The following is a 276,230-nucleotide window of genomic DNA, read 5'->3' as shown; positions in this document are numbered from 1 at the left end:
TGGATACACCGAAAAATAAATAATAAAATAAAATTATCACTAGGCTGAATCACGTATAAAATACGCTGTCCTTAAAGCGTGATTCGCCCCCTTATCAACTGCTGATGGGTTACAGGCGAATTACTTACAGGATAAGACAAGCCTTATCTGGATCCAGCGTGCAGCAATCACGATAGGTCCACTATGGAACAATTTTAACGCAGTCGATTTATTCTGGCAGACTTAGACTATGGAGATGACAAAGTATTCTAATATGAAGCTATGGACCGTATCTGATTTGATGGGGAGATGGTGTGTTGAGATGATGAAATCGGACTGGAATGGTCCAGTTTATATAGGCCTCAGGTTTAGACACTATTTTTGTATGGTATTCAACGTTTGAAAAATGTTTCTAGCCGTTGTCCATTAATCTCAGACGTTTCTGGTCATTAGATCTGTAGATCTGACCGTTGGATCATCCTGGCCCGTCCGTTTTGGGACCGTTGTGGCTTTTAAGGTAGCTATCCGTTTAAGAAACGACTAAACGTTTCGGATTTAAGATTCGACCGTTCTCAGTCACCTATAAAACCCAGGCTCATTTCCAACATTTCAGATCCATACCGCCCTAAGGCTCTGACCAGACCCATCGCACCGAGGTCGCACCAAGTTCGCGCCGGTTCGTGTAAGGTCGCGAGGGAGCGACCACTCTGCGACACGATGCGCACGTGCGAAGTGCGCCATCTAGCGCCACACTGCTTGAGCCCTAGCGCGAGCGCTCGTGCGTGTGTTCCAGTGCGAACACTGGAACACGCAACCAGGTTTCATCTCTTCCAAAAAAGCTCCAAGTAAGAATACCCTTCTCAACATCTCATATAAACCACAAAACTTTTCTCTGTATTTCCGATGTGGGACAAAGCACACACACCGCACTTTTTAATTTAAAAAATTCAAAAAGGTATTTTGGCAGGAAAACCCCGAAATTTTGAAAATTTGAATTTTCATTTTTTTAATTATTTTTTAAACAACAAAAGAGCAACAATCTCCCACTGGTTTTTAAAATATCAAGGTTAAGAATGTTGATTGTATTTAGAGATAATGATATAACAACTATTATAATAAAAGTGATGGTCAATATGAATTGCATGATAAAGTCATAATTATTGACTCTTTGAGGTTAGAAAATAGTTTGGTATACATTAGCTTCAAATATGAATAGCCAAAGAGGTTGTAACTGACTGTCGAAAACTTGAATGAGGAGCAGAAGGAGAAATCTGCTCAAGTAGAGTCTCATTTTTTATTCACTAGTTGGTGAGCAATAACTTATCAAAGCAATGATTAGTAGCTAGTTTGAGAGGATGATCAACTACAATGGGACTAAGACGTGGCTTAAGTCCTATGGAAGGTAGTAATGGTAAATTTTTTATAATAGGCAAAAGCCTGATGGAGCCGGGTGGAGGTAAAAGGCTCACAAGTCATAAACTTTTAAATCCTCTGACCAAATAACTATCTAAAAGATTAGTCAGTAATACATCGAAGGAAATGTGGCTAAACCTATTATATGAGCTACTAATGTTGGCAGCCCAGCTTATACAAGTAGAGATCTTATGAGATAGGTTCAATGGGTGAACAACAAGACACGAGCTGGTAGACGCTTGTAGTGATATAAATGAGTCCCTTCTATGGTATAGCAATGTGAGCAGCAATGAAAAATGATGAGTTTTTGAACTCTTAATAAACTCATATATATCTATATATTTGGTGGTGTACCCAATTGTTACATACACTAAATAGAATTTATATATATGAGTGTGAAGGTGGATACCGCTTTCTATGGGAATCTAAACGAATTCTTTAGAGCACTCGTGAAATCCAGGTAATGGTGCATGACCGAAACGCATCGAACCGCAAAATCATTTATAGCGGAAAACTTGTGTGAGTGACATGTACTTGTGATTTACATTCAAATGAATGAGGTTTAAGACTACGATGTCACTTCATTCCTGTAAATATGTCTTGCTTAGTATAATATCGATTCAAGTATATAGTAAAACCGGCACTATTGTATAACTCTTCCATCTTAATCCGAAATGTCATAATTTTTGGAACATATGGGGAATTGTTGTATTTTAAATGATTTAAAAATAATTTAGTATTTTAAAATTTTCATCAGAACGGGCCCTGGCCGTGACCATAGGTGAGCACGTGCCCTACGAATGTCTTTTCAGACAAGTTCGAAAGGTTGCATCCTTTCATATTTTGTTTTAAAAAGTTGTGTTTTTTTAAACATAAGGGTCACACCAATTCTCAAAATCTATATATAGACTTCTTCTTCTTCCTCTTCTTCTTCTTCTTTTTATTTATTTTAATTTTTTGTAGAAAAATAAGAGTTTAGTTTTACATTCAAAGTATGGTTGAAGTATTTTCTGGTTTAAGCTCGCATACAATAAGTGAATCGCTGGGACCGGGTCATAGTCATTGTATCTTAGAGGTCGATCACTCTGAAAACCTATTATACTTGGGATAATGTCCAAGGAGAGAAAATTCGAGTGACTCACGTCATGCCTCGACTTCTACAATATGATAGGTTTTTCTTATTTTAATTTTATACAATTTAAATAGTTTTCCAACATCCAATCTCCAACAAGCCTTTCCCGAGCTAGGGGGGAGTAAAACATATCGTCGTATTCTCACACCTGTATCTACCAAGTCATGCACGGGTGGTAGACTCATGGGAGTTTCAACACCCGGTCAAGGGTTTGAGTATCCATAGGTGGTAAAATACCACTATGGCGTGAGTGTGTGGGGGTGTGTGTGCGTGTGTTAAAATAAAATAAATAAATAAATAAAAAAAAAAAAAAGCAAAGAAAAGAAAAAAAAGTCATACATTGACTTTTGAGACGACTCTTGTGAGGGAAATCCATCCATTTGTAGGATGTTGGGATTTTAAGTTCCATAGCTTCATGAGATGAGAAGGCCTGGCTACAGTACACCTCTGGAATGATGAAAAGGTCCATGCCTAGACCTCAATCTCATACCCTGCTTGCCTTTTGCTTCTGGGGCATACATCTCGTGTTTGGTGGAGAGATGCAAAGCTCAAGCTATAAGTAATGCTACGACAGACCCATCTGAAGTTATGCATCCTTCGAATCTCTCTCTCTCCCCCTCTCTCTCGTGAAAATTTATTTCACCTTGTTTTGAATATTTTGATTGAAACCCAACTGCAATCGCAAACATCCATGCTGTGGGTCACCAGATTTTTGTGGATAAAGTGAGTGGTGCAATTTCTTTGGCTGAGACCCATCCATGCTGTGGACCACCAGATGGATGGTCTGTATCTTCCATGTACTACGTATAGGGGTGGAGCCGATTTTATTTTATTTTTTTCCTTCATGTTTTCTTGGATCCGAAAATGTTGCTGAGTTGCTTACCACATGGACTAAAGAAATGATACATAGCAGTACTATAAGTGCGAGATCACATCAGACCATTCTAGCCATCAGATCAATAGCCTATAAAATGGATCGATGAACAAGATCATTTAAACAAAAGCAGGTCCAATCAACAATTTGAGCCATCTCTTTGTTAGGGCCCATCATATGAGAATTAATTTTATCATGCAATCTTAACCATCCAATGTCGGTGAAATGTGCACCGGACCTCAGTCGGTCTGAATAAAACAATTGGACCGTCTTGTCCTGATGCAGCGCCAAAGTTTTTAATTTATTTAAGATAAGATCTACCGGTCATTGGATTTGCATATCCAATCCAGTCCATATGGCATATACAAAAGTATACTGAGAGATAAAAGCATTTGGGTGTCCACCAAATCCCAAGCGACTGCATCTATGAACAGGGAAAGATGCTTAGGCAGCGTTGGATGCATTATGGCATTGGATTTTGCAATAATTATTTTAGCTGTCCCAGTTATTCAATTGGTGGGCATCAATTGGAAGAATGGAAATACAAAAAATCAACGGTCCAAATTCAACTAGAAGAATAAGATGAGAAGGATCAGTTCTAATTTCAACCAATTTTCAATCGACAATGGGATTCTCGAATTTAATGGTCGAGATTGGCTCAATTGGAAGAATGGAAATAAAAAACATCAACGGTCCAAATTCAACTAGAAAATAGGATGAGAAGGATCAGTTCTAATTTCAACCAATTTTCAATCGAAAATGGGAGTCTCGAATTTAATGGTCGAGATTTGCAAACAAGTACATTGTGTACGGTGAATGATATACCAAAACTTAAAAATGGTCTATTATCATAAAGCTGAGAGTGATTCAGATTTTCAATTTCACTTTCTATTGACTTAATCAAAATAAAGCTGTGGACTGCATATGTTCTGGGTGTGGCCCACCCACGTGACCATGTCTGATATCGACGTTTTAAAGAATCCGACAAGAGAATCCATGGTCCACGCGCATGTATTAGGCATCTCACCTTCACGCAACCTATGAGCCAAAGTGGCAAAAAGGCATGCTATCCTAGCCATCTATCGAAATAGATTTATTATTTCGAACGGTCTGGCACAAATCTCATGCCATTCAGTTTATCAATTTTACCCCAATTTACATAAAAGATGTATGGATAAAAACTTTGGCCAAGTTTTCTAATAAAATTGTGGCCCACCTTGATTAGAAAACAGCCTAGTTTCTTTGCTAGGGGAATTCATGTTTGGGCCTGCGTTATTTATGGCTTGGATCTCATATTTATATACTATATGGTATGTTGTCAATATCTTAAATTTGTCAATAATAGGGTCTTTGTCAATGAGATGGACCGACCACTCAATTCCATTTAACAGATGTAGATGCCATTAAGAAAATCTGGAAAATCTCAATTGATTGTCGTACAATTTTAGAAGTGCTGCTTGTTGAGATGTGGATTTACATCTGGATATGGCCGATCGACCAGTCGAGTGCCCTGCTCGACTGGTCGAGTGCCCTACTCAACTGGTCAAGTAGCTCACTCAACCAGCCAAGTAGCCCACTCAACCATTCGAGGACCGGTTCGACTCAAAGTCCAGCGAGCAAAATTGATTTTTTGTCCTAAGTGTTCGACTGGTCAAGGCCCCCTCTCGACCAGTTGAGGCTCCGCTCGACCAGTTGAGCAGCCCGCTCGACCAGTCGAGGTTACGCAGATTCATTTTGTGATTTGATACGGACTGCAGAAATTTGAGTCGGTTTTCATAAGGGTGCGAAAGGAAAGTTGCATAAATTATAAATAGGGGTTCTAGGGTTATTCTAGGGTATGAATGAGAGTTATTCTAAGGTGTATGCAAAGGGTTTTCTTTATACATCCAAGGGAAGAGGTTAGTATATTGCTTGTAATCTTCGTTTTTCTTCATAGTGGAATTTTGCATCCGCGGTTTTTTACCCATGTTAGGGTTTTTTCCACGTATATTTTGTCTTGTGGTTTGTTTGGTATGCTTTGATTATATTTCCAGATTATTTTTCTTCTTGTTTGTCGTTCGTAGATGAGACCGAAGATTGGATCTTGGTTCACTACGTTGTTGGTGTACTACGCAACAACTGGTATCAGAGCTATTGGTTTAGTTCAAGTGAGAGCAATGACGGAAAAAGGAAGACTAGAATTGAGAAGTTTGATGGTTCAAACTTTACCTTCTGGAAGATGCAGATGGAGGATTATATGTATCAGAAGGACCTTTATATTCTTCTAGAATGAACAGAGAAGAAACTAGAAAGGGTGACAGATAATGAATGGTCTTTATTAGATCAGAAGGCTTTACAAACAATCCGACTCTCTTTGTCTAAGATGTTACCTTCAATATATCCAAGGTGAAGACTACAAAAGAATTAATGGAAGCCCTAGGTACAATGTATGAAAAATCCTCGGCGTCCAACAAGGTTCATCTTATGAAACAACTATTCAACATGAAGATGTCAGATAGTGGGAGCGTGGTTGAACATCTAAATGAGTTCAATACAGTCCCGAGCCAATTGGAATCCGTTGGCACTGTTTTTTAGGACGAGGTCATAGTGTTATTGATCTTATCCAGTTTGCCAGACAGTTGGGATGGTTTGGTGATTGCTGTGAGCAATTCTTCAGGATCGACAAAGATGAAATTTGATGATATGGCCGGTCTAATTCTCAGTGAAGAATCTAGAAGAAAGGCATAAGGAGTTTTAGGGGATTCAGGGAATGCTCTAAACATTGAAGGAAGAGGAAGATCGCCGAACAAATGAGGCAATAAATACAGACGTTCTAAGTCGAGGAAGAAGTCCAAGGGACCGAAATACAAAGGCGGGTTTTGGCATTAGGGGAAGAAGGGGAATATGAAACGTGATTGAAGGGCACTTAAGAAACAAGAAGGAAGCTCTCAAGGTCGAAAGGATTTAGTGAATCTATCTAAGGAGAGTGATACAGAGGTGTTGATCTTGTTTCTTGATGCGAGAAATAAGTCTTGGGTTATAGACTCAGGTGCTTTGTTTCTTGCTACTTTGTATAAGGAAGTTCTGTACGATTATGTGTCAGGTGACTTCGGGAGAGTCTACCTGGGTAATGATGAGCCGTGCAGTATTATTGGAAAGGAAGATGTTCATATAAGTAAGAAAGATGGAATAGCGTTGAAATTGAAGGATGTCAGACATGTACTGAGTTTGAGACGAAATTTGATCTCAGTAGGGCAGTTGACCGATACTAGATATGTGACGACATTTACTAGTGATTCCTGAAAGATCACAAAAGGTGCCTTGGTGATATCTCGAGGCAAGAAGGAATGTACTTTGTATGTGATTTAAGGATCGTATAATTCACTCGCAGTTGCATCAACTGGAGTGAATGAACAGTTATGGCATTAGAGGCTGGGATGAGAAATGGATGAAAGTGTTATTATCAAAAGGAAAGCTACCAGGGCTGAAGTCTATTGACTTGGAATTCTGTGAGGACTGCGTGTATAGCAAGCAGAATAGGGTAAGTTTCAAGAAGATAGGACGTGCTCCAAAGACGCATCTGTTGGAGCTTGTATACATTGATGTGTGGGGACTGACATAGGTATCATCTCTTGGTGGCCCACGTTATTTTGTTTCTTTTATTAATGATGCTAGTAGAAAACTGTGGGTTTATTTCTTAAAACATAAATATGATGTATTTGATGTATTTAAGAAGTGGAAAATAATGGTAGAAAATGAGACAAGTAAAACAGTAAAATGTCCCAGATCAGATAATGGGAGAGAGTACTGTGATAAAAGGTTTGAGGAGTATAGTGCAGCAAATGAAATTAACATTAAAAAATGATTCTAGGGACACCACAACAAAATGTGTGGCTGAGCGCATTAACAGGACCATCATTGAGCGTGCCAGGAGCATGAGGTTACATACAGGGTTGCACAAGATGTTTTGGGCAAATGCTATGAATACTGCCATATATCTTATCAATAGAAGTCCCTCAGCATCATTGGATAGTGTGCTGCCAGAAGAAACGTGAACTGGGAAAGAAGTGAACCTTGCACATCTCAGAGTGTTCGGTTGCACTTCATATGTTCACATTAATGCAGAGTACAGAAACAAGCTGAATGTGAAGTCCAGGAAGTGTACGTTTATAGGCTACGGGCAGCATGATTTTGGCTATAGGTTTTGGGATACAGAATCGAAAAATTATGAGAAGCAAAGACGTAGTCTTCAATGAAAAAGTGATGCATAAGGACAGTGTGCAGGAAAATAAGACTGAGAAAAAAGAATTCGTAGAGTTGGAAGAGTTACTGGACATGGGTGTTACAGCGCCACAGGATGAGCATGCACAAGAGCATAGTGAGGCAGAGTCGCAGACACCGGTTGTGAGGAGATCTACTCGGGAGAGGAGACCCACGGTCTGATACTCACAATCCTTACATTATCTATTGTTGATAGATAAAGGTGAACTAGAGTGTTTTGAAGAGGCATTATAGTCAGATACACGGGTTAAGTGGGAGCAGGCCATGGATGATGAAATGAACTCTCTTGAGTTAAATCGTACATGGGAGCTAGTCACTCTACCTAATGGCAAGAGAACTCTTTATAGCAAGTGGGTCTACAGACTGAATGAGGAGCATGATGGTTCGAAATGGTATAAGGCTAGATTGGTTGTGAAAGGGTTACAACAAAAGGCAGTTATCGATTTCATTGAAATATTTTTACCGGTATTGAAAATGTCTACGATTCACATGGTCTTGAGTATATTAGATACAGAGGACTTACATCTAGAGCAACTAGATGTTAAGACAGGGAACCTTGAAGAAGAGATATACATGCATCAGCTGACAGGACACGTGGCATCAGGAAAGGAGAACAAGGTGTGTAGACTGATGAAAAGTCTATATGACCTGAAGCAGGCTCCGAGGCAGTGGTATAAGAAGTTTGATAGTTTCATGTCGGGAAATGATTTTAGGAGATATCATGCATACCACTGTTGCTATTTGAAGAAGTTTGATATGTTGTACATCATCCTTTTTCTGTACGTTGATGATATGCTTGTGGTCTGTTCAAGCATGAAGGACATCTCATATATCAAAAGACAACTGTCTAGAGAATTTGCCATAAAGGATTTAGGAGCTGCAAAACAAATCCTAGGCATAAGGATAAAGCGTGATAGGAAAAACAAGAAACTACTTTTGTCACAGGCAGAGTACATAGCCAAGGTACTTAATTGATTTGATATGAGAGGTACTAAGCTGGTTAGCACTCCATTAGCCAACCACTTCAAGCTTTCTAAGGAGCAAGGTGTAAAGACGCAGGAGAAATGAGACTATATGGATAAGGTCTCATACGCGTCAGCTATTGGGAGTCTCATATATGCTATGATGAGCACGAGGCCAAACATTACTCAAGTAGTGAGAGTTGTTAGCAGGTTCATGAACAACCTTAGGAAAGAACATTGGGAAGTTGTGAAGTGGATCCTCAGGTACCTAGTAGGTATTAAGGATGTAAGGTTGAAAATCAAGCTAGAAGACTACGTAGATTTAGATTTGTTAGGATATATCGACAGCAGAAGAAGCATTACAGGGTATGTCTTTACTTTGGGTAGTACTGCAGTCAGTTGGGCCTCTCAGTTACAGAAGATAGTATCTATCAGTATAGCGGAAGCAGAATATATTGCAGCTACATAAGCATGTAAGGAGATGGTATGGATGCAAGGTTTCATGGAAGAGTTGGGTAAGAAGCATGCAGATTGCAAGCTGTACAGTGACAGTCAGAGTGCAATACATTTGGCTAAGAATTCAGACTTTCATTCAATGACCAAGCATATTGACATCAGATATCACTTCATACGTTCGTTACAGGAAGATAGATTGACTGTTCTAGAGAAGATTCATACAAGTGAGAATCCTGCGAATATGCTGAATAAGGTGGTCACACGAGAGAAGCTGAAGCTCTGTTCAGCTTTGATTGGTCTTCAGGCTTAAAGACGGGGATGTGGTGCAATCCGGATGTAGAAGACGAAGGTTTATGATGATGTGTCTCCACGTGAAAAATTGTTGAGATGTGAAGTCACATCTGGACAGGGCCGCTCGACTAGTCGAGTGCCTTGCTCGACTGGTCGAGTGGCCCACTTAACCAGTCGAGGATGGGCTCGGCTCAAAGTCTACCAAGCAAAATTGATTTTTTGTCTGAGATGTTCGACCGGTTGACGCCCCTGCTTGACCAGTTGAGCAACCTGCTGAACCAGTCAAGGTTACACAGATTCACATTACGGATTTAATAGGGACTGCGGAAATTTGAGTTGGTTTTAGCAAAGGTGCAAAAGAGAAGTTGCTTAAACTATAAATAGAGGTCCTATGGTTATTCTAGGGTATGAATGTGAGTTATTCTAAGGTGTATGCAAAGGGTTTTCTTTATACATCCAAGGGAAGAGGTTAGTATATTACTTGTAATTTTCATTTTTCTTCATAGTGGAAGTTTGCATCCGTGGTTTTTTAGCCTTGTTGGGGTTTTTTCTACTTATAGCTTGTCTTGTGGTTTATTTGATATGCTTTGATTCTAGTTTCAGATTATTTTTCTTCTTGTTTATCGTTTGTGGGTAAGACCGGAGATTGGATCTCGGTTCACTGCATTGTTGGTGTGTTGCACAACACTACTCGATGGCATCGAAAGAGGCTTCGATGTTATCGACAAGTCTTCGATGCCATCGAAGGTCCTATTGAAGGTGCATGCAAAATTGCATAAGTGCTCTTGTTTTCAATTTCAGTTGTGATACTATATATATCGAGTGCAATTGAAATTAAGGAAAGATTAGGATTTTCTAAGACGTTCCTAAGGGTTTAAGGGCATACCTAGGTTTCAAAGGAGATTCAAGGGGTTGTTTTGAATCGGTAAGATCATCTATGTCTTATAATATTTCTTTCATAGTGCATTACTCATCACTTTGTATTGTGGTTTTTTCCGTGATGGTTTTTTTGTGAGGGTTTTTTTTGTGAGGGTTGTTTGGGTTTATTTGTGTGATTGTGATTACTTTGCTTGATTTTGCTCTATGTGCTTCCATGGTTCCCGACAAGTGGTATTAGAGCTAACGTTGGAAAGCAGATCAAATATGAAACCAAGGTATCAATGACGTCTAACATGAAGTTCGATGTAGAGAAGTATTATAGTAAAAACAAATGAACTATGAAAAGTTAAGATAAATGGTATCCTAGTTCAGTAAAGTTTGGAAGATGCACTCCTTGGAAAGCGATCAGAAACTATGAAAGAAGATGAATAAAACAAGTTAGATAAAAAGGCTAATAACTCAATCCAGTTGTGTCTAATAGATGGGTCCTTTATAATGTCATGAGAGAGGAAACTACAACAGATACAGGGACGAAGCTAAAGGGTTCGAGTATCAAGGATATATATGCCGACGATGACTACTTCAAGGACTCATAGGTTAGATGCCAAGAAGGTCACCCCGATGACCTACATATGCAAGACGTGTTCCTTTTCAAAGAGAATCAACTGCGCATCCCGAAAAGTTCGTTGAGGAGGTAGCAGATCATCCAAGAGGTACATGGAGGTAGCTTTAGTGGACACCTTGGACTGGATAAGATCTAAGCTCTTGTTGAAGAACCTATACTACTGGCCACAGTTAGTACGTGATGTGGGTAGAGCGGTGCAGCGCTGTCATGTTTGCCAGGGCTCCAAGAGATAGTCTTAGAATACAGGTCTCTACACTCCGTTAGCTGTACTTGACGTCCCTTGGGAGGACCTATCAATGGACTTCGTGTTAGGTCTCCCATGAACACTACGTGGCATGGATTAGTGTTCGTGGTAGTATATCATTTTTCGAAGATGACACACACTTCATCCCATGCAACAAGACCCTCGACGTGACGCACATGGCAAATTTATTCTTCAGAGAGGTCGTACGACTACACAGGGTCCCTAAGACTATCACTTCTAACTGCGATATGAAGTTCATTAGCCACATCTGACGAATTTTGTAGAACCACTTTGATAAACGATTTTAATTCAATAGTGTCTACTACGTGATCGGCGGGCGAACTGAAGTTGTGAATCGAATATTAGGGAACCTCCTTTGATGTATTTTAGGAGAAAAGCCGAAGTAGTGGGATTTAGTCTTATCTCAAGCGAAATTTGTATTCAACAACATGGTAAACTGCTCGACAGGGAAATCCCCGTTCCAGGTTATTTATGGCCGAGTGCCTCGCCACACACTTGACTTAGTTCCTTTTTCCAAGCTCCCAAGTATAAGTATTGCAGCAGAGCATATGTTAGACAGGATCATGGACATTCATGCTAAAGTATAAGACAAGTTATACGCCTCGAACTACAAGTACAAGGAGCAAGCTAACAAGCATCAACGACAAAAAATGTTCTGAAGTAGGCGACCAAGTTATGGTCCATCTACATAAGGAGTAATTTCTGGCCGGGACGTACAACAAGTTAAAGAACAAGAAGATTAGACTAGTGTCGATCCTCCGAAAGATCAATGACAATGTTTACATTATTGATTTTCCGGACGATATGGAGATCTCGTGGACTTTCAACGTTGCAGACTTGATTGAGTATCATGAATCAAAACAGGATAAGAACTCGAGGACGAGTTCTTTTAAAGTTGAGGAGACTGATGTACAATGAGTTGCAGATAATTTCAAGGCCAAGATGATCCAGAAAAGGCCCGATCGGAGACGGAGATGATCCGGACCGTCAGAACTTAAAATAGACGTATCTCGCAAATCGGAATGAGTGATCGGATGTTAAATATATGATTATGAGGTAGGACGAGCTACTTTAACCACCCAACCCCTGGGTTGCACAAGCCGGATTTGCAAAATACCATCAAATCAATGGTCATTTTCCTATTTTAATTATGTTTTTATTATAAATGGTAAGTTTTAGTTTGATTATAACTCTTCATCCGTTGGGATTTAGGAGTTGTGCCCAACATGAAAAGTGCTTCGAATAATTAGGAGAACAGTGTGGTGAAGCCATATAGGATACTTACTATTTTTGGGCAAAAACCTTGCACCCCAGTAGGTAGACATCACGATCATTTATAAATAGTAAGTTTACTATTTATAATAAGTTGTGATTTCTAAGAGTTTTATTTGTAGTTTGATTTTGAAATTTCTTCCATGGCTTAGAATCCCCATTTAAAGGGTCGTAGACTCGTTTATTTTATTCATTAATTAATTTTAAATTTTATAAAATTTATTTTCTATTTTTCTTATTCTTTTTTCCATGGATTCAAGAAGTCTACATGAGGAGTCGAGAAAAGTGAGGTGGATTCGGAACAATCATCTCCTTGTGGAAGACGGTGCTCGAGCTCACGCTCTTCCCTGCGTCGTGTAGTCAGGGTTAGGACGTCACATACATAAATACAACGCAACTAGTGGAAATTGCAAATGGTGTAAAGTGAGGGCCCTTGCGTCCATACAAAAGTATAAAAAAATCATTCCTATGAGTAGCTGACAGCAAGCAGGGAAGCGGGCTAATGTTTAAAGGTGAAAACAAGCGGAATTTGGAAAATAGCTTAAACGTTAGGGATTTTCGGTAAATAATCCAAAAAGGCAAGTGCTCATTTGGAAAATTCACTTCTTTTTTTTCTTTTTTTTTTTTTTCATGTTTACCTTTTATTCTAATGGAGAGAATTATCATTTTTTGGTATTTGTAATGGAGAGAGAGAGAGAGAGAGAGAGAGAGAGTCACGTTCACCAAGTGAAGTGGGTGCAAAGAGCATATACAAACATGGCGGCCCCACAGAGCTTTGAGCGTTAAAGGGGGCCGTTGATCAGGCAAGTTACGCTCGTGCAAAATTCACGCACCAGGAGGGCGCTCTCCAAAAACCAATATAGAAGGGACTCAAAGGAGCGATTTGCTAAGCGCATACAAGCGCGTAAAATGAAGGTCATGTCCACTCCAAACACGTGCCATCATGGCACGTATCTGTTAGATCCAATCCATCCATCAGTTTTATCCTACCTCGTCCACGTTTTATTCCAAAAAAAACGTTGTCCACTCAGAATGTGGACCCCAGTAATAGAAACAATCGGATTGCTTAGAGAATTTCATCCAAGTTTTTCAGAGCTGTATTTTGTTTTGCTGTATGTGGCCCACCTGACCCGTGGATCAACATGAGTCTTGAGCTAGGACATTAATATATGTGCCGCTCTAATGGCCTATTGTGCCATGCTGGCACGGCGTGTACATGATTTTTTTGCGGGAGCGGATGGACGCAGATTTCCTGCAAAAGCCTTTCTTACGAAGTTACTGGGCTAGTAACATAGGTGGGGCAACGTGATGTTTGTGAGACATCCACCCCGTCCATCTGTTTTGTGAACTCATTTTAGGACATACAGCCACAAATGAGCCGGATTCAATGCTCAAGTGGGCCAAAAACGTAAGGATTTAATGTCCACAGCTAAAATATTCGCGGGGCAACAAAAGTTTTAAATCATGATAATATTTGTGTTTTCAGTTCGTCCCAATGGGAATGATGTTATAAACGGTATGATGGCATGTAAACATCACTGTCGACCCAGGGAGGTTTTAACCGCAGGAATTTCCCTATCTACTTTTCCTTTAGTGCAGCTTACTTACTCTTGCATCACTCGCTTTCGGGCTAAGTCCTAAAATGAGCGCACAATTGGATGAACGGGTGTATTTATGCGTCTTATCCATGCAGTCCATACCTATTGACAGGTAATTTTATGAAATGGTCAAAAATATGACACAAGTCCAGATCTCCAGTGGACCACACCAAAGGGAGCAGTGGTGATAATGATACCACCATTGAAACCTCTCTAAGAGCCACTGTGATGTTTTTTATTTTACCATATGATCTATTCATGAAGTTATGTAGACCTGGATGAAGTGAAAACACAAATCTATATAGAGGGAAAGCACAAATATCAGCTTGATCGAAAACTTTTGCAGCCTTACAAGTTTTTAATGGTGGGTGTTACTCTCCCTACTCTTTTATGTGGTGGGATCTACTCCGGTTTTGAATTTGACTCATTCCTTTCCTCATGCCTTAAAATGATCCCTCCAAATGGATGTACGAAGTGGATAGAAAACATACATCATGGTGGGGCTCACATGAGTATTGCTACTCAACCTTGCAGTAGCTAATCCGCGCCCCACCGGTAGAGGATTATCCGGTGATATAGCTGCTGTATTGACGTAAGGTAAGCAGGTTTTATGGGTTCGAGTTGTGTTATATTCAAACCGTTCATCCATTTTTCGAGCTCGTGGTAAGGGTTGTTACAAAAAATAAGATAGATCAAAAGATCAACTGAACAACACTGCAAAAAGCAGTGGGAGATTGAACATCTACCATTGAAATCTTTTTTGAGTCACGAAAGTTTTGGATCATCATGATACTTGTTTTACCTCTTCAACCATGCCTTTGTGACTTTATGAACAGATTTGATGTAAAATAAACGTTATGTTGGATCTACCAATGTTTTAATGGTGAAAATCATTATCTCTGCTGCTATTTGCGCTGTGGTCCAGTTAACCTTTGGATATGATTATTTTTTGGCTCGTGCACTAAAATGTTCTCGAAAACTGGATGAACGATGTGGATATGATAAGTACATCGTTTTGGGGCCATGCAACTTTGATCTCCTTTAAACCGTTCGTACAACTCGGAACGACTGCGTTCGTCTTCTCCCCACACGTACATACAACACCAGCCAATCCGCGTCCGGATCCACCGAGGTGGATGTGACCCATACGTGTGTGTCTCACAGTGATGTATGTGCCTTAATCCACACTGTCCAACCGTTTTTGAAAGCTCATTCAATGGCATTCACCAAAAATCAAGCAAATCCAAATCTTATCTGGACAAACGACGGAAAATAGTTGTGATTAAATCCTCACCGTTTAAAACTTCATGGGGGCCACCAGAATGTTGATTTGCCATCGAACTTGTTGATAAGGTCACAAAGATCCAAATGAAGAGACCACACAAATATTAGATTGATCCAAAACTTGTGGCCCGTGATGAGTTTTCAACGGTCTATTACCACTGCTTCCTGTATTATGGTTCACGTGAGATTTGAATCTGCTTCGTTTTCCGGATCATGCCCTAAAATGTCCTTTCAATACGGATGGGCAGCATGGATATAGTCATATACACTACTGTGGGCGCCCCACAGTCAGGGTCCCACCCACTTCGGTGGATCCCGGGCCCCACCTAATCCGCACCCTTTTTGGTACAGGCGTGTGCGCTATGCTAAGCTCATGTGGCATCCTTATTAATAGGGAAACCGATTCGCTACTACCCTACCAGACAATGGCTGGTGGTCGGTGCTCTGTGGGACCCACCATGACGTATGTGTTTCATGTATGCCGTCTATCTATTTTTTTAGATCATTTTATGGCGTTAGGAAACAATGAGGTATATCCCAATCTCAAGTGGACCACCTTACAAGAAACAATGTTGAATGAACGTTTAGCATTAAAAACTTCTTAGGAGCCACAAAAGTTTTGGATCAAGCCGATCGTTGTTTTTTTTCCCTTCATATAGTTTTTTATGACTTAATCAAGAGATTGGATGTCAAATAAACAGTACAGGGGCCGTAGGAGGATTTTAATAGTGGATATCCAATCACTATTGTTTTCCTGTGGTGTGATCCACCCGAGATCTATATCCCTCTAGTTTTTGGGATCAAGCCTTAAAGTTATCTTTAAAAATGGAAGAACGGAATGGATGAAACACATACATCATGGTGGGCCCATAGAGCACCAACCACCAGCCACCCGGCTGCTGGCAGGGGGAGTAGCCAATCCGTTTCCTTATTAATAGGGGCTTATTTATTTATTTATGTTAATAAATAAGATATTGATTTTAAAAAAATAGACTGTCTGCTAACGTTTTAATTAATTCATTTTTTAAAAAACTTTTTTAGAAAAAAAAAACCCCTTAAAACACAAGTTATGGAGATGTTACTTATTTATTTATTTATTTTTTTATTTTTGTAGGAGCTGATGTAGGTAACATTTTTTTACTCATTTTTTGACAAGTTTGTTGGTAAACGTATAAGTAATTCACATCTTGATATCTTTTTTCTCTTTACAATCTCTAAGTAGAGATTGGGCCCACATGATGAACGACTCATTTTGAAGGTGGGGCCCATATGATAAATGGTCCACATCAAAGTGGGACCACATAATGCATGGTCACATCAAAATATGGGCCTCACATGTTGCATGGTCCACATCAAATGTGGGACCCACATGATGGATGGTGGAATTGAATGTGAGACCACATGATGGAAGGTTGACAACAAAGCTGAGCCCACATGATGAACAAATTATATTGAAGTTTGGCCCCACATGATGGATGGTCCAATGAAAAGTTGGGACCCACATGATGGATGGTGGACATCAAAGGTGGGTCCTACTATTTTTATTCAATTCGGACATGTGGCGACATGTGTTATGAACGATCCGAAATCGGTCAAATGTCTGTGTGAGGATCAATGTTGGGTATGCCAGAATTCTTTTTTACTCAAATTGATTAAACACTTATAACCTTAGGCCATAAACTAGCCAAATTAGGATTAAAATTATGAAAGTTGATCTAACTGTTTAGTCACCAATGTTATAACAATTAGGTTCTTTTAATGAAATCTTCTTATCTTTCAATATATATATATATATATATATATATATATATATATATATATATATATATATATATATATATATATATATATATATATATATATATATATTTTAACCCTACGATGATGACCTTTTTTTTTTCAATGGTGATAACATTTTAAGTTTCTTAATGAATTAATTTATAATGGCTGGATAAAAATTCAAATAACGCTGATCACTAACTTTCGTAATTTATAAGTAAGAATGGTACAATCAGAGAAAGAAAATTAAACTGAGTAATGAAATAAAAATAATTACATATCATTGCTTGTGTAGATCAAACAACCGAGGTATGTAGTGTGTAGGACATGAGGTGGCCATAGATATTTAATCTACTCCTACGGAGTAATGCAGCAATGCCATTGGACAATAGCATATTTAAGCTAAACTAAGGATTCTGGACTTGTTGTAGTGTGGTTGGACAAAAGTTAAAATTATGGATAAGTAGTGTTATGTTGTAGAGATTGATTGATTATGTGTGATGAGGGATTATAGCTCTTCATTGAATGCTGCTTTTATAGACTTGGAAGCAAGATGGTTGAGCTGGCGTTTCCTTATTGGTCCTTGAATATAAATTGGTTGTGTCCTAGAAGGATTCAAATTCTTTTTTCTTTTTAAATTTATTATTATTATCATAATATGATTTTCTATTAATTCTGGATAGATTCTTTTTCTAATCTCCCATAGTCTCTGAGAAAGCATTGATCACTTTTGAAAAGTTTCATTTTTGGCATGATTGTGTTTGATGGCCTCACTTTGCATATCCTGAATAGCAAGATATCTGACATCAGCAATTCTTTAATTATCTTCTTGCATACGCTATAGGTCACACGTGTCACTCGTGCGATGGTCACATGTATTTCATGTATTATCCCTCTTTTCTCAACTGCAGATGTGTCTACAAATTTGTCACCAAAGGATATGTATCAAAGATTTATCGAGGCACATATACGATTTACCTCCCGTTGTTCATACATGAGGGAAAACACATAGCGGCATCTTATTAGGCAACATGGATTGTGCTCGGCAAGTGTAAATAATGCCCTCATATCACTGTACATTTGAATAATGTGAAGAGACATTTTATGACACTTCGGCTCTGGTGGTCGTTTGACGATTGACACGTGGTGGCACAAGGTTCATGTTTGATAGTCATGCACAATATTTTATGCTGGAAATCATTTGTCATGATTGCTCAATGAGGGCCTTCATGATCATGACTTTCTATAAAGGGATACCCCCAAAGTTGCAGATTGTTCACTCCAGTCTAACTATTTTCTTCTTCTCTTCACCTCCTTCCAACCTTTCGCTATGATATTTGTTACTCTTCCTTCCACTCACTAGATTGGAAGAATCTAGGAAGGTCATGATTTTTTAGTATGGCAGCCGAGCTCAGGGGTTTCGCTACTATTTTCTTTTCTTTTTTCAAAAAAATGAAAAACACTTCTCTCAAAGGACAATTGGCTAGAGATCAATTTTTGTTTCTACCTCATTTCTCTTTTCTTTTGTTAAAGAAATGTTTTTATCATTATATAAAAGAGAAAATCATATATGGGCCAATTAAATAGGAATGAAAAATAATTTCTTTTTGGACATTATGTTCTTCTATCTTGCTATTCTTCATCATTGTCGGTTAGTCCTTAATAGGAAGCTGTCCAATCTTAATACAATTCTAACACTTCAACTTGCTTTTGCTCTTCGACTTGGACCTCGATCGTGACTTCCCATTTTCTCTCTTAGATGATTTTTCTTGGGCAAACAATACATCCATAGATGTACATTCACCTCTGCTCTTTATTCTCAACTGCTTCGACTAAAGGGCCAAGATAACGATGTCGACATCAAGGTATCCCTACCATAGTATAAGTATCCAGCAAATACTTGTACGACTTCGGGAGAGAGATGTCAATAAAATTAGAGCTTTATCATCTTTATCGATCATCACCTATACATTTATTAGTTTGCAAAATAGTTTGTTGAAGATGTTGGTGTGCACATAGAGATCTGACATTTTCACAATCCTAAGAGTATAAAATTGTCTCTTCGGATATAGACGATTGGAGAACGATTTCGTCATATACATACTCTCCAAGTTCGCTCATAATCCTGCAGTAATAGTCTCATCAATGACATTGTTTACGACTTCATCGGCCAAACACAATTGAATTGTGCTAATCGTTCTCTGGTCAAGTTTATCTCAATCTTCTTCATAGATTCTGCACGTCTCGTTTTCCTAAGGAGTGCATGTTGCAACCCATGCTGAATTAAAAGGGTTTTCTTCTTTAACCTCTATAATTTGAAGTTATTTTAACCTGCGAACTTTTTTGTCTTAAACTTCACATTTGATCCCCTCGATGCAATGTTTTTAGTTTCAATCTAATAATCCAACGTACTATCTGGTACGCCAAAATGGCCATTTTGCGACGTATTTTTGTCCGTCGCAAAAATCTCTTGGTTTAACGACAGATTTAATCCGTCGCTAACGAAAAAAGTCCGTCGCTAAGCTTGTCTTTCTCGAATATCCGTAGGCCAAACGTCGCAAAATTTTGCGACGGACCAAAATCCGTCGCTAAAATCCGATTTACGACGTATTTACGACGGTTTTTTTGTCCATCGTAAATAGGCGACGGATGAAATCCGTCGCAAAATTTGATTTGGTGACGGAAAACGAACAGTTGCAGATTCCCACCGAAATTAGCAAATGGCGGGCTTTTCAGTTGATTTTGCGACGGATCAGGTCCGTCGTAAAAGGTCTTTTGCCAACACATTAATTTTTTTTTTCATTTTCTTTAGAATATGGTGGAAAATTAAGTTTTTTTGTAGTCTAATAATTGTTTTTTAAAATAATTTCAGTGGTTTAATTGTACATATTTGTATCTAAGATTATTTTTTAACAATTGATTGAATGCAAAAAGAAAATTTATTTATTTTTATATCAAATGAGTGGAATTTTTATTTTTATTTTTTAATTTAAAACTAATATTTAAATGATTTGTAGTATCACATGAAAAAGAATATTGAGAAGTTTAAAAAATTTAACTATGTTTGAGAAAAAAATTAGATTTTGAAAAATAAGAAATTGTGATTTAAAAAAAATCTATTGTGTTAACAAAAAAGAATATTTAATAAGGTTGATAAATTTGAAAAAAAAAATAGCATTTGATTTTGAGAAAAAATAATATCCTGAAAAAGAAAATTAAAAATATTTTAAAAAATGTGAAAATTTTCACAATGTTGAAAAATGAAAATATTTTAAAAAAGAAAATGAGAGTTTGAAATTTGAAAAAAAAAATAAATAAATTGTGAAGTTCAATTAAAATTGACAATTTCGAATAAAATGCTTTTAAAAAAATGGAGAAGTGAAAAAGAATTGAAAATTTTTAAAATAAAACGATATTAAAAAATCGATACTTTATCAAAAAACAAACATTTTGAAACGAAAAATAAATAAGTTGAAAAATTTTGTGATTTTGAAAAATAATTGAAAATGTTCAAAATTCGAAATTAAAAGAAAATTTTATTTATAAAAACACTAAGATTTTGAAAAAATATATATAATTTTTTTTAAAAATTGAAAAGTTGAAAACAACATGATGCTTTTAAAGAAAAAAATTGGCATTTTGGAATTTTTGGGAAAAAAATTAAAAATTGTGAAAATTTAAGATATTTTGAAAATAAAATTCAGAATTTATATTTCAATTTTTTTGAAATATTTTATAATAAAAATGATATTTTGTTAAAAGTTTTCAAAGAAAAATTAAGAGTAAAAAAAATAGATATTTAAAAAAAAATGTTAGTTTTAAATGGAAATTGAAATTTATTTGTAAAAAAAAATATATTTTTTTAATAAATTATTAGGCACATCCCCTAATTGAACCTTTAACCGTTTTCAGACAATCTAATTAGTCCAGATTGAAGAGTAAATAACTTCATATGTTTGAATCAAATTTCACTCAAATTGTTGATCAATCTTGTAATCCCAATACCTTTCTCACATGTAGCTAGCCTGATTGAGGCGAGTAACTAGTCAAATTGAGGGTATTGATCAGTAAAATATAGTGAATGGACCAAACATATAAAATCGGCTAAATATTCTGGTCAAAATTGTGACCCAACTTATTGACCTTGTGAGAACCTAAGAATTTATGTTAGTAAGTTTTGTGGGCCCCATCATGATGTGTGTCGAACATCAACACTGTGCATTTGATGTGCCCCCTTTAGGTTATGAGATATCTCAATAATCATCCGTAAACGAAACTCAGGTGGACCATACCATCTAAAACCAAGTCAAGACATCATAAAAAATATAAAAGCACTTGGTGGGGCCCACATGAGTTTTGGATGCGGCTAAAACTTGGTCTGACCCCTCATCCAAGTGGGACACACATAATGAGTGGGTTGGATATGTGAATCACATTAAGGCAAGCCTAATATATGATTATGAATGTTTTAAGGAAACCCCTCTACATTTAGGTGAGTTAGTCATTACCTTTACCAAAGTAAACTTTGTGGGGTCCACCGTTATTTATTTATTTTATCCATTCCGTTTATCCATGTTAACAAATAATATGAGGTCTAAAGAACAAAAAGGAAACATATCCAAAGCTCAAGTGGACCACACCACAAGAAATAGTGTGATTGAACCTCTACCATTGAAAAATTCTTGGAGGCCATAGAAGTTTTGGATCAAGCTGATGTTTGTGTTTTCTCTTCATTCATATATATTTGATATTATGAATAGGTTGGATGGCAAATAAATTAACGTTAACGTTACTGTGGGCCAAAGGAAGGTATCAATGGTGGAAATCATTATTCCACATTGTTTCGTGTGGCATGGTCCACTTGAGCTTTGGATTTACCGAAAATTTGGGATCAACCCACACCGTTCATCCATTTTTCAGAGAATTATTCCAAAAATGAATCATTTCCAAAGATTAAATGGACCACACCACAAATACTAGCATGGATGGGAACGGATTGGCTACTCCCCTGTCACCCACCCGTTGGCTAGTATTACGTGCTATGTGGGCCCCACCATGATGTATGTATTTCATCCATTATGTTCATCCATTTTTACCGATCATTTTAGGGCTTGATCAAAAAAATGATAGGGATATAAACCTAAGGTGGACCACATCATAGGAAAACAATATTGATTGGGTATCCACCATTAAAATCCTCTTAAGGGCCACAGTACTGTTTATTTGACATCCAATCTGTTGATTAGATCATACAGGCCCTGATGAAGGGAAAAAACAAAGATCAGCTTTATCCAAAACTTTTATGGCCCCCAAAAGGATTGGCTACTCCCCTTGATGAAGGGAAAAAATGGATTGGCTACTCCCCCTGACACCAGCCATTGGCTGGTGGTTGGTGCTCTGTGGGGCCCACCATGATGTATGTGTGTCATCCAAGCCGTCCATCTATTTTTATATTTCATTTTATGATGTAAGTAAAAAAATAAATTATATCTCAATCTCAAGTGGACCACATTACAGGAAACAATTTTGAATGAATTTTGACCATTAAAAACGTTTTGGGGGGATAAAAGTTTTGGATCAAGCCGATATTTATTTTTTCCATTCACCTGGGTCTTTATGACCAAATCAGCATATTGGATTTCAAATAAACAGTACAGTGGGCCTTAGGAGGATTTTAATGGTGAATATCCATTCATTATTTTTTTCCTGTGATGTGGCCCACCTAAGATTTATATCCCAATCAATTTTTTTGTATAAAGCCATAAATTGATCTGTAAAAATGGATGAACGGAATGGATGAAACACGTACATCATGGTGGGGCCCACAGAGTACCGACCACCAGCCAGCCAATCCGTCTCCCCTGAAACAAGGAAATCGGATTGCGTACTGAGCTACTAAGTACGCTTTTATCGTACTGAGTAAACTCAGTCGGGCCCACTGTGAATGTATGTGGTTTATCCACACCGTCCATCCTTTTTTCCCACTAATTTTAGGGGTTGATCCAAAATGTTAAGTAAATCCAAAGCTCTAGAGTACCATACCACAGGAAATAGTGTGGAATAATGATTTACACTGTTGAAAACTTCCTAGGACCCACAGTGATGTTTATTTGTCATCCAACCTGTTCTTAAGATCACAAATACATAGATGAAGAGAAAAAACAAACATCAGCTTGATCCAAAACTTCTGTGACCTCCATTAATTTTTCAATGGTAGAGGTTCAAAAAAACTGTTTCCTGTGGTGTGGTCCACTTGAGGTTTAGATATTCTTCCATTTTGGTATCAAGACTTAAAATTATCTGTTAAAATGTATTAATGGAGTGGATAAAATAAATAAATAACGGTGGACCCCACATGGTTTACTCAGTACGCTAAGGTACCGAGTTACTCGGTACGCAATCTGCCTAAACGACGCCTCTGTTCTCTCTCCCTCTCATTCACTCCGTCGGTTCCTCTCCCAGCGCCGGCCGCAGACATCTCTCCTACCTCTTTCTTCCTGTCAATCTCTTCACCAACACAGGTAATGCTCTCGCTCTCTCTCTCTCTCTCTCTCTCTCTCTCTCTCTCTCTCTGTTTACTCAGTACGCTAAGATACCGTTTTCAGATCCATTGATTTAAGATCCCAGGTATGAAGCACTATTGGTATTATTATTCTTGGTAGCTGATTTTCTATGTAGCTTGGATACAGTTCCTTCCTGTTGAGAAGCTGTCACAGTGCTGTTTGTCCCACTGCTCTGTGGTATTTTTGCTGGATCAGTTGTTTGTTGCTTAGGGTGATGCTTGTTGCATCACCTCAAGCAACAAACAGTAGATACGGGCATGTTAGTAAGAACAGGAATAATAGTCCTCTCTCTCTCTTACCCCATCTAACCGTCCATTGCCTCCTCCTCCTCCTCTCTCTCTCTTACCCCATCTAACCGTCCATTTGACTGCCATTGGCCCATCGCCAATCAGATAGGATTATTTTAACTGGTGTGATTTTCGTGCCAAATTCCATCTCCAGTTCGGTCCTACTATTTGTAGGACCTGGTTTGGTGTGGACGCGGTTTGGCTAGTGACCTCAACACAAGCCAGCCAGGTAGTGTCAAAGCTATAAGGACCTCACTATGATGTAAATGTTTTATCTCTGCCGTTCATTCATTTTGCTTGCACGTTTTAGGATACGATCCAAAAAATGAGGAAGATCCAAATCTCAGGTAGACTACACCACAGGAAAATATTCTTGATTGAACATCCACCATTAAAACTTCTTGAGGCACACTGTAACCCACGGACTTGGATGAAGGTGAAATACAAACACAAATATTAATTATGTATTATCTACGTCATCACCTATATGTATTTTCCAATTCATTTGTTTTTACTTATCACTTTACGACATGATCTTAAAACTGAATCATATCAAAAGTTCAATTGGATTCCACCGTGAGGAAACAATGTGCACACAATCTACAAGTAGAATCAAATCAGGTTAATCAAGCCAAGCTTCCAGCAAAGCCGATGTTGTACTACCCTAGTCTGAGCTTGGTTTATTTTTTTAAACCAGCTTAATTGAGGTTAATTTGATTTGGTTTGAATTTCTATTTGAATCAATCCAAGCCGAGTGTTTTTAAATCAATTCAAGCTAAGCTTTTGAGCTATCTTGATTTGGGTCCAGCTCCATAACGTACTGAGCAAATTCTGCGTGGCCCATCATGATCAATATATAATTATCCATGCCATTCATTTGTTTGTCCAGATCATTTTAGGGCAAGAGCCCAAAATTGAAGCATATCCAAACCTCAAGTGGACCATATCATAGGAAACAAGGGGGATGATGGTGTCCATTGTTGGAGCCATCCAATGGTCCATAGTAAGGTTCATTTGTCAACCAAAATCTTCCTAAGGTCACACAGACATGGATGAATAGAAAATAAATATAAACTTAATTCAAAACTTCAGTGGATCCAAAACACTATCTCCTATGATGTGGTTTGATTGACTTTCCAATAATGAATATGTTACAATTTTGGCGCTGATCCGTACTATCCCATGCAGTCCTGGCAGGAGCTCCATTGGGCTAACCTTGATATGTATTATAACCGCATTGTCCATCTATTTTAAAAGATAATTTTAGGGCATGATCCTAAAATCGAAGTAGATCAAAGGTTTAAGTGTATAATAGCACAAGAAATAGTAGAGATTGAACTCCTATCAAGTTTTAGATTAAGCCAATATTTATGTTTTCCCTTATCCAAGTCTTTGTGACCTTATGAATAGGTTTGATGACAAATAAACATCATGGTAGACCTTTGGAAAGGTTTCAAGGCTGGACATTACTATTTCCATGGGTTGGGTACTGTGTTATATCCATAGCAAAGCCTAGTTAGAGACTAATGGTCCTAACAGGGGCTCCAGGGGGCTCACGGTGATATGTGTTTGATCCGCGTCGTCCATCTATTTTGACATATCATTTTAGGGCATGAGCTCATAAAGGAGGCAGACTGAAGGCTTGAGAGACCACACCACGAGAAGCATTGACGAGTGGAGCCCATGGTTCAGTAATTCAGATCATTGGTCTTTTCTGTCCAGCCATGGAAAGAGCATGCCCCAAATATTCCTAAATTGGAAAATCCTAGCCTCCAGCTGTAGTGTTTCTTTCAGTTGAACGTAGGTCCTTACTGTAGTTCTATTTTCAGTTGTCCTTTTTTTTTTTTTGGAAAAGTAATGAAATTTTATATGAAAAAAACTCCAAATAGCTACTGCCCGACCGTAGATGTAGAAAGCAGCATCAACCCAAGTGAGGGAGACAAGGAACCATCGTCCAGGGCCTTTAAACAAGAGTACTTGCAGTGTTTTACTGCTTGAGCCGTGTGCCTGCCTCGGCTGCTACATGACCATGACAGATGCTGAAAACGGACCAGCTGATCCTGCCTTGGCTGCTACGTGATCTTACATAGCAACCACACATGGAGATGGCCATGATTTCTGATCAATAGTTTAGGCTGTTCCAAGTGTTTGGATCACCCCAAATCAACTCTTCATTCCATATTCCACAGCACCTGAGGTTGATCTATAGGTTCAATAAGTACACACCAAGCATGTCTACATGGTAAGTGCACAGCTAGAAGAAGGAAAAAGAAGCTGAAAGCATGCTTTCCAACAATTGTTGGAGATGGAACAAAGCTTGAGACACATACCATGCCACGCAAGGTGTGTCACTAGCAACATTCACAACCCCCACGACAGGTTCTCTACGACACACGTTCCTTGACAAACAGTTACAACTGCCACTTAAAAAGATGGTGAATTAATTGCAAATATGATCTCTATGCCCTCCAACTGGAAATCATCAGAAACCATTACTCCACTGCAACACAGTTCCAAGTCCATCCATCCATATCAGCCCATGACACAGCATACTGTCTTTGAAGTAACTTTTAAGAGAGTCGAACGTACAAGCCCACTATGGATCTAGAAGTTGATTGAAGTAACTTTTGCTTGTATTTGTGTGACAAAGAACCTACTAAATAAAGGATTTAATCTTTGTAATTCCTTTTTTCTAGCAATAGAAGTTCAGAGCACTTTGGTTTTCCAAACCGAAATGTTTCCAAAAGTATGTTTGTGAGTTTCTGCATTTTGGTGCAGATGAGATGCACCCCACCCAATTTAGCAGCCTGTTAAACATCAAGTTATCCAAATGGGTGGTGGAAATGCACCTTCTTAGGATGTGGTTTCTGGAAAGAATAGCCTGTCACAAATGATCAGTTAAACAGATATAAACCCATTTTCACAATGGATATCCAATTGAATGGTGATTTTGGGTACATCCAAATGGGCAGTTGTGCACGTGTTGCATGTGGAAAATCTTGACAACCAAGACTATGACTTCACCTTTTGACTCCTGCTGGGACTGCATTGTGACGCACATGGTGATGGGCGGACTCAGATGAGTCGTCAATCCATGTCATTTGGAACAAATGGCTAAACTATTCTTGGACAGTTACCATCCATAAGAAAATTTTAGTCACTCGAATCTTTTCTAATTTTTACTATATATAATGTGATTAGCTTTTCTTGGTCAGTCACCATCCATAGAAAAATTTTAGTCACTTGAATCTTTTCTAATTTATGCTATATAGAAAAATCAAAAGCAGAAGTTTATCGATGTCATGCATTGTTGGAGAAACTACAGGTGGTAACTGGTCGGTAGATGCATGTAGATGCTTCTTGTGTAGTTTTTGCAGTTTAGGCATCCATTTTGGTTTGTTTTGAATCTTATTTTGGGTTTTGGATTTTGTTGGTTTTTGTTAGATTGATTCGGATTTTCAGATTTTGGTCATGTCTACTTTCATGTATGGGACTAACTAGATTACACCCATCTGTTAGAAAATAATATCCCCATCACCATGCTTAATAAAAAGAAATGAGGATAAACCTGTTACACTTGTATTGAGCATTTTCTTTTTGTTACTACTGGTGAAATCAGGATTCAATGTTATTCAATGTCATGCTCTGAGTTTTGTTTATCTGTTTGTGTATGGAGAACAGGTGGTGCTAGTATCTGGTGAGACTGGTTGCAGGAAAACAACTCAGGTTACCACTTCTTTTGAATTATGTTCATTTAGATTACAAATTTTGATGTGATTGTATATAGATTAAGACAATCAATTACCCATTTAAGGGTTTTTATGTGGCCAGGCATAGATACAGTGTGCTCCTTGGTGCATAAAAATCCTTAAATTGTCCATGTTTGGACAGTTCAATGCCGGATAAAATGTAATGCTTTCATTTTAGCAATTCAAATGCACTTGCCTTTTCTATGCATCATCTTTCTTTCTCTCTGGATATGTTTCTTGCATTTATTTCCATTGTCAAATATCCTCACTTTGTGTTGATACCTGACGTGGGAATCACATACAAGATCAATATATCTGGAGAGATATGGGGAGATGCTGCCGGAATTTCGGTGTAGGCATTTAAATTTGAAAATGAAAGCGTTACAATCTATTTGGTCTTGGATGGGCAACTGATTTAGTCAATTAGATAGACATACTCATTCGTAATCTAACTTAAACACATCATGTATACGTTACCAGAGATGACTTCCATGACACCATGCAAGAACTGGATGCGGGCAGGAAGGTTAACTGTTGAATACATGGAAGGTGTTGTAACATTTCTAAAGTACGTGAAACAAAATTCAAATGGGGAAGACTGGCACAGCTGTCCTTGTGCCAAGTGCTGTAATATACGTGGGAAGATGACATTAGAAACCATTTCCGAACACTTGGTTTTTAATGGCATAGATCAAACGTACACGACGTGGTTTCTCCATGGGGAACAGCGTCTTGAAACAGGTGCGAGTACATTTGTCGATAATCGTAATGAAGATGTGTTGCCCAGAATGGTCGATTTGGTGAATGATGCTTTCGGTCGTTTTCAACCCATTGAGTTAGATGCATGTATGGATGAGGTTAATAATGGAGATGATATTGAAGCTCATGATGAATTAGGCGATGAGGCTCGGTATAGGAAGTTAATGGAGGATGCAAAACAACCCCTATATCCATCGTGTAAACCGGAGCATACAAAGTTGTCTGTGACAGTGGAGTTGCTGAGTATGAAGGCTAGGTTTCGTTGGTCAGACAATAGCTTTACAGAGTTGTTAAACTTGCTCAAGAAAATTTTGCCCAACGAGAACTCTTTGCCAGATAGTACTTATAATGCAAAGAGGCTGATCAGTTCATTAGGTATGAACTATGAGACAATACATGCATGCCCTAACGATTGTATTTTGTACTGGAAGGACCATGTTGATAAGCAGTGTTGTCCAAAATGTGGAGAAAGCAGATGGAAATTTAATAGTGTTGTAAGGTCAACCGCCCCACATGTACCTCGTAAGGTGCTAAGGTACTTCCCATTAACGCCGAGGTTAAAAAGACTCTACACTATACCAGAGATTGCAGAGAATATGATATGGCATTCAAAGTCGGCTCAAGATGATATTTGCATGCGTCATCCAGTGGATTCGTCTATGTGGAAGATTGTAGATGAAAAGTATGCTGATTTTGCTGCGGAGCCACGTAACGTTCGTTTAGGACTTGCAACGGATGGATTCAATCCTTTTGGGAATATGAGCAATTCATATAGTTGCTGGCCTGTTATGATTGTTACGTATAATCTCCCGCCTCATTTATGCATGCGGAAGGAGTTTACCATGTTAACACTTTTGATCCCTGGAAAAAAGGGTCCAGGACATGACATTGACGTTTACTTGCAACCGTTGATTGCAGAGTTGCTTGAATTGTGGGAAGGATCTATGACATATGACTCGCACAGTAAGAATATGTTCACAATGAGGACAATTTTACTATGGGCAATACATGATTTTCTAGCATAAGGACATCTTTCTGGTTGTAGGACAGGAGGAAAGTACGCATGCCCTATTTGTAGTGAGGAGACAGAATCGGTTTGGCTTGAACATGGAAAGAAGTTTGCATATATGGGACATAGAAGATTCCTGCCATCAGGTCATGACTTTAGGACTGATAGAACCAGATTCAATGGGAAAGAGGAAAAAAGAAAGGCTCCGAAGCGTATGAAAGGTTCAGATGTACTACGTAAAATGAAAAATATTGAAACCGTTTTCGGAAAGCAAGTGGGAAAGACTAAGAAAAAGCCTAAGAATGACCCAAACAACATTACTGCCTGGACAAAGAGATCAATCCTTTTTGACTTGCCATACTGGGAGCATTTGCCCATTCGTCACAATCTGGATGTGATGCATGTTGAGAAAAATGTCACCGAGAACCTCATTGCAACAATCATGGATACAAAAGATAAGACTAAGGATGGTTTACAAGCCCGTCAGGATCTTCAGGCTATGAAGATAAGAAAGTCTATGTGGCCTGAAGAAAGAAACGGCAGGTTATTCTTACCCAAAGCTCCTTTCACATTGTCCACATCTGAAAGAAACATGTTTTGTCTGACACTGAGCAATTTGAAAGTCCCAAGAGGATATTGTGCAAACTGGACACATCGTGTCAATTTAGAGGATTGTCAACTAAAGGCCCTCAAGTCACATGATTATCACATTGTGATGCAGCAATTGCTACCAGTTTTGTTGATGCACTCGTTTTTAGGAAAGAAGAAGACATTGCGCACTGCCATTTGTGAAATGTCAAGATTCTTCAACGTCATATGTTCAAAAGTTATTAATCGTGAAGAGCTTCAAATTATGAAAAAAAAATAGTGGAAACATTATGTGTATTCGAAAAATATTTTTCCCCATCTTTTTTTGTTCCTATGACACACCTAGTGGTGCACTTAGCAAAGGAAGTACAACTTTGTGGACTTGTCAGATATTGATGAATGTATCCTTTTGAGAGGTAACATTAATTATCAGAATTTATCAACTTTCTTTTTCCATTTTTTTTAAAATTTATATCCATATCTGATTTTAATGTGTATAGGATGATGAGAACATACAAAAAGTATGTGACGAATCAAACTTATCCAGAGGGTTGTATTGTTGAACGCTACATACTGGAAGAGTCCATGATGTACTGCATGGACTACATGCCTGATAAGATGTTAGGAAGCCATAAGAGAGTGAAAAAGATATTCTATGATGAGGGTGATGATAATGCCGATAATTTTCAAATCGATAAAAAAGGAAAAAGTTATCTTCTTACTAATGTGCAATATCAACAAGCACGCAGATGGGTATTACAACATCACGCTGAAAATGCTCAATGGCTGGGGTAAGTTGACAAAAGTCTATATTTCTATCCTTAATGTTTTTAAATTGTACCATGTAAAGTAAAAAGTTTAATTCATATTTTATATTATATGTGAATTGTAGGAAGTACAATGAATACATTCATGGCCAAACACGTAAGGGACAAAACAGGAGGGGCAATCCGTCGGTACAAAAAGAAGTAGACTACAATGCTTGGTTAAGGGAACAATTAGAGAATGAAGAAATGTCACAATTTAAGAGAATCGCTACTGGTCCTAGCTACGATGCCACATCATACAGTACATACTCAGTAAATGGATATGTTTTTTGCACTTTGAAAAAAACTTGACAACACAAAACAGTGGAGTCTCTATGAAAGCCTTAACTATATTCAGGGCGAGTGCCAAGGATAAGAACTTGGTAGAACAGGAAGCCACCTACTATGGTATCATTAGACAAATTCTTGAATTAAACTACTTCACCTTTAAGATAACATTGTTCTACTGTGATTGGGTGCATATCGAAGATACTTCAAATGGATGTTATGTAGATCCTGAAACAAATCTGATATTTGTTAACCTAGGAAGGTTTAGAAGGAATATCAAGGAAGAGGATGAGCCATTTATACATGCATCTCAGGCGGCTCAAGTCTTCTATTGCAAGGATCCGACAAGAGATGACTGGCATGTTGTATTAGATGTTCCGAAGCGACTAACAAAAGATGCATATGCATTTGAGGATCCGCTAGTGTTTGAGGCCAGGTTGACTGCAGGTTCCTCGAGCCCTTCCTTAATAGATGATCTGTATGACCCAACTAGTGAAGATATACAAGAAGGGTCATATGTAGAAATTGTATCAAGTAACCCACGTATTCAGAAGCGAAAAAGAAACTGATCAAGTTTCATATCAGGTTGAAATAAATTTAACTACTTTTACTATATTAGATTATTTTCCTTTTCATTTTTTCTAAATTCAGTAAAAACTTATGCATGTGTATAGTGTCATCTCTTTATTATGTATAGCAACATATTAAATGACTAATAATCTTAATTTTTTTTTTAGGAATTATGTCGTATGTAGGGCCTTCTAGTTCTGCCCCAGGAAGCACCACAAAGATAAAAGTTTCAATTAGTCCAGTTGGAGAGATTACTGGAGATAACAAAAATCAATTCACCTCATTTCTAGGAAATGTGGTCAGGACTCATTGTCCAATTGCATACAAAGACTGGCGGCTTGTGCCAGATACCATCAAGGATAATGTTTGGTCAACTGTTTTGGTAAGCATTTAAATACATGAGTTTTACTTTCTAATGTTTATAATATAATTGTTGTTGACTAATTGCCCTATTTAATGAAATATGTAGGCCAAATATGATGTTGACGATAGTGACAGCTGTAAAACTGCCATAATTAAGCGTGCTAATGATATGTGGAAGGACTGGAAGAACCGATTACGAGGAACTGTCCTGGATATGTATGATAATGATGGAGACAGGAAAAAAAATTGCCCTAATGGCGTAAAGCTAGAAGATTGGGTCAAATTCGTTGATTACGAATCTACAAAAGAGGCAAAGTCTCGTCGTGGAAAGGGAAAGGAATCCAGAAGCGAAATGAAGTTCCCTCACACGACTGGGCGACGGGGATCTGCTAGGACGGCAGAGTTGATTGTAAGTTTTTAATATAACTTTAATTTCTTTTAATCCAATTTAAGAATATAGAATAATTAACATGATTTCTCATTGTAAATTATAGCAACAAAAAAATTCAGATACTTAAATCATGAGAATTGAATTGTTTCTGGCAACTCATACTAGATCCGATGGGTCTCTCCCTTCACAGAAGTTGAGCATCACAATGGAAAAAATAAAAGAAATAGTTGCCAATGACCCGGCTTGTATACATAACGATTTAAATCACGACCCGGTTGCACATGTTTTTCATTCATTCTCTTCACTTTGACATACTTAACTTTCTGAACATTTTTTGTTACTAATATACATGCATTACTAATAATGGTTGATTATCATTTAGGTTTGTGGTCTTGATAAAAGAGGACGTGTAAGGGGGTTGGGTCATATTGCAAAAACTACCATTATTGCTTCAACCCCTTACATTAATGAAATTAGAGAAGGAAAGGGTGAAATTGCTGAGGTTAAAGCATCGATAATTGTATTAAAAGAGCAAATGGAAAACAAGATCAACGAGTGCAAGGACATGATATTGACCATTGGAGAACGTTTGCTTGAAGTTCAGAATCAAATAAATACTCCAGTTCAACCAATGCAATGCTCTCCTGGCACTGCTGGTTCTCAGGTATTTTAACAATTAAAGAATGATGTATACTTATTATTTTATCCATGAAAATAATAAAAATTATTTCTTGTAGGCATTTTTTCGATCTGGCGATACCTCAAGTCATCGTGATGAGTCAGCTCCACCTCCACCTCCACTTCTACGGGTGGAACAAATCTGTCATTTGACAGATATTTGTAGTCGAGTTGTTGCACGTGGGCGTCTGATTAGAGATAATGCAGGCATCCCTCCAGATTGCATCAAAGTTATATTGGATGTTGTTGAAGTTCCCAGTGCGAATGTGTTTGGTGACATTGAGAAGACGTTAGCCGATTGCGACGTGGGTGATGTTCTCGTTTGGCCTAGAGTGCTGACGAAAACATAAATGTTAAAGGAGTTTACTTAAAAATTTTCCTAAGTTAAGAACATATTTTTGTAATTTGGTCAAGACATATGGATTGTGTTTGAGGTTATTTTGGATATTATTTGACTAAATCTTTATCTTGAATTATTTAGTAGTTTTGCTTGACTAATCTAGTGATTTGTTTCAGCTTTTCATCTTCTTATGCGTGACAGAAGGTACACATATTTCTATTATGATTTATTTTAATTTTTTCTTTGCTTATGCGTAAAATGTTCTGATTTAAATATTAAGAACTACGTAGTGGCTTGATCCCAATCTTCCAAACATTGGGTACGTAGGCAGCCGTTCATACTAGACCGTATCGGTGCAGCCACAAATTTTTTTTTTTTCTCTTCTCATAGTGTGGATGCATTTTCGTCGGGACTACTTGGCAATAAGAGCGAGGTGGATGTAAGTTCTCGAAACCTTTAATTAATTTCAAATCATTTATATCTTTATCGCTTCATTTATATGCTGTCGTTAGGGTCAACTTGTAACTCCTCAGAACCCGCTCTGCCGTAAGACATTACGGTGCATAACGGTTCCCATTAGGTTAAGTTGCAAATTATTATTAAGGGTTGGTTGGATATATTTTATTTTTTGTAAATGTTGTTAATAGTTTGATGGATGATGAATGTATTTGTGAATGTAAATGAAAAAAAAAAACTTATTATATATATATATATATATATATATATATGTATATATATATATATATCAATAGAGGATGCCTTGTTTAGGGGGACATGAAATTTTGTAGCTTATGGTATGGTGCCCCAATATTGGTTGTATGTTACTAATATGTAGTAGATAATACTAGGATCAATAGTAAACATTTTGTTTTGAGTGGAAGACCGAGTAAAAGAACTTGGAAGATGTACTTTTTATGCCTTTCAGCTTCAAACTAGATACCTTTTGGATAAACCAAACATCCATTCACCACTAGTTTTCCAACTTCAGATTCATACTTTGGAATTCAGATTTAACAAATACCAACCTGGCATGTTTTGGTAGGAAATGAATAGATAGTTTAATGTTTATTTTTTCTTCTTTTAATGCGATTTGTGTGATAGACGGTTGCAAGTGTTCAGTTTATGTGATTGAATTTGCTATTTTTTTTCCTTATTTTTTCATTCCAAAGTTATCTGGGATTTTTTTAGTCTAATATCATCCCTTGCACTTGCATTAAGCACTTTTGTGGGCATTTTCAAGTTTTGTATCTTTTACAGCATACATGGCTGACTCCAATGGTGATGGTTATGGCAAAACTGAAGATGTTAATGCAATTGGCAATCATGGTTTTTTTTTTCCCCAACTTGACAGTCATTGAAATCAACTGATTTAGGTGAGATTTTACAAGGACATTGGTAATGAACTGCACATGCATTGGATTCTTTTCTTTAGTTTGATCTCCAAATTCTTGCATTTTACTACTAACAGTATTTGTTTTAGTTGCAATGCATGTTTGGGGATCTACTTATCTTTTCTTCTTTTCCATTACACTTAGAGCTCTTCCTTAGCTCTGGAATTGTTTGCCTCTCTATTTATTCATTGGTTGCTAGGATCTTTGGCATGAATCTCTCATATACATGGAATCTAAACCATGGATATCTATTTAAATGGGTACATTTTCTCCTCTCTTTTTTCCCTTTCAAATAGACAATATGTGCTTGACCAAACACATGATATTTTCGTATACAAATCAAGTTTCTTCATGTGGTCCCAAACAGTCAACATGCATGTGGGACCAGCCTGAATTATGGGCTAGGGCATCTATACATATAGGGTTCATCTGATGCATGGATTGTGCTGATTTTTGCACAAAGTGCTCCTCATGGTAGGCCCACCTTTTGGATAACTTGGATGTTGCATGCACGACAGGTTAGAAGTTGTCCACTGGCTGAACAATAACCTACGGTCCAACTTAGTTGAACTTGATGCATTATCCCTACTCATAAAAGAGTTCGAATTGTTGGGAAATAGGAATTTCCCAGTTCCTACACTTTCCTTTGGTCATGTCGTTAGACACTAGGGCATTAAATGCAGATTGCCTTGCACTGTTGTGTATTGATTCCAACATCTAAAGATCCTTTCAAACTGTATTGTACTCTCCCAATGAATGCTATGAAGTTAAGAAATGCTCTTACCTGAAACTCTAATGGCTAGGATGAATTCTAATCTTTTATTTTGTTAATTGGTTTTAGTTGATTAAACTCTTCACATTTCATGGATTTGAGCTGGTTATTTGTAATATATGAAGGGTTGACTAAACTATTCTTTTCTTGGATTGAATCTGGTTGTTTGTAATATATGTAGGAAGGGCTCAAAAGAAGGTTGAACAAGAGCAGACACTAAGTAGCCAATTCAAGGCAAGGCATAGCCAACAGTTGAAGTTCTAGGTAATTTCTTTTGTACGGGTCCTAGTTTAAGAGGGGGAAATGTTTAGTTAGTAAGTCAATTTTTGTTGGAGTGGGCCACTTGGGTCATTTCCTCTTTTATTGAATTGAGTTGTTACCAATTTTGTGAATAGGATTCTTATCAAACAGTAGTGTGAATTATTTTTTGAATGACTATCAGGTGCAAGATTAAAAATAATAATAATAATAATTTATCAATATTTAGTTTTATTTACAGATATTTTAGCGACGGACCAAATCCGTCGCTAATTTGTGAACATTAACAACTGACGGATTTGAGGTCCGTCGCTTACTCATATTAGCGACGGACCTTATCCGTCGCTAATTTCCGACCATTGAACGTCAACGACGGATTTGAGGTCCGTCGCTAATTTCTGACCGTTGAAAATCAACGACGGATTTGAGGTCCGTCGGTTACTCATATTAGCGACGGATCTTATCCATCGCTAATATTTTTAGTAACAACTGATTTTTTGAATTTTACCGACGGATTTTTTTATTTTTTACGACGGATCTTATCCGTCGCTATGAAACGACGGACGTTATCCGTCGCAGATTAAACGACGGATTTTATCCGTCGAAAAAAAAACGACCCAGTAAATAGCGACGGACCCAGCGACGGTTGAAATCTGTCGTTTATTTGGTTTTACGATGAATTTGGTCTGTCGCAAATTGGCGATTTTGGCGTAGTGCTAAACGGTTACATCCAACGGCATTTGAACACAATCCGTGTTCCTATCCCACCAAATAACCCAGCTAAAAGTGCTTCCACTAGGATAACACAAAGAATACATAAATTTTTACATGAAAACCTTTGTAGAAAAAACTATGGCGCAAAGCAATGATCAATCCATTATATAAAAAAAATTACAAGAGATGTAACAACTTACGTATGGAAAACACTAGATCCCCTTCAAAACTTCACTTAGATGTTTTGCTCTTTAACCCTAATCGAAAGATTACAAGGTATTTTATACATTCCATACTCAATTAGAAACTAATCCCGCACGTACGTATTAAGTCGGGTCAAATCGTGAGACTTTTGGTCAAACAAAATTGAACCATAGTACAAATTTATGGTCGAATCGAATAGGGCCAAAACATAACAGTGAGCAGCAGGTCAAAACCTGAACGGTCGGTCGGACCGATTTGAAATTCAGTTGGATCAAAACATGGCTTTCTTCCACAAGATTAAAGGCACTCTATCAAAATCATTCGGAAATCTTTCTACCAATGATCAATGGTGCATACTTGTATGATTGTATCATGACCGAACACGCGTGTAACAATCCTAACTACTGACTCTTAAGATGTTTGCTTTGAATGGTGCAGTGGCTATTCTAAATTCCATCTTTCAGCAATGGAACATTTCCGCATCATCTGATTGGAATATAAGTGGGGAACTGTGTAGCGGGTCTGCTCTCACGGGAATGGGCGGATTGTACCTTGGGATCGAATGCCAATGCACTTTCAACAATGGATCCATCTGTCGCATAACGAAACTGTATGTGTTCTATCACGCATACTATTCATTGATATACACGTAAAACACTCGTGATCATGAATTCTTTGATTTTGCTTCATGGGGAATGATATTTAGCGGCCCACCTCTTATTTGGACTGTTCATCGAATGGCCCAGCTTTTTTCTAGATGCAAAAGCCTAAAATTTCTACCAACTGGGGTGGCATTGAATGTGGACCGTTGCTATTTTTTCTCTGAACAATCCATTCACAGGTGGTCGTTGAACAGAAAAATGGATGCCTCACTCTACAGGTGGGGCCCACCGGATTAGTTCTAAATCAAAGGTGGGCCCGTAGTGGGCCTGCATTTTTGTTTCTAGCTCATATAAAGAGGAGATTGACTCCCTGCGCCTGCATGTGAATGTTAGGATATGCCCTTGTATAAATTCACTTATTTCTATCTGTTTTGTCCTTCAGGAAAGTCGATAGTCAGATTTCAAGAGGTCACATTATTCCGGAAGCCTTTGGGAAACTGACTCATCTCACAGTTCTGTATGGGTTGCTCTACTCTAGTTTGTGATTTCCACAAAGAGAACAATTTTGAAACGCTGGCAGAGTCTGATGGATGATGCACGGGCAATTGGAAATTCAATAAAGTTATGTTTATTTTATTCAATAAAGTTAGAATGGTGGACATTTATTGGACAGTTAAAAATGAAAATATCCAATGGTCTTATTTCAATAAACAAGTGTCCATAAATAAGATGTTAGGATTGTTCAACCAATCTGATTTTTGGTCGGGTTAGTTTGAGTTGATATGTCACTACCATTTCTAAGTGCCTATGTATCAAACGTCATATGAAGCGAGGATATCGAATAAACTCCACTTCCACAAAACACCCTTTTCTGGACCAAAGTAACCTTCAACATTCTGGTCTTGGGCCTCAGCCCATCTTAACTATTAAAAAAAAAAAAAAAATCAAAACAAGAAAAAGGACAAAAAAAAAAGAGGGCTCAACGAGTGGCCCATCTGATGTTCAAGCCCAGCTTTTAGTGAGCAGATGGGCTTTGATCAATATTTGCATGTGCATGCTTGGGCCTACTTTCAGGCCCAAAAAACTAAATGAACTGTGCATGGGCTATAAGATATCTAATAAATGACCTTTGCTAAGCGGACGCACGTCCACAAGGCATCTCATCCATATGCTATCTGATAGGTGCCAATTTGGGACATGGGTCTGAGATCAACCATCTCTCTCTCTCTCTCTCTCTCTCTCTCTCTCTCTCTCAATGGTCTATCAGGTTAGTCCTTTTATTTCAGGTGAAGCTCCTTTGGTGTCCCACACAGGTGTTTAAGACATTTCATCCATACGCAACCATCTTTTTGCCAACATAGCACACGGACGTGAGATCCAAGCTGTCCGTCCATTGGTTTAGTGCAATTATATTTACATTTTGACAGAAAATTCAGGCTGGTAAATTCAGGCTGGTAAGCTCTTTAGGTGGCCCAGAATTTACACCCAGATCCACAGCTCAATACTGTTGAGTTTCAACTCTGAGGTCTTGGTATCAATTCCCTAGAGGGGTGGCTAACAGTGAAGTGTGAACTGAGAGTTGGAGTACTAACAAGCAGCCCAGAATTTTCAAAAAGAAATGGACGGCTGAAAAAGCTTCAGCAAGTTTTTTTAAACGGCTTGGATCACATGTCCACATGCAATGCTGGTACGTCTTAACATGTGCATGTACTCCCTTGTAATTGTGTGCGGCTTAGCTAACCTCTAACAATATATATTCTATTACTGTTGGATCGGAGGTCTTTAAACATATGGTTTAAAAAGTTAAATTCCTTTATTTTTCAAAGCTTGGATGGTCTGGTCGATGTGATTTTGGGATCATAGCCCATCCATGGTGGGGTACTGATGGAAAATTGGATCACTTGATCATGACCATCCTTGGTCCTTTTATGCCTGCTGCTTCAATGCCTGCTGTCCCAAATTACAAAGTTTGCCTTATATTTGCAGGAATTTGTTTGGAAATTATTTAACAGGTCCCTTGCCCTCATCTATCGGCAACTTTGTTGGGTCTAAAACCCAGCTTCCTGCTGACGTGTGGCTGCAGCCACCATGAAACAAAAAACAGCAACTTTTGGAAGAAGAAGAAGAGAGAACAACAACTGCCTTTTGGAATGAGAAAATCGTATTACACTGCTGCCTATTTATAGGCTTTCTTATTGTGTGAAATTACTAAACTATCCCTGTCTAGATTCATCCTAGGGGTAGCTAAATAAAGAAAAAATAATTCAGAGAAATCTAGAAAGAAATCTTCATAGCTAGCAATCTAATCTTAGAAGAAGAAAAAATCTAAGCTAACAGCTTGCTGCACACGGTTTTTGGATTTGCAAATCTCCCCGTATCTAACACTCCCCTTCAAACCAAAACCGGCTTCATTCCAAGCATTGATCTAAGTCTCCTGAATGTGTCAGTTGGCAATGCTTTGGTGAAGATATCTGCCACTTGCTCAGTGGTGTGACAGTATTCCAGTTTTACCAATTTTCGCTTTACTTGATCTCTAAGAAAGTGATATCTTGTGTCGATGTGCTTGCTCCTTCCATGCTGAACTGGATTTTTGGCAAGTTCGATTGCCGACTTGTTGTCCACATATATAACAGTGGATTCCTCCTGTAGATGCTTCAGCTCCTTTAGCAGATTCCTTAGCCAGATCGCCTCACATACAGTGGATGAAGCTGCTACGTACTCAGCTTCACATGTGGACAGGGCGACCACACTCTGCTTCTTTGAATTCCATGTAAATGCTGTCGACCCAAGATAGAAAGCATAGCCTGTGGTACTTTTTCTTTCATCTTGGTCACCACCCCAATCACTATCAGAGTATCCATACAACATCGCTTCATCATCGTATGGATAAAAGAGACCGAATTCAATAGTCCCTTTGATATACCTCAGTACTCGTTTTGCAGCTAGCCAGTGTGACTCTTTTGGGGCTTCCATATACCGGCTTAGAATCCCAACACTGTAGACTATATCTGGCCTAGTGATTGTGAGGTACCTTAAGCTTCCGATTAGGCTCTTAAATAGGGTTGAGTCGACGTTTCTTCCTTCTCCATCTCTTGTGAGCTTCAGGCCTGTTGTTACAGGTGTATTTACGGCTTTACAATTGACCATCTGAAACTTCTCAAGAAGTTCCTTTGTGTACTTCTTCTGGGATATATATATGCCGTCGACTTGTTGCTTCACTTCAATGCCCAAGAAGAAAGACATCAATCCACCATCAGTCATCTCGAACTCTTTGAACATAGCCTGCTTGAACTCTTCAAACATCGCCTGGCTGTTCCCAGTGAACAGCAGATCATCAACATATAAACAAGCGATAAGGATATCACCACGGGCATTCTTCTTTGTGTAGACTGCATGCTCATACGGACATTTGACGAAGCCATTCTCTTGAAGATAACTGTCAATCCGTGCATTCCAAGCACGGGGAGCTTGCTTCAACCCATATAGGGCTTTCTTTAGCCGATACACCTTGTGTTCCTCCCCTTGCATGACAAAGCCTTCAGGCTGGTCAACGTATACTTCTTCTTCGAGTACCCCATTTAAGAATGCAGATTTCACATCCAGTTGGTAGATCATCCAACTGTGATGAGCTGCAAGGGAGATAATCATTCTTACAGTGTCAAGGCGAGCAACTGGGGCGAAAACTTCTTCATAGTCTACCCCATATTTCTGTTTGTAGCCTTTTGCTACGAGCCTTGCCTTATATCGTTCGATCTTACCATCGGCGTTCCGCTTGATTTTGTACACCCATTTGAGACCAATGGTCTTCTGGCTTTTGGGGAGTGAGGTCAACTCCCATGTTCGATTCTTCTCGATGGCATGAATCTCTTCTTCCATCGCCTTTCTCCAACATTCTTCATTCACAGCCTCCTCGAATGTGAGAGGCTCGTGGTCCGCATACAGGCAGAGTAAATTCACTTCCTCAGTTTCTGCATAGATGTCGTTGAGGCTTTTCATTTTAATGGGAGCCAAGGGTGAAGGAGAATCGGATGAAGATGTGCTGGATGAATTCTGATTTGATGAAGTACTTCCAGGAGAGATGGAGCGTACTCCTGGACTTCTGTGATCCGAAGGGGGTGATGTGGGTGTCTGCTCTTGCTTCTCATGTCTCTCTTCTTCATATTCTTCAACCTCGATTTGCTTTTCTTTGGCTGAGTTTCCCTCGTTCCATTTCCATGCTTCTTCCTCACAAAATACCACATCTCTACTCACCACCAGCTTATTGGTTAGTGGGTTGTAGAGCTTGTATGCCTTTGACTCTTCACTGTAGCCGATGAAGATACACTTCTCACCACGATCATTAAGCTTTTTTCTTCTCGCTTGGAACTTGAGCGTAGGCGACACACCCAAAGATCTTAAGGTGCGCCACGCCGGCTTGTATCCACTCCATGCTTCTTGCGGTGTCCGGAATCTGACACTCTTGGTGGACACCTATTGAGCAGATAGGCGGTACATGCAACCGCCTCTACCCAGAAATTATTTGCAGACTTTTCTCCTTAAGCATGGTCCTCGTCATATCGAGGATGGTGTGGTTTTTCTGTCCGCAATTCCATTTTGTTGTGGCGTGTACGCTGCAATGGTGTTGTTGCTTAATGCCATGTTCCCGCAATATTCTCGAAAAACATTTGAGGTGTACTCCCACCTCTGTCGGATCGGAGAGTTTTGATTTTAAGACCCCTTTCATTTTCCATAAGGGCCTTAAAATTTTTAAAAATAGTAAAAGCAGCAGACTTCTCTTTAATTACATACACCCACAATTTTCTACTGAAATCGTCAATGAAGGTAATAAAGTATTTATTACCTCCAAGAGAGATTGGCTCTAATGGTCCACAGATGTCAGTGTGAACCAACTGCAACGGTTCTCTTGCTCTTCGGGATACTCCACTCGGAAAGGAGTTTCTTTGTTGTTTCCCAAGTGTGCACGCCTCACACACATGTTCTGAAGCTTCAATAGTAGGCAAACCATGCACCATGCTTGATGAGGACAGAACTTTTAGGCCACTGAAATTTAGATGGCCAAAGCGAAGATGCCACATCCAGGAATCATTCTTTGCTTTTCCATAAAAACACTTCTCAAGCATTGTGTTTATATGGAGAGGAAACATACGGTTCTTTGCCATCTGGACTTTTACAATCAAACGTCCATGCGAATCTCTAATGGAAAGAGAAGAGTTCTCCATGTGTATGACATACCCTTTTTCGAGGAGTTGTCCGAGACTCAGTATGTTACTCTTCATGTTAGGCACATAGTACACATTGGAGATATAGTTTGGAACACCATTCTTCTGAAAGATTTGGATTTTACCTTTACCTTTCACAGGTGTTTTTGATGAGTCTCCAAACGTTACATCGCCATGAACTCCTTCTGTGAGTTCCACAAAGAGTTTCTTGTCGCCGCACATGTGATTACTTGCACCCGTGTCGAGATACCATACGTCCTGCTGATCACTACCTTTCTCTTGTGCAAGGAGAAGTGTGGAGCTTTCTTGTTCATGTCCTGATGCTTCGGCATAGTTGGATCGCTCGTCTTGATTCATCGGCTTGCTCCAACAATCAGATGCATAGTGGCCAAGCTTGTTGCAATTATAGCATTGGATGTTCTTTGTACTTCCCCGTCCACGCATAGATCTACCTCTACCATTTCCTCTTCCATGGAAATTGGTATTTTTCTGTTGGTTTTGGGCATGACTTTGTTGGTATCCGCGCCCTCTGCCTCTTGCGCGATTGTTAGCAAACCGTCCACCACGTTGTGAACTTCCACGTCCACCATTGCTATCATTAAGAGTCAATCTTGACTCCAAAGCTTGTTCCATCGGCATGGAACTGGCATTCTTCTGCATTCGTTGCTCATGAACTTGCAACGATCCCATCAACTCCTCAATGGAGAGTTTCTCTATATCTTTTGATTCTTCGATCGCCACAACCACATGCTCAAACTTGGTTGTGAGGGATCAAAGTATCTTTTCAATAACTCGGACATCTTCAATCTTTTCACCATTTCTTTTCAAATTATTGACAGTTACAAGCAAACGCGAAAAATAATCAGTAACATTCTCACCTTCCTTCATGTGAGTTGCTTCGAACTCGGCTCTTAATGTTTGAAGGCGAACCCGCTTCACTCGATCTACACCCTTGAAGATGGTGCCAAGGGTATCCCATGCTTGCTTGCTTGATATTGCTTCGGCAATCTTTTCGAAGGTGGATTCATCCAACCCTTGATAGAGGAGAAACAAAGCTTTATTGTCTCTCTTCCTCTGATTTTTTAGAGTGATCTTTTCTTCATTGGTGAAGACGGCTTCTTCTTCCATAGTGGGTTCTTCATACCCATCCGTGATGATTTCCCATAATTCTTGCGACCCGAACAATGCCTTCATTTGGATGCACCATTTTTCATAGTTGTCCTTTGACAACTTAGGAACCTGCGGCTGGATTGTGCTAGCCATTTTTTCTATTTTTTAAAGGAATGTATATTTTTTTTTTTTGCTTGTTGGGTTTTTCAAAACCAAAGCAAGTTTGTTGGGTTTTTCAAAAACAAAACAAGGAGGAGAAGTAGCTGGTGCAGGTGACGTTCTTGCAAATGCTCAAAAATCAGATGTTGTTTTCACATAACAATCTGAACAATTTTAAAAATTGGTTGCAGATGAAGGTTGTTGCTCATTTTGCCTGTTATTGCTGCTGAAAATGCTGCTACTTGTTGTTGGGTATTGTCAGATCCAAAACAAGGAGTGCAGGGGACCTGCTTCTTGCTGATGAGGCCCAAGGATCAGTGGCTCTGATACCACTTTGTTGGGTCTAAAACCCAGCTTCCTGCTGACGTGTGGCTGCAGCCACCATGAAACCAAAAAGAAACTTTTGGAAGAAGAAGAAGAGAGAACTGCTGCTGTATTGGAATGAATTAAAAATCGTATTACACTGCTGCCTATTTATAGGCTTTCTTATTGTGTGAAATTACTAAACTATCCCTGTCTAGATTCATCCTACGGGTAGCTAAATAAAGAAAAAATAATTCAGAGAAATCTAGAAAGAAATCTTCATAGCTAGCAATCTAATCTTAGAAGAAGAAAAAATCTAAGCTAAAAGTTTGTTTGGAAATTATTTAACAGGTCCCTTGCCCTCATCTATCGGCAACTTAAGGGCCTTGCAGGACCTGTAAGTTATCCAAAAGCTTCTGACATATAAGAAACGAGGTGATGTTGTGACGACCATGATGATGTTGTAGTTGTTGGCAGAGATGATGATGGTCATGTTATATTTGGGATTTGGAAGACTATTTAGCAATATGTGACGATTAAACCAAATTAAAAATAAATAAATAAAAACTCATTCAACGTGGAAATCAAGGCGTGATTTGGAATTAGTCCGCTCCTAGTTGAATGGGCGAGGATTGGATACTGATAAGGTCCGTAGCCAAATCACTACTGAAGTGACGTCACCAAGCTCCGTGGACCCCACCATGATGCATGTATTGTATCCATACCGTCCAACCATTTTTTAGAGATCGTTTTTTGCCATTACAAAGAGAATTAGATAGATCTAAATTTCAAGTGGACCCACCACAGAAAACCATGGGAGCCGGTCACACCCACCGATGAAACATTTATAGGGCCCACAGTGATGTATTTTTGAGATCCATCCTATTAACATAGAGATAGATGATGTGAAAAAAAATCAAATCAGCTTCATCGGAAACTACTGTGGCCCCTAAGAAGTTTTGAACGGTGGATGTCACTGTCCCCACTATTTCCTATGGTGGGGTCTACTTGAACTTTAGATCTATCTCATTCTCTTTGTAATGCCATAAAACTATCTCTAAAAATGGTTGGACGGCATGGATACAAGCATCATGGTGGGGTCCACAGAGCTTGGTGACGTCACTTCAGTAGCCATTTGGATACTGACCTTGTCAGTATCCAATCCATGCCCAAGTTGAATTTACTTTCCTTGGACTACGCCAAGTGTAGAGTCTTGGGCAATAAACTTTAAGAATTTAATGATAATAATGTGCCCTTTTTGGTTTTCACAGGTTTAGCGTCTATCTATTGTTTTTTTTTTTTTTTTTAAATAAAAATAAAAATTCGTGATGTCTTTTTAGTTTCCACCAAATCCACTGTATCTGCTTTTTATATTTGAATTGCCATTTTTAAGTTTTCAACCTATCTTTTTAATTAGGACACATTTTTAAAATTTTTTTTTTATAACTGCGTTTTATTATGGAATTCCTTCATTCCGATTGGCATCTTCATAGTAACATGTGACTTTGAAGTGGTTAGACCCAATGCTTTGGACCCGTTTAAGAGTTTTTGGCAAGAGATGGTGGTACTCATCCCCAGGTTTTATTTTTTGCTTCTTTCTTATGCCTTTATTTTGTGCGCTTCCCTTTTCTCTTCTCATTTTCTCCTTGGGTTATACATTTTTTGGACAAGAATTTCTCATTCAAGTAGCTGACTTCGGGCTGCTCTACGATAGTGACTGGTACCCATGATAGACTTTGACGTGAATGGTATTGATTGACTCGTCACTCTTCATTTTAGTGGGGCAGAACTTCTTGGGCAATAGTGTCAGCAGAAGGGAAGAAAACATGGTCACTCCTTTTAGCAACATGGCTCGTCTCTCGTTATGTTATGCACTTCACTCGTTGCTTGTTGGCTCGTTCATTCACTTGCTCATGAACTCACTGCTTCACCAGAAGTGACTAGTTGCCTCCTTTCCTCTGCCAAAAGATGCTTAGCCTGAAGCGACGAAGGAGAGGGGCTGGGGAAGAAGGTCGATGACTAAATGAGGAGTCATGTGATATGACGCCTCTGTGTCAAGGATCCACTTGTCTCTATGATCATCGTACAAGTGTCTGATCATAGACATTGATAACACATCACATGTGCTTGTCTGTTCATCAGACATGGTAATGTTGGCTTCCCTGGAAGAAGCCTCTGAGTTTTTTTTTTTTTTTTTCGACTTAAGATTTATACAATCCTTTTTTATGTCTAGTTATCCCATAGTTACAGCACTTTAACTTGCCCTTGTCCTTGCCATTGGATTTGGATCTCGACCGAGAAGATCCTATATCTTGCTCAGTATTCCGGCCCCTCGTAAACAATGTATCAAAAGAGGCCCCTATTCTATTATTTTTTTTCCTTTTTCATAGTTTTTCCTTGAAGGGATGAGATAACAATGTCTAAACTCAGGAACATATTACTGGTGCATAAGGAGTCCCTAAAAGACTCATATGATGTTGGAAGAGAATTTAGCAAAATACATGCCTGATCTTCGTCTTTAACTACTTTCTCCATGTTTAGCAACTTGCAAATCAACTTATTAAAATTACTGATGTGGGCTTCCACATCTTCACCCTCAGCCATTCTAAAGTTAAACAATTAAACTTTAAGTGTAAGCAATTTTCAAAGGACTTTTTATCATAAATGTCCTCTAACTTCGCCCACATATCTACTGCGGTTTTCTCTCTCATAACATTGTAGAAAAGCTCATTCATTAGACATAATTGGATAGAGGATTTGGCCTTCTTATCAGGAGTTTTCCAATCATCGTTACTGATAAACGGTTGTCACTCCTCAAGAGCCCCATCTTCTCCTTGCTTAGTTAATAGGGCAATCATCTTAATCTTCAATAACTCAAAATTATTTTTTCCCGAGTACTTCTTAGTATCATACTTAGTATTTCCCATTGATACTAATCCTTTAGATTCAAGCCTGCGCTCCAACGTTAGTTCTGATACCACTTGTTGGGGGGACAACTGAAGCACACGGAGATGAATCTAGGATAGCAATCCAATAACACCAAGGAAACACAAAGAGAACACAACGATTTAATGTGGAAAAACCCTTTTGGGAAAAAAATCACGACACAGAACGACAGATGAATAGTATGAAAGTAAAAAATTACAAAGAGAAAGAGCTTACCCGATTCGAACAACCTCGAATCTCACCCCTGCTAAACCCTTTGAAATGCTAGGATGATTTAGAAACCCTTAAAATATCTCTTAATCCTATTTACACTCATATATATAGCCTTGGAAAGAATCCCAAACAAAATCAGAAACAAATCGCGCAAATTCGCAGCTCTACGAAAAATCTGTGCAAAATCTGTCAATGGCATTGAAATTAATCCTTTGATAGCATCGAAACCATGTTGATGACATCGAAATAACACCTCAATTATCCAGATACAAAATATGATTTTTCAAAAATTCTCGATGGCATCGAACATTTATCAATGACATCAAAAAGGTGCCAAGTTAGTCCGGCGACCAACTGAAGAAAATCCGAAAAATATCGATTGGATCGAGAGTTGTTCAATGCCATCGAAGGAGACATCGAACAGATTGTTGTTAGCATTGATAGGCCCAGTAACAGACTCAATTTAAGATATCTATTACAACAAAAGAGCCAACCGGGCACCCTTGATCTAACTCTACTTTGTCAATCGATGAACTTTCTTAAAACTGTTGACCTTGTGGCGTGGAGGAGATTGCTAAGACAAAATCTCTTCAAGCTCTTAAAACACCCCTCAACTCTCACAACTTTTTGTTGTTAGCATTGACAGGCCCAGTAAAAGACTCGATTTAAGACATCTATTACAACAAAAGAGCCAACCAGGCACCCTTGATCTAACTCTACTTTGTCAATTGATGAACTTTCTTAAAACTGGTGACCTTGTGGCGTGGAGGAGATTGCTAAGACAAAATCTCTTCAAGCTCTTAAAACACCCCTCAACTCTCACAACTCTCTTTTAAGCCTGCCCAAGCCTTTTCCAGCAAGGCCAAGTGTTGCAAATGAGGGAGAGGAGCTGAAATTTTATAGAGGTGACCGGTGGAATTCAAATTGCTACTAGTGTTGACGTGTCATAATTTTAGGTATTTTGAAATCCTTTGGGTGATAAGAGTTGTTCATACACTGATAGGTGGACTTTTTCACCAACAGGAATTTGATTTCCGCTTGTACTTTTTTCACATTTTGAGGTCTTTTTGCCACCCCAGTTGACACTGGGTCGTCCTAGCAAATCCTAGTGGTGCCACATCAATGGTGGAAATGTCATTTGGCCCATCTGGACGGTTGGCAGGCTCTGAGAGGTCCTGAGAATCTTCTCTATTCATTCCTTTCAGGTTTGTAGTGGATCAGAGGTCGATTCTTAAGTTCAACTAAAGTCTTTCTGAATAGTTTCCCTCATTAACAAGAGGGTGTCTACAAACTCACGTAGTATAAAATTAAGGAAAAACGTCTATCATTTTCCAGTAAGCTAAGACCACCCAGGTTTCCATGTTTATGGAAATACCATGGAATCTATTTCGTGAGTTAATGCATTATTTGAAAAAACTACAAACACTGCCTACATGACTTTTTCTCAAGGTTAATGGATAATCGAAACTGCCCCTCTTGTTACCACTGTACGTAGTGGATATGCCATAGTCCTGTAAGTTACACTAAATGGATAATTCTTATATTTCGATGTGTACAGATACATATAGATGATTGGATTGACAACTTTCAATTGTGGATGTTCTACACCACAAAATGGCCAGGATTCTCTTTTTAGTGCAATTATCGGGTCTTTCCCCCATGATCAGTGGCACCAAAAATATAAACGGTTCCAATTGTCGAAGCATCTCTCTACGTGGGTCCGATGAAGTATGTGCCCAAGTTAATACACCTAACCAAACAAACATGTTTCTAATTCCTTGCTTGTTGGAATCTTGTGATCTATGTCGTTAACGTACATTCATATTGATCTTCTTCTTCTTCTTTTTTTTTTTTTTTTGCAGGAATCTTAATACCAATTTGTTGTCCGGAAGCATCCCAAAGGAACTTGGAAATCTTAGAAATCTAACTTCCTTGTAAGATATCCTTTATTTCTTAATTCAAATATATAATTAATTTTGTTATTTAACTTTTAATTAATTTAATTAAGTATGTTGTCTATTACAATTGCAATGAGTTGTTATAATCGCCTGATCATGATCGAATGAGCTGTCACACTTGTACGTCTGGATCGCCACTCTGGACCCAACAGTGTGGCACCCAACAACTTGCCAATCAAAACCGTCATTTTTGTTTAGTTTGCACACCCTAAACCATTGTTGCAATAGTAGGTGATTGCATTGGAATTTGTGTTCCTAGTGCTGGGACTCAAGATGGTCAGTATGTGTGACCCCTTCGAGCCCATGTGTGGAGATGGTCCGTGGTTAGACCCCTATCTTCTCAACGCCATTATAAATTGTTGGACATAAGCCACTGGGCCCACTGTTGGGCAATCACTAGTGGGTGGGTCTCAAAAGGTTTAGTCTCTTTTTGATAATAATTTTTTTCTTCTTTGGTTTGAAGTTATATTATAAATTCAGCTTTAAATGAAAATTTAAATGATGAGAGAATGATAGAACTGAACAATTTTTTATGTCATCTAAACTCCCCATCCTTCCTTGTAAATGGAAAGAGGTGATCTCGTGCATGAAAAATCAAGTAACAACAAGAGTAAAGAGAGAAAATTGGGAGATTTTTTTAAAAAATAATAATTTCATTTCATTCTTATTTTTGTACAAACCGGACTTTCAGGTGTGCTCTACAAGAACACTGGGTCTCACCTATCATATAGATGCAGAAAAAATAAAATTTAAAAAAGAAAAAAAGAAAAGAAAAAAAAGAAAAAAGAAGAGAAACAGGGGGCTATAACCACCCCTGAGGAGACAATGCTACAGATCAGCTTCTCCTGCTAGAAAGAAGAGAAGCTGACATAGCGACGAAACTGACTTTGGTCCGAAGAACTGCTTCAGGCATCAAGACGGTAGAACAACTGAATTACGCCGAGAGTAGGCACCCACAACTTCCCAAACCCTGCTACACAGCTGACAGCCACGTATCATCAAGCCGCTAGCCACAGAAAAACTGCATCGCACATCAACCATCAGACTCAACCAACTACCATCAACCACCAGCCTGGCAGCGCACACCCAAGCAAACAACAACCCAGCCAGAACACTACTAGCATCAGCCATCCACAACAATGGAATCAGAATAGCCAGCCAATCACCCGACCCCGCTAGAAAAGGCTATAGCTGAAGCCTCTTTTGTATCACCAGACAAGCCTCTTCAGCTCTAGATACTAGCAAGCTGAAATCTACACATCAAAAATCAAGCAAACACTCCAAGCCAACCGCATGACTCCCCCACATCCAATGGTTGATGAGAAGAATGCAATCCACCTTTTTTTTTTTTTTTAACAGAACAGATCCTACAGCGAGAAAGAACTGGGGCTGGCACGGCTGCGAAACACTCTCTGGCCATAAGAACCACAACTAACAATTAGACCAATAGAACATCTGACGACGCCCAGACCAAGCACCACACCCAGAATAGCCAAACAGCACCCCACCACGTGCAAAACGACCCTAGCCACAAAAGGCTGCAACTCACCTCTACTAAAAACTGAAACAGCAGGAACCCACCAGCAGCCATACGGCAATCGACGAAGACAAACCCAGTCAGGACCGCAGAAACAAACACCAACCGCAGCAGTGGAAAAATGGAAACAAACCGCCACCCACGAAACCCCATGACAGACAGCAGAAGCTGAGACTGGACAGCACCTCAGAGAGCCTGCAACATGCTGCCAAACCTCCACCCTAGAAAGCCTCTGCCGTAGAAAAAGACACACCCTGCTGAACCATAACAGAGCAAACTCCCAGCCAGACCAACAGAGCAAACTCCCAGCCAGACCAACAGAGCATCCCACAACGAAGCAGCCAGGCCAAACTCCCAGCCAGACCAACAGAGCAAACTCCCAGCCAGACCAACAGAGCATCCCACAACGAAGCAGCCAGGCCAAACACCGACGAAGTAGGCGAGCACTAGCAGATTAGACAGAGCACTTCCCTGCAGCAGAAACCAATTCCTCGGAAAAAAGAAGGCAGAAGCTATCTGGGCCTTCCCTTAGAGGCTTGTCTGATTGCGCCCAGGCCAACTTTGTCGAGGAAGAGAAGACCCCAGATATGGTAGGGTAGGAGCGAGGGATGATGAATGAGAGAACTACCCCTGGAGATCGCTCCCCTGACGGGCCATCCCGTCTGCTGGAGCATTTCCTTCCCTCACGACATGACCAAATCTGAACTGGCCCTTCCCCTTCAGCTTGTCAATTCTAGACAGCCAATTTTTCAGATCCAAGCTGGATTAGAATCCCCGTTCAACAAATCTACCACCCGCTTAGAATCCGATTCAATTTCGACCTTGGATAGTCCCAGATTGAGGCAGTGATGTGTTGAGGGTCAAATATTGCTTATTAGACCCCAATTACTACCTGGATTTACGAACATGACACTGTTTAACGGTTCATTTTAATCGTGTTTGTGATGCAGGGTGTATTTATGAGGTTGGACTGAAAAAGATGCTAAATGCATAGAATTGATGCTCTAGGATCACCAAGGCAATGGGAGGACTCCAGGTGGACCACACTAAATCCGAGCCAAACCGCACCATTTTCGCCGTTTTCACGAGCTGAATCCAATGATCGGAATGGATTTCCTTTTCAACGTTGATCCTGAACCCCACCATTCATCAGCGCAATCAGAGGTTACGCAAACTCTGTTTTGCGCACAGATCTGGCGCTCCAGGTGGGCCATCATGGTTGAATTTTGAGGAAATCTAAACCGTTCATATTCTCATCAATCCACAACTTACCAAAGAGGAGTATATTTCGCACGGTGAGGATCATGGGTGCATGAGCAATCAAAACGGCAAACTTGCTATTTTCTTTGGTTGCGTAAAACATCTTCAACTGCGAAGCAGAGTCGGTTTTGTAAACCGACTTGCTTGTTACGCACTCCACCGACCCAGCCACAGTCAATAGATGCTATAAGAGAGAAAAGAAAGAGGGAGAAAGGGAATCTCGGTTTGGGGTTAAACGTGGATACAAGAGGAGGCGAGACAGAGAGAGTAGAGTTTATCATATTTTCTTTCTTTTTCTTTTTTATTTTATTTTGTTTTGTTCAAGGGATGCAGCTCATTCATGTTGGGCTAAACCTCTTACCTAGGGCTAAGAGGTGAAGCTTGTAGCGTGATTGGGGTGTTAGTTTTGCTTTGATTCATGGGTATTAAACTCTTATGGATTCTAGTTTAATTATTAAGGAATACTTTTAGTTTTTAATGGTTTATTGTGACTCAAATTACAGTAGATCTGCAATAGCTTTGAGTTTGTTCTTTTCATTATGAGATTGTGAACTTAGAAGGCCCTATTGTTCACCATCGTCTCATAGGCATGGTTGGGTGATGGAACCCTTCCTAACTTTCACAATTCTCTCATGATTGGCTGTGAGATTGGTAAATTGTTGTTGTTTGCCATAGTCTTCTGGGCATGGTTAAGTGACGGAATCACTTCCAAATCTTCACCAATCTTATCTGTTGATGATTAGATTCATGAGAAGTTCAGAGATCTGACAAATCTCTTCTTACCAACTGGATAAGATAGGACTATGATTCCAGTTATATCCTTGAATCAGTGCAAGGTAACTTCCCAATTGCTATAAGTGGATCCTTGGCACCCTAGTTCCCACCTTTATTTTTATTAGTTTTTAATTAATCTATTCACAATTATTCCCTCATATTCGCTTAATTTAGATTACATCTTAGTCTAGTTCTAGTTCTATTTAGTTTCAAATTACGTACAGGTTTCAGTCCCTTGGGATTCGACCTCGGTCTCACCGAGTTTATTACTACATCACAACCTTATACTTGGGGAGTGAACATGATGCAAACCATCGAATACCGCATGGAGCTCGACTTTGGTGTTTGAACCCACCCCATATCCTGTCGAGAATCCAAAAATAAAGCTCCCATCTTCTCCTCTGCATATACCTCCTCCACCTAACCTACCAGGGTTGCCCTTTGCAGATCCATCAACGTTCAACCTATCTCCGGTTTCTTCCATTTCACCAACACCGCTGACTGACAAGGCCTCGGGGAAGCTAAGATTCCCAGCTCTGAAAGTGTCGACTGAGAGGATAAGGATAGATTCGGAGAATAAAGGCCCTTAGTTATCATGGAGAGCCCCCATTTCACCTTAGCAATCGTGTCGGGGGCTGAGATGGGCTTTCCGTCGAACTTTGTAGAATTTCTAGATATCCATATCTCCTAGAAGATGAGACTGGGCAGCAAGCCCTGAAGAACCGCCAAGCTGCTTCTGGGGTTGGTGGTGGACCACCATTGGCTCATTCTGCCATCCACTGACGCAACCATCGTTGCAAATAAACCGAAGACAACCCCAAAATAGTTCCAGACTGAAGCCGCGAGCTTGCCAGATAGGAGAAGGTGGGAGATGGATACTTTTGACAGACGCTGATCATGGCTTTCATCACAACAAACACATCTGGATGCAAGCTGAATGCCACGAGATTGGATGGAGCTCTAACCGGGAGAGTGCTTTTACTTAGTCTCCAAAAAAGAAAAAGAAAAAGTGAGAGTTTTTGAGGCAATTTTGAGTACCACACCCATTTTGTCTAGCCCCTGCACAGCCTACGAACTTTGAGAAAATCCCAAGTTGATTTAACTGTGAATCTGCCCAAAGGATCCAAAGGCCAAATCCAGGAGTTCGGTTCATTCAATAAACAGAAACCCATTTGAAAAATGATGTCGATAACATCCTGGGGATAGTTGAAAATTGAGGACGAGGACCATTTTGACCTAGGAAATCACGAACCTGAAGCGATTGAATCGACTCTGGGATTGGCGAGTCTAACAAATTAACCAGAGGGCCTAGCCTCTACCGGTTGGCCTACCGTAGGTTGCAGGACCTGTGGCCAATCAGCCGCTGCACTTTGACCTCTAAATCAGGAAAAAGAGCTCTAATGTTTTTCCATAACAGGGAAGCAAAAGAAGAGGGCCGGCCCGACCTTGTCAAGGAAAGGTCTTCTCTGTATTTGGCTCTAGTGAAAGATTCCCACAAACTATCCTCTTTGCCATATTTAGCTGCTCAAGCCATTTTTGCATGAAGAGCTTTCATTACCTCTTTCAAATTGCGGATCCCCGATTCACCTTCAGACTTAGGTCTTGCAATCTCTTTCCAACTAGTCCAATGAAGCTTTTTCTTTCCATCAGCCTAGCCCCATAGGATATTTGCAAATCTCTTCTCTAGGTCTACTAGGACAAGGACCGGAATCCGGCAGGTGGCCATGGAATGGATCGGGATACTCCCTAAGACGTGCTGGACCAGGATAGATCTACCAGCTTAAGATAAACACCTAGCCTTTCCAGCCGCTGATCCGCTCTTCAATTTTATTTACCAAAGGCTGAAAATGACCTCTAATAACACTACCCTGAATCAGCGGGAACCCCAAGTAAATGGGCCCGCTGCCGCCCTTGGATATCCCCAGGGTCCTCTCTATGGCCTTAACCCTTGCATGGGACAATTTTTTGTATATGCGAGCATTGTATATATGGTAAACAGTTAAGATTTTTTTTTTTTTTTAAAAGTCTAGTAAACATATCTAAGGGTGTCCTTGATTATGTGCATTCTGATGTATGGAGGCCGTCACACGTGGTTTCCGTTGAAAGGTCGTCATACTTTGTTGCATTTATTAACGATTACTCCTGAAAATTTTGGATTTTTTTTCATGAAACATAAATCCGAGATTTTCACCAATTTCAAATAATGAAAGGTTATGGTGGAAAAACAAACAGGACGAAAGGTGAAAGTTTCAAAGACTGATAATGGTGGTTAATTTACTTCTACTAAATTTAGTCAATTTTGTAATAATGAATGGATCATAAGACACAACACAGTGCACCACATACCTAAGCAAAATGGTGTGGCTGAGCGGATGAATCAGACTCTTTTGTAGAGAGCCCGATGCATGATTAATAATGCTGGGTTGGGCAAGAACCTATGGATTGATGCTTTTAACACTACCTACTATTTGGTGAATTAGTCTCCTTTTACGACTATCGAATGTAAAATTCCAGAGAAAGTATAAAGTGGTAAAAAAATAGACTACTCGAGATTGTGTATATTTGGTTGTAAGGCTTACTCTCATGTATCGTCAGTTAAGAGAGATAAGCTAGAATAAAAGGCTAAAAAGTATATCTTTGTTGCCTATGGTGTTAGTGTGAAGGGTTACAGATTATATGACATAGTTATATATAAAATCATCACTAGCCGTGACGTCAAATTCGACGAAGGCTCCCTATTCCACAAGAATGATCAAGAGGAGAAAAAAGAACTAGAAAGGTTGTCGTGAACATTCAGGTTGACACAGGTGATACTCAGGCCGAGATAGATTCGCAGACAAAGGTACAGGAAGAGGTGGAGCAGCCACCTAGAAGGAATTCACCACGAGATCGGAGGTTATTGGCGAGATACATGGACGATTCTAATATCGCATATGCCCTTATTACCGATGAGGGGGATCCATTTACTTTTCAGGAGGCTCTTAATGAGCTTAATGTAAAAAAGTGGAAGGCGGGAATGAACGATGAAATAGACTCCTTATACAAGAATGAGACATGTGAGCTGGTTGAGCTTCTAGTGGGCCGAAAAGCGATTGGGTGCAAGTAGATCTTCGAGAAGAAACATGATAGATACAAAATAAGGTTGGTAGAGAAGAGTTACACTCAGGAAGAAGGAATCGACTTCACAGAGATATTCGCACCGATAGTTAAATAAGTGTTTATTATATTTATGTTGGCACTGGTTGCCAAATACTATTTAGAGCTAGAATAGATGGACGTGAAGATTGCATTCCTGCATGGGGAATTGGAAGAACAGATCTACATGAAGCAACCAAATGACTACAAACTTAAAGGGGTAGAGAATAAGGTTTGCAGGTTAATGATGTTGTTGTACAGTTTAAAATAGTTGCCCAGGCAGTTGTATAAAAAATTTGATTCTTTCATATTGAGTCAGAAATTTACTAGGAGTGAAAATGATTGCTATGTCTATTACTAGACATTGAGTGATAACAAGTTCATCATCCTTATATTGTATATTAACGACATGTTGATCACTAATCATAACATGCCTGAAATCGACATACCGAATACTCAGTTATCAGGGACATTCATGATGAAAGATATTGGGGCTACAAAGAGGGTTCTTGGTATAGATATTCATAGAGACAGGAAGAAGAGCAGGATTTGATTATTTCATGAAGAATACATTGAGAAGGTGTTGATCAAGTATGGGATGGACAAGGCAAAGACAGTGAGCGTTCCCCACGTGGCTCACTTCAAGCTTTTCTCAGAATAATGTCCTAAATCAAATGAGAAAAAACAGGATATGTCTCATGTGCCTTATTAGAATGTTGTGAGTAGTTTAATGTATGTCATAGTCTGTAAGAGACAGGATATTTCATAAGCAGTTGGTGTTGTGAGCAGATGCATGTTAAACCCCGGTAAGCAACACTGAGAAGTGGTGAAATAACTATTTCGATACATTCGAGGTATAAAAGACTACGTCTTAGCTTTTGAAAAGAAATGGGCAAAGTTTTTAGGGTATGTGGATTCAGACTACGCAGGCAGTTTGGATTTCAGAAAGTCAACTTCAGGTTACTCATTTGTGTTAGTAAGTGGAGCAATCAGTTGGATGTCGAAGCTTTAGTCTATGGTGACTCTTTCCACAACAAAAGTAGAGTATATGACAGTGATAAAAGTATTTAAAGAAGGTGTTTGGTTGAGAGGTATGATCGATAAATCGGTTGGGACTTCAGCAGGAGACCGTGCCGGTTAATTGTGATAGCGAGAGTGCTATAAATTTGGCTAAAAATTCTATTTATCATTCTTATACTAAACACATTTATGTTCGTCACTATTTTATCTGACAGGTGCTTAAGAAAGGATGTGTGAATATGGAGAAGATTCATACTAGTGTGAATCCCGTGGACATGCTTACCAAGGTGGTTCTTACAGAGAAGTTCAAATTATATGCAACTTCTCTGGGCTTGTCGAAGGCGTAAAATGAGGGCAAAGTGTGCACGAGAAGTGATGATGGAATTGTGATCCAAGGTAGAGATGAGAGAAAAGGACAAATAGCTACATTTAATAATTGAAGACATGATGGAGATTGCTGAATAGGTGTCTTAAATCTGTAAATTCAGCCGTATGTCAATGACAGGTTTAATGCCATCGAAGTTGGCTCGATGCCATTGAAATTGTCTAGATTTTCTCCAGTTGGTTGTTGGACTAACTAGGTGTTTTTCTGATGCTATCGAAGATGGCTCGATGCAATTGAGGAAAATCTGAATTCCATGTTTTGTCTTTGGATTGTTTTGGTATTAGTTCAATGCCATCGAAGTGACTTCAATGGCATTGAATGTTAAGTTTCAATGACATCAAAGTGTGTTTGATGTCATCGATAGTTTCACACAGATATTTGCAGAGTTACGATTTTGCGGGATTTGTTTCCTATTTTGATTGTGATTCTTCCAAAACCTATATATTTGGGTATAATCAGGATTGGGAGGTATCCAAGGCTCACTAATTTGTTTTAGGGTTTCAAGGATATAGGTCGGGTTAATTTGAGATTGTTCGGATTAGGTAATCTCTCTACTCTTGTAACTTTTTTCTTTCATAGTTATATCTGTCGTTGTGCCATGAATTTTTCTTGCACGGGTTTTTCCATGTTAAATTTAGGTGTGTTTGCATTGTGCTTATTTGGTGTGATTGGAGTACTCCACTTGATTCATCCCTGTGTGCTTTCGCGGTCCCCCAGCAATAAGTTATAATTTGAAGCCATTTATACCGTAGAATCAGAGGGGTGATTAGACCCATCTGCTTTAATAATAGTTAGGTGGACCGTTAGATCTGGACCATTCATTCTTGACTTTGTGGAAGTCGCATATTGTGTAGACCGTTAGATCTTGGGGGCTCACTCTTCCGCACATACTTTCATAAATGAGCTATAGTGATGTAATCATTTTTAAAAAATGAACTTAACCTAATCATTCATATTTGAGCTTTTAAAAATGATCATTTCAATGTTCTAAGTTCATCGAGACATAACATGTTTAAATGCTTTACTGAGTCGCGTGTTTAGGATAACCTTAGTCACATGATGAGCTGATGAATGGTCAAGTACGCACATGGGACGCATTCCTGATTTTCTGACATCCCCATAGTGACATTGCAGGTGGGTATTTGACCAATTATCTTGTCTCTGGTTTTGGAATGTGACTCAGTTCCATATCAAAACTGAGTCAGTTTGTTTGAAACGAGTCAAAGCCTAAAAACGTGGCCACTTAAAATACGAGAAATGGATATTGACTGGGATCATTCAAGACCAAAGTTGAGTCAACCCAGACGAGTCAGCTCAGTTTCATATGATTGTTAAAACCACTGAGACTACATGACATTTTTGGTCGTTCAACTCTGCATTTATCATCTTGGTTAAATTATTATGATTTTCTATTCTTTTGCAGGAGCTTGGGCACCAATAGTTTCAATGTGTCACTCCCTCCAGAGATGGGGAATTTGGTAAACTTGCAAGGACTGTAAGTTCTTAATCATATCTTTAATCTAGTGTATGACACAGCATGTCTACATGAGCAAGATCCACTCAATTCATTAGGTGGGCCTCCGTGTTGATAACCTAGCCAAAAAAAAAAAATGGCTGGTCCACTCATCAGGTGGGCCACAATGTACATTGTTAATGAAAAACTAAAGAAAGTTGTTTTAGCCATCTACTTATTTGGTACACAGTCGTGTTATTGGGTTTTCACTCTTGCTCCACACATTTAGACATGTAGAGGATTGGGTACAATTGATTCAAACAGCGTTAAAGCTAATCTAAAAACATAATTTGGATGGTGCAAGCTATTTTTCGTTATTTCCTGCAGAGTCATAGCACAGGGAATGCATATGGATGGTGAAAGCTATTTTGCTTGATTTTGCATTGGCCCACATCCAGTATAAAGCTAGATACTTCAATGGTCCGACCCTTTATATCTGATTGTTGTATCAAAGCATTGTCTGGTATCTGGGCATCATGATAAACATGGAACTGTATACGACTAAATGATCACAATCAAATCGGATTTTAAAGTGATCAAACAGTCAGGCCCACCAACCACCGAAAATTGATTTCGTAAGTGAATTAGCTAGTTTAATCTATCTTCTTTAAGTTTACTAGATGTGTAGTAAATGAACTGTAAAAACAAATTTGATGATGAACCTAGATTACCATTGGTGGGCCCAACTGTCTGATCACCATCATGGTCTGATCTGATGGTTGTAGGTCCACTATACACTAATAACCTGTTACACACTATTGACCAGGGTTTTTTTTTTTGGGTGTGATCAATTTCCAACCGCATTTGTTCATAAAAACTTCAATAGTTTCTTGGACAGTATCGGTGTGAGTGGTCCTATTCCTTCAACATTTGCCAATCTAGTAAACTTGGAGACACTGTAAGTACTCTCTCTCTCTCTCTCTCTCTCTCTCTCTCTCTCTCTCTCTCTCTCTCTCTCTCTCTCATTGCTTCCAAGCAATGAAAATATCATCAACCTGAATGTTATTTTACATTGTAAAGCATGTTGTGATCTCAGGTGGGTCTTTGATAATGAGCACACGGGCACCATACCTGACTTCATAGGGAATTGGAGCAAGCTAAAAATTTTGTAAGCTAATATAATGAGATTTTCTCTTTCCTTGCTCAATTGAATCTTTTCTTATTTATGGGTTAGGGTTGTCAACAAACCGGTTATATATTAGCCTGAAAGTTCGGCCTGGCCCTGGACCGTGGCTTGTGCTAGGCCTCGATAGTTGTCGAACATGGGTCTGGGCTTGGCTAGTTTACTTATCAATTCTGAAATTCAGGCTGGGGCTGCCAACCATGATTGTAAAATTGGTTTTGGATTGGAACTCATCTAGAGATTGAAACTGGTATAACTCACCCTGGCTCGTTCCAACTCAGTTTGGTTTCTGAGAGTGATTCTCCCAATGACTTGTATTGTTCTCCACTAATACTAAGCTGGAGTTGACTTGATGTTGGATGATATTTAGAACCATGCAACAAGTAGGCTGATTGATGCAGCTGCCTGCAATTCATATCAGTCCTCTCTGGTGCGACCCACTCTGGATCATCGACGATTGGAGTCCTACTTGAAGTCCCTTGTAGTAATCTTAATTAGTTTTACCAAATTAATAAATTCTTATCTCATTAGGATGGAAAGAGGTATTAGGATTCTTATCTTTAGTTTTAAGCTCTATAAATGGGTGTAATCTCTAAATTGCTAGTAGTTAATTTTGAATTAATTTTGATGTTATCCTGAAATTCCAGCAATGCCATGTCACCTCTCTGAGTTGCCTTGGCTATCTATTGTTGAGACACTTGCAGGATATCCAGTTATCCCCTTTTGAATCACAGTTGCAAACGTGGCCACGCTGACTTCCACCAACTTCACTGTTGCCCGTACATGTTGTCATTTCGACCCAAATGGACCATTTCACCTATATATCAGGCTCATGACTAGCCCATTAAGTTTTCCTTGGTAGCATTGGTTGATTGTTCGCTTGACAATTTTAACTAGCGAATGCTTATGTAGGTATTTGCATGGGAATGCTTTCCAAGGTCCAATACCTTCCAGTCTTTCCAGTTTAGCATCCCTAACTGATTTGTAAGTATTTTTGTTTATTTGTCAATTATCATTGCAATTGTTTAATTGACTATCCAATGATTGCATAGGCGAATTGGTGAAATAATGAGCGGAACCTCATCTTTGGCATTTATCAAGGGCATGAGGAGTTTAAAGACTTTGTAAGCAATTAATCATGGTACCTATCTATGTATTAATGCTAATTTTCTAATTTATCATTGTTGTTCTTGTCATTGTGATATAATCAAAATGTTTCTTTTTTTTGGAGAATCTTGAGAAACAGTATGATATCAGACACAATTCCATTCAACATTGGAGAGTACCGATCATTACAATATCTGTAAGTTGTTCACATCGCAATCTCTTATGTTGGTGCAGGGATTAGGCCTAGGGTTGTCAATGAGCTTGACCGGGCTGGGGTTTATGCTTACCTAGTCTCAACCCAAAATTCACTAGGCTATTACAGGCCTGGATCATGTTCAAAAACAAAGAAAAAAAAAAAAAAAGAACAAAGAAAAAAATAGAAAGGGGTGATGATGCACTTGGTGTACGGGGTAAATTTCACATAAACACCATGGTAGAGCTTACCTGAGCTGTGGACTTTTTCCCTTCCGTTCAATTATTTATTGCCAATCATTTATCACCACTAAGAAGAACAATTATTTACCACTTATACAAAGTGATTGTATCATCCAACTGGTTGGACTTGATATACATGTATGTGTGTGTAGGCCCAGGACGGAATAGTCCAAGCTCAGCCCAAAATTGTTAGGCTTTCATACCTAAGTCCATATGGGCATAGAAAGCGTGCCCAAACATTGCTTAAAAACCTGTGCCCGTGGGCTGCCCCAACCCATTGATGACCTTAGTTGGGTCATGCCAGCAGCAGCGCAGCCCACCTTCAGGGTATTGGCTGATGCTGCATCAACAGAAAAAAATTGTAATACATGGGTCTGAGCTAGCCGATTTATTCTTTGGGCCTGAGCATAGCCCTAGGCCATGGATTAGGCCACTGCCCTAAAAATGAAGTTCAACTACATTTGGTTAATGTTTTATTTTAATTGTTTTTAGGGATTTGAGCTTTAACAATTTAACTGGCGAAATTCCAAGTTCGCTGTTCAATATGAGTTCGCTTTTAAACTTGTAAGAGTCAAACTCCTTCTATGCTTAAGCTGTTTTAGTGCTGATCCTAGTAATTCTCTCTTCACTTTTCCTTGTTTCTCATTCTCATATTATGAAATATAACATCTTTTAAGTGTTATTAATTTGATGTTGCATTTTCTTTTATTTTTTGGGTCTCTTTCTGCGGGTTTCTTGGAAACAATAACCTATCTGGTAGCCTTCCTTCTAGGAAAAGCTCATCCCTCAAGACCATGCAAGTTCATCTGACTTAATTATAATGAATTGTAACCAAAATTGCATTTTTCTCACTTTGCCGCCTTTGGATGTGTTATTGAATTGGATTGCAATAACTAGTTCAATAAAGTGGAACTAGTCAAACTACAATTACCATCTATGGTGTTCATATTGAGAGAATCAGCTCCAAATTGCAATTAAGTTTCTTTCAAGTTAGATGGACTTCATTTGCAATTTGAGGGTCACTTCCTAAGATACATAACACTACAACTACAATGTGGCCTTTTCCTTTCTATTGGGCTGATTACTGCAATTCAATTCAATTGTACAACCAAAGGCATCCTTAGATATTGTCCAGGATTGCTTTTATATTTTTGTTTCTTTTCTTTTATAGCTCGGCATAAAAGATTGAGTTGTGAATATTCAATTGATTCATTATGTCTATCTTGATGTTCCTCTTCTACAAAAGTAAATGGAACTTTTTGTTCTTTAATTAGAACGCCATTTGGTATCTGATGAAAGGATAATCTTATATCTAACATATTTGGTTGGTTCTGGCTCTGTTGCTAACTTGCATTAAATGTATGTTAATTCATATTCTTATATGTTGTGTTGTGTCGGCAGAGATTTATCATACAATCAATTATCAGGAAGCTTTCCCTCTTGGATTACACAAGGCTTGCAACTGTATGTCCAAAAGAAGCATAAAGTTTTCCATTTTCATCTTCATTTCTCTAGTGATCAAACAATTCGTTATATGCATTAAGGGTGCATTGGATGTCCTGTTGAATTGAATTGCAATTAGTTTAGTAGAGAAGAAATGACCAAATTTTAGTCACCTCAATATTCAGAATGAGGAAGTAGTCAAATTGCATTTACATTGTTTTCAATTTCAACTTGAAAGTAACTTAACTGCAATTTGTAGGCCACTACCTCAATATGAATATAGAGGAAAGGTGATGGAATTTGGTCATTTCCACTTCACAGAACTAGTAATTCTTGCAATTTGATTCAATAGAGCATCCAAACGCAAGATAGGACAACACCCCTCTTTATTTCTTCTTATGATATATGAATGTGATTTTGGATTAGATTAATACCTGCTGTGACACTTTTCAAGGTTGTTAACCATGACTAGCTAATCAATGTGCACCAGAAGTTACAATATTATGTTTTTTTTTCATATTCAATATTTAAAAAGTGTGAAAGTGGTTTTCAAATTGAGAAAATAGCATAAGTGTGCAAGATCAGGGACATTCATCAAGAGTGCCCGACCTTGAACATGCCCTTGGTAAAAATCAAGTTGCCCCGTGCATCATAAGGGCCAATGTGGCTGAACAGAAATGACAGTTAGGAAAAGATAATAGATGCTATGTATTCAACAGAACGTGAATGTAAAGTGCTGAAGTGGTTAACTGAACGTGAACGTAGCACAGGTGTGCAAGATTAAGGAATTTTTTCATGAGGGTCTCCTACCTTGAATATGACCTGGGTAAAAATCAAGCTGGTTCATGCATCTTGCTGGCCACTGTATGTATGGGGGCAAATGGGTTGGGTTAAGGGGTCCCAGACCCGACCATGTAATAATCATATCAGAACTTGGGTGCCATACCCAACCCTTTACATTTCGCGTTGGGTCTAGGTTGGTTCCAAGTCCCAAAACTCCAACACGTTTATTTATTCAGAATGAGAGAATAGAGGAAACAAAGAGGGTTAAATCATAAACAAGGATGCTATGGGATATAAAAGCATAGAAAAAGGAAAAAAAGAAAAGAAGAAAGAGAAAGAAGATAAGAGGAGAAGGTTCGGAGAAGAGAGGGACCCAAATTAGGGTTGACGCCCCTACCCTAAATCTTTTATATTAATTAATTTTTATAATGACAAGAGGACACTTGATACCAAAAGTAAGAACCCATCATATCTTGAACCAATATTAACAATAGAAAAGGCATAGAAACAAAACTTAATAGGCTCCACACCTTACCCATTTAATAATGCAGGTCAAACTTTTTGACCCAGACCTGCTCTATGGATCCAAATTTTAGACCCAGACGTCCTACTTAACCCGGCCCATTTGCACCCTAATGTATGCGTAAAAATGCTATCTATTCAACTTACAAGTGCAGAACACCTAATGAGATAAGAAATTAGATGCCTGGGCCAAGGCATGCTACCAATGGTCCCCATCTAACGAGTGAAAATGATCTCTTGTACATGCACCACGCCAGAACATGGAAGAACATGCACTCTGAATCTCCTCTTCAATCTCTCCTTTTGTGTATAGCCTCATCATTTCTCTTTGAACTAATCTCCTTAAACTATCCTTTTCAGGAACCTGGTTGCTAACAACTTCGACGTTAATAGTTTTAATAGCAGGTATTTCACAAATGATGCCGTCCTACTCATCTCGACAAAATAAAAGCATATATAGCTAAGCACTTTTTGTAACTGTCCAATGATCCCGCAATTCCTACATTGGTTGTATATCTTCTTTTTTTTTTTCATAAGAAGTTCTGTCCATTAGTGGCATTTAAGTGTTTGATTCTTTTAGATTCAGTACTTCTTTGCCTTCGGGATTGAATTGTCTTCAACGGGACTTTTCATGCTATCAAGATTCTCTAACCGGTAAGCCGTCTTTTCTTCTTCATTTTTTTTTCTATAATTTATACATGGGCTAGAACCCCTGACATCAATGTTCAAACACACTCTTATCTACTACATAGGCTTCTTTTGGCTACATTTGAATGCACGAGAGAATTGACCTGAAAGCATTTATTTTAATTAAGAAGAAATGAGAAAAAGTAACGAGGAAGTAGTAGGCAATCACAAATAAATTTCTTCTAGGTCTGAAAGCAACAGAATTACCAATTGACACCGGGACCCTCAATATAAATACTAAGAGAGGAAGCCAAACAATTGGTTATTTTCACTTGATTGTTTTAGGAGTTGAAACCTCTTAATGGGTACGAAAGCAACCTCAGAATAAATCAAACACACAATAGAGAATGAAAAATAATAAGAAAACACAGATAACACTCAGATTTTTGCTTGAAAAATTCTTAAGAGAAAAAAAACTATAGTACAAAGCGACAATCAATCCACTATAAATGATGAATTACAAGAGATTGAACAAATTAAAATCCTAAAAATCATATAGGCTCTCCTTTTTCTACCTTAATCGAGCATAGAGATGTACTTATATTCCCCCATATAAGATTAGAAACAAAACCCACACTTTCTATATATATATATATATATAAACTTACGCATTCCGTTGGTCGCACCTTTGGTCAACTGAGATATAAACAAAGTTTGTCGGTCAATCAAAACAGACCTCAGTTGACTAGGAACATCACAGCATGCTTCGGTCCAGCCAACTGCACTCCACCATATTAAAGGCACTTGATCAATAATCTCCATCGTGGCTTTAATCATATAGCTCCATTGCTCTAAGTTGTTATCACAATCTTTAATCATCTTCATAATAACACAATCCTCATTACTTTTCATGCACACTCCATCGTCATTTCTTCTTTACCAAGCCTAGAGAAGTCGAATACAACTTGAACTTTTCTACAAGAACAACATTCATACGCATGCCAGAAGGAAAAAAAAAAGAAGAAAAGAGCATGCCAAAATGATTTTTACTAGTGTGAATGTTCTCAAGAGTAATACCTCCTTCCTCTAACATCTTCTGGATAAAATGATGACGAATGTCAATGTGTTTAGTCCGAGAGTGGTACACTGAGTTCTTCATCAAAATGATAACGCTCTTATTATCACAATGCATAGGCACAACTTTCTAGTAAAGCCCTAACTCATTCATCATCCCTTTCAACATACAACTTCCTTGAATGTTTCCATCACTACCATATATTCAACTTCAGTTGTGGAAAGAGCAACCATAGAGTAAAGCTTCAACATCCGACTGAAGCTTCAACATCCAACTGATTGCTCCACCTACTAACAGAAACGAGTAACCAGAATTCAACATTCTATTATCCATGTTTCCTACATAATACATATCAACATGGCCTACAAGTCTCTCCTTAGAATTTTTTAATGTCAGGACATAGTCCATCATACCTCATATGTAACAAAGTAACCATTTCATTACCTCCCAATGTAGCTTATTGGGGTTTGACATGTATTTACTCACAACACCTACTGCATATGTAATATCCAGTCTAATACAAACCATGACAGTAGTAAGACTACCAACCACGCTCTAGTAGGGCACACAAGATATATACCACTTTTCTTTATCTGACGAAGGACATTTCTCCGAACAAAAGCCGAAAGTGAGCAGTATGGGGCGTGCTAATTGGTTTTACCTTTTTCAATCCAAACTTGACTAAGACATTTTCAAAATACTCCTCTTAAGACAGCTATAGCTTGCTCCTTTCCCTATTTCGGTATATATCAATGCTAAGAATCCTTTTTGCATCACTCAGATCTTTCATCTGAAATGTCCTGGATAACTAAGCCTTCAATATATTGATTTTAGATATGCTATGTTTGGTGATAAACATATCATCAACATACAACACTAGAATGATGAATTCCCTATCATTTAGTGATCTAAAATATATACAATGATTGAATTTGCTTATGATAAACCCTTGCCTCAACATGAAAGAATCAAATTTGTTGTACCACTGCCTAGGAAACTGTTTCAGGTCGTACAACGACCTTTTTAACCTACAAGTCATATTTTACTTTCCCTGTACCTCAAACCCTTTAAGTTGCTTTATGTAGATTTGGTCTTATATTTCCGTATGTAGAAACGCAGTCTTCGAATCTAATTGTTCCAATTTCAAATTGTATTGGGCAATCAATATCAATACAAATCTGATAGATACTTTCTTGATTACAAGCATGAATATCTCATCAAAGTCGACATCTTTCTAAGTATAACCCTTTGTTACCATTCTAGAATCGTACATATCCAGTTTTTTCTGAAAAATTCACTTGCACCAGATTGCTTTTCGCCCAATGGGCAGCTCCACCAGATCTCACATTTCATTCTTGTATAGAGAGGTCATCTCGTCATGCATCACTACCGTCCACTTCTCTGCATCTCGATCTTTAACTACTTCTTAAAAAGTATATGGATCTCTCTCATCCATAATGAGAGCAACATAACATTTGAGTCATCACTGTATTCAATGGTAATCTGCGACCCCTTGGTGGATTTCTTAACCGATGGTGGCACCACCTCTTCTTGTACCTGATCTTTTTTTCTTTTCTTTTTTTTAAAAGGAGTGTTATATTCATTAATGGACAAAATTACAGAGCTTTGGGTCTTCCTCGGAAAAAAGGACCAAAGGAAGACCTATTGTAAAGGCCGAACAAAAGAAACAACCAGAAAATTACAAAAAAGTCAGAGGAGATCTTCCTCTCCCTTATCGTTCCAAGCCCCACCTTGTCCAGGAAAAGGACTCCCCTCACATGCCGAGGAAGATCTGCAGAACAGGAGAAATATAACCGAGATTGGGAAAAGCTGCCCATTTGAGCAAGAGCGTCAGCCGTGCCATTCCCCTCCCTAAAGATGTGCATGAATTCACCGTTGCGAGACCCCGGAGTCTATCTGTAAGGGTTCTCCAACCTTTTCATACCAAACCAATCTTAGCCCCATCGTTGAAAACCTTAATCACCAGATTCTTGTACCTGATCTATCTGTGGCTCAGCTTCTTCAAGTGTTTTAACTTTGTATGCTTCAACATCAATCATTGATTTTTCAATTCCTTGTTCTTATCAACCTGAAATAACGAACCTTTATTAAACTTGACGTCCCGGCTAAATATGATTTTTCATGAAACCCAGTCATACAATCTGTATCATTTCACCCTCATCATCATAATCAACAAAAGTATACTTCTTAGCCCTTTGGTCCAGCTTATCTCTTTCAAATAACAATATATGAGAGTTAGCACCATAACCAAATATCTGCAACCCCGAGTAATAATCAACTACCTGACCAATCCATATGTCATCTATAATTTTACAATCAACAGGTGTAGATGGAGATTGATTTACTAAATAGAAAGTCGTAGAGATGGCCTCAACCCATAGCTCCTAGCCCAACCCAGTATTACTCAACATACTTTTAGTCTTTTCCAAAAGAGTCTGATTCATATGTTCAACCACATCATTCTACTTTAGTGTATACCTCATTGTGTTGTGCCTCACTATCCCCTCATTCTTAGAATATTAATTAAACTCCCTAGAAGTGGCGAAAACATTGGATTTATGTTTTGTTGGGTGAAAAAATAGTTAAGTTGGTTCAGTCGACTTATGGAATGGACCAACTCTACTAAACAGCACGGACCCTTTGAGATTCGAGCCCCAAGGGGTATCTACTTCCAAATACAGGCTGATCTCCAAGGAGGTCGATGTAACTGTAAGGACACTAAAAGAGAATGCAACTGTAAGTCCACTCAAATAGCCAATTGTCGACCTAACCCATAGGTCGGCTATAGCTCGGCTATAGATCGGCCATAGGTCGACCAATAGCTCGAATATACCTTGACCGTAGCTCGGCCAGAGCTCAGTAATAGCTCGGGACAGCCTCTCTAAACAAGGCAAATGCTGACTTAGCGGGAAGTTCGGCATGGCTTATACAATTTACCCTCGGATCGATAGCCCGAGAATCTTTCTAATAGCCCGAAGATCTCTCCTAAGATCTTCAGACGATTAGATTGGATCCCAAAAAACTTGGACAACGATAATCTCGGGGAAATCCTGGGCGAATCTCTGAACGAATTCGTCCCAAATGTATTAGGAAAGACTCCTCATGCCACTGTCTTCCTCCCCCTATAAATAAAGGTACCCTTAACCAATGGAAGGTACGTACACTCATTCTAACACTCGACTGGTGACTCTTTTCCTTAAAGATCATCTCCATAAAAGACCTAAGGTCCCGACTTAGGCATCGGAGGGTCCCCTATACTAGACAGGGTCTCCTTTGTCTGCTCTTCTCACCTGTGCAGGTTCCGAAGGGTCATCCAGGGAAGGTCTACCGAAAAACTGCATTAACAGTTTGGTGCCGTCTTTGGGAACGACGTCTTAAGCCATTCCTGCTTTACCAGATAAACTCAAGACAATACTACAATGTCTAGAGGGAAGAAGAAAGCTTAGTCCCCTCCATTTGCAATTCCAATTGCAACCCTACCTGCACCTGATCGTACACCACTGTCCCTTGAACTAGTACAACCCGAACAATGGGAGAGCAATTGAGGTTCTTCCTCACAGCCTCAGGCCAATTTTGGCTCCGGTAGACGGGGGCAGCGATCTCACATAAAGGGAAGTCAACTGAACACCCTCGAAAAAGAAGTTGGGGAAATAAGGGAAAACATGCATGAGCTACATGAAGCAGATGTTGGAGCAATTGCAACCTCAGCATGTACAAAGAACTGAACCAAGCAACAATCCCCCTCAACCTTCCTACATGCGCAGTGTCTCTTACAGGAGCCAATAACATAGCTCATCCAGACCTACCCCATCTCATGTCTCGACAATCGTGCCTTTACCCGCCTCCGATCTACGCCATGAGCTAGATCGAAAAAGGCGTAACAAGTAGAGTTGTGCATGAGCAGCAAAAGCTAGGTAACTCGCTCGACTTGGATCGAAACAGTTCCTCTTCTCGCTCGACAAGAATCCTCCCGCAACAATGGCCGAACTACTGAATATATCATAAAAGTACGTTAATGCTGAGGAGTCTCAGATCCTGCGAGACGCCATCCAGAACAAGGTTCCTCTAACTAAAGAACAACATGTAAGGGCAGAGCCAAGCTCGGCCAATATGGGTAGGAAGAGGAAGGATGACTAATTGCGGGACGACCACAGGCCGAACATGCAGCACGACAGTAAGTTTAAAACTTACACCCCTCTCAACAAAATGCCAGAATAAGTTTTGATGGAGATTAAAGACAAGCATATCCTCCATTGGTAGAACAAGTTGAAGTCCAATCCCGATAAGAGGAGCAAAAGCAAGTACTGCTTCTTTCATCAAGATCACAGACATAACACGAGCGATTATTTCGACCTCAAGCAAGAAATCGAAGCACTCATTCGCGACGACCATCTTGGGGAGTACGTGAGTGTTGAGGGTCAAATATTGCATATTAGACCCCAGTTATTGCCTGGATTTATGAACATGGTACTGTTTAATGGCCCAATTTAATCGTGTTTGTGCTGCAAGGTGTGTTTAGAAGCTTGGACTGAAATAGGGTGCTAAAAGCATGGATTTAATGCTCTGAAGTCACCAAGGCAAGGGAAAGACCTCAGGGGATTAAGATCAATGGATTTACATGTCAGAGATCCGAGAAAACTGAAAAACTGAAGCTCAAGTGGCCTGAAAGACATCCAGAATGCAAGATCACAGGGTTTCTACCATCCGTCTAACTCGAAACTTTATACATGGCCCGAGGGCTATAAATTAACCGTAAAAATAAAATGTTAGCTATTGGATCCCTGTGAAAGTGGCCCAACAGATAGATCAGACACCAAATCATCGAATTGGGGCCCACATGGTATCTGGATATGCTTCAATTTTCTTCTCAACGCCTTAAAAGAGACGAAAAAACAGATGGACGGTGAAGATTTTTCATAAACATCACATGTGGACCCCACCAGCCGTGCTTTTGCACAGTGCACAAGTGCACTGGATCCAGAGCACCCGGTCAGCGGGCACTGACCCGTTCCCACACTCACGCGAAAGACAGCGGACGGACGTTGTTCATCCGTTTTGCAGTAGTGGGGCCAACCCATCATACATATGTATGATCTGGACCGTCCATTGTGTCCGGATGGTGGGGACGACCACAATCATAGTGACCTTTTAGTCCATGCACCCGATCACAAGAAAGTTGCGTTCAAACTTGAGATGGACGACGGAATGAAGATCTCATGGTACACCACGGTTGGGATCCAAAACCAAGAAAGTCTGGATGGTTTTTCGTCCTGAAGCTAATGGATGGAGTGGATTTTACACCTGGCATCAATCAATGGTCCACCGACCATTACAGAGCCGCGGCGTAGCTTCTGTTTTGCAACAGGGGTTGCGGTTTTCCTTTGTGGGCCACTACCGTACACCAAAGGTCTAATCCGAACCATCCATTAGGAGTCCACGGGCCCTCTCATCCAAGCCTAGGTGACGAAATTTCAAGAAACAACGAAGATCGGTTTTCAACCGTCTAAACGGAGGACGAATGGTGCAATGAAAAGTTATGTGGGTCACACTGAAACCAATAAAAAGCTGTTGCTTCCAGAATGGTTTTACGAGGGAAAACTAATGGATGGAGTGGATTTCCATGAAGACACCGATCATGGGCTCCACCAAGAATCAGCGTAAGCTGATTTACGCAGGTTGCGCGTCCGGAGAGACCCGGACGATCTGGGTCATTCTGCAAGCTTGGCTCAGATCGAACCATTGATCCTAGCCATCCAAATCATTCTTACGGGGTGGCCGACCATCGCCAAGGAGCCTGAACGGCTCAGATCTTGCACTTGGCGGATCGTTTCGCTGAACATCTCACCCAGACGCACCTACTGCGTCTCTTTTCGCTGCGGAGATGCTGCGAACAGTACTCTCACTGACTCTAGCTTCCGACCCTTCCCTGCTATAAAAGAAAGAGAAAAAGAGAGAGAGGGGGATCCATTCCTTGGACATGTGCAGCCGTGGAGGCTAGGTGGTGGAGCAACAAGGGAGAGAAAGAGAGTGTAGTTTAGATTCTTTTCTTTCTTTTTGGTTTTCTTTGTTTCATGTGGTTAGCTAAACCTCTTATCTGGGGCAAAGAGGTGAAGCTTGTAGTGTGATTGGGGTGTTAGCTTTGCTTTGATATATGTTTATTGAACTCTCATTGATGCTAGTTTGATTATAAGGAATGTTTTAGTTTTTAATGATTTGTTGTGACTCAAATTACAATGGATCTGCGATAGCTTGAGATATTCTATTTTCATATATTGAGATTGTGAACTTGGGAACCCTGTTGTTCACCATCGTCTCATGGGCATGGTTGGGAGATGGAACCCTTCCTAACTTTCATAATTCTCTCATGATTGGTTGTGAGATTAGTAAATTGTTGTTGTTTGTAGTCTCCTGGGGCATGGTTAGGTGATGAAATCACTTCCAAATCTTTGTCATTCTTATCTATTGATGATTAGACCCATGAGAAGTTCAGAGATCTGACAAATCTCTTCTTACCAACTGGATGGGATAAGACTCCAATTCCAATTGTGTCCTTGAATCATTGCTAGGTAGCTTCCTAATTGCTACAAGTGGATCCTTGGCACCCTAGTTTTCCACCTTTAAATTTACAAGTTTTAGATTAATATTTCATCATTATTCCCTCATACTCACTTGATTTAGATTTCATCTTAATCTAGTTTTAGTTCTACTTAATTTCAAATTATGTACAGGTTTCAGTCCCTTGGGATTCAACCTCGGTCTCACCGAGTTTATTATTACATCACAATCCTATACTTGGGGAGTAAACAGTGAGCCGTAGAGGAGACAGGGTTGCAGTGATAGATGAGTGGCCGATCAATAATGAACCGACTAGGGAGATCCGCACTGTCTTTGGAGGCCATGGAGGTGGAGGTGACTCGAAAAATGCTCGAAAGGAATACACCAGAAGCATTAGTCGTCCCGAAGAAGAAGTCCTGTTAATTGGGAGACCTCTAAAAGAACAAAAGGTGGAGAAACACAGCATGACCTTCACTGAAGAAGATGCCCGAGCAATCCACCACCCACACGATGATGCGATAGTGGTCACCTTGAACATAGCTAATTTAAAGGTGTTTCGGATTCTCGCCGACACCAGATCGTCTGCTGATTGCCCAAGCTTTCGACAAGATGGGAGTAGGTCGATCCCTACTTCGACCCATCAGAACCCCGTTGCTCAGTTTCTCTGGTGGGAAGATCATATCTGAAGGGGCAATTCAGCTTCTACTCTCAGCTAGGGACGGACAAAACCAAGTCACCACAATGATTAACTTCTTGGTAGTAGATTGGTCTTCCATTTTCAATGCTATCATTGGCCAACCATCTCTAAATGCCCTATGAGTTGTGGTCTCGACCTATCACTTGGCCATGAAGTTCCCGACCGATCAAGGGGTCGGGTTAGTAAAGAGCGACCAACATTACGCCCGACAGTGCTATTACTAAGAACCCCACACCAAACAATGACTATTACTTTCCTGGATCCGCATGAAGAATTCGAGGAAAGAAGTCACCCTATGGAAGACCTTGTTCCCGTTCCACTGGACGAGTCTGACCCATCCACAACCGTCCAAATTAGGTCATCCAAATTAGGGATGTCCAAATTAGGTCGTCCCTAAGAGCACCACTATCGCCCCGTGAAGAATCCGAGGAAAGAAGTTGCCCGACAGTTCTCACACTGATAATCGATCATTAGTGGATGTCAACCCCGACCATTATTGTAAGACAATCTTGATCGTTATTGTATACCAACTTTGACTGTGTTAAATATTGACAACCTTGATTGTTATTGTATACCAACCTCGACCTTGCCAAACCTTGATAATCTCGATATAAAGAAAATGTTGACAACCTCGAGCGTTATTATATGTCAACCTCGATCATGCCAACTGTGGACAACCTTGATCTGAAGTAATACAGGTTGTCATCATTCCTAAAGCACGTGATCACAACCCACAATAGCAAAAATTCAAATATTGTCCACATACCTTCATTTTTCATTTCTATAGTTTTCAGTTGTGAAAGAAGGCATTTTACGGAAAGTACAAGAAGCCGGAGACGAAAAGATGATGACGGATGGTGAAATAACAGAGTCGGAATGGGTGGAGGTGGATCCTAGAGAAGAAACTTCAAAATGTAGAGGTAGGGTTGAGGTCGAGATTCGAAATGGGACCCTGCAATCATTTTTGGCATTATAAATTCCTTTCTGTACATCTTTAGGTCCCATCTTCAACTTTTGGTCAAATCCGCTCCACCCGTTCTCTACGAAATTTTCAATAAGGTAAATGTCTAGAGAATTAATAAAATCTTCAGATCTGGTGGCCCACAACACAACAAGACAATAGGTATTGTTCCAGCAAACCGTTGATCTTTTCTTCTCACTATGGGCCAGTGATAGCTTGAAATAGTGTAAAGTTCACACATTCTTATGAAAATCATAATCCACGAATATTATCAACGGATTAAATCTACCTTTTGATGGGCCTCGTGATCAAACGGATTGGATCGACCTTTTTTTTTGGGCATTGGGAATCATAATTGTTGAAGCTTCTCTCTCATGTAAGTTTTTGTTGCACCTACATATGATTAACCACGAACGGTACAAAGTCAGCTCTGTGGGGCCCACAGTGATGTTTGTATGTCATCTAACATATTCATAATATCACAAATACATGGATGAAGGCGGAAAGCAAAGATATCATATTTATTGAAAAGGTCTATGGCCCACATGGTATTTTTCAATGGTTGCATGCATGCAACTCATACTATTTATTATGGTGTGGTCCACTTCATCTATAAGTAAGCACCGTTTATTGGGCTACTATATATTACGATGAGCTGGTACAATTGATGGATGGTATAGATTAAAAACTTAAATCACAATGAGCCCATAGCTAGATACATTACCATCCAGCATATGACTTAGAGCCGTTGTCCTTTCTTCATTCATCATTACCTTTCCTAGTGTGCAGGCAAATATGTTTTCACGACCTATCTGATGACTGGTATAAGAATATTTGAAACGTTCCTTTCTTTTTTGAAATTTGATCATACAACAGCGCTAGTAATGTTAAAATCCCCTTTAAAAAAAAAAAAAAAAAAACCCATTCAAGTTTTAGCAAGGCATGCATGTCCTAGCATTGTGAGTTGACCATCCTGGATTTTGTGCCGAGCATTTACATCATGGGACCCTCCTGATGGACAGGCTGTATATCGCACATGTGATGGCATGCATATGGGCCACCTTAGACATGCATGTAGGATTAGCAAACTGGTACAAATATATATATATATATATTCAATTACATATGGCGGAACTCGTGTATTCCATTAATTACAGTTTGCCGAATTAGACACTCCATAGCAGTCTCTGATTCGGATGCACACAACTATATTCATGCAACGCAGCCTTTGATCAATGTCCCTATTTGGTTCACAGATTCTGCATTTGCAATAAATTGTGGGGGTCCAGAGATAACATCGGAAGATGGAATGGTGTATGATGGTGATGTCGATGCTCTCGGTCCAGCAACATATTATCTAGACAACGTGAGAAGGGTGGCCGTCAGTAATGTTATGGTGCATCGTAACAACGAAAATGATTTGAAGACTACAAACTATCAGTCTCAGATTACGAATACTTCAGACCCAGAGCTGTTTTGGACAACAAGGATATCACAAGGATCGCTGAGATACTACAAGCTTGGGCTTGTGAACGGACAATATAAAGTGACTCTACAATTCGCTGATATACAAATGATAGATTCAAATACTCAGAGTGGCTTTGGAAGGCGTGTATTGGACATTTCTGCAGATTCAAATACTCAGAGGGCCTTAGGAAGGCGTGTATTCGACATTTTTTCCCAGGTGCGTACGATATAGTTTAAAAGTGAATGTTGTAGTGTATATAGTTTAAAAGGTGTGGTTACATTCCTTTCTAGCGGTGGCAATCGGTCCGGTTCTGGTCAGTTGGGGCCTGACTGATTTACTAAATGGGCCATGGATACAGTCCTGAAGCTCACCTATGTCCTAATATGAGAGGATGTGGTCCAACTCTTTAGCAGATTCCTATGCTCTTCTTTTTGCTGTTTTAGGAGATATGATAAGAGAGGCCGAAGGTTTCTGTGGTTTGCCCTCCTGAACCTTACCGTACATGCTCTGTTCATATATATATATATATATATATATATATATATATATATATATATATATATATATATATATATATATATATATATACACACACACACACACACACACACACGGAAACGCTCACCTGCGAACCAGTTCGTACGTACTATGTACGAGCTTTTTTGAGAACCCGTCATACGTGATGTGGATCCAAAATCTGAACTGTTCATGTGAAGCAGCACCTCCTGAAACCCCCCAGACCTAAGTTTTACTTTGATCTAAAACTTTGATGGGCCATGAAAAATGAAAACAGTTTTCTCCCTTGATTTGCATTTCTCTTTACTATGGCCCACCAGAATATTATATTAGGGTGAAAATTTGTCACATGAGGTTTTATGGAATTCCGCATCACATGGACCGTTCAGATTAGACAAACATGGCATCTGTGCAAAGGTGCGCACGTGCGTACGTGCGCAGGGGAGCATGACTCTGTGTGTGTGTGTATAAAAACTGTTTTTTTTTAAAAAAAATAAAATAAATGTGAGTGCATCAATAATGCTAGACAATGCATAGTTTAGGATATTGTACGATGGAAACTTATCATGTATACCTTTTTTTATTTTTTATTTTTAAACGATGTTTTCAGTTCTAACTATGTAATCATGTCTCTTTTAACCAAGGCCTCTACCAGCAAGATTCGGTCCTTGGAAAGGGATCTGGGCATGTTGGTATCAACTTTTTCCATTGCTGGATAACCACGTCAAGTGGCAGATTCGTAGCAAGGATATTAACGTGCGGAAGGACGACTGGTCCGGCCTCAGAAAGCTAGATGCGTGGGTTGTCGACTAGATTCTGGTCTCGATCCAAGGTCTTCAAGTGAAAGACATTCTTGGGCCATAAGGTGTCGTAGCTCCGAATCTCATTTCCTCCCTGTTGCCAAATGGCGTATGGAAGCTTATCTCCGAAGAAGGGTCTGCTTGTCTAAGGGGAGGGATATGCAAGTATGGCATTTATCTCTGTCTGGGGACTTCCAGGTAGGCTCAATGTGGCACCTAATCATAACGGAGGAAACAAGGAAAGTTTGGGCCAGGTGGGTGTGGCACTCTAAGATGCCCCCAAAAATATTGACTTTCGTGTGGAAGCTCCTACAGTGTGTAGTGTTGGTTAACGACAGGATCAGGTCCAAGGGGGTTCAGGTAGCATCAAAGTGAAATTGTTGTGGTCCTGAATCCCCCTCGTTTGAGAAAATATTGGATCATCTCTTCATGTCAGGGGATTTTGCATGTAAGGGGTGGGTGTTTTTCTCCAAGCAATGGGATGTTCCCATACTTGGCCAGCCTTCAATTCTGGGTTGAGCCACTCTTTGGTGGAGGAAAGCATTGTCTGCAGACTGTTTTGGAGATTTAACAACTTTGCCTCCTGCCCTCATATTCTAGGGACTTGGAAGGAGCAATGTAGGAGTTGTTTTCGACGGTTCGCCAGTGAACCCGATTAAAGTCATCTCTCACTTCCAGCATTGGCTCAAGCAATTGGGCAATTCCTTCCTCAGCCTAGGGACAACCATGCTTTGCATCAGCAAACTTTGCAAGCCATGGGTATCTTTCCAAGGCAGCCCCACTCTCCCTCTTTTAGCGTGGTTAAGTGGCACACACGGGAGGATGACTAGATCAAAATTAATGTAGATAGCTCCTCTAGAGGTAATCCCGGGCTTTTTGGCAGTGGAGGTTTTTTGTTAATGCGTTGATTTGTGTACCTTATTTGTCAATTATGTGTGTCTATGCATCAAAGAAATGGTTGAGCCCTTGAAAGGTAAAGACCGAAGACACATGAAGAGTGGAGCATCAAGGAAGTAATGAACAAGTACATGAAGTACCTTGATAACCCTAACCTTCACATAAAACAACCCTTAAACCTCTAGATGATCTTAACCCTATAAGTGAATCTTGTTGATCATCCCTTAGCCTTATAACCAAAATTGGAATATAATAAGTAAGGCTAAAAGAGATACAAAGTTGTTGTGAAATCATATGCCCAAAACAGAAGTTTTCGAGTGGTCATTGATCCTACTAACAGGCTGTCGATAGGACTCAATGGAATCGAATAACCACTCGTTCTTATCGAAGAATGAGTCCAGCAACCCAACCGATATAATTCTGAATTTTCTCGATGGGATCGATTGACTATTCGATTTTATCAAATGGCCTTTCCATCCGATCAACAGTCATTAACTAGCCATTTTATAGTTGTTACAAATCGAGTTCTTATAAAATGGCATTCGGTTCTTAGGCAAAATGAGGGGTTTTAGGTGCAATAGAAGGCTAGTTTTTTTTTTTTTTTTTTTCCAAAAGAAAGGTGGGAACACACCACCTTTTGTATTTTTATTTAAACAAGAAAGGGGAAGCACTAGGCTGTATAGCTCTAAATCTATATTTGGGCAGGACCACTCAAAAAAACTAGGAGCCCGCCTATCATAAAGAACTACAAAGGAAAGACAAAGGAGAAGAGAGGAGAGAGCACGAGAACGGATGGGGGTTAGGCCGCAAGTAAGTTCCCCAACCCGACCTTGTCGAGGAAAAGGCTAGGTTATTCCACATTAATATCCCATATTCTAGACCTCTAATCCTATGAGTTTCAAGTCATCTTCATGAGCTTTAACACTCTAATGAGGATTTCAACTTCCTGTGAGAAGATGAACTTGAACTCCATCATTTTTTAAAGATTAGACCAAATCATCTAGGCATATCATTTGTTTAAATCATCTAGAAGACCATTCTAGGTGAATCCTCTTAAAATTTAACTATCCTATTAGTCGTAAGAGATTCTACCAACCTTCTATCACCTTGGTCACCTTAATGGAGCAGTGCATGCAAGGTATTTGATCTTGGAACTGAAGCATTAGCAAAGTATCAGCATCAACGATCAGAAGAGCAAAAGGAGATTTGATTGAAGAACGAGAGAGCATCGATCAAGCAACCCGAAACGACACATCAAAGGGACTTAATTCCACAAGTGTCGATTAGTAAGTCTATACTCTCTTTCCTTTTATAGGATCGAGGGTAAGAGTTTGTAATCCAAACTTGATAGGTTCTTGTATAGGCCTAGTTTGCTTCTTTTGAATAACCCAACTGTGGGGCCTACTTTTCATGACTATCAGTCAATCAAGCCCATTGATACCCTTTGCACTTTTTGTCCCTAATCATGCATGCATCCTTTCCCATTGCACTTATAATGTGGTGGGCCTATTTAGGCATGGGACAAATTATGATCTTTTGAAAAATCGGGCTATCTTGGTTGTTGGATGTGATCTAGAATGCCTGCAGGTTTAAACGACAATCTCGCATTGGACCCACCTACCATCCACTACATCAATTTAAACTGTCGGAACTGATCAGCCCAATCCATCGCATTGATTGAGCCGCTTGAGATGATCAGGACCACATGAGATGATCCATTACACTGATTGATTGGGATGAGATGAGATGATCAAATCCATCCGTCACATTGATTAGGACCACATGAGATGATTGGATCCATCCATTACACTGATCGGAACCACATGAGATGATTGGACCCATCCATTCCATTGATTGGTTACAATGGGGATTTGGTTGGTTTGATCAATCAAGCTTGCTTGAATATGATCAATCGGGCCGGCCCATTTGAATCCATCTATTACATCGATACAATCCTTATAAGTCTAATTTGATTGACCAAGGATTTAATGATTTGATCGGTAGGATCCATCGGCTTGATTGGGCCTGGTTGAGTCTTGATAGGGTACAGTCATTAGGTTAATCAATTTTATCCACTTTGGTACATCAGGGCCATCGAGATGGATCATCATGATGGATTGGGCCAATGGGCCCCCTCTTGCAGATTAGGTCCAACAATCTTAAGATGGTCAAAAAGAAAGTGCTTATGCTTTCTTGAAGTATGAATGTTTGGGCAGTCCCGAAAATATCAAATCACCACCCTTTGCGAATGTGTTTCTGCTTATACAATTTGGGAATTCATTATTAATGCAGGGGCATTTTCACACTGGGCTCGAGTGAGGTCACCTGTGGGATATAGGGGCACACTCGGGATGGGTGACCGATGCAATTTGGGGCCCACGGGGGGAGGTCTCGTGTTCGAGACTCCTTACCAGGGGTGAATAATTCACATTTCACACCGGGCTCAAGTGGGGTAGCCCGTGGGATGTAGGGACACACTCGGGGTGGGTGACCCATATGATTTGGGGCCCACAAAGGGGGTTCGGCCGAAGTCCTAACCCGTGCGATGTGGGGGCCTAGGCTATGAGATAAAAGGATTAATTCATCATACTCTAACAGTTCGAGCTTTTAGAGCAAGTGGTTAATTGTCCTAAATCAAATTGGTATCAGAGCGGGAGGTCCCGTGTTCGAGACTCCTCACCGGGGGTGATTAATGCAGGGGCATTTTCACACTGGGCTCGAGTGGGGTCGCCTATGGGATACAGGGGTACACTTGGGGTGGGTGACCCATGGAATTTGGGGCCCACGGGGGAGGTCTCATGTCCGAAACTCCTTATCAGGGGTGATTAATGCATATTTCACACCGGGTTCGAGTGGGGTAGCCCGTGGGATGCGGGGACAGACTCGGGGTGGGCGGCCCATGTGATTTGGGGCCCACGAAGGGGGTTCGGCCGAGGTCCTAACCCATGTGATGTGGGGGCCTGGGCTATGAGATAAATGGATTAATTCGTCATACTCTAATAGTTCAAGCTTTTAGAGCAAGTGGTTAATTGTCCTGCATCAATTATGACCATATTCCCATTTAGTTTTGATACTTTATTAATTGCTTTTCTAAGGTAATCTCCCATTTAAAGATTTTGATATAAGAAAGACGGCAGGTGGAGTCTCTAATAGAGTAGTTTTGAAGAGTTTCAAGGTTAATGTATCTAAGAATTTCCTTGACATCCATCTCTTTTGGGCTGGAAAAGGGACTTGTTGCATACCTGCTGAGGGTACTTATGGGCCATCCATTACGGCCATCAACATCACTCCACGTAATATATCTTCAAAATTGAGTATTAGAATTAAATTCTATAGTCTCTATATATTCAATACTAACAGATGAATTTCTTGGCTTTACTTTTAGAATTCCCACCGAAGCAAACAGGAAAGAAGAACAAGACTCTTTTGATTGTTGGGATTGTAATTGGTGCTGGTGCTTTGAGTTTTATATCCATTTTTGCAATATTTATTTGGATACGAAGGAGCAGGCACATTGATGAAGATAAAGGTAATACCAATATTGCTAAGTTAGGGTGTGTTTGGATGCTCAACTGAACTGGATTGAAATTCATTAAATGCAATGCAGAGGATCATTTTTAAGTCATATAACAACTTGAAATGGTAGTAATAGCAATCTGGGGGCTACCGTACTGTTCAGTTAGCTTCCGCGGTCCTTCCGGTCAAATTTCGGCAACCTTCGCACCGTATTCGGTGTTTGCGCACGATCCTAAGCCAGTCCTGCATATTTTCGGCTGGGTCCGAAAGTTATATCATAACGACCGCGTCCGCCGAGGTTCCAACGCCGTGACTTGCGCACCGAACCGATACCAGGCAAGAAGATGCCGATCGGCGTTTATTCCGAAGAAACACCGCGTGTTGCGGATTCCGAGGGAATCTCTACAATTAGTCTCATCAATCAACCATTAAAGCATCCCATACCTCAAGTACAACAACCCATCTCCACCTTTTTCAAAAGTCTACCCTCTTTCCACCTCACCACTCCTCTTTTTCCATTTTCAACATCAACCATACCCCCCTTTTACAATTTTTTTCAACCCAAACCATCCCCCATCACTCCATCACCCATCTCTCTCTCTCTCTCTCTCTCTCTCTCTCTCTCTCTCTCTCTCTCTCTCTCCCTTACAAGTCTCTCTCTCATTTCAAACTCTCCCATAGCAAGTCCCATACGTATGAGTCCCCCATGGTGAGAAAATGGCATTTGTGAGGCCCACCTTTCCTACCCCTTCATCTCTCATCTCAACCATCCATTTCTCATCTTCCTCCATCAAAGAGTAGCACAAGGAGCTAAGGAAGCCAAGGGAGCAAGAAGATCAAGTGGTGGGTGCCTTGATAGGGTAGATTTTGATATTTTTAAGATGGGCCAAGTGAGGCCAACCGATCAATGGTTCGGATCTCACTTTGGACCCTATGATGTGGCCAATGGCCCACTTGGATCATCATGATCATTCCATGATGGGGCCATTCTCCATGGACCCCATCATGATGTTTACTTTCTTGCATATTTAGGGTCATCTAGACCGTCTGATTTAGTGGAGAAGGGATCTCTACCGTTGAATTTCAATTCCATGGACCCCACATGTAATGGGACCCACTTGATGTATGATTTAGTGCAAGGGAGGGCCCATAGTGCCGGGGGTCCCTCCATCACACGGTCTCACTCTCTATCTCTCTCCCTTTTTATTTTATTTATTTTATTTTTTATGTTAATGAGGTTATGTGGCCCGCTTGAATGGACCCCACCATGTAGTATGTATTTTATTTAAGTGGGGCCCACCTTATATGTGTACTACCCACACCATTCATCAGTGGTGGCCCACCTGAGCAGGCCACCTTGTATGGCAGACCGTCCAGCGTCTCTGGACGCTGGACGTTTAATTGGGAAAACACAAATGATAGCTTGGTTCAAGGCTTTGGGTGGCCCACTCATGTAGGCCCCACCTTGATGTATGTATTAGATCCATGCCGTTCATTCCTTTCCCAAGATGGTTTTAGGCGTTGAGCCAGAAGATGAGACCAATCAGACTCCCAGGCGGGTCATGACATGGCAAACAGTGGGCATACCATTGAAACATCCTCTATCACTTCTATACATTGAAACAGGCCCAATATTGGGCTTGTTTTGACTGTCGTGAGGCATGAAGAGCCATTGGACGGAGCAGATCTGCAAGAGGTGGACCCCACCTGCAAAATCCTTGAGAAATCAAAAATTAAAAAAAATAAATAAATAAATAAAAAGACACAACATGCAAATACCCAAGGAAGAAGAGCAAGGATGAATGGCAAAGAGAGGGCTGTAGCCGTGGGCCCCACCTTGATGTTTATAAACCATCTAAACCGTTCATAGGGTGGGCCACCCCCTGACATGGGCCCACCCCAAAAATCAGCTCGATCCAAGACTCAGGTGGCCCACACCATAATAAACAGTGGGACTGGACTTCTACCTTTGAGATCCCTTTGGGGTCCACAGAAGTTTTGGATCAGGGTGAAGTTTGTTTTCACCGTTCATCTAGGCCCATGTGGCCTTATCAACGGGTTGGATGACATAGAAACATTACGGTGGGCCCCACATGGAGCCCACACGGATGTATGTGTTTTATCTCCACCGTCCGCCTGGACGGTGGAGCTCGCTGTGTGTGTGTGTGCGTGTGTGTGTGGGTGCGTGTGTGTGCTGGTGTGTGTATATATATTTATATATAATATTATATTATATATAATATTATATGTTATATGTATATATATAATATTATATTATATATAATATTATATGTTACATATATAAATATATATATATATATTATATTATATATAATTTATTGATGGTGGGAGGCCCACCTCAGTACTTGTGGCCCATGGTTGAGGCCCACTTTGATGTATATATAGAGCCCATGGGTCGAGGCCCATTTAATGTATTAGGGGCCCATGGGTCAGGCCCATTAAGATGTAATGTGGCTAATGGGTTGAGGTCCATTTGATGCACGTATGGGGCCCAACTGGCGAGGCCCATTTGATATATATAAGGCCCATGTGAGTAGGCCCATTTGATGCATATATGGGACCCAACTGTCGAGGCCCATTTGACACATGGAAGGCCCATAAGATTAGGCCCATTTGATACGTTCTAAAGCCCACAGTTTATAGTCCATTGCAATGCACCTAAGGCCCATTGGCGCGGCCCAATGATGTGGCCCACTTGATGAATACAAGGCCCATATGATATGGCCCATTTGACGTATTTAAGGCCCAATGGGACGTGCCTAAGGTCCATTGCAATGTACGATCCCAACATGATTTATGTAATGATGTTTACGTCAGGGCTATGCCTTGGGAGCAATGGTGGTTTGACGTCCACATTGCAAGTATAGTGTGGTTAAATGTCCGCATTATGACTTTCCCTAGGGCCCATTGTTAGGCTCGTTATGTGTAGGCCGTCTAGGCCCACCTTCGTTATGCACGTCACCCATCCTATATAGCATGTTTAATTCCATGATTCATGATCATATGCATCATATGTATGCTTGATATGAGAAATGACTGATCATAGCATATGTCTTTGGGCAGATTGTTTAGGGACTCCCGTACAGGGGGTGTTGCCCTACATGAGCGCATGATACGCGCAGGATTGTTGTATGACTGGATAGTGTGATTCATGCATTCGCATTATGTGATATGGTTACTATACGCCCTAGCTACATCAGGGCCGTAGCCTCCATAGACGTATCGTGGTTGGCAGGATTGGATACCGGAAATACTGTTCTACATGGGGTGCGATAGATATCCCTGGGTGAAAGTCCCTAAACCCTTATGGTACCAGGAGGTTGCTCCAACGTCTAGACCGAGTGGATGCATGAGCGCTGAGTGCCGATTACCAGACGGTTGCGCTTTCCACTGTGTCGTGGTCGGTTGGAAGGGGGTGCGGCCTTACCCGCCCGAGAGTAGGGGGCAATGCTAGGCTGAGTCTGACCAGCTCGAGGAATGGGTCCGCTATTGACGAGCCGAGCCCGATATTGGCAGGCGGATAGTGAGGTCTTTTTCACTCACCTTATTGTGCGCGATGGGACGACAATCTGGCTTGGAGTATACTAGACCCCGGTAATATTCCAGATTTGAGCCGTATTGACATGTGGACTTAGATGAGGATTTGTATGCTTGAGTTGCATTTCGCATTGCATGGCCTTGGTATGGCCGACATCATTCATGCTTTGCATCGCATGGCCTTGGTACGGCTAATGGGATTCTTGGCATTCATCGGCATGTTTCGCATTACTCTGATACTGCATAACTACATTACCACCTTGAGCATACACTTTCACCACCCTCTAAGCTTTCTATAAGCTTATGCACGACCGTTGCGTGCAGGTGACGTTGGATCGCAGCAGCGCTGAGGCTTGGGCGCGTAGCTGATCTTTCTTGGAGCTTTTGATCTATCATCATTGTATTTCCCTTATGCTCATTGTACTTGTAAAGTTTTTTATTATAGTGGAAATGTGATGGAGTTTTTGGTTGTTGTTGTGGGTTATGCCTTTAGTTATGCTTATTACGAATCAAACTGATGTTGAAAATCCTCCTTGTAGCATCCCAGGATCGGAACCTGGCGAATGGGCGCTGGGAGCCGAGAATGGGGTTCTACGGAGGCTGTCGACGCTGGATTCGGTGATCGAAAATTTTGTGAGCCCGATTTTCGAGTTTGGGGCGTGACAGAAGTTGGTATCAGAGCATAACTCGGGAATAACCAAAAACAACATTACATGTCTGCTATGAATGATTTAAGTCCTAAGTTCGGATAGCCTAGCGATCTTTTATTACCGACCCTTAACGAGCGTGCCTCCGAGAGTTTTCAAAGTTGATAGGCACCTTCGCTCTTTCCTGTAGGACATGGCGCGCAGGAGAGTGACCCGATCGACTCCCGCACCACCACCTGAGACTCCGGCTCCACCACCTGCGGCTCCCGCACTACCACCTACGATCCCTGCTCCACCACCAGAGATTCCTACTGCCCAGCCTATGGATGCAGCTCCTCTACCAGAGACCGGTGCGGATCCGACCGTATCCGTGAGTGCTTCCCAGTTACAGCAGATGCTGCAGCCGTATCTGTGAGTGCTTCCCAGTTACAGCAGATGCTGCAGGCTGTGACGGCCGCACTTCAGGGGCAGGGCAGACCCCCAGTCGTTTCACCAGCACAGGCAGAGCAGGAGCGCTCGAGTGCCCTCCTTCGAGAGTTCCGACGCCTCGATCCCCCGCATTTCCAGGGTGAGCCAGACCCGACCGTGGCTGAGAGATGGCGCGCTGACGTAGAGAAGATATTTGAGACGATGGGATGCGCGACTGAGCGGCGAGTCCGATTAGCCGTATTTCTTCTCCATGGTGAGGCTGAGCACTGGTGGATGTCAGTCTCTCGAGCAGCGGGCACTGATTTTGTTTGGACTTGGGAGGATTTCGTGGATCGGTTTGACCGACAGTATTTTCCTGATCACATCCGACGTCAGCGAGCGTTGGAGTTTGAGGCCTTGGTGCAGGGCGATATGACAGTGGCTCAGTATGCCGCTCGTTTTGTAGCACTGTCCCGATTTGCACCTTATTTAGTGGATGATGAGGAGCGGAGAGCCCGTCGATTTGAGGGCGGCTTGCGTTACGGTCTTCGAGGCCGTGTTATTGGGCATGAGCTCCCTACCTTTGAGGAAGTGGTGCGGAAGGCCCAGATTTTTGAGGCTGAGTGGGACGGTTCTCAGTCTGATCGCGGTCAGAGGAGAGACCGGAAGAGGCAGGCTTCTTCCAGTGATACGCAGCAGGGTCGACCTCAGCAGAGGCGCACAGGTCGCCCAGCCTTCCGAGCGCCAGCAGCACCTCCAGCACCACCTCCGAGACAGTTCACCGGCACTTGTTTTAGGTGCGGTGCGGCAGGACACCGTATGTGGGAGTGTCCTCGTCCCCAGCAGCAGCAGCAGAGAGGTCCACAGCAGCCTCCACCACCGCAGCAGCAGCAGAGACCCCCACAGCAGCAGCGACAGCAGCCTCCACCACCGAGACCACCTCAGCAGCAGCATCAGCACCAGCCTCCGAGGCCGCAGCAGCAGAGGCAGCAGTTTCGACCGCCTCAGCGACAGCAGCAGCACGCTCAGAGGGGACAGGCACCTCCCCAGCCGGCTCAGGCTCGATTCTATGCGGCCCAGCAGGATCCTCAGTCATCTGGAGGAGTCGTTGAGGGTATACTTCCAGTATCTGCATGCATTGCACGTGTGTTGTTTGATTCTGGTGCATCGCATTCTTTTGTGGCCGAGAGTTTTTGCCGATCGACTGGTTTGCCATTGGAGTCTGCTCGTGAGGGGTTGACTGTATCAACTCCCTTGGGGAAGACTGCAGTGTTGGGCCGATTTTGCTCGTCTTGCCCCGTTCTGGTTGGGGATATCTTTTTGCCTGCCGATCTGTTTGCTTTGCCTATGTCCGAGTTCGATGTCATCCTGGGCATGGATTGGCTTGCCGAGTACCACGCCATATTGGATTGTTCCGCGAGGACAGTCACGTTTTGTATACCTGGCGTGCCGCAGTTCCAGTTCATTGCTGAGCCCAGAGGAGAGTCGCTGTCTTGTTTGATGTCTTGTGCCTTAGAGGAGCCCTTAGCGGTGAGCGTCGACCAGTTGCCTGTGGTTTGCGATTTTCCCGATGTGTTTCAGGAGATTCCGGGATTACCGCCTCGTCGACTCACCGAGTTTCAGATTGATCTCGTGCCTGGTACCGCGCCTATTTCGAAGGCCTCGTATCATATGGCACCGTTGGAATTGCGGAAACTGCAGAAGAAGTTGGACGAGTTGCGCGAGTTGGGCTTTATCCGTCCGAGCAGTTCACCGTGGGGAGCGTCGGTACTCTTCGTGAAGAAGAAGGATAGCACGTTGAGGCTCTACGTAGATTACCGCGAGCTCAACAAGGTCACGATCAAGAACAAGTACCCGCTCCCGAGGATTGATGATTTGTTCGATCAACTGCAGGGTGCACAGTTCTTTTCGAAGATTGACTTGCGTTCCGGTTATCATCAGATTCGGGTCCGAGAGGAGGACATTCCGAAGACAGCATTCAGGACGCGTTATGGTCATTTCGAGTTTCAGGTCATGTCCTTCGGACTGACCAATGCGCCAGCAGTGTTCATGCAGTTGATGAACGAGGTCTTTCGTCCGTATCTCGATCAGTTTGTTGTAGTCTTCATCGACGACATTCTGATTTATTCGAGGACTCGTGAGGAGCATGAGCAGCATTTGGAGGTTACGTTGCAGACCCTCCGCGCACACCAGTTGTATGCGAAGCTGGAGAAGTGCGAGTTTTGGCAGGAGGAGGTGAAGTTCCTCGGTCACGTGGTGACGAGGGAGGGTGTCGCAGTGGACCCCTCAAAGGTTGAGGCAGTGCGTCAGTGGAGCCCACGACTGCGTCCGAGATCTGTAGTTTCCTTGGTTTAGCAGGCTACTACCGGCATTTTATTGAGGGCTTCTCTCGTATTGCGGCCGTTGACCAGGTTGACTCGGAAGGGCGCGAGTTTATTTGGAGTGATGCTGCGAGCTAGCATTTACGGAGTTAAAGGACCGTCGACGTCCGCTCCTATCCTCACTCTTCCCTCTGGGAGTGACGGATTTATTGTATTCACCGATGCCTCGCATATTGGTTTGGGTGCTGTCCTGATGCAGCACGGCAGGCCTGTAGCCTTCGCGTCTCGCCAGCTCAAGGTCCATGAGCTGAACTACCCCACGCATGATTTAGAGTTGGCTGCAGTTGTCTTCGCACTGAAGGTGTGGAGACACTATCTCTATGGGGTTAGGTTCGAGCTCTTTTCGGATCATAAGAGCTTGAAGTACCTCTTCTCATAGTCCGAGTTGAATATGAGGCAGAGTTGGATGGAGCTCTGAAGGACTATGATTTCGATCTCCGGTACCACCGGGTAAGGCGAACGTGGTGGCGGATGCCCTCGGCCGTCAGCCACGAGGCCCGGTGGCGCATATGATGATTCAGGAGTGGCAGATGCTCGAGGATATAGCAGAATACGACTTCGAGTTTGGCTTGCAGTCTTCTATTGTGCAGTTATCGAGCCTGTCGATTCAACCCTCTCTTGTCGCAAGGGTGATCGAGGCTCAGTAGGCAGACGAGTCGTTACAGGATTACCGAGCAGAGGCAGCATCCGAGGGTCAGGCAGATTGGCAGATTGGTACAGATGGTGGACTTCGCTTCAGAGGCCGATTATGTGTCCCGGATATTCCTGAGTTACGTAGAGATCTTATGACCGAGGCACATCGATCGCGGTTTTCTATCCATCCTGGCTCGACGAAGATGTACCGCGATATGAGGTGACAGTATTTTTGGGTGGGGATGAAGTGCCAGATCGCCAGCTTTGTGGCCGAGTGTGACACGTGCCAGCGTGTCAAGGCCGATCATCAGAGACCCCCTGGTCTATTGCAGCCGTTGAGTGTCCCGATGTGGAAGTGGGAGCACGTGTCGACAGATTTCATTATGGGCTTGCCGAGGACTCAGCGCGGTCATGACGCCATCTGGGTTGTCGTTGATCGTCTGACGAAGTCGGCACATTTTATTGCGATACGTGCGACTTGGCCTTTGGACCGGCTTGCGAGATTATTCATCGAGGATATTGTGAGACTGCATGGCGTTCCAGTCTCGATCGTTTCTGACCGAGACCCGAAGTTCACGTCTCAGTTTTGGGGGAGCTTCAAGAGAGTGATGGAGACTGATTTGCAGCTCAGCATCGCGTGCCATCCGTAGACCGATGGCCAGACCAAGAGGGTCAACCAGATCCTTAAGGATATGCTTCAGGCCTGCCTGATTGACTTCGAGGGTAGCTGGGATGAGCATCTACGATTGGCTGAGTTCGCATACAACAACAGCTATCATGCGACCATTAGCATGGCTCATTTTGAGGCCCTATATGGCAAACCATGCAGATCTTCAGTTGTTGGACCGAGGTTGGAGACCAGCGTCTCGTAGGTCCCAAGCTTGTGTGGCAAACATCAGAGGCAATCGATATCATCAGGCAGAGGATGCGCACAGCTTACAGCTGGCAGAAGAATTTTGCTGATCGTCGGCGTCGTCCCTTGTAATTCGCTGTTGGGGACCATGTGTATCTCAACGTCTCGCCCATGAAGGGCATAATTCGATTTGGAGCGAAGGGCAAGCTTGCCCCGAGATTCATAGGACCTTTTGAGATCATTAGGTATTTGGCATTGTGGCCTATTGACTTGTCTTGCCATCTCAGTTGTCTAGCGTCCACAACATTTTTCATGTCTCCATGTTGAGGAAGTGTTGGTCAGACATTGTTCATGTTATTGATTGGCAACCGTTAGAGGTTCATGAGGACGTTTCCTATATTGAGCAGCTAGTCCGTATCCTTGATCGAAAGGAGCAGGTCCTCTAGACCAAGGTCATTCCGTTGGTGAAGGTTCAGTAGGGTCACCATTCTGTCGAGAAGGCTTCTTGGGAGCGTGAGGCCGAGATTCGAGAGCGATATCTCCATCTTTTTTATGATTGATTGTGTTGTATGTTGTATGTTATCGCTGATTTTATATAGTGATGTTATGTTTCTTCTCCCTCTTGAGTTATGGCTAGTTGCGATGATTATATAAATTTCGAGGATGAAATTTTTATCAGGAGGGGAGAGCCGTAAGCCCCGTATCCTAGACCGTACCGTTCCATAGGCTTCCGCGGTCTTTCCGGTCAAATTGCAACCTTCACACCGTATTCGGTGTTTGCGCCGATATCCTAAGCCAGGTCCCGCACATCGATGTCGGCTTGGTCCGAAAGTTATATCATAACGACGCGTCGTCGCCGCGGTTCCAACGCCGTGACTTGCGCACCGAACCGATACCCAGGCAAGAAGATGCCGATCAGCGTTTATTCCGAAGAAACACCGCGCGTTGCGGATTTCGAGGGAATCTCTACAATTAGTCCCATCAATCAACCATTAAAGCATCCCATACCTCAAGTACAACAACCCATCTCCACCTTTTTCAAAAGTCTACCCTCTTTCCACCTCACCACTCCTCTTTTTCCATTTTCAACATCAACCATACCCCCTTTTTACAATTTTTCAACCCAAACCATCCCCCATCACTCCATCACCCATCATTCTCTCTCTCTCTCTCTCTCTCTCTCTCTCTCTCTCTCTCCCTTACAAGTCTCTCTCTCATTTCAACTCTCCCATAGCAAGTCCCATACGTATGAGTCCCCCATGGTGAGAAAATGGCATTTGTGAGGCCCCCTTTCCTACCCCTTCATCTCTCATCTCAACCATCCATTTCTCATCTTCCTCCATCAAAGAGTAGCACAAGGAACTAAGGAAGCCAAGGGAGCAAGAAGATCAAGCGGTGGGTGTTTGGATAGGATAGTTTTTGATGTTTTTAAGATGGGCCAAGTGAGGCCAACCGATCAATGGTTCGGATCTCACTTTGGACCCTATGATGTGGGCAATGGCCCACTTGGATCATCATGATCATTCCATGATGGGGCCATTCTCCATGGACCCCATCATGATGTTTACTTTCTTGCATATTTAGGGTCATGTAGACCGTCTGATTTAGTGGAGAAGGGATCTCTACCGTTGAATTTTAATTTAATAGGCTCACATGTAATGGGACCCACTTGATGTATGATTTAGTGCAAGGGAGGGCCCATAGTGCCGGGGTCCCTCCATCACACGGTCTCACTCTCTATCTCTCTCCCTTTTTATTTTATTTATTTTATTTTTATGTTAATGAGGTTATGTGGCCCGCTTGAATGGACCCCACCATGTAGTATGTATTTTATTTAAGTGGGGCCCACCTTATATGTGTAGCACCACCTTATAAGTATAGTACCCACACCATTCATCAGTGGTGGCCCACCTGAGCAGGCCACCTTGTATGGCAGACCGTCCAGCGTCTCTGGACGCTGGACGTTTAATTGGGAAAACACAAATGCTAGCTTGGTTCAAGGCTTTGGGTGGCCCACTCATGTAGGCCCCACCTTGATGTATGTATTAAATCCATGCCGTTCATTCCTTTCCCAAGATGGTTTTAGGCGTTGAGCCAGAAGATGAGACCAATCAGACTCCCAGGCGGGCCATGACACGGCAAACAGTGGGCATACCATTGAAACATCCTCTATCACTTCTATACACTGAAACAGGCCCAATATTGGGCTTGTTTTGACTGTCGTGAGGCATGGAGAGCCATTGGACGGAGCAGATCTGCAAGAGGTGGACCCCACCTGCAAAATCCTTGAGAAATCAAAAATAAAAAAAAATAAAACTGCTACACAGCAGCTACTGCTGCTGTGTCAGAAAGCGCAGCAGGCAGCGCCTGCGCACGGCGTCCGGGCGGACGGACGTCCGCACAGCCACCCACGGCCATGGCTGGGCCACCCCCTGACATGGGCCCACCCCAAAAATCAGCTCGATCCAAGACTCAGGTGGCCCACACCATAATAAACAGTGGGACTGGACTTCTACCTTTGAGATCCCTTTGGGGTCCACAGAAGTTTTGGATCAGGGTGAAGTTTGTTTTCACCGTTCATCTAGGCCCATGTGGCCTTATCAACGGGTTGGATGACATAGAAACATTACGGTGGGCCCCACATGGAGCCCACACAGATGTATGTGTTTTATCTCCACCGTCCGCCTGGACGGTGGAGCTCACTGTGTGTGTGTGTGCGTGTGTGTGTGGGTGCGTGTGTGTGCTGGTGTGTGTATATATATTTATATATAATATTATATTATATATAATATTATATGTTATATGTATATATATAATATTATATTATATATAATATTATATGTTACATATATAAATATATATATATATATATATTATATTATATATAATTTATTGATGGTGGGAGGCCCACCTCAGTACTTGTGGCCCATGGTTGAGGCCCACTTTGATGTATATATAGAGCCCATGGGTCGAGGCCCATTTAATGTATTAGGGGCCCATGGGTCGAGGCCCATTAAGATGTAATGTGGCTAATGGGTTGAGGCCCATTTGATGCACGTATGGGGCCCAACTGGCGAGGCCCATTTGATATATATAAGGCCCATGTGAGTAGGCCCATTTGATGCATATATGGGACCCAACTGTCGAGGCCCATTTGACACATGGAAGGCCCATAAGATTAGGCCCATTTGATACGTTCTAAAGCCCACAGTTTATAGTCCATTGCAATGCACCTAAGGCCCATTGGCGCGGCCCAATGATGTGGCCCACTTGATGAATACAAGGCCCATATGATATGGCCCATTTGACGTATTTAAGGCCCAATGGGACGTGCCTAAGGTCCATTGCAATGTACGATCCCAACATGATTTATGTAATGATGTTTACGTCAGGGCTATGCCTTGGGAGCAATGGTGGTTTGACGTCCACATTGCAAGTATAGTGTGGTTAAATGTCCGCATTATGACTTTCCCTAGGGCCCATTGTTAGGCTCGTTATGTGTAGGCCGTCTAGGCCCACCTTCGTTATGCACGTCACCCATCCTATATAGCATGTTTAATTCCATGATTCATGATCATATGCATCATATGTATGCTTGATATGAGAAATGACTGATCATAGCATATGTCTTTGGGCAGATTGTTTAGGGACTCCCGGTGGGTGTTGCCCTACATGAGCGCATGATACGCACGGGATTGTTGCATGACCGGATAGTGTGATTCATGCATTCGCATTATGTGATATGGTTACTATCGTCCTAGCTACATCGGGCCGTAGCCTCCGCGACGTATCGTGGTTGGCGGGATTGGATACCGGAAATCTTGTTCTACATGGGGTGCGATAGATATCCTGGGTGAAAGTCCCTAAACCCTTATGGTACCGGAAGGTTGCTCCAACGTCTAGGCCGAGTGGATGCATGAGCGCCGAGTGCCGATTATCGACGGTTGCGCTTTCCACCGTGTCGTGGTCGGTTGGAAGGGGGTGCGGCCTTACCCGTCCAAGAGGTAGGGGGCAATGCTAGGCCGAGTCCGACCGGCTCGAGGAATGGGTCCGCTATTGACGAGCCGAGCCCGATATTGGCAGGCGGATAGTGAGGTCTTTTCCACTCACCTTATTGCGCGCGATGGGGCGGCAATCTGGCTTGGAGTGTACTAGACCCCGGTGATATTCCAGATTTGAGCCGTATTGACATGTGGACTTAGATGAGGATTTGTATGCTTGAGTTGCATTTCGCATTGCATGGCCTTGGTATGGCCGACATCATTCATGCTTTGCATCGCATGGCCTTGGTACGGCTAATGGGATTCTTGGCATTCATCAGCATGTTCCGCATTACTCTGATACTGCATAACTACATTACCACCTTGAGCATACACTTTCACCACCCTCTAAGCTTTCTATAAGCTTATGCACGACCGTTGCGTGCAGGTGACGTTGGATCGCAGCAGCGCTGAGGCTTAGGCGCGTAGCTGATCTTTCTTGGAGCTTTTGATCTATCATCATTGTATTTCCCTTATGCTCATTGTACTTGTAAAGTTTTTGATTATAGTGGAAATGTGATGGAGTTTTTTGGTTGTTGTTGTGAGTTATGCCTTTAGTTATGCTTCTTACGAATCAAACTGATGTTGAAAATACCAATATTGCTAAGTTAGGGTGTGTTTGGATGCTCAACTGAACTGGATTGAAATTCATTAAATGCAATGCAGAGGATCATTTTTAAGTCATATAACAACTTGAAATGGTAGTAATAGCAATCTGGGGGCTAGCCCCACCTTGGTCGTTTTCTAATTATTGAATTGAACTACCACAATTCTGTTCAATATAGCATGGAAACACAATCTAACTGATATGTATTGAAACTCAACTCAGACAATTGTAACTCACATGTTATGTTCCTAAAATATGAAAACCCACTCAATAAGAGTGGATTCAAGTCTTCGGTTCAAGTTTTCTCAACCAAGAGTTATTGCAATTTTTCTTTGATAAATTTCTAGTTACCAATTAGATTTCTTAGGCCGTATTCAGATATCCATGTAAGCAGGATTTTGTTCAACCCAAATCAATATTCACAACATTTCAAGCAGGACCTGAAACATCTTTGGTTTGGTGCAGAAAAGGTGGAAAATTGATACTTGACATACTGGACATCCCATTTTCAGTGTTGTTGCAAACACGCATCTGAATGGATAAACATTGTTAATTTCATAAATAAATAAATTAATAAATTAAAAAAAAAAACAAAAAAACAAAAAAAAAACCATAGTGCTTGTAATTTTGGGTACCAAATTAAATGTAGTAATTGCAATGTATCGGCTTGAAATACATTGGTCATTTTCTATTTAATTGAATTGAAACATTACAAATCAGTTAGGACCTTGAAAAGTTTAGAAGAATATGGAAACACCAAAAGGAACACTAAGTAGTAAGGCTAAACTTAAGACATATCACAGTAAGTGTGATAGGTTGGAAGCAAGAGTAGTGAGAAATATGTCTCCAAATTAACTTGTAAAAATGAGAGAGAGGAATGGCAGGGACATTAATAATAATGGTTGCATTTAAAAACAATGACTTGAGAGCACTGATCAAGTACAATGAGATCAATGAAAGGTTGAGGAGCTATTTCAGAACTTGGAAGTGATGACCACAATGAGAGCACATGGATAGATCGAATTATAAGCTCAAATGAGCTCAAAGAGCATAGATACTTTCATAGGATTAGGACTCCGAAGTGAAAGATGCTTCGAAAAAGATGAAGATAGGAAAGGCCTTTGGACCATATGGTATACCGATAGAGGTTTGGAGATCATATAAGATCGAAGAAAATGCGAAAAGAATGCAGGAAAAGTGTTATGCTACCTATTGACAAAATAAATTAGACATATAGAGCCGCACTTAAATTAGACATATAGAGCTGCACTAAGTGTCATGGGATTAAGGCGGGCCTCCCTCAGGATCTCCTTCTCGCCGAGGGAGGCTAATGGAGTGGAGGATAGCCTAGCCAAGTTTGGCAGCGCTACCCCGGCCCGGGCCGGACCGAGTTCATATCTGTAGCTGACCTTTCGCCTTTCGCTAAGGGCTCTTACTTTCTTGATAAGGTGGGATTAGGAGCAATTCGATTGGGCAGATGTAATTAGCTGTCTATTTTATTTATTTTTTTTTAACTTCCCTTGTAAGTATTTGTGAGTTCATTTGATAGGATAGGTGAGGCTTTCGCTCTTTTTTGTGAGGCCCACCCGAATCTCTTGTAATTTCCTCAGATGGATATAAAAGATCTCTAGTTTTTTTTTTTTTTTGTTTTTTAAAGTGTCATGGGATTAAACTTATGAATCATCATACTATGAAACTTTGGACAGAATGGTTGAGTAAAGAGTTAAGGCGTGAGATGTATGTATTAGAAATCAGTTTAATTATGCTAGGAAGGTCAACTATTGAGGTTGTTCTCCTATTTAGCTAATAAAAAAATATAGGGAAAGGAGGAAGGATCTTTATGTGGTTATTATCGGCTTAGAGAAAGCATAAGATAAGGTCCGTAGAAAGTTAATCTAAGGGGTGTTGAGAAAGAAAGTAGCCTCAAAAGGACATATTTATATAATTAAGGATATGTATGAGGGAACAGTAACAAATGTTAGGACCATTAGCTGAGAGATGAGTGAATTCCCAATTAGCATAGGATCACACCAGAAGTCGTCAACATTGAGTCAGTGTCTTTTTTGCATTAGGTATGGACGAGTTAATGAGCTAGGCAATTACAAGAAGAGGTCCTGTGGTATATATCATTTATGGATGATGTAGCTACTTTTGATTGATGAGACAAGGGTGGGGATAAACACAAAGCTAGAAGTATAGAAGCGTGCTTTAAAATCTAAAGGTTTTAAAACTTGTTCAACTAAAAATAAAATAATGTGGAATGGAAGTTTTTGTAACAATAGGAGTGTAAGCAAGGAATTAGTTAATATTGTTATTCAATTACCCAAAATTAATTATCATTTTGGATATCTTGGGTTGATAATTCATGAGAGCAGAGATATTAGAAAGGTTGCTATTCGTAGGATTCAATCTAAGTGGAAGAAGTGGAGCCTCTGCACTCTGGACTTTTTATACGGTCACTATGTACCGATCAAAACATAACGAATTTTTTTATTAAATAGCCATGATATGATCTATGAGATGAAATTTTAGGCAGTTAAAGAATGAAAGATTGCCGAAGAGTAGTTGGAAAGCATGGAAGATCCTCGGAGAGCCTAGAAGATGAATACCTTGGGTGTACCCTAAGTTTATTTAAAGAAGAAAAAAAAACTTTCTTCTTGATTCAATGAATGCTTGCAAGATTCAAACACACTACTTTTAAAGAAATCATCAATTAAGTGAATAGAAATTCTAACTGGGAAATCATACAAATTTTATCTAATAAGTTCATGAACAAAAGAAAAAGAAAAAGATGTAAGCATGCATTTAAGTTTTGTAGTCAATTTAATTAGATATATGATCCTAACCTGCTCACTTATGTGAATTCACAGAGCTTCTAGAAATGGGTACCAAACCAAACACTTTTAGTTATTCCGAACTGAGGACTGCGACCGGAGATTTCAGTCTGGAAAATAAGTTGGGAATGGGACGATTTGGGGCTGTTTATAAGGTACTTTTCTTCTTATGTGATCTGAAATGAATGTGTCATATGAATGTAAATGTAAATATGAATGTGAATGACAGAGGAAAACAAAGCGCCAATTGAGAGCTGAGGGCATGTCTAGAAGAACAAATCCTAAATTTTAGGGACATCCAAGCAGGCCTCTATATAACTCTCTCTGTGGTGACTCAGGCTCATTTTATACTGCAATAATGTTCAACCGCATGTACACCTACCCAGTACCCTCTATGTACACAAATAAATACATATTGGAATATTCATTTACTTCTACTGAATTGTGGTATTTTTATAGGGCACACTTTCAGATGGAAGGATAGTAGCTGCGAAGCAACTCTCAGTGGCATCTCATCAAGGAAATCGTCAGTTTGTAACAGAGATTGTTGCCATATCAGCGGTGCAGCACCGGAACCTTGTGAAGTTGTACGGATGCTGCATTGATGGAGATAAGCGCCTTTTGGTTTATGAGTATCTTGAAAACAGGAGTCTTGATCATGCACTCTTCGGTACGAAACATGTTCCTATTTCTGTAAAACGATATTCTTGAGCTATGACCAAAATGATAAATGTGATGGCCATTGGTAAGAGATAGGATTTGGGTAAGCACACGTGCCGATGTAGCATGTATGTGTGACATGCAGACCATTCATCTAGTGGACCCCACATGAATCTGCAACTGCCCAAATCCAGGCATTCTGGTCATCAGGTAGCCCAACATGTCTATAAGACAAATGGACAACTAAAAAAATTACCAACATCCACATTTGTTATACACTTTTCCCCACTTGATGAATGAACCAGCCTTTTTTTTAGGGCCATGGCAAATGCAAGGTGGGTCCCACTTGATGAACAGACTGTATTCTTGCGCATACATTCCACATTAGCGATTTTGCACATGTGGGGAGAATTGCTAGTTAGGGCTGGCAATGGGCCGGGTTTGGGTCAGGTCAAGCTAGGCCCGGGCCAGACTCCACAATAAATGTCCAAGGCTTGAGCCTAGCCCCAACCCAATATAGGCTTAACACAGCAACCGTAAGCCCAAGCCTGAAAAGTTTGGTTGGGTCTTGACCTGACCTGAACTGACCCGACATGGCCTAAAAATTGATGAAATCCCCATTTCCCACTTGAATGTTCCTAATCTTATTAATCAAGTGGACCAACACACACACAAAGAAATAGAGAGTAGGAATGATTTCAATTTCCTAGATTCAAGATGCATGGTTTCCTAATCAAGGATTAAAATGGCAAATTTGAAAATATAAGAAATGTACATACATGTCATTTTCTTGCAGGAGACAGCAAGTTGCATCTAAATTGGCCCACCCGCTACAGAATATGCATGGGTACGGCACGGGGCCTTACTTATCTCCACGAGGAGTCAATTCTCGGAATCGTACATAGAGATATTAATGCCAGTAATATTTTGCTTGATGCTGATCTCAATCCTAAGATTTCAGATTTTGGTTTGGCCAAACTATATGATGATAAGAAGACACACATCAGCACACGGGTTGCTGGGACAATGTAAGAAACACTCAATTGTTTACATTCACATCTCTTTCTTAACGATCTGTTTGGATGCTCAATTCAACTAAATTCTAACAATTTATAAGAAATGATCAAAGTGGGATGGCCGTTTTAAATTATAAGATGAGTAAACACCAAATTGCAATTCCATGAATTTCAAGTTGGAACTGGAACAACTTCAGCTCCAATTAAGGGGCTAGTACCTCATTATGAATGGAGTAAGGGGAGTCCCCCTTTGATCATTTGCACTTTAGGGCACTATTTTATTTATTTATTTATTTATTTATTTGTATCTTTGTTAATATGAACAGACAGTGTACAAACTAGACTTTCAGGTGGGCTCCACACAAAACACCGGCCTCACCTAATGTAGGAATGTGCAAAAAGATTAGGAGAAGATCATAGTCTTTCTCTATAATAAGCCTTGAATAGTAAAGAGCTTGTGTTTTTTTTTTTTTTTGAAAACCTTTTTCCATATAACAAAGGGCTTTACAAGACTTTGGGCGGGCCCAACAACAAAAAGGGGAAGGGCCCGCCTATCGTGAGAGCACTAAATACAAAAATAGACTCGACGGAAACTGAGGAATCAAACCTCCCTCAGATTTCCCAGCCCCACTCTATATATCATGAAATAGAAGTCCTCTAGTCATCTGGGGCAGGCCTGTGGTTGAGAAAAACAGACTATTGGCTTGACCATTACTACCCCTACGTGCTAAGTCATTGGCCACTCCATTTGCCTCCCTAGGACAGTGCCCTATAGACACCTCAAGCTGACTCATGAGGTTTTTGATCCTTGCCCACCGGTAAAGAGCTTATGCTTACTTTCTCTTACACGACTCGAAAAGGACTTCAAGTTATCACAGGACTCTTTAAAATGGCAATCCGACTTTGATCATTTCTTATAAGCTGATTATTGCAATTTAATTCAATTGAGCATCCAGAACACATCCTGTGGATTCTTGAAGTGGGTATCTTGCACCGGAGTATGCCTTGTGTGGGCATCTGACAGAAAAGGCTGACGTGTTTGGATTTGGAGTCGTCACACTTGAGATTCTTAGTGGACGGCCAAATATAGATACAAGCTTGGATCAAGATAAGATGTATCTCCTCGAATGGGTTCGACATTTTAATCACCTTTATAGGAATAAGAGTCTGTAGGCTAGTAATTCGATTCTTTCATTAGGATACCCTCGATTCTTTCATTAGGATACACATGTCATGGGCACACACACAGTTTGTCGACATTCATTATCTTGCTCAGTGTTTCATGCTCCTGCTATTAGCTTCCATTGGTTATGATTCAAATGATGATCACTGAGGTTGTGTTTGGAGCACTATTTATTAGAATCACGATTATGTATCAAATAAAGTGGAAATAACGAAATAGTAATTTCCTTCCCACCATATTGAAGTTTTGAGAACGAAATCACAATTGTGTTACTTTCAAGTTGGACTACAAAGATTTGTAATTGCAATTTGAGGGGCTACTTCCTGGATGTAGACTCTGGGAAGCCTCAATTAACTTTCATCATTTTGCCATTTTGGTTAAACTAATGCCTGCATTTCAATTCGCGTGTGCATCCAAACACAACCTAAGAAGAATGCAACATGTAAATGGGCCAAACAGAAGCATCCTATGTGTGCCGACATGGGATTATGTGTGCAAGAGCTGGGTCATCAATCAAGTAGGTTCCATGGAAACTGTTTCCTAGCCAAAAAATAAGGCCAGCCCACTTTTCAGACGGACCACAAAAGATAGCTAATGGTTTAAATTAAATGCACAAGTGACCTTCCTAATCAAGTACGCTACATCCACTGCAGGACGTGCCTAATGAACAGTCCATATCTCGCACACATGGGGTGTTTGTATTTCACATTTGCTGATGCGCATCTATAAAGTAGCATTGCTTCAATCACCGAATAATGAATTTTCTTCACGATTCATTCTACTAAGTGATCACTAGTTATCTTTCAATGATGGATTTGTGGACATAAGATCGATGTATTATTACTTTTTCACTCAATGTATTAATAATACCTCATCATTCCATAATTTCTTAGGCTTGGACTCTACACGAAGCTAACCATCCATTGGAACTGATCGATCTGACACTATCCGAATTTGACAGCGGAGAAGCGCTAAGAATGATCGGAGTAGCTCTTTTGTGTACTCAAACATCTCCAGTGCTACGCCCGCCCATGTCGGGTGTGGTGGCCATGCTATCAGGCGACGTCGAAGTAAGCAGTGTCACATCGCGGCCCAGCTACTTAACTTTGTGGCAATTCAATGACTTAACCAACTCCCTGAGTGACTATATCTCAAGAGGGTCTATGGGAATAACAATAGAAGGCCAATGTGACATGTCGAACAATTCGAGCTGGTCTACTCCTGCAGAATGCTTGCCTCTGCCCGCTCAGCCATTTTTGTAAGAGATCATTGGAGAAAGACAGGGCTGATCGACTTTTCTAAGCTGTGCATGCATTTCTTCAAGTTATCCTCTCACTGCAATGAATTCTTTGTTCATATCTTTTATTTGGATGTTGAATGAATATTATCAGGCAATATATATATGTGTCATAGTTCAAAACGCTAAAACTCGACTCGACCCGATGTCCAGCTGGGTCAGGATGACTCTAAGACTCAATTGAATCTTAAATTAAGATAGTATTAAATGTTTTTCATTATTATAAGTAGCTTTTTTAAATTTATGTAAGTTAATAAATTACTTATCTAAATAAGCTAGTTTAGTTAATCAACTTAAATAAATAATTTATTAAATAAACTTATTTTTTAAAGTTATTTTTTATTTCCTTTTAACTTATGAAAAGTAACTTAAACCATGGTTGTAAAGAGTGCGCTCTAATTGTGATGAATGGATGTGCCATGTTGGGAAATCCACCGTGATGTTTTGATAAATCCACCCAGTCACTATTTTATACATCTCATTTTAGAAGGTGGGCCCAAATATGACATAAATTCAACACTGAAGTGGGCACACAGCTTAAAACAGTAGTAATGATCATGCCCATCGTTGAAACTGCACCCATTGTTATCTGGCCCACCATGATGTTTTTGAGAATCCTACCCATCCACCTGTTTTTACAACTGATTTTAATTGGTAGGCCCAAATATAATGAAGATCCAAAACTCAAGTAAACTAGGCACCTTAAAACAATATTATTAAACCTGGCACCCTAGTAGGAGCTCAAAAACATGGATCATCTCACCATGATGCTTTTCAAAAATCCACCATGTCCACCATTTTTGTCAGCTCATTTTAAGCTATGGGCCTACTTAAGTATGACAAAATTACGACACTCAAGTGGGCCACACTACTTGAAACAGTGATATTGAACCGCCATTGCCTACATTAATTTTTTGAAATATCCACCGGTTTCTTCATATAATCTTATGGGTATGGGAATAACCTTACCATTGGTTTAGATGGCATATAATCAGCATAGTCAGCCCTAGGTATATTTCAATAGTGATCATTCAATCCTCGATGTTTCCTTCAATGTGGCCCACTTAAGATTTCGATCTGCATATTTTTGGGTCCACCTCCTAACATGATGATCTGGTAAAATGGATGGATGGGGTGGATTTCTAAGAAACATCATTGTGTACATAGATATGCGGAGTGGGGTTCACCCACCAATCAGCTTCCAGCAAAAGCAGCCGGGCATATTAGGTTAGTTTGAGGTAACAAACGTTATTCAGTCAGGCCATGATTGTGGACCCACCTTGATATATGTGTTATTTATCCATGCATTCCATCCATTTTACCTGCTCATTTGAGCGCATGAGCCTAAAAATCAAGTAGATCCAAATCTCAGGTGGACCACACCATTAGAGACATGGTGAATGAACGCCCACCATTAAGTTCTTGGGGGTTCAAAAGTCTTGGAACAAGCTGTATTTGTGTTTTCCTTCATTGTTGTCTATGTGACCTTATCAATAGGTTGGATGGCAAATAAACATTATTGTGGGCCCTTGAATGTTTTCCTTCATCCTTGTCTATGATTTTTAATGGTGGGCCCTGAAATTTTGAATTTTTATGTAGTCTGTCATAATTTATACAAATTTTGTGGATTTTTTTTTTCATATATATAATTTAAGGTTCAAATTATCTTTGGAAGATGAATCAAGGCCAATTATTGATTATTACTTGATCAATTTTAAGGAACAACTAATGATTATCTTGATTCGACCATCCATACTTTAATTAATTACAATTCTTAATGTTCACATTGACTGATTAATGCAACCCATTAAATGGTTAGATTAATCATCAAATCTGAATGTCATCTTCATTTGATATTCTAATTTTGATAGTCGGTCTAGATCGAGTTAAATCTCAACCATATAATATATTAACATATGATTCAATGTCTACTATTTCTTTATATCGATACTGCTCATCCAATGATTCGATCGATCTAAAATTTAGGATTTTAATTTATTTTATTCTTAAGAATCAAATGAATGGTAGGGATTTAATCACACATTTTAGATTATGTCATGTAATTCTTTTAATTTTCTTAGATTAAGGAAGAATCTTAATAAATTTATGATCGCTGCGGCTTATTGAAGTATCGAATTAGTTTGATTCTTACAATTATTACATAATTGAGTCTTATAAAACTCACAAATTGTATAGATAATGTCGATCGCTGCCTATTATGAAAAAGCTTCCACCTTCTGCACGTAAACTTTAAAGCCATGCGCAATAGTATACTTTTCTACACCCAAGAATTACACTTATATAATGGGTACTTTAAATTTAAATTTTATTTTTAAAAGAAAAATTATTGGATCACACTTTAAAATCAACTTTTGCCAATGAATGGTCAGAGGTAAAGGCTCCAAACAATCCCAAATTAAAAGTCATCTGATTGGATGGATGGGATTGTCCAACGTGCATGATTTTCTGAATATCAACGTGGCTGATGTCCCCATTTCAAGAAAATTAATTTTTGAAAATTGAAAAATTACAGCAGAAGTCATCTTGGATACTGTGACAGGTACTCATATTTATAGTAATATAAATTTACAATATCAATCCAATGCACGGCGCATGCATACAACCGTTCGTGTATATGCTTTTCCCCGCCCATTGATACAGCGAAATCTTGGGTGCATATGCTATTTACCAACTTCCGAGTTGAGACTTATGGAAAAGGCAAATGGTGACTATGAATACACCCACGGACACCAAGCATGTGATCACCCCCACTCATCATTGCCCAACCATGATTAGAGGCGATAAAAAAAGTAAATATACTGAAAGTCCAGTATATATCCCTTGAACCAAATGCTCTTAAGTAGGTGAACTGAATCTCTCTCTCTCTCTCTCAACGACCATTTCATAGCCCCAGAATAATTTTCCTTTCTTTGAGAAAAAAGGAAAATAGCTAGAAATCTCAGATGCTTTTCACTTGTTTGGCAAGCAAAAATTAAAAATAAAAAATAAAAAAAGGCCCAAAAATTGGTACTTAAGTAAAATAATGCTGAATGAAATTTTAAATATTGGATAAAGAAATTCTAATTTCCCATAGAATTAGAATAATTTTCCTTTCTTTGAGAAAAAAAGGCCAAAAAAATAGCTAGAAATCTCATATGGGTTTCACTTATTGGATAAAGAAATTCTAATTTCCCATTGAAGAGGTGATACAAAAGTATATACACTGAAAGTTTAGTATATACTCTTTGCACCCAATTCTCCAGTACCCACGTGTTGAGATGGTGCAGATGATCAGTACTGTCCATGTTGTGGAATCAATTCCATATGGGCTACTTAAGTAAAATAATGCTGAACGAAGGTATTGATCATCACCATCTGTAGACGAATTTAGAACAATGAAAGTAAAATTTTCAATGGCTTGCATTCAACCGTAAAAAAATAAAAATAAAATCAAAAGATAGTATCGTTACAGATGAATAATTGTGATAAAATGTCTTATTTATGGTGTTAGCCTGAAAATGGACGGTTCAAATTATCCAACCATATAAGAAAGTGGGCCTCAGTAGATGGTCACCTAAACTAGACCCTGAAACGCGACGGATGCAAAGCGAACACGCAGTGAATTATTCATGAGGAAGCACTGGGGTCGGCTGACGGGAAGCGAACTGCGTACTGAGTAACTCAGTAGGGCAAGCGTACTGAGTAAACTCTGTGGGGTCTACCGTGATTTATGTATTTTATCCACTCCGTCCATCCATTTTACCAGATAATTTTAAGACTTGAATAAAAGAAATAAAAAACATATAAAAATATCAAGTGGACTACACCACAGGAAATACTGTGAATTGAAATTCTACTGTTGAAATATCCTCAGGGAGTACAGAAGTTTTGGATCAAGCTGATATTTGTTTTTTCTCCCTTCATCTGGTTGAACGTATGAACAGGTTGGATGACAAATAAACAGCACTATGTGCCCTAGAAAGGTTTCAACGGTGAAAATCATTACTCTCGGTACTTCCTGTGGTGTGGTCCACTTGAGCTTTGAATATGCAACAATTTTGGATAAACCACGTACACTCACACCGAGAACAACTGAGTTTACTCGTACGAAGAGAGCGTACTGAATAACTCAGTATGCTATCCGATTTGGCTTGGACGCGGATTGCGCAGCCTATTGAGTAAACTCTGTGGGGCCCACCGTGATTATGTGACTGTGTCTTAATCACGCCGTCCATTTGTTTGTAATATCATTTTAGGGCATGATTTCAGAATCAAAGCATATCCAAAGCTCAAGTGGACCACCCCACAGGAACACTGTTGTTGAAAATCTTCTTAATCCTATCCATTATTTTTCTACAGTTTATTTTATAGTTTATTCTCTTGAATATTAAACTATTAAATTTTAATGATCGGTTGAAATTGTGAAATTCATATAATTTATATAATATCTAAAAACTATTCTACCACGTGTACCGTAAAGAGATGGATCTAAATGACTGCGGTTCACCGCGGGATTTCCGGCAAAAGCCTTTCCCAGGGAGTTCCTGCCAACGATTGTGAATCTGGCCCACTGCAATGTATATTAGAAATCCATTCCGTCCATCCGCTTTGCTAGTCATTTTATCACTCTATACCAAAAACAAGGTGAATAAAAAGCTCAAGTAGATCACACGAGAGGGAAAACTAAGGAAAGAAATTTCTACCGTTGAAACTTTCCTAGGCTCCACCTTAATATTTATATGCTATCCAAACCGTTTATAATATCATTCCCAATGGGATTAAGTGAAAAAATCAAAAATATTTCATGATACAAAAATTTTATGGCCATAAGAATGCTTCAACGGTGCTCACTGAATGTACACTGTTTCCTATTGATTGGCCCACTTTAGTTTTGGATATACTTAATTTTTGGTCACACGTCCTGAAATGGGACGCGGATTGTGTCCTACCCGCTCTATGGGGGCTACCATGATGTAAGTGTTTGGGGCCCACCGAGATATTTTGTAGAAATACACTCCGTTCATCCGTTTTAGGAGATCATTTTAGTACATGTGATGAAAAATTAGGTGGATCCAAAGCTCAAGTGAGCCACAAGAGAGGAAACAATGGGGATTCGGTGAGCACCGTTGAAACATTCTTATGGACATGAAAGTTTTGTATCAGGATATTTTTTCGGTTCTTTCACTTTATCCTATTGAGAGTGACCTTATAAACGGTTTGGATGGCCCATAGACATCAGAATGGAGCCCAAGAAGGTTTCAACGGTACAAATTTCTTTCCCCAATTTTCCCTCTTGTGTGACTCAATTGAGTTGTGGATCCAACTCATTTTTGATCAGACGTCCTACAATGAGCTATAAAAACGTATGGACGGGGTGGATTGATCAAAAACATCACTTGGCCCACTTTAGTTTTGGATATACTTAATTTTTGGTCACACGTCCTGAAATGGGACGCGGATTGTGTCCTACCCGCTCTATGGGGGCTACCATGATGTAAGTGTTTTATCCACACCGTTAATAGTTCTTCTCAGATCATTTTAAGTTGTGAGCCAAAACAAGAGGCAGGAAAAGGCTTAAGTGGACCACAAATTAGGGATTGAACGTCCACCATTAAAAACTTCTTGGGAGCTAGAGAAGTTTTGGATGGAGTAGTTGTTTTTTTTTTTTTTTTTTTTTTCCGCTTCATCCACGTCTACATGCCCTTATGAATAGTTTGTATGGTAAAAAAAAAATAAAAAATCACGGTGGCCCCTATAAAGGTTTCAACGGTGAGTGTCATTATCACTACAGTTTCCTTTAGTGTGGTCCATTGGAGTTGTGAACCTACTTAATTTTTTGGCTCACTCCTTAAAATGATCTCAAAAGAACGATTAACGGCGTGGATAAAACACTTACATCACGGTGGCCCCCACAGCGCCCTGCCCGGACGGAATCAGGACGCAATCCGCGTCCCCTAAAATGAGGTCTCAAAACGAATGGACGGGGTGAATTTCTCGAAAACATCTCCGTGGGCTACACCCTGCGCCTTGCGCGGGTGAGAAGGGAGAAAGAGTGTACATTTTGGTTTTTTTAAAGGTGGCAGCCGTATATGGCCGAATTGACTTTTGGATACGTAAGTCCAAGAAAAAAAAGAAGGAAAGACGCGGTCCACCCAGATCATCACGTGTGGTAGTTGGGAAAGTGGGGGGGGAAAGTTTTTCAACTCGTGGGTTGGGTTGACTAAGTCCTTTGTTTAAAAGTGGTGTGATTAGAACATCGTAGCCATTGAAACTGTTGGTGCCGAAATTCAGTTCACTCGCACCAAGTTCCTAGCTTGGACTCCGATCTCTGAATGCCTGCACAATAAGAAGAGAAAGGAGACCCTGACTAGAGTAAGGGACCCTTCGATGCCAAAGTCAGGCTAGGAATCTGGGTCTATGTAGTGTAATAGGGCTAGCGGGTGAGATATTTTGCGTATCTGCTCTTATGTATTTGATTGATATTTATACCTTTCGTATGGGATAGATGCATTCGCAATACTCGATGCAATCTTAGCCACTACCCACGACCGATGAACACGCAGATGTGGGCAGTTATGTAGTTATCCTGTTGATCATGTCGTAATGGGGTGCTGTGTTAGTCTCCCTACTCTTCCCATCACGCCCGACACAATGATAGCGACGGACCTTGGAGTTGATGTTAAGTCGAGTAAGACCTCTTTAAGTCTCGTTCCTTAAACGTTTACCTCATACCTCGAAGCTCGGAGGACACTCCAAGCCTTGTCGTTCAGAGGCATTTCTCGGTCACACTATTCAAGTGCCTCTTAATGCCTCGCTACTCAGAACACTCTTCAGGTCTTGGAGCACTTCGGATTTTCCCATAACAGAAGTCCCCTACTCTTCGAGTTCGGACATGGACTCAGAGAGTAAAGACATGGGAAAAATCATTCACAGCCCATCGAGCTATACATTGTTGATTCATCGAATGCTTATTGAGTGGCGAGCTGACCTCCTCTTTAGGAATCTACTAGCCGAGGGGCTCCACCTCTGCACGTGAGAGGTGGTCCCTCGTAGCTCATTCGAGGGATGAGCCGGCCATCTAACCGGATTGCCGACCTCCCTGCAGGACCTTTTCCTCATGGGGTCCCCGTAGATTGTGTAGAATCGGATAAAAACACTTCTTTTATTCAAATAGCAAATTTTCCATGACATGGCCGACCCTTACATTGCTCCTTTTAGGAGTAGTATGATTACAGATGACCGAATCGGCTAGTAGGTCCGAGTCGTACATAGTTTCCCACTCAAGGATAATAGATTTTCAAGTACTCGGCATTCCATAGATGAGGTAGCGGGCATCCCTCCAAGTCTTCCAGGTGATAGGACCTTGGCTTCGCTGAACTGACCACACGGTAGGGTCCCTCCCAGTTCGGTCTAAGCGACCCTACTCCGGACTCTGTAGTATTCGGAAAGACACGACGGAGGACCAGATCTCCTTGTCGAAATCGCCTCGCCTTGACTCTAGGGTTATAGAACCAAGCAACTTGCTGATGTTGAGCCCTCGCCACATGCCTCGAAACTTGTCGTTATCAAACTATTTCCCATTGTCGGACACTAGGTGCGCGGAATTTCGAACCGGTAGATGATGTTTTTCCACACAAAGTCAGTTACCTTCTACTCGACGATTTTCACCATAGACTCTGCCTCAACCCACTTGGTGAAGTAATCGATTGCCACAATCGAGAACTTGGCCTGCCCCTTTTCAGGAGGCAGAGGCCCGATGATGTCAATCCCCACTGAGTGACGGCCATGGCCCACTCATAGGGGTCAACTCTTCAGCAAGTTGCCTCGGCACCATAGTGAATCTTTGATACTTGTTGCACCTCTGAACAAAATTCTTGGAATCTTCTCGGATTATCAATCAGAAGTACCCTTGACGTAGTATCTTCTGAGTTAAGGCACGACTTCCGAAATGATTTTCACAAATCCCTTCATGGACTTCTCGGATCACATAATCCGCTTCGTCGGGTCGGAAGCATCTGAGGTACGGCTGAGAATACCCTTTCTTATACAATGTGTCGTCCAGAATTACGTACCGCGCTGCTCTAACCTTCAGACGTGGAGCCTCCAACCTATCTTGAGGGACATCGTCGGTGATGCAGTACTTGACGATTGGATCCATCCAGCTCAGAGTTACTTGCACTGGATTAACCATCTCCTGATCGGCTCGATCAACTCGGTCGATGCCTAGATTATCCAGGAATTCCACGGGGACAATTCTTGTGTAACACCTCGTACTTTTCAGTACTTGGGTATTACCATAAGAATCAAGTTTGGTACAAACACAAAGCCAACTCATCTAAACATTTATTTTCATCCTAACTTAATTTTGACCGATAAAAGGATCCTCACCCATAAATTGAGTCATTCATCTATCAATTTCTAAAAATGGGCCATCACGTTATGCGAAAAACCTATTTATAGGACTCGACTTCCTTAATAAGAGAATCTGATTGTCCACCCTATAATGATGTATCATCAAATCCATGAATCTTCAACCTTATAAATAGGTTGCGAGTGACATATGACTAGAATGTAAGGGTTGGGCCTCAAATCCAGTCCTAAATCATTAGGTGGGTAGTCCTTGGACCCATAAAACCCTTTGGATAAGTAGTGATCCAGTTCATAAGAAATTAATCATCCTTTAAGTACAAGATCAGTGGTTAGATTTTCACTTATACAGTCTTTATGATGTCTAAGACTAGTGAGAAGTGAATCTGAAACAATTATGTTGTCGGATTTCAGGATTCGACCATTGAAATTAAGGATCAATGGTTGGATCTAAGTTCGATTGTTGGATTAAGACCTTTCATCATCCGCTAAGGGGTCTGATCATCCAAACTAACCATTAGATTTAACCTAGATGCTTCACTTGACTCTTAGGACCGTTCGTAATCGATTTAGAATGAGGCCGACCATCAAATTGATAATAATTAAGTATAAAATTTAAATTACACTAAGTATGGCCTACATGAGTTTAGGATCCGTCTCATTCCTTGGACTGGGCCCTAATATGGGTTGACAAAATGAATGAACAGAGTGGATTTCGTTAGGACACCTCTGTGGGCCCCACCTTTGATGCACGTGCACGTAGGACGTGTGCACTCACTGTGCACCGATTTGAGAAAACCAGTCAAGCGGGTTTGACCCGACTCCCATTCGAAAAGGGGGCTTTCTCTTTTCTTTTTCTCCCGCCTGCAACGAACGGACGGATAGAGTCTGTTTTCTTCGGACTGTGGGCCACCATGATTAGCCACCTAGGAAATCTGATCCATTCATATTGTGAAGGACATGAAGATGACTAATCACTGCCCGATTACACCCCATGGATCGCGCATGTGTGACCACAAACACCAGCAAAACTAGACTGCGTGCGGCTGGTCTTTCCGAAAATGGAAACTGTATCAGCACCAAGCTGGCCACCCGTGTGCGATGGCTCTTGCAGCATCCCAACCATCCATTGCAATCCATCTGAGCCCTCCAAACCAGGACTTTCCCAACATGGCTTGAAGACTTTCTTCTGCCGCCGCCTCAAGATGAAAATGAACCCATTAAGCTAAGACGCTAATCACCTTCCATTCGGTGGGTCCCACAGCGATCATGAGACCTATCCAAGCCATCCATGCGGCCCAGATCGTAAGATCATCCAATAGATCTAGATCCGCCATTAATGGGGAGGTCATCTTCCTCGTACAGCTGGATGAACCACCATCCTCTAGTGGGCCCCATCTCCTGATCTAAGACGTCCATCTGGTGGTCCATGGCACCAAATGACCAACCATGATGATGGGTTTCGACCATGCAAGTTGGTTTGGCTATAGTTGACCCAAAAAGTGCAAAGAGCCATGTTTAACCTGTGATCGTTTTAGCTCAACCGTAACTAACCAGGGATTAGCAAGTTTCAAATCCTTTAGAGGGTAATTAGGGAAGCTCTATAAAGAGCCCTTTTAGGGCAACACTTTTCCAAAGAAAGAAAAAAGGGGGGGAAGCTTGTGTCGCCGTCGTGCCACACTGGGAGTACTCAGACGAGTCTCGCGTCCAACTCGCTAACTTCTGGAAGCAGCAGAAGTACAAGAAGAAGGTAGAGAGTGGCAGAGAAGGAAAGAAGGAGAGGATATATGCAGGGAGAGGGAGGAAGAGAAAACGAGAGAGATAGGGAGAGACGTTGTCCTCTTTCCGCATGATATCCACACCACCAACCATGGTGCTGCTGAGTCTAGACCGAGTCCAGAACTCCACAAAATTCAAGGGAAGAAAGAAGCAGCAAAGGGAGAGAAGAAGAAAAAGAAGAAGAAGAAGAAGAAGAAGAAGAAGAAGAGAGAGAGAGAGAGAGAGAGAGAGAGAGAGAGAGAGAGAGAGAGAGAGAGAGAGAGAGAGAGAGAGAGAGAGAGAGAGAGAGAGAGAGAGGAGAAAGGGAGCTCAGGTGTGGCTGCTGCCCTAACCCGACCTGGTCGAGTCGAGCACGACTCAGGCATTAGCTAGTCTAGCAATCTTGTTGGACAGTGTAAAGGAAAGAGAGAAGAAGAGAACCAAAAGAGAAAGGGGGACTTAGTGGCTGCCGAGTTGACTCAGCTGAAATTGAGTCAACTTGCTGCTAAGTTGTGGTTGCCGAGTTTGAGTTAAGTTAAGCCCGGTCCAGCTAGAGTTCCAGTAAGGAAAGAGTAAGAAAAAGAAGGAGAGGAAGAGGAAGGAAGGAAGGAAAAGGAAGAAGAGAAGAAATGCAAGTCACTGAGTTGACTCGGTTCAAGTCTCTGACACACTAACTGGTTAGATCCAGACCCTGCTAGAAATTCTTAGCCAAAGAAGAAAAGAAGAAAAGAGAAAGGAGAAAAGGAGAAGAAAAGAAGAAAATAGAAACTAGGAAGAATATGTGAGGGTGATTTGAGTTGACTCAACTGAGTCAACGTAGGTGAGCTGTCTTTCATTCTTTTCACATATTAAATTCATCATTAATTACCTTTATTATTAATATCATTTGGAGTTAGTGGTTAGTATCATTTATTACTATTGTGTAAGGTTATAATTGATGCTATAAATTTATATTAGGGTTATACTAACTACTGTTATTATCATCATCGATTATAACCTCTATTACTAATTCATATCCGTTGTGCAACTTAGATTTTAGGATTTCTAAAATGGCTAATCTTAAATGTAGGTTAGATACCAAAGCCCGAGGTTAAAGATCTTAACCGTAGATGGTGTGTGAAACTTAGATCTAACCCGTTCGAGTTGGATTCATGCATTAAAGTATTTATATTGTAATCACCTAACTTTAAGGTGAGGATTACCTTCAAGCTTTTTTCACATCACGATAGTTAGCTTGTTTATTCATCCTTGTTCATTTATCTTTTTAATTGCTCAATGTGGTTCATTACTCTTGTTAATTTTAATTACACATAATCGATTGATGAATTGGATTTAAATTCATATATCTGAACATGCTATGGATCATAAATATCCCTATTCTGTCTTTAAATGAATATTTTATGTGTAAGTGTCATTGATATTCTTCGTGGCTTGTTTGACCACTTGTGATTACTTTATGATACATTTGGAGGTCCTCGAACTAGTGGTCATTCTATTTAATAAATTAAATTAAAGTTTGTTATGGACCTACCATCTAAGGAATTATTTTGCCTTTGTGGCTTTTCAAATCAAGCCCTTTCATCGCATCCTGGAATAGATTATTTTCTCTATGTAGCTTTGATTGGTTAGTTGCCCTTTGTGGCTTTGATTATATGTTTGCCCCTGGTGGCTTGATGGAATAATTGCCCTAAGTGGCTTTTATGAATGATTTTCTTACAACCTCACGATGGTAAGTTTCACTTGTTTAATTAGTATTGGCTACTAGTTGAGTAGGTTACCTTTAAACATCATATTTGTTAGTCTCATGAGCTAGGGATGATAGAATGGAACACTATACCTGAGCTGTCGGCCTATGCTAGATGACAAACCCCCCATAGTGACTTTTGAGCTTTCTTAAAATGATTGTTTGAAATTGGAATAATAATGGTTGGGCTAATCATGCATTTTCATAACATGTAGACTTTTCCGGGTGCCTAGTCCTCCTTGGGCGTACCTTTGAGTATTTTTCTGGGAGACTAGTCCACCTTCGGTGTCCTCGTTGCATGGTTTTTTCCAAGTGGCTAGTTCTCCTTGGGTGTACCTTTGAGTACTTTTCTGAGTGGCTAGTTCTCCTTGGGCGACCTCATTACATAATCTTTTTCGGGTGACTAGTTCTCCTTCAACGTACCTTTGAGTACTTTTCCAAGTAGCTAGTTTTCCTTGGACGACTTCATTGCATAGTCTTTCTCGTATGGCTAGTTCTCATTGGGCATACCTTGAGTACTTTTTCTGGTGGTTAGTTCTCCTTGGGTGACTTTTTACCAATTGGATGTGCATCCCCAGGTCGGTGAGCATGTACATGCATCCATACATTTAAACAAGATTATCTCTGTGGAATTTATTTAATGAATGCGTATATACTGAACCTTATCTGATTACTATGATAATCATTGTGAAATATTTGTCTTACACTATTCTTGATAACTATGCATAATTATCTTGATAATACGCTAAAGCTTGGGGGTTATACCTCACTGCGATAGCCATTGACGCTATCAAACCGTAATTAGTGTGCAGGAAATGCAGATGACGCACATGTTGGTGTTTATGTGGAATAGGAGGAGTTAGATGATCATGCGATTCTCTATTCCTGATTTCATTTGAAATTAAGTTGTACTGTCATGTATTTTTATAACTTCAGATATTGGTTTGCATAAGTTCTCGGGTAGCCATTTGAATATTTAGTTATGTATATTTGGACTCCCTCTTATACTTGGATTGCTCATACTCCGCTAGTTTATTAACCCTGATAAGGAAGAAAAAAAATGTATGTAAAATTTAAGTCACAATTAAAGGTTAACACTTGGGTTTTTGGAAAACGAGTAGTGCACGCGGGTTCTAAGAACCGAGGTGATACATCTCGAGATCTTTCCCTCAGTAGATGAGGCCACCTTTGCGAGGGCATTGGCCCAAGAGTTTTCAATCCTTGGGATCTGGCTGATGATGCAGTCCTTGAACTTCCCTGTCAGCTTCTGAGCCTCAATCAGATAAGCTGTCATTCTTGCATCCTTAGCCTCGTACTCTATTGATATGAGATTCAGGATGAGCTGAGAGTCGCACCATACATCGAGGAGCTGAACTCCCAAACTAGCGACTAGTCTGAGTCTTGCCAGCAGAGCCTCGTACTCTGCTTCGTTATTGGAGGCCTTGAAGCCGAGCCTGATGGCATACTAAATGGTGGTTGGGTTGGGCGCAACTAGGACAACTCCTGCCGCAGCTCGCTTCGAGTTAGATGACCCATCTATGAAAAGGACCCATCTATCACATTCCACTTCTGTCTAAGTATTCTCGGGAGGACGGAGTGCTAGGGGGACAGTCGGAGTCCCTTCTGAATTAGTTGGTGTCTCTGAATTTGTGTCCCCAATCTCAGCACTCAGAGCAATGAACTCGGCTATGAAATCGGCCATGGCTTAACCCTTGATGGCAGTCCTTGGTCGATACTGAATGTCGAACTCTTCAAGTTCTATTGCCCACTTGGTCAGACGCTTGGATACCTCCAGCTTCTGGAGCACTTGTCAGAGAGGTGAATCCATGACGACTATGATGGAGTGTGCCTGGAAGTAAGGACGCAGCCTCCGAGCAGAGACGACTAGACTCAGAGCTAGCTTCTCCATGATCGGACATCTGGTCTTGGCTAGGACTAAGGCCTTGCTGGTGTAATAAACAGGGCAATGTTTGCCCTCCACCTCTCGAACGAGTGTCGAGTTGACTGTCAAGGTGGAAACCGCCAAATAGAGAAACAGAGGCTCGCCCTCCTCAGGCGTGGATAGTAAGGGTGGTGACCCTAGATACTACTTCAACTGTTGAAAGGCTTGTTCGCACTCCGGGGTCTATTTTTCTTTCTTGTGGCTCTTCAACTGCTGGAAGAAGGGGAGACACTTGTCAGTGACTTTGGATATGAATCGCCCGAGTGTTATAACTCATCCAGTGAGGCACTGGATCTCTCTCATCGTCCGAGGTGAACTCATATCGAGCAGAGCCTTGATCTTATCAGGGTTTGGTTCAATACCCCTCTGGCTGACTTGGAAACTAAGAAACTTACCCGAACTCACATCGAAGGTACACTTGGCAGGATTCAACTTCATGCGATACTCTTGGAGGATCGAGAAGGTCTATCCGAGATCCATAATGTGATCGGACGCTCTGACACTTTTGATGAGCATGTCGTCAACGTAGACCTTCATAGTCCAACCAATTAATTAGGCAAACATCTAATTCACCAACCTCTGGTACGTTGCCCCAGCGTTCTTCAAGCCAAAGGGCATGACCCGATAACAGTAGAGTCTATTGTCCATGACGAAGGTCGTCTTCTGCCTGTCTGGGGGGTGCATGGCTATCTGGTTATAAGCTGAGTAGGCATTTAAGAAGGTAAGAAGCTCATGCCCAGCCGTGCTATCGACCAGTTAGTAGATCCGAGGTAGGGGGAAGCTGTCCTTGGGGCAGGCTTTGTTCAAATCTGAATAATCCACACAGACCCGCCACTTTCCATTAGCTTTCTTCACGATGACCACATTTGCAATCTAGTTTGGGTAGTGAACCTTTTCGATGAAACTTGCGCTGAGGAGCTTCGTCACCTCATCGGCAATGACAGCATACCTTTCAGGCTCGAACGCCCTCCTCTTCTGCTTCACTGGTTTGTGCTCTGGGTCCACATTCAATCTGTGAACCATGATCTATGAAGGGATGCCTGCCATATCTTCATGCAACCATGCGAAGACATCCTTGTGTTTCCTCAGGAAAGTCAACATCTGCGATCGTTGCTCGGAATTCAGTGATGACCCGAGCTGAACTGTTCTTCTCGGATCGGCCTCCTCGAGCGGGTTACCAGGTCTTCGGTGAGGGAGTCCTCATCGGGGTCTCTGGGATCGAGCACGTTTATCGTAAGGGCCTACTTTGCTAAACCCTTTCTCACTGCCACTGAGTAACATCTGTGTACCTCGCACTGATGTAAGACCTATATCCTAGCCTGTACTATTCTGTCGACTCTCGCGATCCTTCCCGTTGAATTTCGGTAACCTGCGATCTATGATCGACGTTTGCGCACGACCCTAAGTCATATCCCGTAGACTTGAGTCAGCCTAATTTGAGACTTGTACCATTGCGATCGCACCGTAGCCGCGATTCCAATGCCACGTCTTGCATACCGATCTGATACCCTGGTAGGGAGATGTGTGCCGGTGTTTATTTTGAAGAAAAATACCGCACATTTGTAATCCCAAGAGAATCTCTACGAAATGTCCCATCAATCAATCAATGCTTTCTTTCTCCTAAAGTCAAACAACTCCAAAGTTAACTCTTTCTCACCCTCTCTCTTACACACCCATGCTAGTCAAGTACACCATCACCTCACATCCATCAACCATCACTTCTCTTACAACAACCCTCTCTCTCTCTCATTTCTCCAACACAATTTCCAAGCAACAAAGAGAGCAAAAGAGTGGACGTCCATGGCTTTCCCAAGTGAGAGAAAAGTGTGATCTATGTGGCCCATTCCCTATTCCAAAAATCCTTCATCCTATCCATTCAAACCTCATCACCCTTCATCAAAGAAAAGCACAAGGAGATCGGCTTTCCAACAGACCAAGAAGATCGAATGGTGGGTGCTTCCATAGGCTAGATTTTCATATTTTTATGATAGGCCAAGTGAGGCCTACCGATTGATGGTATGGATCTCACTTTGGGCCCTTGATGTGGCCGATGGCCCACCTTAATTTTCATTATCATTCCATGATGGGGCCATTCTCCATGGACCCCATCATGATGTTTACTTTCCTAAGATCTAAAAAGGTCATTTAGACCTTCTATTTTTGTGGAGAAGTAATCTCCACCATTGATTTTAAATTTGGTGGGCCCACATGTATTGGGATCCACTTGATGTATGATTGAATGTAAGGGAGGGCTCATAGTGGTGGAGCCCTTCATCACACGTGTCCCTCTCTCTTTCTATCTCTCTTTCCCTCTCTTTTTCATGTTTTTCTTTTTTATGTGTGATGATTTGGCCGTGTGGCCCACTTGGATGGACCTCACCATGAAGCATGTATTTGGTCCAAGTCATCTATAGGTAGGGCCCACTTTATAAGTGTTGTGTCCACCCCATCCATCATTTGGTGGCCCATGTGGGCAACCCACTTGAAAGGCACAACCGTCCAGCGTCCCTAGACGCTGGACGTTGAATGGAAAACACAAATATTAGCCTTGGCTCAAGGCTATTTGGGTGAGCCACTTGTATAGGCCCCACATGGATGTATGGATTCAATCCACGCCATTCATCCTATTTACCAACTCATTTTAGGCGTTGAGCTAAAAAATGAAGCTGATCCAACTTTCTAGTGGGTCATACCTTAGCAAACAGTGATTTTCACCATTTAAATTTACTTAAATTTTTCTACACGTTAAAACATGCCCAATATTGAGCTTGATGGATTTGTTATGGACTGTAGAAACCAGTGGACGGGGTGGATTCTTTCGATGCGGGCCCCATGCATGAAAAACCTTAGAAAAACCCATTTTTTCAAAAAAATAAAAATGGGGAGCACCTGCTACCACTAAGGTCAGTAGCAGGCACTGCTGCGCTGTGGAGGGACGGGCCAGGGACCACGATCCCAGCCGTGGGCCCACCGTGATTTGTTTTTTAATATCCACACCATCCATTTATAGGCCCTTAGGGTAGTGGGCCGCCCTTAAAATTTTAGTTGTATTCATGGCTCAGGTGGCCCACATCATAGGAAACAACGGTGATTGAACGGCTACCATTGAACCCTCTTGGGTATCACAGAAGTTTTAGATCATATGAAATTTGTTTTTCCTCTTCATTCCAGGTCCATATGACCTTATCAACAGGTTGGACGGCAAATAAGCATTCCCCACGTGGAACCCACCATATATGTGTTTTATCAATGTCGTCCAGGCACTTGCTGGATGGCCAGTAGGCCCCACCTTCGGTGTCTGTGTTATATCCACACCGTCCATTTAATTGGTGGGCCATGTTTGTGGGCCCCACCATGATGCATGACCGTCCAACCATTTGGCAAGCTTGCTTGTAGACCCCACCATGATGCATGTGATGCATCTAAGCCATCCAGCCCCTTTGAAAGCTCATTTGATGGCATGAGCTAAAGAATGAGTCATATCCATAGTTCAGTGGACCCCACCCTTAATGCATGTGTTGCATCCAAACCGTCTAACCATTTGGCAAGCTTGTCTTAACAGGCTTGAGACTAAAAATAATTCAGATCTAAAATTCAAGTGGACCCCACCATTTAAAGTAATGGTCAATGACGTCCACCGTTCAAAATTTCTAAGGGCCACAGTAGTTCCCTATTAAGCTGATATTTGTTTCTACTTCACTTATCGCTATGTTAATTTATGAACAGGTTGGATGGAAAACATATGTTATGGTGGGCCTTAGGAACTTTAAATGGTCCACTTTTATTTGGTTGTGGCCCATTTGATGTACATATGGGGCCCAATTAGTGTGGCCCATCTGATATACATAAGGCCCATGTTATGAGGCCCATTCGATGTATTTGTGGCCCGTTGTTGAGGCCCACTTTGATATATATATATATATATATATATATATATATATATATATATATATATATATATATATATATATATATATATATATATATGAGACCCATGTTACGAGGCCCATTGTGATGTAATCAAAGGCCCATGGGTCGAGCCCCAACGGGATGTCCTTAGGGTCCATCGCAATGTGTGATTCCTCCATGGTTTATGTAATGATATTTATGGCGGGTCATGCCTTGGGAGCAATGTTGGTTTGACGTCCACATTGTAAGAATAATGTTGGTTAAATGTCCGCATTATAACTCTCCCTAGGGCCCATTGATAGGCCCGTACTTGTTGTGTGCAGGCCATCAAGGCCCATCTTCGATGTGAGGATAGTTCATCACCATATAATCGATGTGAGGATAGTTCATCACCATATAAAATGCTTAGTATAACTCCATGATTCATGCCCATATGCATCATATGTATGCATGATATGAGGAATGTTTGATTATAGCATACGCCATTAGGCAGACCATTTACGGGACTCCTTATGAGACGGAGTGCCCCACATTATCGCGCAGTACGCGTAAGATTGCTGCATGACTGGACAGTGTGACTCATGCATCTCGCATACATGTGACTTGATCATTGTATGCCCTAGCGACATTAAGGCCATGACCTTCACAGGCACATCGTGGATAGCTAGATGGGACACCGAAAATATTTGGTTCTAGCACTATGGGCACTTAGGATGTCCTTGAGTGAAAATCTCAGAACCTCCGAGGCCAGGAGAAGCCCCAACGTCTAGACCGAGTGGAACATGAGCGCCCCAGTGCCGAATACCAGTAGGCCGCGTCTCCCACTTTGTTGTGGTTGGTTGGGAGGGGGTGTGGCCTTATCCGCCCGAGTGAGGGGGCTATAAGCTAGGCTGAGTATGACCAGCTCGTAAATGGATCCGCTATCGACGAGCCGAGTAGGTATTGGCAGACTGCTGGCTAGGTGGATAGTGAGGTTTCTTCCACTCGCTCGACTGTGCAGCTAGGGAGGAGGCAGTCGGAGTGGAGTGTAATAGACCCCGGTGATTTTCTCAGAGAGCAACCGTACTGATATGTGGACTTATTAAGCAGGAATTGCATATCCATTCATTCATTCATTCACTATCCACTCGGGCTGGTGGTGCGTAACTATTTGTTATGTGTACCTTCGTATGCCAGGATTTCGGATGGGCGCGTGACTAACCTGAGATCAAGAGTTTACCACATTGATTTAGACTATCCAAATTTAGGTATGGGACTAGTTTGGATAGAAGTCCCTTGTGGGGAACCCCGTAGCCTGCGATACTACGAATTATCATCCCGACTTCACATTCCAGCATGGCCATTTCATTCGCACCGCATATTACATTGCATCCGCAGTACTTAACATTTTGGGTTACTATGCTTTTGCACTTATATGGCCTAGATGAGGTTGATGGTGTTCTTGGCTCATCAGGATTTGCATATTGCATTATATCCTCAACATCTATTTTGTCTTATTATGTTTTGCATCACATAGCCTTGGTACAGCTGATAGCACTCATAGACTTACTAGTATATTTTCGCTTACTCTGATATCGTATGATTCATGATCTTGTCAATATTTCCGTTTATCCCGATGATGTATGATTTATGGGCTTTATGATATACTTGGCACTTATCTTGTGCACACACTTACACCACCCTCTAAGATTTCTATAAGCTTATGCACGATAGATGCGTGTAGGTGGTGTTAGGTTGCAGCAGCGTTGAGCTTGGGACGTGCAGCAGACTTCTGTAGCTTTGATTTTAATACATATGTATTTTCCTTTCAATATTGTATTCAACTGTTTATATTAGTGGATATGTGATGATGATGTTACCTTTATGATTTGAGTAAACTTATGGTTATGCTTATTACGAGACAAAAGTACATTGAAAATCCTCCTTGTAGGATCCCAGGATCGGAATCTGGCATGTGAGTGTCGGGATCCGAGAATGGGGCACTACGGAGGCTGTCGGAGCTGGATTCGGCGATCAGGATTTTTGTGAGCCCGTTTTCCGAGTTTGGGGCATGACAACTGATCTCCTCGGACATATCCAATTCCTCCTTCGGCAGGAAACTTCATCATCAGATGATATGTGAATATGACCGCCCTCATTGCATTAAGGGATGTTTGTCCTAGGATAATGTTATGTACCGACGACACATTAACCACCAGGAAGTCCACAAGCAGAGTCACCTGATTCCGCCCTTCTCCTGCTGTTACTGGGAGGGAAATAACGCCCTCGGAGATTACTCTCTCCCCTGCAAATCCATGCAGTAGAGTCTTTATAGGTCAAGGCACGACCTCTCTATACCCATTTTGTCGAATGCCTTAGAATAAAGCACATCGGCCAAGCTTCTAGTGTCGACCAAGATGCAGTAGACCTTGCGATTGGCTATCCTTATCGTAACCACCAAGGCATCATCGTGTGGGTACCGAATGCCCCATGCGTCGTCCTCAGTGAACGTAAGGCTGCAAGGGCTTACTCAGAGTTCTTTACTCGATCTCTCGACCAAGCCGATGTAGTGCTCAAGATCGACACTCCTGGAATGGGCTTTACAAGCCTTGGTTGAATCTCTGCCAATTGGACGGGCCACCAAATATCGTTCAGATCTCTGGGGCCTCGTCCTCGAATTTACGTGGCTAGACGTCCTTCTAAGTTTGCTTCTCATCCTTCTTATAGCGACACAGATTACCCTTGCGAATGAGGGTCTCGATTTCATCTCTTAGATCGACGCAGTCGCTGGTGTTGTAGCCGTGATCGCGATTGAAGCGGTAATACTTGCGCTTATCCCGTTGACTGGCATTTTTCTTCATGTAACTCGACCAATGCAGCAGTCTCTAGTCTCAGATATCCAGTAGGATCTGCTTCGGAGACATGTTGAGAGGGGTGTACAAGCTAAACTTCCTCTCAAGCTTCCTGCTTGGCCTTCTGTCCCTAGTGGAGTTGTCAGACCTTCAGTCCGCAGGCTGTGACATTTTGTCTCTCTGCCTCTTCCCTTTGGATGAGGACTCGAAGGACTGATTGGTCTTGCGAGAGCTGAAGAATTCTTCTGCATTGGTATACTTCTGGGCTCAGCTGATAAGTTCACCCAGGGTACTCGGCGGATTTTTCCTATGGGGAAGAGAAATCTTCCTTCCTTGAGCCCGCTGATCATGACAGACAGTGTCATTTTATCATCGTAGTCATACACCAGTAGGGCCTCCTCATTGAAGTGGGAAATGTAATCTTTCAAAGATTCCCCGCTCTTCTGTTTGAGGGTAAGGAGGTGGGCCGACAGCTTCTTACTCTTCTTACTGATAATGAATTAGGTCAGAAATGACCTGCTGACCTTGTCAACGCTGCTGATTGACTTCAGTTTAAGCTATCGATACCAATTCCTTGCGGACCCAGTCAAGAAGGCTCTGCACATCATAGCTTCTGAAGCCGACTGGATCTGCATCCACGACCGGTAAGACTCCACATGTTCTATTGAGTCTCCAGACCCTGAGTATTGGACGACAGGAGGCATCTTAAACCTCAGAGGCATCACTTCACTCATGATAGGAAGGTTCGGTTTCTTCCATCATCGCTTGTACAACAGTTGGGACGGAAGCTGGCTAATTCTGCTACAATGTTTTGATTTGTCGTGGAGTTCTTTAAGCTGTGCTTCCCACAAATTCTAATTTTCCGCCACAGTTTCTTGGGGAACTTCTGCCTCAGGCGTTCTGCCTCTTCTTCTCCTCTCCAGCCGATGACGAAGATCAGTCAGGCCAGAGCAGAAGTTGCAAACATGAAGGACGGCTCCACATTCCGCACGAGATCTGGAGCTCGAGTAGACAAAATTTGGGATGCCCTGACTCGAGAACTCACTTGCAGTGGTTCTTTAGGCGCCGGGGCTGTTACCACCAGATTAATAGGCAGCTGCTGACTTTGTTGTTCCTTCATCCGATTAATTTCATCCCTTAACATCTACACTTCATTTTGTAGAGCTTTGTATTTGACTCCTTGGCTCCGAGTCCATTGAGACGGCCCTGTCGGAGCCATTCCGTATGCAACAGTGAAGACGAGTGAGGCTGCCTTCTCGGCTCAGGCTCCGTGGTCATAACTTTCTTCTTTCCTCTTGTCATTTATGGTAAAGATTTTCTAGCCTTCTTGTATCGTTTCCCATAGACGGCGCCAAAAAATGTTGATGTTGAAATCCGGTTCACCCGCACCGAGTTTCGAGCTCGGACTCCGATCTCTGAATGTCTGCACAGTAGGAAGACAAAGAAGACCCTAGCTAGAGCAGAGGACCCTCCTATACCAAAGTCAGGCTAGGAATTTAGGTCATGTAGTGTAGTAGGGCGAGCGGGTGAGAGATTTTGCGTATCTGTTCTTGTGTATTTGATTGCTATTTATACCTTTCGTATGGGATAGATGCATTCGCAATACTCGGCACAATCTTAGCCACTACCCATGACCGACGAACACACAGATGTGGGCGGTTACGCAGTTATCCTGTTGATCATGTGGTAATGGGGCGCCGTGTTAGTCGCCCCACTCTTCCCATCATGCTCGACACAATGATAGCATCAGACCTCGGAGTTGATGTTAAGTCGAGTAAGACCTCTTTAAATCTCGTTCCTTAAACGTTTATCTCATACCTCGAAGCTCGGAGGACACTCCAAGCCTTATCGTTCAGAGGCATTTCTCGGTCAAGCTACTCAAGCGCCTCTTAATGCCTTGCTACTCGGAAGACTCTTCAAGTGTCGGAGCACTAGGAATTTTCCCATAACAAAAACAGTTGTCATCTAGGTGGCCCATTAGACACTTGCATGGACAATGTCTCTTTTTTTTTTGTATGAATTTTGGTTGGTGTTCAGTACCAGGCCAGTGGGTAATCCGGCCCTTCCACGGAATCCTCTTCAACTAATGGGTCATCTCGCTGCAGATTGCGGAGCTAACGGGCAGCGGATAGCGAAGCTACGCAACGGCGAACCAATTTAATACCGTATGGTGTATGATGTTAGCAAATTCTGTAGGTCCCATCATGAGGTATGTGTTACTTCCAAATTGTCCATCCATCTGAAGAGTTCGTCTTAAGGTTTGAGCCAATAAATGAGACAAATCTAAAGATAAAGTGGTCCACACTGCAAAAAGAAGTGGGGGACTGGACGTCTACCATTGAAACTCTTTTAGGGTCACAGAAGTTCTGGATCAATATGAAATTTATTTTTCCTCTTCATCCAGGTATTTTTGACCTCATGAACAGATTGGATGGAAAATAAACATTATGGTGGGCCATATGAATTTTTTTTATGGTGAAAATCATTATCCCGCCACTATTTTTGGTGTGTTCATCTGATCTATGGATATGATTCATTTTTTTGACTAATTCTCTAAAATGATCTCGAAGATTTGATGAACGGTGTGGATATAATAAATACATCATTATGTGGATCATGTAACTTTTATCTCCTTTGAACCGTTCGTACAACTCAAGGTCGAGGAGCCTCGGGCTCTCGTATTTAGCTGATGTGTGGTACACCAGCCAATCCGCTGTTTTAAGCACCCTAGCTCCCACCAGCAGTGTATTTAAACTCCACTCCATCCATCAGGTCCTGATCTAGGATTTAGGTTGGCTACACAACATGGTAAAATGAAAAAGGAGGAAGCGGATTGGCTGGTGTACCACACATCAGCGATATAGCTGTTGTGGGTACGTGCCGTGCGAAGACGGGCGTTGACGCTCTTCGAGCTCCGGGTTGTGCGAATGGTTTTAAGGACATCGACGTTACACAGGCCACAACATGATGTATTTATTATATCCACACCGTTCATCCGTTTTTTGAGATCATTTTAGAGCATTAACCAAATAACAGCGGGGTGATGATTTCCACCCTTAAAACATTCATAGGACCCACCATAAGGATTATTTTCTATTCAATCTGTTCATAATGTCAAAAAGAACTGCATGAATAGGAAAAACAAATATCATATTGATCCAAAACTTCTGTGACCCAGAAGGGTTTCAATGGTAGAGGCTCAATCTCCCACTGCTTTTTGTAGTGTGGTCCACTTGATCTTTAGATATATCTTATTTTTCGGCTTAAGCATTAAGACAAGCTCACCAAATGGATGAACGGTTTGGATATAATACATACCTCATGATAGGACCCACAGAACTTACTGAGGTCAACATACCAGCTAGATCGCTGGTGTGCTGTACGCCAGCCAATCCGCTTCCGAAAATGGAATGCTAGCCATGAATTTGTGGACGCGGATTGCGTACTACCCCCGCCCGTCCCTAGCTCCGAACGGGCAGGTCCGTGGGCAAGCCCACCGTGATGTATCTGTACATCCAAAGTGTCAATCCCTTTTCTCGTATTATTTTAAGGCATGAACACAAAAATGAGGCATATCCAACGCTCAAGTGGACCACACCAAAGAATAAGCTTGGTTTTATTAAAATGCACAAGGCATTAAATGTCAGTTGCATTAAATGCAAGGGTCATCTGTGGTGTGGTCCATTTGATCGTTGGATCTGCCTCATTTTTATTTGGATGCTTTAAAAAAATTTGAGAAAAGGGATAGACGGTTTGGATGTATAGATACATCACGGTGGGCCTGCCCACAGAACTATCCGTTGGGAGCTAGGGACGGGCAGGGGTAGTACGCAATCCGCGTCCTCAGTTTGTGTTGACACGGATTTCCTGAAAGCCTTTTCCATGAAATTCTTGCACAAGGATTCCGTGTGGGGCCCACTTAAATGTTTGTGAGAAATCCAACCCCTCTATCCATTTTTGGAGCTCATTTTATAACATGAGACCAAAAATGAGGAGGATCCAAAACTCAAATGGGCCACACGAGAAGAAACAGTAGAGATTTAGTGACCACCGTTAAAACATTTATATGGCCATAAAAGTTTTGTAATAGTCTAATTTTTTTTAGTGTTATTACTTTATCGGAGTGAAAATGACCTTATAAACGGTTTAGATGGCATATAAACAACAAGGTAGAGCCTAGGAAGGTTTCAACGGTAGGCATTCCTTTCCCCACTGCTTCATCTCCTATAGCCTACTTGAGTTTTGGATCTTCCTCATTTTTGGTATCATGTCTTAAAATAAGGTCGAAAAATGGATGGACGGGTTTGATTTCTCACAGACATCATAGTAGGCCCCACTCGGAATCCTTCGGCAAGAACTTCGTTGGAAAGGCTTTCCAGGAAATCTCGTCCAGTTTGTGTGCCGGGTCAATGGGACATAACAAATAATTCCAACTCAAACAAAAATATCTTTCTACGGTTTTTAATCTCTAAATTTTTTAGCCTTTTAGCAATTTGCTTTACTACTTCCATGGCAACAAATGTTGCCAAATTTATGTTTATATTATTTTCTTTGAATAAAAATTTAGAGACCAAATGAATGTTTAAGAATTCAAGTGGCCCGTGGTTTACAATTTAAACTATTGGTTGGTTGGATCCCTTGACTATAAGTAGGGGTGTACATCGAGTCGAACCAAGTCGAGCTCGCCTCAACTCGAACTCAGCTTAGCTCGGTCCTCAAGCCTGACTGGCTAGCTGGGCTTGATTTGATTAGCAGCTTGGGCCAATTCGAGCCGAGTTCGAGCCAAGATCAAGTTGAGTTCGTCTATGCAGCATTTCCACAAACACTTGGATTGCACCTTCAAAATCCCACTGTATGGGAAACAACAACAATAGTTTTACTGGTATTTTATCAAACACCTCCTAAGCAACATAAAAACCAAGAAAAAAAAAGGGTATTTGTTTCATGTACATTCTTTCCTTGCCACCAGCCACACCACCGACCACACTTCATTGAGTCATTTCATCAAATACTTGGTAAGCAACTTCAATATCAAAGTAACCGAGTCACCGAACTGGTTCGATCCGAGTTCGATTTGAGCTGGGTTCGATCCGAGTTGAGCCGAGCCGGGGCTGGCTCGAACTCGGCTCAATCTCATTTTTTAGCACAAAAAATCAGCTCGACTCAGCTTGAACTCAGCTTCGAACTGAGTCGAATCAAGCTTTTTCGAATTGAGTCAAGCGAGCTTACCGAGCTAGCTCGGTTTGTGTACACCTCTAGCTATAAGTACGACTTTATAGGTTCTATACCCATGAAAACTCAAAAAAAAAAAAAAAAAAAAAACCCAACAATAGTATATTGGTTGGGTTAGTTGAGCCCAACCCCGCTGTAGTTAAATGAGTTGGGTCTGATCAGGTGTAACGCCTTGAACTTTAAGGGTCGAGGAAAACTCGACTCTCGGGATTCCGAACATCACTTATGGCTTGCGGAAGCCAATATCCTGATTTCCTTCATATCGGGCATTTGAGCATGCATAGAATTATACTAAACAACATACCATACTCCAGGTTTGATGTAATTAAAGCAGATGCATAAATCAAAACATATATATATATATATATATATCAAGAAGTTCCTTCCAGAGTATGGGTCCATGGCTGGGTTTAATGAATATACGTTTCGACAGGAAAACAAATGTGTTCGATTTGAAAAATTTATTCAATGATAACAAAGAAAGAATGAGAGAACAATGATTACAAGGTATCTATTCATTCTAGGTTCATTTACATCCTTGGATTCCCTTGATTTTGAAAACAGATTACAATCAATCAGAGTAATGAATGAAAGATAAGATAGTCCGATGGCGATTTCGGCAGCATTTCGATGCTTTTTTATCACATCTCCAAGGGAGATGGGTTGTGCGGGCTTGAAACCCTTGATCTGACTGTTAAAATCAGTTCTGATCATCCTTCCATTCATTCATCTTTGATCTGACCGTTGAAATCAATTCTGATCATCCTTCCGTTCATTCTTCCAGTGAAACCCTTGAAATGTAGACCGATCATCCCTTGAAATGTGGAGGGACGATCATCCCTTGAAATGTGGAGCAATCATCATCCCTTGAAATGTGGAGCGGCGATCATCCCTTGAAATGTGGAGCAGCGATCCCTTGAAATGTGGAGCGACGATCATCCCTTGAAATGTGGAGCAGCGATCCCTTGAAATGTGTAGCGATCATCATCCCTTGAAATGCGGAGTGATCATCCCTTGAAATGTAGAGCAACGATCATCTATGGAGTATCCATTAAGACAACAAAAGCCTCTCCTTAAGATAAAGGGGAGAGAGAAGTAGCACATAGAGTATCCATTAAGACAACAAAAGGCTTGTCTCAGGACAACCCTCCATGGGAAGTAACGTTGGAAGCCAAGCTTCTGGACAACCTTCCATGAGAAGTGGCATTGGAAGCCAAGCTTCAGGACATGAATCCATATGAAGTGGCGTAGGAGTATGTATTACGACAAGAACTCCTCTTAAAGTGGCGCATAAAGCCATCTCTGAGGACATGATTCCATATCAAGTGGCACAGAAGGCCAGTCTTTAGGACAAATACACAATATCTCCCCTTGAGTTGCGCGGAATGCGCAACTCCCCTTGGACTCCACAAAAAGTGGCGCAATATGCATCCTAGAGTTGCGCAGAATGCGCAACTTCTCTCCCTCTTTCTCCAGCACAACTCTCTCTCTTTCCCCACAAAAGGTGGTGCGCAACTTCACTTGGCCTCCACAAAAAGTGGCGCAGGAGTCTTATCCTCCACAAAAAGTGGCGCAACACCTTCTCTCCTGCCTCCATTGCGCAGGTCGCACAATGGCTTCCCTAGTTGCGCTGGTCGCACAATGGCTTCTCTCTCTCCCTATCTTGCCTTCCTTCCTTCTTGTCTTCCTTCCTTACTGTCCTCCAACCCCTCAAATGAAGCATGGGGAGGGGTATTTATAGGCATCCCAGGCCCCTTCCTTCCTTAGGTAGTGGTGATCACCACCACTTCTCTCTTAAGACAATACTCATCCTTCTTCCTTAAACAATGGTATTCACCCACTTCTTCCTTAAACAATGGTGTTTACCTACTTCTCTCTCCATACAAAGCAACACCCATCCACTCTTTTTTTACCAAAATAACCCTATCCACTCATTTTTACCAAAATACCCCAACTCACTCATTTTTACCAAAATATCACCGGTCACTCATTTTTACCAAAATATCCCCATTCACTACTTTTTACCTAAAATAAAGAGTGAGTGACCCTGAGAAAGATCTGCACCGTGGAATTCTCTGACTAATTTAATGAAATATTTTTTGTGCCTCAACAATATATATACAATTCCAAAAAAAACAAAACAAAATGTGGTGATGTAATATCCAACTAAGCCCATATGCCCAGCGCTCCCAGTCCATAGGTCCATGGCCTACATCGGCCCATCCGAGAGCTGAAAATAGGAGAATTCCTCCTCCTCATCCATGAAAGCTTGCTCCAGTGTATCGGCATCAGTGGTACCTGCATTTACACTAGCGTCTGGTTGGTATTTTAAAATACCGTCCCAAAGTGGGAGTGATTGATCAACTCAATGGTTCCATAAAGTAAAAGTTACACATGTTATCAAGTCAATCAACACAGTAATGATAAGGTAACATAAGGCAATCAGTTCCTAACTACTCTTTTTAATGCGAGAATGGAGGTTATGTAATGATGCATGCCTTCACCCATCGATGCTCCCTCAACATGCGACTCTGACCACCTGTTTTGCATATGACAACACTTCCTCAAACATGCGACTTTAATGCCTGTTTCGCCACATTCTAACTAATGCAATACAGTGCATGATCATGTTAGCCGAGTGATTAATCACGCCCTTTCATCCAGCAATTTGGGAAAGGTAGGATACTTAGGATACCTCCCTTTTAAACATCGATCCTAACTGAATCACTAGGCGTTGGACGATTGTAGTGGTCCTACTCCAGTGTTCCTGATCCGTCTAGGTTCATCACTCCTAAATAAATCATACGATTAGAGCTGGGCATCGGACCGAGTCGGATCGGATTGGGTCCAACTCGAGCCTATCCGAAATCTCAATGGGCTGACCCGAACTTGATCCGATCCGGGACCGAGTCCGGGTTGCCTGACTCGAACCGATCTGAAATGTACATGGCCTGATCCGGTCCGAGTCTGACTCAGTCAGGAAAACCGAATCGGATCGGATTGAGCATTATTCGGATCGACCCAAATTTCAAGAGAAAAATGACAAAAGAAGTAGCAAGCGATCGACGCGTGAAGAAAATGTGTCTTCTTAACTCCAAACTAGAAGTCTGAAGAAGAAAGACCAGAGAATTTTCATTTTTTTTGTTCCACACGAATCACACGTGCCAACTTATAACACTTATGCGAGATCTAATCTTTCCATCTGGTTGGAAGTAATGTTTATATCCTCTGATTAAAAAGAAAATGTCATTTTTCTCCTCGTATGACCTATGATTCTAGAAACCTCTAGAAATCTACAAAATATTTGGAATTTCAATTCACAAAAGCAGAAAAAAAAAACTACTGGGGATATTGCAAATCCAAGAAGAAAGAGTTCTACAATGAAAGAGAAAATGCAAAGATACAATTAAAAGTAGTAAATAGAGATTGAATTGAAAACAGGAAATGCAAAATTCCATTACAAAAGAATATAGATTTCCAATAGAATAAGGAATACATACCTCTGAAGAATTTTTTAGATTCTCTCAATTCCGGAAAAGGAAGAGAATAGCCATTTGAAAAGAAGAAAAAGAAAAAGAGATGAGAGTTATTTGAAATGCTCTGGCTGCGGATGACACTTGATACGCATGCACTTGGAAAATGGTACACGTGGCATCTATTAACTCGAATTTTTCTAAGTTACATGTCAAAAATAAGATTGGCTGAACAATCATAACCTCTGATTCGTGGACACTTGCTTCTTAAAATAAGACCATTGGATATTTTCATTTTTAATCGTCCAATAAAATTCCAACCAATCTAAAAGTCAAATAATCAAATAAGTATAGTTATTGGTTCATAATGCATCTAAGATATGAGACATAATTTGGACGGTTTAATTTGAATTATAGTATGCCACGTATATAATATTTAAGTAATTTTTAAGCACCTGCATATCATCATCCATCACACTGCTAGAGTATGAAATCCTTTCTCAAAAGCAATATAAAAAGGAACTTTACAAAAAACTAGCTAGTTATTTTGGAATTTGCATTCCGGTGCTATTTTCAACAAATAAAATAAAATAAAATAAATTAATAACCTACGCTATTATTTGTAAACTCTGTAAGATTGAAGTTGGTCTTGCGTGGAGTACAGGAGTCAGCAGCTTGGGTGGGCCCGACTAGTATGTTTACGTAAAATCTACTCCAACAACCAAGCGCATCAGCACATGTCTAGCCCAGGGTCTAAAAATGAACTCCATCCGTGATTTGGGTGGACCACATGATTGGAGACAATGTACATGACAACCTTCATCTTCTAAACTATTTTCCTTTGTGTGGCCCACCTAAATCATTGATGAGCCTGATGTATAAGCCCTAGGTCCAAATTTTGGTGTGACATGTAATGGTTTGAGTGGATTTTATATAAATATCATGTGAGCTTTCTAAAAAAAGGTGGATGTATCTCTCCAAATTATTTTCTATTATTGGTGCCCGCTTAAATTGTAAGGAAGTTTGATTATTATTATTATTATTTTTTCTTTGAGTCTGACGTGAGATGACATATCTAGTGATGAGTAAGTCTCACTTTAAGGTGAGCCCCTTAAAAAGCAAGGGTAGGCATCCCTTAATATTCTCATTTTCCAACATAGATATGAGAGGGATGATTTTTTATTTTTTTTGGACCTACCTTGATGTGTATATGCATGATCCCACGTTAGATTTTGGACTAAAAATTAAATGATATCTAATTTAGATGAGCTACATCAAAAGATACATTATTGAGGGAGACATCCACCTTTGATTTTCACAAGCCCATCATAATGGTTATATAAATCCACTCCACCTATTAGATGCCACATCAAAATTTATGCCTATGGCTCAAAATTAGACCATTTATGATTCAAGTTGGCCATACCAAGTGAAATAATTTGGATGCTGAGGATTGTCCTTTGTACCTTTTATAGCTATGTGGTTCACATGAATCACTAATTAGATTGATTTTTGAACCCTGAGGCTAAGCTTGAGTGATGTACCCGATGGTTGGGATGGATTTAACATAGACATCTTGGTAGGGCCTGCTTGAGTCACTGAGCTCACTTGCTCTACCCAACCTCTATTAAGAAACCTAATGAAGCTACTCTAGTAATAATTACTTATGTTAATAAAGAAGGTTATTGAAAACCTGGAAAAGGTAACGGGTGTAAATTTCATACTGTGTAGGTAGTTTTTTAAAAAATTCCTCACGGGGAAAGAACTGTTAGAGATTGTTTTATATGGTAAGGTGGAGATAAAGGAACCGTAATATAGTAGACCCATCTAGCCAAAAGGACACGTGGAGGAGTTATATGAAAATCAAGTTTGTCCATATGTAGGTTCCTATCATGGACGGTTTATATATAAAAAATCAATACTATTAAATAATCCTGTCCATCAAATCTGTCGACACTAAATTAACGGTGGATAAGAAGAAAATGTAAGTCAAGTATGCGGTGGGAATCCCATAAATTAACGTCGAGATGTATAGAACGAAACCTCAGGGCGGATGTTGGGGAGAGAGAAACGGGGTGAAGTTGCATAAGAGATCTCGTAATGAGATTACACCTGTATGTTATTTAATGCATGGATTCGGGACGCGGATTGCGTCCTACCCCCGCCCGTCTCTAGCCCTGAACAGGCAGATCTGCAGGTGGGCCCATCATGATGCATCCGTTTATCCAAGCCGTCTATCCCTTTTCTGTTATCATTTTAAGGCATAAATGTAAAAATGAGGCACATTCAACGCTTAAGTGGACCACACCAAAGATTACTCTTGCATTTAATGCAACTGCCATTTAATGCCTTGTGCCTTTAATGCAACCGAGCTTATTTGTAAGGCCCGTATTCGAGCCCGTACCGTTCTATAGGCTTTCGCGGTCATACCGGTCGAATTCCGGCGACCCGCGATCTGTTATCGGCATTTACGCGTAACCCTGAGTCGTATTCAGTATTCTAGAGTCGGATCAACCCAAGACTTGTACCCTTATGACCGCGCCGTCACTGCTGTTCCGATGCCACGTATTACGCGCCGAGGAGATACCCGGGCCAAAAGATGTGGGCCCGCGTTCAGTTCGAGAAAAACGCCGCACGTTGCGAATTCCAAGAGAATCTCTACGATATGTCCCATCAATCACATCAATCATAAGTCAAGTACATCCCATCACAAGCCATCACTCACCCTTACCTCTCCTTACCCAAAGTCAAGGCAACCCATGCTTAGCCTTCCCTTTCTTACCAACAAGTCAAAAGAGCCCATACCTTCCATCCCATCTCCCTTACATCTCCTCTCTCTTTCTCATTTTCTCATTTTCAAGCAAATCCCATGAGAGAACCCACGTCCAAGCTCCATGGGAGAGAGCTAGTGTGGCCCACCTTCCTACCACCTGATCCCACCATCCTAAGCCCATCTCAACCGTTGAAGTCCATCCATTGGAGCTCTAGCATGCTTTGGCAGAAGAAGGAGGAGAGATCTCGAGGTGGGTGCTTCTTTCTCTCTCTTTTCCCCCTCTCTCTTTCAATATTTTAGTGTGATGATGTGGCCGTGTGGCCCACCCGGATGTACCCCACCTTGATGTATGTGATGTCCAAGCCATCCATCAAATAGACCCCACGACCATCCAAGCCAATGGGCCCTACTTAATGGTGATGGGAAAAAAAATAAATATCATGTCGATCTAATAGGTGGGCCACATTCATGTGGGATCCACCATGTTGCCTGTGTTATATACAGAGTGTCCAGCGTCCAGAGATGCTAGACGTGACCTCAAAGTGAAGTGTGAACTGACGGTGCAGTGCATTGACGTGCTAACCACACAAATATCAACCTGGTTCAAGAGACTTAGGTGGACCACTCATGCAGGCCCCACCTTGATGTATGTTTATAATCTAAGCCATCTATCCTATTTCCCATATCATTTTAGGCGTTGAGCCGAAATTTGAGACCAATCCGATTCTTGGGCGGGCCATACCATAAGAAATAGTGGTGTTACCGTTAAAACCCACCTTGATCCTTCTATTCGCCAAAAACATGTCGCATATTGGTCTCATTTGGTTGATCATGGGCCGTAGAATCAAATGGCCGGGTGAGATTTTTCAGATGAGGGCCCCGCCTATGAAATTCCTTGGTAAATAAGAAATAAAAAAAAGGGATGACGCTGCTGCTGCCAGTGTCTAGAGGACACTGCAGCGAGCAGCGTCTTGCTGCTTCTAACGGGCTGGACTGTGGGCCCCACTACAGGCCCCACCATGATGAATGTTATACATCCACACCTTGCAACTGATGAGTCCCCTTTAGAAAACGGGATCCTCCAAAAATCAACCGTTTAAAGTTCTCAGGTGGCCCACACCATCTTCAATCATGTGAAGGTATGCTAAACCATATGAAAGCATTTACTGGGGTCCACCTGAGGTTTGGATGCACCTGAAACTTGGCCTGACCCCTTAATCTAGTGGGACACAAATAATGGATGGGTTGGATTTGTAAACTACAGATTAGTGGGCCCCACATGGGACCCACTTCTTTGAAATGAATAGGCCGGTGTATGTACAGCAGCTATATAGCTACTGTATTGACGTCAGGTTATATAGGGTTTGATCATGAGGACTGTTATGTACAGACCGTCCATCCATAGGGCCACCCTGCACGTGCTGAACGTGCAGGGCATGGGCCATCTTTGATGTATGTGACTTGCATCCAGGTAGTCCACGTGAGGCCCTCCATGATGTGTGTGCCATCTGCACCGTCCATCGGGACGGTGCTGTGTAGGCCTTTTTAAGATGTATGTATGTGCACGTGGTTGCTGATCATGAGGTAAAATCAGATGGACGGTGGGCATTTTACATGTGTATATTATATTATAATATATCATATTACGTCCTGGACAGTGGGCATTATAGATATGTGTATATTATATTATAATGTATCATATTATATCATGTTATAGTATATTATAATATAATATATATTTATATATATGGATATATAATATATATGTGTTATCCACGCCGTCCATATGCCAGACGGGTGGGGCCCCACCTTGTTTGTACTATGTCTACGCCGTCCAGACATTTGGACGGTACCGTGGCACCATGATTTATGAGTGTTTTATCTGTGTCATCCATCCATGCAGGACCCACATGGCACATGAACTTCATCTATACCGTCATAAAGGTGGAACCCACCTGCTGTGATGCCGTCAGTAAGTTGTGTGGGTTGATCCACACCACCCATCTGCATGGACCTCACGTGCTGTGTGGGGCCTGCCTTGATGAATGGGTTATGTCTGCACCTTCCAGTACCTACTAGATGGTGGGGCCCACTTTAATATATGTGTGTATTATCTCAGCCGTCCATTACATGGACCTGCTGATGTCTGTGTTACATCCAAACCGTCCACCCAGTTGGCGAGATTTATCAGGTGGACCACACTGTAGAAATCAGTGGAGATTGAACATTCACCATCGAAATCCTTTTGGATCAGAGAAGTTTTGGATCAATATAATATCTATTCTTTTCGTCTTAATCCAGGTCTTTGTGGCCTTATGACCTGCTTGGATGGAGAATAACGTTATGGTGGGCCCTACCTTGATGGCACGTGTGGCCCACCTTGTATGTATGATTTGTATATCTAGGTCGTCCATCCCTGGATGCGGATCCCTGCTGATGTATATGTTTTATTGGCCCACCCGTTATGTATATTTGTGGCCCACATTGATGTATTTGTGACCCACCCATGGGGCCCACATGTTATGTATTTGAAGCCCATGAGCAGGGCCCACCTGAGGTGTATATATATGGGGCCCATTAATGTGGCCCACTTGTATTTGAGGCCCACGGGTTGCGGCCCATGGGTCGTGGGCCATTGTGATGTATACTTGGCCCATACGTCGTGGCCCATTGAGATATGTTTCTGACCCATTTAGTGAGGCCATTGCGATATATTTCTGCTCATATGATGAGGCCCATCGAGATGTATTTCTGGCCATATGATGCGGCCCATAGCGATGTGCATTAGGCCCATGCGATGTGACCCACTTGATTTATGAGACCATTGTGTGTGGTCATGGGCCTACTATATGTTTGGCCCTATGTGGGCCACTCGTTGGGAGCAATATTGATTAGATGTCCACACTGTGACCTTCCCTTAGGCCCTGATCGGCCGATTGCCGATTATCGATCGTGGCCGATTATCGATTTTAATTTGTCGTGGCCGATTGTTGATTATCGATCGAGGCTGATTATCGATCAAGGCTGATTACCGATTTTGATTTGTCATGGTTGATTACCAATTATCGGTCGTAGCTGATTATTGATCGAGGTTGATTATCGATCGAGGCCGATTATCGATTCTGATTTGTCGTGGCCGATTGCCGATTATCGATCGAGGCTGATTATCGATCAAGGCCAATTACCGATTCTGATTTATCATAGTCAATTACCAATTTTCGGTCGTAACTGATTATCGATCGAGGCCGATTATCGTAACCGATTGTCGATTTTGATTATCGTGGCTGATTGCCGATTCCGATTGTTGGGGCCCAATGTAATGTATATGCGGCCTGTATTTGAGGCCCGTTGTAACGTGTATCCAGCCCGTGTTTAAGGCCCAATGTGTGATGTATATGAGGCCTATGGGATGAGGCCCATTGTGATGCATTAAGGGCCAGGCGATGGAGCCCATTGTGATGTACGTTAGGCCCATGAGAAAGGCCCATTGTGATGTATTCATGGCCCATGATGCATGGCCCATTTGATGTATTCGAGACCCCTGTGTAGGGCTCACATGTCTTGTATTTGAGGCCCATGAGTAGGGCCCGTCTGTTGTGTATATGTGGCCCTTGAGTAAGGCCTACTGTGTTGTATATCAGGCCTTTGTGTGAGGCCATGGGTCCATTATATGTTTGGCTCTGTGTGGGCCATTCCTTAGGGACAATGTTGGTTAAATGTCTACATTGTCGAGGTCGATTGTCAACGCCGACTGTTGATACCGATTATGAGTATGTGACAGCATAGCATTATGATACATGCCCATACGCATCATCTGCATGTTTGTTATGAGATGTGGTTAATCATTGCATATGTCATTGAGCATGTTGTTATGAGACTCCTTGATAGGCGGAGGTTATCTCACATGAGCACACGGTATACGCAGGACTGATGCATGACTAGATTGTATGATTCATGCATCTCACATTATGATTACTATACGCCCTAGCGACATCAGGGCCGTAGCCTCCACAGGCATACCGTGGATGGCCAAATGAGACACCAAAAATGTTTGGTTCTAGCATACGGGTGTCATAGATGTCCCTGGGTGAAAATTCCTAAACCTCCGTGGCCAGGAGACGCTCCAACGTCGAGACCGAGTGGATACATGAGCGCCCGAGTGCCGAATACCAGGAGGTCGCGTCTCCCACTATGTCGTGGTCGGTTGGGAGGGGGTGTGGCCTTACCCGCCTGAGGGTAGGGGTCAATACTAGTCTGAGTTTGACCAGCTTGTGAATGGGTCCGCTATCGACGTACCAGATATATATTGGCAGACTATTGGCCAGGCGGATAGTGAGGTTTCTTACGCTCACTTGGACTGTGCGGCTGGGAGAGCGGCAGTGCCATTTGGAGTGTACTAAACTCCGGTGATGATCCCAGAGATGAACTGTACTGATATGTGGATTTAGTGAGCAGGAGTTGCATACTTATTCATGCATTCATTCTTTCATTATCCACTTGGGTTGGTGGTGCGCAACTATTTGTTACGTGTGCCTTCGCAATGGCCAGGATTTCGGTTAAGGCGCACGACTAACCTGAGATCAGGAGTTTACCACATTGAGTCTGACTATCCAAATTTAGGTATAAGACTGGTTTGGATAGAAGTCTCTTGTGATGGACCCCATAGCCTGCGATACTACGTACTATCATCCCGACTTCGCACTTCAATATGGTCATTCCATTCGCACCGCATATTGCATAACATTCGCGGCATACAGCATTTTGGACTATTGTGTCTTTGCATTTATATGATCTAGGTACGGTTGACGCTATTTGTGTTACTCATCAGGAATGTATATTGTATTGTATCCTCTGCATCTGATATTTAGTCATCTATGATTCCTCATTTGCATAGTAGTTTTATATTGCATATTCTAACATTGATTGACTCATGGACTTCTCCGTATTTTCGCTTACTCTGTTATCATATGATCTTGTCAATATTCCTGCTTACTCTGATAATTCATGATCTTATCAATATTTCTGCTTATTCCGATATTGTATGATTTATGGATTACCGGTATTTCTGGTCTTATATAATGATGTCATTAAATTGAATACCTAACACTTACCTTGTACACACACTTACACCACCCTCTAAACTTTCTATAAGCTTATGCATGATAGATGCGTGCAGGTGATGTTAGGTTACAGCAGTGTTGAGCTTGGAGCGTGCGGCGGTCTTCTGGAGCTTGGTTTTTATTTATGTATTTCCTTCCAGCATTGTACTCAACTGATTATATTAGTGGATATGTGATGATGATGTTGCCTTTGTGAATTAGGTAATCTTGTGGTTATGCTTATTGCAAGTTAAACGAAGATATAAAAAAATCCTCCTTGTAGGATCCTAGGATCGAAATTTGGCGTATGGACGCTGGAGCCGAGAATGGGGTACTACGGAGGCTGTCGGCACTGGATTCGGCGATTGGGATTCATGTGAATCCGATTTTTGAGTTTGGGGTGTGACATTATTATTTGGTGTGGTCAACTTAATCGTAGGATTTGCCTTATTTTTGTATTCATGCCTTAAAATTATAAGAGAAAAGGGATGGACGGCTTGGATAAATAGATACATAACGATGAACCCACCCACAGAACTGCCCGTTTGGGGCGGAGACGGGCAGGGGTAGGACGCAATCCGCGTCCATGGATTCGAAGGCCATCGAGACAAGTACTCTCCTTATAACGAAGATGTCCCTGCATTAATGGCTTGAGTAGACACTCTCTGCCTACTTTGCTCCTCTGTCACATGTGCGACATCTGAGCTATTCATTTGGCCCCCTCCACTCTTTGCATGCCACATGCGGCAACCATGATCATTTGATGGTTGAATTATCTCCTGTCTCACTCCCATTTTCAAACCCACACGAGTTCACAGAGACAGTTTCCTATCTGCTTCTCCGCGATCAGTTCTTCCATTTCACACCTAAGTTAATCGCACGATTGAAAGCAAAAGCTTCTTTTATACTACTACAGAGGTAAATAGCTGGAACCCATTTCAAATACAGATGGTCTGAATCGGATCCAATCGGATCAGATTCCGGATCGGGTCGAGTCGGATCAGGTCCAACCCGAACTCGACTCGAAAAGATTTCAGATTTAGATGGGGCTACCCGATCCGCACCTATCTAGACCGTCATTTCGGTTTGATTCGGGTCGGATCCATCGAATCGGATCTAAAATGCTCGGCTTTACATACGATGGCAAGTTGTAAGAAGTGTTGCTTGTGGTCACTACGAGGAGGCACATCATCCCAGCGTAGGCCGACAGCACTGACACGGTGTCCCATACCACCATGCCCGGCTCACAAGTCTTGAAGATCATGGTACCATGGTTAAAGGTGGATCTTTACAATAGTGAGAGGGATACCTTAAATTCAAACAATTGCGCTCATACGTAGGTCAACCGGTTCTTTAGGCAATTGCGATTGGTACGAGCGCACACTAACATAACCGGCATGGAGCGCGTGAGCGCCCCTTGTGGCCTAGCCACTGTCGATGTCCAACTCGTGTCTTTTGAATTTACTCAAGGTGGCCAACCCAATTCGTCCACCCAAACGTGAAAGTTTACCGATTACTTGTACTACACTCGTAACCCTATTCCTATCCAAATCATGTTAACAGACATTCATAACATATGGATTAACATTCGATAAGCAATCCTGATAAACTATTTATTCAGGCATTTCATCAAACACATAGAAAATGTCAACTACAACTTCCAATTCATCAATTCATTAGATAGAGAAATAAGTATACTTAAAACAACAAGAAATCCTACATTAGTAATCATAAATCATTACTATAATGAAAGCATTGATAAATTGCAACCTACGCATTTATAGGCTACACCTTTCGGTAGCATGCCCGACTCGGACTCACTCCTAGAAATATGTTTTCAAGGAAGAATTATCGGCCACCTAAACGAGCACACGGGTTAGTTAGGGTTGGAGAAAACCCATTGGATGACTTATATCTATAAGGGAGTTTATATTACTTACCCTAGGTCGTAGTCGGAGGAGTTCTGGTAGCGGGAGTGGTGGTGGTTAGGCTTGTAAATCGATGGAAGAGGATTTCCCTTTGTGGCAAGCCCTACTCCAATCTCTTTTCTTCTCTATCTCTATCTTTTCTCTCCTCTCTCTCACCTTAGGGTTTCTAAATTCATTTTTGGGAGAAATGGGGGTGAATTGGGAGTTATTTATATCTCTAAATGGTGTGTAAATGACCCTAGGGCCACTTTATATAATACTTATACCCTATGGGCGGCTATTTCTGAGTAACGGGGTGCTTAGGAGGGCCCGTAGGCTCATCTGTGCCATGGGGTAGGCTCCTTATCAATGGATCAACGCTAGAATACAGTTTCGGTACGATCGGATGAACAGATCAGCTGTGAGAAGCATTTGTCAGATTAACGGTTATAAATATTCAATTGGGGACCACAATTATACGAATGTGTATAGGGAATTGTTCTTACTCTACGTATGAAGTTTGGTCATAAACCGACGGTCTGAAATCCTCAACTTTGCGTAAGAGTGGATGACCCAATTCACTTAAGTTTCAGCTCATTCTTTTAGAGTATTTGCACTTCTTATGCACTTGTCTCTCAGCTCAAGTTGAGCATTTCTAGACACTATCCAGGCTTGACTCCCGCAATGGTCTTTGAGCCCAGTAAGACGAACATTATTCTATAATTTCAGGGGTAGTAGACCCCCGATATGCGATCTAGGTCCTTTATGGAGTTTCAGGGCATTCCCAAGAGCGGTGGGCCCTCGGGATTTTCCTTGAGTTTTCGGATGGTGGTGCACTAGTGCATTTGTGATCCTAGGCTATATTCATTTGTATGAATGGTGGCCCGAACTTAATTTCTCTAATGCTATGTATTAGCATACACCTAGTCATAGCTAGTTAGTCGAGTATGGCCCTCGGGCGGTCCTATTCATGGTTGAACTCGGGTCTCAGTACGGACTTTTCCAGGACGTTATAATCTACCCCCCCTTAAAAAAATTTCGTCCCCGAAATTGCCTAATGTAAATGGGTAAAGATATTTTAATTTCATACGTCTAAGTTTCGGTTGATTTTACGTTCATATACGTGTTAAGGTATATATACTAACTCTAATGGCTTGTCTTATCATAGTCTACCTACGTTAAAAGTTTCCACCTATGAGGTTAGAAAACAGATATCAAAATCATTATTATCGCACTGTGTTTGACAATAAAGTTTACCTAACGTACATTATGCTCTTCATGATCAGGCTAATATGGAAAATTGGTTGTGGTAGACTCAAATCCGATACGTCGTTTGTCCACCTGACCAGGGTAGACAACTCGTTGTATCCCTTTCTAATCCTAATAGATCCTGGTCTTCTACTCGGTCAAAGTAGTGAGTCCGTTGGTAGTCGCTCAGGATTGAGAATTAGGTCAAACCGCGAATACTTCGCAAGTGTATGGTCCCGTAATTTTGTATTCCAATTAACCTAAATGTTTATGAAATATCACACATCATTGGAAAGTTCAAATCTCCTATTTTTATGTGGTCATTTGAGTCTTTCTCAAAGAGAGTTCTGGTTTTAATTCATGTCCAAATTAGTGATTAATAAATATTTCATTATGCCTATGGTCAAACGATTATCCTAGAAAGGTTTCCAAGGGTTTAAGATTGTATTTGTATGTTATGGTTTCGATCCTATGGCTATCAGGAGTAGGGTTTGAGAATTGACTAACTGAGTGGACTAAAGTGGAGAAGGGCAGAAAACAAAAGGCTCGCTAAAAAAAAATGCAGCAAAACTATGCTTATTGATCTCATGAATGAGGTCCTATTGTATCTTGTGAAAAGAATGTGTGGCTACCTTATATAGATAAAAGATAAAAGGAGTCGATTAATGCTTAGTGAATTACAGCAAGCAACCTAGCCCATCAGACTGTTTGGCTCAAACCAATAGGGTGTCGTTACTTTGGCATTGTGACAAAGCTATCTTGCTATTAATGGTAATTGAAATGAAAAGCTAACCATATAAAAATCTTAGAACATAACTCCATAGTGGAAATATAGTCCTGTCAGTATACATGGTTTGGCTCAGAGGAAATTTTCAATAGCCAAAGTTTCTGAAAGGCTTCTTGAAGGAATAATACCAAACTCGAGTTGCAGGCTCAGCCAATTACATGGAAAAGTGACAAGCAAAGGGTAAAATATTTTTCCTAAATTTTTTTAAAAAAAAAAGAAGATTTTTTTGTAAAGTAATTGTTTATAGTATCCATCAATCAATGAGTTATAAGTAACCACATTTGGCTCAAACCCCTTATTTTTTACACCCACAACAAACTCAACTTCTCTATGCATCATCCCATTCTTAAAGTAAGCATTCACCATTATTGTAAAAGTGAAAAAATCAGGGATGATCCCAACCTGAATGATCTGATCATACACACGAATCGCTACACGGACTTCACGGCTCCTAACCAAATTACTCAAGAGACTGTTATAAGATCTCAAAATATGCCTACATCCACACCTCCCCATATTATGGAACACGTAAAGTGCATTCTTTAACATGCCATTTTCCACATATACCACAAAATATTTTTAGTGTTGGGAGTTTAGTCCTCATTGTGTGGTTCACTTCAACCGTCTATTTGTTTGGCTCATACCCTAAAATAATCTGAAAAAAATGAATGAACGGCATGGATACAATTCATACATGACAGTGGCCCCCTGGAACCCTTGGATTTGAGAGAGGTAAGTAGAATAGGGAGGAAATGGGGTGGGATTTGGAAGCCAAAGGGCATGTTTGGTCAGTGGAATTGAATGGTGTTGAATTGCATTAAATGGGATTAACATCATTATTTCACAATGATTGCATGTCTGGAAATACCGTGGTATTGAAGCCATCCAATCCCATCCAATCCCATGTTTTCAAAAATAAAATAAAATTCGCCACGGAAAACACCGAATTAAGCTAAATCATGTTTGGAAAACATCGAATTAATTGGACTAGTTTGGGCCCTTTAGAAAACAGGGCGATTTGTACCATTAGACAGTCTCTTCGGAACCTCCAAATCAAGGATTTTCTTCACAACTCCGGCCCCCTTCCGCCTTCAGCAGTTTTAACCATTCTATCCCAACAGGACTTGGACTCTATCTTCCATGGGGGGCATTGCTTATCTGAAGGTCCTGATCTACCTATATGGCCGCGAAATCCCTCAGGTACCTTCACAATTGCTTTGGCCTGGGAAGTAAGCAGGACGCACAGGCCGGACACAACCTTTTGGGGGGGGTGGGAATCTGGAACGTCAACACCCCTCCAAAAATATCTCTGCTGATTTAGAGGATTCTCAAAGGAGCCCTCTCGGTTGATGCAAATGTCCAAGCTCGCGGCATCCACCTAGCGTCCCGCTGCTGCTGCTACTATGACGATACTTCGCAGTCGCTGCAACCTACGGTTGAGACTGCTGCCCACCTATTCTTACAAAGCAAGCAGGCGAGAGAGGTCTGATCCCATTTCTCCAACATTTTCGACGTCCAGATGGCTTGGTTGACCCACTGGTGGATGTCCCGATCAGCGAATGGGCCTTCGGCGCCTTTCAAGAAGGTTCTTCCCACTGTTATTCTTGGAGCTCTGGAAGAGCAAGAACGCGTCTCGCTATGAAGGGATGCTGATGAAGGTGGGTGTGCTCATCTCCCGTATCAACGGCTGGGTTCGTCTCTTCATCGACAGATGGGGAATTCCTTGTTCTTACCTAGGTGCGTCTAGCAGAGCTCTAACTGTCATGGTTATCTCTGTCCCTCCTCAAACAAGAAGTCAGTTACAATTGGTGATCTGGAGGAAACCCCTGCCAGGCTGGTTTAAATTAAATGTAGATGGCTCCTCCAAGGGTAACCCAGGCACGACAGGGGGAGGGGGAGTTTGCAGAGGAGAGACAGGAGATTTCTGCTTCGGATTTCACGCTGCCTATGGTGTTGCTTCCAACACAAGAGCAGAGCTGCGAGCCATTCATGACGACCTTCAACATTGTCTCCGCCTAGGATACTCCAACATTTTAGTGGAATTGTACTCTTAGCTGGTCGTAAATTTCCTCTCTGGTCGATCCATCCCGGGTTGGAAATGGAAGTGTTGGATTGACAGAATCAAGAACCTTAGCCTAACCACCAATGTCCAATTTGTCCATATCCATAGAGAAGGAAATGGACCGGCGGTTGCTTTGGCTTGTATGGGGAGCGAAATCCAAAGGTCGGCTTTATTCATGGGCCATGTTGATCTCCCGCCAGTTCCCAAAGGCCTCCTCTTCCTCGACAGGATGAGTTTTGGTAAAATCGGAAGGGGGAAAGGGATTCTTTTCCCCTGCCTCTTCTGGTCAGCAGACTTTGTCCTGCTGTTTTCTTTTTCTTTTCACTCCTTTACAATAGGCTTTCCTTCCCTTTTTGTCTGGGGAAGCCCAAAGTTAGGGTGTTGTCGTCCACCCTCTGTAAATCCTCTTTTATGAAATGAAAATCCAGAGTTTTAAAAAAAAAATTTAAAAATAATATTACTACTACTACTACTACTATATATATATAATGGAGAGATTTTTATTTTTTTATTTTTTATTTTTAAAGCATGCATAGTATCCTGATTATTCCAGCTTGTACAAGTGGAGCCTGTGGTTTGTAATCAAGACTGTTTATCTGATGATTCCCACCATGGTAGGCAATTCCTGCAGAAATCTCCAAGTTGGATGCTTGCCTTCCAATCTATTGCATTTTTTCTAGAGAGTTGTTGCATTCTTTTCCTGACAATCATGTCTCAGGCATTAATTAATGGGTCCAGATTCTTTTCTTTCAAAAAAAAAAAAAAAGCTAAGTCATGTTTGGTAGACCATGGTATTTGTAATCAACAGACCAAATTCATAATGGATGTCGTTCATTTGTACACATATATAATTAAAATGTCACATTTAAATGGTGTATATGGATGGATGGCACAGTTAAATGCATGCCTCAATGTGGGGCCCACATGTGTAGTAGATTTCAAAATCCATGGAATTCATGCATGGGATCAAATGCAATTTCACGATACTAAATGCAATTCCATCCCACCTAATCTCAAACTTTCCATCCTCTCCAAATGTTGGATGGAATTGCATTGACCAAATGCAGTTCCATCCCACCTAATCCCTTCAAATACCATGTGCCAAACACCCCCTAAGGGCCTGTTTGGTCAGTGGAATTGGAACCCTTGGATTTGCAATCCTCCCAGTGTGTTTGGCACCCTGGAGTGTGAATCAACTTTAATCCAAAAGTATCTATGCATGATATATTTATAGGGGTTTCAATTTAATTACTAAATTAACTTTAATATCTCTAATTAGTGAGATATATAATTTTCGACACTATGGTTGTGATAAACCCGCTGAAATATGCACTTTGCCTGAAAATGATGAAATTCCAAGTCTTGGGTGGACCGCAAGCACAAGATCATGTCTGAGTGACTAACCAACGATTTTTAATCGTTGATTAATAGGGACAATGTTTGGACGGTGCTGGATAATGTTTGGACGGTGTTGATCATCATTAGTGGGTCATGTGCCCAATAGAATGATAGTGTACAGTGACACACATGTCACACCTGCAACTATTGAAATGATTTTAAGTGTAATCTAAGCTCTCACCGTAGATTGCAAACCTCCTCAAAGAGGGGATTGGAAACCCCCTGGATTTGCAACCACCAGCTACTTTACGTGCCAAACAACCAAGGGGATTTGAAACCCCCTCCATTCCCCTCTAATCCACGGCGCCAAACGACTCCTAAGTGGTTTGAATTTAATTACTAAATTTTTTTTTTATATCTCGAATTAGTGAAATATGTAATTTTTGAGCCAATGGTTGTGATAAGCCCGCTGAAATATATGCTTCGCGGGAAAATGATGATATTCCAAGTCTTGGATGGGCCACAAGCACAAGATCATGTATGAATAACTAACCAACAATTCTCAATCGTTGATTTGTATGGACAATGTTTGGACGGTGCTGGACAATGTCTGGACGGTGCTAATTTACATGGACGGATTTTGGATGATGTTGATCATCATTAGTGGGCTACGTGCCCACCAGAATGACAGTGTACAGTGATACACGTGTTACACCTGCAACTATTGAAATGATTTTTAGGTGTGAACCAAGCTCTTGCCTTAAGAGCTTCAAATTCATGGCCCTCGACAGCTCTGCTGTCGGCGGTGGCACGCAGATCCCGCGGCGGAGCCGCGGCCCTCTGGCCACTTCGGCGGCGGGATGCCAATTAGGCGGCAGTGCTGCAGCCATCTGGCCACTTCGGCGGTGGGACGCAGGTCGTGCGGCGGTGCCGCGCACCAGCTGGGCGGTAGCACGCCCTTCCCGCGGTGGTGCCGCGGTCCCCTGGTGCGGGCGGCGGTGGCACGCACCAGCTGCGGTGGCCGTGCTGGCCATTATATATATATATATATATATATATATATATATATATATATATATATATATATATATATATATATATATATATATATATATATATTTGTTTTGTGGTGTGCGGTTGTGGTGGTGGTGGTGATGATGATGATGATAATGATGATGGTGGTGGTGGTGGTGGGTGTCGTGGCTGATGGTGGTGTGGCTGATGATAATGATGGTGGTGGGGTTGGTGTTGAATTGGAGAAGAGGACTGATGGTGGTGTGGCTGATGATCATGATGGTGGTGGGGCTGGTGTTGAATTTTTATTTTTATTTTTGAATGTGGGTTGCTGTGATGGGTGAGGCCCTGTTTATGGGTGATGATAGAGTTGGTGGCCCTGTTTGTGGCCCCGTTTGTGGTCTGTTTGTGGCCTTGTTTGCGGCGTGTGATGGTGCGGCTACTGGTGGGGCTGCCAAAATGATGTATGTATTGGATCTATACAGTAAACAGGGCACATACATCATGGTGGGGCCCACAGAGGTTTGACACCAGCTAGCTGGCTAGTGTTGGGGTCACTAGCCAACCAAATCAGAGTATGGGGTGTCTGCTTGAGCACACGCTCGATCAGGAGAAAGAAAATTACAGGCCTCTCCAAAACAGGCCAGTAACTGCTCCAAATCTCTTAAAGACATTGTAGCTGCTAAACAGGCCTGTAATACACAAGCAACATTGTTTTACATGATCTACTGCCTAATTATGTTCTATTTGACAAGCCCTTGAAAGTATATGGCAAGTGTTACACAATTCTAATAAAACCATATTTTTGTTTTTGTTTTTGTTTTTGTTTTTTATAAACATCCGGACCTGGAGATGACCCATTGCCTTTTGTGGTCGGTTGGGTCCAAACAGGTCCATCATGTGATTATTTCTAATTACTGAATCCATGTTTTTGTTGTTGTGTGTAAGCATACACAGTAGGCTGACCATATTTTTACATTCATATGGCAGCACCTGACCACCAGCTTAAAAGCCCGAGGAAAAAAGGAAAAAGGAACGGGCAAAAGAAAACAACAAGGGAAATACATACACAAACCCAAAATCAGTATCCACAAGACCATGTAATGGAGTAAACAACAATATTCAATCTATGACACTTGCCCACGTAAATGTATGTGGTAACTCTTCGGAGAAAGGATAAGAGATTTGCATCCACAAGGCTGTTTTTTTTTTAAAAAAAAATAAAAAATAAAAAATAAAAATCCTTCCTTGCTTAATGTTGTTGGTAATGCACATCCCCATTAAATCTGTTATCAAATGTTGTTGGTAATGCTCTTAGCATTTGCTGAATAGCTACTGCATTGCTCTGAATCCAATTCAACTGTCTGATGCATTCTTAGTTTAAAAACAAAGGTAATGACCATCATTTTATTTTATTTTTTGTTTATTATTATTATTATTATTATTATTATTATTATTTTTATTTTTATTTTTAAATTTTTGCTCTTATAAAATGTATGGAAATTTAACGCATGGAAGAAGCCAACAGGGAGATCCACACAAAGCCTTGCAATGCCCTTCATCAACCAGCACCATGGATTGGGTAGAGTTCCCAATTTCCTTTTAAGGAGTTCTCAACTAGTGCACAAATATATCAGAGCTACTTGTTAAATGGAAACTCTTGTGTCCAGTAAACAGAGTTTCTGTGTCTAGTTAAGGACTTTTCCCATAAAATTGGTTGTCAAAGCTCTCGCAATAATTTCATAGGAACAAAGAAATCAAGGAAAGAATACACTCCCAAGCATTTCGATCTAATCTGAATAGCATATATAATTTTTGGGGTAGGACGAGCTACTTTCGTTACTTAACCCTGTTACGCCAGGTTGAGATACTTAATTCATGAGTTCTCGCCTGAGTGCAAGCCGAAACACCTCTAAGTGTTTCCAATACCCTGACCCTACCCTCACTGTAACTATCCTCTCTTAATTTAACCCTTTCTAACATCAATTTTCTAAGATGAAGCCCAAATATTCAAGATGACTAAGGGTTTGGTCCTAGAGTTTTAACGTCACTAAGTTTTAGCACTCCCATCTATGTCAGCGAATGCATTATGGTGAGTCCACAGCCCACGTTCCAGTTTAATCATAAACTCATACTCTGATACCAACTTATAACGCCCTGAATTTCAAGGGTTAAGCAAAGCTCGACTCCCGAGATTCCGAACATCACTTATGACTTGTGGAAGCCAATATCCTGATTTCCTTCATATTGGGCATTTGAGCATGCATAGAATTATGTTAAACAACGTACCATACTCCAGGTTTAATGTAATTAAAGTAGATGTGTAAATCAAAACACACACACACACACACACACACACACACACACACACACATATATATATCGAGAAGTTCCTTCCAGAGTATGGGTCCATGGCTGGGTTTAATGTACACACACACACACACACACACACACAATTTCAAAAAAAAAAAATGTGGTGCTGTAATATCCAACTAAGCCCATATGCCCAGCACTCCCGGTCCAGAGGTCCATGGCCTACATTAGCCGATCCGAGAGTTGAAAATAGGAGAATTCCTCCTCATCCATGGAAGCTTACTCTTGTGTATCGGCATCTACGGTACCTGCACCTACACTAGCGTTTGGTTGGTGTTTTAAAACATCGTCCTGGAGTGAGAGTGAGTGATCAACTCAGTGGTTCCATGAAGTAAAAGTTACACATGTTATCAAGTCAATCAACACAGTAATGATAAGGCAACATAAGGCAATCACTTCCTAACTACTCTTTTTAATGTGAGAATGAAAGTTATGTAATGATGCATGCCCTCACCCATCGACACTCCCTTAACACGTGACTCCGACCACCTGTTTCGTATATGACAACACTTCCTCAAACATGCGACTCAAACGTCTGTTTTGCCACATTCTAACTAATGCAATGCGGTGTATGATCATGTTAGCTGAGTGATTAATCATGCCCTTTCATCCAGCAATTTGAGAAATCTAGGATACCTCCGTTTTAAACATCGATCCTAACCGAATCACTAGGCGTTGGACGACTTCAGCGGTCCTACTCTTGTGTTCTTGATCCGTCTAGGTTCGTCACTCCTAGATAAATACATACGATAGACAAGTTATAAGAAATGTTGCTCGAGGTCACTACGGGGAGGCTCGTCACCCCAGCATAGGCCGATAGCACTAACACGATGTCCCATACCACCATGCCTGGCTCAAGAGTCTTGATGATCATAGTACCATGGTTAAAGGTGGATCTTTACAATAGTGAGGGGGTACTTTAGATTCAAACAATTGTGCTCATATGTAGTGAACATACAATAAGTCAACCGGTTCTTTAGGTAATTTCGATTAGTACGGGCGCACACTAACATAACTGGCATAGAGCGCATGAGCGCCTCTCGTGGCCTAGCCACTATCGATAGTTAATGTCTGACCCATGTCATTTGAATTTACCCAAGGTGGTAAACCCAATTCGGCCACCCAAACGTGAAAGTTTACCGATTACATGGACTACACTCGTAGCCCTATTCCTATCCAAATCATGTTAATAGACATTCATAACATATGGGTTAACATTCAATAAGCAATCTTGATAAACTATTCATTCATGCATTTCATCAAACACGTAGACAAAGTCAACTACAACTTGCAATTCATCAATTCATTAGATAGAGAAATGAGTATACTTAAGACAACAAGAAATCCTACATTAGCAATCATAAATCATTATTATAATGAAAATATTGATAAATTGTAACCTAAGTATTTATAGTCCACACCTTTCAGTAGCACGCCTGACTCGGACTCGCTCCTATGAATATGTTTCCAAGGAAGAATTGTCGGCCGCCTAAACGAGCACATGAGTTAGTTAGGATTGGAGAAAACCCATTTGATGACCTACACTATAAGGGAGTTTATATTACTTACCCTAGGTCGAGGAGTTCCAGTAGCGGGAGTGGTGGTGGTTAGGCTTGTAAATCAATGGAAGAGGATTTCCCTTTGTGGCAAGCCCTACTCCAATCTTTATTCTTCTTTATCTTTCTCTTTTCTCTCCTCTCTCACCTTAGGGTTTCTAAATTCTTTTTTGGGAGAAATGAGGTGAATTAAGAGTTATTTACAGCTCTAGATGGTGTGTAAATGACCCTAGGGCCACTTTATATGATATTATACCCTATGGACGGCTATTTCTGACTAATGGGGAGCTTAAGAGGGCCCGCGGGCTCATCTATGCCATGGGGTAGGCTCCCTATCAATGGATCAACACTAGGACACAGTTTCGGTGCAATCAGATCAACAGATCGGTCATGGAAAGCCTGTGTCAGATCAATGGTTATAAATGTTCAATTGGGGCAACAGTTATATGGATGTGTGTAGGGAATTTTTCTTACTTTAAGTATGAAGTTTGGTCACGGTTCGAAATCCTCAACTTTGCGTAAGAGTGGATGACCCAATTTACTTAAGTTTCAGCTCATTCCTTTAAAGTATTTGCACTTCTTATGTACTTGTCTCTCAGTTCAAGTTAAGCGTTTCTAGACACTATCCAGGCTTGACTCCCTTGAGGGTCATCGAGCCCAGTAAGACGGACATTATTCTATAAGTTCAGGGCTAGCGGACCCCCGATGTGTGGTATAGGTCCTTTACGGAGTTTCAGGGCACTCCCGAGAGGGGCGGGCCCTCGGGATTTTCCTCGATTTTCGGATGGTGGTATGCTAGTGCATTTGTGATCCTGGGCTATATTCATTTGTAGGAATGGTGGCCCGAACTTAATTTCTCTAATGCTATATATTAGCGTACATCTAATCGTAGCTAGTTAGTCGAGTATGGCCTCGGGTGGTCCTATTCGTGGTTGAACTTGGGTCTCAGTACGGACTTTTCCAGAATGTTACATCAGGCTAGGCCTCTACAAATTTTATGTGTATCAGGTTAACTTACCAGTTAAATGAGTTGGGTTTGATCAAGGTAGGCCTCTGCCCTAAATTATAACTGGACATGAATCACTTGGGCCGCACCAATGGAAATAGTTTAGCAGATCCCTTTACATTATATCCAAGTCAACATGAATAATAAATGGAATTGATTTTTGGGCCCATGGCCTAACATGGGGTCAAAAACCTAGTGGTTGAGATTTATTTTACATAAATATCACATTGAGTACATCTTGATACAGTAATTAACTATTTGCTATTGCAATTGGCCGTGACGGTTGGTACTTAGATTGCCTAAGGCAGCATGAACAATGGAAGGTTGTGTGCTGTTGGAAAAGCTTTGTAGCTCTTACCATGATGTATGCATGTTATTCGTATTGTCCATCCATTTTTATGGATCATTTTAGTGCATGACCATAAAATTGAGATAGATCTAGATCTCAGGTACACCACCCACAAGAACCTGGTGATTGGACGCCCACCATCAAAAACTTCTCGGTGGCTCTACAAAAGTTTGGATCAAGCTGATATTTGTATTCTCTTCATCCATGACTTTGTGACTTTATGAAGAGGTTGGATGACAAAAAAACATTACAATGGGCCTTAGGAAGTTTTTAATGATTAGCTTTTAATCACTATTGTTTCAGTGTGATCCACTTGAGATTTGGATCTACCTCATTTTTGGGCTCATGCCCTAATATGAGGTGAAAAAATGGATGGACACCATGGATAAGAGACATATATCATGGTGTGCCAATGGAGATTGCGTATTAGTATGTAACACCCACACGGGTGCTGCTTGCTACACCACGCAATCTGGTCTTGAAAAAGTAATGCAGCTTTTTTGTAACCCAGGTACCAGTATGTGAGTGGGACAGTATGATGGGGCACACTTTGATATCTGTAGTGTATATTTATGTTATATATTTGTTTTGCCAGCTCATTTTAAGGAAGGGAAAAAAAAAAATGAAACAGACGCAAATCTCGACAAATAAACAAAGCCGTGGACATTAGGAAGTTTTCCACGGTGGTGGCCATTCGGTGACCAATGTTTCCTGTGATGTGGTCCACCTAAGATTTGTATCTTCTTTAGTTTTTGGAGAATTAATGAAAAAAAAAAAAGGGGATGGAAGGTGTATATATATAAAGCATACATTGAGGTGGGCCACGGTCAGGTCCCACCAACGTCACCAAAATCGGATTGCATGCTGAGTTACTCAGTAGGCGCTTTTATCTTACTGAGTAAACTCAGTTGGGCCCACCTTGAATGCATAAGGACTATCCACGCTGTCCATCCGTTTTTCAACTAATTTAAGGGGTTGATTTCAAAATTGAAGCATATCCAAAGAGCAAGTGGATCATAGTAGGAGAAACAGGGGTATAATGATTTCCACGGTTGAAACCTTGGTAGGCCTCACAGTGATGTTTATTTGTCATCCAATCTGTTCATGAGATCATAAAGACATGGATGAACAGTAAATACAAATATAAGCTTGATTCAAAACTTCCGTGGCTCCTAAGAAATTTTCAACCGTAGACGTTCAAATCAACTGTTTTCTTTGGTGTGGTCCATTTGAACATTTTATATGATTCATTTTTGGGTTCAAGCACTAAAATTATCTGGGAAATTAGATGGACTGAGCGGATATTATAAATAAATCAAGGTGGACTTCACTGAGTCTACTCAGTAAACTCACTGTGCAATCGGCTTCCCAACGTCAGCGATCCTGGGTGTGGCTGGGACGCAGATTTCCTGCAAAAGCATTTGGCAGGAAGTTACTGCGCAAGGATGCTGGGTGGGACCCACCGCTATATTTGTGAGAAATCCACTCCGTCCATCCGTTTTGCGAGATCATTTCATGACATGCGACCAAAAATCAGGAGGATTCAAAATTCAAGTGGGTTGCACGAGAGGAAAAATTGGGGAAAGAAATTCCTACCGTTGAAACCTTTCTGGGATCCACCTTGATGTTTATATGTCATCCAAACCGTTTATAAGATTATTCCCGCTTGTATGAAGTTAAAACAAAACAAATTTAGGCTGATACAAAAATTTTATGTCTATTAGAATGCTTCAACGGTGCTCGCTGAAAACCCACTATTTTCTCTCGTGCGACCCACTTGAGTTTTGAATCTTACTGATTTTTGGTTTCTTGTCATGAAATGAGCTCGTAAAACGGATGGACGGAGTGGATTTCTCAAAATCATAGCGGTGGATCCCAAACAGCATCCTTGCGCAGGAACTTCCTCCTAATACGCGTGCGTGTGGCAGCTATGTGTTCCTGAATCAGCTATGCGAAACGTAACCTTTCTTATTAATTGAGCAGTATTTTGTAAACCGATCATTATTTCATTAAAGTGCTGTCGATCTCAGTACAGATGACGTGGACCAATTAAATTCCAGAATACGGGGAGCCAGGGCGCGCTGGAAACGGAGGATCCGCACTCTTTCGGAGTGCGTATACACATCTTGTGCTTGGTAGAGAGGTCCAGCTCAGACTACAGACCTATCTGAAGGTACGTATATACCTTTGGATGCATGCATTTGAATGTGTATTTATGTGCGAAATAGTAATTATTCTCTTCTATGGGAAATTGGAATTTTACTTATATACAATAAAAGTAGCATTTGTTGGTCTTTCTGTATGATACTTTGGTTGGTGCGCGGCGGCAGCTTTAGATATTGGAATTGTTGAAGAGAGAGGGCGTGTTAGCTTTGGATACTGGAACGGTCAGAGAGAGAGAGGGAGAGAGAGAGAGAGATGGCTTTGAATAATGGAATGGTCAATGGCAGAGTGTGCGCCACTTTCACTCATTTAATATAATTGACCGGTCTCTTTTAGTTCGATGGAATTAGGAATGATTCTCAGAGAGCACGCTCTCCACTTTCACCCATTTAATATAATTGACCAGTAGTGCGTCACTTTCACCCGTTTAATAGAATTTATTAAACTGGTCGCTGTCTCTTTTGGTCCAACTAAATTAGGGGTGGATTTTCAGAGATCACGTTGTCCACTTTTACATGCTTTCAGTTTGACCGATTGTTTGTGAGTCGATTCGTTTTGGTCCAACCAAAGGATTGGTTAAGTACGGGTTTTATTTCCTAATCTTATATGAGAGTATATAAATATCCTGTTAATTGCGATTGATGTTTGAAGTATCGGTATTGTTACAAGTTTCGCTAGCTGGAGATATGGAAACAATATCGATATCACCCATAATATCGTCGATAACCTAAAATGCAGGAAACATGGGGAAAATGTAAAAATTTTCAGTAAAACTTCAGGAGATGTTAAAATACACATATTTGCATATTTAGTTATTAAAAAATTACAAAAAGAATACATGCATGGTAACTTTCCATTTAATGAGGCCTAAAAGCATGTGTCGTTGTAAGAAATCAGTCCAATCATCTCATCCATCTCATCTATCCATCCAACCATTCAATCTTCCATCCAAACATCTATCAATATCTAAGAATATCAACAACACATAATACTTTTCCAAGAAATCGTCGACAACTAGAAAGAAAACAAAATATTGTGGTCTCTATATTGTCTGTTTTGTGTTAACGACAATAACGTGATATTATTGATGTTATCATCAACAAATCGAACACTGCGTGAAACCATTTTCTAATAAACAGATTTTTTAGCGATAATATTGAAATATCACCGATACGCTATCGATACAAATGACACCTAGAAATAGTTGAAAATATTAGCGATACATTGCGATATCGATACATTAGCAATATAAGTTAAACCTGAAATTTATACTATAGAAAATGTTGCCAATATCGATACATTGGTGATACATCACCAATACCTATAATTTCTAATAATACCAGTGTTTATTGGTATTGCCGAGCTGGAGATAAAGATAATATCGGAGATAATTTTAACAATGATTGTGATTAGGGTTAGACCTAGAGTGCGAAAAGTGTAGAGACAAGGGTTTTGAGGGGAAAGCTAGGGTTTCTACGTAACTTGCTCCATCTCTTGTAACCTTCTTTTGATTATAGTGGACCAATTGTTGCTTTGTGCCGTGGTTTTTCCCCACAAGGGTTTTCTACATAAAATCTCTTGTGTTGTCTTTGTTTGCTTGGATTTTTCATTCTTTATTACTTTTTTTTATTTGATCTGAGGTTGCTTTCGCACCTAACAAGTGGTATCAGAGAGTAGGTTGGGGTATCAATTTGAATATGAAAACATGGCGTCGAAGGGATTGAATGTGAAATTTGAGACAAAGAAGTTCACATGTAAAAATAATTTTGAAATATGGAGATTGAAAATGAAAGCCCTCTGAGTTTAGCAAGGGCTGCAACATGTACTCCTTGGGAAAGCTGACGCAGGGATGGACATGATGAGGTTGATCACCGTCTTCCTTAATCGGTAAACACCTTGAATCCACAAGGTACTCTTAAATCTAAAAGAGAAAACTCTCAAATCCACAAGAAAGAAATAAATTTCTATGAAGTTTAATTGATTGAATGATAGATTTTCAAAACAAATGAGCTTAGCAGGCTTAAATAACCCTATACAAACCCTAAAACATAATAAAAAGAATCTTAGTCAAATAAGGAAACAAATTATGGTAAATGTGCAAATTTATGCCGTTTGTCTACCTGTCATCGATCGGTTGAATAGACTCAAAAACATCCAGAGACTAAAACTAAAAGTTATGTGAATTTCAACCTGTTAACACAATTTGTCAACTTGTCAACCTGTTTAAACTGGCAAAATTTGTCCAGCAACCAATCTGGAGCTTTTAGCGGAATTTTGACTTATCAACCAAATTTGTTGATCGGTCGAACTATGCTGAATTTTGCCAATTTCTCTTTCGGTCCATGTGTGTTAGGAACGTACTTGATCCACGTCCTACATCAGACCCCTCCACTTGGAAAAAACACGTCCTTGAGTTCTTCAACGGACTTGGTTCACGATACGTGTTCAACTTCCTTAGGTTCTTCAATGAACTTGGTTCACAATTCATGGTCAACTTATTCGAGTTCTTCAACAGACTTGGTTCACGATATGTATTCAACTTCAGGTGCCGACATTTATTAGCCTCTACCATGTACTCTGCAGTAGGCTTCTTTGATTTCTCCTAGACATTAGTATGAATAGTTGCTACCCAAACTACCATATTCTCCACTGCAACACTCATTCTAGGTAGTTTAGGCAATTGAAATAAGACGTGTGCAGGTTTAGGAACTCGGGCATACACAACCTCAAATTGGGCCTGGTCAGTAGATTGATTCTTTGTATTGTTGAAGACAAACTTAACTTAAGAAAGACCTATCTCTTGCATAGGGAACAATTCGTCAGGAAGTTCGGTGAGCACAATCGCCTTGAACTCCTGCAATACTGGCTTTATACCTTCTGGAATGTTCATGGATTCCATATCTGCTTTCTTTTCTACTAATGACACCATCACTCTCGTCTCCTCAAAGTGTTTGACGAAATCTTGTTCGTTTACGAGAGACTGCTCATCCACTTTAAAAGTATTGGGTTGGTTCTCTGTTTCCACAAGGGCCACACGTACACCATTGATGAATCTAACAACTTGTCGTGACTTCGTCTGGACCAGGTCGCCTCTTGCCAATAAACAATGGGCTTTCTCTACATAACCCCTCTCCGATCAATTATCCTCGCCTCTCGCCGACAAACAATAGGATTTCTCCGCATAACCCCTCATCGATCGACTATCCCGCTGACAATTTTGGCAATTACTTCATCCGAGGCCACGTGCGGGTTGGTGCCTTCTCTGTCTTGTTCGTGTGAGTTGAAGTTGGTCCCACCAAGTTAAAGCTCTGCCTTTCAACTTATAAGAGACTAATTTGACCTTCTTCTCTTTAGGGGTTTCCATGTAGTCAAAGAAATGCTTGACTTCAAGTAACCAATTGAGGAAGTCTTTGATGTGGAATTGATCGTAGAAACTGGGAAGATAGACCTTCATCCTAAATTTTTAATTCATCTAATTTTCCCAATCGCCGCCTCGTTCGAGATGTTGGACGATCATGTCATCGATCTCTTTGTCACTGGATCTCACCTCTTCAGGTGTGATTCTATGATTCACCGTCGACATCAACCCATGATAGAACAATTGCAAATTTCAGCCCCTACCATAGGCGGATCATCAACATGAACGTGAATTTTCCTTAGGGCCTCCATCATGCGATTGATGGCAGAGCCGCCGATTCTCTTGCTAAGCCATTTCAAAAGTAGCCGTTATTAAATGACAATTCCTTATAGCACTGTCCATGGGATTGCTGCTCGACCGATCATTAGAAGCCATCAATCTAAAGAGAAAGCCTCCATCTGATACCAACTGACATAGAATAATGTGATGAGGTCAATCACCATCTTCCTCGATCGATAAACACCTTGAATCCACAAGGTACTCTTGAATCCCCGAGAAAGAAATAAATTTCTAAGAAGTTTAATTGATTAAATAATAGATTTTCAAAACAAACAAGTTTAACATGCTTAAATAATCCTAAACAAACCCAAAAACATAATTAAAAGAATCCAAATCAAATAAGGAAACAAATTCTGATAAATGCGCAAATTTCTGTCGTTTGTTGACCTATCATCGACTAGTCGAGTTGATTGGTTGAACAGACTAAAAAATGTCCACAAAGGCTAAAACTAAAAACCCTTTGAATTTTGACCCATCGACACGATTTGTGGACTTGTTGAACAAGGCTCCGACCTATCGACAAGATCTGCCGACTTGTCTAAATTGTCAAAATGTCCAGCGGCCAATCTGGAATTTTTGGCAGAATTTCGACCCGTTGATCAGATTTGTCGACCGATTGAACTATTCTGAATTTTTTCGATTTCTCCTTGGGTTGCTTTTGGTCCATACGTGTTAGGAACGTGCTTGATCCACGTCCTACATTAAAAATGCATTGTTCATAATCTATGAAGGGAGAGGAATATGATGAATTTGATCAGATGGTGATTAATACAATCTAATTGTGCTTGGCTAATGATCTTCTTTATAATGTTATCGATAAGATGACTGCCACGGGCTTGTGGACAAAGTTGGGGAGCAACTACATGATGAAGTAACCCACCAATCATCAATAGTTGAAGAGACAATTTTACACTTTAAAGATGGCGGAAGGGTCTGATATCTCTGAGCATATTAATGTCTTTAAGAAGCTATTTTGCAAGTTGACAAGCATGGAGGTGAAGATTGATGAAGAACATAAAGCCTTAGTTTTTGTTGACATCTGTAACATCCTGGATTTTTACTGTTTTGGATTTCTAAAAATCCTTGAAATTTTTTTATTAATTAACTTATAATATCACTTAATGAACATTAGTACTCAATGTTAGTTTATACAGGGGTGATACCAGTAAAGAACCGCACAAGTCTGTTTAATCAACTGTAGGAAGCCAACGAATCCGCCTGATCATTTGGATAACAAGTTTAGCCCCATGATTTACTCACATAAGGCCCAAATCTAACCGACCCATTGTTAACTAATCATGACAAGCACAACCAAATTAAAGATCTAACCGAAGTCGAGTCAGATAAGGCCCGGATCTTAACCAACAGACGAAATTAACTCCATTACTCTTTTAGTCTAAAACCGACAATTTAGAGTAATCATGACTAAATCTCCACTTTCACTAGTTATAAATAGGCCACACTATGAACATATTTAATCCAAACCCTAATCATTGCCCACTAGAAATTTTAATACCTAATTCATTCCAGAAATGCCCCGATTTTCTGAACAAACTTTAGATCGCTCATTAGTGGGCCACTAGTTCCAAAACTATAGGATAATGTTCGTCTTACTGGGCTTGACGTCCATCACGGGAGTCGGACCTAGGTGCTATCCAGAACCGCTCAACTTGAGCTAAAGGACGAGTTTGTGAGAAGTGCAAATACCCTAAAGGAATGAACTAAAACTTAAGTGAATTGAGTCGTCCACTCTTATGCAAAGTTGAGGATTTCGGACTGTCGGTGTACGACCAAACTTTACCCATGGAGTAAGGATATTTTCCTGCTCATATCCGTATAGACGCGGCCCTAATCGACTATCGGTGACCGTTGAATAGACTTTTAATCATATCTATCGAGCGGCGCATCCAAATGGCGGGCCGATCATATACATACGTAGATCATCATTAGGGCCAATTATCCAACAGTGGGTATCGACTCCTACACTCCATAGTGAGCCCTAGAGCTTAGAAAGACCCTCCCATAAGTCTAGTATAGTAAAAACCTAGCCCTTGGGGCCATTTACATCAAATCTGGCATTATAAAATGGCCTTATTTGGACACCCCCTCTCCCCATACGATTTTGCCCTAGAGAAAAGAAAGAGAGAAAGAGAGAAAGAGAGAAGAGAGAAAAGGGAGAAAGAAGAAAGGAAGAAGAGAGAAAGGGAGAGTGAAGAAGGGAGAGAGTGGTTGTGTGGGTGAGGGAAATCTTGTTGCTTGTAGGGTTGGTATTTCCTCAACCAAACCAGTGGCTACTACAAAACCTTCACTAAACCTACCCATGCCAAGAAGCGGAGGTAAGAATGGTATATTCTCCCTTTAATAGAGTAACCTAGTGTAGATTTTTAAGCATTAATGTTGCCTTTCTTGATTTTGATTTAGGAATTGGCAGTTTACCTAAATCCACAAACCCTAAGATCTCAAATAATGAAAATCTCCTCTTAAGGTGCGGACTATTATCCTTAGGTGGCCTAACACCAATTTTATTACGAATCTATTTTGATTGCTTGGATGATGTATTTGGAGAATCTAGAGAAACATGGGAATCGTATGATTATTGGAATTGTATAGAATTGTATGTTTTAGTTCTCATATGATGTTGTTTTTGCCTCTCACATGATTTAGTACAAATGGATGAATACATGTTTATGTCTTATTTGATTTTTCTCATATGGTGTTGCTTCATAGCATGTATGATTCATTAACTCTTGTACATTTTGATTCTTTGAGATGCAGGAAGTGCTTAACTTCCCCACTAACCCACACGACTTACATGCACCTTGTTCATGATGATGTAGCCTGCTTGTTAGGAGTATCTGAATCGTATGTTAAGATGTATGAAACCATGAACTGTTAAGCTAGTTGATAACCATGATAGTTGGCATGTTATGGATCACCGTCAAACCCTTTAGTTGGTCAGGAACATGAGGAGAGACGGTAGTCTCATTGGTAGGACTATTCTAAGACTAAACTCGCGGATTGGGCGGGTGCGTAGGGGCGACAGTAGTTCGACTACATGGGTCTCTTACACCCAATGTCGTTCGTCACGTGCTCGCCTGACTTGTGTAGTTTAGCCTATTTACTAGCCAATCTTGATTGTTAACCCTATTTGCTCACATATGTATGGAACCTGAAACACCTTACAACCATTGTAGCCTATCGATAACCACTTGAAGCCGATCTACCACCTCGTAAGCCGGACATGGTGGAATGGGACACTGTGGTCGAGCTGTCTGTTTACATTGGGGTGATGTGCCTCCCCGTAGTGATCGCGAGCGATCCCTTTCTTAACACTCCCCATGTGCTTAAAGTCAGGGATGGGGAACCCGATGGGATCAAGGATCGCGGTGTCCTGGCCTCGCACTTTGAGCAGCCTTGGCATTGCGATCAGTTGAGGGCATTGATACGTGGGGTGTATCAGATTTCTTAACCTACTTGATGAATGGACTTAACTAAGAACTTTGCTAACATGATCACATTGCATCGCACTAGTTAGGATGGCGACTCGGCGGTCGAGGTCGCTCTGAGGGAGTGTTGATCATACGCGATCGTTAGATGGAGTCGCTCGAGAGAGTATTGTGGCGAGGGCATGCATCATATCATCCGTCATGCATGCGCATTAATAAGATTAGTTAGGTGTTTATGAATGATTATTTTTCATTAAATTCATAATACGAATGATGCCTGTTACAACGTAAGACTAATAGCACCCACTAAGTTGATCACTCACTTTCACTCTAGGACGGTGTTTTAAAATACCAACTAGACTCTTCCGTAGATGCAGGTGATGCAGAGTATGAGGAGCCTGATGGTGCGAGTCTTGATGAGGAGGATGAGCTGTCTTACTTTCAGCTGATGGGCAGCTGTCCATTGGCTTGATAGGCAGGATTTGGATCGCTGAGGAATGGGCTCAGCGCTATTCTTTTTGGACATATCATTCTTTTTGTGATTTTTGTTGGGCAACACCTTGTGTGACCCATTGATATTATTTTGGACTTGTATACATTTAGCCTCTTTCATTTCAGTAGACTAGTTGTGGTTGTGCTTCATGTTTCAAGAAATTTCATACTGCGCATTTAAACCTGATTAAACGCAAATTAGTAAAAATCGGTTATAAGTGATACCCGGGAACTTGGAAGTTGAGTATATACACGACCCCCAATTTTCAGAGTATTACAACATCTCTCCCGGAGTCCTATAAGTATTTGGTTAATACTCTTTGCTATGGTAAGGATACCTTGGACGTCAAGATTGTTATTTCAACCTTTAAGTCGAAGCAATTGAGAATGAAGAGCGGAGGGGAATGTACTTCTACAGTATATTGTTTGCTCAAGGAAGACCGTCTAAGCGAGAGAAGGAGGAGTCACGATCTAGATCAAAGTCAAAAGGCAAAGATGAGTTAAAGTGCTGGAATTGTCAGAGGGTGGGACATATGAAGGACTGTCAATATCCCAAAACTCATAAGGAGGTTAAATTAGATGATTCACAGAAGGAAACCAATTCATCAAAATCTGATGAAGGATTAGATGGTTATGACGTGTTGTCAGTGTCCAAGATCGGTAACTTCTATCAAGAGCGGATTTTGGATATGGGTGCATCATACCATATGTGTGCTTAACGGAATTGGTTCACCACATATAGTGAGTATGATGATGGCCTGATGCTTTTGGGCGATGATCGTGCCTGTAAGATGGTCAGAATAGTTTGGTTCACATCAAGATGTTTGATGGGGTGAAGCATACTCTGACAGATGTGAGGCATGTTATAGATTTGAGGAAGAATATAATCTCTCTAGGAGTTGTAGATGCACTTGGATGCAAGTTTCCCATTACGAAGGTGACCCAAAGGTTTCAAAAGGGACACTCAAGATTATTGAACTACAAAGGAGTGAAAATCTTTACAAGTTGATCAGGAATACTACATCGGGTGAAGTTGGAGTGTTTGTAGTGAAGTTCACATCAGCACATTTGTGGCATGTACACCTAGGCCATATGAGCGAGTGAAATATGAAGGTACTTCTCGATCATCGTTTAATTCTTAATTTTGAAAGTTTTGATTTAAACATATGTGGGCATTACATATATGGGAAACAATCAAGGTTATGCTCTAAAATCAGAAAGCATGATAGTAAAGGTCAACTAGGCTATGTGCATTTGAATGTGTGTGGGGGCCGTCGCCTATTACTTCTGGAGGGTCATCATTCTTTGTTACATTCATTGAGGACCTCTTTAGTAAGGTTTGAGTTTACTTTCTGAAGTATAAATTCAATGTTTTCTCCACTTTTAAGACTTGGAAAGCAATGGCAGAAAATTAGACAAGTTAGAAAGTGAAAATTCTAAGGACAGATAACGACCGTGAATTAACTTAGAGGGAATTTAATCAATATTGCAAGAGTGAGGGGGTTGTAAGGCACAACATAGTGAGTCATACGCCAGATCATAATGGTGTAGCTGCATGTATGAATTAGACTTTTTTAGAAAGGGGCTCAGATAATGTTGACTAATTCTGAGTTGGTTAAGGAGCTATGGCCTGAAGCCATCTCTATGGCTTGTGATCAAACCCATGGGTTGACAACCCCAAGTATAGGGTTACGGTGTAGTAATAACTCGGTAAGACTGAGGTCAATCCACAGAGACTTTGGTGAGAATACACTAAGAACTAATATAAGGATAGCAGTTGTTTTGAATTTTTAGTCCAGCGAAATTGAAAGGTTTTAAACAATCAATAACAATGACTAGGATTCAGGAATCCACAATCAATGGAATATGAACTTAATTAATCTTCTCGAGTTGATAACTCTACTAGAGCTGGATTCTTATCCGTTCTAGTCAGAAGATAAAACAATAATATCAATTATAAACATCCAATATAGATTAAAATCATGATAGGCTTGATCTCTCATGAAGATCTAGGTAATCACATCGTAGGGAATTGAAAGCATGCAATGTACCTAGACGCGACAATTGATCAATCAACTTTATAGATTGATTCCTTTTCTAACCTAAGAATTCAGTCACTTCCAATAACAATTCAATATAAATAACTAAAACTTTCATTGAAAATGAATTTAAACTTCAAATATCGATTAAAAGGTTCATCCCTTAGCCTTAGATAGGAGATTAGCCAAACATGACTAATTTTTAAACAAAAACAAAAGAAAAACGTGAAAAACAAACTATAAGCGAATGATTGAAGTAGAAGGACAGTTCCAAAGAAGCTCCACCGCCTCTAGGTCTCTCCTTTAAGTCCTAATTCGTCCCTAGAAGAACACCTCCTTAAATAAACTAAATTCGCACTGACTTTGTAGTGACTTAAAAAATTCGTACTTTATTACACTTCAGTTGCACCGACGATAACCTTCGGTCACAGCCGAATTTCCTTAAATCCCTTCTGAAGTCTCTGTCTCCCTCAGGTCATACCGAACCTAACTTGGTCGGACCAACTGTCGAGCTAAATTATCTTTGAAAATGACTATTTCTTGGTAGACTGTTCTAAGTACTTTCAGTCAAATTGAACCAACCTCAGGTGGGATCGAACAGTCTGTTATTTTTGTTATTGAACTTTATGATTTTTTTAATTTTTTCTCCATCTTTTGTACTTGGTTTGCTTAGATCTTTAGCACATGAATTCTTCAATAATGACCTCCAAACATCCAAGTCTTCACTTGATTAGTCTTTGAGCATTAATCCTTCTTCTTAAGCACAATTTCATCTTTGTCTTTCAAATTACCTCGTGTGTACAAAACATATGTTAGTGAATCAATTTAGCACTTGAATGCATGGAAACTAATGCAATTGAGAGGATAAATATATACTATTTAGACATTGTCAGCTTGCTATTTCATAAATTGATCTTCATCTACAACTTTTGGTTACAAAATTTTAAAAGAAATATGGAGTGGTCAGGTATTTGATTACTCGGGGCTGCAGATATTTAGTTGTGATGCTTATCTCATGTATTGTCAATTAAGAAAGATAAAATCGACCAAATGGCTAAGAAGTGTACTTTTGCCGGGACGTCAGGTTTGATGAAGGTTCCTTATTTCAGAAGAATGAGCACAAGAAAAATCAATTGTTGATGTTAATACAGACAAGGGTGAAACACTTGAAGAACCTGAACTATAAGTAGAGGTATTAGAAGAGGTGGAGTAGCCACCTATCAAGAGAAATTCACTAAGGGATCGTAGGGTACTGTTGAGATATAAGCATGATTCAAATGTTGCATTTGCTCTCATAACAGATGGGGGATCCATCTAGTTTTGAAGAAGCATTAAAAGATAGAGATGTAAAGAGGTGCATGGTAGTGATGCATGATGAGATAGACTCTCTATATAAAAATCAAACATGGAAGCTGGTGGAGTTACCTTGAAAGTGGTTTACGTGAAGAATTTGGATAAGTACAAGACTATATTAGTAGCGAAGGGTTATGCTCAAAAGGAGGGTACCCACTTTGATGAGATATTCACACCAGTGGTAAAGCAAATATCTATTAGATTTATATTTTCTTTGGTTGCCCAATACAATCTGGAACTAGAATAGTTAGATATGAAGACTACATTTCTACATAGGGAATTAGAAGAGCAGATCTACATGAAGCAACCTGAAGGGTTCGGGGTGCTAGGAAAGGAGAATTCAGTTTGTAGGTTGAAGAGGTCGTTGTATGGCCTGAAATAGTCGCCTGGGTAGTGATATAAGAAATTTAATTCTTTCATATTTAGTCAGCAGTATATCAAAAGTCAATTTGATCATTGTGTTTATTTTGGAGCACTGAGTGACAATGAATTCATTTTCTGGTGTTGTATGTTGATGATATGCTTATTGCTAGCCATAACATGTTTGAAATCAACATATTAAAGGCCGAATTATCTAGGACATAGAGACAAAAAAAGGACTGGACTATGGTTGTCTCAGGAGGAATATCTTGAGAAGGTCTTAGTCGAGTTTCGACTGAAAAAGGAAAAACCGGTTAGCACTCTCCACGCTGCTCACTTTTAGCTTTCTTCGAAGATCTGTCATATGTCAAATGAAAAAAGTGGTATATATCTCATGTACTTACTCGAGTGCGGTTGGCAATCTTATGTATACCATAGTTTGTACTAGACCGGATGTTTCACATATGGTGGGTGTTGTAAGCAAATATATGTCAAACTCCATTCCATGGTCTATACTAGATCGGATATTTCACACGCGGTGGGTGTTGTGAGCAAATACATATCAAACTCCAATAAGCAAACATTGGGAGGCAGTGAACTTGTTACTTCGTTCCATATGAGGTACGAGGAACTAAGTCTTGACATTCAAAAATTTTGAAGAGAGGCTTGTAATCTATGCGGATGCAGATTATGCTGGGAATGTGGATAATAGAAGGTCGACTTTCGATTACTCGTTTGTGTTAACAGGTGGAGTTATCAGTTGAATGTCGAAGCTTAAGTTTGTGGTTGCTCTTTCCACAACCAAAGCTGAATACCCAACAGTGACAAAAGCATTCAAGGAAGTTATTTGGTTGAAAAGGATGATGAATGAGTTAGGGCTTCAGTAGGACGCCATGCCTGTTTATTGTGACAGAGAGAGCCCAATAAATTTTGGCGAGTAACTCAGTGTATCAATCCCGGACTAAATACATTGATGTTCGTCATCACTTTATCTAGTAGATGTTAGAGGAAAGAGATGTCACTCTTAAGATGATTCACACTAGTGACAATCTGATGGACATGCTTATGAAGGTGTTTCTACAAAGAAATTCAAGTTTTACTCGACATCTCTGGGCCTAGCAAAGAAGAAATGAAGATAGAGTGTGTACGAAGTGATGATGACATTATTTTGAAGATAATTAGAGATGATAATAGCAGCTTGGAGCAGTGGAGTTGGAGGATTAAAGGCACAGTTGAGATTGTTGATTGAGTGCCTTTAATGTAGTATATAGAAGCCCTCTCTTGGTTTGACTAGTGTATCTTTCGGTTCGATTAAATTAGGGGTGGATTCTTAGAGAGCATTCTACCCACTTTTGGACGTTTTCTGTTTGACCGAGGCTATGTGAGTCGGTTTGTTTGGGTTTGACAGAAGGTCCCATCAGTTCGACCGACAGAATACGTAAGTGTGGGTTTTATTTCCAAATCTTGTACAGGAGTGTATAATTATCCTTTTAATTGCAATTATAATTAGAGTTAGAGTGCGAAAAGTGTAGAGACTGGGGTTTTGGGGAGAAAGCTAGGGTTTCTACGATAAGTTGTTCCTTCTTTCGTAACCATCTTCTGATTATAGTGGATTCATCGTCGCTTTGTGCCATGTGTTTTTTTTTAAAATATCCTACTTTTTTCGTTCAATAAAAGAGATATATATGGCTCTAGACATTCAAGCTTCCTCGAGAAAAAAGGACCTGAGCGAAGCCTATTGTAGGGAGAGAGACCGAAAAAGAACTATAAGAAAAATAGAAACAAAAAGGGGTGGGGCCATGAAGAGAAAAGGCCAGACCGAATCGAACACGACTCAATCTAACTAGGATCTAATCACCCCAAGGCCCACTCTATCTTGGAAGATGTTACCCCTGACCTAGCACAGGAGAAGGTTGACATCACGGACCATCGAAAAAGCTTGAGAAACATTACTCAATCGGGCCATGCCATCTACAGGTTCATTTCCTTCCTTGTAAATGTGAACAAAATTTAGTTGGCCCTGAGATCTATATCTCTGAATTCTGGCTAACCGGAATTCTCATTTCCAACCCAGGCTAACAGACCCATTCAACAAGATGATAACCAGTTTGGAGTCGGATTCCACCACAACTTTAGGTAGACTTAAATTGAAACAGATAGCCAGACCATCATGTACTGCCTGGAGTTCCGCATTAGTGTTGGAACCTACTCCATAACCAATTGCGAACGCAAAAATGAAACCACCTTTATCATCCCTATAGACGCCCCCACCTCTAGAAAGGCCTGGGTTTCCTCTAGGCAACCCATCGACATTAAGCTTCACCTAACCAGGATTTGGATTCACCCATTTTACAAACCTCGGGGGCCTATCAAAGGTGGGAGTTGCAGCAATCCGAAGCTCGGCCCCGACCTCTAAGTTTAGCTGCTTGACTAACTGACTAGGGGGCTGGATGGCAATGAGAATGAGCCACCTTCTGATATTGGCAATTACGATCTCCACCGAGATTAACTTCCATTAAATCTGGCCGAGTTTCTGGATTTCCAGATCTCCCAGAGAATAATACATGGGGCTAGCTTTTGAAGCATCAACGTTCAACTAGAAATGGGGGAGGAGCTCCACTAATGATATATTTTCGATTCAATAGATAGATTCCCCCTGTTAGAAATTCCAAAAAGGGCCTGAAAATGATCCCAACACGCAGCAGCGACAAAGCTTATAAGAAAAAGATGGTTGGTGGATTCACTGGAGTAACGCCTGGGTGTACCTTGAAGACAACAATCACACCTGGAAGCAATCTGGACTCCCCGACTCTAAACCGCCTCTTCTTCTGGGACCATCTTCATTAGGATTTTTCAAGTAAACATGGAAATCCTAGGGGGACGCTTAGTGTGCCAAACCCATCTTGACCATGCTCTGTGGGGACTAGAGGTGTACACGAGTCAAGCCGAGACGAGCTTTACCTAGCTCGTGCTTGACTCAGATAGCTTAAGTCTCAACTCATGCTCGGCTCGGATCGGCCTTCAAACTTGGAACAACAGCTTGTGTTCGGCTCGGCCAGCAACTCGGTCTACTTCGAGCTGAGTTTTCGAGTCGATTTCAAGTTTGAGTCTTCGAGCTGGTTTTGAGTTCGAGCTTTCGAGCTGAAAAAAATGGAGAGAGGGGAGGAGAGGACTCACTTTCAGATGTCGCTCGTCCGGACAGACGCCGAAAGGAGATTATTCGCACGACGATTTGGGCGAATGGATGGACGATGCTATTTGTGTGAACGGACGGCCGAAAGGCGACAAATAGGTTAGGGACTAAGGGTTGCTAGCTGATTTGGGTGAAATGGGAAGATGGGCGATGGCTAATGGGCGACTTGGGAGTTGGGTGGCTGGCTAGGACGCTGGGTTAAGGTTAGGGTCTGGGTCATCAGGGACTTAAGCGAACTGAAATGAAGTAAAGGGAATGATTTTTTTTTTAAAAAAAAAAACTTATATATATTAGGAAAACTCAATCTAAGTTGAGTTCGAGCTGAGTCGAGCTAAGTCCAGCTCAGACTCGACTCGAATTGTTCTGAGCTCATAAAAAATGGCTCGACTCGATTCGAACACAGTTTCAATCTGAGTCGAGTCGAGCTTTTCTAAGTCGATCCGAGCGAGCTAACTCAACTCATGTACAACTCTAGTGGGGATTACGCAGTTTTCTCAACTCTCAGGTGGAGAGGACTGAGAAAACTCCCGAAGGAGTGAGGGGCCAGATGGGCCTGTCAGGGACATCTGAGAGACAGAAACCTTCCTGGAATATAAAATCAACTACTTGTTGGGGGAGGAAATTAAAAACTGAAGATGGGGAAAAGAGCCATAATGTCCTAGAGCATCTTGAACTTTGGAGGAGAGAAGGCTGGCAGGGATCGGCGAGTTGGCCAGGCGGAGCAGAGGACCGAGGCCCGTCCAATTGTTGAGCCAGAATCTGCAATTGCCCTGCCCGATCTGTAAGTGCAGGTTCGACTCCAGCAATGGCAACAAACCATGAGTACTTTTCCACAAAGGAGAGGCTAATGAGGTTGGACTTGACAAACCCAGGGAGGAGAGGCTGAGGCTATACTTAGCTGACATAAAGTTGCTTGCTTTAAAGGCTGACCTCCTCCTTAAACTTCACTTCCCATCCTAGCTTCATCTTGAGGGCCTTCATAAATTCGGAAAGCCTCCTAATACCCAGCTCACCTTCACCTTTAGGTAACCAAATGATTTTCCAACCCTTCCAATGAAGCTTCTTCTTGCCTTCAGACCAGCCCCACAGGAAGTTAGTAAACAGTTTCTCCAATGCCGCAATGACTTGGGCCAACAAATGAGAAGCAGCCATCGAGTGAACCGGGATACTCCCAAGAACATGTTTGTAACGCCCCGAATTTCAGGGGCCGAGTAGGAACTCGGTTCCTGAATTCCCGAGTGCCACGTGTGCCCTAACGGGCTTCAGATTCCAATGCATTTGAGTTTATTCATAAGCAATGAGGGGTTTAACAAACCATAAAGCACGAGAATATCAAAAATGTAAATACAAACCGCTAACATATAAAATATCAAAAAATACAGTGCTAAGAAAATATAAACAAGGAACTAGTCCCACCCAAATAATATGCCGAAATGACTAGGGTCGTGGCCCATGTCCCATTACTGTCCAAACATAACTAGAAGAAATCGCTGAAAGTCTGGTAGTACGGTCGCTCCTCCTCATCATTCGGCTGGCATCCTCCATGCATCCAGCTCCATCAACCCTACATCTATGACAGGTTCTAGTTGGTGTTTTAAAACACCGTCCCAGAGTGGGAGTGAGTGATCAACTCAGTGGTACCATTAACTATAAGTTACACAAATTATCATACACAAGAGTAAATTTAGTAAAAATCATACATTCACATAACCCTAAATACTCAGGTTAATGCAAATACATGATTTAATGATATGATGCATACCTCTCACCACAACACTCCCTCTTGTGACACCATTTAATGTTCGCGAACCAACACTCCCTCAAGCGACCTCGACTGTCGAATCACAAAAGTAACCAATGCATGTAATGCACATGTTAGCCGAGTTGATTAATTAAGTTCATTCATCCAGGAGGTTAGGGAAACCGAGATTCCCTGACGAATCGTTGCCCTAATCCAATCACACGACTCTAATGGTCGTGTCCACATAGCTCTCGCGATCCTTAACCCTTGTGGGTTCGTCATTCCCATAGTTTTAAGCTTATATGAAAATAATTAGGACATTAATTTCTGCTCATGGTCACTACGTCGAGGCTCGTCACCCCAGCGTAGGCTAACAGCTTGGGAATGGTGTCTCATACCACCATTCCCAGCTCACAAGTCCGTGGTGCTCACTGGTGACTTCGGGGAGGATCGTCACCCCAATATAGGCCGACAGCACGAGCATAGCGTCCCATACTACCATCCCCGGCTTATGAGTCTTCTGGGTGGCAAATCATGATTTTCAATGGGCGCAAGGGTTACAGGGTATCTTAGGTTCCAACAGGCATGTGCAAACATGGTTAAAATACAAGGATGGCCAACCAGTGGACTAATTCGCCCCCACGAGACAAATCATAGACTGTACAGCCTGAGAAAAATGTCTCGTGTAGTCCAACTACAGCCGACAATTCACCCGTAGGCAGACCCAACGGAAAGTTTGCCCAAGGAATTCCGGTTGATTGGGCAATCTATAAAGGGATATGAGTGGAAGTATATAGTACGTATTCAACAAAATTTTAGGAGCTATTTTAGCAAACAAAACAGCATGTTCTGACTCCCGACAATATGGACAGCAATACACCTAACTTTCATCATTTCATTTTAAGGTACCCACATATAACATGCAAATCAACAAGCAACATATAATATACAAATCAGCAACAAATCATACCTCATACAGATCAGCAACAATCATGTAAATTACAAATTAGCAACCAACATATGACATACAAACTAGCAATCAACACGTAACACACGAACCAGTTATATTTGGGGAATTGTACTCAAAATTTCTTAAATTTGACTGACAAATTAGCAATCTACACATCAAGATATACTCAGGAACTAATCCTCTTTCTCAAATTTGGAGAAATCCTATGCATATGTTCTAAGACAAGATATATTTAAAATTCAGCAACATGCATTCACATTCACCACACAAAATCACTACGATCTACGCTAGGCACGATAACTGGCCACCTAGAGGTAATAGTTTGCACCTATTGTCGATTGGGGGTTCTTGGAGTCGTTCTAGCGCCGACGGGTTCGTAAACTTGATGTGCTGAAACCCTTGGACTGAACGTAGCTCAATCCTATGGTGATCAATTCAAAGTTTCTGACAATGTGGAGATGATTGTGTGGGAAATTTTAGTCCCCAAGCACCACATGCACCCACACCTCTCTCTCTCTCTCTCAACTATTGGAAATGGCTGAAAATGAGGAAGAGAGGACTGAAATGGGTTATATACCCTGAAATTAAATCAATTGGCCCCAGGTTCTGATAATTTCCTTAAACAGCCTTATGGGACCCATTTCTGGCTGTTAGGGCTACCCTGATGCCCCCTGGCCCATATAATTTATGGAATAGGTGTACAATGGCCCGATAAAGGGTTGTACAAAGTTTGACAGCAAACAGACACGAGGTTTTATTGCAAAGGTCCGATTTGGGAACAACAGTCACCATTTCTCGATCGAGGGTTAGATTTGGCGGACGAGTATAGGGAATATCTTCAACCTATGGTGAAAATTTGGATAGAATTCGACGGTTGAAATGTCCTAATTTATTATCTTAAGTAGCAGGGCCATTTGTTTTAAAATTCAAATTTTTGGCCAATAATTGGGAGAGTTGCATTTTACAAGTGCCAACTGGATGACGCAAATCGTCTGTTTCAAGGCATCTTTTGAGTCCATCATTCGCGATGGACCACAAACCCAGTAAGATGATCATTACTCTATAATTTTGGAACTAGTGGCCCACTAACGAGCAGTTTAGAGCTTGTTCAGCTAATCGGGGCATTTCTGAAATAAATTGGATAGGGAGATTTCTTGGACACAGTTGTTGAGGTGTGGATTCACTAAGTTCACAGTATGGCCTATTCAAAATTAGTGAAAATGGTGATTCGGTCATGATCACTCTAAACCGTCGGTTTTAGGCTAAAAGAGTAACTGGGTTGATTTGGTCCATTAGTCAAGATCCAGGCCATAGTTGACTCGGCTTTGGGTAGATCTTTAAATTAATTACTATTGTCTTGATTAGTCAGTGGTAGGTCAGCCAGATTTAGGCCCTATGTGAACAAATCATGGGGCTAAACTTGATTTTTAAGTGATTGGTTGGATTCATTGGTTTTCTACGGTTGATCAATCTTATTTGTATGGTTCTTTAATGGTACCAACTGCGTATAAGCTCATCTTAAGATTCAAGGGTCAGTAAGTGACGACGTAGCTAGTTATAAAAAAAGAGAAAATTTTAAGGATATTTGGCAATTCAAAATAGCAAAAATTCAGGGTGTTATAATGTTGGGCCAAGACAAGCCTTTCGGCTTAAGGTAGGCATCTCGCCTGCCATCCATTGATGCGGCCCTGTACTTTATCAATTAGTGACTAGAAATCACTTACCTTCATCTTATCGAAAGCTAGGGGAACTCCCAGGTAAGTTAGACCAGAAGTGGCCTTGATAATGCCAAGTAATCTCTTAATGGATCTGACCCTAGGCGAAGGGAGCTTGGCTGAATAGAAGAGGGCACTCTTACGGGGGTTGATCTTTTGGCCTGAAGCACGTTGATATGATTTAAGAAAATCTAGGACGGTCTTGAGAGAGCTTTGACTACTGTTGAGGAAAAGAAGAGTGTCGTCAGCATATAGAGGGTGAGACACCCGCAGACAGCCCCTTCTAAGTTTGAAAGGAGTACACAAACCCTTATCCAACAAATTAGATAGCCCTCTGCTAAGGACTTTAGCCGCTAGGACGAACAAACTTAGAGATAGGGGATCACCCTGACGGATCCCTCTAGACGACTTGAAGAAGCCCGCTGCCTTGCTGTTAATAAGAACTGAAAACCAAGCATTGCCCTAACATTTTTCTACAAGCTCAATCCAAGAATTTGTAAACCCAAACTTCGACAACACTCGCTTTAAAATTTTCCAATCCAACCTACCGTAGGCCTTCTCCATGTCTAACTTGAGGATGATGTTACCTCCACGCATCTTCCTGTTAATCTCCCTGACCAATTCTTGAGCTAGAGCAATACTTTCCACCATCGATCTACCACAGATGAAGGCCCCGTGCTCGGCAGAGATGAGGGAGGGTAGCACCACGCTCAGCCTAAACACTATGTGTAAGACCCGTATCCTATACTATACAGTTCCATAGGCTTCCGTGGTCCTCCCTGTCGAATTCTGGCAACCCTCGACTTGATTCGATGTTTGCGCCCAATCCTAAGCCGAGACCTACATACTGAAGTCGGCTTGACCTGAAACTTGTACCTTAACGACCGCGCCGTCGTCGTGGTTCTAATGCTATGACTCACGCTCCGATCTGATACCCGAGTCAGGAGATGTGGGCCTGTGTTCATTCTGAGGAAACCCTGTATGTTACGAATTTCGAGAGAATCTCTACGACATGTCACATTAAATCAAGTCAAGTACACAAACCCATACCCCATGCCACCTCACCCAACCATAAGTAGAAGTAACCATCACTCTTTTTCCCTAAGGCAACTCTCTCTCTCTCTCTCTCTCTCTCTCTCTCTCTCCACCTATCCCTCTCTCACCCAAATTTCAACCAAGCCCATCCCTTTTCTTACACACCCATCACTCTCTCCCTACATCACTTATCTCTCTCTCATTTCTCTCTCTTTCCAAGCAATTCTCAAGAGAGATTCAACGTCCCCATCTCCATGAGAGGAGCTTTGTGTGGCTCACCCCCTACCACTCAATCCTACCCTTCAAAGCCGATCTCAACCGTTAAAATCTACCCCTTGGAGCTCTAGATCGCATCGGTGGAAGGAGGAAGTCCGATCAAAGGTGGGTGTTTATAGCGTTTGATTTTAATGTAGGGTCCACATGATTTGGGACCCACTTGATGTATGCATTGTATAGGGAGGGCCCATAGTGGCAGGGTCCCTCCCCTTCATTGATTTCTCTCTTTTTCTCTATCTCTCTCTCTTGTGATGGGCATGGCCCATTTGATCCACACCATACCACTGTGTGGACCCACCTTTATGTCAGTTGATCTCCACCATCCAATGGAAGGATGGTGGGACCCACCAAATGTATTGCTTCCTCCAGCCGTCCATTTGTTGGAGCGTGTGGACCCAACTAGGGCCCATAGTGGCTGGAGCACTACACCCAGCAATGTAGCTGCTGTAGTTGGCGTTAGCAATTTTGGTGGGACCCATACCATGATGTATATGTTTCATCCGCACCATCCAGCAGATCTGGATGGTAGGCCACACCTCGCTTGCATGGATTTTATCCCTGCCGTCCATCCGTTCTGGACTGGCAGGACCCACCTTGAAGTATTTATTTTATACCCACTCCGTCCATTTGCAGGGGGGTCCCACCCTACATGTGTGTTCAGCACCATCCAGGCTACTGGACGGTGGGACACCCACCTATGATGTATGTGTTTTGTCCCTATGTGGGCACCATGATATATGTGTTTTCCCTTACTGCACAGCAGCCGTGGGATCCACACGCATGTGGAAAACCACGTGGAGCGTGTGATTTATCAATGCCGCCCATCCATTTTAGACCCTTGCCGTCCACCTGTTTTGCATCCCCACCGTCCATATTACTGGACGGTGGGCCATAGCATGATGTATGTGTCCACGTCGTCTGTACATCAGGCGTGGATGCACTTGATGGGCGTGTGTATCCACACCATCCATCCAATGAAATGGATGCAAACATCTAGTGGAAACCACCTTGGTGTACGTGTTTTATCCACAACCATTCATACATTTTGCTGGTGGGTCCCACACATGGACCCACCTGCCACGTGGGCCTGCTTTGAATGTAAGCAGACTGGCTGGCTACCGTACACCAGCTATGTTGCTGCTAATGTGGAAAAATCCACACCGTCTGTCCATTTGTGGCCCCATTCGCTGCACGTGTGCAGCACCCACACCGTTCATCTGTTGTGCAGGAGCCACTGTGATGTATTTATTTCATCCACGTCGTCCATCTGTGGGGCCCCTCATGATATATGGGTTATATTCCCACCGTCCATTTGCATGAACATCCTACTGGTGGTGTGGGACACACCGAGATGTATGGGTCTTATTCACACCGTCCAAACGGTGGGACTTATCTTAATGCTTGAGTCTACCACGCTGTCCATCCAATTTTTTGGGATGAGGCCCACCTATGTGTGTGTAGTGGGGTGCACCATGATGAATGTGTTTCAACCACACTGTCCATCTGTTTTGTTAGACCTTGGGCTGCCCCATCAGGCCTACTTGATATATATGAGGCCCACTTGTTGTATGAGGCCCGCCTTGATGTATTTTATAGCCTATCTGTGAGGCCCACCTTGATGTAATGTAGGCCATTGTGATGCTTATGAGGCCCATTGGTGCAACCCATTGATGCAGCTCACTTGACGTGTATGAGGCCCAAGTGCAGGGCCCACTTATTATGTATATTGGGCCCATGTGCAGGGCCCACCTGTTGTGTATTCATGGCCCTTTTTGGCGTGGTCCATTGAGTTGTATTCGCGGCCCTTGGTGATATATATTAGGCCTGTGTATGCGGCCTACCGTGATGTATGTATTGTATATCCATGCGATCTAACTTGCTGAGCCCAACACACCAGCTAGATTGCTAGTGTGCTATACTCCAGACAATCTGCTTTCGAAAATGGAATCTTAGCCATAAGTTTGTACGCGGGGTCAATGGGACATAACAAATAATTCCAACTCAAATCATAATCCAAAACAAAAAATATCTTTTTACTGTTTTTAATTTCTAAAATTTTTAGCCTTTTAGCTAGCAATTTTCTTTACTACTTCCATTGCAACAAGTGTTGTCAATTTTTTTTATATATTATTTTCTTTGAATAAAAATTTAGAGACCAAATGAATGTTTAAGAATTCAAGTGGCCCATGGTTTACAATTTAAACTATTGGTTGGTTGGATCCCCTGGCTATAAGTACGACTTTATAGGTTCCATACATATGAACACTTTAAAAAAAAAAAAAAACACAAACACAAACACAAACATGAAAGCGCAACAATAGTATCTTGGTTGGGTTGGATGGATTAGTTGAGCCTAGCCCTGCTATAATTAAATGAGTTGGGTCTAATCAAGTTAGGGCTCTACAAGTCAAGTTAAGACCAAATCTCTTGAACTTTTAGTTAATTAAATTGGTTAGGCTTAGGATAACTTTACTTAAGGAAGGGTGAGAGTAAGAAGTCATTTATCTCAAGTATGTAAAACCTTGAATTCACATGGTTATTCTTAAATTCACATTCCCCTTACTCCACTTTGTTTATCAAAGTTTTGTTTTGGTTACCCTGTCGACATTCCATGAATGCGTCTTAGCCACTTGGTTTACTTTTGAATACCTTTAATTGCTTCCTGTTTTGTTATCCCATCAGTTATGATTTATAAAATGTACTCTCTTTGGAGATTTAGACATTTGGGATTGGTATTTATATGAGACTATAAGTTCATTTGATGAACTATGTTGTTTTACTATTAACAAATGTATAGTTTTCCAATGGCCAAACTTATGCACCTATGGAGCCCATTGTTCACTCCGTTAATCAAGATACTTAATAATGAACTTGGATATTTCTCCTCCATATTCAGTTGCCAAATATTAAATTTTAATCACTAATCAATAAATTAGCCAACCTTCCATGTGTCAGGGAACATGTCATAACATGATAATGTTACAATATGATTACATGAATGCTATACTCTATTTAATTTAGTTGTCATATGTTTATGCACGACAGATTACTCTAGCCTCTTTGTAGTGTAGATACAATAAATTCGATTGACTTTACCACTAGTTGGCTGAATGGTGGCCGGGCTAGTAAAGTTGGTTGAATGGTAGGAGTACATTCAAGGCTAAGAATGTTGGTTTATTTAGAGATGATGATACAACGACTATCATAATAAAAGTGATCGTTAATATTTGTTGCCTGATGGAGTCCTAATTGTTGACTCTTTAAGGTTAGAAAAGAGTTTGGTATGCATTGACTGGAAATACGAATAGCCAAAGAGATTGTAACTGACTGTCGAAGACTTGAATGAGGAGCAGAAGGAGAAATCTGCTTATGTAAAGGCTCGTTTTTTATTAGCTAGTTGGTGAGAAATAACGTATCAAAGCAATGATCAGTAGCTAGTCCAAGAGGATGATCAACTATAATGGGACTAAGACATGGCTTAAGTCTTATGCAAGATAACAATAGTAAATTTTCGATAATAGGTGAAAGCCTGACGCAACCGGTTGAAGGTAAAAGGCCCATGGGTCATAAACTTTTAAATCCTTTGACCAAATGACTATCTAAAAGATTAATCAGTGATTCATCGGAGGGAATGTGACTAAGCCTAATATATGAGCTGCTAGTGTTAGCAACCCAACCTATACAAGTAGAGATCCTATGAGATAGACACGAGCTGGTAGACGATTGCTCTAATATAAATGAGTCCGTTCTATGGTATAGGAGTATGAGCAGTAATGAAGAATGATGAGTTTAACTCTTAATAAACCCATAGCCATATATTTGGTGATGTACCCAATTGCTACGTACACTTGATAGAATTCGCATATATAAGTATGGAGGTGGAGACCGCTTCTTATGAGAATCTAAACGAATTCTCTAGATCACTCATGAAATTTAGGTAATGGTGCATGACCGAAATGCACCAAACTGCAGAATCACTTGTAGTGAAAAACTTGTATGAGTGGCATGTATTTGTGATTTACATCAAAAGGAATTAGTTTCAAGACTACGGTGTCACCTGATTCCTACAAACATGTCTTTCTTACTCTAATGTCAGTTCAAGACTATGGTGACACCGACACTATTGCACAATTCTTCCATATTAATTCGAAATGTCATAAATTTTGAAATATGTGGGGGATTGTTGTACTTTAAATTATATATTTAAAAATAATTTAGAGTTTCAAAATTTCCATCGGGATGGGCCATGGCAGTGGCCATATGTGAGCATGTACCGTACGGATATGTCTTTTCACACAAGTCCAAAAGGTTGTATCATTTCATATTTTGTTTTGAAAAGTTGTGTCTTTTTAAGTATAAGGGTCGCACCAATTGGGTTTAAACCCAATAGTCACAACCATTTTTAAAAGGGTGTCCTTACACCTTTAAGAGTGTATTCTAAAAGTCGATATATAGACTTTATCTCATCATCTTCTTTTGCTTTTCTTTTCTTTTTTTTTTTTCTTTTTTTTTTTTTTTTTATTTTATTTTGGTGTAAAATGAATGTTCAGTTTTACATTCGGAGTATGGTTGAAGTATTTTCTGGTTCGAGCCTGCATACAGTAAGTGCACTAATAGTTGTTGTATCCTGAATGTCGATTACTTTGAAAACTTGTTGCACTTCGGATGATGTCAAGGAGAGAAAATTTGAGTAACTCATGCCACGCCTGGACCTCTACGACTCAACTTCTACGATATGATAAGTTTTCTATATGTCTTATTTTAATTTTACAATTTAAATAGTTTTCCAACATCTAATCTCCAACAAGCCTTTCCCGCATTGGGGGAGTAAAACATATCGTCATATTCTCCTGTCTGTATCTATCAAGTCATGCATTGACTTTTGAGACGACTCTTGTAATGAAAAGGGAAGTCCATCCATTTATAGGATGTCGGGATTTTAAGTTCCGGATGTCGGGATTTTAAGTTCCATAGCTTCATGAGATGATAAGGCCTGGCTACAGTACACCTCCTATGCATGGAATGATGAAAAAGTCCATGCCTAGACCTCTATCTCATACCCTGCTTGCCTTTTGCTTCTGGTGCATACATCTCTTGTGTTTGGTGGAAAGATGCAAAGCTCAAGCTATAAGTAATGCTACGACAGATCCATCTGAAGGTATGCATCCTTAGATTCTCTCTTTCTCTCATGAAAATTTATTTCACCTTAATAAGAACTCTATTTTCTCTTGTTTTGAATCTTTTGATTGAAACCCAACTGCACTCGCAAACATCCATGCTGTGGGCCACCAGATTTTTGTGGATCAAGTGAGTGATGCAATTTCTTTGGCTGAGACCCATCCATGCTGTGGACCACTAGATGGATGGTTGTTATCTTCCATACACCACATGTATAGGGGTGGGGCCGAATTTATTTATTTTTTTTTCATTTTTTTTTTCCCCTGTTTTCTTGGATCCGAAAATGGTGCTGAGTTGCTTATCATATGGACTAAAGAAATGATACATAGCAGTACTATAAGTGCGAAGATCACATCAGATCATTCTAGCCATCCGATCAATAGCCTATAAAATGGATGAACAACATCATTTAAACAAAAGCAGGTCCAATCAACAATCTGAGCTATCTCTTTGTTAGGGCCCATCATACGAGAATTAATTTTATCATGCAATCTTAACCATCCAATGTCCGTGAAATGTGCACCAGACCTAATGGACGGTCTGAGTAAGACAATTGGACCGTCCAATTGTCCTCATGCAGCGCCAAAGTTTTTAACATATTTAAGATAAGATCTACCGGTCATTGGATTTGCATATCCAATCCAGTCCATATGGCATATACAAAAGTGTACTGAGAGATGAAAGCATTTAGGTGTCTTTGGCATGTTTGGGTGTCCACCAAATCCCAAGCGACTGCATCCATGAACAGGGAAAGATGCTTAGGCTGCGTTGGATGCATTATGGAATTGGATTTTGCAATAATTATTTTAACTGCCCCAGTTATCCAATTGGTGGGTATCAATTGGAAGAATGGAAATTTAATATATATATATATAACCATCAACGGTCCAAATTCAAGTAGAAAAATAGGATGAGAAGGATCAGTTCTAGTTTCAACCAATACAATGGGATTCTCGAATTTAATGGTTGAGATTGGCTCAATTGGAAGAATGGAAATAAAAAACATCATCGGTCCAAATTCAACTAGAAAAATAGGATGAGGAGGATCAGTTCTAATTTCGACCAATTTTCAATCGACAATGGGATTCTTCAATTTAATGGTCGAGATTGGCTCAATTGGAAGAATGGAAATAAAAAACATCATCGGTCCAAATTCAACTAGAAAAATAGGATGAGAAGGATCAGTTCTAATTTCAACCAATTTTCAATCGACAATGGGAGTCTCGAATTTGATGGTCTAGATTGGCAAACACGTATATTATGTACGGTGAATGATATACCAAAACTTAAAAATGGTCTATTATCATGTGACTGAGAGTGATTCAGATTTTCAATTTTCATTTCCATTGACTTCATCAAAATAAAGCTGTGGACTGCAAATGTTCTGGTCCACGCGCATGTGTTAGGCATCTCACCTTCACGCAACCTATGAGCCAAAGTGGCAAAAGGGCATACTATCCTAGCCATCTATCGAATTAAATTTATTATTTCGAACGGTCTGGCACAAATCTCATGCCATTCATTTTATCAATTTTACCACGATTTACATAAAAGATGTATGGATAAAAACTTTGGCCAAGTTTTCTAATAAAATTGTGGCCCACCTTGATTAGAAAACAGCCTAGTTTCTTTGCCAAGGGAATTCATGTTTGGGCCTGCGTTATTTATGGCTTGGATCTCATATTTATATACTATATAGTATGTTGTCAATGTCTTAAATTTGTCTATAATAGGGTCTTTGTCAATGAGATGAACAGACCACTCAATTCCATTGAGCAGATGTCGATGCCATCAAGAAAATCTGAAAAATCCTAATTGATTGTTGTACAATTTTGGAAGTGCTACTTGATGGTATCGAAGAAGGCTTTGATGCCATCGAAGGTTCTATTGAAGGTGCAAGCAGAATTGCATAAGTGCTCGATTTGTTTTCAATTTCATTTGTAATACTATATATATATATATATTAGGTGCAATAGGAATTAAGGAAAGATTAGGATTTTCTAAGACGTTCCTAAGGGTTCAAAGACATACCTAGGTTTCAAAGGAGATTCAAGGGGTTGTTTCGAATCGGTAACATCATCTATGTCTTGTAATATTTCTTTCATAGTGCATTACTCATCGCTTTGTATTGTGGTTTTTTCCGCAATGGTGTTTTTTTTGTGAGGGTTTTTTTTCATGAGGGTTGTTTGGGTTTGTTTGTGCGATTGTGATTACTTTGCTTGATTTTGCTCTGTGTGCTTCCATGGTTCCCAACAAGTGGTATTAGAGCAAACGTTGGGAAGTAGATCGAATCTAAAACTAAGGTATCAATGATGTCTAACATGAAGTTCGATGTAGAGAAGTATTCTAGTAAAAACAAATAAACTATGAAAAGTTAAGATGAATGGTATCCTAGTTCAACAAATTTTGGAAGATGCACTCCTTAGAAAGTGACCAGAAACTATGAAAGAAGATGAATAGAACAAGTTAGATAAAAAGGCTAATAACTCAATCTAGTTGTGTCTAACAGATAGGTCCTTTATAATGTCATGAGAGAGGAAACTACATCAGATATATGGACGAAGCTAAAGGGTTCGAGTGTCAAGGACATATATGCCGACGATGACGACTTCAAGGACTCATGGGTTAGATGCCAAGAAGATCACCCCGATGACCTACATATGCAAGATGGGTTCATTTTTAAAAGGAATCGACTGTGCATCCCCAAAAGTTCGTTTAGGAGCTAACATATCATCCAAGAGCTACATGGAGGTAGCCTTAATGGACACTTTGGACGGGACAAGATGTGAGCTCTTGTTGAAGAACTGTACTACTGGCCACAATTAGGGCCTATTTGATTTTCCATGATCCTGGTAAATCCCGAGTAAAGAAGTAATTATTACTTTTTCACTTGTTTGAAAACGAGTGAGTAATTCCACCTAGAAAACCGGTCAAAAAATGTTGACTTAAATCCGTGGGCCCCATCATAATGTATATAATATATCCATGTTTTCCATCTGTTTTATTAGAATATTTTAGGGCATGATCTGAAAAAATTAGAAAGATCTAATGCTCAATTGGCCCACATAAAAGGAAACAATGGACTTAATTTGTCCACCGTTTGAAGTTGATTCTTTTACTGGGCCCACATTGGGGTATATTCACCATCTAACCCATTCATTGGATCACATAGACATGGATAAGTGAAAAATATAAATATAAGCTTGATCTAAAATTTCTAAGGGCCTTAACAAGTTTTTAATGGTAAGCATTTGATTCTCATAATTTCATGTGGTGTGGTCCACTTGAGCTTTGGATTTGCCTAATTTTTGGGCTCATACCTTAAATTCATTTGGCATAATGAATGGGCGATACACATTATGGTGGGCCCCATATTTATTTTATAAATTCTTCGATTTAAGTGTTTAAAAAGTAACTGGTCAAGTCAACATTGGGAAAGATGCAGATAATTACCTTGGTAAATAATGATTACTCATTTACAAGGTAATTACATTTGAGCAAGAAAATCAAACAGGCCTTTAGTACGGATGTGGGTAGAGTGGTGTAGCGCTGTCATGTTTGCCAGGTCTCAAAGAGATAGTCTCAAAATATAGGTCTATACACCCTGCTACCTGTACTTGACGGCCCTTTGGAGGACATATCAATGGACTTCGTGTTAGGTCTCCCACGAACACAACATGGCATGGATTCAATATTCGTGGTAGTAGATCATTTTTCGAAGATGGCACACTTCATCCTATGCAAAAAGATCCTCGACGTGACGTACGTGGCAAATTTATTCTTTAGAGAGGTCGCACGGCTACACGGGTCCCCAAGACTATCATTTCTAACTGCGATACGAAGTTCATTGGCCACTTTTGACGAACTTTGTAGAACCACTTCGATAAATGACTTCAGTTTAACAGTGCCTACCACCCATAGATCGGCAGGTAAACTGAAGTTGTGAATCGCATGTTGGGGAGCCTCCTTCAATGTATTTCAGGAGAAAAGCTGAAGTAGTGGGATTTAGCCTTGTCTCAAGCAGAATTTGCATTCAACAATATAGTAAACCGCTCGACAGGGAAGTCCCCATTCTAGGTTATTTATGGTCGAGTGTCTCACCACACAATTGACTTAATCCCTTTACCCAAGCTCCCAGGTATGAGTATTGTAGCAGAACACATGTTAGAAAGGATCATGGGCATTTATGCTGAGGTGTAAAATAAGTTATATACCTCAAACGACAAGTACAAGGAGCAAAGCTAACAAGCATCGGAGACAAAAAATGTTCTGAGGTAAGCAACTAGGTTATGGTCCATTTACGCAAGGAGTGATTTTTGATCGGGACGTACAACAAGTTAAAGAACAAGAAGATTAGACTGGTACCGATCATCTGAAAGGTCAATGACAGCGTTTAAATTGTTGATCTTTCGGACGATATGGAGATCTCGCGGACTTTGAACGTTGCAGACTTGACTGAGTATCATGAACTAAAATAGGACGAGAACTTGAAGACGAGTTCTTTCGAAGTGGAGGAGACTGATGTAGAGCGGGTCACGGATAATTTCATGGCCAAGATGGACCAGAAAAGGCCTGATCGGAGACAGAGATGATCCAGACCGTCAGAACTTAAAACAGACGTATCTCGCAAATCAAAATAAGTGATCGGATGTAAAATATATGATTTTGAGGTAGGACAAGCTACTTTAGCCACCCAACCCCTGGGTTGCACAAGCTAGATTTGTGAAATACCATAAGATCCACGGTCGTTTTCCTGTTTTTACTATAAATGGTAAGTTTTAACTTGATTATAACTCTTCATCCGTTGGGATTTAGGAGTTGTGCCCAACATGAAAAGTGCTTAAAATAATTAGGAGAACGGTGTGGTGAAGCCAAATAGGACACTTACTATTTTTTGCCAAAAACCTTGTGCACTAGTAGACATCACAACCGTTTATAAATAGTAAGTTTACTATCGAAAGTAAGTCGTGATTTCTAGTTGTAGTTTGATTCTGAAATTTCTTCTATGGCTTAGTATCCTCATTTAAAGGGTTGTAGATTCATTTATTTTATTCGTTAATTAATTTCGAATTTTATAAAATTTATTTTCTATTTTTCTTGTTCTTTTTTCTATGGATTTAAAAAGTTTCCGTGAGAAGTCCAAAGACGTTCCGTGAATTTGGAGCAGTTATTCCCCTGTGGAAGACGGGGTTGGACCTCACGTTCTTCCCTGCTTCGTATAGTCCGGGTTTGGACGTCGCATACATAAATACAATGTAACTGGTGGAAATTGCAAATGGTGTAAAGCGAGGGCCGCTCCGGCCATACAAAAGTATAAAAATCATTCCTATGAGTAGCTGACAGCAGGCGGTCTAATGTTTAAAGGTGAAAACAAGCGGGTTTTGGAAAATAGTTTAAACGTTACAGATTTTCAGTAAATAATCCGAAAACGCAAGTAGTCATTAGGAAATATTCCAATTGTTTTTTTCTTTTTTGTTTTTTGTTTATTTATTTATTTATTTATTTTTTTTTTGTCTTTTAAAAAAAAAAAAAACCTTTTATTCTAATGGAGAGAATTATCATTTTTTGGTATTTGTAATGGAGAGAGGGAAAGAGTCACGTTCACCAAGTAAATTGGGTGCAAAGAGTATATACAAACATCATGGCGGCCCCACAGAGCTTCGGGGGTTAAAGGGGGCTGTTGATCAGGCAAGTTACGCTCGTGCAAAATTCACGCACCAGGAAGGCGTTCTCCAAATACCAATATAGAAGGGACGCAGAGGAGAGATTTGCTAAGCGCATACAAGCGTGTAAAATAAAGGTCATGTCCACTGCACACACGTGCCATCATGGCACGTATCTGTTAGATCCAATCCATCTATCAGTTTTATCCTACCTCGTGCACGTTTTATTCCAAAAATAAACGTTGTCCGCCCAGAATGTGGGCCCCAGTAATGGAAATAATCGGATTGCTTAGAGAATTTCATCCAAGTTTTTCAGAGCTGTGTTTTGTTTTGCTGTATGTGGCCCCTGACCAGTAGATCAACATTTCGCACCAAGTTAGTGGGCTGGGAACATAGGTGGGGCAATGTGATGTTTGTGAGACATCCACCCCGTCCATCTGTTTTGTGAACTCATTTTAGGACCTACAGACACAGATGAGCCGGATCCAGTACTCAAGTGGGCCGAAAACACGAGGATCTAATGTCTACAGTAAAATATTCGTGGGGCAACAAAAGTTTTAAAACAGGATAATATTTGTGTTTTCATTTATTCCCAATGAGAATGATGTTATGAACGGTATGGATGGAATGTAAACACCACTTGAGTCTTGCATCTCTCACTCTTGGGCTCAAGTCCTGAAATGAGCCCAGAAAGGATGAACTGGGTGTATTTCTTATGGAAGTGGATGGCAGAGCTACCTGGGGGGCACCGTAACGTGAACCTGTCCATACCTATTAACAGGTAATTTTATCGTATGGTCCGGAAAATGAAGCAGGCCGAGATCTCCAGTGGACCACACCAAAGGAAGCCGTGGTGATAATGACCCCCATCAGCATTGAAACCTTTCTAAGGGCCACTGTGATGTTTTTTTACCATCTAATCTATTCCTAAGATCATGTAGACTTGGATGAAGTGAAAACACAAATATTAGCTTGAAATGAAACTTCTGCAGTTCCTAGGAAGTTTTTAATAGTGGGAATTCAATCCCCACTTTGTGGCTCACCTAAGCCTTGGTTCTGTCTTATTTTTGGTTTCATACCATATAATAACTTTTAAATAGAGATGAACGGCGTGGATAAGACGTTTGCATCATGGTGGCTCCCACAGAGCTCTGCCCTAATAGATTAACCCCCCAGCAAGGTAGGACGCAATCTGCCTCCAATTCTTGGAAACGGACGGGCTACTCCCCCCCGACACCAAGCCCCTTGGCTGATGGTCGTTGCTTTGTGGGCCCCACCATGATGTATGTGTTTCATCCATTTTTAAATATCATTTTAAGGCCTGATCCTAAAAATGAGGGGTATATAAATCTCAGGTGGACCACACCACATGAAAATAATAGTGATTGGATATCCACCATTAAAATCCTCCTAAGGCCCACTGTGCTGTTTATTTGACATCCAATCTGTTGATTAGGTCATATAGGCCCAGATGGGGAAAAAACAAAACTAAGCTTGATCGAAAACTTTTATGGCCCCCAAAAAGTTTTTAATGGTCTACACTCATTCAACACTATTTCTTGTAACGTGGTCCACTTGAGATTGAGATACATCTCATTTTTGGTCTCATATCATAAAATGATCTGAAAAAATAGTTGGACAGCATGGATGAAGCACATACTTCATGGTGGGGTCTACATAGCACCAACCACCGGCCATTGGCTGGTGGCAGGGGAGTAGCCAATCCGTTTTCCCATTTCTTACGGGTGCGGATTGGATACTGACAAGGTCAGTAGCCAAATGGCTACTGAAGTGACGTCACGAAGCTCTGTGGACCCCACCATGATGCATGTGTTGTATCTATACCATCCAACTATTTTTAGAGGTCATTTTATGGTATTACAAAGAGAATGAGATAGATCTAAAGTTCAAGTGGACCCCACCATAGAAAATAGTGGGGACAGTGACATCCACTATTCAAAACTTCTTAAGGGCCTGGACAGTATGGATACAACACATGCATCACGGTGGGGTCAACAGCGCTTGGTGACGTCACTTTTGTAGCAATTGGCTACTAACCTTGCCAGTATCCATTTCGCACCCATTTCTTACACACATAAATAACGAGTAGCCACCTAGGTTTTCAGCGTAGGAAATTTCTGGAGAGGAAATCCGCGTCCGGAGCGGATTGGCCAGCGTATCACACACCGTATACATAGATGGTGTATTGACGTAAGTTCTGTGGATCTCATCATATGGTATGTGTTATATCTAAATCGTCCATCCATTTGGCGAGCTAGTCTTAAGGCTTGAGCCGAAAAAATAAGACAAATCTAAAATTAAAGTGGACCACACTTCAAAAAATAGTAAAAGATTAAACATCTACCATTGAAACCCTTTTGGGGGTCACAGAAGTTTCGGATCAATATGAAATTTGTTTTTCCATTTCATCCATGTATTTTTTACCTTATTAATAGATTGGATGGAAAATATATATTATCATGGCCCTAAGAATTTTTTAACGGTGAAAATTATTATCCACGCTGTTATTTTTTGTGTGATTCATTTGAGCTTTGGATATGATTCATTTTTTGTTTAATGCTCTAAAATGATCTCAAAAAATAGATGAACGTTATGGATATAATAAATACATTATTGTGAGGCCATGTAACTTTGATTTCATTTGAACCGTTCGTACAAGTTGTTGGAGCTGGAGGAGCGCTGGCGCTCGTCTTCTTACGACACGTATCCACATCAGCTGTATAGCTGGTGTGTAGTACACCAGCCAATCCCGTTCCGATTAGGTGAGTCCCCGGTTCCATCAGAAGGGACGCGGATTTCCTGCGAAAGGCTTTCGCAGGAAGTTCCTGCGCAAGGATTATGGATGGGGTCCACTGTGATGTTTGTTAGAAATCCAACCCGTCCATCCGTTTTTTGAACTCATTTTAGGGCATGAGATCGAAAATGATTAAGATCCAAAACTCAAGTGGGCCATACTAGATGAAACAGTGGGGAAAGGAATTCCTACCGTTGAAACCTTCCCAGGATCCATCTTGATGTATATATTCCATCCAAACCACTTATAAGGTCATTTTCACTGAGATGAAGTGAAAAGACCAAGAAATTAAACCAATACAAAACTTTTGTGGCCATATAAATGTTTCAACGGTTGTCACCAAATCCCCACTGTTTCCTCTCGTGTGGCCCACTTGAGTGCTTGATCCTCCTCATTTTTAGTGGCATATCCTAAAATGAACTTGAAAAACGGATGGACAGAGTGGCTTTCTCACAAACATCGTAGTAAACCCTACACAGAATCTTGTGCAGGGCGCAAGGATTCTGGATGGGGTCCACTGTGATGTTTGTTAGAAATCCAACCCGTCCATCCATTTTTTGAACTCATTTTAGGACATGAGACCGAAAATGATTAAGATCCAAAACTCAAGTGGGCCATACTAGATGAAACAGTGGGGAAAGGAATTCCTACCGTTGAAACCTTCCCAGGATCCACCTTGATGTTTATATTCCATCCAAACTGTTTATAAGGTCATTTTCACTGAGATGAAGTGAAAAGACCAAGAAATTAAACCAATACAAAACTTTTGTGGCCATATAAATGTTTCAACGGTTGTCACCAAATCCCCACTGTTTCCTCTCGTGTGGCCCACTTGAGTGTTTGATCATCCTCGTTTTTAGTGGTATATCCTAAAATGAACTCGAAAAACGGATGGATAGAGTGGCTTTCTCACAAACATCGTAGTAAACCCTACACAGAATCTTGCGCAGGAACTTCCTGCGAAAGGCTTTCGAAGGAAATCCGCGTCCCACCAGAAGGGACGCGGAGTAGCTACTGACATGTTGAGCAACGAGACTTGCTACTGAAGTGTCGTCACCAATTTATATGAGCCCACTATACTGTATGTTTTGTATCCACACCGTACATCCATTTGGAGAAATAATTTTAAGGGAGAATATAAAGAATGAAGCAGATACAAACCTGGAGTAGACCCCACCAAAGAAAAGAACGGGGAGAGTGACGCCCACTATTGAAACCTTCCTAAGGTCCACCGTAATGTTTATTTGAGATCTAACCTGTTTATAAGTTAACACACGCATGAAAGAAAGGAAAACACAAATACCAGCATTGATCAAAAACTTTTGTAGCCTTTAAAAGTTTTGAATGGTGGGTGTTATTCTCCCCACTCTTTTCTGAGGTGGGATCTACTCCGGTTTGGAATCTGGCTCATTCTTTGTCTCATGCCTTCAAATGATCCCTCCAAATGGATGGATGATATGGATACAAAACATACATAATGGTGGAGCTTACATAACACGGTGACATCGCTACTCGGTGACATCGCTTCAATAGCGAATCTCGCTACACTACCTCACAGTAGCTAATCCGCGCCCCACCGGAAGCGGATAATCTGGTGTGCACGCACCAGCAATATAGCTAATGTATTGACGTCAACAAGTTTCGTGGGTTGTATCATAAGGTGTGTTATATCCAAACCGTCCATCTATATTTCGAGCTCGTCGAGGCTTGTTATAAAAAATAAAACAGATCAAAAGACAAATTGGACCACACTGCAAAAGGCAGTGGGGGATTGAACTACCACTGAAATCCGTTTTGGGCTACGGAAGTTTTGGATCAATATGATATTTGTTTTACCTCTTCACACAAGCCTTTGTGACCTTATGAATAGATTGGATGTAAAATAATCATTATGGTAGGCCTACGAATGTTTTAATGGTGAAAATCATTATCCTGCTGCTATTTGTGCCATTGTCCAGTTAACCTTGGGATATGATTCATTTTTTGGCTCATGATCTAAAATTATCTTGAAAATTGGATGAACGATGTAGATATAATAGGTACATCATTTTGGACCCATGCAACTTTGATCTCCTTTGAACCGTTCATATAACTTGGAGCGTTTGCGTTCATCTTCTCACAACACGTACATACACCAGCTATATAGCTAGTGTGTGGTACACCAGCCAATCCACGCCCGGGGATTAACCAAGGTGGATGGGACCTGTTGATGCAGTTAGTTTCCGACTCACCCCTTTGCTGCTACTTGGTACCTACACAGGAAGAGGACAAAGGAAACCTTGGCTTGTATAGAAGACCCTCCGATGCCTAAGTCAGGCGTGGATTCTGGGTCTTAATGAATTGATAATGGTTTTCGAGTGAGGGATATGCATGTGTACGAATTTGTACCTTTCACCTTTAGACGTCCCCTATTTATAGGGGAGATGAGATCCTACGGTTCCGGGATCTCCTTCCTGGTTCGTAAAAGATTTGATTGTTATTCTTAGACGATCCCGAGATCTTCGGTCTCCTGAATTTCTGGGATCGGGAGTTATCTTCCAAGATTCTCGGAAGATCTTTGATATTGAACCAACTCCTTGGCTCGACTCTGAATAGGCAAATGTTTGGATGGAACTCGGCGATTCGTTGGCTAATCCCAGTATATTTAGGTGTTCAGACGGCTTATGCTGGCCGACTCACTCTCTGAGTAAGATATGGTCGGCTGTAGAAGGCCGAGCCTTTAACTGATTACTAGCTAGGGTATGGTCGATCCGTAATCAACTTACCACTGATTAGGGGCCGACCTATGGCCAACCAAGGAGGTAGGTTGGGCTGAGGTCGGGCATGAGGGCCTTGGGCTTGAGACCTTGTTAGTCTATGTTTTCTTGCCGACCTATGAGATGGGTTGGCATTAGGAAGCTTCTGAGAGGCCCTGTCAGGGTCTTAGAAGTGCATCAGCCTCCTTAGAGGCTTCTCCTTAGCTCAGGACATGTAGGCTTCGATCAGGCACGACGCCTTGGGAGTCCGAGTCATGTCTCTCCTTTAGGCTTTCTAGGCATGTGGGCCTCAGTCAGGCTCGATGCCTAGTGAACCCGGGCCATGCCAGTAGAGTTGGTCCATTCCATAAGCCGACTTATCGACTTTGTCATATTTTTCCCTAACAGTAAGCCCCCTACTTGTGCCGACCTGTAGAGGCCGAGGAGTAGATTAGAATTTGGTCAGATTGTGTCTGGACCGAGCTAATAATGGGGCATTTATTGCCAATATGGCGGCCAATGCGAATATCGAAGCACGTTTCCTCATTATAACACACGTCGGTTCGGCGCCTGAGGTCACGTGGGCTATAGAGCCGTCGTATTAGCGATCGGGCGAATGGAATGAAGGCACGTGGCAGGGTACTTGATGGCAGGTACGGTTGGTGCGTGGTGTGGTGCCACGTGTCAGACCAGAGCGTCCGAAGAGGCGCAGTTCGGTTCCCTCTTAAATGCCCATGCGACGTGGCACGGCTATAAAAGGGACGCCCTAGCCATTCTTCCCTTTCCATTTCCGTTCGTTCTATTCATCCTCTACCCTTTTCTCTACTGTCGTCGTCGCTGTCTGTGTTTCCTGGCGTCTTCTCGATCTTCGGTGAGCCCATTCTCCTTCCCTTCTTTCTATTTTAACAATGTCTGGTTCTACGAGTTCTCGAGTGGGAGTTCATGGTGGCGGAGGTGAAACGAGTGGCCTTCGGGCTTCTTTGGAATCACCTTCGCTGCTAGGAGCAATAGCAGCGAACACCACCTTCTAGCACTCACAAAGGGTGGTGGATTCTCTAGCGTAGAGGCTGACGGTGCCTGCTGGGGCATCGAATCTGTCTCCCTGGAGGAAGAATCTGATGGAGGCTGCTCCAAGCAGATCTGACGCCCATGACGAGGGTGAATTTGAGACTGAGGTTAAGGAGGAGTCCACGGGGCCAGTGCCCTCGACTTTATCTGAGGAAGACCTGGTCCGAATCCGGTTCGGGTATCATATCCCCGACTTCGTCATCCTATGTCTTCCCCAACCAAATGAACTGCTAGACCAACCCCCTCCTAGGGCAGTTGCGATTTTCTTGGTCGCGATGCAATGTGGCCTTCATCTACCACTTCATAAGGTCGCTCGACGTCTCCTAGGTTACCTCAGCATGGCTCAGGGGCAAGTTACTTCGAATGGGTGGAGGGACCTATTCGTCTGTGCGGTTGTGGGCTGAGATGGAGTAGCCCGAGCTGAGCGTGGATGAATTCCTCCATCTGTATCAAGTACGACCAAATCCCCGGCAGCTTAATTGGTATTATTTCTGCTCCTAGTGGAATATTGGCGGGGCTCTGATAACCGACTTTCCATCCTCTAACAAAAATTGGAGGGATCGGTGGTTCTAGGACCTTGGTCGTTGGGAAACGGCCGAGCTAAGGCCCTTCACGCCCTTCGTCCCCCGAGCCTTCTCCGAGGAAGGTAACTTGAGTAGTTGCTTTTATACTGTGATCGGTTGAGTCTTTTACGTGCGTCTTCTGACCGTTTGCATGCCTCTTTTCTTTTCAGTCGTCCCCAAGCGGCTACCGAAGCTCGGCCCCAGTTCTCTTGCTCGGATCCGGGACCTGTGAGCTCTGAGCCCGGAGGGGAGATCTTGGAAAAGGCTTCTCCAACTGGAGCGTCTTCTTCAGTCGGGCTTGGATATAGCTCTGACAGGTATGACTCATAGACGACCATTTAGACTTAGTAGTTTTTTTTTTGCCTGCTGATGCTGTTACGTCTTGATGTAGAAATGTCGAGGGCTCGGCCTACTCTTCGTCCTCCTTCCAAGGTGAGGGCCCCTCCTAGGGATGACCCTCGAGCTTTGAAGAAGTAGAGGGCGGTCCCCAAGAGTAACTGGAAAGCCGCCCCTTCTGTCTCGACCGTCCTAGAGGTTGTGGACGCGGGCGCGGCAGTGGCGGACATGGTTCCTCCCGAGCTTTAGAAGGTTCAAGAGCCAGGACCTGTTGCAGAGCAAGTCCCGCCAAGGAGGGAGGACGAGTCTCCGAGGATGGAGGCAACTAAGGAAGAGAGGAGGAGCGCGAGCTTTCGTCTGCACGTTGGGGGAATCATCCCCTGAGCGAGCCGTCAAGTGGCTGAGGAGGAGTTCGTCGGCCTCTTTGAGCCATCTTCTTTGTATCAGACACTCGCTAAGGTGACGACATCACTTTTTGAGATAACAGTTGTAGTTCACTTATTTGTTTGGCTATTTTTGTCTTCCAATACTAACGTCTTCCTTTTGTTGATGCAGTTCGCGCCATGCGTGCTAATGGCTCGAGCCGAGCTAGCTAAGGCCAACAAGCGGGCGGGAGAAGCTGAAGCTCGGCTATTCGTCGCTGAAGCTCAAGCAGCCTTTACGCAGACCAGCTTGGGGCGATGAAGACTGCCCTTGAGGAGTCTGCAGCGGAGAGGGCCCACCTGGCCTCGCGATTGAAAGAGGCCAGAGTGGCATATGATAAATTTCACTCAGAGTGTGCCGCGGCCATTGAGGTGGCGAACCGGATTAGGGCGGAGACCAAGGCCGCTCTTGTCGTTGCGTGAAGGGAGGCTGTGCAAGCTTATCAGTCGTCCTAGGCATTCGAGGACGAGAGAGACAATCTCTATCATCTCAGTTATGTTGATTGCATGAAGTCAATGAAGGAGAGCTTTCCTGAGCTCGACCTTTCCTCCTTTGATGAGAGTGGGTCGGGATCCGACAGTTCGGATGGCGCTAAGGCGGTTGATCCCGAGGCATCTTCCGAGGCCAATCCTGATGCGACTCCCAAGGTAGCTCCTTTGGCAGCTCCAGACGCAGCGGCCGAGCCTTGAAGCCAATTTTGCAAGGCAAAATTCCTTTCAGCTCCCCTTTTCAGTTTCAAACACTTCAAGCACACCAAGCACAGAGCCTGAGTTTGAGCGTCGTCTATCCTTGATATTATGTATTTTTTTATTTTCTTTTTGCCGATGTAATACCGATGTATATGTTAACACAATACTGATGTAATACTGATGTATTTGTTGACACAATACTGATGTAAATGTATAATCCGATCAATGAATATACTTTTTCATGGAAATTCTTGCATTTAATCATCCTGATTTACATAGCTGTGATTTGCATGTCTATCAATGAAGTCTGAGCAATTCTTGTCTGTCGACTGACTTAGGGATAATATATCTTGAGATGCTCGACTTTCTAGGGATGAGGCAGTAGTTGGCCAGTCAGATCTTCCAATCGATATGTTCCGGGTCGGATGGTGCTTGCAATCACGAAGGGTCCTTCCCAGTTGGGCCCCAACGTACCTACGCCAACCTCCATGGTATTTTGGAATGTCTTCTAGAGGAGTAAGTCTCCCACTCGGAATCTCCTAACCTTGACTTGGGCATTGTAAAACCAAAACACTTGCTGCTGGCAGACGATCGTCCGAAGCCGAGCTTGTTCTCTTCTTTCCTCTAGAAGGTCCAGATCAAGCGCCAGTATTTCCTTGTTATCTTGTTCATCGAACGTGGTCACTCAGGCGGTCGGTAGTCCGATCTCCACAGGGGTGATCTCCTCTGACCCACTAGGAAAAATGGAGTCGTTCCTGTTGCGGTTTGAGTTGTAGTTCGCAGGCCCACAGGACCTTAGGGAGTTCTTCGGCCCAAGCTCCTTTGGCTCGGTCTAGCTTGGTTTGGAGATGCTGCTTGATGATCTTGTTGATAGCCTTGACTTGTCAATTTTCATAGGAAAGGCGTGGAGACGAGTATACGCTTCTGATCCCAAGGTTCTTGCACATCTCTTGGTACTGCTTGTTGTCGAACTACTCCCGTTGTTAAAGACGATGGTTTGAGGTACTCCAAGCTAGAAGATAATATTATTCCACACAAAATCTGTGATTTTTTGTTCAGTTATCTCGACCAATGGCTCGGCCTCGGCCCATTTGGTGAAGTAGTCCACGGTGACGATGGCAAACTTGGTTTAACCTTTCCCTATGGGGAACGGTCCAATGATGTCAATCCCCCATTGGGCGAAGGGCCATGGGCCGGCCATTAGGGTAAGCTCTTCTGGCGGCTGCCGAGGAACGGTTGCGAATCTCTGACATTTGTCACAACTCTGGATGAGCCTTCATGCATCATGTTGGATGGTTGGCCAGTACTAGCCCTGTCGTATAACTTTATGAGCTAAGGATCGTCCTCCCGAGTGATTTCTACAGATGCCTTCATGAATTTCTCTCAGGATGTAATCGGCTTCATCTGGTCGTAAATATCTTAAGAGAGGCGCAAAAAATCCTTTTTTGTATAATATTCCGTTGAGCATATTGTAGCGGGCGGCTCAGATTTTTAGTTGCCGGGCCTCGGCCCGATCTTTAGGCAACTCGCCGATCTCAAGATAACGAATGATAGGGTCGACCCTGGTGGGTTCCGAATCAATTGGGATTATGGTCGAGGTGACAGTCTCGTCGACTCTCGGCTTAGCTACATACTCGATCGAAATGGACCTATGGATTTCATCTTCATCGATTGCGGTGAGCTTCGCTAATAAGTCAGCTTTGGCGTTCTCTGCTCGTGGGATCTGAATGACGGTACAATGCTGAAATCTGCCGATCAATTCTCTAGCTTTATGTAGATAGGCTTTCAATTGCTATTTTTTAGTCTGATAAACGCCAACTATCTGGTTGACGACCAATTGTGAATCGCTATATATGTCGAGATGAGTGACTCCCAAACTGGCTGCCAAACGAAGTCAAAGGAGCAAGGATTCATACTCTGTCGTATTATTGGAAACTTGAAATCCAAGTCTTAAGGCATATTGCATGAACATCTGATCGGGAGTTTCTAGGATGACCCATGATCCCTCTTGCCTTAGAGTTGGATGAGCCATCAACGTAAAGACGCCGATGGGGTGGGTCGGGAAGCGAATCGGGGTCGGACCTTTCCTGATTTCGTGGGTGAGCCAACTCTTCAGGCGAGTCTGTTTTGTTAGGGTCGGTCAAGCGTGGCTTGGATTACTGCGTTACTTCAATGATGAAGTCGGCTACAACTTAGCCTTTAATCGCTACCCTTGGCTTGTACTGGATGTCAAACTCACTTAGCTCGATCGTCCATTTAGTGAGACGTTCCGAGGCTTCTGGTTTTTGGAAGATCTGCCGCAATTGTTGGTTTGTCAGGACGACGATCGTGTGTGCTTGGAAGTACGGTTGTAATCATCGGGAAGAGACGACTAACGTTAGGGCCACTTTTTCCAAGGTCGGGTACCTTGTTTCTGTTGGGACGAGTGCTTTGCTGACATAGTAAATCGGGAATTTCTTTCCCTCATGCTCACGAATCAAGGCTGAGCTTACGGCTGCATCGGACACTGCTAAGTAGATCAGTAATGTCTCACTTGATTCGGGCTTTGATACTAAGGGCAACGATCTTGAGTATTTTTTTAGCTGCTGAAAGGCTGCTTCACATTCTTCTATCCAGTTCACCGTCTGCTGACCCTTCAACTGCTTGAAGAAAGGAAGTCATTTATCTGTGGCTCTAGACATGAAGCGGTTGAGTGCGGCGACTCTTCCAGTTAACATTTGAATGTCTTTGATCGTCTTTGATGAGTCCATGTCAAGCAGAGCCTGGATCTTCTCAGGATTTGCCTCGATCCCTCTCTGGCTAACTAGGAAACTGAGGAACTTACCCGAGCTTATGCCGAATGCGCACTTGCTCAGGCTCAGCCTTATTTAGTATTTTCGAAGGACGAGAAACATCTCCTCAAGATCGGTAACATCGTCTGTAGCTCTGATACTTTTGAAAAGCATATCTGGTGGACGAACATTTTGTTGACCAACCTTTAATAGATCGCCCCTGCATTCTTCAAACCAAATGACATCACTCGGTAACAGTAAAGACCTTTATTCGTGACAAAGGTCATTTTTAATTTATCAGAATGATGCATTACAATTTCATTATATCCTAAGCAAGCATCCATAAAACTAAGTAACTCATGCCCTGCAATGCTGTCGACCAACTGATCGATCTTAGGAAGATGAAAACTATTCTTAGGGCAAGCTTTGTTTAGGTCGGTATAGTCTACGTAGACCCACCACTTTCCATTGGCCTTTTTGACAAGTACAACATTAACTACCCAGTCAGGGTAGTACACTTCCTCGACAAATTTGGCCTTGAGGGGCTTGCTGACCTCTTCTCGATCACGGTGTAACTCTCGGGGCCAAGGGCGCGCCACTTCTGTCAGACAAGCTTGTAGGTCGGGTCAATGTTGAGTCGGTGAATGATGACTGAAGAGTCAATTCCTGGTATGTCTTCATGAGGCGATGCAAATACGCTGGCGTATCGTCAGAACAGAGCTATCAGCTTGTCCTTCAAAGGCAGTGTCAAGGACAAGCCAATTTGAACGGTCTTAGAGGCGTCGGACTCGTCCAGTGGTACCTAGATGAGGTCCTCTACTGGCTGACCTTGTTCAAAAAATTCATTGCGAGAGTCTAGAGACTCAATTGTCGCTACTTCGGATGGAGCTTTCAGGGCTGTAGCATAACATCGTCGAGCGTCGTGCTGATCCCCTTTGACGATTCCAACTCCCGACTCGGTCGGGAATTTCATGGAGAGTTGGTACGTCAACACTATGACTCGGAGAAGGCATAGCGAGGGTCGATCGAGGATGTTGTTGTAGACTGAAGGATGGTTGATTATCAAAAAGTTGACCATGACTGTTGCTTGGTTCGACACGTCCCTAGTAGTGAGTGGGAGAAGAATGGTTCCCTCGAGGAGGACTTATCCACCAGAGAATCCGATCAGAGGAGTTCAAATAGATCGTAATGTGGACTGTTAGATGCTCATCTTGTCTAATCCCTAGGTGAATAACATGTTTGCAGACGACCCTGTGTCGATGAGGACCCGAAAAACCTTGCAATTCACTATGGTGATGGTGACGACCAAGGCATCATCATGTGGATGGTAGATACCTTGGGCGTCTTCTTCGGTGAACGTCACGCTGTATCTTTCCAGTTTCCTCTCCTTTGGGAGCCGAGCTAGGATTATGATCTCGGACTCAGGTCGACGCGCTCCTCGCATGGGTCTTCCGAGCATAGTTTGAGTCACCTCCATTCACCTCCACCCTTATGACCACCCACAATGGTTCAGATTTCCTCTGTAAGTTGGTTATCATTCGGGCATTCTTCCGTCGTCATAGTTCCATTGGCTCCTTGGTCCACGTGCTCACCAAGGTGACCCTTGCGAACGAGTCTCTTGATCTCCTATTTTAGGTTGTAATAATCACTCATATTGTGTCCATGATCACGATGGAAGTGACAATACTTGTTCTTGCTTCGTCGTTCGGGATTGCCTCCCAGTTTGTTCGGCCAGTTGACGAAGCGTTCACTCTTTATTTCCATCAAGATTTTCTCCTGAGGTTTATTGAGCGGAGTGTAGCTAGTGAACTTGCTGTCGGGTCGTTTGTTCGACCTATGTTCGTCTCGAGACCGATCGTCTTTCCACTTCTTGCTGGCATTGGCCGAGTTGGTCTCCTTCTTCGATTCTTTTGCCAAGGCATTCCTGTTCTGGGTCGCTTCTCATAAAATCCTGGATTCCTTGGTGTCGATGTACTTCTTCGACTAGTTCATGAACTAGGCTAGTATTGTCGGAGGGTTCTTATCTGGGGAGAAGAGGAAGGCCTTATCCCTTAACCCCTGCATGATGGCGTTCATGGTTGTCTCATCCGAGTGCTTCTGAACCTGTAGGGCTTCCAGATTGAAGTGTCTGATGTAGTCTTTACGGAGTTCCCCTTCCTTCTGAACAATGTTGTTCAGATGTGCTGACGCTTTAAGCTTCTTCTTTCCTCCGATGAAGAACGTGATGAACGCATTGCTGAGTTCGGTGAAGGAATTAATAGACCTCGACTTCAGTTGTTTGAACCACAGCCGGGTAGCGTTGGACAGGGTAAGTGAAAAAACTCGGCACATTATCGCGTCCAAAGCATCATAGTACCCCATTCTCGACTCCCAGCGTGCATGTGCCAGATTTCAATCCTGGGATCCTACAAGGAGGATTTTCAATATGATTTTTTTTGTATGTAGCATAATCACAAGTTTACCCAAATCACAAAAGCAATATCATTATCACATATCCACTAATATAAACATGTGCATACAATGCTGAAAGGGAAATCCATATATAAAAAATCAAACTCTAGAAGATCGCTGCACCCTCCAAGCTCAACGTTGCTGCAACCTAACGCCACCTACACGCATCTATCATGCATAAGTTTATAAAAAGCTTGGAGGGTGGTGTAAGTGTGTGTCAGGTAAGTGCCAAGTGTATAATAAAGCCCATAAATCATATACTATCGGAATAAGCGGAAATACTGACAAGATCATGAATGCTATCAGTTGTATCAAAGCTGTGTGATGCAAGGCATGAATGCTATCGACCATACCAAGGCCATGCGATATGGAACATAAAAGATAATAACAGATGCTGAGGATGTAATGCAATATGTAAATCCTGACGAGCCATGAATACCATCAACCTCATCTAGGCTATAAGTGCAAAAACATAGTAACCCAAAATGCTAAGTACTGAAAATGTAATGTAATATGCGGTGCGAATGAAATGACCATGCTAGAATGTAAAGTCGGAATGATAATACGTAGTATCGCAGGCTACATGGTTAACTATAAGGGACTTTTATCCAAACCAGTCCCATACCTATATTTGGATAGTCCGCCTCAATGTGGTAAACTCCTGATCTCAGGTTAGTCGTGTGCCCAACCAAAATCCTGGCCATGCGATGGTACACGTAACAATAGTTATGCACCACCAGCCCGAGTGGATAGTGAATGAATGAATGAATGGATATGCAATTTCTGCTCAATAAGTCTACATATCAGTATGGTTGTACTCTGAGGAAATCACCTGGGTCTATTACACTCCACTTTGACTGCCTCCTCCCTAGCTACACAGCCTAGTGAGTGGAAGAGACCTCACTATCCGCCTGCCAATATCGGGCCCGACTCGTCGATACTGGATCCATTTATGAGCTGGTCATACTCAGCCTATCTTATAGCCCCCTCACTCGGGCGGATAAGGCCACACCCCCTTCCAACCGACCACGACACAGTGGGAGACATGACCTCATGGTATAGGCACCGACGCTCATATTTCACTCGGTCTAGATGTTGGAGCAACTCTTGGTACCAAGGAGGTTCTGGAATTTTCACCCAAGGACATCCTAAGTGCCTACAGTGCTAGAACCAAATATTTTCGGTGTCCATCTGGCCATCCACGATGTGCGTGTGGAGGTCATGGCCCTAATGTTGCTAGGGCGTACAATGATCATGTCACATGTATGCGAGATGCATGAGTCACACTATCCAATCATGTAGCAATCCTGCACATACAACGCGATAATGTGGGCACTCCGTCTCATAAGGAGTCCCATAAATAGTCCGCCTAATGGCGTATGCTATGATCAAACATTCCTCATATCAGGCATACATATGATGTGTATGGGCATGAATCATGGAGTTACACTATGCATTTTATATGGTGATAAACTATCCTCACAATGAAGATGGGCCTTGATGGCCTGCACACAACAAGTATAGGCCTATCAATGGGCCCTAGGGAGAGTTATAATGTGGACATTTAACCAACATTATTCTTACAATGTGGATGTCAAACCAACATCGCTCCCAAGGCACGGTCCACCATAAATGTCATTATATAACCCATAGTGGAATCACACAATGCAATAGACCTTGTATACATCCCATTGGGCCTCAAATACATCAAATGGGCCTCAACTCACGGGCCCTAATACATCACAATGGGCCTTAACCCAATGGGCTCCAAATACAGCACAATGGGCCTCAACCCACGGGCCCTTATATATCACAATGGGCCTCAACCCATGGGCCCTAATACATCACAATGGGCCTCGACCCATGAGCCTCAAATACATCATAATGGACCTCAATACACGAGCCTCAAATACATAACAGGTGGGCCTTGCACCTGGGCCTCAAAACACACAACAGGTGGGCCCCGCTCATGGGTCAAAGATACATCCTGATGAGTCACATGTATATCAAAGTGGGCCTCTTGATTAGGCCACGAATACATCAAAGTGGGCCTAACGGATGGGCCACAAAGTACATCAAGGTGGGCCTCAACAACGGTTATAAATATGACAAGATGAGCCTAATCACTTGGGCCTTATATATACACCAAGGTAGGCCTCAACGCATGGCCACAAATAAATCAAAATGGGCCTCATACATATACCAAGGTGGGCCTCAGTGGACAACCATAAATAAATCAAAATGAGCCTCATACATACTCAATGGACGGCCACAAATAAATTAAAATGGGCCTCATACATATACCAAGGTGGGGTACACTTGAACCATAGGTCTGTCTTATTTCTAGTCTCAAGCCTGTTAAGACAAGCTTGCCAAATGGTGGATGGTTTGGATGCAACCCATGCATCATGGTGGGAGTCCACATGAACTATGGACCTGACTCATTCTTTAGCTCATATCATAAAATGAGCTTTTAACATGGGTGGACGGATTGGATGCAACACCTACATCATGGTAGGTCCCATAAAGGCCCACCCTCAAATATATATACAATAATATATATATATATATATATATATATATATATATATATATATATATATATAAACATGCACACACATGAGGTACAGCCCCCACACGCTCACGCTGGTGGAATTTCTCCACCTATGGGTTACACACGCACACACACACCCCCACACATGGGGTGGGTCCCATATAGATGGACAGCATGGATGAAACATATACCTCATGGTGGGGGTACCCCTGCCGTCCAGCAACCAACTAAAATGGCTGGACGGCATAGATTAAACACATACATCTAGGTGGGCTCCACCGTCCACGACAGTGGACAGTGTGCATGAAACACATACATTACTGTGGGCTCCACCGTCCGCCTAGACGGTGGGAGTAAAACACATATATCATTGTGGGTCCCACGTGGGGCCGACTGTAACATTTATTTTCCATCCAACCTAATGATAAGGTCATGTAGACCTGGATGAAGAGTAAAACAAATATCATATTGAATCCAAAACTTATGTGAAACCCCAAATGGGTTCAATGGCAGCCGTTAAATCACCACTGTTTCCTATGATGTGGCCCACCTGAGCTATATATACGGCTGAGATTTGGAGGGGGGCTCACTGCCCTAAGGGGCTGACAAATGCATGGTGTTGATGTGCGTTTCACGCTGATGCCAGCAGCGTCCTGCTGCACAGCAGCAGCTGTTGCTGCACCCTCATATATATATATATATTTTATTTTGAAATCACGTTTTTTCGTGGTTTTTCACATGTGGGGCCCGCATCAAGTGAATCCACCCTAGCCAATGGATTCTAAAGTCCATAACCCATCCATCAAGTCCAATATTGGGCATCTTTCGATGTGTAAAAGAATTAAGGAGAATTTAAACGGTGAAAATCACTGTTTTCAAAGGTATGGTCCACCAGAAAGTTGGATCAGTTTCATTTTTTTCGGCTCAACACCTAAAATGAGTTGGTAAATAAGATGGACGACGTGGATTGAATCCATACATCCATGTGGGGCCTATACCAGTGGCTCACCCATGGGCTTAAGAATCAAGCTAACATTTGTGTTTTCCCAGTTCACGTCTAGACGCTGGACGGTTCTGGGCAAGGCAAATTCTTTTAAGGTGGGCCCTACTTAGGTGGGCCACCACATAGCTGGGTGGTGTGGAACAACATAAATACAAGTGGGCCCCACCTATAAGTCACTTGGATCAAATACATGCTTTATGGTGGGGTCCATTCGGGTGGGCCACATGGACATATCATCAGATAAAAAGAAAAAGAGAGAGAGAGAAAGAGAGAGAGACGGGACACATGTGATGGAGGGCTCCGCCACTATGAGCCCTCCCTTGCAAGCAATCGTACATCAAGTGGGTCCCATTACACGTGGGCCCATCAAACCTAAAATCAATGGTGGAGATCCTTTCTCCACCAAATGTAAGGTCTACATGACCCTATCCATACAAGGAAAATAAACATCATGATGGGGTCCATGGAGAATGGCCCCATCATGGAATGATCATGAGGATCAAGGTGGTCCATCGGCCACATCAAGGGTCCAAAGTGAGATCCATACCATCAATCGGCAGGCCTCACTTGGCCCATCATCAAAATATGAAAAATCTATCCTAATAAGCACCTACCGTTTGATCTTCTCGGTCCGTTGGAAAGCCGACCTCCTTGTGTCTCACTTTGATGGAAGGTGATGAGAGATGAAGGGCTAGGATGATAGATCTAGAGATGGGAAGTGGGCCACACACAACACTCACTTTTCTCTCCCTTTGGAAGTGCTTGGACGTCCACACTTCTTTGTTACTTGGAAAGTGTAAAAAGAAAGAGAGAGAGAGAGAGAGAGGGTGGTTGTAAGAGAGGTGATGTGTGATGGGGTGTTGGAGTGATGGGAAGTAAGTGATGGGTGAGGTGAGAGATTGGTTGACTTGTGGAGAAAGGAAGCATGGGTTGCTCTTATACTTGACATGATGTGATGTGATTGATTGATGGAGTGATTTATTGATGGGATATGTTGTAGAGATTTTCTTGGGATTGCAAATGCGCGGTGTTTTCTTGAAATAAATGCCGGCTCACATCTTCCTGGCCAGGGTATCAGATCGGTATGCAAGATGCGGCGTTGGAACTGCGACGACGGTGCGGTCGCAGTGGTACAAGTCTCGGATTAAGCCGACTCGCTTTAAGCTTCTTCTTTCCTCCGATGAAGAACGTGATGAACGCATTGCTGAGTTCGGTGAAGGAATTAATAGACCTCGACTTCAGTTGTTTGAACCACAGCCGGGTAGCGTTGGACAGGGTAAGTGAAAAAACTCGGCACATTATCGCGTCCAAAGCATCGTGCAACTCCATGTAGGTCCGAAAGGACTTTATATGCTCAGTTGGGTCGGCCTTCCTGGTGTAGAGTGCGATCTATGGTAGGTGGAACCTGTCTGGTAGTCGGGCTCGCATTATGTCGGCTGTAAATGGGGATTCTATCTCCTCCCTTCTAAAAGATTTGGTTGACTGATTCTGCTTCATATCTGCAATCTGTTTCTATAGGTTTTGAATTTTTATCTTCCACGGCTCTTCGTTATCCACAGTTCCTTCAACCAGAGGTCGGTTGTGCCTCCTCCGATCTATTTCATGTCGAAGATTGGAAGTGGGCAAAGGGAGGATTCCCAAAATGTGGGTCGGCGCCGGCTCAGCTGGATCTTGACGTTGACTCAGGTGAGGACCTGCTTACGGAGTAGGAGGCTGTGAGTTGGTGAACTGGCGGATGTCGCTTGACCGTCCTTCCCTCTGGTTAGGCTTTAGCACTTGCTAGGTTGTATATGCTCTAACATTTGCTGCATGTAATCTAGGTCGGTCCTGATATCTCTTTCCCAAGCATCACGCTGGCTATTTCCCCGGTTCCATTGAGTACTCCTAATCGAACTAAAGGTTGCCTGGTGGGCTGGAGAGCCCTGGCAAGTCTCTTGTCGCACTGGCTAGTCCGTGGGTCGTGGGTCATGACTGGCCGCAAGCAGGGTTGCGATTGGAGTCACCTTCGGAGGAGTCTGGGCTTTCTTTTCCCTCTCGCCATGGCAGGTACTGCAGTGTTTCTGGTAGAACGAAAACGACTAACAATGTCGTTCCCATAGACGGTACCAAACTGTTGATGCAGTTTCCAGCTCACTCCTTTGCTAGTACTTGGTACCTACACAGGAAGAGGACAAAGGAGACCCTGGCTTATACAGGGGTCCCTCTGATGCCTAAGTCAGGTGTGGATTCTGGGTCTTAATGAATTGATAATGGTTTTGGAGTGAGGGATATGCGTGTGTGTATGAATCTGTACCTTTCACTTTTAGACGTCCCCTATTTATAGGGGAGATGAGATCCTACGGTTTTGGGATCTCCTTCTTAGTTCGTAGGAGATTTGATTGCTATTCTTAGACGATTCCAAGATCTTCGGTCTCCTGGATTTTCGGGATCAGGAGTTATCTTCCAAGATTCTTGGAAGATCTTTGATATCGAACCAACTCCTTGGCTTGGCTCTGAATGCTATAAATGTTTGGATGGAGCTTGGCGATCCGTTGGTCGATCCCGGTATATTTAGGTGTTTGGACGGCTTATGCTGGCCGACTCACTCGCTGAGTAAGATATGGTCGGCTGTAGAAGGTCGAGCCTTTCATTGATTACTAGCTAGGGTATGGTTGATCCGTAATCGAATTACCACTGATTAGGGGCTGACCTATGGCCGACCTAGGAGGTAGGTTGGGCTGAGGTCGAGCATGAGGGCCTTGGGCCTGAGACCTTGTTGGTCTATGTTTTTTTGCTGACCTATGAGCTGGGTCGGCATTAGGCAGCTTCTGGGAGGCCTTTTGAGGGTCTCGAAAGTGCATCGGCTTCCTTAGAGGCTTCACCTTGGCTCAGGACATGTAGGCTTCGGTTAGGTTCAGCACCTTGGGAGTCCGAGCCATGTCTCTCCTTTAGACTTTCTGAGCATGTGGGCCTCGGTCAAGCTCGGCGCCTAGTGAGCCTGGGCCATGCCAGTAGAGTTGGTCCATTCCATGAGCCGACTTATCGAACTTGTCATATTTTTCCCCAACAGGACCCATAAGTGTGCATCTCACGGTGATGTATGTGCCTTAAATCCACACTGTCCAACTGTTTTGAAAGCTCATTCAATGGCATGAACCAAAAATGAAGCAGATCCAAATCTTATTTGGACAAAGGACGGAAAATAGTTGTGATTAAATCCTCACCATTAAAAACCTCATGGGGGCCACCAGAATGTTGATTTTCCATCCAACTTATTGATAAGGTCACAAAGATCTGGATGAAGAGACCACACAAATAGCAGCTTGATCCAAAACTTGTGGCCCACGATAAGTTTTCAACGGTCTATTACCACTGCTTCCTGTATTATGGTACATGAGATTTGAATCTGCTTCATTTTCCGGATCATGCCCTAAAATGACCTTTCAATACGGATGGGCGGCGTGGATGTAGTCACATACACTACAGTGGGCCCCACAGTCAGGGGTCCCACCCACCTTGGTGGATCCCGGGTCTCTCCTAATCCGCACCCTTTTTGGCACAAGCGTGTGCGCTATGCGAAGCTCACGTGGCATCCTTACTAATAAGGAAACCGATTGGCTACCCCCCCCCTGCTTCGGTACTCTGTGGGCCCCACCATGATGTATGTGTTTCATCCATGCCGTCCATCTATTTTTTAAGATCATTTTATGGTATTAGACAAAAAATGAGGTATATCCCAATCTCAACCGGACCACATTATAGGAAACAATGTCAAATGAACGTTGACCATTAAAAACTTTTTAGGGGCCATAAAAGTTTTGGATCAAGCCGATCTTTGTTTTTTCCCTTCATCTAGTTTTGTATGACCTAATCAACAGATTGGATGTCAAATAAACAGTACAGTGGGCCTTAGAGGATTTTAATGGTGGATATCCAATCACTATTGTTTTCCTGTGGTGTGGTCCACCTGAGATTTATATCCCTCTCATTTTTGGGATCAAGCACTAAAATGATCTTTAAAGATGGAAGAACGGAATGGATGAAACACATACATCATGGTGGGGCCCACAGAGCACCGACCACGGTTTCCTAATAACAGGGGCTTATTTATTTATTTATTTTAATAACTAAGATCTTAATTTTAAAAAAAAGACTGTTTGGTATCGTTTTAATTTTATTTTTTAAAACATTGTTAGAAAAAAAAAAAAAAAACAAGAAGTTTGTTCCTAAACTTTTAGAGACATCACTTTTTTTTTTTTTTTTTTTTTTAAAGAGCAGATATAGGTAACATTTTTGACTTAGTTTTGGATAAGTTTGTTGGTAAACGTACAATTAATTCACATCTTGATCTCTTTTTTCTCTTTACAATCTCTAAGTAGAGATTGGGCCCACATGATGAATGGCCCATGTTGAAGGTAGGGCCCATATGTAAATGGTCCACATCAAGGTGGGACCACAATGCATAGTCACATCAAATGTGGGCCCCACATGATGAATGGTCCACATCAAATGTGGTACCCACATGATGGATGGTGGATTTGAAGGTGAGACCACGTGATGGAAGATTGACATCAAAGTTGGGCCCACATGATGAATGGATCATATTGAAGTTTGGCCCACGTGATGGACGGTCCAAAGAAAAGCTAGGACCCACATGATGGATGGTGGACATCAAAGGTGGGTCCTACTATTTCTATTCAATCTGGACGTGTGGCTACACATGTTACAAATGATCCGAAATCGATCAAATGTCTGCGATTAGGATTAGTGTTAGGCACACCAGAATTGTTTTTTACTCAAATTGATTGAACACTCATAATCTCAGGCGACAAACTAGCCGGATTAGGATTAGAACAATGAAAGTTGATCTTAATTGTTCAGCCACCAATGTTACAATAATCAGGCGATTTAGAATGGGAGTGTTAGTCTTTCAAAAATGATTTTTTAAAAACCCTACAATAAGGACTTTTTTTTTTTTTTTTTCCTTCAATGGTGATAAAGTTTTAGGTTTCGTAATGAATTAATTAATAATGGATGGATAAATTTTCAAATAACGCTAATTGTTAATTTTCGTAATTTATAAGTAAGAATGGTACACTCAGAGAATGAAAACTAAATTGAGTAGAGAAATAAAAATAATTACATACAGTTGCTTGTGTAGATAGAACAATTAAGGTATGTAGTGTGCAGGACATGACTAGTTTGATCTACCAAGTAAGAACTCGATGATTGGTTGGATCCAACGAAGGTGGGCCATGGATATTTAATCTACTCCTAAGGAGTAATTCAGATATGCCACTGGACAATAGCATATTTAAGCTAGACTAAGGATTTTGGACTTGTTGTAGTGTAGATGGACAAAAGTGAAATATCTAAGTTAAAAAGTTGGATAGGTAGCGTTACATTATAGAGATTGATTGATTATGTGTGATGAGGGCCTAAAGCTCTTCATCGAATGCTGCTTTTATAGACTTGGAAGGATGATGGTTGAGTTGACGTTTCCTTGTTGGTCCTTGAATATAAATTGGTTGTGTCCCAGAAGGATTCAAATTCTTTTTTGTCATGATAATATGGTTTTTTATTAATTCTGGATGGATTCTTCTTCTAATCTTCCATAGTCTTCGAGAAAGCATTGATCACTTTGAAAAGTTTTCGTTTTTGGCATGATTGTGTGAGATGGCCTTATTTTGCATATCTCGAATTGCAAGATATCTGACATAAGCAATGCTTTAATTTATCTTCTTGCATACACTACAAGTCACACATGTCACTCGTGTGATGGTCACATGTATTTCATGTAGTGTCCCTATTTTCTCGACTGCAAATGTGCGTACGAATCTATCACCAAAGGATATGTATCAAAGATTTATCGAAGCACGTATACGATTTGCCTCTTGTCATTCATACGTGAGGGCCAACACATAGTGGCATCTTATTAGGCAACATTGATTGCCTGGTCAGGTGTAAATAATGCCTTCATATCACTTTACATTTAGATAATGTGAAGAGAGATTTTATGACACTTCGGCTCTGGTGGTCGTTCGACGATCGACACATGGTGGCATAAGGTTCATGCTTGACAGCATGCGTAATATTTTATGTTGGAAATTGTTTGTCATGATTGCTCAATGAGGGCTTTCATGATCATGACTTTCTATAAAGGGATACCCTCAAAGTTGCAGATCGTGCACTCGAGTCTAACTATTTTCTTCTTCTCTCCACTTCCTTCCAGCCTTTTGCCATGATATTTACTACTCTTCCTTCCGCTCACTAGATTGGAAGAATCTGAGAATATTATGATTTTTTATGTGCGGCGACCGAAGCTTAGGGCTTGGCTATTTTTTTCTTTTTAAAAAAATGAAAAATACTCCTCCTGAAGGATAGTTGGCCAAAGATCAATTTTTGTTTCTACCTCATTTCTCTTTTCTTTTGTTAAAGAAATGTTTTTATCATTATATAAAAGAGAAAATCATATAAGGGCTGATTAAATAGGAATGAAAAACAATTTCTTTTTGCACATTATGTTCTTCTATCTTGCTATTCTTTATCATTATTGGCTTGTCCTTAATAGGAAGTTGTATTGACGATCTAAGCCCATAACTCCTTGTTGAATCCAACATTACTCAACATATTTTTGGCTGTTTACAAAAGAATTTGATTCGTACGTTCAACCATACCATCCTGCTTTGGTGTGTGTCTCACTATCCACTCAATCATACAATTTTGATTAAACTCCTTTGAAGTAAATTCTCTGTCATTGTCTGTCCTTAGAATTTTCTACTTCTGCCCTATTTGTTTTTCTACCATCGCTTTCCACATCATGAGAGTAGTGAAAACATCAAATTTATGTTTCATGAAATAAACGCATACCTTTCTAGAGAAATTATCAATGGATATGATAAAAAATGACAACCCTCCTCCAGAAACAACGAACGATTGCCCCCACACATCCGAGTGTACGTAATTCAGTTGACCTTTACTAACATGTTTTTTAGTTTTAAATGATAACCTTGATTATTTCCTATATATGCAATGCTCACATATATCTAATTAAAACTTTTAAAACAAAGAATTAACTGACGATTAAGAAGTACCTTTATACCACTCTTGCTCATGTGTCCTAGGAACGCATGTCACAAAAGGGCTGACGCGTATTTCATTACAGATATTGCAACTTCACCTGATATAGTATTCCCGATTAACCTGTAAAGATATCCGCTCATTTACGCCTTTATAACAGTGAGTGACCCCTTTAAAACTTTCAGAACTCCTTCATAACCGATGTACTTGTACACGAATGTATCTTTAACTCTTAGAGAGATCAAATTTTTCTTCAAATGTAAAACATGCCTCACATCGGTCAAACTACGTTCCACCCAATCAAATATCTTGATCCGAATTGAACCAATTCCTATAATCTTACAGGCATGATTATTGTTATAAGAATCATGCCACCATCATAATCGATATATGTGGTAAACCAACTCTAATGAGTACACATATGGTGTGATGCTCTCATATCCAAAATCCACTTATTGTATAAGCGACCTAGCTTAAACATTGACAACACATCATAACCAGTCGTCCCTTCACCAGATTTCGCTAAATTGGCTTCCTTCAGTGAATCATCTGATTTCTCCTCATTCTGAATTTGGAAATTTTGACAATCCTTCATATATCTCATCCTAACACAATTCCAACACTTCAACTTGCCTTTGCTCTTCGACTTGGACCTCGATCAGGACTTCCTCTCCTTTGCCTTAGACAATCTTCCCCGAGCAAAAAATACATCCGTAGAAGTACATTCACCTCTGTTTTTTCATTCTTAACTATTTCGAATGAAGGGCCGAGATAACAATATCGACGTCCAAGGTATCCTTACCGTAGCATAAGTATCTAACAAATGCTCGTAGGACTTCAAGAGAGATGTCGACAAAATTAAAGCTTTGTCGTCTTCATCGATCATTACCTATACGTTTGTCAGTTTGCAAAACAATTTGTTGAAGATGTTAATGTGCTCATAGAGATCCGACCCTTTCACAATCCTCATAGTATAAATTTGTTTCTTCAAATATAGCTGATTGGAGAGCAATTTTGTCATATAGATAATCTCCAAGTTTGCTCATAATCCTGCGGTAGTAGTCTCATTAATGACATTGTATAAGACTTCATCGGCCAAACACAATTGAAATGTGCTAATCATTCTATGATCAAGTTTATCTCAATCTTCTTCATAGATTCCGGACGTCTTGTTTTCCTAAGTGCATGTTGCAACCCTTGCTAAATTAGAAAGGCTTTCATCTTTAACTTGTATAGTTTAAAGTTATTTTTACCTCTCAACTTTTCTATCTTGAACTTCACATTCAATCCCCTTGATGCCATGTTTTTAGTTTCAATATGATAATCTAACGTACGTATTATCTGGTACCAGTTATCGAGTGCCGAAACCCCTTAATGGGCACAAAAGCAACCTCAGAACAAATCAAACACATAATATGGAATTAAAAAAAAAAAAACAAAAAAACAAACAAACAAACATAAAGAATACATAAATTTTTACATGAAAAACCCTCACAAGAAAAAACTATGGCACAAAGCAACGATCAATCCATTATATAAAAAAGTTTACAAGAGATGTAACAACTTACATATGGTAAACACTAGATTCCCTTCAAAACTTCACTTAGATTTTTGCTCTCTATCCCTAATTGAGAGATTACAAGGTATTTTATACATTCCATACCCGGTTAGAAACTAATCTCGTACTTACGCGTTAAGTCTGGTCAAATCGTGAGACTATTGGTCAAACAAAATTGAACCATAGTACAAACTTTTAGTCCAATCCAATATGGCCAAAACATCACAGTGAGCGACAGGTCAAAACCTGAATTGTCGGTCGGACCGATTTGAAATTCAGTTGGACCAAAACATGGCTTTCTTGCACAACATTTTAAAGGCACTCTATCAAAATCATTCGGAAATCTTTCTACCAATGATCAATGGTGCATACTTGTATGATTGTATCATGACCGAACATGCGTGTTAACAATCCTAACTACTGACTCTTTAAGATGTTTGCTTTGAATGGTGCAGTGGCTATTCTAAATTCCATCTTTCAGCAATGGAACATTTCCGCATCTTCTGATTGGAATATAAGTGGGGAACTGTGTAGCGGGTCTGCTCTCACGGGAATGGGCGGATTGTACCTTGGGATCGAATGCCAATGCACTTTCAACAATGGATCCATCTGTCGCATAACGAAACTGTATGTGTTCTATCACGCATACCATTCAATGATATACACGTAACACACTCACTCTACAGGTGGGGCCCACTGGATTAGTTCTAAATCAAAGGTGGGCCCATACCGGGCCTGCCTTTTTGTTTCTAGCTCATATAAAGAGGAGATTGTATTTGTTTTGTCCTTCAGGAAAGTCGATAGTCAGATTTCAAGAGGTCACATTATTCCGGAAGCCATTGGGAAACTGACTCATCTCACAGTTCTGTATGGGTTTCTCTACTCTAATTTGTGATTTCCACAAAGAGAACAATTTTGAAACGCTGGCAGAGTATGATGGATGATGCACGGGCACTTGGAAATTCAATAAAGTAATGTTTATTTTATTTTTTATCTGACTATTAGATTGGTGGATATTTATTGGACAGTTAAAAATGAAAATATCCAATAGTCTTATTTCAATAAACAAGTCTCCACAAATAAGATGTTAGGATTGTTCAACCAATCTGATTTTTGGTCGGGTTAGTTTGAGTTGATATGTCACTACCATTTCTAAGTGCCTGTGTATCAAACGTTATATGAAGCGAGGATATCCAATAAACTCCACTTCCACACAAACCCTTTTCAGGACCAAAGTAACCTTCAATGTTGTGGTCTTGGGCCTCAGCCCATCTTAACTATTTAAAAAAAAAGGGCTCGACCAGTGGCCCATCTGATGTTCAAGCCCAGCTTATAGTGAGCAGATGGGCTTTGATCAATATTTGCATGTACATGCTTGGGCCTACTTTCAGGCCCAAAAAATTAAATGAACTGTGCATGGGCTATAAGATATCTAATATATGACCTTTGCTAAAAGCCCACACACGTCCACAAGGCATCTCATCCATATGCTACCTGATACGTGCCAATGTGGCACATGGGTCTGAGATCCACCATCTCTCTCTCTCTCTCTCTCTCTCTCTCTCTCTCTCTCTCTCTCAAAATGGTCCATCAGGTTAGTCCTATTATTTCAGGTAAAGCTCCTTTGGTGTCCCACACAGGTGTTTAAGACATCTCATCCATATGCCACCATCTTTTTGCCAACATAGCACACGGACGTGAGATCCAAGCTGTCCGTCCATCGGTTTAGTGCAATTATATTTACATTTTGGCAGAAAATTCAGGCTGGTAAGCTCTTTAGGTGGCCCAGAATTTTCAAAAAGAAATGGATGGCTGAAAAAGCTTCAGCCAGTTTTTCTAAACGGTTTGGATCAAATGTCCACATGCATTGCTGGTACGTCTTAGCAAGTGCATCTACTGCCTTGTAATTGTGTGCGGCTTAGCAAACCTCTAACAATATATATTCTATTACTGTTGGATCCGAGGTCTTTAAACATATGGTTTAAAAAGTTAAATTCCTTCATTTTTCAAAGCTTGGATGGTCTGGTCGATGTGATTTTGGGATCATAGCCCATCCATGGTGGGGTACTGATGGAAAATTGGATCACTTGATCATGGCCATCCTTGGTCCTTTTATGCCTGCTGCTTCAATGCCTGCTGCCCCAAATTACAAAGTATGCCCTATATTTGCAGGAATTTACGTGGAAACTATTTAACAGGTCCCTTGCCTTCGTCCATCGGCAACTTAAGGGCCTTGCAGGACTTGTAAGTTATTTAAAAGCTTCTGACATATAAGAGACGATGTGATCTTGATGACGACCATGATGATGTTGTAGTTGTTGTCAGAGATGTTGATGGTCATGTTATATTTGGGATTTGGAAGACTATATATTTAACAATATGTGACGATTAAACAAAATTAAAAATAAATAAATAAAAACTCATTCAACGTGGAAATCAAGGCGTGATTTGGAATTAGTCCGCTCCAAGTTGAATTTACTTTCCTTGGACTACGCCAAGTGCAGAGTCTTGGGCAATAAGCTTTAAGAATTTAATGATAATAATGTACCCTTTTTGGTTTTCACAGGTTTAGCGTCTGTCTATTGTTTTTTTTTTTTTTTTTTTCGAGATGTCTTTTAGTTTCCACCAAGTCCACTATGTCTGCTGTTTTTATTTGAATTGCCATTTTTTAAGTTTTCAACCTATCTTTTAAATTTGGACACGTTGTTTTTTTTTTTTTTTTTTTTTTTTTAAAAAAAATTTTAAACTGCGTTTTATAATTATGGAATTCCATCATTCCGATTGACATCTTCCTAGTAACATGTGACTTTGAAGTGGTTAGACCCAATGCTTTGGACCCGTTTAAGAGTTTTTGGGAAGAGATGGTAGCACTCATCCCAGGGGCCATTATCTTTTTTATTTTTTGCTTCTTTCTTATGCCTTTATTTTGTGTGCATCCCTTTTCTTTTCTCATTTTCTCCTTCGGATATACATTTTTTGTACAAGAATTTCTCATTCAAGTAGTTGACTTCGGGCTGCTCTACTATAGTGATTGGTACCCATGATAGACTTTGACGTGATTGGTATTGATTGACTCAGGAAGATCTTCACACTTCATTTTAGTGAGGCAGAACTTCTTGGGCAACAGTGTCAATAGAAGGGAAGAAAACATGGTCACTCCTTTTAGGAACATGGCTCGTCTCTCGTTATGTTATGCACTTCACTCGCTGCTTGTTGGCTCGTTCATTCACTTGCTCATGAACTCATTGCTTCACTAGAAACGACTAGTCACCCCCTTTCATCCGCCAAAAGATGCTTAGCCAGAAGCGACGAAGGAGGGGGGTTGGGGAAGAAGGCCGATGACTATATGAGGAGTCATGTGATATGATGCCCCTGTGTTAAGGATCCACTTGTCTCTAAGATCATCGTACAAGTGTCCAATCATAGACACTGATAACACATCATATGTGTTTTTTTTTTTGGGTTAGCTTGTTAGTACACACCCATGTCAGTACACACACTCCATGTTAGCCACCCCCGCTAGGGATCGATACCAAGACCTCAAGTGTTGAAACGAGTTATCTCCACTCTGTCTACCAGTAACACATCACATGTGCTTGTCTGTTCATCAGACGTGGTAATGTTGGCCTCCCTGGAAGAAGCCTATGAGTTTTATTTATTTATTTATTTTTTTCGATTTAAGATTTGTACAATCCTTTTTCATGTTCAGTCATCCCATAGTTACAATACTTTAACTTGTTATTGCTCTTGCCCTTGGATTTGGATCTCGACCGAGAAGATCCTGTATCTTGCTCAGCATTCCGGCCCCTCATAAACAATCCATCAAAAGAGGCCCCCATGCTACCGTTTTTTCTTTCTCATGGCTTTTCCTTGAAGGGATGAGATAGCGGTGTCTAAACCCAGGGATGTATTACTGGTGCATAAGGAGTCCCTAAAAGACTTATATAATGACGGAAGAGAATTTAGCAAAATACATATCTGATCCTCGTCTTTGACCACTTCCTCCATGTTTAGCCACTTGCAAATCAACTTATTAAAATTACTGATGTGGGCTTCCACATCTCCACCCTCAGCCATTCTGAAGTTAAATAAATGCAACTTTAAGTGTAGGCGATTTTCAAGGGACTTTTAGCATAAACGTCCTCTAACTTCGCCCACATATCTGCTGCGGTTTTCTCCCTCATAACATTGTAGAGAAGCTCATTCATTAGACATAATTGGATAGAGGATTTTACTTTCTTATCAAGAGTCTTTCAATCATCGTTAATCATAAACAGTTGTTGCTCCTTAAGATTCCCATCTTCTCCTTGCTTAGTTAATAGGGGAATCATCTTAACCTTCAATAACTCAAAATTATTTTTTCTTGGGTACTTTTCAATATCATACTTAGTATTTCCCATTGATACTAATCCTTCAGATTCAAGCCTGCGCCCCAACGTTAGCTCTAATACCACTTGTTGGGGGGACCACTGAAGCACATAGAGATGAATATAGGATAGCAATCCAATAACACCAAAGAAACATAAAGAGAACACAACAATTTAACGTGGAAAATCCTTTCGGGAAAAAATCACGGCACAAAATGACAGATGAACAGTATGAAAGAAAAAATTACAAAGAGACAGAGCTTACCCGATTCGAACAACCTTGAATCTCACCCTTGCTAAACCCTTTGAAATGCTAGGATGACTTAGAAACCCTTAAAATACCTCCCAATCCCGTTTACATCCATATACATATAGCCTTGGAAAGAATCTCAAACAAAATCAGAAACAAATCGCGCAAATTTGCGGCTCTACGAAAAGTCTGCGTAGAATCTGTCAATGACATTGAAATTATTTCTTTGATAACATCGAAATAACACATCAATTATCCAGAGACAACATGATTTTTTAAAAATTTTCGATGGCATCGAACATTCATCGACGACATCGAAAGGTGTCCAGTTAGTCTGGCGACCAACTGAAGAAAATCTGAAAAATATCGATGGGATTGAGAATTGTTCAATGCCGTCGAAGGTGACATCGAACAGATTGTTTATAGCATCGATCAGCCCAATAACAGACTCAAATTAAGACATCTATTACAACAAAAGAGCCAACCGGCCATCCTTGATCTAACTTTACTTTGTCAATCAATGAACTTTCTTAAAACTGGTGGCCTTGTGGCGTGGAGGAGATTGCCAAGACAAAATCTCTTCAAGCTCTTAAAACACCCCTCAACTCTCACAAATAACTTTTAAGCCAACCCGGGCCTTTTCCAGCAAGGCCAAGTGTTACAAATGAGGGAGAGGAGCTGAAATTTTATAGAGCTGACCAATGGAATTCAAATTCCTACTAGTGTTGACGGGTCATAATTTTACGTATTTTGAGATCCTTTGGGTGATAAGAGTTGTTCACACACTGACAGGTGGACTTTTTCACCAACAGGAATTTGATTTCCGCTTGTACTTTTTCACATTTTGAGGTATTTTTGCCACCCCAGTTGACACTGGGTCGTCCTAGCAAATCCTAGTGGTGCCACATCATTGGTGGAAATGTCATTTGGCCCATCTGGACGGTTAGCAGGCTCTGAGAGGTCCTGAGAATCTTCCCTATTCATTCCATTCAGGTTTGTAGTGGATCAGAGGTCGATTCTCAAGTTCAACTAAAATCTTTCTGAATAGTTTCCCTCATTCTAGGTGGGGTGTCTACAAACTCACGTAGTGTAAAATTAAGAAAAAAAGTCTATCATTTTCCAGTAAGCTAAGACCACCCAGGTTAATTTCCATGTTTATGGAAATACCATGGAATCTATTTAGTGAGCCAATGCATTATTTGACAAAACTACAAACACTGCCTACATGACTTTTTCTTAAGGTTAATGGATAATCGAAACTGCCCCTCTTGTTACCACTGTACGTACGTGGATGTGCCATAGTCCTGTAAGTTACACTAAATGGATAATTCTTATATTTCGATGTGTACAGACACATATAGATGATTGAATTGACAACTTTCAATTGTGGATGTTCTACACCACAAAATGGTCTGGATTCTCTTTTTGGTGCAATTATCGGGTCTTTCCCATGATCAGTGACACTCAAAATATAAACGGTTCCAATCGTCAAAGCATCCCTCTACGTACGTGGGTCCCATGAAGTATGTGCCCAAGTTAATACACCTAACCAAACAAACATGTTTCTAATTCCTTGCTTGTTGGAATCTTGTGACCTATGTCGTTAACGTACATACATATTGATCTTTTTTTTTTTCTTTTTGGTTTCTTTTTTCAGGAATCTTAATACCAATTTGTTGTCTGGAAGCATCCCAAAGGAACTTGGAAATCTTAGAAATCTAACTTCCTTGTAAGATATCCTTTATTTCTTAATCTAAATATATAATTAATTTTGTTATATAACTTTTAATTAATTTAATTAAGTATGCTGTCTATTACACTTGCAAGGAGTTTGTTATAATCGCCTGATGGTGATCGAATGAGCTGTCACACTTGTAGGTCTGGATTGCCACTCTGGACCCAACAGTGTGGCACCCAACAACTTGCCAATCAAAACCGTCATTTTTGTTTAGTTTGCACACCCTAAACCAGTGTTGCAATAGTAGGTGATTGCATTGGAATTTGTTTTCCTAGTGTTGGAACTCAAGATCGTCAGTATATGTGGCCCCTTGGAGCCCATGTGTGGAGATGGTCCGTGGTTAGACCTCTATCTTCTCCACACCATTATAAATTGTTGGACATAAGCCACTGGGCCACTGGCGGGCAATCACTAGTGGGTGGGTTTGACAAGGTTTAGTCTCTTTTTTATAATCATTTTTTTATTCTTTGGTTTGAAGTTAAATTATAAATGCAATTTTAAATGAAAATTTAAATGATGAGATAATGATAGAATAATTTTTTATGTCATCTAAACTCTCCATCCTTCCTTATATATGGAAGGAGGTTGTCTCCTGCATGAAAAAATCAAGCAACAACGAGAGTAAAAAGAGAAAATTGGGAGATTTTTTCAAAATAATAATTTCATTTCATTCTTATTTTTGTACAAATCGGACTTTCAGGTGGGCTCTACAAGAACACTGGGCCTCACCTATCATATAGATGCAGAAAAAGAAAAAGAAAAAGAAAAAGAAAAAAGAAACAGGGGGCTATAACCACCCTTGAGTAGACAATGCTACAGATCAGCTTCTCCTGCTAGAAAGAAGAGAAGCGGACATAGCGACGAAACTGACTTTGGTCCTAAGAACTGCTTCAGACATCAAGACGGTAGAACAACTAAATTACGCCGAGAGCAGGCACCCACAACTTCCCAAACCCTACTACACAGCTGACAGCCACGTATCATCAAGCCGCTAGCCACAGAAAAACTGCATCGCACATCAACCATCGGACTCAACCAACTGCCATCAACCACCAGCCTGGTAGCGCACACCCAAGCAAACAACAACCCAGCCAAAACACTACTAGCATCAGCCATCCACAACAATGGAATCAGAATAGCCAGCCAATCACGCGACCCCACTAGAAAAGGCTATAGTTGAAGCCTCTTCTGTATCACCGGACAAGCCTCTTTAGCTGTAGATAGCAGCCAGCTGAAATCTACACATCAAAAGTCAAGAAAACACTACAAGCCAACCGCATGACTCTCCCACATCCAACGGCTGATGAGAAGAATGCAATCCACCTTTATTTATTTATGTATTTACAAAACAGATCCTATAGCTAGAAAGAACTGGAGCTGGCACGGCTGCGAAACACCCTCTGGCCATAAGAACCGCTACTGACAATTAGACCAGTAGAACATCTGACGATGCCAAGACTAAGCACCACACCCAGAATAGCCAAACAACAGCCCACCACGCACAAAACGACCCTAGCCAAAGAAGGCTGCAACTCACCTCTACCAAAAACTAAAACAGCAGGAACCCACCAGTAGCCATACTGCAATCGACAAAGACAAACCCAGCCAGGACTGCGGAAACAAACACCAACTGCAACAGTGGAAAAATGGAAACAAACCGCCACCCACGAAGCTCCATGACTGACAGCAGAAGCTGTGACTGGACAACCCCAGAGAGCCTGCAACACGCTGCCAAACCTCCACCCTAGAAAGCCTCTGCTGAAGAAAAAGACATACCCTGCTGAACCCCAACAGAGCAAACTCCTAGCCAGACCAACAGAGAATCCCACAACGAAGTAGCCAGGCCAAACACCGACGAAGTAGGCGAGCACCAGCAGATCAGACAAAGCACTTCCCTGCAGCAGAAACCAATTCCTCAGAAAAAAGAAGGCAGAAGCTATCTAGGCCTTCCCTTAGAGGCTTGTCTGTTTGTGCCGAGGCCAACTTTGTCGAGGAAGAGAAGACCCCTAATATGGGAGGGTAGGAGCGACGGATTACGAACGAGAACTACCCTGGAGATCGCTCCCCTGACGGGCCATCCCATCTGCTGGAGCATTTCCTTCCCTCAGGACATGACCAAATCTGAACTGGCCCTTCCCCTTTAGCTTGTCAATTCTAGACAGCCAATATTTCCAGATCCAAGCTGGATTAGAATCCCCGTTCAACAAATCTAACACCTGCTTAGAATATGATTCGATTTTGACCTTGGATAGTCCCAGACTGAGGTAGTGATGCAAACCATCGAATACCGCATGGAGCTCGGCTTTGGTGTTTGAACCCACCCTGTATCCTGCCGAGAATCCAAAAATAAAGCTCCCATCTTCTCCTCTGCATATACCTCCACCTGACCAACCAGGGTTGCCCTTTGCAGATCCGTCTATGTTCAACCTATCTCCAACTTCTTCCATTTCACCAACACCGCTGACTGACAAGGCCCCAAGGAAGCCAAGATTCCTAGCTCCGAAAGTGTTGACTGAGAGGATAAGGATAGATTCGGAGAATAGAGACCCTTAGTTATCATGGAGAGCCCCCATTTCACCTTAGCAATCGTGTCAGGGGCTGAGATGTGCTTTCCGTCGAACTTTGTAGAATTTCTAGATATCCATATCTCCCGAAAGATGAGACTGGGCAGCAAGCCCCGAAGAACCGCCAAGATGCTTCTGGGGTTGGTGATGGACCACTATTGGCTCATTCTGCCATCCACTGACGCAACCCTTGCTGCAGATAAGCCGAAGACAGCCCCAAAGTAGTTCCAAACCGAGGCCATGAGCTTGCCGGAAAGGAAAAGGTGGGAGATGGATTCTTCTAACGGACGTTGATCATGGCCATCGTCACAATAGACACATTTGGATGCAAGCTGAATGCCACGAGATTGGATGGAGCTCTCAACCGGGAGAGTGCTTTTATTCAGTCTCCACAACAACAAAAAAAAGAAAAAAAAAAAAAGAGAGTTTTTGAGGCAATTTTGAGTGCCACACCCATTTTGTCCAGCCCCTACGCAGCCTACAAACTTTGAGAAAATCCCAAGTTGATTTAACTGTGAATCTGCCCAAAGGATCCAAAGGCCAAATCCAGGAGTTCGGTTCATCCAATAAACAGAAACCCATTTGAAAAATGATGTCAATAACATCCTGGAAAAGATAGTTGAAAATTGAGGAAGGAGGACGAGGACCATTTTGACGTAGGAAATCACGAACCTGAAGCGATCGAATTGACTCTAGGATTGACAAGTCTGCCAAATTAACCAGAGGGCCCAGCCTTGAAGCGATCGAATCGACTCTGGGATTGGCGAGTCTGACAAATTAACCAGAGGGCCCAGCCTTAACCAGTTGGCCTACCAGAGGTTGCAAGACCCATGGCCAATCAGCCGCTGTGCTTTGACCTCTAAATCAGGAAAAAGAGCTCTAATGTTTTTCCATAACGGGGAAGCAAAATAAGAGGGGCGGCCCGACCCTGTCAAGGAAAGGTCTTCTTTGTATTTGGCTCTAGCGAAAGATGCCCACAAACTATCTTCTTTGCCATATTTAGTTGCTCAAGCCATTTTTGCACGAAGAGCTTTCATTACCTCTTTCAAATTGCAGATCCTCGGTCCACCTTCAGACTTCGGTGTTGCAATCTCTTTCCAACTAATCCAATGAAGCTTTTTCTTTCCATCAGCCTAGCCCCATAGGAAATTTGCAAATCTCTTCTCCAGGTCTACCAGGACAAGTACCGGAATCTGGCAGGTGGCCATGGAATGGATCGGGATACTCCCTAAGACGTGCTAGACTAGGATAGATCTACTAGCTTAAGATAAACACCTGGCCTTCCAACTGCTTATCCGCGCTTCAATTTTATTTACCAAAGGCTGAAAATGACCTCTAGTAACACTACCCTAAATCAGCAGGACCCCCAAGTAAATGGGCCTGCTGCCACCCTTGGATATCCCCAGGGTCCTCTCTATGGCCTTAACCCTTGCATGGGACAATTTTTTGGATATGCGAGCATTGTATATATGGTAAACATTCAAGGTTATTTTTTAAGTCTAGTAAACATATATCTAAGGGTGTCCTTGATTATGTGCATTCTGAGGTATGGGAGTCGTCGCACATGGTTTCCGTTGGAGGGTCGTCATACTTTGTTGCATTTATTGACGATTACTCCTGAAAAGTTTGGATTTTTTTTTTCATGAAACATAAATTCGAGATTTTCACCAATTTTGAACAATGAAAGGTCATGGTGGAAAAACAAACATGGCGAAAGGTGAAAGTTTCAAGGACTGATAATGGTGGTTAATTTACTTCTACTAAATTTAATCAATTTTATAATGATGAATGGATCATAAGACACAACACAGTGCACCACACACCCAAGCAAAATGGTGTGGCTGAGCGGATAAATCAAACTCTTTTGTAGAGATCCCGACGCATGATTAATAATGCTGGGTTGGGCAAAGACCTATGGATTGAGGCTATTAATACTACTTGCTATTTGGTGAATTGGTCTCCTTTTACGACTATCGAATATAAAATTCCAGAGAAAGTATGGAGTAGTAAAAAAGTAGACTACTCGAGATTGGGTATATTTGATTGTGAGGCTTACTCTCATGTATCGTCAGTTAAGAGAGATAAGTTAGAACAAAAAGCTAAAAAGTATATATTTGTTGCCTATGGTGTTGGTGTGAAGGGTTACAGATTATATGACACAGTCACATATAAAATCATCACTAGCTGTGACGTCAAATTCGATGAAGGTTCCCTATTCCACAAAAATGATCAAGAGGAGTAAAAAGAACTAGAAAGGTTAGTTGTGGACATTCAGGTTGACACAGGTGATACTCAAGCTGAGATAGATGCGTAGAGAGAGGTACAGGAAGAGGTGGAGCAGCCACCTAGGAGGAATCCACCACAAGATCAGAGGTTATCGGTGAGATACATGGACGATTTTAATATCGCATATGCCCTTATTACCGATGAGGCGGATCCATTTACTTTTCAGGAGGCTCTTAATGAGCCTAATGCAAAAAAGTGGAAGGCAGGAATGAACGATGAAATGTACTCCTTATACAAGAATGAGACATGTGAGCTAGTGGAGCTTTTAGTGGGCCGAAAAGCGATCGGGTGCAAGTAGATCTTCAAGAAGAAACATGATATATACAAAGTAAGGTTGGTAGGAAAGGGTTACGCTCAAAAAGAAGGAATCGACTTCATAGATATATTCACGGTGATAGTTAAGTTAATGTTTATTATATTTGTGTTGGCACTGGTTGCCAAATACTATCTAGAGCTAGAATAGATGGACGTGAAGACTACATTCCTGCATAGGGAATTGGAAGAACAGATCTACATGAAGCAACCAAATCACTACGAACTTAAATGGGCAGAGAATAAAGTTTGTAGGTTAATGATGTTGTGGTACAGTCTAAAACAGTCGCCTAGGCAGTGGTATAAAAAATTTGATTCTTTCATGTTGAGTCAGAAATTTACTAGGAGTGAAAATGATTGCTATGTCTATTACAAGACATTGAGTGATAGCAAGTTCATCATCATTGTATTGTATATTAATGACATGTTAATCACCAATCATAACATGTCTGAAATCTACATACGAAATACTCAGTTATCAGGGACATTCGTGATGAAAGATATTGGGGCTACAAAGAGGGTTCTCGGTATATATATTCATATATAGAGACAGGAAAAAGAGCAGGATTTGGTTATTACATGAAGAATACATTGAGAAGATGTTAATCAAGTATGGGATGGACAAGGCAAAGCCGGTGAGCGTTCCTCACGTGACTCACTTCAAGCTTTTTTCAGAATAATGTTCTAAATCAAATGAGAAAAAACAGGATATGTCTCATGTGCCTAATTAGAATGTTGTGGGCAGTTTAATGTATGTCATAGTCTGTAGGAAACAGAATATTTCATAAGCAGTTGGTGTTGTGAGCAGATGCATGTCAAACCCTGGTAAGCAACATTGGAAAGTGGTGAAATGACTATTTCGATACATTCGAGGTACAAAAGACTACGTCTTAGCTTTTGAAAAGAAATGAGCAAAGTTTGTAGGGTATGTGGATTCAGACTACGTAGGCAGTGTGGATTTCAGAAAATCGATTTCAAGTTACTCATTTGTATTAGCAGGTGGAGCAATCAGTTGGATGTCGAAACTTCAGTCTGTGGTGGCTCTTTTCACAACAGAAGTAGAGTATATGATAGTGCCAAAAGTGTTTAAGGAAGGTGTTTGGTTGAGAGGCATGATCGATAAATCGGTTGGGACTTTAGCAGGAGACCGTGCCGGTTAATTGTGATAGCGAGAGTGCTATATATTTGACTAAAAATTCTGTTTATCATTCTTATACTAAACACATTTATGTTCGTCACTATTTTATCCGACAGGTGCTTAAGAAAGGTAGCGTGAATACAGAAAAGATTCATACTAGTGTGAATCCGGTGGACATGCTTACCAAGGTGGTTCTCACAGAGAAGTTCAAATTCTGTGCAACTTCTCTGGGCTTGGCGAAGGCTTAAAAAGAGGGTAGAGTGTGCACGAGAAGTGATGATGGAATTGTGATCCAAGGTAGAGATGAGAGAAAAGGACAAGTAGCTACATTTAATGATTGAAGACATGATGGAGATTGTTGAATATGTGTCTTAAATCTATAAATTCAGTAGTATATCAATGACAGGTTCAATGCCATCAAAGTTGGCTCGATGCCATCGAAATTGTCCAGATTTTCTTCAGTTGGTTGTTGGACTAACTGGGTGTTTTTTTTATGCTATCGAAGATGGCTCGATGTAATTGAAGAAAATCTGAATTCCATGTTTTGTCTTTGGATCGTTTTGGTATTAGTTCAATGCCATTGAAGTGGCTTCAATGACATCGAATGTGAAGTTTCAATGACATCGAAGTGTGGTCGATGTCATCAATAGTTTCACATAGATATTCGCAGAGTTAGGATTTTGCGGGATTTGTTTCCTATTTTGATTGTGATTCTTCCAAAAGCTATATATTTGGATATAATCAAGATTGAGAGGTATCCAAGGCTTACTAATTTGTTTTAGGGTTTCAAGGATGTAGGTCGGGTTGATTCGAGGTTGTTCGGATTGACTCTTGTAACTTTTTTCTTTCATAGTTATATCTGTTGTTGTGCCATGAATTTTTCCTGCAAGGGTTTTTCCATGTTAAATTTAGGTGTGCTTGCATTGTGCTTATTTGGTGTGATTGGAGTACTCCACTTGATTAACCTCTGTGTGCTTTCGCGGTCCCCCAACAATAAATTATAATTTGAAGCCATTTATATTGTAGAATAAAAGGGGTGATTAGACCCATTTGCTTTAATAATAGTTAGGTGGACCATTGGATCTGAAGCGTTCATCCTTGACTTTGTGGAAGTTGCATATTGTGTAGACCGGTAGATCTTGAGGGCTCACTCTTCCGCACATACTTTCATAAATGAGCTATAGTGATGTAATCATTTTAAAAAAATGAGCTTAACCTATTCATTCATATTTGAGCTTTTAAAAATGATCATTTCAATATTGTAAGTTCATCGAGACATAACATCTTTAAATGCTTTACTGAGTCGCATGTTTAGGAAAACCTTAGTCACATGATGAGCTGATGAATGGTCAAGTACGCACATGGGACGCATTCCTGATTTTCTGACATCCCCATAGTGACATTGCAGTTGGTATTTGACCAATTATCTTGTCTCTGTTTTTGGAATGTGACTCAGTTCCATATCAAAACTGAGTCAGTTTGTTTGAAACGAGTCAAAGCCTAAAAACAGGCCACTTAAAATACGTGAAATGGGCATTGACTGGGATCATTCAAGACCAAAGTTGAGTCAACCCAGACGAGTCAGCTCAGTTTCTTATGATAGTTAAAACCACTGAGACTACATGACATTTTTAGTCGTTCAACTCTGCATTTATCATCTTGGTTAAATTATTATGATTTTCTATTCTTTTGCAGGAGCTTGGGCACCAATAGTTTCAATGGGTCACTCCCTCCAGAGATGGGGAATTTGGTAAACTTGCAAGGACTGTAAGTTCTTAATCATGTCTTTAATCTAGTGTATGACACAGCATGTCTACATGAGCAAGATCCACTCAACTCATTAGGTGGGTCTCCGTGTTGATAACCTAGCCAAAAAATAAATAAAATGGCTGGTCAACTCAACAGGAGGGCCACAATGTACATTGTTAATGAAAAACTAAAGAAAGTTGTTTTAGCCATCTACTTATTTAGTACACAGTCGTGTTATCGGGTTTTCACTCTTGCTCCACACATTTAGACATGTAGAGGATTGGGTACAATTAATTCAAACAGCGTTAAAGCTAATCTAAAAACATAATTTGGATGGTGCAAGCTATTTTTCGTTATTTCCTGCAGAGTCATAGCACAGGGAATGCATATGGATGGTGAAAGCTATTTTGCTTGATTTTGCATTGGCCCACATCCGGTATAAAGCTAGATACTTCAATGGTCCGACCCTTTATATCTGATTGTTGTATCAAAGCATTGTCTGGTATCTGGGCGTCATGATAGACATGGAACTGTATACGGCTAAATGATCACAATCAAATCGGATTTTAACGAGATCAAACAGTCAGGCCCACCAACTACTGAAAATTGATTTCATAAGTGAATTAGCTAGTTTAATCTATCTTCTTTTAGTTTACTAGATGTGTAGTAAATGAACTGTAAAAACAAATTTGATGAACAACCTAGATTACCATTGGTGGGCCAATTATCTGATCACCATCATGGTCTGATCTGAAGGTTGTAGGTCCACTATACACTAATAACCTGTTACACACTAATGACCAGGTTTTTTTTTTTTTTGTTTGGGTGTGATCAATTTCCAACCGCATTTGTTCATATAAACTTCAATAGTTTCTTGGACAGTATCGGTGTGAGTGGTCCTATTCCTTCAACATTTGCCAATCTAGTAAACTTGGAGACACTGTAAGTAGTCTCTCTCTCTCTCTCTCTCTCTCTCTCTCTCTCTCTCTCTCTCTCTCTCTCTCTTGATTTGCTTCCAAGCAATGAAAATATCATCAACCTGAATGTTATTTTACATTGTAAAGCATGTTGTGATCTCAGGTGGGTCTTTGATAATGAGCACACGGGCACCATACCTGACTTCATAGGGAATTGGAGCGAGCTAAAATTTTTGTAAGCTAATATAATGAGATTTTCTCTTTCCTTGCTCAATTGAATCTTTTCTTATTTATGGGTTAGGGTTGTCAACAAACCGGTTATATATTAGTCTGAAAGTTCGGCCTGGCCCTGGACTGTGGCTTGTGCTAGGCCTCGATAGTTGTCGAACATGTGTCTGGGCTTGGCTAGCTTACTTATCAATTCTAAAATTCAGGCTGGGGCTGCCAACCATGATTGTAAAATTGGTTTTGGATTGGAACTCATCTAGAGATTGAAACTGGTATAACTCACCCTGACTCGTTCCAACTCAGTTTGGTTTCTGAGAGTGATTCTCCCAATGACTTGTATTGTTCTGATTCCAAATGTGTGGTGGACGCTTTTATTGGTAAATCCTTGCCTGCGTGGAAATGGAGATATTGGTGGACTAAGATTAACAACTTGAAGGTTAGGGGTAATTTTTTCATCACCCTCATTCCTCGGGAAGGTACCGCGGATGGCCTGGCAAAGTTCGTGGCAAGGCACCAGCAGCAATCTACTTTTCTTTCAGTCTCTGTCCTTCCTTTTGGTGTTAAGGGCTCTTTTAGACTAGACAAAATGGGGTTGGGCTCAATTAGAGAGTCCTAAGGTTCGGTTTTCTCAGGGTTTCTGGCCCTCCTGGCTAATTTTTTGTCGCAGGAAGGCCCTTTTGCTGTAAATCTTTTACTGAATATAAATATATACACCCTGTTTATTAGAAAAAAAGAAAAAAGAAAAAGAAAAAAAGCTGGAGTTAACTTGATATTGGATGATATTTAGAACCATGCAACAAGTAGGCTGATTGATGCAGCCGCCTGCAATTCATATCAGTCCTCTCTGGTGCGACCCACTCTGGATCATCGACGATTGGAGTCCTACTTGAAGTCCCTTGTAGTAATCTTAATTAGTTTTACCAAATTAATAAATTCTTATCTCATTAGGATGGAAAGAGGTATTAGGATTCTTATCTTTATTTTTAAGCTCTATAAATGGGTGTAATCTCTAAATTGCTAGTAGTTAATTTTGAATTAATTTTGATGTTATCCTGAAATTCCAGCAATGCCATGTCACCTCGCTGAGTTGCCTTGGCTATCTATTGTTGAGACACTTGCAGGATATCCAGTTATCCCCTTTTGAATCACAGTTTGCAAACGTGGCCACGCTAACTTCCATCAACTTCAATGTTGCCCGTACATGTTGTCATTCGACCCAAATGGACCATTTCACCTATATATCAGGCTCATGACTGGCCCATTAAGTTTTCCTTGGTAGCATTGATTGATTGTTCGCTTGACAATTTTAACTAGCGAATGCTTATGTAGGTATTTGCATGGGAATGCTTTCCAAGGTCCAATACCTTCCAGTCTTTCCAGTTTAGCATCCCTAACTGATTTGTAAGTATTTTTGTTATTTGTCAATTATCATTGCAATTGTTTAATTGACTATCCAATGATTGCATAGGCGAATTGGTGAAATAATGAGCGGAACCTCATCTTTGGCATTTATCAAGGGCATGAGGAGCTTAAACACTTTGTAAGTAATTAAGCATGGTACCTATCTATGTATTAATGCTAATTTTCTAATTTATCATTGTTGTTCTTGTCAATCAAAATGTTTCTTTGTTTTGGAGAATCTTGAGAAACAGTAAGATATCAGACACAATTCCATTCAACATTGGAGAGTACCGATGGTTACAATATCTGTAAGTAGTTCACATCGCAATCTCTTATGTTGGTGCAGGGATTGGGCGTAGGGTTGTCAATGAACTAGACCGGACTGGGGTTTATGCTTACATAGTCTCAACCCAAAATTCACTAGGCTAGCACAAGCCTGGATCATGTTCAAAAACAAAGGAAAAAAAAAAAAAAAAGAACAAAGAAGAAAAAGAAAGGGGTGATGCACTTGATGTACGGGGTAAATTTCACATAAACACCATGGTAGAGCTTACCTGAGCTGTGGACCTTTTACCTTCCATTCATTTATTTATTACCAATCATTTATCACCACTAAGAAGAATAATTATTTACCACCTACAAAGTGATTGTATCATCCAACTGTTTGGACTTGATATACATGTATGTGTGTGTAGGCCCAGGACGGAATAGTCCAAGCTCAGCCCAAAATTGTTAGGCTTTCATACCTAAGCCTAAGTCCATATGGGCATAGAAAGAGTGCCCAAACATTGCTTAAAAATCTGTGCCCGTGGACTGCACCAACCCATTGATGACCTTAGTTGGGTCATGCCAGCGGCAGCGCAGCCCACCTCCAGGGTATTGGCTGATGCTGGGCATCAACAGAAAAAATTGTAATACATGGGTCTGAGCCGGCCGATTTATTCTTTGGGCCTGAGCATAGGCCTAGGCCATGGATTAGGCCACTGCCATAAAAATGAAGTTCAACTACATTTGGTTAATGTTTTATTTTAATTGTTTTTAGGGATTTGAGCTTTAACAATTTAACTGGTGAAATTCCAAGTCCACTGTTCAATATGAGTTCGCTTTTAAACTTGTAAGAGTCAAACTCCTTCTATGCTTAAGCTGTTTTAGTGCTGATCCTAGTAATTCTCTCTTCACTTTTCCATGTTTTTCATTCTCATATTATGAAATATAACATCTTTTAAGTGTTATTAATTTGATGTTGCATTTTCTTTTGTTTTTTGGGTTTCTCTTTCTGCAGGTTTCTTGGAAACAATAACCTATCTGGTAGCCTTCCTTCTAGGAAAAGCTCATCCCTCAAGACCATGCAAGTTCATCTGACTTAATTATAATGAATTGTAACCAAAATTGCATTTTTCTCACTTTGCCGCCTTTGGATGTGTTATTGAATTGGATTGCAATAACTAGTTCAATAAAGTGGAACTCGTCAAACTACAATTACCATCTATGGTGTTCATATTGAGAGAATCAGCTCCAAATTGCAATTAAGTTTCTTTCGAGTTAGATGGACTTCATTTGCAATTTGAGGGTCTCTTCCAATGATACATAACACTACAACTACAATGTGGCCTTTTCCTTTCTATTGGGCTGATTACTGCAATTCAATTCAATTGTACAACCAAAGGCATCCTTAGATATTGTCCAGGATTGCTTTTATATTTTTGTTTCTTTTCTTTTATAGCTCAGCATAAAAGATTGAGTTGTGAATATTCAAATGATTCATTATGTCTATCTTGATGTTCCTCTTCTACAAAAGTAAACGGAACTTTTTGTTCTTTAATTAGAACGCCGTTTGGTATCTGATGAAAGGATAATCTTATATCTAACATATTTGGTTGGTTCTGGCTCTGTTGCTAACTTGCATTAAATGTATGTTAATTCATATTCTTATATGTTGTGTTGTGTCGGCAGAGATTTATCATACAATCAATTATCAGGAAGCTTTCCCTCTTGGATTACACAAGGCTTGCAACTGTATGTCCAAAAGAAGCACAAAGTTTTCCATTTTCATCTTCATTTCTCTAGTGATCAAACAATTCATTATATGCATTAAGGGTGCATTAGATGTCCTGTTGAATTGAATTGCAATTAGTTTAGTAGAGAAGAAATGACCAAATTGTAGTCACCTCAATATTCAGAATGAGGAAGCAGTCAAATTGCATTTACATGTTTTCAATTTCAACTTGAAAGTAACTTAATTGCAATTTGTAGGCCACCACCTCAATATGAATATAGAGGAAGGTGATGGAATTTGGTCATTTCCACTTCACAGAACTAGTAATTCTTGCAATTTGATTCAATAGAGCATCCAAACGCAAGATAGGACAACACCCCTCTTTATTTCTTCTTATGTTATATGAATGTGATTTTGGATTAGATTAATACCTGCTATGACACTTTTCAAGGTTGTTAACCATGACTAGTTAATCAATGTGCACCAGAAGTTACAATATTATGTTTTTTTTTTTTTTTTTTCATATTCAATATATAAAAAGTGTAAAAGTGGTTTTCAAATTGAGAAAATAGCATAAGTGTGCAAGATCAGGGACATTCATCAAGAGTGCCCGACCTTGAACATGCCCTTGGTAACAATCAAGTTGCCCCGCGTGCCTCATAAGGGCCAATGTGGATGAACAGAAATGACAGTTAGGAAAAGATAATAGATGCTATGTATTCAATAGAACGTGAATGCAAAGTGCTGAAGTGGTTAACTGAACGTGAACGTAGCACAGGTGTGCAAGATTAGGGAATTTTTTCATGAGGGTCTCCTACCTTGAATATGACCTGGGTAAAACTCAAGCTGGTTCATGCATCTTGCTGGCCACTGTATGTGTGGGGGCAAATGAGTTGGGTTAAGGGGTCCCAGACCCGACCATGTAATAATCATATCAGAACTTGGCTGCCATACCCAACCCATTACATTTCGGGTTGGGTCTAGGTTGGTTCCAAGTTCCAAAACTCCAACACGTTTATTTGTTCAGAATGAGAGAATAGAGGAAACAAGGAGGGCTAAATCTTAAACAAGGATGCTATGGGATATAAAAGCATAGAAAAAGGAAGAAAAGAAAAGAAGAAAGAGAAAGAAGATAAGAGAAGAAGACATGAATGAAATCTCTTTACAAAAAGAAGAAGAAGAAGAAGAAGAAGAAGAAGAAGAAGATAAGAGGAGAAGGTTCGGAGAAGAGAGGGACCCAAATTAGGGTTGACGCCCCTACCCCAAATCTTTTATATTAATTAATTTTTATAATGACAAGAGGACACTTGATACTAAAAGTAAGAACCCATCATATCTTGAACCAATATTAACAATAGAAAAGGCATGGAAACAAAACTAAATAGGCTCCACACCTTACCCATTTAATAATGCAGGTCAAACTTTTTGGCCCAGGCCTGCTCTATGGATCCAAATTTTAGACCCAGACGTCCTACTTAACCCGACCCATTTGCACCCTAATGTATGAGTAAAAATGCTATCTATTCAACTTACATGTGCATAACACCTAATGAGATAAGAAATTAGATGCCTGGGCCAAGGCATGCTACCATTGGTCCCCATCTAATGAGTGAAAATGATCTCTTGTACGTGCACCACGCCAGAACATGCACTCTGAATCTCCTTTTCGATCTCTTCTTTTGTGTATAGCCTCATCATTTCTCTTTGAACTACTTCCAACAATATATGCAGTATTGACCATAATCTCCTTAAACTATCCTTTTCAGGAACCTGGTTGCTAACAACTTCGACGTTAATAGTTTTAATAACAGGTATTTTACAAATGATGCCGTTCTACTCATCTCGACAAAATAAAAGCATATATAGCTAAGCACTTTTTGTAACTGTCCAATGATCCCGCAATTCCTACATTGGTTGTATATCTTCTTTTTTTTTTTCATAAGAAGTTCTGTCCATCTTTTTGTAACTGTCCAATGATTCTTTAGATTCAGTACTTCTTTGCCTTCGGGATTGAATTGTCTTCAACGGGACTTTTCATGCTATCAAGATTCTCTAACCGGTAAGCAGTCTTTTCTTCTTCATTTTTGTTTCCCTATAATTTATACATGGGCTAGAACCCCTGACATCAATGTTCAAACACACTATTATCTACTACATAGGCTTCTTTTGGCTACATTTGAATGCACGAGAGAATTGATCTGAAAGCATTTATTTTAAGCAAGAAGAAATGAGAAAAAGTAACAAGGAAGTAGTACGCGATCACAAATAAATTTCTTCTTGGTCTGAAAGCAAAAGAATTACCAATTGACACTGGGACCCTCAATATAAATACTAAGAGAGGAAGCCAAACAATTGGTTATTTTCACTTGATTGTTTTAGGAGCTGATCAAACCTCTTAATGGGTATGGAAGCAACCTCAGAATAAATCAAACACACTAGAGAATGAAAAACAACAAGAAAACACAGATAACACTCAGATTTTTACTTGAAAAAACTCTTGAGAGAAAAAAAAAAACCATAGCACAAAGTGACAATCAATCCACTATAAATGATGAATTACAAGAGATTGAACAACTTACATAATAGAAAACCCTAGCTTTTCCCTTTTCAAAATCCAAAAAATCATATAGGCTCTCCTTTTTCTACCTTAATTGAGCATAGAGATGTACTTATATTCCCCCATATAAGATTAGAAACAAAACTCACACTATATATATATATATATATATATATATATATATAAAACACTTGCGCATTTCATTGTCACACCTTCGGTCAACTGAGATATAAGCAAAGTTTGTCGGTCAATTGAGACAGACCTCAGTTGACTACGAATATCACAACATGCTTCGGTCCAGCCAACTGCACTCCACCATATTAAAGGCACTTAATCAATAATCTTCACCGTGGCTTTAATCATCTAGCTCCATTGCTCTAAGTTGTTATTACAATCTTTAATCATCTTCATAATAACGCAATCATTGTTGCTTCTCATGTACACTCCATCTTCATTTCTTCTTTATCAAGCCTTGAGAAGTCGAATGCAACTTGAACTTCTTTGTAAGAACAACATTCATACACATGCCAGAAGGAAAAAAAAAAGAGCATGCCAGAAGGATTTTTACTAGTGTGAATGTTCTCAAGAGTAACACCTCCTTCCTCTAGCATCTTCCGAATAAAATGATGACGAATGTCAATGTGTTTAGTCCGAGAGTGGTACACTGAGTTCTTCACCAAATTGATAACGCTCTCACTATCACAATGTATAGGCACAACTTTCTAGTAAAGCCCTAACTCATTCATTATCCCTTTCAACATACAACTTCCTATAATGTTTCCATCATTACTATATATTCAACTTCAGTTGTGGAAAGAGCAACCACAAACTAAAGCTTCAATATCCGACTGAAGCTTCAACATCCAACTGATTGCTCTACCTACTAACAGAAACGAGTAACCAGAATTCAACATTCTATTATCCATGTTTCCTACATAATACATATCAACATGGCCTACAAGTCTCTCCTTAGAATTTTTTAATGTCAAGACGTAGTCCATCATACCTCGTATGTAACAAAGTAACCATTTCACTACCTCCCAATGTAGCTTGTCAGGGTTTGACATGTATCTACTCACAACACCTACTGCATATGTAATATCCAGTCTAATACAAACCATGACAGTAGTAAGACTACCAACCATGCTCTAGTAGGGCACACAAGATATATACTACTTTTCTTTATCTGATGAAGGACATTTCTCTGAAGAAAGCCGAAAGTGAGCAGCGTGGGGCGTGCTAATTGGTTTTACCTTTTTCAATCCAAACTTGACTAAGGCATTTTCAATATACTCCTCTTAAGACAGCCATAGCTTGCTCCTTTCCCTATTTCGGTATATATCAATGCTAAAAATCCTTTTTGCATCACTCAGATCTTTCATTTGAAATGTCTTGGATAACTGAGCCTTCAATATATTAATTCTAGATATGCTATGTCTGGTGATAAACGTATCATCAACATACAATACTAGAATGATGAATTCTCTATCATTCAGTGATCTAAAATATATACAATGATTGAATTTGCTTATGATAAACCGGCCCATGCCTCAAGATGAAAGAATCAAATTTGTTGTACCACTGCCTAGGAAACTATTTCAGGCCGTACATCGACCTTTTTAACCTACAAGCCATATTCTACTTTCCCTATACCTCAAACCCTTTAGGTTGCTTTATTTAGATTTGGTCTTCTATTTCCCTATGTAGAAACGCAGTCTTCAAATCTAATTGTTCCAATTTCAAATTGTATTGGGCAATCAATACCAATACAAATCTGATAGATACTTTCTTGATTACAAGCATGAATATCTCATCGAAGTTGACATCATTCTGAGTATAACCCTTCGTTACCATTCTAGCCCTGTACATATCCAGTTTTTTCTGAAAAATCCACTTGCACCAGATTGCCTTTCGTCCAATGGGCAGCTCCACCAGATCTCACATTTCATTCTTGTATAGAGAGGTCGTCTCGTCATGTATCACTACCGTTCACTTCTCTGCATCTCGATCTTTAACTACTTTCTAAAAAGTAGATGGATCCCTCTCACCCGTAATGAGAGCAAACATAACATTTGAGTCATCACTGTACTCAACGATAATCTGCAACCCCTTGGTGGATTTCTCCTAACCGATGGTGGCACCATCTCTTCTTGTACCTGATCTTTTGTTTTAAATGAGTGTTATATTCATTTCTTAACAAAATTACAGAGCTTCGGGTCTTCCTCGGAAAAAAGGACCAAAGGAAGACCTATCGTAAAGGCCGAACAAAAGAAACAACCAGAAAATTACAAAAAGTCAGAGGAGATCTTCCTCTCCCTTATCGCTCTGAGCCCCACCTTGTCTAGGACAAGGACTCCCCTCACATGCCGAGGAAGATCTGCAGAACAAGAGAAATATAATCGAGATTGGGAAAAGCTGCCCATTCAAGCAAGAGCGTCAGCCGCGTCGTTCCTCTCCCTAAAGATGTGCATGAAATTCACCGTTGCGAGACCTTGGAGCCTATTTGTAAGGGTTCTCCAACCTTTCCATACTTAGCCAATCTTAGCTCCATCATTGAAAACCTTAATCACCAGATTCTTGTACCTAATCTATCTGTGGCTCAGCTTCTTCAAGTGTTTTTACTTTGTATACTTCAACATCAATCATTGATTTTTCATTTCCTTATTCTCATCCTTCCGAAATAAAGAACCTTTATTAAACTTGACGTCCCGACTAAATATGATTTTTCATGAAACTCGATCATACAATCTGCATCATTTTACCCTCATCATCATAATCAACAAAAGTATACTTCTTAGCCCTTTGGTCCAGCTTATCTCTTTCAAATGACAATACATGAGAGTTAGCATCACAGCCAAATATTTGCAACCCTGAGTAATCAACTACGTGACCACTCCATACGTCATCTATAATTTTACAATTAACAGGTGTAGATGGAGATCGATTTACTAAATAGAAAGTCGTAGAGATGGCCTCAACTCATAGCTCCTAGCCCAACCCAGTATTACTCAACATACTTTCTGTCCTTTCCAAAAGAGTCTGATTCATATGCTCAACCACATCATTCTACTCTAGTGTATACCTCATTTTGTTGTGCCTCACTATCCCCTCATTCTTAGAATATTAATTAAACTCCTTGGAAGTGGCGAAAATATTGGATTTATGTTTTGTTGGGTGAAAAAATAGTTAAGTCGGTTAGGTCGACTTATGGAATGGACCAACTCTACTAAACAGCACGGACCCTTTAAGATTCGAGCACTAAGGGGCATCTACTTCCAAATATAGGCTGATCTCTAAGGAGGTTGATACAACTGTAAGGACACTAAAAGAGATGCAATTGTAAGTCCACTCAAATAGCCAATTGTTGACCTAACCCATAGGTCGGCTGTAGCTCGGCTATAGATCAGCCATAGGTCGACTAATAGCTCGAAATACCTCAACCGTACCTCGGCTAAAGCTCGGTAATAGCTCGGGACAACCTCTCTAAATAAGGTAAACACTGACTTAGTGGGAAGTTCGGCATGGCTTATACAATTTACCCTCGGATCGACAGCCCGAGAATCTTTCTAACAGCCCGAAGATCTCTCTTAAGATCTTCGGACGATCATATTGGATCCTGAAAAACTTGGACGGCGATAATCTCGGGGAAATCCCGGGTGAATCTATGAACGAATTCGTCCCAAATGTATCAGGAAAGACTCCTCATGCCACTGTCTTCCTCCCCCTATAAATAAAGGTACCCTCAACCAATGTAAGGTACGTACACTCATTCTAAGACTCGACTGGTGACTCTTTTCCTTAAAGACATCTCCTTAAAAGACCTAAGGTCCCGACTTAGGCATCAGAGGGTCCCCTGTATTAGACAGGGTCTCCTTTGTCTACTCTTTTCACCTGTGCAGGTTTCGAAGGGTCAACCAAGAAAGGTCTACCGAAAAATTGCATCAATAGTTTGGTGCCGTCTGTGGGAATGATGTCTTAAGCCATTCCTGCTTTACCAGATAAACTCCAGACGATACTCCAATGTCTAGAGGGAAGAAGAAAGCTCAGTTCCCTCCAATTGCAACCCTACCTGCACCTAATCGTACACCACTGCCCCTTAAACTAGAATAACCCGAACAATGGGAGAGCAATTGAGGTTCTTCCTCACAGCTTCAGGCCAATTTTGGCTCCGGTAGACGGGGACAACAATCTCGCATAAAGGGAGGTCAACTAAACACCCTCGAAAAAGAAGTTAGGGAAATAAGGGAAAACATGAGCTACATGAAGCAGATGCTGGAGCAATTGCAACCTCAGCATGTACAAAGAATCGAACCAAGCAACAATCCCTCTCAAACTTCCTGTTGCACAGTGTCTCTTACAGGAGCCAACAACATAGCTCGTTCAAACCTACCCCATCTCATGTCTTGGTAACCGTGCCTTTACCCACCTCTGATCTACGTTACTAGCTAGATCGGAAAAGGCGCGACAAGTAGAGCTGTACAAGATCAGCAAAAGCTAGGTAACTCGCTCGACTCGGATCGAAACAATTCCCCTTCTCACTGGACAAGAATCCTTCCGTAACAATGGCTGAACTATTGAATAGGTCATAAAAGTACATTAATGCTGAAGAGTCTCGAATCCTGCGAGACGCCATCCAAAACAAGGTTCCTCCAACCAAAGAACAACATGTAAAGGCAGAGCCAAGCTTAGCCAATATGAGTAGGAAGAGGAAGGACGACTGATCGCAGGACAACCGCAGGCCGAACAAGCGGCCCGACAGTAAGTTCAAAACTTACACCCCTCTTAACAAAATGCCGGAACAAGTTTTGATGGAGATTAAAGACAAGCGTATCCTTTATTGGTAGAACAAGTTGAAGTCCAATCCCGATAAGAGGAGCAAAACCAAGTACTGCTTCTTCCATCAAGATCACAGACATAACACGAGCGATTGTTTCGACCTCAAGCAAGAGGTCGAAGCACTCATTCGCGATGGACATCTTGGGGAGTACGTGAGTATTGAGAGTCAAATATTGCATATTAGACCCCAGTTATTGCCTGGATTTATGAACATGGTACTGTTTAATGACCTAATTTAACCGTGTTTGTACTGCAATGTGTGTTTAGGAGCTTGGACTGAAACAGGGTGGTAAAAGCATGGATTTAATGCTCTGAAGTTACAAAGGAAAGGGATAGACCCTAGGGGACTAAGATCGACGAATTTACATGCCAGAAATCTGAGAAAACCGAGAAACTGAAGCTCAAGTGGCCTGAAAGACGTCTAAAATGCAAGATCACAAGGTTTCCACCATCTTTTCAGCTCGAAACTTTATACATGGGCTGAGAGCCATAAATTAACTGTACACATAAAATTTGAGCTATTGGATCCATGTGGAAGTGGCCCAATGGATAGATCAGTCACCAAATCAGCGAATTAGGGCCCACCTGGTATCTGAATATGCTTCAATTTTCTTCTTAATACCTCAAAAGAGGCGATAAAATAAATGGAAGGTGAGGAATTTAAATAAACATCACATGTGGACCCCACCAGCCGTGCTTGTGCACAGTGCACAAGTGCACTCAAGGTGCACTGGATCCATAGCACCCGGTCAGCGGGCGCTGACCCGATCCCACTCACGCGAAAGATAGCAGACGGACGCTGTCCGTCCATTTTACAGTAGTGGGGCACACTCATCATACATATGTATGATATGGATCGTCCATTGTGTCCGGATGGTGGGGACGACCACAATGGTGACCTTCTGGTCCTATTCACCCGATCACAAGAAGGCTGTGTTCAAACTTGAGATGGATGGCGGAATGAAGATCTCGTGGTCCACCACGGTTGGGATCCAAAACTAATCAAGTCTGGACAGTTTTTCGTCCTAAAGCCAATGGACGGAGTGGATTTTACACATGGCATCAATCAATGGTCCACCGACCATCACAGAGCTGTGGCGTAGCCTCTGTTTCGCAACAGGGGTTGCGGTTTTCCTGTGTGGGCCACCACCATACACCAACGTTGTAATCTGGACAGTCCATCAGGAGCCCACGGGCCTCTAATCCAAGCCTAGGTGACGAAATTTCAAGAAACAACAAAGATCGGTTTTCAACCGTCTAAACGGAGGACGAATGGTGCATCGAAAACTGTCGCTTCCCGAATGGTTTTGCGAGGGAAAACTAATAGATGGAGTGGATTTCCACGAAGACACCAATAATGAGCCGCACCAAGAATCAGCGTAAGTTGATTTAGGTAGGTTGTGCATCTGGAGAGACCCGGATGATCCAAGTCGTTTTGCAAGCATGGCTTGGATCGGACCATCGATCCTAGCCATCCAAATCATTCTTACGGGGTGAATGACCATCGCCAAGGAGTCTGAACGGCTCAGATCTTGTACTTGGTGGATCATTTCGCTGAACATCTCACCCAGACGCACTTGCTGCGTATCTGTTCGCTACAGAGATGCTGCGAACAGTACTCTCACCGACTTCAGCTTCCGACCCTTCCCTGCTATAAAAGAAAGAGAAAAAAAGAGAGAGGGGGATCCATTCCTTGGACGTGTGCAGCCGTGGAGGCCAGGTGGTGGAGCAGTAAGGGAGAGAAAGAGAGTGTAGTTTAGATTCTTCTCTTTCTTTTTGGTTTTCTTTGTTTCCTGTTTTCTTTAAGATTTAGTTATTAATGCCTATGGTTAGTTAAGCCTCTTAGCTAGGGCTAAGAGGTGAGTGTTAGCTTTACTTTGATTTATGTTTATTGAACTCTCATAGATGCTAGTTTGATTATAAGGAATGTTTTAGTTTTTAATGGTTTGTTGTGACTCAAATTACAATGGATCTACGGTAGCTTGAGATATTCTCTTTTCATATATTGAGATTGTGAACTTGGGAACCCTGCTGTTCACCATCGTCTCATGGGCATGGTTGGGTAATGGAACCCTTCCTAACTTTCACAATTCTCTCATGATTGCTGTGAGATTGGTAAATTGTTATTGTTTGCTATAGTCTCCTGGGCATGGTTAGGTGACGGAATCACTTCCAAATCTTTGTCATTCTTATCTATCAATGATTAGACCTATGAGAAGTTTAGAGATCTGACAAATCTCTTCTTACCAACTAGATAGGATAGGACTCTAATTCCAGTAGTGTCCTTGAATCATTGCTAGGTAGCTTCCCAATTGCTACAAGTGGATCCTTGGCACCCTAGTTTTTCACCTTTAAATTTACAAGTTTTAGATTAATATTTCACCATTATTCCCTTATACTCACTTGATTTAGATTTCATCTTAGTGTAGTTCTAGTTTTACTTAATTTCAAATTACGTATAGGTTTCAGTCCCTTGGGATTCGACCTCAGTCCCACCGAGTTTATTACTACATCACAACCCTATACTTGGGGAGTGAACAGTGAGCCATAGAGGAGACAAGGTTGTAATGATAGATGAGTAGCCGATCAACAATGAACCGACTGGGGAGATCTGCACTATCTTTGGAGGCAATGGAAGCGGAGGTGACTCGAAAAATGCTCGAAAGGCATATGCCAGAAGCATTAGTCGTCCCGAAGAAGAAGTCCTATTAATTAGGAGACCTCTAAAAGAACAAAAGGTGGAGAAGCATATCATGACCTTCACTGAAGAAGATGCCCAAGCAATCCACCACCCACACGATGATGCGATAGTGGTCACCTTGAACATAGCTAATCGAAAGGTGTTTCGGATTCTCGTCGACACCGGATCATCTGATGATGTGCTCTTTGCCCAAGCTTTCGACAAGATGGGAGTAAGTTGATCCCTACTTCAACCCATCAAACCCCGTTGCTCAGTTTCTCAGGCGGGAAGATCATATCTGAAGGGGCAATTCAGCTTCTGCTCTCAACTGGTGACGGACAAAACCAAGTCACCACGATGGTTAACTTCTTAGTAGTAGGTTGTTCTTCCGTTTACAACACTATCCTTGGCCGACCATCTCTAAATGCCCTATGAGCTGTGGTCTCGACCTATCACCTGGCCATGAAGTTCCCGGCGGATCAAGGGGTCGGGTTAGTAAAGGGCGACCAACATTATGCCTGACAGTGCTATTACTAAGAACCCCACACCAAACAATGACTATTACTTTCCTGGATCCGCGTGAAGAATCCGAGGAAAGAAGTCACCCCGCGGAAGACCCCGTTCCCGTTCCATTGGACGAGTCTAACCCATCCAGAACCGTCCAAATTAGGTCATCCCTAAGAGCACCACTATGGGACAACATGGTATCTCTCCTCCAATGATTAGCAGACGTCTTCGCATGGTCTCACAAAGACATGCTTGGCATCGACTCCAAGATCATTGTACATCGATTGAACGCCAACCCCGCACACTAACCAATTGGACAGAAGCGATGTGCCCTTGGTCTCAAAAGATATGCAGTGATCGGAGAAGAAGTCGACAAACTCCTCAAGTCTGGTTTCATTGAGGAAGTCTGTTATCCGGACTGGATAACCAACATCATGTTGGTAAAGAAAGATAATGGGAAATAGCAGGTCCATGTGGACTACAGCACAGTGGGGCATGAGCTACTGAGTTTCATGGATGTGTACTCCGGTTATAATCAAATTATAATGCATCCAAATGATAAATTGAAAAAGCCTAGCTATATGTCTTAGAAAGGGGGGCGGATAGGACTATGCCAAAATAAAACTTTAACAGTGGAATTTAAATGAATTAAGGAAATATAGCACTTTAAACAACTCACAATACGGAAATATAAAGCAACCTCAAATAGAGAGATTGATACCAATGTTATTCTAAGGACAACCTTGCACCATAAAAACTAAGGGTTTATAGCAGGACAACCTTACTAGAACAATTTGAATATCAAAAACTCAAACTGAAAGGAAATAAAGGAAATAGTAAGAAATAAATTCTAAACTATTACAACATTCCCTACAATGCTTGAAATGTAAATATTACAACATTCACATCCACACATACATCCTACAAATTTGAATGATAAAAGATATAGAAATCAAACAAACATTCAAACCACAAGACACAAAGAATTATAGTGGTTCGCCTGTGTATTCACCAATTGTTAAACAACAGCTACACAGCTTGCTACTCCACTCCTAATATCCTCACATAAGGGATATTAGTGTTCACTATGAAAATAGATTTCATAGGTTCACCTAAAACCCTCACAATTATGTCCTTCAAATGGGCTCACACAATTCAAAAACCCCACTTCTGAGTTTTTTTGCTCTCCTCAGATGACTAACACAATGAGATTTTTCTAGCTCAATCTCAAAAGAAACCAAAATAAAGGAAATTTATAAAAATGTAAAATACCTGGATTTCTCCTTTTGTAGCAGCCTGGAAGAACCAATCGGAGTAGAAGTTCGAATATGGAAGTTCAATGTCCAATACTCACTTTGAAATGGTTCTAAGTTCTAATTGATTTTAAATTAAATCAAGTTGGGCTAGCTTTATTTGATTTTGATTCCAAGAAGTGGAATATCCCAATTCTTCTTTTAAATTAGATTGGAATGCAGAAACAAAATCAAATAAGAAAAGCTAATAAAAGAGAATTTTAAATATGCACAATGTAGCTTAAAAAGAACACTAACTTATCTCTCAAAGTGATGCCTTAATTTTACTTGAATTGGATTATTAAACTCTAAAATTCGTGTTCTATTTATAGTTGTAGAAATCGCATCTACGACTGGTCCTGTGGACACTACGACTGTTCGTAGGACGAATTGCATTTTGAAATTTTGAGCGCGATCGGATAAAACTGTTCCACGACTGGTCGTAGTCTGTCCACGACCGGTCGTGACACCTCCACGACTGGTCGTGACCATCCTACGACTAGTCGTGAGGCACGAGGTTTGTTCGCTGTAGTTTGAGTCGTAGATCATGGACTGATCGTAGGACGAGTCGTACACTGTTCACACGACCGTTCGAATAGAGTTCAAGACTGGTTGTAGTTGAACCAAAAAATTTTAAAAATTTACAACAAACTTAGGACTGGTCTTGAAATTTCTTGGATTTGTCGAGGCAGTTCTAGGACTAGTCGAACAAGGTCCAGGACTAATCTTAGAATAGACCAAACATCTATAAAATGATTCAATTTGAATTATGTATACAAAATGACCTACCCTAAGGTCATTCATACCTTAAATGTGAAGTATGGATATTGGGTCTTCATTTCTTTAGATGATGGTTGACCTTTGAAGATTATGAAGTTTTGAGATCTCTATAAGATGTAGCTTGAACTTGAGATCTTCCAAAGCTTGGATTTGTCATTCTTGAGTTGTACTTGATCTTGAGTTGAACATTATCTTGAGCCTTGAACAAGCACTCCTCTTTTCGATGTAGTTTTAAAAACACTGAACACTGAAGCTTACAGAAGTGGACAAAGTACTTGACCTTGCATTTGTTGAAGTAAATCACCATTCTTAATTTGAAGCATTATGATGCAGTGTCTTGAACATATAAATCAACATGCTACACAAGACACAGATTATGTTTTTTTTTGGCACCACAAAATTTGACAACCAAAAGATCAGGAAACCATAGCACTTATAAGTTCCCCCTTTGTCAAATTTGTGACAAAACACACTTCAATAAAAATAAGAGTAGCATTACATGCATAATAAAGAATCATGCATCATTCATATATAAGAGAACCAGTTACAGCCTGGTTAAAGAATCATACACCAGTTATTGTTAACTAGCACAAATTCCTCCTTACTTACTCTCCCTGAATAGCACACATAGATTCATAAAAATTATGCTACTACCCTATAATCCATATACATTCCATATCAGTCAATCCAAAAAATTTAAAATATTCTCCCCCCTTTTGTCACAATATGACAAAGGAAGAAAAGAATAAATGGAAGAGAAAAACTAATAAGAGAGTAATAAAGGAATTAACTAAGCAAGATATGAAAGATATATAAGTAAATTCAAAGTTCACATATCATTTACCTGCAAAAACCAAAGTTAACCAAAGTCAGTCTCACAAACTGAATGAAAATAAAGTTGTATAAGAGTTATTACAGACCATATTTATATCATCAGGAGGAAGATCACCAGCCTCATCTGCATTCCCCGCCTCAGCTCCTCCACCACCCCCATCCACTTAGCTAGGAGCTAATTCAAATTTCATCTTGTTTATATTAGAGTTGTTGAAAATAAGATGATGTATAGGAGCCCCTCTAACAGGCATATCAACTAGCATGTGAGTAGCTAACACAGTCATAAGATAGACAAATGGAATGTCACTGTGTCCAGGATAGAGACGAAACTGAATGATGGAATGACATATTAAAGAAGGCAGACAGACATTTACACCAGTGATGACAGAATGCAAAATTTGAACCATAAAGGAAGTCAGTTCTGTTTTATTACCAGAACGTGGATATAGATTTGAAATAAAGATTTCGTGGAGAACCCTGTATTTGGGTAATAAGTACTTTGAGGGGAGCGCATTCCCTTTATGAGTCCATTGTACATCCATATTGCATAATGCTCTAGTGAGCATGCATTTTTCTGATTCTGAGGGTTTCTCAACTAGAATATGAATAGGAATACCCTTATCATTAACCGGTATGTCCATTAGACCCAAAATCAAATGGCGGTCTATTTCAAATGGACCTTCTCTAACATCAATTTTAAAAGTTTAATTCTCAGTCAAAAAGTCAGAAATGCATGCAAACATGGATTGAGCAATAGATTGGTATACATGCCCACCCCAATGTAGGATGTTAGCCCAGCCTACAGCTTAGAGAAGGGGAAGAAGACCAAAAAGAGCAATGTGTTCAAGATCAATAGGTCGCTCAACAATAACATTGCACATTCGCAAATCCCGCACTTGTGAGGGATCGAGATAGGAGTTGATCTAGAAGATGATGGACCATGAGAAGTTTTCTTTTTCCCTCTAGCATCTATTTGCAATAGGAGAATCAAAGAAACAAGGAGCTTCAAAAGATGTGGAGTGGGGTTTTGCTAGATCAAATTTTTCAAAAGAAAACCCCAAAATTGCAATGAATTACAAAATAAATTACTCCAAGAGTGAAAATGAAATAATATTGACTAGAATCTACAAGAAAAAATACAAATGACGCACTAACCTTGAAGATCTAAGAAGGTAGGTACGACCGGTCGGGCGTTGGCTCGTTGGAGAGGAAAGAGGAAATGAGGAAGCAGAAGTTTTTCCCAAATTTTAAAAGGTCCAGCGCGCTACACGACTGGTCATGGGTCGTCCTCGACCGATCGTGCCGCGACTGATCGAGCACGTCTACGACTGGTCATGTACCATCAAAAACATGCATTTTCCATAAAAATTTGAAATTTAAACTAATAAATTATCATATATATATATATATATGTACACTATATTACAAATATGCATGAATATTCAATTTAGATTGTACATACCAAGATCAAATTTCAATTTATTAAACCTGCTTTTGTCGAACGGCTTAGTAAAAATGCAGCAAGTTGATTCTCGGTCGAAATATATTCCAAAGATATTATTTTTTCTTCCACTAATTCACGAATGTAATGATACCTAATGTCAATGTGCTTGGTACGTGAATGCTGAATTGAATTTTTAGAAATATTTATTACACTGGAATTATCACAATATAAAATCATTCACTCCTGTGCAATTCCATAATCGCTTAACATTCTATTCATCCAAACAAGTTGAGTATATGCATTTTCAGCTGCAATGTATTTAGCCTTAGCAGTTGAGAGCGATACAGAACTTTGCTTCTTACTAAACCAAGAAACTAAACAATTTCCGATATAGAAACAACCACCACTGGTTAATTTCCTATCATCGATATTACCAGCCCAATCAGCATCGGTGTACCCAGCCAACTGAACACTAGTATCATATGGATACCAGAGATCCAAAATAACAGTACTTATGACATATCTAATAATCCGCTTAATAGCAGTTAGATGTGACTCTTTAGGGTCAGATTGATATCTAGCACAAATACCAACACTAAAAGCAATATCAAGTCTATTTGCAGTTAAATAAAGTAAACTGCCAATCATACTAAGATATAATTTAGGATCCACATTTTTACCTGTAGAATCTTTTAAGAGTCTTAATGTTGTACTCATAGGAGTATCAAAATTCTTACCATTCTCAAATTCGAACTTTTTAATCAAGTTCAAAGAATTTTTGGTCTGAGAAATGAAAATGTCATCAGGTTGTTGTTTTACTTGCAACCTTAGGAAATAATTCAATTCCCCAACCATGCTCATTTCAAACTTATATTTCATTAAATCTGTAAACTCAACAGTCATGTTAGTATAGGTAGATCCATAAATAATATCATCAACATAGATCTAAACTATTAAGATATGATCGTTATGTTTCTTAACAAACAAAGTTTTATTAACACTTCCCATTAGAAAATTATAACTTAGTAAAAACTTTCTCAATTTTTTGTACCATGCCCTGGGAGCTTGTTCCAAACCATAGAGAGTTTTTTTTAGGCGATAGACATGATCAGCATTTTCAGGGCCTTCAAAACCCGTTAGTTGTTTAACATAAACTTCTTCGTGCAGATCGCCATTTAAGAAGGCACTCTTTATATCCATTTGATAAATTTTAAAATTTCTAAAGCAAACAATGGATATGAATAGTCTGATTCATTCAAGATGAGCTACTGGGGCAGAGGTTTCACCATAGTTGATGCCTTCAATTTGACTGTAACCTTGTACAACAATCTAGCCTTGTTTCGAATTATATTACCAAGTTCATCAGACTTATTTTTGAAAATTCACTTTTTTCCTATAATGTTTTTATCTTTAGGTCTAGGAACAAGATACCAAACATCATTTCTCACAAATTGGTTAAGCACTTCTTGCATAGCTACTATCCAATTTTCGTCAGTAAGTGCTTCTTTTACATTAGCCGGTTCTATTTGGGATGTAAAGCACACGTAATTATATATCTTCTAGTTGTCTACGAGTGCGCACACCAGTGAGAGGGTTTCCAAGAATTTGAGTGATTGGATGATCTTTAACAGTCCTCAGTTCAAAATTAGTTTGATTTGATAAAGTATCTGGTTTGTCAATTAAAAGAACTTCATCATTATCTGAACTTGAGACAGGTGTATTCAAGTGATCGTCAATCACCACATTGATGGACTCTTGAATAACATCGGTCCTTTTATTAATTACTCGATATGCTCGACTATTTAAATTAAAGAATATCCTAAAAAGATACCTTTATCACTTTCAGTGTCAAACTTTCCTAGATTTTTACGGTCACGTAAAATATAGCATTTGCCGCCAAAAACTCGAAAGTATTTGACAGTAGGCTTCTTGTCGAACCATATTTCATAAGCTTCCTTATAGTTTGATTTTCTCGTATAGACCTGGTTGATTATATAGCATGCAATATTTACAGCTTCTGTCCAAAAATTTTTAGGGAGCTTCATACTATTCAACATTACATTTGCCATTTCTTGAAGCACTCTATTTTTTCTTTCAACAATTCTATTTTGTTGTGGTGTTTTAGGTGCAGAAAATTCATGTGATATTCCCTAATCGCAATAGAATTTTTCAAAACTGCTATTCTCGAACTCAGATCCATAATCACTACGGATTTTACTAACTTGAGAACCTTTTTCAGTTTGGATCCACTTGAGAATCCTTTTTACTTCATCAAGGGTTTCTGATTTATCTCTTAAGAAGGCTACCTAAGTGAATCTGGTAAAATCATCCACGATTACTAGTACGTATTTTTTGCCACCTCGACTCTCCGTCCTACTTGGTCCTATAAGATCCATATGGAGAAGCTCGAGTGATTTTGATGTGGCATTGGAGTTCACCTTTTTGTGAGCACTCCTAGTTTACTTGCCAATCTGGTATTCGCCACATATTTTATATACTTTTTTTTAGTTTAGGTAGACCTCTTATTAGTTCTCTTTTGCTCAATCTATATAGATTGCGGTAATGTACATGTCCAAGGTGTTTATGTCATAATTCAGTCTCATCGGTATAGACCATGTAACACGATTGAATATATGAGCTAGCAGAATCACTAATAATATAGCAGTTTTCAGACGTTCTACGACCGGTTAATATTACTGAACCATTTTTGTTTAAAATTTCACACCCTAGGTTAGAAAATTTAACACTATGATGTTATCATATATTTGAGAAATACTTAACAAGTTATGTTTTAAACCTTCAACATACAAAATATTCTCAAATAAGGGAAGGTTAGAAAGTTGAACCGTACCTTGACCAATAATCTTGCAATTGCTACCATCACCAAATGTGACTGAACCATCAGTCATGTCTTTAAGAGTAGTGAACAGACCTTTGTCACCAGTCATATGCCTAGAGCATCCACTGTCTAGGTACCACTTTGAATGGCTTGAAGCTTTCAGAGCAGTGTGACCAAGCAAGTAACCTTAGGAACCCATTTTATAACTGTTTTGGGTTTAGGACTATAGTTGGTCTTCTTGTGTTTGTAGTTGTTGTAAGAATGACCCACTGAGTTAGATTTTAAGAGTTCCTTAAGTAAATCAACTATTTTTTCAGCCCAAGGGTTTTGATTCTAATTTTTATAGTTGATATGATTACTTTCAGGTTTGAAAGATTGAAAAGTTTTAGTATTTTTAGAAAACTTTTGATTTGGGCTATTTCCTTTTGAGTTTGAAGATTCTTCTTTCACAAACTTAGGAGAAGTATTCTTCTGTTTAGGAGGAACATTTTTATTGTAGCCCAAACCAAATTGGTTACCACATTTTCTTGATCCAGACAAAAGTTTTTCTAACTTTGGATCACCTTGGGCATACCTCCATGTATCCTTTAAACTCAAAAGAAAAGAGACTTCAAGTTTAAGTTTTTCATTTTCAGATTTTAGATTTTCAATCAGGGAAGTTTTGAAATCTAAATCGCATTTTAATTTTTCAAAACAATCTGAAATGTGGGATTTTTCTAAAACAACTGAATTAAAATTTTCTTTAAGTTTTAAAAACTTTTCTTTTTGAAGTTTTAGTTTTACGACAATTTTACAACTTTTTTTGTATAGGGCATTGTAAGTATCTTGAAGATCTTCTTCATTTTCATGATACTATTCAGATTTTCTTCACTAGTTGAATCATCATGATCTGAAAAAGTGAACTTGGTTAGAGTCATAAGGGCTTTAATTTCATTGCCCGACTTGGTTTCAGAATCTTCTGATTCAGAAGAGGCTTCAGTGCCAGAAGATTCATCCCAAGTAGCCAACATTCCTTTCTTTTTAGGTTTGTCCTTTTTAGGACACTTGTTTGCTAAATGCCCATATTCTTAGCAGTTGTAACATTGACTATCTTTTAAAGATTTTCAAGTTTTAGATTTAAATTTAGATCTTTTCTTATCATTTGATTTTTGAAAATCAACCTTCTTTTTACTTTTGAAAATCTTGTAAAACTTTTAACAAGACCATATCATCTTCAGAATTTTCAAAATCAGAATTTTCTTGAGAAATACATTTAGAAGATTTAAGTGTAATAGATTTACCTTTATGACCTTTAAAATTTAACTCATAGGTTTGTAAAGACCCAACTAGTTCTTCTACCCTCATATTGTCCGTATTATGAAGTTCCTGGATCGCGGTAACCTTTGAGTTGAACTGTTCAGATAGTGAGTGTAGTATATTTGCACACACTTTACTTTTTGAGATTTTATCGCAAAGACCTCACATAGAGTTCACAATGTCATTTAATCTTGTATAAAAGTCCATGAACATTTCATTTTCCTCCATATGTATTTCCTCAAATTTAGTTGTGAGGAGTTGAACTTTAGATTTCTTGACAATTGATGTTCCCTCATGTGTCATCTCTAAAATATCTCAAGCTTGCTTTGCAGTATCATAGGATATAATTCTTTTAAATTCATCTGGTGATAGTGCGTAAATGATTGCATTTAGTGCTTTTGCATTGGCACTACTCTCACTTTTCTGAAGTGTGGTCCAAGAAAAATAAGGTGAGACTTTCATTGATTTGGATCCATCAATACCAATTACTTCAATGGTAGGAGGGGTCCATTCAGTCACTGTGGCTTGCCACATGCTCTCATCCATGGATTTAAGGAAAATCCTCATCCTAGCTTTCCAATAGGCATAATTGGAGCTATCAAATGGTGAGGCCTAGTGACTGAAAGGCTATCAAAATTTGACATCTTATAAATAGCTTAGATCGATTAGTTCAGGAAATAAATCCAAAAATATAACAATTAAAATGAGCTATTAGGCTTTGATACTACTTGAAAGGGATAACTATATGTCCTAGAAGGGGGGGAGGGGGGGGAATAGGACTATGCCAAATTAAAACTTTAACAGCAGAATTTAAATGAATTAAGGAAATATAACACTTTAAACAAATCACAATACGAAAATGTAAAGTAACCTCAAATAGAGAGATTGGTACTAGTGTTATTCTAAGGACAACCTTGCACCATAAAAACCAAGGGTTTATGGCAGGACAACCTTACTAGAACAATTTGAATATCAAAAACTCAAATTGAAAGGAAATAAAGGAAATAACAAGAAATAAATTCTAAACTATTACAACATTTCCCACAATGCATGAAATGTAAATATTACAACATTCACATCCACACATACATCCCACAAATTTGAATGATAAAAGATATACAAATTAAACAAACATTCAAACCATAAGATACAAAGAATTATAGTGGTTCGCCTGTGTGTTCACCAACTGTTAAACAATAGCCACATAGCTTGCTACTCCACTCCTAATATCCTTACACAGGGGATATTAGCGTTCACTATGAAAATAGGTTTCACAGGTTCACCTAAAACCCTCACAATTGTGTCTTTCAAATGGGCTTACACAATTCAAAAAACCCCACTTTTGAGTTTTTTGGCTCTTCTCAGATAACCAACACAATGAGATTTTTCTAGCTCAATCTCAAAAGAAACCAAAATAAAGAAAATTTACACAAATGTAAAATACTTGGATTTCTCCTTTTGTAGCAGCTCGGAAGAACCAATCAGAGGAGAAGTTCGAATATAGAAGTTCAATGTCCAATACTCACTTTGAAATGGTTCTAAGTTCTAATTGATTTTAAATTAAATCAAGTTGGGCTAGCTCTATTTAATTTGATTCCAAGAAGTGGAATATCCCAATTCCTCTTTCAAATTAGATTGGAATGCAGAAACAAAATCATATAAGAAAAGCTAACAAAAGAAAATTTTAAATATGCACAATGTAGCTTAAAAAGAACACTAACTTGTCTCTCAGAGTGATTCCTTAATTTTACTTGAATTGGATTATTAAACTCGAAAATTCGTGTTCTATTTATAGTTGTAGAAATCGCATCTACGACTGGTCCTATGGACACCACGACTAGTCCTATGGACACTACGATTAGACGTAGGACAAACTGCATTTTGAAATTTCAAGCGCGATCAGATAAAACTGTTCTACGACTGGTCGTAGTCTGTCCACGATTGGTAGTGACACCTCCACGACTGGTCGTGACCATCCTATGACTGGTTGTGAGGCACCAAGTTTGTTCGTTGTAGTTTGAGTTATAAATCTTAGACTGGTCGTAGGATGAGTCGTGCACTGTTCACACGACTGGTCAAACAGAGTCCATGACTGGTCGTAGCTCAACCAAAAAATTTTGAAATTTTACAACAAACTTAGGACTGGTCTTGGAATTTCTTGGACTGGTCAAGGCAGTTCTAGGACTAGTCGAACAAGGTCCAGGACTAATCTTAGAACAGACCAAACATCTATAAAATGATTCAATTTGAATTATGTATACAAAATGACCTACCCTAAGGTCAAACTAAGGTAATTCATACCTTAAATGTGAAGTATGGATATTGAGTCTTCATTTCTTTAGATGATGGTTGACCTTTAAAGATTATAAAGCTTTGAGATCTCTACAAGATGTAGCTTGAACTTGAGATCTTCTAAAGCTTGGATTTGTCGTTCTTGAGTTGTACTTGATCTTAAGTTGAACATTATCTTGGGTCTTGAACAAGCACTTGTCCTTTCAATGTAGCTTTAAAAACTCTGAACATTGAAGACTGATTAAATACGGATGAGCTAAAGAATAACTACATCCGAAGTATATTGACCTAGCTCAAAGAACGCTGAGGGGACCCAGTGGTGATCCAATGCTAGAGGTAGGTCGGCTACCTCCTAATAGCCTGAAGCCCAAAACCACTTGTCCCTCCAGTTCTTGTTAGACGACGGAGGGTCGGTAATAAGGCTCCCCACAGTCCCCCGCCAAGTGGAAAGATAGTACCAGCCAGGTTGTGAGTTGTTTGGCTTCACTTGGTATAAATGAAGGAACTCCTCAACGGTCAATTCGGGCTGCTCTAGCTCGAACCACAGGACCGTGCAGCTAATTAAAGCCCTTTATCCGTTGGGAATCATTTGTCCCAGGGCTAAATTTAAGCGAGCGAGTAAGCACCGCACCAGACCTTATAGGGGAAGCCTCAGGCCACATTGCATACCGACTTGGAAGATCGCGACAGCTCCTTCCTAAGGTCGGTCAGGGAGCTCGTCTAGTGAGGGAAGCCAAAGGATTATAGACTCGGGGATATGATATCCGAGTCTGATCCGAGCTAGCTCCTCCTCTGTGAGAGTCGAGGGCATGGGACCCCCCGAACCTTCCTCACAACGGACCCTTCCAATTCTTCCTCATTAGAAGGGTTATGTTCTACATCTACTGGCCTCTCTGTCGGGGACCTTTCCATCGCCTGAGATGCTAAGAAATCAACATATGCCATCATCACCAATGATAATGGTGGGTTTAACATCGCCAGGAAGCTATTGGTCCCACCGTCGCCTCCAAAGGCCCCCTCCCATGAACTAAAAGACTTCAATATTGCGGCTCTTTATCGATGTTGAGAGTCGCTGATTAAAAGGGAAAAAGAAATGAGGGGAGCAAATGAAGTTTAAAGATCACCAAAGAAAACGACGTTCACCCGGACGCCAGTGGCTACGGTCGCTAGAAATTGCCCATTCAACGACTAAGGGAGACAGCAGATTGGGGACAACGAAAACACAGGTGAAGACGACTCAAGGTTAGGGCTTCCCTTATATAGGGAAGCCACATGGTGTCGCTTGAGTATGACCATCAATGATGGGTTGTACAACATCCTTTCCACTACCGCCTACCAACACGTGGCACGACCCCATGCGCTGCTCGACCCTAATATCAATTATTGAACCATGTGTTGCGCTGTCATTGGTCTGTCACCGAAATGACGGCCTGACGCCCCACGAGACCTCGAACCATGAAACGACATGATGTGTTCAAGTATTAACATGCCTCGAGCACCGCATTGGCCACCATACCTGGCATTTATGACTACATAACCCGAGCTAAATCTGACCTAAAATGCGTTGAATTTACTTTCCAAGCCGCTTCAGATCGACTCGAAAAGTAGGGGGCTTACTGTTGGGTGAAAAAATAATTAAGTTGGTTAGGTCGACTTATGAAATGGACCAACTCTACTAAACAGCATGGACCCTTTGAGATTCGAGCCCCAAGGGGCATATACTTCTAAATTCAGGCCGATCTCTAAAGAGGTCGATGCAACTGTAAGGACACTAAAAGAGAATGCAACTGTAAGTCTACTCAAATGGCCAATTGCCAACCTAACCCATAGGTCGGCTATAGCTCGACTATAGATCGGCTATAGATCGGCCATAGGTCAGTCATAGGTCTACCAATAGCTCGAATATACCTCGACCGTAGCTCAGCCAGAGCTCAGTAATAGCTCAAGACAGCCTATAAACAAGGCAAATGCTAACTTAGCGGGAAGTTCGGCATGGCTTATACAATCTACCCTCGGATCGACAGCCCGAGAATGTTTCTAACAGCCTGAAGATCTCTCCCAAGATCTTCGGAGGATCAGATTAGATCCCGAGAAACTTGGACGACGATAATCTTGGTGAAATCCCAGGCGAATCTCTGAACGGATTCATCCCAAATGTATCAAAAAAGACTCCTCATGCCACTGTCTTCCTCCCCTTATAAATAAAGGTACGGCCTCAACCAATGTAAGGTACGTACACTCATTTTAACACTCGACTGGTAACTCTTTTCCTTAAATATCTCTCTCTAAAAGACCCAAGGTCCTGACTTAGGCATCGGAGGGTCCCCTGGTACTGTTTAATGGCCCAATTTAACCGTGTTTGTGTTGTAAGGTGTGTTTAGGAGATTAGACTGAAACAAGATGCTAAAAGCATGGATTTAACGCTTTGATGACACAAAGACAAGGGACAGACCCCAAGGGATCAAGATCGTTAGATTCACACACCAAAGATCCGAGAAAATCAAGAAACTGAAGCTTAAGTGGCCTGAAAGATGTACAGAATGCAAGATCACAGGGTTTTCACCATCTGTTCGGCTTGAAACTTCATACATGGCCTGAGGACCCTAAATTAACCGTACATGTCGAATTTCAACCATTGGATCCTTGTAGAAGTAGGCCAACAGACAAATTAGCCCAAGAATGATCAAATTGGGGCCACCTGATATTTGGATATGCTTCAATTTTGGTCTTAACTCATTAAATGATATGAAAAAATGGATGGATGGAGCGAATTTCTCATATACATCAAGAAGGGACCCACTTTACATAGTGTCTGTGCACAACACACATGCACTGAACGAGCACCAAAAATGAAGAAATCGGTCAGCATGCGCTGACCGATGCTTCTTTAAAAAATTTCCAAAACATGGTAGGGACGGTCCCCGTCCGATTGGGTTTCTCTAGTGGACCCCATATATCATGAAAATGGATGATCCGAACCATCCATATGATCCATAGTGGGGCCAAAACCCACGCTTAGGTGACGGAATTCCAGAGGAAAACAGAGATCGATTTTTAACCGTTTAAATGCAAGATGAACGGTGTGTTAATTTGATACAATGGGCCACTCCAAACTCGACAAAAACTATACCTTCTCGGATGATTTTTTGTCAGGAACACATTGGACGAGGTGGATTTTGTAAAGGACAGCTACAATAGACCCCACCAGAAGCTTAGCGGAAGAAAAGCGAATTTCTTCCTCTGTTTACGCACGACCAAAGACCCGGCCGATCCGGGCCATTCTAAAAGCATGGTGGGGATCGTCCCAGTCATATGGACCGTCCAAATTGCACCCATGGGATGGCCGACTACTCCTAAGACTTCTGTCTGGATCAAATTTCGAAAAGGACGCCCAGATTCCTGTTCTGATGTTTGCTGCGTAAGGAGTTTCTGAAAACTCTGTTGCTGCGTAAAAGTTACGCATGTGCACTTGTGTCACCGACTCCAGCAGCTGAGCGACTTCTCATTCTTATAAAAGGAAGCACCAGGCATGGAGAGAGTATCAGCTAGGGCTGGACGTGGAGCAGAGAGACAAAAAGATAGTAAAGTTGTTTTTTTTTCTTTTTCTTTTTATTTTATTTTGTTTTGTTTAAGGGATCCAGCCCATTCATGTTGGGCTGAACCTCTTAGCTAGGGCTAAGAGGAGAAGCTTTTGGAGTGATGGGATTGATTCCTACAGGGCTAATTTATGTTCAAATGAATTTGATCTTAGTTGATACTTAAGGAATGCCTTTAGTTGTTAATGGTTTGTTGTGACTGAAATTACAATAGATCTATGATGGCTTGAGTATTTCCTTTTCCTTTTTATGATTATGAAGTCAGGAAGCCTGTTGTTCACCATCATCTCCTGGACATGGTTAGATGATGGCACCCTTTCTACCATTCATACATCTCTCAGATTGACTGTAGATCGGTTTAATTCTATTGTTTGCTTTGTCTCATGGGCATAGTTTTCTGATGGAATCCATTCTAATTTACTCAATCTTATCTCTTGAAAATTAGATCAAAAGATATTCAGATTTGATTTTCAGGTTATATCTTCCAACTGGATGAAGATGGGATTCGAAGTCCAGTTGAGTTCATGAATCAACCTTAGATCTCCCTGATCTCTACAAGTGGATCCTTGGCACCCTAGTTTCCTGCCTTTAAATTTCATAAGTTTTAGATTAGCATTCTCACCATTATTCCTTTAATTTCCTTTGACTTAAATTTCATCTTAATCTAGTTCTAGTTCTATTTAGTTCCAGACTACGTACAGGTTTCAGTCCCTTGAGATTCAACCTCGGTCTCACCGAGTTTATTACTACATCACAACCCTATACTTGGGGAGTGAACAGTCAACTAGGGAAGGTCTACTAGAAAACTACATCAACATATTTCCTGAAATAAATATAGACCTTTCTAAAGAAATCGTCAATGAACGTAACAAAGAATGATGACCCTCCTCCAAAAAAACTGGCGATGGCCCCATATATCTGAATACACATAATCAAGCTAGCATTTACTAACATGAATTCCCATTTTTAAATGATAATTTTGATTGTTTCTCATATATGCAATCCTCACATATATCTAAATCAAAATTTTTTAAATGAGAAATTAACTGACGATCAAGAAGTACCTTCATACCGTGCTTACTCATGTGGCCTAGGCGCGTATGCCATAAACATACTGACGTGGACTCTGCTATAGTCATTGTAGCTCCACCTGGTATAGTATTCCTGATCAACCTGTAAATATTTTTGTTCCTCTGTATCTTTATAACAATGAGTTCCCCTTTTGAAACTTTCAGAACACTTTCATAATTGGCAAACTTTCACCTGAGTGCATCAAGAGCTCTTAGAGATATCAGATTCTTTTTCAAATCCAGAATGTACCTCACATCGGTCAGAGCACACTCCACCTATCAAGCATCCTGATGCAAATCGTACCAATTCCTATTATCTTTCAGGCATGGTCATTGTCCATAACAACCAAGCCACTATCATACTTACTATATGTGGTGAACCAACTCCGATGAGGACACATATGGTACGATGTCCTCATATCCAAAATCCACTCTTGATATAAGTAACTGATCTTGGATACTAATAACATGTCACAACTCCTCGTCCCTTTACTAAATTCTACTGAATTGGTTTCCTTTAGCGAATCATTTGATTTCTCCTCCATATGGGTTTTGGGATTTTGACTGTCCTTCTCAACATGCCCCATCCTTCCACGATTCCAACACTTCAACTTCCCTTTATCCGTCGGCATGAAACTCAATCGTGCTTCCTCTTCTCTCGTTTAAACAGTTTCCCCGAGCAAACTATGAATTCATAAAAGTACATTCGCCTCCACTCTTCCTTCTCAACTACTTCGATTGAAGGATTGAGATAATGGTATCGACGTCTAAGGTATCCCTACCACAACATAAACTATTTACCAGATACTTGTAGGACTCCGGGAGAGACATTAATAAGATTAGGGCTTTGTTTTCTTTATCAATCTTCACCTCCATGCCTGTCAGTTTGCAAACCAATTTGTTGAAGATGTTGATGTGCTCAGAGAGATCCAACCCTTTCGCCATCCTCAGAGTATAAAACCATCTCTTCATATAAGATGATTAGAGAGTAATTTCATCATATGGATACTCTCCAACCTCACCCACAATCATGTAGTAGTCGTCTCATCAATGACATTGTATAGGACTCCATCGGCCAAGTACAATTGGATTGTGTTAATCACCCCCTGATCAAGTTCATCCCAATCATCTTCATTTATTGATTCTGAACGTCTTGCTTTCCCAAGGAATGAATGTTGCAACCCTTGCTAAATTAGGAGGGTCTTCATCTTCAACCTCCAGAGTTTAAAGTTATTTTTACTCGTGAACTTCTTTGTCTCGAACTTCACATTCGATCCCCTCAATGCCATGTTTTCAGATTCAATTTGATAACCCAACCTACTCTCTTATAACACTTATTAGGTGATGAAACCCCTTAATGGGCATGAAAGCAACCTCATAATAAATCAAATACATAATAGAGAATGAAAAAGAACAAGCAAACACAGAGAACATAGAAATTTTTACGTGAAAATCCCTTTTGGGAAAAACCATGACACAAAGTGACAATCAATCCACTATGAACGATGAATTACAATTGATGGAACAACTTACAGAATAGAAAACCCTACCTTTTCCCTATGCAAAATCCTAAAAACTATGTAGGTTCTCCTCGTTCTACCCTAATCGAGTTTAGAGACGTTCTTATATACTCCCATAAAAGATTAGAAACAAAACCTACACTTTCTATATATAAAAAAACTTGCGCATTCCGTCAGTCGCACCTTCGGTCAACCGAGATATCAATAGAGCATGTTGGTCAACCAAAACAAACCTTAATCATTTGGAAACATCACAACATGCTTTGATCGACCCAACTGAACCTTCGGTTAACCTAACTGCACTGCACCAAATTAAAGGCACTCGATCAATAAACTAAATTATCATACCTTAAGTAGGTAAATGGATGACCTCACTTTCACTAATTGAGTGCCACATGGGTGGAACTTTCATGAGATCCACCTATCCACTAGGTAAGCTGCCTCATCTTCACCTGGAACCCAAAATCATAAAGATCCAAAACTCAAGGAGGCCAACCATAGGAAATAGATGTGATGGAAACACCCACCATTAGTTGTGTAGGGCCCACGATGATGTTTATATATCATCCAATCCATTCATCTGGTATCTTTCATCGAGATGAAAGAAATTTCCAAAAAATCACACTATTCCATAGGTCTGTCAACAAGCGAGGCCTACTCAAATTTTTGAGTTTCTTCGACCCAAGTCCAGTCCATTGACAGCCTCACCATTCCAAAACATTAGTGGGTTGTACCACGTGAATTCAAAAGTTTTAGGTATATATTTTATGGTTCCTGTGGAGTTTCCCACCTGAGTGTTGAATTAGCCTGGTTTCTGGCACACATGATGTGTGTATGTACATGATGGATGGGGTGTATCATGCACATAAAGTTGTTTCCCTTACATTAGAGAAAGTGACGCCCTCCTTATACTTATAGAGTTACGCACAACGTATTTTCTGTCCCACTTTATTGGACTAATTATAAAATTCAATTCGAGCACATCCAATCGCACCTTTTTAGTTTTACTTTGCTATAAAATGTTAAAGCTTTTCTTTAGAGTATGTGGATGGCCTAAATTTTTTGTACACTCTTTATAGTTTGCTCCTTTTTATGTATAAAAAAGGGATTTGGACTCTACTAGCACTGTGCTATGGTCAAATTCCCAAAAAGGAAGGGATATTTCAAATATTCTTAGACTAGTCATCTGACACGTTTTGAAATCATTTTCGTACCAAATTTCCTCTGTCATTTGATCAACAGTTGTCTGGATTTTGAGTGAAGAATAAGTTACGTAGTTTTCAATCCCAAGAAAGTGACATCGATGGAATTGATTATTGGGCCAACTGGAACATAGATCCAATTCGTTCATTTTCTTTATAGCCCTCTATTTATATGTGAAGATCCTAACTTCTTGCTGACATGATCTCTATGTACATAAAACCTAATAACTTATAACAGTACCTATTCGATACGAACTATTTTCTTGTGATGTGGCCAATTGGATTGACTAATGTTGATCATTCTTCCAACCATGGCCTTCCATGAAATTTTGAGGTTAATGGATGGAGTAGATTCCACACATATACAATGATGGACCGCACATATGGTGAATGAACGCCCTTAGAAAGGGTCAAGTGTTGCCTTTTTACACTTTATATAAAGTTCGTCCTTCTTTCTTAGAAAAGTGAAGATCATGGAATCCACTACCACATTCCCTACATCGTTTCTCTCCGGTGTTTCTTTCATATGAAAATTTTTCGTTTTTAAAATTTTTCGTTTCTCTTCGCCATTTCTCTCCTTTGCCATCTATTTAGCATTCTCCAGCATTCATCTAAAAGCTCTTTTTTGTTGAAGCTTCATCCACCACTCCCACCACTATGATCGTGCAGTTCTCCAATATCCCTTCTATCGTAGTAAACAATAGTGTTAGTCATTTATGAAGGTAAATAAAACCTTAGATCATTGTCGATGTTATTTTTTTTAAGGGACTAGGTTGTGATATGTTTTGGTATTGTGTTAAGGAAGGTCGAAGTGGAGAAGAGGTAATAGTGTAGAATGTCATTCAATAAGGGTCGTTGTTATCATCCAATAAGAGTCGAGGTTATCATCCACTAAGGGTCAAGCTTGACAGTAAAAAATTGAATGGCCGAGATTGGGCGGCATGAATTCAATGCTTATCAACACAACTATTCTTCTGTGGAGTTGCAACTATCAGACTCTTCACACAAATCAGAAGTGTCAGCTTCAACGCATCCTCAGGTTGCTTTTTCCCATGGAGCGAGAGATAAGCTTCTTTCAAATCATCATTCGTCACAATTCCTTCTTTCAAGTAAGTCTCCCTAATTCATTTTCTTTTATTTTCCCTTGTTGTTTGACCTTTTCCAGACTCACTTGATCTAAAAGATCCAAACCTAAGACCCGTAATGAGGGCAAAGTCCAGCTCAGTCAAATTCATGATGTTACGTAGAAAGTCAAGTGACTAATATATTTTTGCAGTAGACAGTGGATTACTTTACCATGCACCATCTACCCAGCTACCGAAAAATCCAATAGATGTCCAAAAGAACTCTTCCTAAACATCTCTTTTCTAGTAGAATTGTTGTCAAAATCATCTAACATGTATTTCTTCAAAAATTGAATGGAACACTTTGGAGAGATTGGTGCCTTCTCGTAGTCCAAGCAAGTGATCCTTCTTAGTTTTTTTCGACATGCATTCCAACAAGAGTCAAGATTATTATCCACTGAGGGTCGAGGTTGTCATCCACTGCGGGTCGAGGTTGACAGTGGGATAGTAAAGGTTAATATTATCATCCAATAAAGGCCGAGGTTGTCATCCACTTGGTTAAGGGTCAAAGTTATCATCTAATAAAGGATGAGATTGTCATCCACTACGGGTCAAGGTTGACAATGGACATTAAGGGTCATAGTTATTATCCAATAAGGGTCGAGATTGACAATCTTCCATTTAGGTCGAGGTTCTCACACTGATAATCGACCATTAGTGGATGTCAACCCCGACCATTATTGTAAGACAATCTCGATCATTATTGTATACCAACTTTGACTATGTTAAATATTGACAACCTCGATTGTTATTGTATACCAACTTCGACCTTGCCAAACCTAGACAATCTTGATACAAAGAAAATGTTAACAACCTTGAGTGTTATTATATGTCAACCTCGATCATGCCAACTATTGACAACCTCAATATAAAGTGATACAGGTTGTCATCATTCCTAAAGCACATGATCAAAACCCACAATAGCAAAAAATTCAAATATTGTCCACAGCTTCGTTTTCCATTTCTACAGTTTTCGGTTATGAAAGAAGGCATTTTACCAAAAGTACAAGAAGCCGGAGACAGAAAGATGATGAAGGATGGTGAAATAACAGAGTCGCAATGGGTGGAGGTGGGTCCCAGAGAAGAAACTTCAAAACGTAGAGGTAGGGTTGAGGTCGAGATTCAAAATGGACCCTACAATCATTTTTAGCATTATAAATTCCTTTCTGTACATCTTTAGGTCCCATCTTCAACTTTTGGTCAAATCTGCTCCGCCCGTTCTCTTCGAAATTTTGAATAAGGTAAATGTCTAGAGAATTAATAAAATCTTCAGATTTCGTGGCCCACAACACAACAAGACAGTAGGTATTGTTCTAGCAAACCGTTGATCTTTTTTTCTCACTATGGGCCAGTGATAGCTTGAAACAGCGTAAAGTTCACACATTCTTATGAAAATCATAATCCACGAATATTATCAACAGATTAAATCTACCTTTTGATGGGCCTCGTGATCAAACGGATTGGATCGACCTTTTTTATGGGCATTGGGAATCATAATTGTTAAAGCTTCTCACTCACGTAAGTTTTTGTTGTACCTACATGCCATTAACCACGAACGGTACAAAGTCAGCTCTATGGGGCCCATAGTGATGTTTATGTCATCTAACATATTCATAATATCACAGATATATGGATGAAGGGAAAGCAAAGATATCATATTTATTGAAAAGGTCTATGGCCCACATGGTATTTTTCAATGGTTGCATGCATGCAACTCATACTATTTATTATGATGTGGTCCACTTCATCTATAAGTAAGCTCCATTTATTGGGCTATATATTACGATGAACTGGTACAATTGATAGATGGGATGAGCTGGTACAATTGATAGATGGTATAGATTAAAAACTTAAATCAGAATGGGCCCATAGCTAGGTACATTACCATCCAGCATATGACTTAGAGCCGTTGTCCTTTCTTCATTCATCATTACCTTTCCGGCTGTAAAGGCAAATATGTTTTCAACACCTTTCTGATGACTAGTATAAGAATATTTGAAACATTCCTTTCTCTTTTTTTAAAATTGATCATACAACAGCGCTAGTAATGTTAAAATCCCCGTTAAAAAAAAAAAAAAAAACCGTTCAAGTTTAGCAAGGCATGCATGTCCTAGCATTGTGAGTTGACCATCCTGGATTTTGTGCCGAGCATTTACATCATGAGACCCTCCTGATGGACAGGCTGTATATCGCACATGTGATGGCATGCATATGGGCCACCTTAGACATGCATGTAGGATTAGCAAACCTGTACAAAAAAATTAATTTCTTTTCAATTACATATGGCGGAACTCGTATATTCCATTAATTACAGTTTGCCGAATTAGACACTCCATAGCAGTCTCTGATTCGGATGCACATAACTATATTCATGCGACGCAGCCTTTGATCAGTGTCCCTATTTGGTTCACAGATTCTGCATTTGCAATAAATTGTGGCGGTCCAGAGATAACATCGGAAGATGGAATGGTGTATGATGGTGATGTCGATCCTCTTGGTCCAGCAACATATTATCTAGACAACGTGAGAAGGGTGGCCGTCAGTAATGTTATGGTGCATCGTAACAACGAAAATGACTTGAAGACTGCAAACTATCAGTCTCAGATTACGAATACTTCAGACCCAGAGCTGTTTCGGACAACAAGGATATCACAAGGATCGCTGAGATACTACAAGCTTGGGCTTGTGAACGGAGAATATAAAGTGACCCTACAATTCGCTGAGATACACCTGATAGATACAAATGCTAAGAGTGGCTTAGGAAGGCGTGTATTGGACATTTCCGCAGATTCAAATACTCCGAAGGCCTTAGGAAGACGTGTATTCGACATTTTTTCCCAGGTGCGCACGACATAGTTTAAAAGTGAATGTTGTAGTGTATATAGTTTAAAAGGTGTGGTTACATTCCTTTCTAGCCGTGGCAATCAGTCCGGTTCTGGTCAGCTGGGGCCTGACTGATTTACTAAATGGGCCATGGATACAGTCCTGAAGCTCACCTGTCCTAATATGAGAGGATGTAGTCCAACTCTTTAGCAGATTCCTGTGCTCAGTGTTTGTGGTATTGATAGTAGTTGCCAATTCAGTATAGGTCCGATCCAAAACACATTAAAGAAAATATATGAACTGCTTTTTTTTTTAATGTGAGTGCTTCAATTATGCTAGCCAATGCATAGTTTAGGATACTGTACAATGGAAACTTATCATGTATACCTTTTTTATTTTTTAACGATCTTTTAACCAAGGGAACTCTCCCAGAAAGATTCAGTCCCTGGAAAAGGATCTGGGCATGTTGGTATCAACTTTTTCTTTCTTTCACTTGGGAGTTCGTGAATTCAAAGGGAGAAGGAGAGTCCATTGCTTCTAGCCAAAGGCTAGCTGACGTTATGAAGTCACAGCTGTTAAAATTGGCCTTGTCTGTCAGATACGGAGAAGGTATAATCGTGTTTGGTCTTCTTTCTACAGACCCAAGTATGGTGCAGATTGTATAGCGAGTGCAGACAGGACGCATGGAGCAATGAGATCTCCTTTTTGGAAAGGCATTCTCAGTCTTTTTCCATTGCTGGATAACCACGTCAAGTGGCAGGTTCGTAGCGAGGATATTAACGTGCGGAAGGGCGAGTACTGGTCCGGCCTCAGAAAGCTAGATGCGTGGGTTGTCGACTAGATTCTGGTCTCGATCCAAGGTCTTCAAGTGAAAGACATTCCTGGGCCATTTGGTGTCGTAGCTCCGAATCTCATTTCCTCCCTGTTGCCAAATGGCGCATGGGAGCTTATCTCCGAAGAAGGGGTCTGCATGTCTAAGGGGAGGGATATGCAAGTATGGCCTTTATCTCTGTCTGGCGACTTCCAGGTATGCTCAATGTGGCACCTAATCATAACGGGGGAAACAAGGAAAGTTTGGGCCAGGTGGGTGTGGCACTCTAAGATGCCCCCAAAAATATCAACTTTCGTGTGGAATCTCCTACAGTGTGTAGTGTTGGTTAACAACAGGATCAGGTCCAAGGGGGTTCAGCTAGCATCAAAGTGCAATTGTTGTGGTCCTGAATCCCCTTCGTTTGAGGAAATATTGGATCATCTCTTCATGTCAGGGGATTTTGCATATAAGGGGTGGGTGTTTTTCTCCAAGCATTGGGATGTTCCCTTACTTGGCCAGCCTTCAATCCTAGGTTGAGCCACTGTTTGGTGGAGGAAAGCATTGTCTGTGGACTGTTTTGGAGATTTAACAAGTTTGCCTCCTTCCCTCATATTCTAGGGACTTGGAAGGAGCAAAGTGGGAGTTGTTTTCGATGGTTCACCAGTGAACCCAATTAAAGTCATCTCTCGCATCCAGCATTGGCTCAAGCAATTGGGCAATTCCTTCCTTAGCCTAGGGACAACCATGCTTTGCATCAGCAAACTCTGCAAGCCATGGGTATCTTTCCAAGGCAGCCTCACTCTCCCTCTTTTAGCGTGGTTAAGTGGCACACACTGGAGGATGACTAGATCAAAATTAATGTAGATGGCTCTTGTAGAGGTAATCTTGAGCTTTCTGGCAGTGGAGGGTTTTTGTTAATGCATTGATTTGTGTACCTTATTTGTCAATTATGTGTGTCTGTGCATCAAAGAATCGGTTGAGCCCTTGGAAGGTAAAGACCGAAGACACATGAAGAGTGGAGCATCATAGGCGTAATGAACAGGTATATGAAGTACCTTGATAACCCTAGCCTTGACATAAAATAACCCTTAAACCTCTAGATGATCCTAACCCTATAAGTAAACATTGTTGATCATCCCTTAGCCTTATAACCAAAATTGGAACATGATAAGTAAGGATAAAAGAGGTACAAAGTTGTTATGAAATCATATGCCCAAAATAATAGTTTTCAAGTGGTCATCGATCCTATCGACAGGTTGTCGATAGGACTCAATGGAATCGAATGACCACTTGTTCTTATTGAAGAATGAGTCCAGCAACCCAACAAATATAATTCCGGATTTTCTCGATGGGATCGATTGACTATTCAATCTTATCAAATGACCTTTCCATCTGATTAACAATCATTAACTAGTCATTTTATAGCTATTGCAAATCGAGTTCTTGTAAAATGACATTCGGTTCTTAGGCAAAATGAGGAGTTTTAGGTGCAATAGAAGGCTAGGCTTTTTTTTTCCCTAAAAGAAAGGTGGGAACGCACCACCTTTTGTATTTTTATTTAAACAAGAAAGGGGGAGCACTAGGTTGTACAACTCTAAATCTATATTCGTGCAGGACCACCTAAAAAAACTGGGGGCCCGCCTATCATAAGGAACTACAAAGGAAAGACAAAGGAGGAGAGGAGAGAGCACGAGAACAAAAGGGGGTTAGGCCGCACGCAGGTTCCTCAACCCGACCTTGTCAAGGAAAAGGATAGGTTATTCCACATTAATATCTCATATTCTAGACCTCTAATCCCATGAGTTTCAAGTTATCTTCATGAGCTTTAACACTCTAATGAGGATTTCAACTTCCTGTGAGAAGATGAACTTGAACTTCACCATTTTTTAAAGATTAGACCAAATCATCTAGGCATATCATTTGTTTAAATCATCTAAAAGACCATTCTAGGTGAATCCTCTTAAAATTTAACTATCCCATTAGTCGTAGGAGATTCTACCAACCTTCTATCACCTTGGTCACCTTACTGGAGCAGTGCATGCAAGGTGTTTGATATTGGAGCTAAAGCATTGGCAAAGCATCAACATCAACGATCGGAGGAGCAAAATGAGAGTTGATTGAAGAACGAGAGAGCATCAATCAAGTAACCCGAGACGACGCATCAAAGAGACTTAATTTCACAAGTGTCGATTAGTAAGTCCATACTCTCTTTCCTTCTGTAGGATTGAGGGTAAGAGTTTGTAATCCAAACTTGATAGGTTCTTGTGTAGGCCTAGTTTTCTTCTTTTGAATAACCCAACTATGGGGCCTACTTTTCATGACTATCAGTCAATCAAGCCCATTGATACCCTTTGCACTTTTTGTCCTTAATCATGCATGCATCCTTTCCTATTGCACTCATCATGTGGTGAGCCCTATTTAGGCATGGAGCAAATCACAATCTTTTGAAAAATCGGGCTATCTTGGTTGTTGGATGTGATCTAGAATGCCTACAGATTTAAACAACAATCTCGCATTGGACCCACCTACCATCCACTACAGCAATTTAGATTATCAGAACTGATCGGCCCCATCCATCGCATTGATTGAGCCGCTTGAGATGATCAGGACCACATGAGATGATCCATCACACTGATTGGGACGAGATGAGATGATCAAATCCATCCGTCACATTGATTAGGACCACATGAGATGATTGGATCCATCCATTACACTGATCAGAACCACATGAGATGATTGGACCCATCCATTCCATTGATTGGTAACAATGGGGATTTGGTTGGTTTAATCAATCAAGCTTGCTTGAATATGATTAATCGGGCCCATTTGAATCCATCCATTGCATCGATACAATCCTTATAAGTCCAATTTGATTAACTGGGGATTTAATGATTTGATCGATAGGGCCCATCGGCTTGATTGGGCCTGCTTGAGTCTTGATAGGGTATAGTCATTAGGTTAATCAATTTTATCCACTTTGGTACATCAGGGCCATCGAGATGGATCATCATGATGGATTGGGCCAATGGGCCCCCTCTTGCAGATTAGGTCCAGCAATCTTAAGATGGTAAAAAAGAAAATGTTTATGCTTTCCTGAAGTATGAATGTTTGGGCAGTCCCGAAAATATCAAATCACCACCCTTTGCGAATGTGTTTCTGGTTATGTAGTTTGGGAATTCATTATTAATACAGGGGCATTTTCACACTGGGCTCGAGTGGGGTCACCTGTGAGATATATGGGCATACTCGGGGTGGGTGACCCATGCAATTTGGGGCCCATGGGAGAGGTCTCGTGTTCAAGACTCCTTACCAAGGATGATTAATGCACATTTCACACCGGGCTTGAGTGAGGTAGCCCATGGGAAACAGGGATACACTCGGGGTGAGTGGTCCATGTGATTTGGGGCCCACGAAGGGGATTCGGCCGAGGTCCTAACCCATGCGATGTGGGGGCCTAGGATATGAGATAAAGGGATTAATTCATCATACTCTAACAGTTTGAGCTTTTAGAGCAAGTGGTTAATTGTCATGCATCAAATTGGTATCAGAGCGGGAGGTCTTGTGTTCGAGACTCCTCACTGGGAGTAATTAATGCAAGGGTATTTTTACACTGGGCTCGAGTGGGGTCGCCTGTGGGATATAGGGGTACACTCGGGGTGGGCGACTCATGCTATTTGGGGCCCACGGGGGAGGTCTTGTTTCGAGACTCCTTACCATAGATAATTAATGCGTATTTCACACCAAGCTCGAGTGGGGTAGCCCGTGGGATGCGGGGACACACTCGGGGTAGGCGGGTGGGCCGCCTATGTGATTTGGGGCCCACAAAGGGGGTTCAGCCGAGGTCCTAACCCATGTGATATGGGGGCCTGGGCTATGAGATAAATGGATTAATTCGTCATACTCTAACAATTCAAGCTTTTAAAGCAAGTGGTTAATTGTCCTGCATCAATTATGACCATATTCACATTTAGTTTTGATACTTTATTAATTGCTTTTCCAGGGTAATCTCCAATTTAAAGATTTTGATATAAGAAAGACAGCAGGTGGAGTCTCTAATAGAGCGGTTTTGAAGAGTTTCAAGGTTAATGTATCTAAGAATTTCCTTGACATCCATCTCTTTTGGGCTGGAAAAGGGACTTGTTGCATACCTGCTGAGGGTACTTATGGGCCATCCATTGCGGCCATCAACGTCACTCCACGTAATATATCTTCAGAACTGAGTATTATAATTAAATTCTATAGTTTCTATATATTCAATACTAACAGATGAATTTCTTGGCTTTACTTTTAGAATTCCCACTGAAGCAAGCAGGAAAGAAGAACAAGACTCTTTTGATTGTTGGGATTGTAATTGGTGCTGGTGCGTTGAGTTTTATATCCATTTTTGCAATATTTATTTGGAGACGAAGGAGCAGGCACATTGGTGAAGATAAAGGTAATACCAATATTGCCAAGTTAGGGTGTGTTTGGATGATTAACTGAACTGGATTGCAATTCATTAAATGCAATGCAGAGGATCATTTTAAGTCATATAACAACTTGAAACGATAGTAATAGCAATTTGGGGGCTAGCCCCACTTTGGTCGTTTTCTATTTATTGAATTGAACTACCAAAATTCTGTTCGATTTAGCATGGAAACACAATCTAACTGATATGTATTGAAACTCAACTCAGACAATTGTAACTCACATGTTATGTTCCTAAAATATGAAAACCCACTCAATAAGAGTGGATTCAAGTCTTCGGTCTAAGTTTTCTCAACCAGGAGTTATTGCAATTTTTCTTTGATAAATTTCTAGTTACCAATTAGATTTCTTAGGCAGTATTCAGATATCCATGTAAGCAGGATTTTGTTCAACCCAAATCAATATTCACAACATTTCAAGAAGGACCTGAAACATCTTTGGTTTGGTGCAGAAAAGGTGGAAAATTAATACTTGACATACTGGACATCCCATTTTCAGTGTTGTTGCAAACACGCATCTGAATGGATAAACATTGTTAATTTCATTAAAAAAAAAAAAAAAAAAAAAAAAAAAAAAAAAAACCCTAGTGCTTGTAATTTTGGGTACCAAATTAAATGTAGTAATTGCAATGTGTCGGCTTGAAATACATTGGTCATTTTCTATTTTATTGAATTGAAACGTTACAAATCAGTTAGGACCTTGAAAAGTTTAGAAGAATATGGAAACACCAAAAGGAACACTAAGTAGTAAGGCTAAACTTAAGACATATCACAGTAAGTGTGATAGGTCGGAAGCAAGAGTAGTGAGAAATATGTCTCCAAATTAACTTGTAAAAATGAGAGAGAGGAATGGCAAGGACATTAATAATACTAGTTGCATTTAAAAACAATGACTAGAGAGCACAGATCAAGTACAATGAGATCAATGAAAGGTTGAGGAGCTATTTTCAGAACTTGGAAGTGATGACCACAATGAGAGCACATGGATAGATCGAATTATAAGCTCAAATGAGGTCAAAGAGCATAGATACTTTCATAGGATTAGGACTCCAAAGTGAAAGATGCTTCGAAAAAGATGAAGATAGGAAAGGCCTTTGGACCATATGGTATACCGATAGAGGTTTGGAGATCATATAAGATCGAAGAAAATGCGAAAAGAATGGAGGAAAAGTGTTATGCTACCTATTGACAAAATAAATTAGACATATAGAGCCGCACTTAAATTAGACATATAGAGCCACACTAAGTGTCATGGGATTAAGATGGGCCTCCCTCAGGATCTCCTTCTCACTGAGGGAGGCTAATGGAGTGGCGGATGGCCTGGCCAAGTTTGGCAGCGCTACCCAGCCCAGGCCGGACCGAGTTCATATTTGTAGCTGACCTTTCGCCTCTCACTAAGGGCTCTTACTTTCTTGATAAGGTCGGATTAGGAGCAATTCGATTGGGCGGATGTAATTAGCTGTCTATTTTTTTATTTTTTTTATTTTTAACTTCCCTTCTTTGTAAGCATTTGTGAGTTCGTTTGATATGATAGGTGAGGCTTTCTCTCTTTTTATTGAGGCCCACCCGAATCTCTTGTAATTTCCTCAGATGGACATAAATGATCTCAAGTTTTTTTTTTTTTTTTTGTTAAAGTGTCATGGGATTAAACTTATGAATCATCATACTATGAAACTTTGGACAGAATGGTTGAGTAAAGAGTTAAGGCGTGAGATGTATGTATTAGAAATCAATTTAATTATGCTAGGAAGGTCAACTATTGAGGTTGTTCTCCTATTTAGCTAATAAAAAAATGTAGGGAGAGGAGGAAGGATCTTTATGTGGTTATTATCGACTTAGAGAAAGCATAAGATAAGGTCCGTGGAAAGTTAATCTAAGGGGTGTTGAGAAAGATAGTAGTCTCAAAAGGACATTTATATAATTAAGGATATGCATGAGGGAACAGTAACAAATGTTAGGACCATTAGCTGAGAGATGAGTGAATTCCCAATTAGCATAGGATCACACCAGAAGTCGTCAACAATGAGTCAATGTCTTTTTTGCATTAGGTATGGACGAGTTAATGAGCTAGGCAATTACAAGAAGAGGTCCTGTGGTACATGTCATTTATGGATGACCTAGCTACTTTTGATTGATGAGACAAGGGTGGGGGTAAACACAAAGCTAGAAGTATAGAAGCATGCTTTAAAATCTAAAGGTTTTAAAACTTATTCGACTAGAAATAAAATAATGTGGAATGGAAGTTTTTGTAACAATAGGAGTGTAAGCAAGGAATTAGTTAATATTGTTATTCAATTACCCAAAATTAATTATCATTTTGGATATCTTAGGTTGATAATTCATGAGAGCAGAGAAATTAGAAAGGTTGCTATTCGTAGGATTCAATCTAAGTGGAAGAAGTGGAGCCTCTGGACTCTGGACTTTTTATACAGTCACTATGTACCAATCAAAACATAACGAATTTTTTTTATTAAATAACCATGATACCATCTATGAGATGAAATTTTGGGCAGTTAAAGAATGAAAGATTGCCGAAGAGTAGTTGGAAAGCACGGAAGATCCTCGGAGAGCCTAGAAGATGAATACCTTGGGTGTACCCTAAGTTTATTTGAAGGAAAAAAAAAACTTTCTTCTTGATTCAATGAATGCTTGCAAGATTCAAACACAACACTTATAAAGAAAATCATCAAATAAGTGAATAAAAATTCCAACTGGGAAATCATACAAATTTTATCTAATAAGTTCATGAAAAAAACAAAAAGTAAAAGATGTGAGCATGCATTTAAGTTTTGTAGTCAATTTAATTAGATATATGATCCTAACCTGCTCACTTATGTGAATTCACAGAGCTTCTAGAAATGGGTACCAAACCAAACACTTTTAGTTATTCCGAACTGAGGACTGCGACCGGAGATTTCAGTCTGGAAAATAAGTTGGGAATGGGAGGATTTGGGGCTGTTTATAAGGTACTTTTCTTCTTATGTGATATGAAATGAATGTGTCATATGAATGTAAATGTAAATATGAATGTGATTGACAGAGGAAAACAAAGCGCCAATTGAGAGCTGAGGGCATGTCTAGAAGAACAAATCCTAAATTTTAGGGACATCCAAGCAGGCCTCTATATAACTCTCTGTGGTGACTTAGGCTCATTTTATACTGCAATAATATTCAACCGCATGTACACCTACCCAGTACCCTCTATGTACACAAATAAATACATATTGGAGTATTCATTTACTTCTATTGAATTGTGGTTTTTTTATAGGGCACACTTTCAAATGGAAGGATAGTAGCTGCGAAGCAACTCTCAGTGGCATCTCATCATGGAAATCGTCAGTTTGTAACAGAGATTGTTACCATATTAGCGGTGCAGCACCGGAACCTTGTGAAGTTGTACGGATGCTGCATTGATGGAGATAAGCGCCTTTTGGTTTATGAGTATCTTGAAAATAGGAGTCTTGATCATGCACTCTTCGGTACGAAACATGTTCCTATTTCTGTAAAACCATATTCTTGAGCTATGACCAAAATGATGAATGTGATGGCCATTGGTAAGAGATAGGATTTGGGTAAGCTCACGTGCGGATGTAGCATGTATGTGTGACATGCAGGCCATTCATCTGATGGACCCCACAGGAATCTGCAACTGCCCAAATCCAGGCATTCTGGTCATCAGGTAGCCCAACATGTCTATGAGACAAATGGACAATTAAAAAAATTACCAACATCCACATTTGTCATACACTTTTCCCCACTTGATGAATGAACCGGCCTTTTTTTTTCGGCCATGGCAAATGCAAGGTGGGTCCCACTTGATGAACAGACTGTATTCTCGCGCATACATTCCACATTAGCAATTTCTCACATGTGGGGGGAATTGCTAGTTAGGGCTGGCAATGGGCCGGGTTTGGGTTAGATCAAGCTAGGCCCAGGCCAGACTCAACAATAAATGTCCAAGGCTTGAGCCTAGTCCCAACCCAATATAGGCTTTAACACAGCAAGCGCAAGCCCAAGCCTGAAAAGTTTGGTTGGGTCTTGACCTAACCTGAACTAACCCGACATGACCTAAAAATTGATGAAATCCCCATTTCCCACTTGAATGTTCCTAATCTTATTAATCAAGTGGACCAACACACACACAAATAAATAGACAGTAGGAATGATTTCAATTTACTAGATTCAAGATGCATGGTTTCCTAATCAAGGATTAAAATGGCAAATTTGAAAATATAAGAAATGTACGTACATGTCATTTTCTTGCAGGAGAAAGTAAGTTGCATCTAAATTGGCCCACCCGCTACAGAATATGCATGGGTACAGCACAGGGCCTCACTTATCTCCACGAGGAGTCAAGTCTCCGAATCATACATAGAGATATCAAGGCCAGTAATATTTTGCTTGATGCTGATCTCAATCCTAAGATATCAGATTTTGGTTTGGCCAAACTATATGATGATAAGAAGACACACATCAGCACACGGGTTGCAGGGACAATGTAAGAAACACTCAATTGTTTACATTCACATCACTTACTTAACGATATGTTTGGATGCTCAATTCAACTAAATTCTAACACTTTTTAAGAAATGATCAAAGTGGGATGGCCGTTTTAAATTATATGATGAGTAAACACCAAATTGCAATTCCATGAATTTCAAGTTGGAACTGGAACAACTTCAGCTCCAATTAAGGGGCTAGTACCTCCTTATGAATGGAGTAAGGGGAGTCCCACTTTGATGATTTGCACTTTAGGGCACTATTTATTTATTTTTTGTATCTTTATTAATATGAACAGACGTCGTACAAACTAGACTTTCAAGTAGGCTCCACACAAAACACCGGCCTCACCTAATGTAGGAATGTGCAAAAATATTAGGAGAAGATCATTGTCTTCCTCTATAATAAGCCTTGAATAGTAAATAGCTTTTTTTTTTTTTTTTTTGAAAACCTTTTTCCATATAACAAAGGGCTTTACAAGACTTTGGGCAGGCCCAACAACAAAAAGGGGAAGGGCCCACCTATCGTGAGAGAACACTAAATACAAAAATAGACTCAACGGAAACTGAGTAATCAAACCTCCCATAGATTTCCCAGCCCCACTCTATATATCATGAAATAGAAGTCCTCTAGTCATTTGCGGCAGGCCCGTGGTTGAGAAAAACAGACTATTGGCTTGACCATTACTACCCCTACGCGCTAAGTCATTGGCCACTCCATTTGCCTCCCCAGGACAGTGCCCTATAGACACCTCAAGCTGACTCATGAGGTTTTTGATCCTTGCCCACCAGTAAAGAGCTTATGCTTACTTTCGCTTACACAACTCGAAAAGGACTTCAAGTTATCACAGGACTCTTTAAAATGGCAATCCGACTATGATCATTTCTTATAAGCTGATTATTGCAATTTAATTCAATTGAGCATCTAGAACACATCCTAATTTGGTCATTATGAGTTGTTTTTTGTGTGGATTCTTGAAGTGGGTATCTTGCACCGGAGTATGCCTTGCGTGGGCATCTGACAGAAAAGGCTGACGTGTTTGGATTTGGAGTTGTCGCACTTGAGATTCTTAGTGGACGGCCAAATACAGATACAAGCTTGGATCAAGATAAAATATATCTCCTCGAATGGGTATGACATTTTAATCACCTTTATAGGAATAAGAGTCTGTAGGCTAGTAATTCGATTCTTTCATTAGGATACCCTCGATTCTTTCATTAGGATACACATGTTATGGGCACACACAGTTTGTCAAGATTCATTATCTTGCTCAGTGTTTCATGCTCCTTCTTTTAGCTTTCGTTGATTATGATTCAAATGATTATCACTGAGGTTGTGTTTGGAGCACTATTGATTGGAATCACGATTATGTATCAAATAAAGTGGAAATAACGAAATAGTAATTTCCTTCCCACCATATTGAAGTCTTGAGAACGAAATCACAATTGTGTTACTTTCAAGTTGGACTACAAAGATTTGTAATTGCAATTTGAGGGGCTACTTCCTGGATGTAGACTCTGGGAAGCCTCAATTAACTTTCGTCATTTTGCCATTTTGGTTAAACTGATGCCTGCATTTCGATTCGCGTGTGCATCCAAACACAACCTAAGAAGAATGCAACATGTAAATGGGCCAAACACAAGCATCCTCTGTGTGCCGACATGGGATTATGTGTGCAAGAGCTGGGTCATCAATCAAGTAGGTTCCATGGAAACTGTTTCCTAGCAAAAAAATAAGGCCAGCCCACTTTTCAGATGGACCACAAAAGATAGCTAATGGTTTAAATTAAATGCACAAGTGACCTACCTAATCAGGTAGGCTACATCCATTGCAGGACGTGCCTAATGAACAATCCATATCTCGCACACATGTGGGGTGTTTGTATTTCGCATTTGCAGATGCGCATTTATAAAGTAGCATTGCTTCAATCACCATATGATGAATTTTCTTCACGATTCATTCTACTAAGTGATCACTAGCTATCTTTCAATGATGGATTTGTGGACATAAGATCAATGTATTATTACTTTTTCACTCAATGTATTAATAATACCTCATCATTCTATAATTTCTTAGGCTTGGACTCTACACGAAGCTAACTGTCCATTGGAACTGATCGATCCGACACTGTCCGAATTTGACAACGGAGAAGTGCTGAGAATAATCGGAGTAGCTCTTTTGTGTACTCAAACATCTCCAGTGCTACGCCCACCCATGTCGCGTGTGGTGGCCATGCTATCAGGCGACGTCGAAGTAAGCAGTGTCACATCGCGGCCCAACTACTTGACTTTGTGGCAATTCAATGAATTAACCAACTCCCTGAGCGACTACATGTCAAGAGGGTCTATGGGAATAACAATGGAAGGCCAATGCGACATGTAGAACAATTCGAGCTGGTCTACTCCTGCGGAATACTTGCCTCTGCCCATTCAGCCATTTTTCCAAGAGATCATTGGAGAAAGACAGGGCTGATTGACTTTTCTAAGCTGTGCATGCGTTTCTTTAAGTTATCCTCTCACTGCTATAAATTCTTTGTTCATATCTTTTATTTGGATGTTGAATGAATCTTATCAGGCAGTATGTATATGTGTCATAGTTCGAAACGCTGAAACTCGACTCGACCCGATGTCCAGCTGGGTCGGGATGACTCTAAGACTCCGTTGAATCTTAAATTAAGATAGTATTAAATGTTTTTTCATTATTATAAGTAGCTTTTTTAAATTTATGTAAGTTAATAAATTACTTATCTAAATAAGTTAGTTTAGTTAATCAACTTAAATAAATAATTTTTTAAATAAACTTATTTTTTTAAGTTATTTTTTATTTCTTTTTAACTTATGAAAAGTAACTTAAACCATGGTTGTAAAGAGTGCGCTCTAATTGTGATGAATGGATGTGCCATGTTGGGAAATCCACCGTGATGTTTTGATAAATCCACCCTGTCACTATTTTATACATCTCATTTTAGAAGGTGGGCCTAAATATGACATAAAGTCAACACTGAAGTGGGCACACGGCTTAAAACACTAGTAATGATCATGCCCATCGTTGAAACTGCACCCATTGTTATCTGGCCCACCATGATGTTTTTGAGAATCCTACCCA

General features: G+C 40.8%; 4 protein-coding genes across 14 annotated transcripts; all 4 read left to right on the top strand.

Annotated features, from left to right (window-relative positions):
* Nucleotides 1-17,991: 17,991 nt before the first annotated feature.
* Nucleotides 17,992-38,263, top strand: LOC131220887 (probable LRR receptor-like serine/threonine-protein kinase At1g56130). Its single transcript, XM_058215777.1, has 3 exons — nucleotides 17,992-18,118; nucleotides 37,238-37,409; nucleotides 37,844-38,263. Coding segments are annotated over exons 1-3 (276 nt in total). The 5' UTR covers nucleotides 17,992-18,117; the 3' UTR covers nucleotides 37,947-38,263.
* LOC131220886 (uncharacterized) lies at nucleotides 31,258-33,841 on the top strand. The gene is made up of 4 exons (XM_058215776.1): nucleotides 31,258-31,703; nucleotides 31,856-32,070; nucleotides 32,158-32,460; nucleotides 33,180-33,841. The coding sequence occupies exons 2-4, from the start codon at nucleotides 31,861-31,863 to the stop codon at nucleotides 33,468-33,470; spliced, it is 804 nt and encodes a 267-aa protein (XP_058071759.1). The 5' UTR covers nucleotides 31,258-31,703; nucleotides 31,856-31,860; the 3' UTR covers nucleotides 33,471-33,841.
* Nucleotides 38,264-44,121: 5,858 nt separating the features above from the next.
* On the top strand, nucleotides 44,122-101,696 carry LOC131219916 (probable LRR receptor-like serine/threonine-protein kinase At1g56140). The gene is made up of 23 exons (XM_058214902.1): nucleotides 44,122-44,141; nucleotides 44,521-44,589; nucleotides 49,214-49,285; nucleotides 58,844-58,915; nucleotides 59,760-59,831; nucleotides 59,970-60,041; nucleotides 60,761-60,841; nucleotides 60,969-61,040; nucleotides 61,109-61,180; nucleotides 61,288-61,359; nucleotides 62,091-62,164; nucleotides 62,331-62,394; nucleotides 63,000-63,062; nucleotides 64,707-64,751; nucleotides 64,927-65,000; nucleotides 75,539-75,970; nucleotides 81,059-81,256; nucleotides 81,349-81,492; nucleotides 97,477-97,595; nucleotides 97,900-98,110; nucleotides 98,897-99,128; nucleotides 100,097-100,247; nucleotides 101,193-101,696. The coding sequence occupies exons 1-23, from the start codon at nucleotides 44,122-44,124 to the stop codon at nucleotides 101,559-101,561; spliced, it is 2,850 nt and encodes a 949-aa protein (XP_058070885.1). The 3' UTR covers nucleotides 101,562-101,696.
* Nucleotides 101,697-154,484: 52,788 nt separating this feature from the next.
* Nucleotides 154,485-275,736, top strand: LOC131220884 (probable LRR receptor-like serine/threonine-protein kinase At1g56140). Of its 11 annotated transcripts, none has more exons than XM_058215771.1 (24): nucleotides 154,485-154,537; nucleotides 212,166-212,337; nucleotides 212,503-212,577; nucleotides 213,883-213,954; nucleotides 217,985-218,056; nucleotides 226,061-226,132; nucleotides 226,985-227,056; nucleotides 227,195-227,266; nucleotides 228,589-228,660; nucleotides 228,728-228,799; nucleotides 228,897-228,968; nucleotides 229,703-229,774; nucleotides 229,943-230,008; nucleotides 230,614-230,676; nucleotides 232,423-232,467; nucleotides 232,642-232,715; nucleotides 262,939-263,366; nucleotides 268,160-268,358; nucleotides 268,451-268,594; nucleotides 271,473-271,591; nucleotides 271,894-272,104; nucleotides 272,892-273,123; nucleotides 274,106-274,256; nucleotides 275,202-275,736. In XM_058215771.1, exons 2-24 carry the CDS (start codon nucleotides 212,264-212,266, stop codon nucleotides 275,505-275,507), a joined length of 2,835 nt encoding a protein of 944 aa, XP_058071754.1. In that variant the 5' UTR covers nucleotides 154,485-154,537; nucleotides 212,166-212,263; the 3' UTR covers nucleotides 275,508-275,736. The 11 variants fall into 11 exon arrangements, with proteins under 11 accessions (XP_058071754.1, XP_058071758.1, XP_058071750.1 ...); XM_058215767.1 differs by lacking the exon at nucleotides 154,485-154,537 and adding an exon at nucleotides 179,787-180,002 and having other exon boundaries at nucleotides 226,997-227,056; XM_058215766.1 differs by lacking the exon at nucleotides 154,485-154,537 and adding an exon at nucleotides 179,787-180,002 and having other exon boundaries at nucleotides 232,648-232,715.
* Nucleotides 275,737-276,230: the final 494 nt, after the last annotated feature.

This window comes from Magnolia sinica, chromosome 12, assembly GCF_029962835.1.
Source record: "Magnolia sinica isolate HGM2019 chromosome 12, MsV1, whole genome shotgun sequence".
NCBI classification, from domain to species: domain Eukaryota; kingdom Viridiplantae; phylum Streptophyta; class Magnoliopsida; order Magnoliales; family Magnoliaceae; genus Magnolia; species Magnolia sinica.
The sequence above is the reverse complement of the archived record's forward strand: the minus strand, read 5'-3'. Positions and strand labels throughout refer to the sequence as shown.

Coding starts and splice junctions, on each gene's coding strand:
- LOC131220887 (XM_058215777.1), top strand. Junction 37,410..37,843: donor ATCTGTCGCATAACGAAACT/GTATGTGTTCTA, acceptor TTTGTCCTTCAG/GAAAGTCGATAGTCAGATTT.
- LOC131220886 (XM_058215776.1), top strand. CDS start 31,861: ATGTCGTATGTAGGGCCTTCTAGTTCTGCCCCAGGAAGCACCACAAAG. Junction 32,071..32,157: donor ATGTTTGGTCAACTGTTTTG/GTAAGCATTTAA, acceptor TGAAATATGTAG/GCCAAATATGATGTTGACGA. Junction 32,461..33,179: donor CTAGGACGGCAGAGTTGATT/GTAAGTTTTTAA, acceptor TATTTCTTGTAG/GCATTTTTTCGATCTGGCGA.
- LOC131219916 (XM_058214902.1), top strand. CDS start 44,122: ATGCTGCTACTTGTTGTTGG. Junction 61,181..61,287: donor ATGAGGAGTTTAAAGACTTT/GTAAGCAATTAA, acceptor TTTTTTTTGGAG/AATCTTGAGAAACAGTATGA. Junction 81,257..81,348: donor GGCCATCAACATCACTCCAC/GTAATATATCTT, acceptor CTTTACTTTTAG/AATTCCCACCGAAGCAAACA.
- LOC131220884 (XM_058215765.1), top strand. CDS start 179,828: ATGATAAGGCCTGGCTACAGTACACCTCCTATGCATGGAATGATGAAA. Junction 227,057..227,194: donor CTAGTAAACTTGGAGACACT/GTAAGTAGTCTC, acceptor TTGTGATCTCAG/GTGGGTCTTTGATAATGAGC. Junction 230,677..232,422: donor ATTACACAAGGCTTGCAACT/GTATGTCCAAAA, acceptor TATCCTTTTCAG/GAACCTGGTTGCTAACAACT.